This window comes from Parasteatoda tepidariorum, chromosome 2 (genome assembly GCF_982258835.1).
Source record: "Parasteatoda tepidariorum strain Cologne lab strain chromosome 2, Ptep-v5.0, whole genome shotgun sequence".
Lineage (NCBI taxonomy): Eukaryota > Metazoa > Arthropoda > Arachnida > Araneae > Theridiidae > Parasteatoda > Parasteatoda tepidariorum.
Genome location: NC_141756.1, coordinates 97,608,562 through 97,896,919, shown reverse-complemented (window position 1 = coordinate 97,896,919; position 288,358 = coordinate 97,608,562). Strand labels below are relative to the sequence as shown.

The 288,358-nt window shown below is 31.1% G+C and overlaps 1 protein-coding gene across 1 annotated transcript; it reads right to left on the bottom strand.

Annotated features, from left to right (window-relative positions):
* Positions 1 to 62,860: 62,860 nt before the first annotated feature.
* On the bottom strand, positions 62,861 to 253,518 carry LOC107441842 (retroviral integration site protein Fli-1 homolog). Its single transcript, XM_087157818.1, has 8 exons — positions 253,116 to 253,518; positions 237,068 to 237,626; positions 222,187 to 222,387; positions 218,585 to 218,650; positions 124,784 to 124,834; positions 97,338 to 97,418; positions 68,980 to 69,027; positions 62,861 to 63,849 (listed from the first exon to the last, which is right to left on the bottom strand). The coding sequence occupies exons 2-8, from the start codon at positions 237,615 to 237,617 to the stop codon at positions 63,308 to 63,310; spliced, it is 1,539 nt and encodes a 512-aa protein (XP_087013944.1). The 5' UTR covers positions 237,618 to 237,626; positions 253,116 to 253,518; the 3' UTR covers positions 62,861 to 63,307.
* Between the last annotated feature and the right edge of the window lie 34,840 nt (positions 253,519 to 288,358).

Genomic DNA, 288,358 nt, shown 5'->3' with positions numbered 1-288,358 from the left:
AATAATTTAAAATATTACATTTAATTTTAGTTCTTAACTTGCAAGAAGAAATTCATTTCATTGCACACCATTGCTTTTAGTAAAAAAAAATTTGCGTGATAAATTTGAATTTTGAATTTAATTAAATTTTTTAATTTAATTTTTTTAATTAAAGTGAATTCTGAAAATTAGATATATTTTTTCCCCTTCCTTATGATTTTTTTTAAATTTTTTAAAATTTTGTTTAAAATTTGCGGCAAATGTCTTTATTAGCTCATGAAATCCGAAATTAATTCACCGTAAAAATTTTGGATGTTCTTTGAAATCAAATGTTGAGTCACTAGAAAATAAGGAATTTTTGCAACACTTTTTTTAAAAACTGTTCGAAACAGCATGTTAACATTTCACAAATTTGGAGTTTGTAGTACTGCAGTACATGTGAAATTTCTTTAACATTTGCGTCTTTACAAATGCAGGGAATTTCAAACCATCGGTTGAGAAATTCGAGAGGAAAATTTAACCTTAGAAAAAAAAAACTAACCCATGCAAGTTTTTCGAATATGAAGTGTTCCTGTTACGCTCACGTTTTTCACTCATAGTAGTTACATAATCAGTAAAACAAGTTATCCTTTTGAGATATGCACGGCTGTACACTTGATTCTTTCAAAATTTGTTGTAATAGTCAGTTGAAAATTCAGTTATAACATTTAGATATTTTCGTCAATACCATAATCGACTACTGTCTTTACGTTTTATTACTATCTAAAATATTTTTTCTGTATATTCAAGAAACTCAGATTGACAAAATAGGTATGCAACAAGGCTGTATTTTATAACCGTCGTTGAACAGCAGACCCAATTTTGAGTTTACGTATACCAATATTCAAGCCCGTATCCTTGTAATTCTGAACCCAATCCAGATGGCAAGAGAACTCCTGGTACTAGGGCTTTTTGATAGAAAAAACCAGTATTTGCGTCACATGGAGAGGAAAACCTACGATAGCTTGACGGAAAGGGTACTAAGGTACTCCAACCGATGATCCGTCTACATTAAGAATATTTTACTTCAGTACTGTGGTCTGTGCAAGTCGGTGTGAAATTCGTAATTAAAGTAAACTAAAATTTAACCCTAAAATATAAGATGCTTACCAAATATTTATACTGGATACTGAAAACTTATTTGTCTGTTGAAACCGTACATGAACCGTATTGAAACCGTATATGATTCTGTATATTCAAGAAACTCAGATTGACGAAATAGGTATGCAACAAGGCTATATTTTATAACCGTCGTTGAACAGCAGACCCAATTTTGAGTTTGCGATTGCTAATATTCAAGCCCGTATCCTTGCAATTCTGAACCCAATCCAGATGGCAAGGGAACTCCTGGTACTAGGGCTTTTTGATAGAAAAAAACCAGTATTTGCGTCACATGGAGAGGAAAACCTACGATAGCTTGACGGAAAGGGTATTAAGGTACTCCAACTGATGATCCGTCTACACTAAGAATATTTTACTTCAGTACTGTGGTCTGTGCAAGTCGGTGTGAAATTCGTAATTAAAGTAAATTAAAATTTAACCCTAAAATATAAGATGCTTACCAAATATTTATACTGGATACTGAAAACTTATTTGTCTGTTGAAACCGTACATGAACCGTACTGAAACCGTATATGATTCTGTATATTCAAGAAACTCAGATTGGCGAAATAGGTATGCAACAAGGCTATATTTTATAACCGTCGTTGAACAGCAGACCCAATTTTGAGTTTGCGATTGCTAATATTCAAGCCCGTATCCTTGTAATTCTGAACCCAATCCAGATGGCAAGGGAACTCCTGGTACTAGGGCTTTTTGATAGAAAAAAACCAGTATTTGCGTCACATGGAGAGGAAAACCTACGATAGCTTGACGGAAAGGGTACTAAGGTACTCCAACTGATGATCCGTCTACACTAAGAATATTTTACTTCAGTACTGTGGTCTGTGCAAGTCGGTGTGAAATTCGTAATTAAAGTAAATTAAAATTCAACCCTAAAATATAAGATGCTTACCAAATATTTATACTGGATACTGAAAACTTATTTGTCTGTTGAAACCGTACATGAACCGTACTGAAACCGTATATGATTCTGTATATTCAAGAAACTCAGATTGGCGAAATAGGTATGCAACAAGGCTATATTTTATAACCGTCGTTGAACAGCAGACCCAATTTTGAGTTTGCGATTGCTAATATTCAAGCCCGTATCCTTGTAATTCTGAACCCAATCCAGATGGCAAGGGAACTCCTGGTACTAGGGCTTTTTGATAGAAAAAAACCAGTATTTGCGTCACATGGAGAGGAAAACCTACGATAGCTTGACGGAAAGGGTACTAAGGTACTCCAACTGATGATCCGTCTACACTAAGAATATTTTACTTCAGTACTGTGGTCTGTGCAAGTCGGTGTGAAATTCGTAATTAAAGTAAATTAAAATTTAACCCTAAAATATAAGATGCTTACCAAATATTTATACTGGATACTGAAAACTTATTTGTCTGTTGAAACCGTACATGAACCGTACTGAAACCGTATATGATTCTGTATATTCAAGAAACTCAGATTGGCGAAATAGGTATGCAACAAGGCTATATTTTATAACCGTCGTTGAACAGCAGACCCAATTTTGAGTTTGCGATTGCTAATATTCAAGCCCGTATCCTTGTAATTCTGAACCCAATCCAGATGGCAAGGGAACTCCTGGTACTAGGGCTTTTTGATAGAAAAAAACCAGTATTTGCGTCACATGGAGAGGAAAACCTACGATAGCTTGACGGAAAGGGTACTAAGGTACTCCAACTGATGATCCGTCTACACTAAGAATATTTTACTTCAGTACTGTGGTCTGTGCAAGTCGGTGTGAAATTCGTAATTAAAGTAAATTAAAATTTAACCCTAAAATATAAGATGCTTACCAAATATTTATACTGGATACTGAAAACTTATCTGTCTGTTGAAACCGTACATGAACCGTACTGAAACCGTATATGATTCTGTATATTCAAGAAACTCAGATTGGCGAAATAGGTATGCAACAAGGCTATATTTTATAACCGTCGTTGAACAGCAGACCCAATTTTGAGTTTGCGATTGCTAATATTCAAGCCCGTATCCTTGTAATTCTGAACCCAATCCAGATGGCAAGGGAACTCCTGGTACTAGGGCTTTTTGATAGAAAAAAACCAGTATTTGCGTCACATGGAGAGGAAAACCTACGATAGCTTGACGGAAAGGGTACTAAGGTACTCCAACTGATGATCCGTCTACATTAAGAATATTTTACTTCAGTACTGTGGTCTGTGCAAGTCGGTGTGAAATTCGTAATTAAAGTAAATTAAAATTTAACCCTAAAATAAAAGATGCTTACCAAATATTTATACTGGATACTTAAAACTTATTTGTCTGTTGAAACCGTACATGAACCGTACTGAAACCGTATATGATTCTGTATATTCAAGAAACTCAGATTGGCGAAATAGGTATGCAACAAGGCTATATTTTATAACCGTCGTTGAACAGCAGACCCAATTTTGAGTTTGCGATTGCTAATATTCAAGCCCGTATCCTTGTAATTCTGAACCCAATCCAGATGGCAAGGGAACTCCTGGTACTAGGGCTTTTTGATAGAAAAAAAACAGTATTTGCGTCACATGGAGAGGAAAACCTACGATAGCTTGACGGAAAGGGTACTAAGGTACTCCAACTGATGATCCGTCTACACTAAGAATATTTTACTTCAGTACTGTGGTCTGTGCAAGTCGGTGTGAAATTCGTAATTAAAGTAAATTAAAATTTAACCCTAAAATATAAGATGCTTACCAAATATTTATACTGGATACTGAAAACTTATTTGTCTGTTGAAACCGTACATGAACCGTATTGAAACCGTATATGATTCTGTATATTCAAGAAACTCAGATTGGCGAAATAGGTATGCAACAAGGCTATATTTTATAACCGTCGTTGAACAGCAGACCCAATTTTGAGTTTGCGATTGCTAATATTCAAGCCCGTATCCTTGTAATTCTGAACCCTATCCAGATGGCAAGGGAACTCCTGGTACTAGGGCCTTTTGATGGAAATAACCAGTATTTGCGTCACATGGAGAGGAAAACCTACGATAGCTTGACGGAAAGGGTACTAAGGTACTCCAACTGATGATCCGTCTACACTAAGAATATTTTACTTCAGTACTGTGGTCTGTGCAAGTCGGTGTGAAATTCGTAATTAAAGTAAATTAAAATTTAACCCTAAAATATAAGATGCTTACCAAATATTTATACTGGATACTGAAAACGCGTATAGAAGAGTTTTATATTCAAGTTAGATATTATGTGCTTACATTAATAAGCAATTAAATGAAAACAATTTTACACAACTGTCTGAAATATAAAGCATACTCTAGTAAGTGATGGTGTATAGGAATATTATCAATGGAAGCAGGCACATTTAAAAATTATTTTTATTTTTAACTATAACAATTAGATTGTTTCGAATTAAGTACACAAACATTTTTGCAAAATAGTACACTTCCCAGTTTCTGTGAAACAATTTTTTTTACATTCAAGGTGAAACATAATAGGCAATATACAATGCAGCTGTAAGATAACAAACATTGCCCTTAATACAAATAAAAAGTCTAGACATAAATATTCTAGCTTCACTAATGAGAAAGAATTTGTTAAATGTTCCAGTCAAAGTTATAAAAAAACAATTTAAAAAATGGTTAAGGCGCTACGATTTGGACTTTGAAGTGTTTCAAAAATCAGAGTCTTAATACTTAGGAGATTAGGCTTTAATAAAAATTCATATTTAGGACTAGACCAATTTAGAGTACAGTGGGGAAATCTCTACAAGGGCAAGTTAAGAGAAAAAAAATAAAGTTATGATTACAGTTTATTTGGTTGAAAAATATACAAGTCAGCACCTCACGGTATGAAGTGAATTAGTAATTGCATAAGAATTTGAATAAGAGTTTAAAATGACTCGAATTATTCAGTATTGCTAAAATTGTTGCAGTCACAGAAAACACTGCTTCTCTACAGCAGTTTGAAGGAGTGGTTCGAAGAGTTCTGAAACGACTGAACAAGTATGAAACGCAACGAGGGAGGGCAGTCTACCGCTACCCCTTCGTGCTCCATATTCAACCAGCTGTTGTGAAACTTTCCGAGCCACACAAGCTTCCCTGTAGTAGAAGCTTAGACAGAATTCTATAAATTTGTTTAGAGATCATCATGATCTTTAGAGAAATGAGATCTTGGAGATCTTTAGAGAGTTTAGAGAATGCATTCTTGTGGTGAATTGATTCCTACTGTATGGTGCTGTTTTGCTTACATTGAAAAATATTTAAAAAAAAAATTAACCTTACGAAAGTAATTTAAGAATGCAATATTTTACTTATAAAAAAAATAGGAGAGAGTGGGGTCAATTGTAACATTTTTTACTTAACTATTTTTAACTAACAAAAAATCCAATATATTATTAGTATTAATTGACAGACGAGTAAAGTAGACTATCCTCTACTAGAAAAAAAAATTAATACCTGATTTTAAATATTATTATATTAGTTATTAAAAATTTTTGACAGTCGTGCAGTTGTTACAATTGTCCCCACTTACGGGGTCAATTGTAACAGTTCATAAATTCAACTAAAACATAGTTATACATATTATCATAGTTGTGATATATTTTTTTATTGATCGAAATAGTAGTGATATTTTAGGAGTAAAAATAATAATGAGCAGAAACCTAAAGGGTTAAACTTTTAACTTTAAGGGGTTAAAAGTTTTAATTTATGCTGTGAAAGGTGACAAATAAAATAATGCACATGCAACATAATATGAATGATATAGGAAACTATTGGTGGTTCTTAATGAGTTAAGTAATGGTTTGTAAACATAAGATTATTTATTTTCAGCTGTTACAATCGTCCCTTTACTTATTGTTACAATTGTCCCCAAGACGCCATTTCAGCTTCATTTGTTAAAAACAATGCTAGTTAATTAGCAAAACTAATCTTTTTTTTATTGAAATGTTAATTAAAGTGTCCACTTACATATTCGGTTACTAATTTTTATTTGTTTAAACAAAATTACTTTGTTACAATATAATATTCTAATACCAAAAAAAGTACTTGCGTGGCGTGAAAATATCTTTTGTGATGTAACTCTTTCAAAAGTACATAAAAATGGTTGCCATCAGGGGTGTACATGTAGATTTATTAAATACACCTTGTGCGCCACCTAGGAACCAAATCTAGAACCCGACACTCGAAATTTTTGCTCTGTTACAATCGTACCCTGTTACAATTGACCCCACTCTCCCCTACTAAAAGTTACTTCAAATAATTTCTCTTTCTATATGCTTACACCTTTTCATTTTGCAAGCATTAAATTATGCAAGATTAAACGCTACTACGAAATCATTTGAATAAAATTTCAGATATTGTGTAAAATTATTGCATATGTGGCGCATATCTTGCACAAAGTGAGTCTTGAGACAGCTAAGTTCTAAATTTGCTTTAATGGGGATCTAATGAATTAAAAAAAAAATGCTTGAAAAAAAATACAGAAAAATGACTACGCAGCTTTTATCACGTGCAGTAAAAACAATTCTCACGAAAGAAATTCAATATGCATCTTAAATTTGTAAATTCGAATTTTACTTTAAGAATCTGAACATACCACTTTCCGAATTAAAAGCAAACCCCATTTTTCAAGATGCATGAAGTGCGAAATGCGATCTTAAGGTCTACAGATAGGAATACATTTACAGTAATGTTTAAGGTGGGGTTTGATTTAAGCTAGACATTTAAAAACTGTAAGATAGAATTCGAAACACAGGCAAACTACAGTTATTGTCTGTTATTACCTCAGTTATTACTTATTTTATTTTTATAAAAGTCGTTGAACAGCCGACCCAATATTGGGTTTGCAACTACCAATGTTCAGCTCCGTAGCCTAGTAATTTTGAACCCAATCCGGAAAACAAGGGGAATTCTGGATCAAGTAGTGAGAGAAATTAGCCTTCGTGGAGGACTTATTGATTTAACAAACAGGCATTTGCATTACATGGAGAGGAAAACAACAAAAGCTCCCATGGTTAGCCACACGGCAAAGGGACTCTAACCCATGATCGGTCTACTATTGAGGATATTTTACATCAGTACTGCTGTCAGTGCGAGCCGGGTGCGGAATTCGTATCGACCAGCCGTCGCTGGGGTTCCAACCTGATTCATTTCATTGGAAGGGCGAGCATTCTATCCCCTGAGCCACCATGCCTCGTTATTACCTGTTATCATTGTGAATTTAGTATGCATTTAGAATGCGCATTCATTCTAGATAATTCTGTTAAGTATTAATCAAATTGAGGAGAGGGCGAAATCTCTGATGATGATGTAGTAAAATATTTTAATGTGCGTATTAATTCGGAAGTTTATTATAATGTATACCACAATGTCTGCATAATATACAATCGGTACGGGGATAACCTAGTTGGTAGGGCACTGGTCCCATGTCCAAGAGGTCGTGGGTTCGATCCTCGTCGATCGACGACTCCCCGTGTAGTAAATGCACGTTAAATCTGTAGAGTCTGAAAGTCCACCATGTTCCCGTAACAAATCCTACCTCTGGGGGTACTGATACAGAAGCTTCCTTGTCTTCAGGATTGGGTTCAAAATTACAAGGCTACGGAGTTGAACATTAGTAGTCGTAAACCCAAAATCTGGTTGGCTTTTCTACGACGGTTATAAAATAAAAATAATATACAATCGCTTCTCACATAATTAGCAACAGGTTAATCCTTAGGTTAAATCCTTAGGTGTAAAAAGTAGTGATGAAAAGGAAGTGTTCAACTTTGTTTTTTGGCTATTAGGCGTTTAAGTATTCCATTAAAGTATAAGAGAAATAGAATAAAATGTAAAATCAGATCTATGCCTTTGTGAGGAGGGGGGGGGTGTATATGGCTGGAGTCAATACTCGGCTTATTTGCAATTAAAGCTCCTCTGATTTAATTCCCGTTCTCTAAGCAATAGGGATAGGGGAGAGATGCTAATGTCGCCTTTCCGTGTGCAAACATATCATTTAGCAGTTTGGATTTATTAAATCCGGGAATTTAGTTGTAGATGATTTTTTGTTCCTTCTAATTTTTGGGGAACGGTAACATATTGAACAAAATCATTTTAAGGTACAGCAATATTTTTAATTGCTGATATGCTTTTCACGCTGATAATAATTAAATATAGGTATAGTGGTACTCGATGCTGATTTTAATGCCGAAAAATTAGTGAATTTTAAGGAAAAAATATGTAAATATGTAGTGTTACCTAGTGAAAGCCCTTGATATACATTTTTTTAGAAGTCTTGTAACAAAGCCTTAAAAAGTTGTGCACATAAATAGCTATTAAATGACAAAGTCGTCTTCAAACTGTGAGGAATCATTATTGAGGTTAATAGGAACTAAAAGGGAATAAAATGGCTTAAAATCTATTTGTTAAACCAATTTATTTGAGGATGAAGTTTTGAGATGCAGTTTTTAATATAGGGCAAATGCATTCTTGTTTTGCTAGGTAGTTAAATTGGTTTTTGAGGGTTTCAATTATTTTTTTGCCCTATCTTGCCTCAATAATTAATGAAAAATATATGAATTTGCTTTAGTTTTTTTTTGTAAGGATTCTAATAAAATATACTAAGCATTACGAAATAACATGCATATGAAGTTTGAAATTTGTAAATTTTCTTATGGTTTCGCAAAATTCACAGTAAAATCATAAAATCTGTACTTTGTATTCTTGAGTGCTTTGTTTGTTTTACTTTATTTCCTTACATTTTCACTTTTAAGTGTACTATAATAGTGAGAAAAAAAACCCGGTTTTGTGACAAAGTTATTAACAGTATAGATTTTGAAAACATGGTTTTGATTTCAAAGACTTTGGCAGTTGAAAATTACGTCGAACCCATATACAGGATTTTTCATATTCAGTATATCTATATATCAGTACATCGGAGGTAAAAATCACCATGTCCATTTGTTTCAATTTATTGTAGATAAGTTGTTCTTTTGTTCTTTTCATTCCATTTCGAGTGAGTCAAGTACTAATTCTCCTTAAGTGACACATTCTATATTCTTTCACAAAGATTCTTTCTCCCAGACTCTTTCTCAATGATTTCAACTCTTTCACTATATATTTACAGAGAGACTTAACACAAAGACAGACATGAAGCCACGAGGAACGTTAACAAACTAATTATGCACCGATGTTGCCAGGTACACAAAACAAATATATATCAGGGTTACAATAAAATACATAAACAAATAATAAATATAAGTTAAGTAAAAGAAGCAGACAAGAAAGAATTATACTTCAACTAATTCGATGTGCGATACGTCTCTGTATTTCATTAACTTAGCGTTAATTAACATTCTAACTTATGTAGAGAAACTTAGCTTAACTTTAATATGCCTTTTTGCTGATGAAGATTAGCTGGCTGACGTCATAGGTCACATGGGTGGGTATGGGACGTCTTTTAAAGCCCCTTAGTCTTCTTCTAAAGTGCTAGTACCTAATTTGAAAAACTCTATGTCCTCTAGAGGTAAAATCTGCTCTCCTTAAGAATTACATTCTTGTGATATGGTGTCACTTACCTCTGACAAACAGATGTATTCTTTTAGAATACTTTTCAAGAGAAAAAGTACATAAATTAAGTTCTCGAGATAGAAAAACATCATTGATGGTTTCAAAGAAAATTGCCTTTGGTGGAGACATTTGAAACTCAGAAATTTATAGAATTTCTTAAGAAGTATGAAAAATTAAAAGAATTTAACTGTGCTGAACGTTAGTGCCAGGAGGAAAAATAAAATCAGTAAATTTTTTAAAATTTTTTTTGATGCAAAGTCCTTAATTTTCCGAAAAAGATGACGCCATTTCGTTGAATGAGAATGATTGGGATGAAGAACTGTCATAATAAATGAAAAAATAAAAACTTTTTTTGATTTGAAATCTTTCATTTTCCGAAAAAGAGGACGCGATTTTGTTGAATGAGAATGATTGGGATGAAGAACTGTCAAAATAAATGAAAAAAGAAAAACTTTTTGATGCAAAGTCTTTAATTTTACGAAAAAGATGACGCCATTTCGTTGAATGAGAATGATTGGGATGAAGAACTGTCATAATAAATGAAAAAATAAAAACTTTTTTTGATTTGAAATCTTTCATTTTCCGAAAAAGAGGACGCGATTTTGTTGAATGAGAATGATTGGGATGAAGAACTGTCAAAATAAATGAAAAAAGAAAACCTTTTTGATGCAAAGTCTTTAATTTTCCGAAAAAGATGACGCCATTTCGTTGAATGAGAATGATTGGGATGAAGAACTGTCATAATAAATGAAAAAATAAAAACTTTTTTTGATTTGAAATCTTTCATTTTCCGAAAAAGAGGACGCGATTTTGTTGAATGAGAATGATTGGGATGAAGAACTGTCAAAATAAATGAAAAAAGAAAAACTTTTTTATGCAAAGTCTTTAATTTTCCGAAAAAGATGACGCCATTTCGTTGAATGAGAATGATTGGGATGAAGAACTGTCATAATAAATGAAAAAATAAAAACTTTTTTTGATTTGAAATCTTTCATTTTCCGAAAAAGAGGACGCGATTTTGTTGAATGAGAATGATTGGGATGAAAAACTGTCATGATAAATGAAAAAAGAAAAACTTTTTTTGATGCAAAATCTTTCATTTTCCGAAAACGAGGACGCGATTTTATTGAATGAAAATGATTGGGAAGAAGAACTGTAATGATGAATGAAAAAAGAGAAACTTTTTAGAGAGTTTTACGCTAAGGATGGTTGATCATGAAGCATTCTCCATATGTCTAGTACTTTTTATTAACTGAACACTATTCAGATTTAAGACTGCTTAAAAAATTTTCGTATTCTAATTCTTAGGAATACATATTAATTAATACATAACATTAATTAATACATAATTATACATAAAAAATTTTTTTTTGATGCAAAGTCTTTCATTTTCCGAAAAAGAGGACGCGATTTTGTTGAATGAGAATGATTGGGATGAAGAACTGTCTTGATGAATGAAAAAGAGAAAAACTTTTTAGAGAGTTTTACGTTAAGGATGGTTGATCATGAAGCATTCTCCATATGTCTGGTACTTTTTATTACCTGAACTCTCTTCAGATTTAAGATTGCTTAAAAAATTTTCGTATTCTAATTTTTAGGAATACATATTAATTTTATCTTGCAGCCACCCTGTAATTCAAAGATGCCTGCTATAGTTAATGCTAAAATAGGTTTTTTACGCCTCACCGAAAGGAATAAGTACCTTTGAATATGGTGCAAGCTTATGCTAAATCATACTGAAGACAGTTATTTAGATGGGATCAACTTCTAAAAATATGTTTTGCTTAATCTACTAACTTAAATTTCCCGGGTAGGGCAACGAATAATAAATAAATGAATATAATTATTTATGTCTAAACATATAACTATTTATGTCTAAACTAAATTATGTCTTTCAATTTCACGCATTATTTCGCCATACTGATAAATACGAGCAGCGATGGCTCAGGGGATAGAGCGCTCGCCTTCCAGTGAGGCGAACCGGGTTCGAATCCCAGTCGATACGAATTCCGCATCCGGCTTGCACCGATCGCAGTGTTAACGTGAAATATCATCAGTGGTAGACGGATCATGAGTTAGAGTCCTCCTGTTGTCAGGCTAACCGTGAGAGGTTCTCGTGGTCTTCCTCTCCTTGTAACGCAAATGCTGGTTAGCTCCATCAAAAAGTCCTCCACGAAGGCAAATTTCTCCCAATACTCGATCCAGGAGTTCCCTTGTCTTCTGTATTTGGTTCAAAATTACACGGCTAAGGAGTTGAACATTAGTAGTTGTAGTAGTCGTAATCGTGAACATTTGTAGTCGTGACCCCGGATGCCCATTTACGGGGGTGTGGCGGGGTTAAGTTATTTATTATTAGTAGTCGTAAACCCATAAGATTGGGTCGTCTGTTCAACGACGGTTATAAAATAAAATAAAATACTTATAAATATCAATTTATTCACTTTTTCTCCCATACGAGGAACTGGTATTCAGTTATTATTTAAATATATCCCCATATGCTTAAGTGTAAATAATAGGCTTTGACTTGATAAAATTGTTAAAGCTTTTAGTAATGGCCACTTTCCTTCAGGCTATTTATTCTTCTGGAAATTAAAGTATGGAACATAGGTTACAGAGAAAATCGCGTATTTGTGGATCAAAGAAGTGCTGCAACTGTTTTAAGTACTGGAATAAAAAAAATTTCTCCACAAAAAAGTTTTATCTTAAGAACTCGAAAAGAAAAATGAAATATATTAGCATATCTTTCACGGCCTTTTTTGATAATTCAATGAACTTTCCTGCTCTCACAAATTATAGTCCTATCTCAATTTTCACCCAGTTTTCCTTTAATTTTTTAAAAAAATATTTATCCATACGAAAGAATTTATTATGATCAAAGCTTATCGTGATTTTTAGAAAACAGCGAGGAAAAATAAATAATTTTGTAAAAAAAAAATGCTACAGGTTTTTGAGAGGAGCGAAACAGGTTTTAAAAGATCGTTATCTATGGTTTGGTGAAGGCGAAGGGAAAAAGCACTTTCGTGAGAAATTATGAGAAAGGTTATTTCATAATTTTCTTGATTCTTTTTTATGTGGCTCTGTATGATTTTGATATGGTTTATTCAGATTTTGAAATAATTAAAAAAGACAAAATTGTGAAACCGAAAATCGCAAATAGATATAACTAAATATTGTATTTTCTGTACTTCATATTTGCCAAATTCTTCCTTTTTCTCCTGAAATATTATAACTGTCAACTTTATTTTGGCGTTGCTTGATGCAGCGTAAAAATTACATAGGAAACAATATCTTACTCGCTTAATAATATTTTGAAATTCCCATTTTTTTTACCTTTTTTGAACATGCAAGATCGAGATTATAATCTCACTTTGGGAGAGAAAGCAAACTTCAAGTTTACATATTTTATAACTTTATAACCATCGTTGAACAACCGACCCAATTTTAGGTTTACGACTACTAGTGTTCTCCATGGCCTTGTAATTTTGAACCTAACCCAGAAGACAAGAGAACTCTTGGATCTAGTATTGGGAGAAATTTGCCTCCGTGGAGGACTATTTGATGGAACTAACCCACATTTGCGTTACATGGAGGGGAAAACCACTAAAACATCCTACGGTTAGCTTGACGGCAAGGGGACTCTAACCTGTGATCCATCTACCACTGAGGATATTTTACGTCAGTGCTGTGGTCGGTGCGAGCCGGATGCGGAATTTGTATCGACAGGGATTCGAACCCGGTTCACCTCTTTGGAAGGTGGACGCTTTATCCCCTGAGCCACCACGGCTCAAGTTTCGATATTGGACCAAACCACAATTTTAAAAACAACTTTAGGTTTTCCCCTTATTTTTTTTCCGTTCCGAGCTACCTTTTTTGTGACATGAGAACTAACATATATTTCTTTCTAATAAAACTTTGAATTATTTTCATTATTAGCTCTTATTTGCAACAGGTCCATATTCCGTTCAAAATGAAATTTTACGCTTTTTTTCAATGCTAACTTACCTATTTCCATGCTTATTTCTAATGAAAAATGGACAAAGCGTAATACTTTCACTATTTAACCAAACTATTTCATATTCGCAACAGTTATTAAAAAATAGTACATTATTCGATAAAATCTTGTTTTTTTTTTTTTCAAGAGAAGAAATGATTTTCGTGAAAGCCTTATTAAAATTTGTTGTTGTAGTTAGTCATTAGGCACCCTGTTTCTTCCCCGTTAGGCATGGAGAATTATTAAAATTTGTTATTGTAGTTAGTCATTAAACACCCCAGTTTTTCCGTTAGGCATGGAGAATTATTAAAATTTGTTATTGTAGTTAGTCATTAAACACCCCAGTTTTTCCGTTAGGCATGGAGAATTATTAAAATTTGTTATTGTAGTGAGTCATTAGACACCCTGTTTTTTCCCCGTTAGGCATGGAGAATTATTAAATTTTGTTATTGTAGTGAGTCATTAGACACCCTGTTTTTTCCCCGTTAGGCATGGAGAATTATTAAAATTTGTTATTGTAGTGAGTCATTAGACACCCTGTTTTTTCCCCGTTAGGCATGGAGAATTATTAAAATTTGTTATTGTACTTAGTCATTAGACACCCCATTTTTTTCCCATTAGGCATGAAGAATTATTAAAATTTGTTATTGTAGTTAGTCATTAAACACCCCAGTTTTTCCGTTAGGCATGGAGAATTATTAAAATTTGTTATTGTAGTGAGTCATTAGACACCCTGTTTTTTCCCCGTTAGGCATGGAGAATTATTAAATTTTGTTATTGTAGTGAGTCATTAGACACCCTGTTTTTTCCCCGTTAGGCATGGAGAATTATTAAAATTTGTTATTGTAGTGAGTCATTAGACACCCTGTTTTTTCCCCGTTAGGCATGGAGAATTATTAAAATTTGTTATTGTACTTAGTCATTAGACACCCCATTTTTTTCCCATTAGGCATGAAGAATTATTAAAATTTATTATTGTAGTTAGTCATTAGACACTCCATTTTTTTCTCTCGTTAGGCTTGCAGAATTAAATATTCCAAACCTGTGATTGTGCGATGAATCCAAAAGTTCTACTTCAAGTAACAGATATGGAAGAGAGAGAGAGAGAGAAGAACCCTCTTATAAGAGATGTCTGGGGCTGGTCAGACTATTCTCAAAAACAGTGCAAATAGAAAGAGGTATAGGCTTAAGCGGCCTCAACAGTGTTCCGATCAACAAGAGACTTCATCCCTCCCCCGCACACAAGAGTGTTTGAACAGCTTCAAGAGAAAGACTGAATGGGATCACTTCAATCGGAAAAATTGACGATTCCAGGATCCACCCCACCCCTCTCATCCCCTCATATTAATGGAATCATACCTCTCACGCACATGTATGCAAATCTGCTTTTCGAATGCTAATGCATTCTAATGCAGACGTATATAGCTTTATATTGACGATTAGATTCTATTTGCTTGGAAATATTGCACTTTTTGTACGCAGAGAATGCATAGAGTTTGTAAGAAGAACAAATGAAATTGGTTTTTAAATTTCTGATAAGAATTTTATAAACTGAACAATATTTTTTCAATCCTTATTCTCCTTTCAGGAATTTTAATTTCTGATAAGAATTTGATTAACTGGATGATATTTTTTCCATCCTTCATGTCCTTTCTAGAATTTAAATTTCTGCTAAGAATCGGATAAACTGGACGATATTTTTTCCATCCTTAATCTCCTTTCAAGAATTTAAATGTTTGCCAAGAATTTGATAAACTGAGCGATATTTTTTCCATCCTTAATCTCCCTTCAAATATTTAAATTTCTGCTAAGAATTTGATAAACTGAGTGATATTTTTTCCATCCTTCATGTCCTTTCTAGAATTTAAATTTCTGCTAAGAATTTGATAAACTGGACGATATTTTTTCCATCCTTAATCTCCCTTCACATATTTAAATTTCTGATAAGAATTTGATAAACTGAACTATATTTTTTCTATCCTTAATCTCCTTTCAAGAATTTAAATGTTTGCCAAGAATTTGATAAACTGAGCGATATTTTTTCCATCCTTAATCTCCCTTCAAATATTTAAATTTCTGCTAAGAATTTGATAAACTGAGTGATATTTTTTCCATCCTTCATGTCCTTTCTAGAATTTAAATTTCTGCTAAGAATTTGATAAACTGGACGATATTTTTTCCATCCTTAATCTCCCTTCACATATTTAAATTTCTGATAAGAATTTGATAAACTGAACTATATTTTTTCTATCCTTAATCTCCTTTCAAGAATTTAAATGTTTGCCAAGAATTTGATAAACTGAGCGATATTTTTTCCATCCTTAATCTCCCTTCAAATATTTAAATTTCTGATAAGAATTTGATAAACTGAACTATATTTTTTCTATCCTTAATCTCCTTTCAAGAATTTAAATGTTTGCCAAGAATTTGATAAACTGAGCGATATTTTTTCCATCCTTAATCTCCCTTCAAATATTTAAATTTCTGCTAAGAATTTGATAAACTGAGTGATATTTTTTCCATCCTTCATGTCCTTTCTAGAATTTAAATTTCTGCTAAGAATTTGATAAACTGGACGATATTTTTTCCATCCTTAATCTCCCTTCACATATTTAAATTTCTGATAAGAATTTGATAAACTGAACTATATTTTTTCTATCCTTAATCTCCTTTCAAGAATTTAAATGTTTGCCAAGAATTTGATAAACTGAGCGATATTTTTTCCATCCTTAATCTCCCTTCAAATATTTAAATTTCTGATAAGAATTTGATAAACTGAACTATATTTTTTCTATCCTTAATCTCCTTTCAAGAATTTAAATGTTTGCCAAGAATTTGATAAACTGAGCGATATTTTTTCCATCCTTAATCTCCCTTCAAATATTTAAATTTCTGCTAAGAATTTGATAAACTGAGTGATATTTTTTCCATCCTTCATGTCCTTTCTAGAATTTAAATTTCTGCTAAGAATTTGATAAACTGGACGATATTTTTTCCATCCTTAATCTCCCTTCACATATTTAAATTTCTGATAAGAATTTGATAAACTGAACTATATTTTTTCTATCCTTAATCTCCTTTCAAGAATTTAAATGTTTGCCAAGAATTTGATAAACTGAGCGATATTTTTTCCATCCTTAATCTCCCTTCAAATATTTAAATTTCTAATAAGAATTTGATAAACTGAACTATATTTTTTCTATCCTTAATCTCCTTTCAAGAATTTAAATGTTTGCCAAGAATTTGATAAACTGAGCGATATTTTTTCCATCCTTAATCTCCCTTCAAATATTTAAATTTCTGCTAAGAATTTGATAAACTGAGTGATATTTTTTCCATCCTTCATGTCCTTTCTAGAATTTAAATTTCTGCTAAGAATTTGATAAACTGGACGATATTTTTTCCATCCTTAATCTCCCTTCACATATTTAAATTTCTGATAAGAATTTGATAAACTGAACTATATTTTTTCTATCCTTAATCTCCTTTCAAGAATTTAAATGTTTGCCAAGAATTTGATAAACTGAGCGATATTTTTTCCATCCTTAATCTCCCTTCAAATATTTAAATTTCTGATAAGAATTTGATAAACTGAACTATATTTTTTCTATCCTTAATCTCCTTTTAAGAATTTAAATGTTTGCCAAGAATTTGATAAACTGAGCGATATTTTTTCCATCCTTAATCTCCCTTCAAATTTTTAAATTTCTGCTAAGAATTTGATAAACTGAGTGATATTTTTTCCATCCTTCATGTCCTTTCTAGAATTTAAATTTCTGCTAAGAATTTGATAAACTGGACGATATTTTTTCCATCCTTAATCTCCCTTCACATATTTAAATTTCTGATAAGAATTTGATAAACTGAACTATATTTTTTCTATCCTTAATCTCCTTTCAAGAATTTAAATGTTTGCCAAGAATTTGATAAACTGAGCGATATTTTTTCCATCCTTAATCTCCCTTCAAATATTTAAATTTCTGATAAGAATTTGATAAACTGAACTATATTTTTTCTATCCTTAATCTCCTTTCAAGAATTTAAATGTTTGCCAAGAATTTGATAAACTGAGCGATATTTTTTCCATCCTTAATCTCCCTTCAAATATTTAAATTTCTGCTAAGAATTTGATAAACTGAGTGATATTTTTTCCATCCTTAATCTCCTCTTACGAACTTAAATTTCTGCTAAGAATTTGATAAACTGAACGATACTTTTTCCATCCTTATTCTCCTTTCCCGAGCAAGGGTTCAAAAAGTGTCATGGTACCCTGGGGTGCCGCCGGGTGTTATTGTCGCTAAATCTGATGTAAGTTCATTAATAGTTATCTATTGATAATTAAGATGAAAAAGTTTCAAGGTAGAGTTGGTAGAATTTTGGATAATTGTGGAGAATGAGTTTTGAGTATTTAGATTGAAAAAAGCTTTTACTTCACACTGTAATAAGCTGGTTTTACATCACACGCTGTATTAAAGAGCAAACATCGATCGAAAATTAAATGCGAATACCTATTTCGAGCATTATTTCTTAATTTGAAAATCTACGCAATGATACCAATTTACCGAAAGTTAAAGACCAAAGCTTACCAAACTTTGCAAACACTTAGAACCTCATCACGACGAATTTAAAACAAAGTAGAATTGATCTATGTTATCGTGAATGACTGAAATCATAGAGAATGTCTACTTTTACCGGTCAACAATCACATAGTCGTTTTTGTGAATGACCAAAATATTTGTTATACACTATTTGTTATTAATTTATTCGTTGATATTATTATATTTATTCGATATTTTAATATCTGAAGATAGATTAGGAGAAACATCAGTGTTCGAAATACCGGTTAAATGCATACTGTGCAGTGGCATTGGACCTTCAAAAACATTGATGTAGGGCATACCGGACAATGGCCCTGAACCTGAAAAAACATTGCTGTAGAGCATACCGGGCAAATGTATACAGGGCTGGTACTTAACTAGATCTAGTATATATTTTGAACATTTACCAAGGCGACTATGTGATTGTCGGAAGTCAACAATCACCCATTTTGGTTATTCACAGTAACATATATATACGTTAGAATTATTTATCAGTAGTGGTAAGGCTAAGTAACTTTAAATTAAATTTACTAAATCAAGAGTCGTAAATTGAATCAAAAAATTTCACTATTAGTTTAAATCATTTTCTGTCAAAGCTGTTAGCATCTACAAGTTATATAATGAGCGGAATGTTCAATCAGTGCACTAAACAAAATTCAAAATAAATTTGAATATGAATGGTCATCATCATCATAGTTGGCCAGACAGCCCAATGTGAGCCAATGCCTTCCTCTGAGGATTTCTCCATGTCGACTTCCGATTTATTTTTGATCTCCAATTTTTTTTCATTTCTGCATTGCGCCTATTCTTTCATACCCGGTCATCACACGGGTGGAATATGAATGGTAGTTTCGCTTTAATTATATTTTCTCTCATACTATTCATGCTTTTATAGTGTTATAGATAATTACCAATACTTTCTGATTAATTACGATTGAAATGTATGAAGGGATATTAAGTGTGAGTTGGAATTAAGGGTGCGTTTTTGAGGACAACAAATTTCCTAATTACGTGTTACTTTATTAATTTTAAAATAGTTGAAAAAGGAGTAAATGAAAATTGATTGTGTAATAAATAAGATGCTAGCTAATTGTTTTTTCTGAGATTATTGCTCTTATATTTTTATTTTTAGTCATTAATCAAATTAATAGAATAAATATATAGCAATTTTACAAATTTTTATTTATAATCAATTAATATTTTCTATTCCAAAATTTGAGTTTTTGAGTGCAATTGCGAAAAAAGAGAGTTTAATATCAAAACAATTCAGAAACAAAATTACTCGCTTATAATTTTATAAGTATGTTTATTTACAAATACTTAATATTTATAATAGCTAATAAATATCCTGCACCAACGTTTTCGGGTTTTGACAATTGTCAAAAACTGCGCCAAAAGTGTATTTTTGACATGATGGTTAAAACCGTCAATTGGTTGGAATAACAATGGCTATACTGCTACATTCCTAGTTTCAGTTCCAAAATCTTCAGCGTATGCTAAGTCTTACCAAATATCAATCATTACATCAATAGTTAATGAAGTTTTTTTTCCCAACTGTAATATTATTAATGCAACTCTCATCATACTGAAAAATACGTATTTTCATGCATTTTATTTAAACAATATTTTAAAATTTAACGAAATTTTTAATATCGTTAAACTTTGAAATATTGTTTAAATCCATGAAAATGAGTTTTAAATCCATGAAAACATTTCCTTTCAATTCCGTTTTTTAATTTAAACTTTATTTCTAATTGATTAATTAAAACTCTCCCTTAAAACTGATAAAAATTAAAGTCTGTTAAATTTTTTTTATAAATATGAAATACTTTTACTTTATTTTCATCCATTTGATCAAAACAATATTTCAAAATTTAACAAAATGTTTGAGTTTTTTATCCATGTAAACATTTCTTTACAATCACATTATTTTAATTATGAACTGTATTTTTAACTGGTTAATTAAAACTCTCCCTTTAAACTGATAAAAATTAAAAGTCTGTTCAATTTTTTTTTATAAATACTAACAGACTCGGTGTGAGACTTTTCATCGTCCGGCGGGATATGCAAAACGAAAACTCCGACACCAGAAGTAACAAGAAGTACTATAGAGAAAATTTCCCAAAGGGATTCCTCACCCCCCTATCATTCGAAGATAATTTAATTAATACACTCCTTTTTTTTTTTCTTTTACTCTTCAACACTGACAATTTCCAGCTGATGTTTTGAAAAATCCACTTTTATTTAGAGCGCTCTATCTTTTCATGAAAAAATTTCAGTACTATACTATATGTTCTGAGTACAGTGAATAACTTTGAATCTTTATTTTTCACAGAAGGAAGTAAAGATTTTCGATTATTACAAAATTTTATGTCTTGAAGTCTATATATAAAACAGTACGAAATTAATTTTTCAGTAAAAAAAGAAGAAAATTAAATAATTATTCCTTGTGAGTTTTTTTTTATACTATAAAATAGCTAAAAAATCATTAAGAGAAAAATTTACATAATAACAAAAAATAAATAGGAAGTTAATATTTTTCCTACTGCATTTGCTTGAAAATGGCTTGATTCTCAGAATAGCAAGTACCAGCAGCCAATTTTTTACAAGATACGAAGAATAAAGTTAATATTTTCTATTACATATCAAAATAGCGTCGGTAAATATCTGGAAAATTAACTAAAAGATTTTTATTTTGAAATTTTTAAAGAAAAAAAAATATATCAGGTTTGTTTGAATTTTATTATTGTTAATATAGCTGCTATAGTAGAAAATAATTCACAGCTATCAAACATGTTTACCTACTTAACCAATAAGCGTGACTATAGCATTTCTAACATAAAAAAAAATAAAATATGCAATTTATAAAGGTATTTAACTAGAGTCCTAAGCAGATTTATCACGTCTGTTTTATGAGCAAGCTTCAACTAGATCTCGAGATTTTTATTTCGTTATTGAAAAGAAAAAACACATTTTTTCAAGTTCCCAAGGAGGTTTACTGTATTTAGAATCTCTTTGTTGCATCTCTAATTGAAATTTGTAAATTCGCATAGCTTAATACTTCACTGTGCATCCCTTATAAGTATTTAACTAACTCTAATCCGATTATTGATTCAACGAGGCAATAAACCAAGCTCAATTTCCGTCAAGTTAATAAGCCAAGCCTCAACCACGTGATTAAGCACAACCATGTGGTTTAAATCACATCGTTGAACCTAATCACGAATTTTACCCTATTTTCTCTCAACAGCAGATAAATTTGGAAGAAGCTTCACGACTTATTTTTTGGGACATCTGCAATTTCTGTCATATTAATATGATAAAGTTTGCCTCAAATTTTAAGTTTCCAGAAGAATGGGGGACATTTTGAAAAAGAAATTTCCGAAAATAATCAGTAGACGCGGAATTGTTTTTCTGATTGTCTTACATTTTAATTTATTTTTTTTAAAAAAGAAGTAGTTTCTCCTTAAATAAGCGTCCTGTGTTGTCGAAATTTACAGTTAAATTTATTTCCCCAATCATTCCGATTTTTATCTTGGCGATAAAATAGATCGCCTTGCCGACTCCCACACAAAATGCATCTGTAGTTTTTCCTCATTGCATGTTGCATAAAGGAGAAACACTTTTACAGTGATTCAGAGATAACAAGTGGGTCCTAGCGAATGGTAAGGTACCAAGAACATAGAAAGGAGAAGAAGTCTAGCTCTTCGGTCACGTAACTAACTGGGGAAACTGCTTAGCGTGGTGAGCTATACCAGAAAAACTACTTACAGGGTGAGCAACATACTCAGATTTAGCAGAGCGTCATTTGAGCTTAAGTTCCAGCGCATGCGCATAAGAAGCAAAGTGACAAAGTGACACCTGTGAACCAGTTGTTGAACAACTCTATAGTTTGTCTAAGCTAAGAACTCCTCCTGCCACAAAGTCTGATTCCGTATGGTGCTATGGAAACAAGAATGGTTCATTTTAGGGAGGGTAGCTTCACTCTAGAACTAACACAATAGACCGACACATCATACCTCGTTAACATATATAACTGTCGTGAAACAGACGACCCAATTTTATGGGCTTACGACTACCAATGTTCAACTCCGTAGCCTTGTACTTTACCCTTGTAACGAACCCGATCCAGAAGACAAGGGAACTCCTGAATCGAGTATTGGGAGAAATTTTGCCTTCGTGGAGGGCTTCTTGATGAAGCTAACCCGCTTTTGCGTTACATAGGGAGGAAGACCACGAGAACCTCCCACGGTTAGCCTGACGGCGAAGGTACTCTAACCCATGATCCGACAACCACTGAGGATATTTCATGTCAGCATTGTGGTCGGTGCAAGTCGGATACGGAGTTCATATCGACCAGCTATTGCTGGGATTCGAACCCGGTTCACCTCATTGGAAGGCGAACGCTCTAGCCCCTGACCCATCGCTGCGCTCGTTACCATAGTCACTGCCATAGGTCCAAACGAATTTCTGGGAGAGTTCTTATTTTAGACAAACTATACATGCACGGTTGGGTACGCTGCTTCCCCGCCAATCGCTATTTTATTCTTTCTTTCTATGTCAAAATGTGTTAGCAGATTCAATCGACATGGATGATATAAATGTATTCTCAAAGAAATATTTTAATTAACAGTACAGTACTGTTTACCAATAGTGTAAAAATACAGAACAAACCAACAATAAATGACAAATTTTTTTTCTTCTAATCCTCAACCCCAGTAGTAGTTGGTAGAAGAGGAGGGTGCAGATCGGTTTCAAGAACCTCTGCTGTTAGGCCTCTAAATGTTGTTTTTTCCTTTATACGCTGGGACTATATCTAACCTTTGGGACTGGTTTACATTATGCCAATGAATGCTTGACTTCTTACCCTATGAAAATATTTACCCCGACCTGCTCTAATTCAGGGCATACGGGTAAATGTTTATTAAAAACCAAGTAAAAAATATTAAAGAACATAAAATACATAAAGTGCATAAAATACATAAAACACAAAAGTCATATGGCAACAGTCCGTAAACTTTGCGTGCGAGCAATACACTTGAACAAATTTAGCTACCTATAATTAGTCAGAATATTAAATCTTTAAGAAAACATGACCAATATATCTGGCATGTATGTCATGAAAAGTCCAGGTCAGCAGACCCTAATTATATTCTTACCCTATGTATATTCTTTGGTAAGTAGGTATAGTTTTTCTTAGGTAAGAACTACCTTAGCCATTCATCGGGACCCGTGGCGGTGACTATGGTACCAAGGTATAACTATTTCAAGTAGGGATGTGGGATCATTGTTTAGGACAGGTTTTGGCTCTGGTCGGAGAGAGTCTGGTCTGGTCGGTCTATTGTGCTAGCCCTACAGTGAAAAGAAGCTACCCTCCCTGAAATGCGCTATTCTTGTTTCCATAGCAGCAGACTGCTTCGGATTTTGTTGCGGGAGGAGTTCTTACAGTCGACAAACTATAGGTATGTTCTTATTTGAGTCGAACTTACTTTCTTATTTATGTAGACCTTCACAACGGGTCTGGAAAACATCCGTCTGGCGACGGTCTGGGAAACATCCCTGAGGATGATCCGAAGACATGCCATCGCAATTTCAATCCTCTGCAGAGGGGATACGTCCGATGGGAAGTTAACTCTGAGTATGATTCATTGCTAACACTTTGACTAGGGTAGAGTTCCTGTTCTACATAAGGGTAACATTTTCCGATTGGTCGGCAGGCAAAATATATCGAAATAAAACGAAACAAACTTTTTCCCAACTTGTGGTGGAGTGATGGAAAATCAGGGGTCTGTCCAGACATTTTGTGAAAGGTCCGCTTTCGTGAAATTGTGAAAAAATTACTCACATTCTTTCAACCAGGGTCCGCTTTTATGAATTTGCGCAAATAGGGTCCGTTATTGCAAAAAAAAAAAAAAAAAAACTTTTTCAAGGAGTTTTTAAATTGTAAAGACATACAAGATTATGCTCAACACTGTAAAATTATAATTAAAAAAATTAAATTTTCAAAAATAAACAACAATTGCTGCTTCTAAATTAGAGATGCAAAACATACAAATATTTGGTAATTGGCCTATACTGCTGAACGCAGAATATTAATTTCGGACGAATAATGGAAGAATCGTCTAACGATGACAAAACTTAATTCGTTTATATCCATCTTTCTTGTTTTCTGCCCTGGAAAGGGTTTATTTGATTAATAAAATAATAACGAAGATAAACTAATTTGTGAAGGGTCCGATTAAGAGAAAAATCATTTTGTGAAGGGTCGTTTTTAAGTTAAAATATTTTGTGAAGGGTCCGTTTTTATGAAAAGATATTTTGTGAAGGGTCCGTTAACGGACCCAAATTTCCTCTAAACAGACCCCTGAAAAGGTAACTTTATCAGGTAGAATCCCAAAATTATAGGCATGTATACTTTTTTTTTTTTGCTTTTAATATTAATCTAAACTATTCAAAGTATCCATTTAACACAAATATAATGTAAAAAATCCAGTTATTTTGTGAAATAATAAAATTTTAAAAATTACCATAGTTTATCATTTTTATAAAGTTATTTACGTGATTATCAAGTTATGCGGAATAAATTGCAAATTTTTTGATTCAAATAAAGCTTTTTTTTGCTGTAATATCATTTCTGCTATAAAATTTTGAAAATAAACTAAAAATTAAGATATATTTTTGTATTTTAAGAGCTTAATCAGGACATGATCAATATGCTGTACTTTGGCGTAATTTTGTATCTCTTTACTGGGAAAAGTAAAATGAAATGTAACGTAACAAAATGTTGGTGGCTATAGCAACAAAGAATTCGTTGTATTTTATAGAATTTCAAAAGATTATTGTGCTATTTATTTATTGCCCATTTTCATTAATGGGATACCTGCAAGTGACGTAGTGATGAGTATCTCGATTCTGATTGGTTGTTGAAACGTGGCATTTGCTTACGCTAGCAACGTTCTTTCCATTTCCTTTAGAGTAAGTCGAGCCCCTCAAGTATCAATTCTCTTAAGTGACACATTCTAAATTTTTTTCACAAAGATTCTTTCTCAAAGATTTCAATTCTTTCGCTGTATATTTACACAGAGACTCAACACAAAGACAGGCTATGCAAAGACTAATTATGCAACGAAGTTGAAAGGTATACAAAACAAAAATACATCGAGGTAAGAATAAAATACGAAAGCAAATAATAAATCAAAGTTAAATAAAAGAAGCAGACGAGAAAAATTATATTTCCACTAATTCGATGTGCGATACGGCTTTGTATTTCATTAACTTAGCGTTAATTAACATTTTAACTTATGTCGAGAAACTTAGCTGAACTTTAATACGCCATTTTGCTTACAAAGATTAGCAGGCCCTGACGTCATTGATTACCTGTGTGGCAGGTCTTGAAGTACAAGTACCCAATTATCCTAATTTCTCAACGTCTTAATTTATGCATTGTATACATTTTTGTTTTGTTTCTTATTTCCTTTGAACAATTTTTAAACTTAAGATTTTAAGTATTTTCTTGATGACTTTATGTGTTTATATTAAGCATGTAGTTTTTTTTCCTAATAATTATTTTGACTGAAATCTTAACTGACTATTCAGAAATACAAACTAATTTTCTTATGTCAATTTTTTTAAAGTTAAAAAGCAATCTTATTAAATTTTAAATAAATTAATTGAATAGAAAAGTACAGTTTGTTATTTAGTGTAAATTTAAAATAAAAATCGGGTTTTGGTAGTTTATTCATTGAAATAAACTTGGAGATGTATTAAATTCTTCTTTAATGATCAACTTCAAGATTTTTAGTCCCACTATAAAATTATTTCGAAGATATTTGTCCAAAAATTATAGTAACTTCAATACTACGTCAACAATTCTAAACATATTATATTTGTTACTAAAACGCCAGAATAAAGTTATATTTCATCTGAAATATAATTAATTTTATAAGGGAATAGTTTTCTCTTGCTACGATCAGTACCTAAATTTTTAAGATGATGATAAATTTTCTATAGGTTATACATTCTGTAAAATATACAATTATACTACATAATATACTATTACTGATAAATAAAATAAAAAAAAAAAAGGGAAATAGGAACTTTTAAATCTATCTTTTACGTAAATCTAATCAGTCGATAGATAAGAATCATACCCAGATAGCAAAATAAGGTTTATTTTCACTCGGCAAAAACCTTTTCATGTAAACCTAAAAAAGGTTTGTTATGCGGTTTACGTGTAAACCTTCTAACCTTAAAATAAGATCTGCGACAATCTGCTCTATTCTTCGCACGTTACCTTAATCCAAAACCTTGGAAAACAACCTTTTTACACAAAAACCTTAAATCGAGGTTGACTTAGCGTGAAAAAATCCTTGAATAAAGCTAGTCTCAAGATGAAAATAATCTTAAATCTGGGTAATTATGAGGTTTCTTTTCGCAAAGTCTTGTACACTACTCAACTAAAATCCACCTTTTCGTGAAATATTAATGGACAATGCAATTTGATCCTATTGCCAGTGTGACGTCAGCTAATACGTCATTATAGACCTAAGCCACCATTTTACCTAAGTGACAATACATTTTAAAAAAAAGCTTTGAAAAATAATTTTTAATCCTTTCAGGATGAAAGGTTTGAATCTGCAATATTATTGCTTTATTGAAACAAGGTTTTTAATACAAACATTTTCGTGACCATAGAAAGGAAAGTTCCGACACAAGGTTGCCGCAAGGTTACATGCCTTCTGATTGTTGTTGTTATGTTGTTGTTCATTTACGTCGCACTAGAGCTGCACAATGGGCTATTGGCGACGGTCTGGGAAACATCCCTGAGGATGATCCGAAGACATGCCATCACAATTTTGATCCTCTGCGGAAGGGATGGCACACCCGCTTCGGTAGCCCGACGACCTGCGCGCGAAGTCGGGCACTTTACGGTAGCACAGTTTAACGAGGACCAATACCGCACAACCTCGGTCCCTACGCAGACTGATCCAAGTGGGTAACCCACCCGCACACTGACCGCAGCCAGTGATGCTTGACTTCGGTGATCTAATGAGAACCGTGTCTTAACGATCAGTCCACTGCGGGACACATGCCTTCTGGAATATTAACAAATGCACTGTTTTCATTTCTTAAGACACGGTTCCCAGCAGATCACCGAAGTCAAGCATCACTGGCTGCCGTTAGTGTGCCGGTGGGTTACCCACTTGGATCAGTCAGCGTCTGGACCGAGGGTGTGTGGTATAGGTTTTCGTTAAACTGTTCTACAGTAAAGTGCTCGACTTCACGTGCAGATCGTTGGGCTACCGAAGCGGAGGTGCCATCTCCTCTGCAGAGGATCAAAATTGTGATGGCATGTCTTCGGATCATCCTCAGGGACGTTTCCCAGACCGTCGCCAATGGCCCATTGTGCAGCTCTGGTTCGACGTAAATGAACTACAACAACAACAAGCAACACCCTGTTCCTTGCCTAGAATTCGGAATAGTTTTTCTGTGACAAGAACCTGGAGCGTCTGTTTTATTTCTGATTTCCCTGCTAACGTGCACAATTCGCCATTGATGATTCTTTTTTTATGGAAATAAGACGCGTGGAAAATGATTTGAAGCGCTAAATGCCTGGATCATCATGGCGATTAAGTCTGAAAATAGCTGTACTTGTGCATAACATTTTGTATCTTGAAAAATGGAAATTGCTTAATTGAAGGATAACATCGATAAGTTAAACAAGTGCCGAAATAGTTCGTTTAAGAGAGCGTTAGGGTTGAAGATCTAAAGGTCCTTGGTTCGATCCCATGTTTCGGCAGCTGTTTCGAACCGTGGTGGCTCAGGGGATTGAGCGTTCACTTTCCAATGAGGTGACCCGGCTTCGAATCCCAACAAAGGCTGATCTATACGAATTTCGCACCCGGCTCGCACCGACCACAGTGCTGACATAAAATATCCTCAGTAGTAGGTGGAATATGGGTTAGAGTTCCCTTGCCATCAGGCTAACCGTGGAAGGTTTTCGAGGTTTTCCTCTGCATGTAGCGCAAATACGGTTTTGTTCCATCAAAATGTCCTCCACGAAGGCAACATTTATACCTATACTTGATCCAGGAGTTTCCTTGTTTTCTGGATTGTGGTCAAAATTCAAGGCTACGGAGTTCAACATTCGTAGTCGTAAACTCAAAAGTGGGTTGGCTGTTCAAAGGCGAGTATAAATGTTAAACAAAGTCAATATTCACAATTCGTTTAACAAATTCCCTTTTCTTTTTCAATAGCATTTCACCAATAAAAGGATCAGCATAAAGTTTTGATTCCGACTTCGGAATTCGCGAACTATTTCCAAAAACAAGCACCCCTTCCGTTCCAAACTCTTAAATGTTGAATATTCTCAATTAATATAGTAAAGGTTATTGCGCAGTTTAGGAAGAAGCGATTTAAAAAAATATAAATAAAATACTATTCTTAAACAGAAATATATAACCTGATTGATATGGTTGTTATCCCCAATCGCTAATGGTGGAAAACAATTGCCGGAAGGACAATATTTCGATGAAGTAAAAAATTATCAGAAGCGGAAGGGGCAATTTTCCAGAGTTGAAAAGAGGAAATGAATATTTGCCGCCACACAAAAGTCACAACTTGAGTTTTGCGTCCGTAAATCGCTCGTCCTAAGTGGGCCGAATACAGAGAATCATTTGCGAAACTTCCGGATTTCGACGATTTTTGGCGCTTTTATTCTTCGACTGCAAGAGCGATGGAATGCACCAAAAATTGATGGGGGCAACTTTTGTGAGTGAGTGCCGTGCTCGCTAACGATCGCGTCTTCTGAATGCCCCGAAAGACGATAATATTCCTCCCTCCCTCTCTCTCTCTCCTCTCTCTCTCTCTATGTTCCATGATAAGCTTTACTTCATTACGCCCTTCCTACACCTTCCCACCTGTTTTATCGATTTAAACGTTAGGAATTTCTATCATAGTTTGCACGAGATGGTTCGTAAAAGTACTCGTCCTCTACTGAACTTCCTTCATCCACTGCCAAATATTTAAATATTTAATATTTTTAAGAACAGAATTATTTTTGAAGATAATGTGGTGGTCGGATTGTATACATAACTTCTCAAATAACAATTAAGTGCCGAAAAATGCCCAAGAAGTATTATTTTATTTCAGAATTGGCATTGAACAGCCGTCCCATTTTTGATTTACAGCTATCTACTCAGTAATCTCGTAATTTTGAACCTAACCCAAAAGACAAGAGAACTCTTGGAGCATTCAGACAAACTAATCCTTGAGGAGACTTTTTGATGAAAATTACCCTCATTTGCCTTGTATTTTATTATTTTATTTTATTTTAGAATTTTATAACCGTCTTTGAACCGTCTTTTTGGGTTTAGAAGTGTTAATGTTCAACTCCTTAGCTTCGTAATTATGAGCCCAATCCAGAAGACAAGGGAACTCCTGGATCAAGTATTGGGAGAAGTTTGCCTTCGTGGAAGACTTTTCGATGAAACTAACCCGCATTTGCGTTACATGGAAAGAAAGACCACGAGAACCTCCTACGGTTAGCCTGACAGCAAAGGGAATCTCACCCAGGATCCGTCTAACACTGAGGATATTTTACGTCAGCACTGTGGTCGATGCAAGCCGGATGTGGATTCGCATAGACCAGCCATCGCCGGGATACGAACACGGTTCACCTCATTGGAAGGCAAACGCTCTATCCCCTGAACCATCGCGGCTCTCATTTGCCTTGCATGTGGAGGAAAATACTTTGGTGCTTAACCCGATGGCCAGGGAATGCGACCCCATGATCCGTCTGGGGATATTTTGCGTTAGCATTGCAGTCGGGGCGAGCTGGGAGCAGAATTTACTTCGACCAACCATCAGTGGGATTCGAGATTGGGTCATCTCATTGGGAAACGAGCGCTCTATCGCCTGAGCCAGGCTCCGTGAGGGATAATTTTAGAAACACTTGTTAGATGCTGCGCTTTTCATTTTAAAGTGATTTTTATTACTATTTTTGTGTGTGTTATACATTGGTGCAGAGTTTTAGTTAAGTCATCAGTGAAGGGCGTTTTTCTACGCTTTTACAAAAATAATTTCCTAGTTACCATTTCTTATTTAAGTTTGCTTTTTAGCACATTGCTTATTTTATTTTATTTCAACTAATGCATATTATCAATATCAATAAGAAATTAGTGTCAATAATAATATGACCATATTTTCTGCTTCCCAAAATGAATAAGTATCTTTTCTCATTTTTGCTTTTTAGTACATAAGTGTTTTTCTTGCATCAATTAACATATTACCAACATTTAGTAAGCATCATTGTCGTTACTCACGGTTTGACGATTTTGTGCAGTTCTTCCAGACAAATAAATATTTTTGCTCCATTACTTTTGCTTTATAGTTCTTAAGCTTATTTATTTTATTTTCATATTCATATATTACCTAAATTAATTAAACATGATTGGTGTTAATAATGATATGGTGATTTCTTACGTTTCTTTTAAGCAAATTTGTGCCACATTCAAATTAAACTTGGCTTTAAATGAATAAATATTTCTTTTTATTTTCAATTCGCGATCGCAACGAACTATAGGGGGCGTTGTTGTATGAGACGCATACCTGCGATTTCTATATGAACCGTCATTCAGTTACTCTGGAGACGTCGTTAATGTAGCGTGTAGCATTGCAACGTTCCTTCTTTAATGTGGCTTATTAAATTTAAAAAAGAAAAATGCTTGATCTTCTTTCTTGTACAACCGAAAACAAAATGGTATCTCTTTTTATTAGAGAAGGAACATCCAAAACACATCGGAAAAATATTTGTACATTAACAGAAAAAAATATGTATATTCTTATAAGAGTTAAAACCTAATGCCCGAGAAATAGTATTACTAAATTTAATGATATAACATGAAAGGCCCATTTAAACTTTACATTCTATAGTTTTAAGAATCATATTAGTTCAAAAATTAAAATGAACAAAAAGTATACATAAGTCTCATAATTTTATGAAATTTAATTTTGTAAACAACGTTTTTTGACAACAATTTTTATGAAAAAATTTCAAGTTTCAATAAAAATCATTATTTAGAAACTAAGAAACGTAAAATAAAGAATGCTGACGAAACAAAAACAAAAAACAATTCTTTTTTGTCGCCATTTTTAGTGCTACGAATATTCGTGTTTGGGATTTGCCAAAAACAAAACAAGATGCAATTTTATTTTTTCAGGAGGGAAATATTTTACCGAAAAAACAAAAATGTACCAATTCCCACAACATGAAACTTTATCTTGGTAAACGTACGTTTTGGAAATGTTATTTCATTTGGAATCTTATTCATCAGAGTTCATATGGCGATATGATTGTTTTGAATCTATGCTAAACTCTATGTCGGCTCATTTTCCACCGAAATCCGATTAACTATTTTGATTTTAAATAAAGTGTTTTATTTTATGAATTGTCGCAAAACTTTTAAGTGTAGATTGGCGGCACTTAAAAACCGCCAAATCTGTAGCGGCGGTGGCGTTAATATGTAAGTACCGAATTTTTATTCCATACTTTTCTGAATCATATTACTTCAAACATTGGAATATACAAGAAGTATACATAAACACATAATGTTATACCATTTAATTTTTCAAAAGTATTTTGAGAACAATTTTTATCAAAAAACTTTAAACTAAAAAACGGAAAATAAAGAAATTCTTAGGATAAAAAAACGATTTTAAGAATTCTTTACATTGAAATAAAAACTTTCATATTGTTTCTTTTTTTATTATTCTTATAGTTCTTAATCAGACGTAAAAAACCATTCTGTAGAGAACCATCATCAAATGAAAAAAAATATATTTACAAGCAAATTTTTTATTGTAAAAATCATTGCACTTACCTGATTTATGATTCCCGGAGAATTCCAAAATGATAAGTTCCTTGTTTGAAAACTTTATTCTCAAATAATAGATACATAGTTTATACCTTCATTACGTTTAGATAACATACTACACAGCAAAATTTTATAATTGTTATGAATTTGAATATGTAGCTAAAAACAGAATAGCTGAATTCTAGTTGAACTTATTCTTTCAAAATTAAAAAAAACTTACCAGGAAAACGATTTAAATTAATTAAGAATCAGCACAAATGGCACTATTTCAAGTAACTTGGATAATTTTTTATTGTTGTTTTCCGAATTATATGGATACAGAAATATATACTATTCTATAACGAAGAAGAATATGCTATAACTATTACAATTCTGTATGTTCTGAATTCATATTTATTCACTGGAATGACGAAAGCAATGTTGACTTCACTTTAATTCGTAATGAATTGAAGACAGAAGAAATGCATTTTACCTTAATACACACATCTGTAACAGTATCCGAAATCGGAAGTCATCAGTTGCAAGTTTGTTGATAATAGAAATTAAAAATTATTGACGAATTTTTCTTCAAATGTTTGGCGTGTTCTGTTCCTGAAAGATTTACTAATATTTTGGAGATTTTTTTCAAGTTCTTCGGCCTTTTCCTTAGGGAAATTTTGTTTCTTATTTGCTGCTAAAAAATGGCGTCTGATTCAGTCAATGACTTTGATGGAACTAAATGAAAACGTGATAAATTAATGTCCGATATTTACAGGCTCCCGCTAGACGGCGTACTCTAGCGTTGCGATCGCGAATTACCATTGATTTTAAATAAATATTTTCTTAGAAGCACGTTTTAAAAGAAATATTATAAATAAGTTTAAAGTACATTAATTTAAAAAAATAAAAAAAAATAAAAGTATGAAAATATTCAAAAAAAAGTTGTGATCGCCGTATTACGATCACTGGTTTCCAAATGTTTTTTCTTTCTAGATTGATTCCGTTAAACCCCACAATATTTCGAACGTTGCCTACGTGTTTTAAGACGTCGCAAAATACTTTTCCTTCTTCGGCATTCATATTTATATTGAAATCACTATCAAGCCTGTAATTATACGTTAATAATAAAAGAAATATAAAAATACTTTAAATTATTATTATGTAAATACATTAAAAATGCCTGCTAGTGAAAATAAAAATAAGAACATTAGCCGTCGCCATAGCAGCACATGCAATGACGACGCATGCGCACTGTTTACTATTACTCTTGAATACAGTTGAAAAGCGTGTGGACGCCATCAAATCCAAACCAAGGCCTATTTTACCAATCTATATGTATAAAAAGGAATGTCTGTCTGTGTGTTCTTTATAGCCTCCTAAACCACCCGACCGAAAGCTATGAAATTTGGCATACAGATAGTTTCAAACACGAGGAAGGACATTAGAACATTCTACGACAAACCGTTCGAACGCGATCAGCGAAAAACGAAATGGAATTTTTTAATTGTTTAAGCGTTAGCCATTATTTTAAATTTAAAGATTCAATTTTTCACGTATTTTAAACATACATCAGTCATAATTGCTAGCTTATAGCTCTGCTTGATCAAAAAATAGTTTATACAATGTATTTAAATATTTAATTGGGTATACTATAGCCAACGTCACAGATCCTGTTATTCCTACTAAATTTAACTAGTAAACAGCATTTTCTGCGAACCTGATTTCTAGCAACAAGTAAAAGCATCAAACGAAGTGTCTTGTTTATAAGTCGCTACTCGCCAGGTTGGAATTGTATTAGTCTAGTTCCTTTGGAAATAATTTATATTGTTGTTTTACCGAAGTTTATGAATTTAGTAAACATATTTAAAACTCAGTTTATTAATTAAACTAAAAGGTAAATGTTATTCCTAGTAAGTGTGCTTTTTTCATATTATACCCAATTATTTTATATTCGCTATGTCAGATTAAGGTTCCTATGTCAGATGAATTCAATAAACATTACGTGTAGCGCGCGTGCTCTACGTCACCAAATTTATGCTTTGTCTGATATCACGTGTTTTTATTTTATTTATATTAATTCTTTTAAACACGTTTCTAAAAAATTACTTATTTAAAACCAGCGGTAATTGAACAGAAACAAAATATTTATGTAATCAAAAGCAAAAATTGATGGGAAAGTGGTACTAATTCGTATAGAAGAAACATATGAAATTGGAGTCAATGAAGCTTAATTGTGCCAATCATGATTGATTACTTAAGGTAATATATGCATATTGAAATAAAATTCTAGGCAATATACTAGAAAGCAAAATAAATGGAGTAAAGGTTTGTCTAGAAGAACCGTAAGAATAGTCATACATTGACTACAGTGATGCTTAATTAATGTTGGTAATATGCATTAATTGAAATAAAAAAAGAAACTTTGAACTAAAAAGCAAAGATAAGTAGAAAAGATACTTAATTCGCATTTTGAGTAACCGTAAAAAAATCTACATATTATTATGGACACTAATACTCAATTATTATTGATAATGTGTATTAATTGAAAAAAAAAATAGTGAGTGGTGTCCCTCCGCGCGGAGGAAGTTAAACTTCGTAACCTGCGACGTTAATTGTAGAACAATCAGCAGTCATAGAAGGATCATAGTTCTATTCAACGACTCTTTTTCCTGCTCCGCTCGCTTCCGTGCTCTGTAATAACGGTAATATTGTGCATTTTTCCCTCGTGGACCTCTTAAACCAGTGGAAGTGCTTGTGGTTGCCTCATCGTCTCGCCATGAAAAATGTATTTGCATTAATAATGTATGTGAATGCGTCATAATGTAATTTCAAAAGAGAAAACCTAAACAATCAATTGATATTCACAAGAGACGTACCTTGACATAACCTTAAATCCGTCGCATTGTTTTCACTCATTTTTTCAATTGTTATGCACTAAATTTGAAAATAAAAAATACTATCCTACTAAATTATATGTGTATCAAATCAAACTAAAAAAAACATTTATAGAAAAACAATACTTTTATGACTTTTATTATTTTTATGCTAGTGAGAACCAAAACAATATGGAAATGAATGAGGGAAAACTGGATCCTACCACGTGATTTCCCGGCCAATAAAAATGTAGCGTTAAACGTTTAACGCAACCTTGTTGGAAGTCGCATAAGAAGTATAACTTCAAAAAAAAAAAAAAAATAAGGTCAATAAGGTTAAAAAACCAAGCCCATGGCAGAAAGATTAATTGGAAATTCATTTAAGAAAACCGTTGAAAATCGCCGTTCACAGATGACACTTAATTCATATGTATCACTGACTGTAATACAGCTATGTACTACTGATATTATGGTAATTGGCGAATTAGTTTTGATAAGAATTCAACAATGGGTTTTCCGTAGTTCAAGAAAATATTTTTTCCAGTGGTAGCTAAGATAGTGTGCTAATATTTTAAAGAATTAGAATTAAAAGAAATTTTTTCCATCATTTCTTATAAATATTTTAACAGTAAATTAAAGGTCAGATAGAGAAGTGAGAAATGATCATGCCGAAATCCTTATGAAGTTCTAATATATATATCTTTTAAAAATTCTGCTTTAGTTGACTGCCACTGACAAATATGTATAAACTCAAATGTTGAAGGATTATGTAATAAGTATCAACTTATATAGGTATAAAACATTACATTGATATATTTGGTTCGCTTAATTAAGGTAATATACGCATATTGACTATGTATTAACTATGTATTAGAACACAAAAGTAATGGAGTAAAGATATTTATCTAGAAGAACCATACGAAATTATCATACTATCATTAACGACAATGATGCTTAATTAATGTTAGTAATATGTTGATTGATATAAAGAAAATTTACCTGCTGAAAAGCAAAAATAATGGAGACTATATACTTATTCTTTTTGGGGAGCCGTAAAAAATCACGATATTATTATTGACACTAATGCCTAATTACTATTGAAAATATGAATTAATTGAAATAAAACAAAACAAGCTATGTGCTAAAAAGCGAATTTAAGGGAAAAAAAAGGTTAATAGGAAATTCTTTTAGAAAAACCGTAGAAAATCGCCATTTACGAACAAAGCTTACTTATTATGCACTTCTGACGTTTTACTGGTATTATGGTAATTGGTGCATTTTTGATAACAATATTCTACAACGGATTTTTCGTAATTTCAGAAATTATTTTTTTCAGTGGTAGCAAAGATAGTGTATTAATATTTTAATGGATTAGAATATAAAGAATTTTGTTTCTTTACTACTTATGAATATTTTAGTTGTAAATTAAATTTCAGATGAAGAAATGCCCACGTTCCAAAAATCTTATCAAGTTCTAATAAGAACTCTATTTTTTTTTAAAAAAAATGTCGGCTTTTGTTGGCTGTCACTGAAAAATGTATTTTTCACCAAAGTTAAATATTGAAGGTTTATGTAATATGTTCCAAATATACTAATAAAGGTATTAAATATCATATCGATATATTTGGTGATTATTAAGACAGCGCCAATACTTAGTAGTACATAATGATACTTTGGAAATAAGCGTTTTACGGTCCTCGAAAGGGATATGTACCTTAGAAAATTACTTGATAGTACAAAAACATCATGCGAAGTGATAGTAAATAAATTTTATCTTTGTTCTAATGGGACAAACTACAAAAAAAGGGTTTTGCTTACTTCAATAACGCAGAGCCACCAAAAAGGGCAACAAATAATATTAAATAAAAAAAAATTAATAATTGTAACTATATTAATTGAAAAACTCAGTGGAAGAACCAGTTAAGTTATATTTTAAGACCTAAAAAAAGTTGCATCCGAATTATTTTACTACCAATTTATTAGAAAGAGGGACAAATATTTCTTTGTTTTTATTTATTTACCCCTGCCTAATTTGAAATAGAAAAGTCATGCAAGCATACTGAAAACTGATGTAATTAGTTATGTTAAGATTTGAGTGAAGGCAAAAACAGTTCTGTAACATTAAACATACCCATATTGATGCACCCACTTTTTTTTTTTTCTGTGATTCATTAATTCCCCTAAAAATTTCACTTATCTGCTTCTTCCACCAAGTTCTTTAATTGAATCGGTATATGATTTTCAGTTTTTAGCACGATTTCGCAGTGTTTCTCAATACTGATTTATTTTTTTTTTATTCTCCCCATTCGAAGAACGGGTATTCAGCTAGTGGGTAGAAAAAAAAAAAGAAAAAAAAAAAAGACGTATATCAAACAACTGTAGACGTTTAAATTTGACGCCATAGATCGCGCGTGATACAACGTAATGTTGTTCATGGAATTTATCTAACATAGCAAATATAAAATAGTTAAATATTTAAATGAGAGTGATAAACTTTTAATTTTGTCGATCAAATAAAGCTATAAGCTACAAATATCACTGATGTTATCTTTAAAATTTGTGTTTTATTGAATTGTCTATATTTAAATTTAAAACAATGACTAATGCTTAACCAATTTGAAAATTCCATTTCATTTATCTCTCATGTTGTAGAACAGGGGTTTCCAACTTAGATGAGGCAGGGGGCCACAATTAAAAGCACTAATCAAACGGCGGGCCGCAACTTTATCAAAACTTTATGTAGGACTCTTATGTTTGAAGGAACATTAAATATTACGGTGAGATTTTTACCAAATTGTACGAAACAAAAGTATTGAATTTCAAATTAAAATAAGTAGATTTTTAAAAATATTTATTGCATTATTAAAAAAAATGGCTAAAATAACTTTAATGTTGAAACAATTAATGGGCAACAGATATCTAATTGTTTAGATATAAAACTTTAAAAAGGTTGGTTTTAAAACTTACATAGTAGCACACAAAATGTTCAATGAGAATATTGAGGATTGTCTGCTGCAACGACCAGTAAATAGACATTTACATTTTAAATTTAAAATTTACAAATATGTGTGTAAATATTTTCGTCCAAAATGAGTGGTTTCAAAAAGTTAAATCGGAGAATTTCTTCGAGAAAATTTTTGATACACACATGCTCAATTATATTCACAAAATACGAAGAAATGAAATAAAAAAGAGCAACATATACGATTATTTTTGTAATAAATTTTGAATAAATAAATTTTGATTGAATTTATTGATTGAATACATTATTTTGCACCGTTGGTATGTTAAATTTCACAGAAACGAAGAAATTAGGTTTTTATTAACGAGAAAAGTATTTTAAACCCATACATATTTTTTACTAAAATTGTCCCCCAAAAAATAACAACTAATATATTTTAGTTCGCGGGCCATAAAAAAAAAGCTTCGCAGGCCGGATGCGGCCCCCGGGCCGCCAGTTGGAAACCACTGTTGTAGAATGTTGTCAACGTATGTTGTAGAATGTTGTCAAACCACTGTTGTGAATGAATGTCTGAATCAACGGTGACCTTCTCATGCTTCCAACTATCTGTATGACAAATTTCATCGTTTTTGATTGCATGGTTTAGGAGTCTATAAAGAACAGACAGACACTCATTTTCATATAGATATTTCAATTTCTTTTTATCGGTTTGCGCAAAATATGAACACCTCGAGAAAAGTCAAAGTCTCCATTATGTTTTCAGAAATTTTAATACATAAATATTTTATCTGCGATATCTAAGAATGTGAGAAAACACCCTCTGTTTTGATACGCAGATTCATTTAATCAGCAAAAGAGGGCACACAAAAAGAAAAATTACTTTTCCACATTTATTTCTTCACCCCCCGAAACATTTGCTTCTGAAATTCATTTCAATGAAAGGAAAAAACAACAAAAATAAACCACACTCGATATTTAACAGAACACTTATGGCGAGAGAATAAATAAAAAAAGGAGAGAATGTTGAGAGTTCCAATAACCCGAGGCTCCATTACTTTCTCGTTGAATTGACTTTGCGGTTCAATATTTAAATGTGGCGCATATTTTGGCGATGTTTTACGGCCATCAAGAGATTCGAACTGAGTAAGTTTTTGAATAAATTTTGAGATCAACCAGCAATATGAATAAACTCTCATGGATAATTTGTATGCACAAACGTGTTTTCGAAAAACTTCATGTTTGAGACCGGATATAATTTCATCGACAAAATCAAATATCGCTCGATTCAATAAAATATTTTATTTCGAAGAACAAAATAAAGAGAATTTTAAAGTTTTACAAACCAAAGGGGAGTTGAATGGGTTTTAAGTGATAAAGCGGTCTATATTTATTTATTTATATCCCCCGTATGACACTGTAGAATTATTTTCATTAATGCTAAAAGAGTATCAATAGTTCTAAAGCTGCATTTTGTGCCGATGTCGCCAGTGAGTCCGTTTATGCAAAGTTAAAAAAGTTCAAATGGTTGCAAGAAACGAAATAAATGAAAAAAAATAGAACAAATTCGGAGGTGCTTTGCCTTATTTTCAGAAAACTCGGTACAACTTTAACCCATAATATTAGTACGTTCAGCAGTAACGGCAAAATTGGAAAACCATAGAATAAAATGTGATTGATAAGAAATGTTTTTAAAAAAATTCTTCAAATCTTAAATTATATATTTAATCTAAATGAAAAATTCTCTATAGAACCTTTTTCGCTATGTTTGAGTTTAAAACTACAGCCTCTGGCCAAATTATTCAACGCACTAAAAGATGCTATGTAAAATCTTAATTATCAGTATATACTATACAGCTGTATTGTTTTTACCAGACTAAAACATGTTTGCACTTGTTTACGTTCGTGTATCAATTGGTTAAATTAGGCGATATATAAAATAAATTCGACGATATATTATATAAATATAGAATATTTATTACATCAGGTATTATATTAGTATATTATAATAATTGAACCAAATTATTAGCCGCACTATAGTGTTTTTATAATGCCATGTTTTGCACTAGTTTATATAGATTTTTTATATATTTTCTATTTGTATTTATTTTAAACGTATTGCATTGCAGTATTAACCAATTGATACACGAACGTAAGCAAGTGCAAACTGGTTTTAGTCGTGTAAAAATAATAAAACTGTATAGTATCACGTAATAATTAAGATTTTACATCGAATCTTATAGTGCGTCTAATAATTTGGTCACGGACTGTACTTCTTAAGTTGCGTATTTATTTTGTGCGTGTGTGTTTCTAACGAATAATTTACTCGAAAAGTCAGATAAAAAATATTAAAACCTGTTTAATCAGGATTATCAGGAATGCGTTCATGAACCGTGCAGCAAATGAATTGATTTTGATATTTTTAATTTTGCATTCCTCTATGATCAGGCAGATGCATTAATCGATAAATATATCATTAAATACTTTTTAGGCTTAATTTGTGACACAGTTTCTAAATTAAAAGTCAGAAATAACGCATTCGTCATTGCCACCTTAAAGTTGGTGTGAATTATTATTTTGTTCCAAATATATTCTTGTTGAATTGAAAGTTTAAATATACTTTTTTCGGATACCTTATGAAACGGACTCAAAGTTAAGAAAATTTCATTTCAAACTTAAGTAAAACTTAATCGAAGAGCCATTATTATCAGGGCATAAAGTTTGTATTGTACTTACAAGTGATCAAGATAACATATTTTTTTCAAACTGGTCCTTATACTTAATTGTAAGATCAAGCCTTCGTATGAAAGTTGAGATCATATAAGAGTTGACTTCATATGAGAGTGTACCAAATATCACTATTCAACATTATCCCTGATTCTTGAACGCTTTTACTCCGACTTGCTCGAACTCGAATAGCTGGGTGTAATGCTACATATTGCATCACATTGCATCACATAATGCATCACATATTTCCTAGCTTTTAAAATGTCATTAATTTCTCAAACTTATTATTTTTAATCATTCTTAATCGATTTTTAATTAATGAAACCAATTATTTTATTTTTATTACATTTTATAAAAAGCTAATATAAATATTTCATTCTCTTCCTGACAAACAATGCAACTACAGAATTTTTATTTACTCATTAGTTCACGGTCGTGACTAAATAAAAAAAAAACCCTATTTATAACTCTTCATGCTTCATTTCTTACCCCAAAAATATTTCAGTTACATGGCTATACTAATTTTCACAGTCTTTTTTAGCGATTTGCTTTCGTCACATTATTTCCAAATTTAATATTTATTGCGTGGACTCGGATTTTTTTTTGGCTATGTTATCTTTCTATTAATCGCCAACCATGGATCTCTTGCCATGCTCCTAACTGTCTGTTGAGAACAATTCATTTACTTTTAATTTTGAATTCTTGCTAACGTCCCAACCATGGAATTGATATCCTTACAAAAATTCTCGATGAGATAACAAGAATGATTCTCTCGATCTCTTTGAGGGGCTTTCTCTTCTTTATTTTATAATTTTGGAACGTGGCCATGTTTATTATAATATTTACTTAATAAATAAATGTTCTCTAAACGGTTTCATTTATTTTCTGAGATAAATATCCCTACATCATATCCAAATTAAATTGTATCTAAAATGGCAATAATATGCATAAAGTTCTACAACGAAACTACAGTCCCTGACGAAATTATTAGACGCACTAAAATATTCTATGTAAAATTATAATTATTAGGTGATACTATACAGCTGTATTGTTTTTACTCGGACGAAACCGGTTTGCATTTGCTTACGCTCCCGTATCAATTGGTTAACACTGTAATGCAAAACGTTAAAAATAAATACAAATAGGAAGTATATAAAGAAATCTCCTGAATAAAAGCCCATTGCATGTATGTTTAAATATAAAAGTATTGCCTAACAAACTCCTGCAAATCATGTCATTATTAAAAAAGCTACAGTGAGTCTAATAATGTGATCTAATTATTATAATATACTAATACTAGGAGGCTCCACCCCCTGATCGGTAACGCTCGCCAACCCCTGAGAATTGCTACGCAATCCTATGTGGTTCACGTCGTGAACCATGGCTCGCTGCCTCGCCAATGAACACAATGTTCTAGCACAAAGACATAATATATTATCATCAAAGACATAGTATTTTATCATCAAAGACATAGTATTGTACTTATGTAGAAGAATTCTACCAATGTTCTTATTAGCTTTTAAGAAAGTATATTAGCTATTTAGATTGCACATGGTGAAAAAATCAAAAAATTAGCTAAATAAGAAACATATTAGCAAAATAAATTATCAAATATTGCTTCACTAATATTCTGCATTTTAAAGCGTGAAAATTCAATGCATAAATAAACGCGAAATATAAAATGCATTCAATACAAACACTTAAACGTTTTTTAGACGTTTAGGTAGCTCCCAGTAGAAAAATATCAATTCAACAGCGGCCTTTTAAAGCATTCTCACTTCAATTAATTAATTAATTCCTAATTGAGTTTAAATTAAATATTGTCATGTTCTTAGTGCATGAATCTGAATTGAACAACCTGATAATGCTCACTCTGGTTAGTGTTATCTGGTTGCTCACTACGTGCTCTTGTGCGCCGAATCCAATCAATTAAAAATGAAAACTGTTGCCAGCGTGAGAAAAGAAATATCATCGGTTTTATTGATACATACATACGTACGTATTAGCGTTTAATATAATATAGATAATGCTTGATTTAATAAGTATTCTATATTTATATAATACATCGTCGAATTTAACCCATCGTCAAATGTATATTATATATCGTCGAATTTAACCCATCGTCAAATGTATATTATATATCGTCGAATTTAACCCATCGTCAAATGTATATTATATATCGTCTAATTTAACCCATTGATACACGAACGTAAACAAGTGCAAACCGGTTTCAGTCACATAGAAACAATAAAGCTGTATAATATCACATGATCATTAAGATTTTGCATAGAATCTTATAGTGTGTCTAACAATTCGGCCAAGGACTGTACATCCACTATTAAGAATTTGGACTAAAATTGCTGCGAAACTTGGTTATGCCAAAAGTATTGAAATTTTTTTTTAAAGAGATTGTTTATCAAATAAAAGTATATTCAACGTTTCTTTTCTTTTCGCTATACGCGTTTATACTCTTTGAATAGCGTTCTTTCAAATCATTTTGCAGAAGAGTCATTGCAGTGTGTAAAAAGAGAGTGATAAGCATTCGAAAAGGTTATTTTAAAGTGCTGTTCTTTTGTTAAAAAAATGATTGGAAGAATTCCGGTTCCAGTTACCAGATTTTTTTTGAAGATTGCATTTAAAATTCTCCAGAAAACATTCGGACGGAAACACACAGAATTGAACATTCGGACTGAAAACGATCAAGAATAATACCGAATTCCTTCCTTTGAGTGTCTATTTTGGGGGAAGGGAAATTTTCTTTTGTTATCATGCGTGTAAGTTTCTTCGCCATCTACTTCACACACTTTTGATGTGCGAATTTGATTTCTGTAACTTCGTAAACATAAAACTATCTCATGAGGTATGGAAGAAAGAGGGATTTTTCAGAAACTCACTTTCCCCCTTACACGCAATAATCGAAGTGGTCAATATGAAGATTAATAGTGACCGACCTATCCCAACACCTCCTAGAAAAGAGTAGGCCTCTGCACGGGTTACCATAAATATCCTTTAGTAGTCCAAACGTAATGACATATTTCGTATTTTTCATCAACTGCGCAGTTAACTTCGTCACATCGGACTACTAAATTGATCCGTGCTGAGGCCTTCCTTATTCTAGGAGGTGTTGCCTATCCCTGGAGGAGTTTTCGGATAAGGGTACCACTTTTCCACGCGAGAACTAAACACTACAAAACTACAGTAAAGTAAAATTAAAAGCAATAAAGATTGATACTCATTAGAAAATATCGCAATTTCGAAAAGATTAAAGAGATAAAAATGAATCAGAATTCTTAAAAACAAGCCAAAAGCGCTTAAAACATCTATAGTTAATTTCCAGTGGTTGGAAAAACTACATTTTCTTTGTACTTAACTGTAATTGGAACTGCTATATTACAATTGAGGTTAACTGCAACAACTACTTTTTTTTAACGTAGCGACTACAAACTACTTTAAGACGAGAAACTTAACTGGAGAACTTAATTTTCACCAATGTTCAAAATGATTTTGAATAAAAATTGATATGAGGAGATATTAAGAAGGTTTACATGAAATAGTTCTTTATTTATTTTAAGGTACTTTTTACAAATTTGTTCTTTTAACCTTCAAACTCTATGCGTTTCTCGGCAGTGATTTAAGAAATGCTAGAAAATTCTCAAATATTTGTGATTTGAGGGATCAATATGCTTTTTTATATCTTCCAAGAAATAAAATACAGTGAGAAAAATAAAAAATGGACCACCCTGAATAAATTTTGATCTCATGATCGGATCCTCACATTCTAGAACTCAATCTTAATGACTTGAGAGGGTGACTATGCTAATTAATTAATGCAGATGATATTTTAAGATTACGACATCAGACACAAAAATGCACTTTTTACTTCCGGTGAAATCGAATTACAAAAAGTCAAATATTTAAAAATCGATTTCTCATGAACAATTCGACCGATTTCGCATGGTTTATTAACGCTCGGCCACAGAGGCATTCTCATTGCGTACGTTGACAGGCCCACGATGGATTTGCACCAATCAGATTCGATTTTTTTTTTTTTTTTTTTGCGTTTGAGCTTTTTTTCTTTATTTAACTAACTTTCAAAGTAGTTGATGGGAATCTCTATAAACTACTGTTTTTTTTTCTTACGTATCGCACTACTCACGAAACTACTTCTTTTAAAAAGTAGCTCCCTACACTATAAACTACGGAAAAAAGTAGAGATTACAGTAGTTTCTGTTAATTTCCATACATAATCTTTTAGCTAGAATGAAATTATATTCGCTAATACGTTGAGGGTTAAAATGAAAAAAAAATTTAAGTCATTTTAATTGATTGCTGAGACAAAGTAAAGACTATAAGTAACTTAATAATCACTGTCTCCATACCTCACTCAGGAAATTAGCAACGCGTAATTTTATATTTCAATCAAATTACAGAATACTCTCCTCTCGAAATTACTACACGACTTCTCAGATAATTACTCATAGATTTTTTTTAGTATTCAATTCAGGTAATCATGGGTTTTGAGTTTCTCCATTTGTCTATTACTCATTGGCAAAATGAGCGTCGTTTTGGATTTGTTGGCGTGCGCACCTTATTTGGACCTTATCACACTTTTCAACTGTGGTCAAGAGTAATAGTAAGAAGTGCGCATGCGTCGTCATTGCGCGCGTTGCTATGACGATGGCTGCTGTTTGATAATTTTTGCAGAATTCTTTTTTTCACTCTTAATTTTGTTATGCATCAAGTTGGTGAGTTTATTTTTGAGATATGGGACCAGAGAGATCCCAGAAATTCCTCTTAGGTTGTGAATAAAAGAGAATTTCATCATTTGAACGACATTTTTGTTTCTATTGTTTTAATTAAGAATCAGAAATTCTAGCCTACAGTTCAAACTGGTTCGTTTTCAGTACTAATTCAGGTGAATATCACAAATAAAGAGGGTCCCAAACTGATTGACTTTGTCCCAAAGGTTAGAGTTGAAGCAAGAAAGAAAAAAAACGATGCAAAGGCCTAAGCTTACCGAGGCTGAAAATGAAAGGACTCTGTTCCTAAAAAAAATTCGACAACAATAATTTTGTCAATGGATAACCTGTGATCGCAATCACAATTTTCTCTTCAATTTAGTTTCATTAAGTGTGGTTAAAGAAATTATACATGTCTTTTTTAAGTTCCATTCCCTAGTTCTGTAAATGCATATTTTCTGTCAGATGTCTTGCTTGGAGGGGGGGGGAGGGGGGCACAAGATTTGTTTCCTCACACAATTTGGTTAAAAAAAACTTACTTTTCTTTTTGATTTCTAACATATTTTCTATAAGAAAAAAATTGCTGTTTTTTTTTCCTTCCTTTTTTTCCTTTTGCTTTTTACAGACCTCTCTTTTCGTTGGATTCACTATTGATTTCGTTAAGTTGAGAACGTAATATCACTTGACTTTGGAGCAGTATAGTCACTTTCGGTTTTTGTGGACTTATGGAATCAATCGATTAATCTACACACACCAATGAAAGGATTATCTGCGATAGCGTTTCACATACAAACTCTATCAGTGAATCAACCTAATTGACAGGCTTTCATCCAACCATTCTATGCACTTTCAGTGGATTCCCTCACATGTTGGGGTTGATGGGAATGAGAGGGCTGACTTCCTGGCCAAATCCGCTGCCGAAGAAGACGCTGATCATTGTGGGAAGTGTGGCATTGTGGCACCAAGAAGCAATCATCCGATTGCTTCTTGGTGCCAGATTACAGTGGCGCCTGGCTCGATCAGGCTGGAATGATGCCGACTGGGGACGTATGGTCTTTAGCGACGAATCCCGCTTCCAACTGTGTCCTGACGATCATCGAAGACGTGTTTGGAGACGCACAGGGCAGAGGGGGGATCCTGCCTTCACTATGGCACGCCACACCGGCCCTCAACAAGGCATTATGGTCTAGAGTGCCATTTCCTTTGACAGCCGGGCCCCGTTGGTCATCATTAGAGGTACACTTACTGCACAGCGGTACGTCGACGACATCCTAAGACCTGTTTTGCTACCGTTCCTTTTGCAGCGCCATGGGCTGGTTTTTCAGCAGTTGGGCTGGTTGCTATGAACTGCCTGCAAGCTTGTCAAACTCTTACTTGGCCTGCCAGATCACCAGATTTCTCTCCCATCGAGTATGTCTGGGATATGATGGGGAGGCGATTGCATCTGGCACGAAATGTTGATGACCTCGTTCGACACTTGCATCGAATTTGGCTGGAAATACCGCAAGAGACCATCCGGGAGCTTTATCAGTTTATGCCACACCGTTTAGCAGCTTGTATCCAGGCTAGAGGCGGGTCAACACCTTATTGAACTTGTTACTGTAACTCTGCAATAAATTATTCAATTGTTCTGAAATTTTAATTATTTACTATTCTGTATATTGTCTTCCTATCCACCAATTTTCGTTTCAATCGGACAACTCTTTCTTGGTGCGTCGATTTTTTTTGTTATAGAGTGTGTTTTGCAATAAAACCGGGAGAATCTTTCAATCTTAGGCCGAGAGCCCATCAAACTGCCTTTTCACGCTTCTTGAGTGGCCACACTAGATCCCTTACTTTCAACCGGGACCAAAAAACTTATCCTGAATGTCATTGGTGCTCTACAGACATGGCCTCCCCTGCGCATATTCTGACTTGTCTGGGGTTCGGTAAAGATGAGGTCTTGCGAGACTCCAGTCTTTTTATGAACTTTTTGGAGGTGTTAGGGAGTCGTCTAGCGCTGCTAGACGATTCCGAGATTAAGAACAACAACAATTAACGAATCCAAATAATCCAGAAATTTTTTATCAAATTCTCTTCTCTGCTAGGTAATTGAGATGAATAAAATTTACCCTGTTGATATCAGATTTTCTTCCCATGAATATACTAACTATGAACTTGCCCGAATTTTTTTTCCCTTCCCTAAACGCCGTAGAGTGTTCTCCCATATTGTTGATTGTTATGCTAAAAAGGTGTATTCTATTGTCATCTACATTTTCATTCAACTAATATTAAAATCTGTTATGTTGCGGTAAAGCGTTGTCTGCAATAATGAGACTTTATTTAATGGAGTTTTTTTTTTTTTTCGTTGTTGTTTCGTCGGCGGTGACGTTTTAATAACTCCACCTCTTTTTCGCTACTCTCCAATCGCAAATTTTTCTTCCGATCTCTAACACTTCAATAGACGTAAATGACTCTAGTATCGCTAATGTTTTAAAAAAAAAGAAGGAAAGAAAGAAAAAAATGCCTTTGATCTCTTTTTTCCAACTCATTATTATATTTTTTTTCTTCTTTTCCTTTTCGTTTCAAGTTTTTTTTTCTTTACTTACTTTCTTTCTTTTTTTTTCAAATATTTTTTCTTCCTGTCGAAGCGAGCGTTTGTTTCGTGCGAACTCAAAATTATCTTTTATTTCGGTTCGTTTTTTTTTTTCTTTCCCTTTTTTTTTTTTTTTAAATCTCCTTTGCTTTTTGAGTTAATTTTATTTTATTATTTATTTTAAGGCTACTCTTTCCATTTCTCTTTAATAAAAAACTGTTTTACACACAAAACATTTTTCATTTTCAACGGACTTTTACCTTTTTTTCCTTCTTTTTATATCTCCTCAGTTTTTTCCCTTGTCTCTCCCCTCCCCCCCTTCTCTTTCTCATCTTTATTTTCCTCTTTTTTTAATTTGCTATCTTACAACTACGTTTAAAAGTATTTTTTTTTACCGAATTTAAATGCGGAAATAGCCCGAAAAAAAAACCTGGAGTAAAATTAAAAGAATAAGAATTGCAGAAGTCTCTTTGCTTTCTTACTCAATAGAAAACCTCTTTTTTTATTATTTTATTTTAGCAAAGGAAAATTAAAAGTAACTGATATTTCCATTTTAAAGAAACGCCAGTCTTTGAAGTCAAAGTAAAATTTCTTTCTAGTTTTTTCATCTTCACTTAAAAAGGGAAAAATCTTTTCGCAGCCTCGTGACTTGCTGGCAATCCATCCCCCTCCCTTCTTTACGAAAATAATTACGCATATTCTACAGAGAAATTTTTATAAATGTCGATTAGCCAGCTCATAAAAAGAAAAAAGATTTCCCCGCCTTATTTGAGAATAAAATTTAAGACGATCTTTCCCTTTTTCAAACTTTTTGAAAATAATAAAACATTTTTACTTATAATTTTTTAACACTAAAAAAAAAAAAGAAAACTGGTTTTATTCACTGAGAATACATTACGGATAAAATTAAGGAACGCTGCATAGAAAGAAAGTTGTTTCAAAATTCTCACAAGGAAAATTTTAATTTAAAAATTGCAAACTTTTTACGATTTATGAAGTTTAAAGCTTACTTATTGGGAATAGTGCCACTTTTAGAAGAAAAAAAATTTATTAGTATAATTTTCACTTCTTCCAACATATTAAAATATGCAAAAAAGTTAAAAAATAGTGTTGTTTATAAGCTAATTACGAGATTTTGATGCAAACAGAATATAATTTTTATATAACTCTTAGAGAAGATTTTAAAAAATAAACCAAAAGTACAAGTTTATGTTATAACAATAAACATCTTTATAGTAGTTAGGTATTAAATAAAAATGAATAACTTGAAACGATTCATTAAAAACAATTATAAAACAGTCTCTAAATAATGAAGCTTTTAAATTTATTGTTTTGTACCGAGTCAACTATATAAGGATCAGGTATTGGGAGAAATTTGCCTTCGTGGAGGACTTTTTGATGGAACTAATCCGCCTTTACGTTACGTGGAGAAGAAAACCACGAAAACCTTCCAAGGTAAGCCCGACGACAATACGACTCTAACCCATGATCCATCTACCACTGAGGACATTTCACGTCAACACAGGGCCAGTGCGAGCCGGGTGCGGAATTCGTATCGATCAGTCATCACTGGGATTCGAACCCGGTTCACCTAATTGGAAGGCGAACGCTCTATCCCCTGAGCACACACGGCTCTAAATGCATTCATTAATTTTCGTTACTCTTTTCTTTTTCATTCTGGTACACCTTAACCATATTGTGGAACCACGATGGCTCAAGGGATAGAGCGGTCGCCTTCCAATGAGGCGAACAGGGTTCGAATCCCGGCGATGATTGGTCGATACGGGGAAGGTTCTCGCGATCTTCCTCTCCATGTAGTGCAAATGCGAGTTAGTTTCATCAAAAAGTTCAAATTTCTCCCACTACTTGATCTAGGAGTTTCCTTGTCTTCTGGATTGGGTTCAAAATTACAAGGCTACGGAGTTAATATTAGTAGTTGTAAACCCAAAAATTGGGTCGGCTGTTCAAGGACTGTTATAAAATACAAAATAAAACATATTGTGCAATCCTAAGAGACAAGGTCTAAAGATAAATATAAAACTTCAATTAAAAATTAAAATCACTGAACAAAATGTGTTAAATACGCAACAAATGTGATTAAATCAGGTTGCGTAACATATTTTGGATCTTCACGAGGTGCGAAAGAGAATTTTGCTGACTTTTTTTTTTTTTTTTTTTTTTTTTTTTTTTGATGTGTGGAGAGATCAATCCTTTTCTCTTTATTTTATGCAATCTCTCTCTCTTCTATTAGCAATTCAAAATAATACTTTTAGAAGCCTTTAAGTTAATACAACCGGAAATCGATAAATGTGGACCGGAATGAAAGAATATTTTAAGTTCTTTCTCTCTCTCTCTCTCCCTCTCTTCCGCTTGAAAACAATTTTCCCTCATGGATATCCTAAAAGGGCACTTTGAACAATTTTTTTTTCCTTCAGGAAAAATCAATATTTTGAATATTTAAAGTCTATCAAATATAAATTAGATAGCGGGTTGAAAATACTTACGCAGTTTGTCCTCGATTTAACTAACATCCATTTACGAAATTTAACGTAATTTTTCCCGATTAAAGATGAAGCAAAACAAAAACTTTTTTTAACACTAGATTGCTCAAGGAAGTGATTTTGACTGCTTTTTGATTTCAATTATGAAAACAGTGATGTATATAATGACACAATTTCTTAGAATTTTGTGACTTTTTGTGCAGAGTTTTATTTTTTATTTACTTATCAGCCATCATTGGGATTCGAACCCCGTTCAATTCATTTAGAAGACGGGCGCTCTATCCCCTGAGTCATCACGGCTCTTATCAAAATATTTGATGGACAAAAAAAAAAACACTTTGAATATAGTGTAATTAAATCATTGCATAATACTAAACGAATGAGAAAAGTTTCTTTTCAAACACCTGTCTCGGGGTAATTCATTGAAATTTTCTCAACGAATTTACATCCCTTGTCCAAATATTAGGACACTAGCAGAAACGATTAGCTATAAGAGAAACACTCTTTCATTTACTATAAAGATATTGAAAGGATTCCACAAACAGGGAATTGATTCAATTTTCTCTCGCTAGAGGACCCTTTATTCGTTATAGTGATTTGAAACGAATACCTATTATTATTTTTTTTTCCTTCAAAAATCAGAATCAATAAAATATTTTATCAAGCTGTTTCGATCGATGCTTTATGAGTGAATTTTTTAGAATGTTTTCTTTTTTGAAAAAAAAAATATTTATTAATAATCACATTATGTCCTTCCCATAAAACCAAGTCAATTTCCTAAATGACTCTATTCTGTTTATGTTGGGGGGCCTTTATAAGAATGGAATTAATTCTCTTAAAATTAATGCACCAATTTGTCAGAGGTTTATTTTTAGGACCATGAGTTTATGGTTACGGTTAATACAAAAATGGGCTTATTTTTATATTTATTAGTGGCTTCTTCATGACAATGGACCTTTTTTGTGTCTTTAACACGTTTCAAAAACATTTAATAGACGATTAGTGGCAACAAAACTAGAGAGGGGAAAAAAAGCGTCCCCTTTTTTTACAATAAAAAACTTTTGAGGGAAAACAAAGTTTCAGAAAACTAGCCAATTTACTAATTAAGAAAAGGAGTTTTATGCGAACTCCTCTGCAATTATGAAAGTTTTTAAGGATAGAACAAAGAAACTTTTGTCTGTCTTGTTGTTAATTGACTGCGCTTCGTTCATTATTTTCGAAACATTAAACTCTAGAAAGTTTGTACATTAGTTTTAATGACCATTTCGAAAGAAAAAAAAAGCAAGTTTAATATTTTTAAATAACCTCTTTCCCTAAATATAAAAAAAATCCAGAGAAACTTTTATTATATAGCTTGACCCTATAAAATGGGACTCTTTGATCAGTTTTATTAACAATTATCTGATGAATTTTTCTATGATAATCTCTGGTGCTCCATGAATTATTCTTTTTCCAAGACAGTAATACAAAACAAAAAAAGAGACCAAAGCACTACCTTTGAATTCTATGATAATCGCTGGTACTCTATGAATTATTCTTCTTCCTAGTCAGTAATGCAAAGCAAAAAAAGAGACCAAAACACTACCTTTGAATTCTATGATAATCGCTGGTACTCTATGAATTATTCTTTTTCCTAGTCAGTAATACAAAACAAAAAAAGAAACCAAAGCACTACCTTTGGATTCTATGATAATCGCTGGTACTCTATGAATTATTCTTTTCTTAGTAAGTTGAATACAAGGCAAAAAAAAAGAGACCAAAACACTACCTTTGAATTCTATGATAATCGCTGGTACTCTATGAATTATTCTTTTCTTAGTAAGTTGAATACAAGGCAAAAAAAAGAGACCAAAACACTACCTTTGAATTCTATGATAATCGCTGGTACTCTATGAATTATTCTTTTTCCTAGTCAGTTATACAAAACAAAAAAAGAGACCAAAGCACTACCTTTGAATTCTATGATAATCGCTGGTACTCTATGAATTATTCTTCTTCCTAGTCAGTAATGCAAAGCAAAAAAAAGAGACCAAAACACTACCTTTGAATTCTATGATAATCGCTGGTACTCTATGAATTATTCTTTTTCCTAGTCAGTAATACAAAACAAAAAAAGAAACCAAAGCACTACCTTTGGATTCTATGATAATCGCTGGTACTCTATGAATTATTCTTTTCTTAGTAAGTTGAATACAAGGCAAAAAAAGAGACCAAAACACTACCTTTGAATTCTATGATAATCGCTGGTACTCTATGAATTATTCTTTTCTTAGTAAGTTGAATACAAGGCAAAAAAAAAAAGAGACCAAAACACTACCTTTGAATTCTATGATAATCGTTGGTACTCTATGAATTATTCTTTTTCCTAGTCAGTAATACAAAACAAAAAAAGAGACTAAAGCACTACCTTTGAAAAAAGGCAAAATAATATAGAAAAAATGTAACTAACTAGACAAATGGCAATTTTGTTACTATGAGTCACCATTGTCAGTGACAGTGCCCAAACTCAGAATAAGACAAGTAAAAAAATTAGAAATTTTTAACAATTTTAAACTAATAAATTTGTTTTCACATCATTGGAAACAGAAGTCATATGTCTAGAAGCAAATTTTGCACATAGGATTTGGGTTTCACACTTTAAAAATTTTACCGAAGGGAAAAATACTCCTCGTAATTTTTTTTTTTCAAATTGTTATTTTTTTTATTCTGTTGAAGGTAAAAAAATCACTCAGCGAGTAATATATCAGAAGGTGTGGAGAGGGTAACAATGACGCATTTTTCATGTTTACCGAGATTAGAAAATTCATTGCCATTGCTCTAACATTGCTAATAACTACAATAAAAAGCTTTGCGACTCAAAATAGTATAGGATCTAAATATTACCTAATATCTTTGTTTTCTGATGACCTTTCAAAATTGTTTTATATCCCTTTTAATAACACTAAAGAAGGTGTAAAATGCCTAAGTTATTGAATTTACAAACTTACTTAATGGATTCTAAAAATAAAGACAAATTTATACAAATTACATAAGTTTTACTAACTGTCGGGGAGTTTTTTATTCTGGACGTATCTAAAATGAGTGTTTAAGAAGATGGACGCAGCTCAAAATGTGTGTTTCAGAAGATGGACACAGCTCAAACTGTGTGTTTAAGAAACGGACACAGTTCAAAATGTGTGTTTACGAAAACGGACACAGGTCTAATTGTGTGTTTACGAAAATATACCCAGTTAAAAATGTGCGTTTAAGAAAACGTACACAACTTAAAATGTGTGTTTAAAAAATGGATGCAACATTTAATTCATTCTGTTTTTAAAACTTTTCTTATAAAGAATGTATTTTTTCTCCTTTTTTTTAATGAATAAAATCGCATGCATTCAAATAAAGTCGTAATTTTATGACGTCCATTTGCTAAAAAAACTTTTTTTAAATGTTTTTTTTATTTCTTCTTTTTTGAAAATGTGTAAGCTATCAACTCTTTTTACAAGTTTTCACGGGTTCTATAGATTTATAACAGTGGTATTAAATTGACGCTGTTCGAATTTACATTTTTATAAACCGCTTTAACGCACTGAATACGAAGAGATGCCTAAAAATTCACATCTGTGTTATAATCGACTCTAAATTCCGGGACGTCGTTTCGTAATGATTATGCTTAATGTCTAAAGAAATAAGTACAAAATCCCTCGTTTAGCACTCAAACTTCGATCGAAAATCTAAAAGGCGTATTTTTTGTGTCCATTTTCTTAAACACGCATTTCGAAGTGTGTCCAATTTAAAAATCTCACTGACGTAATAATTTCTTTAGAGACCATAGTCTAATTAACCCATAAATCGTAAAAAAAAACTTTAAAATGTTCTTTAGTTAATTATTCAATCAAAAATTTTGTTTTTACTCTGTATAATTTATCTGTTAGTTCGAATGTAATCTTTGTTATAAAATGGTGATAATTTATAAATGTAATCCTTATTTTGAAATTTACCATTCTATTTTAAATTTCCCTCCTCAAAAATCAGAAGATGAGTTTTCTGTCAATTTTTTTTTATATATATATAAGACGCGTTGAAAGTTTCAATCTCTTCACACTTTTTGTGCAATACAGTCCCTAGCCAAATTATTAGACGCGCTATAAGATTATAAGTAAAATCTTAATTATCAGGTGATACTCTATACAACTTCATTATTTTTATGCCGCCGAAACCGGTTAGAACTTGTTAACGTTCGTGTATCAATTTGTTAACATTGTAATGCATTACGCTGAAAATAAATACGAATAGGAAGTATATGAGAAATCTCTTGAACAAAAACCCATTACATGCTTGCGTAAATATAAAAGTACTGCATATATACTGGTGCAAAACATGTAACCATTAAAAAACTACAGTGCGTCAAATAATTTTGGGAAAAATATACTTGAGGGTGCACCTTGGCGAAATTGGCGACTTATGTTTGGCGCCATACTTGTTTGCCGTTACGCCGCGGTAACCCACAAACAGGACATTTATATTTATTACTAATTAAACCTTCATTCATACACCAGTCAAACACTGTTTTTTTTTCATTGTTATTAAAATCGTACAGAAACTTAAGATTTATCTTATTGACAGTATTCATTTTTAGTACCAGAAGCAAAAATAACCTTACCAGCCGGTATCCAAAGTAGAACTAACGGATCCTTGAAATTACATTTAAAAATTCATTTAAAAACAACGCTAAATTCTAAACTAATCAGAATCACGATTAAAATCTAAACCAATCAGAATCACGATTGGTTTTCACCATCGCCTAGCTTGGCGATCAATCGCGATCACAACTTGGCGGGGGCACCCTCAAGTATAGTCTACCCATAATTTTTTCTAATTATTATAATGTACTAATATAATACCTGATATAATAAATATTCTATATTTATACAATATATCGTCTAATTTATCCAATCGTCGAATTTATATTATATATCGTCTAATTTAACCCATTGATACACGAACGTAAACAAGTGCAAACCTGTTTTAGTCTGGTAAAAACAATAAAGCTTATCACCTGATAATTAAGATTTTACATAGAATCTTTTAGTGCGTCGAATAATTTGGCCAGGGACTGTATATGCCTATAGTTCGATTGATCCCGTAATATTTCTATCACTTTATCTGAGTGCCTTGGTACTGATGATAGTCTGGAAATGAACGTCTGTTTTTCTTTCTTAATTTGTAAATATTGCCGTATTTTCTGTATGCTCCCGTATGTAAGATTTGAATGAACTGCGCATGCTCGTGTTTATTTTAGATGCTACGTATCTTTATGTATTATGTTGGCGTGATAAGAGAAAGCTACAAGCACGCTATTTATAGCTGTTAAATGTTGTTTTCTGTTTAAGCCTGCCTTCGAACTTAAAACATGGACTTAGAATGCGAATTTAAAGAAATATATTAATAGAATTAAGAATGGAATCGTGTTGGTTGAACGAAGAAATCGTCTACGTCTATTGTAAATGTTTGTTTTGATTCAAAGTTCAAACGATATTCCACTACGCTATCGTTTTTAATTTTAGGAGTTCTGTGAAATATCTTATTTCCACTTATATTTGATATTTTATTATCGTTTGATATTTTTTCACGAACGCGTGCGCATTTTCACCAGAATTGACGCAAGCATACGGTATTACTTGAAATCTTGGGTACGGAAGCTGACGTAAGTTTGCGAAATCTTCCTATTATAAAATTATGTTTTTCCTAGATAGCAGTTAAGTACCAAAAAAAATTAATGAATAATAAATTGACACACGCCATATTTTGCGACAGTTTTTATTGTAAGACATAATTTATTCGTAAAACAATGTGCGAAGCTCTGACGTGAGTCAGCTTTTGTTCTCAGTTTATGATGTTCTGAAGCACGTGAAACATACGGACTGTTTCTTCATGTTTGTATATTTTTGAAGCAAATGAAGTTTTTAATCACGTTTATGATATTTGACACTTGTTCTAATTCTGATGATTTCTTGATGTTCCGTTTATTGTATCTAACATGACTGTGTTTTGATTTCGTTACTCTTATGTTTTGCACATATCTTATGAATTTTGGTTAATTGTTTTGGCTAAAAGTATCACATTTTGGAGAAATAAGTAAATAGCCCTCTTCCAAAAATGTTACCGATATAAAATTTGACCCCCAAATCTCTTTTGCAATTGAAGGTGGAATAGCATTAAATGTTCAACTTATGGACCAAAAAATACGGTATGTTCATTTTTGCGTTATTTTACAACTAGAACAAAAAAACTTTTTATTTTAATGTAAATAGAAATGTACTTTAAATTTGAACATGTTTAAGGTTGAGAAGAGGGTTTTATTTCTTGCCACACATTTAAATTTAACATATGCCCGAAAGATGCACTGTGGGGTCACTCCATATTTCCTAGATTATAAATTTCCTTCATTTCATGAATGTATATTTATTTTTAATCATTCCTTAATCCCTTTTTAAATAAATAAATCAGTTAATTAATTTTAATTCAATTTTGTATTGATCAAATGAAAATAATTCTATTTTCGATAAATGTTATGTCTAGCTTTTTTTTTATTTCAAAGTAAGTGTAAAACTACTTATTATTCAATGTCGCGACTACTGAACATCAAAATCTATTTTTATTCCAAAAATCTATATCAAAATCTATTTTTAATTTTATAAATCTATTTTTATTATTTTTATTTTTATCTATTCTGACTTTAACCGCATTAAGCATTAGCATTAACGTTATTAGGTTAAATTTAATATCCAACGAATTTTTGGTCTTAAATCTTCAGCCAAACTATTTAAATATTAACATAAAGATAATGCAGGGATGGCTGAATTGGCTAGATTTTCAGCAGGGTTTTTTTTCCGATAACGCGCCTTTAACGGATCTCCCCACCCAAATCAAATTTTTTGATGATCTTCCATTGATGGAGCAATATAATCTTGATGGTAACCATCAATAATTCCATCATGAACCATTTTATTTCTCGATGGTAAACAACATAAGTAACCATCACCCAAATGTAGGAATTCGTACTGATTTATGATGGTTCAACACAAGAATAGCAACTTGTTTTGATGATTTGTTCATGTTGAACAATCATAAACCATCATAGTTTCCAAACATTAACCATCATAGTTTCCTAGAAATCAAATGATGGAAAGATCATGAACCACCATCACCCAATGACTTACGATGGAAAAAAAAGAAAAGAAGAAAACAAAATTGTTTGATGGTATATTCCTGCTGAAGCAACAAGAAATATTGTTCAACCATCATGAAAATGCATTGTTGTACCATTATGAACTATCACGAGTTTCCATCATAGTGCCTAAGAAATCAAATGTTTGAACGATCATGAACAACCATCTTTCCAATGTAAGAAATCGGACTGATTTATGACGGTTTAAAAAAAACCAAATTGTTTTGATGGTATATTCCTGAGAACCAACAAGAATTCCTACTAAACCATCATGGAAATGTATAATTGGAACCATCATGGATTGTTGGTCCGTGAGAATCAAACTTCTCAAGATGGTTAACCATCATTGGGCATATCAAAAACCATGAACGCATAATGGAAAATGTTGGATGATGATAACCATCAAATGATGTTGGTCCGTCATGAATCGCATTGAAAACAACATAACCATCAAACTTTTTTGATGGGACCATCAAGAATTTTTCCTTGGGCATGTACTCGAAAAGCTTCGATTAAATAACTGATATTTGATTGATCAGACTGGTCGTGTATAATTTATCTCCCAAAGCCTGTCTTTATTAATATTATTATGCAAAATTTATTATTTTATTTAAAAAGTCATTTGGATAAAATATTTTTTCAAGTTTCTATCTCGAGGTCTACATTCTGCTACTTAAGGTATACGGGCTGGGTAAAAATCGGCGACTTAGCCAAAAAAGAATTCGTTTTTTTTTTTACTACTTATATTTAAACTTTAGTTCATTAGCTTTCCAAAACAAGTTAAAATTTTTACCTCCGAACTTTGGAAATAAAGTTTGTTGTTCTTCTCGTATGTTGACAGACGAAACTGAAACCGTAAGTAAATTCACGAAAACGTAACTAAAAACTTTTTTGTTTCGTTATGAGTTTTTAAACCCTTATTTATTTGATTAAATTGTATTTTTTGGACGAATTCATTTTCAAAAATTACATTTTGAACTATGATTTTTTTCTTATCAGAATTTTCTTGCATTATCTGAAGAACATTGATTTTGAGAAAATTTCTTTACGCTAACACACATCACAAAAAAAGTTTAATCTAGAAATCTTTGAAATTTTGAATGTAGATTTTATATAATGTTAGCGATGTCTTGAATGAAAGGCCAAGATGCAAATTTGAATTTGCAAGTATTATGAAGTTTTAAGTGAGAATATTAAAAAAATTTCCTTAAAAATTCGATATTAAACATTGCATTAATTCTATTTCATTGTTTTTTCGAAAGATTGTTAACATTTTAATTCAAAACACAAGTAATTACATTATTGATCTAGAATAAAATTCATTTAATTTTAGCGATTTTTTAATTTAAAATTAAAATTTTAACTTGACATGAAAAATTCTTTTTTCATCTCAAATTTGCCTTTACTTTGAAAAGTATTTTACAAGTTTTTAAACTTCACTCTAAATGTATAATTTTAGGACCCCTGCTGACCAAATATAAAGTTGAAATTTTATTTGAGCCTTTTTTTCCAAAAAAAAAAAAAAGTGTCGAAACTAGTCGGTGTTACTTTTATAAAAGTTTTATGATAATTATCATAGTTTGTTGAAGAGCTGTTACCGTGACATAAAAAAATTTATAGTATTTTAAGCTCAAATTTTATTAAATTTTTAAAAAATTCATATTTTATTAAATTTTTCAAATTTTATTAAATTGTTAAATTTTTTTACTTCATTGTACCCCTTGTACGTTTTCTACATACCCTAGTAATTTAAAGTTTCTAAGCAGTCGAGTTTTTGCACAAACAAAACAAAATGTAACGCTAATTAAAGCATTCAAAACAGTGTCACATAACGGATATGCATATTTTTTCACGTTTTTTGGCATATTTTGTATTCCTAAGTTTAAATATTAGTCCTAAGTTTCCTAAGTTTAAATTTTTTTTCCAAGTACAATTGATTATTTTTCAAATCCAGCTATCCTTTCATTGCGCTACGATTAACATATTAATAAAATGTGCTTTCATAGAATTATAACAATTATGTCTGTTACAAACTAAATGATCTTTTTTTTTATGGACTTTAAAGAAAAAAATATTTTATGAAGATCAAGGAGAAATAACGGTTTATACCCGGAAAACTTGTTCTGAAAAAAAAAAAAAAAAACCGAATTTTCGCACTGACAGTAACTCTTTTTTTACAGTACGGCCCATCTTCATTGCGCAATAACTCTCGAGGTAACCAATTTTCCATTTCTTGATTTGCCGAAAATCAGTAGGGGAGAGTGGGGTCAATTGTAACAGGGTACGATTGTAACAGAGCAAAAATTTCCAGCGTCGGGTTCTAGATTTGGTTCCTAGTCCTAGGTGGCGCACAAAGTGTATTTAATAAATCTGCATGTATTAGAATATTATATTGTAACAAACTAATTTTGTTTAAACAAATAAAAATTATTAACCGAATATTTAAATGGACACCTTAAATAACATTTAAAAAAAAAGATTATTTTTGTTAATTAACTAGCATTGTTTTTAACAAATGAAGTTGAAATGGCGTCTTGGGGACGATTGTAACAATAAGTAAAGGGACGATTGTAAAAGCTGAAAATAAATAATCTTATGTTTACAAACCATTACTTAACTCTTTAAGAACCACCAATAGTTTCCTATATCATTTATATTATGTTGCATGTGCATTATTTTATTTGTCACCTTTCACAGCATAAATTAAAATTTTTAACCCCTTAAAGTTAAAAGTTTAACCCTTTAGGTCTCTGCTCATTATTATTTTTACTCCTAAAATATCACTACTATTTTGATCAATAAACAAATATATCACAACTATGATAATATGTACAGTTAACTATGTTTTAGTTGAATTATATTTATAATTAACTATGTTTTAGTTATAGTTGAATTGACCCCGTAAGTGGGGAAAATTGTAACAAGTGCACGACTGTCAAAAATTGTTAATAACTAACATAATAACATTTAAAATAAGGTATTTATTTATTTTTTTCTAGTAGAGGATAGTCTACATTACTCGTCTGTCAATTAATACTAATAATGTATTGGACTTTTTGTTAGTTAAAATTAGTTAAGTAAAAAATTTTACAATTGACCCCACTCTCCCCTAATTCTCAAAATGTAACAGATGGCAATCCAATTGTAGTTTTTTCAACAAATGGAGGAAAACCATTCTTCTTTCTTGATCTTCAATGATGAATGAGAAGCAACTGCGGGGGTTGGTGTGCGCAGCGAACAGAGAGCCTGTTAGTGTATCAAAAGTTAGAAACAAAGAATAATTTAAAAACAATCTTGGAAGCTTGTTTAAATTAAAAGTTAATTTAAAAAAATTTTATTAATAAATAAGTGTTATTAAATCATTATTTTGGTTTTACGTTTTATTAATTTAAGGAGGACAAATTTGTTTTTTTTTTTTTGGTGTGCAGTTTTTCCAATAAAATTTGCATTCGGCAGTTAAAATCCCATCAAATGTGTTTTTCTTAAAATGAAACGTCCTTCTCACAGCCCCTGGCCAAATTATTAGATGCACTATAAGATTCAATGTGAAATCTTAATTATCAGGGGATACTATACAGCTCTATTGCTCTTACGCGGTTGAAACCGGTTTGCACTTGTTTACGTTCGAGTATCAGTTGGTTAACATTGCAATGCAATAGGTTAAAAATAAATACCAATAGGAAGTATATAAAAAATCTTCCTAATTAAAACCCATTACATGTATGTTTAAACATAAAAGTATTGCATATAAACTCGTACAAAACATGCAGTTATTAAATCACTACAGTACGTCTAATAATTTGGTCTAATTACTATAATATACTAATATAATGCTTGATATAATAAATATTCTACATTTATATAATTTATAGTCTAATTTATCCAATCGTTGAATTATTATTATATATCGTCTGATTTAAACAATTGATACACGAACGTAAACAAGTGCAAATGGGTTTAGAACCACGCAAAAACAATAAAGCTGTATAGTAATATACTGATAATTAAGATTTTGCATAGAATCTTATAGTGCGTCTAATAATTTGGCCAGGGATTGTATATCGTAAGACATGAAATATTTGGTTCAAAATAAATAATAAGCCACATAATGAAATTGTTCAGAAGCGTTTTTTAGTGACCGTTGCAAAAGTTTTTTTGGTGAGAAATACCTCAATTTTCTTGTAAACAAAGAGATGTTTCTATGCATTGCACTTCAGTGAAAATTCCGTGAAAGCGTAAAATAACTATCTGAAACAATAAAGAAAAATGTGTCTGGATACAATGTGGCTTATTGCTGTATTGCTCCAAACTCTTTACGTGGATTATGAAATGAATTCAATATACATAGTTTGAATATTGTGGTGAATTTCTTTTAGAATACCTTCACTGCGAAAGGCCGTTGAAATATTACGCAATCAGTTAAGAAGTGGGTTCGCAGATTTGCTTTTTCGCTGACATGAAAAAAGAGGGTTATGACAGAAGTTTAAGTGAGGTATAAAATCCTTTGATTTTAGTCAAAAAAGTAAAAAAAAAAAAATTGAAGGAAATTAATCTTGGTAACATTTAAAAATTTGATATTAAAGTTAAGTTTGGGATAAGAAAAAGTTGAAAAAAAAATTTTTTTTTTTCAACTTTCGACTACAAAAGGAAAACAGGAAAAAATATTTTCAAAACTATACATTAAAATTTTATTGTTTAAAAATTTGTGATAAATTTTGTTTCATGCAAAGTTACATCTGATATTTGAATTCAATCTTAAAATAATATTATTAAAAGTCTAAATAAAAGCAAAAAAAAAGGGATGTAGCAACTTTTTTACGTAAGCATGAAAGAAGATTTGTGTTTTGCTTATTTTTGCTCACTTTGTGGAATGTTGTCGAAATTGACAAGATATCATGATTACGTAATATTTGAACGGAAAGTTATTTTAAATAAAGCATTAACACTTCAAAATAAAAAAAATAACAAAAACACTTTCCATTGTAAGACAAAAAAAATTTTTTTCTTCAAAAAATAAAATTAATTGCAGATTTAACAAAAGATAACTGAATGTAAAATAATAAAATCGCAAAAACAGGATTCCATTTCGCAATATTTTCAGTATTCGATATAACGTTTACTTCTGCTCATATTTAACAAATCTCAAATAAAATATTTTTACAATTAAAAATGTTCATTGAAATACAATAATTTTTACTGATCAATATAATATGTACAAATCAATATGCACTGACGCTTCACATTCTTCAGAGTCCAAATTGAGTACTAACAGCACTCTCTCACTCAAATTGAAAAAGGTTCTTAATGTATAATTTGAAAGAGCAGTCACATATATTACACAAGTAGTGTTTTTTTAAATATTTTATGTACATTTCTTTCGTTTTTCTTGTTAATATTCATCGAAATGTTAGTAATACTTTTTTTTCTTGTCCTATCGGGAAACATAGCAGGACGCGCTTAGATCACACACTCCCCTAGAAGAATGTTTTTGTTCATCGTTTTCCAAAGAGAGGATTGGTAGAACGTCTCAGGCGGCATCCTCGTCGTATTTCGGGATGGATGGCGACGACGCGTCGTGCGTCCAGTTGGGTGCGACGGGTATCCAGCACTGATGATGATGATGTCATGCGTAATGGGAATAAGAGCCGATGTGCGATGTCACGTGACCCGGATGGTGGGGCATCGTGTGCGTGGAGGCCGCGGCTATATTCGAATATAGATTGGCACTAGGATTTGTCCAGTAAGACGTGGGAGCTGGAAATATGCTCCCTGTTGTAGAGGGTATACCCGTATGGGCCCCCACGAAATTCAACTTAGGACTGTGGTGATAACCGGACATAAATAGGTCTGACTGGTACTTGTAGGTGGGATCAGTGGCCGCTGGCTGGGTAGCTTGAGCCAGTCCTTGGAAGTCAAATTTGTAGGCGTACCTCTTGCCATGCACTTTGGTCATTATGTTCTTGTCGTAATAGTACCGCAGTGCACGACTCAGTTTATCGTAATTCATATTTGGCTTGCTCTTCCGTTCCCCCCATCTTCTGGCCACCTCATCGGGATCGGTCAGTTTAAATTCTCCGTTCGTTCCTTCCCACGTGATGCAATTTGCGTTGCTGCTGTCCGAGAGAAGCTCCAACAGAAATTGCCACAGTTGTATCTGACCACTTCCTGCAACGAAACAAACTTTAAAATTCAAGGCAATACGTGTAGAATCAAGCACACAAAAAAGCTAATAAAGTACAAATAAAGGTACAGAAAAGAACAGGGCCTGGCCTAGAAATGAGGAGGCCTACCCACGACAAATTTCTTGATAGTCGCGTCAAAAAATTTTCAATGTTGGTTTCAATGTGATTCATGATGGTCCAACATCAGTTAATGTTCACCATCATCCAACATTTTCCATTACGGTGTTCATAGTTTTTGACATGCCAACAAACTTCCATCATTCCATGATGGAAAATGCTCTTTCAATACTATGATGGTTAACCATCAAGAGATGTTTGACTCTCATGAACCAATTTTGTTTTGTATTGTATCAATGTATGTATACCAAATTTCATTACCGCAGTGAACTGATCGTTAAGACACGGTTTCCAGCAGATCACCTAAGACAAGCATCACTGGCTGCGGTCAGTGTGCGGGTGGGTAACCACTTGGATCAGTCTGCGTAGGGACCGAGTGTGTGCGGTATTGGTCCTCGTTAAACTGTGCTACCGTAAAGTGCTCGACTTCGCGTGCAGGTCATCGGGCTACCGAAGCAGGGGTGCCATCCCCTCTGCAGAGGATCAAAATTGTGATGGCATGTCTTCGGATCATCCTCAGGGATGTTTCCCAGACCGTCACCAATAGCCCATTGTGCAGCTCCAGTGCTACGTAAATGAACAACAACAAATTTCATTAAAATTGGTCCAGTAGTTCTAGAGATAATCGGCCAAGTCTGCAAATTCTCTTAAATCCTTACACCAGTACAGTTTTACATTTTTAGTATATATATATATATATATATATATATATATATATATATATATATATATATATATATATATATATATATATATATATATATATATATATATATATATATATATATATATATATATATATATATATATATATATATATATATATATATATATATATATATATATACATATATATATATTTTATATCTGTCAAAATTTGCATCAATTTCATAAATTCGGGGTATGAGGTATTTCTCAACCATTCCGTTTAATCGAAAATACTGCCCGTGGTTTTCATTAAAACCAATAAAATGTGATTCATGCAACTTTCAGAATTGAATGAATGTGACAATGATTCCTCCATATCCACATTAAAGAGGGTCCTCCCTTAAAGAAGGAAGAGACAATGTACGAGAGCCTCATTTGCGTCTTGACGCCTTCATTACTAAACTTGTTACCTAATACTGTGGAAATGCTTTTGAAAAGAGCACCCATTTCCTCGGGGGTAGGATCTGCAGAAAAGGAGGACCCCAAAAGGACACGCGACAACATGCCCAGACAATTAGCAGCCATCAGGCCTCTTTTGCTTCTAGAATAAGACAAAGAATCCCTCCCTGCGGCCAGAAAGAAGGAGGGATTCCTTTTCAGAGAGAGGGATGCTCCTTTTAATCTCGGCCGGAAAGAGCGTGCCACTTAAGTAGGCGGGGAGGGGGGGGGCATTAGTGGTGGTCCTTGCCGAGTGAAAGATGTAGTTTGACTTTAAATTCCAGCTCTACTTTTATTCCTTGTTTAAGTATTAGTCGGTTTACACTTTTCAATGGCAGGAGAGAACAGATTTAATTTCAGAAGTAATGAAGAAATGGGTATATAGTTAAACCTGTTTATCTCAAACCTCTTTATCTAGAAAACCTATATATCTCAAAATTTCTGAAATTCCTTATATTTATTATTTAAAGACAATATATTTTTCATGTCTATTTCGAAATTTTTTTCTTTCAAAACCTCTGTTTCTCGAATTTCTTATAATCGAGCACAAATCCCCTCAACAATATAACAAAGAACGAAGGTTAGACGTCAAAAATCTTTAAAAAAGATTATTTTCAGTGTTAAAGGTATGTTAAATTTTTTTTGTAAATAGATATATGTGGTATAATTAATTTGCAAAAATGCCTGTATTTTTCTACCAAAAACAATTAATGCGCTTCTAATCGAATTTCTTAATTAAATTTAATTTTTTTAAGTACCTGCATAAATCGAAACCTCTTTATCTCAAATATTTCGCGAAATTCGAGATAGACAGGTCCGACTGTATTTTATTATGCATATAAGGAAATAGTTTTTACGTTATAAGAGTGGTTTGTGAAAATAAATCTGAGAATTTCTCTGTAATTTTGATAAGAAATTCAGGAGGTAACAATAGGAATTTAAAGTAGAACAGTGCAAATAATCATCAAGCAGTCAGTTTTAAAGCTCCATACAAAATTATACATAGTTAATCATGATTTCGGGGAATATTTAGGAGATCTCTTAAAATCACCTTATGGAAAAGGGGAGAAAGGGAACACCGGTTAGTATTTAAAAGCAAAAGAAAGAAGAAAAAAAACATTTCAACACTCTGTCCAATCACTGTTGATGTCAATAAAAGAAAGAAAGGATTAATATCATTTTTAAAAAAGTTAATTTGTGTAACGAAATTAACTCGTCAGTAAACAAATAAATCTAGCATTAATTTACTAAAGAACAGTTATATTTATGATGGTTTTCGCTACTCGCTTTTACCAACCGGATAACTCAGAGTATTTTATAATATACTCATTAATTATAATTTCTAAATAATAATTTTCTACAATTAAAGTTTATTGTTCAGTACCTAAAAACCTTCAAAAAATCGAATTTGAGATTTTGATCAATAATTAAACTAGAAACTATCAGCTTTCTAACGATATATTGCTTTTGTTTGAAAACCACGTAGAAGTGCACTTAAACTTAATTTAAAAAATGTAAACAAACAGAAAACACCCATGCCACGCCCACTTTTGACAGACGATTTCGTAAACATTATAATGTCCATTATTTTTTGCATGTGCCATTAAAAAATTATTTATAATTTCAACTTTACAATATCTTTAGTTGATTGTAACTTTAACTGGATTATTTGTTTGTTCTTTATTTCCATGCGATTTTCGAGAATTTTGAATATAAAACTGAGATTTACATTAGTTTGATTTGTTAAGTCTATTTTTGTTTTGTTCTTTTATTATACTGTTATTAGGTCATTATTTTTATGTTTTTTTTATTCCTCATTACGTTTTTGTTTACTTTCGTAAAAGAAAAAAAAATAAAGTACTGAAATGCAAAAAAAATATTGCTTATGGACCAGGATTGTTTTGAAGCTGTCATTACCGGCATAGATTAGGAATTTCGTTTACATTATTCGAATTTAACTTGGACCGGATTTTTTTTTCTCCCTAATTTCTAGTTACATCATTTTGAATTTTTGTTTAAATGTTCTTTACATAATATTTCTAATTTTGAAGTAAATTCTTATTTACAGTTCTTTGTTAATTATTTCTGTGTTTAGAATAATTATCTTGAAATATGCATTTTCTTAGATTTTTTTTGTAATATTGTTATTTTTTTTAAACAAAAATACTTTTAACTCATTTAAATTTAAACAAAACATCTTGGTAAAGACTTAAATATCCAATTTTCATGAATAAAATTTATGGGTGATTTATGAATTATACAATTTTATAATTATCGCATTCAGTTAGATCATTTTAAGGGCTTTTTATTCGCTCGAAAAGTGAGGAGAGTATAGTATAAAAACCTATTTTTCTGTCAAATAAAAGAAACATTTAAGAGTAATTTGTTTGAAATGTAAACAGTACGAGATTTATAACTTAGAAACAATATGATTTTTGAATTTAAATTTCAAATATCGTTGGTAGTCTAATATTTACGCTTTAAATGCAAATAACTCAAAACTATGTTTTTTCTGCTTCGATGTACCTTTTCTTGAAAACTATTGATCACAACACTTTGATTTTTGATTTAAAAAATTCCTTTAGTACTGTAGTTTGTGCTGAAGTGAGCAGTTTTTTTAGAGAAACTTAATATTTTTTTTAATTCAAAATTTTCGGATGAAAATGTGAAGCTTTTTAAATTTTCTGACATGCTGTGTAATTTATTTTTTTTAAATTTCCTTTAACTTACTAAATTTAAAAAAGTTCACTTCAGTATAATCTAGAATATCTATTACATACACAAAAAAAATTTCAAAGCTCTAACTACGATACTTTTTTTAAAAAGGTACATCGAAATATGCCATCTTAACATTGTCAACATAGGAGGTACCGAACCCCCTTAATGTTTTTTTAATAAAAAATAAAATATATCTACAATAATTATGTTATATATAATATAATATTTTTGTGAGAATTAATGTACAATCACAGGGTTGAGATGGGCGACTAAAAATACTGACTAATAAATCGCACAATTTTATTAAAAGAATTCAAAATTAGCAACTTTTTATAGCATTTTTTTTCCTAATTTTATGAATGAAAGAATGTTTTAGTTTTATATTTAAATAATTAGAAATGCAAATCATAGTGGTAGTTACAATTGAATATTTAACGAAATAATAAATAAACTAAAGTAAATTCTGTTTCTACCACTTTTTATATTTTTAGTCGCCTGTGGCATCTCTGAATCAGAAAGAAAACGGATCATTTTTATAATCTTCAAACGGTTGGATGGATTTTCATTTTGTGAAATGTTATAGCAACTACAACAGTGGCAGAATATGCTTATTTTAATTTATTTTATTATATATATATATATATATATATATATATATATATATATATATATATATATATATATATATATATATATATATATATATATATATATATATATATATATATATATATATATATTTAATTCATCTAGATTCGTATATAAAATTACAACTCCACAGGTGTGTAAGGAACTAGTACAGCACGCAATGGAGCATTGGGGTAAGTTTTCCATTTTATTTCACGACAGAGGGAGGCTCGTGGGCTTTGAGATATTACCAAAGCTCTTTACAGAATAAAAATCCGATCGACCGCTCAAAAGTTATAATAGTTATCTGTTTTTTCCCCGCTGACAGTGCATAACAGTTTGACTACATTTTTTCAAGGTTTTCAAAATATACTATAGATCAAATTTTACAACTCTTGCTCAAACATGCATAGCACAAATTAATTGTATGGAACCGGTAAAATTTTGATTTATGTAGATCTACACAAATGAATAAGGAATGCGTATTAAGAAGAAGTAATCTTACCTGACGTAGCTAACCGACTGCTGGTTGGACCAAACATTTGATAAGGATCTGAAACATACATAATATATAATCATTACATCTTGGTATATATATACAAAGCAACAAACTTATAAATCATTATGTATATACATAAATATCCAATAAATTATCAAATAAAAAATTTAATTTAGCCCAATGGTAGCAATATTGAGTACGGCATTGACTGCATCTTATAAAAATTACATGCATAATCTTCGAAAATTTTCATATAAAATATGAATGTTTATAAATTTTTCTCTGAAATTCTTGTATTTCTAAATTTCCCATAGAATTAACATGTGTAAAGGGTTTGATTCCACTAGTAGTGTAAGACAGGGTGGTCTGACTTTTTCTAGAAAAAATCAGTAACCCTGTTAAAATTTTAAAATACAGATGTTTAATTTTGCGAACATAAATTTCTTATCAAAATAATGATCAAGACCCAAATGAAAAACAGTATTATTGATGATAAAAACTTTATTTTCCTCACCACGTCTGCTGTAATCAAACATCTGTTTCACCGTTTCAATTATGAAAATGTACTGCCATCAATAGATATATGTATATACAAAAATATAATATACACATACTCATAATACACATACAGATACTCAAAAAATAGATTATATACAAGTACTTAAAATATGTATAATATAATTTTGAAGAGTTTCGACAAAATTCGAGCGCCCCAAAATTAGTACACCGAGTACAAATTGGTGAAATCTAATCCATGACTACCTAGTTAAAGAGTTAAATTTTCATGTGTACAAGTTGTTTCATTTACATTTCTGAAAAATTAAGGTATGCATGAGGTATAAATGTTACTGTGAATGACAGAAATTGGTGGAATTGATTGACTTCCACCGGTGAATGTTGACAATCACATAGTAGCTTTGGTAAGTGTCCGAAATAAATACTAGGTCTAGTTAATTACCACTGCCCGGTACACATTTACCCAGTATTCCCTACATCAATGCCTACTAGGCAATGGCACTTATACATACATACATCTATATACATACGTACATATATTTTATATTTACAATATAAGTGTATGAACATGTGTGTGAAACTAAAATGTCTGAACATATGCACTAGATAAAATCATATGTACATACATTTTAGCTACATTCATTTGTACGCATACAAATACGTACAAAATGCAGCACATGTAAATACGTGCAAAATGTATCATTATAAAATACATTATACTATCTACTGTAAAATATAATCATTTATAAGAATAAGTCTTGTAATCGTGTATTTAGATTACATGTAATCAAATTACATGTAATCATGATTACATGCAATCATATATTTTGATTACTTGTAATCATAATTACCCGTAATCGTTTTTGTTGTGATTACTTGTAATCGCAATTACTTGGAATCATGATTACAAGTAATTGATTACTGTAATCAAAATTGTAATCATGATTACAGCTGTAATCAAAAATTTTTGAAAGTTGTAATCATGATTACAAGTAATTGATTACTGTAATCGACTATGCAATCATGATTACAGCTGTAATCAAACTTTGTAATCACGATTACAAGTAATTGATTACTGTAATTAATATTGTTATCATGATTACAGCTGTAACCAAAATTTTTGAAAATTGTAATCATGATTACAAGTAATTGATTACTGTAATCAAAAAATGTAATCGATTACATTTTTGGCCAACTCTGTTGGCAACCGGTACACCAAACGTTAATGTTTCTCCTAATCTATCTTCAGCAGATATTACAATATCGAATAAATATAGTAATATCAACGAATAAATTAATATCAAATCGGATAAAGCAAATATTTCCGATCATCACCATAGCGACTATGTGATTGCTGACATTCAAGGAAAGTCGACATTCTCTTGATTTCGGTCATTCACGTTAACATAAATAAGAAAATAACGTCAAAGACTGCTTGTTTTTGTATCGTTAAATAAGTGTTCTTTTTTTTTAATTCGATTTTAACCGAATTAATTTTATAGTCATTTTAAATCGAATGAACTAAGAAAAAACTTCCGAGTTTTTAATTGATTCATTTCTTAATCGGGTGGTTATAGTTAGGGTCAAAAGAACGAAATAAGATGGTAAAAAAAAAAAAAAAAAAAAAAATCAAGAAAACATTTCAGCTGAAGGAGAACTTTATAAAAATAAATAAATATAAAAAAAAGGTAACTTCAGTACATATAAATCATTTCAACCATGGAAGAGAAAGTCAACCGTCATAATATGTTTCTAAATCCAATATACCTTAATATGTTTCGCTCCCCATAAATACACACACCGTCATTTATAAGCAGCCGCCCCCTCCGGCTATTTCTGTCTGACAGGGAGGGGATGCAGGGGCGTATGTTAACTGTCACATTCTAATATTAATATACGGTGCGGTTGAAGAGTGGAATATCAATATTAGTCGGTCTCTCCTCTGACTCTCATTGGCGATTTTGGCATGTTTACTTGGCTGTAACGTATATCGTCTGCTCAGCGAATTCATTTTTTTTTTTTTAGATATATTCGATACCCAAGATAGTCTGTTGTTGAAAATATACTCGAGTTACTGTTTAACGAAATTAAATGCATCGTAAAGAGAAATCCGCTATGTAGGGTATCTATTTCGATATGATTTTATATAATAATACAACATCGATATATCTGTAATTTAAGACGGATCTTTTGTTTAGAAAGAATTTTTCTATTTCTAATGAAATAGAACTTTTTTTTCTTCTTCTTAATATTGCTTATTGATACGATCTGCAAAAAATTATAAAAAATAATTGCTACTCAATTAGAATAAAAGATAATGGAGAGTAACATAACGTGACTATATTACTTGAACTAAAAAAACTCAATATTTTTTGTTTTCTTATTGTACATTATTTTTTTATGATAACGTACTTTTAAATGCTATCGTAGAATGCTTACGACCATGTCAATCTTCATCTTTAAAAAGGTACCTCTAGATAGAATTAAGTTAACTTCTCTTATATACTAGGGAATTTGTATATTTGGTAATTTTTTTTTCTGTGATAGAATACCCCTAGTTGATCAATGCAGGTTTATTTATTTATTATTTACTTTTTTCTTCTTTATTTATTTATTGGCCGGGAGAATTGTATTTACTTCACCGGAGTTTTGAGCGCTAATTTGTGAGTGAATCAATGTTGACCATCCATCGATGTTGGCGAGTTCATAAGACACCTGGAGGTCACTAATAAGGGTAATTAATTATCAACTATGTCAACCTTCATCCATCAAAAGGTACCTCGAGATGAAATTAAATTAGCATGTCTTATGTACTAGTGAGTTGTTATTTAATATTTGTTGTGGCAGTTATATACGCACACTATAACCTACAGCAAACTTTAGTGGTCCCTAGAACTAGACGACTCTCTTAAAATTAGATAAAAACAATGATTAAAACAAAAAATTATCTTTAAAAAGAAATTTTTAAGAAACACTCGGTTAAGAGTTATCTAGAGTTCCTAATATCTAACTTCAATTAGAGAGTTGCGACAATAGTTTCAAGATTGTCCAAAACAGTGAAGTTGCGGTAGAGAAAGATAGTGGATTGGTTACCATACTTGGCGGCACATCTTTCCTACCTCCCTTTCTACCTCCGTACTGGTAACTTTTAGTACTTTTTTAGCACTTTTCAAAACTTAAAAAACTTTTTTTTAAACTTCAATTTAAAAAAAAATTTGTACTAGGCGACCAAAAAAGCCCACTGCTCGCTAACGCTTATCACCAACCCCAATGATTGCTTCGCAGTAATTGCTGTTTCTTGTCAGAAAACAGTTGAAAATATTCAATTAAAAATTAAAAAATACACTTGTGCCGCCACTTTTCACGTCAAAATATTATTCTTATGACACTATTAAGATCTATTAGTGAACATAAATCATTTTTTTAAGTAATCCTTTTTTGAAATAACATTTAAAATTAAAAGTATAATGTTGTAACAAATTTGGTGGGTTCACAACTGTAATTTAATATTTTTGCTTGCCAAACGGATGGATGTATTTATTACTATTTTTGCATGAAACTGTAAGTTAAGTTTTAAATCAGTAAGCGAAAATCTTTAACCGTAATTCATAATAGTAGGGGAGAGTGGGGTCAATTGTAACAGGGTACGATTGTAACAGAGCAAAAATTTCGAGTGTCGGGTTCTAGATTTGGTTCCTAGGTGGGGCACAAGGTGTATTTAATAAATCTACATGTACACCCCTGATGGCAATCATTTTTATGTATTTTTGAAAGAGTTAGATCACAAAAGATATTTTCACGCCACGCAAGTACTTTTTTTGGTATTAGAATATTATATTGTAACAAAGTAATTTTGTTTAAACAAATAAAAATTATTAACCGAATATTTAAATGGACACCTTAAATAACATTTAAAAAAAAAGATTATTTTTGTTAATTAACTAGCATTGTTTTTAACAAATGAAGTTGAAATGGCGTCTTGGGGACGATTGTAACAATAAGTAAAGGGACGATTGTAAAAGCTGAAAATAAATAATCTTATGTTTACAAACCATTACTTAACTCTTTAAGAACCACCAATAGTTTCCTATATCATTTATATTATGTTGCATGTGCATTATTTTATTTGTCACCTTTCACAGCATAAATTAAAATTTTTAACCCCTTAAAGTTAAAAGTTTAACCCTTTAGGTCTCTGCTCATTATTATTTTTACTCCTAAAATATCACTACTATTTTGATCAATAAAGAAATATATCACAACTATGATACTATGTATAATTAACTATGTTTTAGTTGAATTTATGAACTGTTACAATTGACCCCGTAAGTGGGGACAATTGTAACAAGTGCTCGACTGTCAAAAATTGTTAATGATATAATAACATTTAAAATTAGGTATTTATTTTTTTTTCTAGTAGAGGATAGTCTACTTTACTCGTCTGTCAATTAATACTAATAATATATTGGATTTTTTGTTAGTTAAAAATAGTTAAGTAAAAAATGTTACAATTGACCCCACTCTCCCCTATATAAATGCGATTTGAAACAAAAAATAATAATTGTAAAACGGTTAATAAGATCGGACACCAATTTAAATAACTATATCTTAAAACGTAACGTAGGATTACATTATTCTAAAAATAATAATAATAAAAACAATTCTCCTAAACTCTTAATTTAGAAAACAAACAAAATCAAAAACGTAATTGTAACAGTATAGGTAAGTGTGGGGAAAGATGTTTAGACAATGTCAACCTTCATCTATGAAAAGGTACCCCACCATAGGATCAGGTTAACATGTCTTATATACTAATGAATTGGAATTGTATTTTTGCAGTGGTAGATACGCTACAGTACTCCCCCACCAGAATTATAGCTGTGATAGAATTCGATGAACGGACACCACTAGTTGATTCATTGCTGTTTTGTGAGAAGCCGAGAGAGCTGTATTAAGATCACCGTACTTTTTGAGTGCTGAATGTGAGAGGTGTATTAACTTCATGGTCGTAGTCACTCCTGTGTTGCCGTTAGCAGTCGAGTGTATGCAAGCCGACGTTGTGCGTGATCGAGAAGAGACTGAGTAGCAACAGTGCGAGGAGGTGGATAATGTCTACGTCACAAGTAGCAAGTCAACTGTTCAATATGGACCATCCATCGAAGTAGGCGTTACTGTCTAGGTAGGCGTGTTCATATCGAAGTGGGCGTTACTGCCAACGTAGGCGTGTTCATATCACATCCGAAGGTCACCAATGTGGGGATAGTAGTTATCGACAATGTCAACCTTTATCTATGACCTATATGTAACCCTTGTCAACGTTAACCGTTATCCATTTTATCACAAATTTCTAATTTAAATAGAAACAACTCATATCAAAATTGCACTTATCAAATATTTATCAGTGATTAAATTCAGAAAGTAAATTTTAAATTAAGAGAAAACAAATAACAAGATTTTAATATTTTATAATATGACGAATATAAAAAAAAACACATCACTCATTAAGATTCGAAGTGATATTATTTATCAATAATAGAAAATTATATAGTACAATACATTTTATGCATAGCAAATAGAAGATTTACTAATCTGGACGATTTCGGTTGATGATGTAGCAAGCCAATTATTCCATTATAAAAATAATTATAATTGTTACGCTAGTTGTATAATAATTTCCTTCACTTAGTAGAGCTATTAATATTTTGCAACATTTTTGAACTCGTAAAAAGATCACGGGGCTATCCGTGATTACGCAGATTCTGCAGAAAACCATTCTTTATCTGTTGAATGCTAGTTTCTAGAAAAAATTTCAAATATTCAATGAAGTTTTCCTGAGTATCAGTTATGCTTAACAGGAAGTTCATTATCGCCTCAACTGTAAACTAGATTTTTGACAGTTATTCTAACTGACTGCGGTGCATTTATGATTACAGAAATGTGCTTAAATTCTTCATCAGAAACAGTTCTGATTTGATACCAATCTCAACTTTTTTGCATGCAGCCTTTCAATTAAAAAATTGTTCTAGAATATAGATTGTTTCATCTTGTCTTACAATCCAAAAAAGCAACCATAGTAACTTTCTGAAAGAATTTCATATATTAAGGAGAGTGTTTAGAGTATTTTGAGTAAAGTGAGCACTTTTTTGGTTAAAGAATCAATTCGAGCAAAAACTCAAAAAGTTTCTAATATTTTTTTTAAACGTCTGGCACTAAACTTTCGTTCTTCACCTCGGAAGATGCCGGAAGTGTTGCTCATTTAACGTTACCCTGTGAACATAAGCCACGGAGGCGAGCAATATTACCCACGCCACACTGCCACAAATAACCGTTTGCAGGCTGGGCCACATTCACACATCACAGAACAGAGAGGGAAACATCCATGCCCTGAGCGGGATTCGAACCCACAACCATTGGTTTCACTGTCAGGCACGCTGACAGCTCGGTCACATGGCCGGCGAAGCTCCTAATATAACAGAGAGGTCGCATTTCATCTTGTGTCTTTAACGTAAAGATGTATTTAAAAAAATCAGCAATGCGTGAGGGAAGAAAGGGAAGAGGACGCTATTCAGTACAGCTATCAGTATACGATATTCATCAGTATTTTAAAAGAGAAAAAAAACTTTCAATCTTGCGGTAGTCCTAGACCCGTAGGACCAGTGCAGACATCGGTGCTGGATCCCGCTTGATCCCGATCCCAGGGGATCATGATCGACAGTGGCAATCCCCAGTGACGACTTGAATCCCACCCAGGTTTAGAAGGATGGGTACCAGCTTAGCTTGTCTTGGAAGTAAAGGTGGTCTACTTGCAATTCTGTCCACATTGCCACAATAATCACGAAATTATGATCGCGAACTTATATTTCATCCCTGGACCACAATGAGCTGTTGCGCAAATGATTCCCTTTACTAAGTATCTAATTATGCAACTAACACCGCAGGTGTAACCTAGCAGTAATCAGATAGAGAAATTTTTATAATAAGACACAACGCCAATTGTTTTCGAAACAGTTGTTTCAGAATTATCTATTTTTTGTACTATATCGACGAGTTACCCTTGTGGGGAGAGTAGTTACAGACCATGTCAACCGTCATCTATGAAAAGGTACCCCGACATAGAGTCGAGTTAACATGTCTTATATACTAGTGAATTGTAGATGTAATTTTGTAGTGGTAGATGCGCTACACCCTAATGGTTTCAATTATTTTATGCTTTATGAAATATTGTTATATATCTTTTAATGCAACAACTTGGTTGACTAAATGAGTAATTGCATTGCTTTGATGAAATTTAGCGTCGAATCAAGCATTACCGCGATATTTGGTTGCCACGAGGTATTGAGCGTTCATGTTGTTATTAACGGACGATAAAAATTATTTTTACTCTAAAATAAAATAACAAAACCTATAAATTCAAGGAACAATATAATTCGTAGTACACTGAGAGGAATGAAATTGTAAATAAACTACGTTCATATCACCAACAGAAAAACAAAATGTTAATGAGACAGACGCATTCATTATTTTTGTCGTTCAGTTGCAAAACTAACCATCTCCACAATTTTTAGGCATGTGATTTTCGGAAATGGGAAGTTCTAAATAATCTTTTCCACCAAATAGATCTAAGAAATCATATCAGATCGATAAAATTCACGCTTTAGATTCGTTTAAAACTAACGTCTTACTCCGCAAAACTGGCTAAATCCTGCAGACAGTAAATTTTCAAAACCGATCATCTTCATATTCACCTAATGTCGTTTTGAACAAGAGTTTAGTTATTACTTGTTGTTTGAGTTATTATCCATTGAAAAAATGAGTGTTGTTCTAGGTTTTTGTATGGTGCAACATTTTTAGTTTAGAACAACTTCATCGACTAGTTCAACTTCAACAATAAATTAACAAATAACGAGTTGTAAAAGTTTTAAAAAAATAAAAAATTAGACAAGCCTAAGCATTAATAAAAAAGCAACAAAACAAGATCATATTAAAAAAAGCAAACGATAATTTTGGAACTTCTTGGAGTTAATTGGATAGGATATGAAAAAAACACAACTACTTCCACTTCGAAACATTTACTAAGAATAACATTTATCTTTTAGTTTAATTAATAAACTGAGCTTTAAATATGTTTACTAAATACATAAACTTAGATAAAGATTTGCTATGAATAACATTCACCTGTTAGTTTTATTAATAAACTGAGCTCTAAATACGTTTACTAAATACATAAACTTGAATAAAAACAACTAAAACAATTACTTCTGAAAGAACTAAACTAATATAGTTTTAATCAGGCAAGCAGCAACTTATAACAACATACTTCGTTTAATGTTTATTTGTTTCTAGAAGACAGGTTCGCAGAAACTGCCGTTTACTGGTTAAATTTAGAAGGAATAACACGAACTGTGAAGTAGGTTATAGTATACCAAATTGTTTTAATACCCAAATATCAAAAAAAAATTTCTTTTTTTTTCCATCAGGGTGAAATTTTTTATTGTTTTTACATAATAATAGTTTAAAATATTTTTATGTTGTTGTTATAATTAACTGATACATGATTACTGTTTTGAGGGAAGAAAAAAAAATACCGAAGAAGGAAAATAAATAATGCTTACAAAATACTTGAGTACTGTAAAAGGAAAACAATTTTGTAATGCCTAAAGAAACGCTGGAACTGAATACTATATCAGCCTATTGAGTTTTTATTTTCTCTTTATTTTCCCCCTCTTGTATTTTTTAACGTTTTTGCATAATATTAGTTTAAAGTATTTTTATGATCTTTTTATAATAAACTGATACATAATTATCGTCTTGACAGAAGACAAAAGTACGGCGGAAGAAAAATAAATAATACTGATAAAATACTTGAGTACTGAAGAAGGAAAAGAGTTTTGTGATGCCCTAAAGAAACTCTGGAATCAAAAACTATTTCTGTACATTGGACAATAAGAGAAGAAACATTAGTATATGCAGTTTTTGTAATCCTTGACTTGAAATGTTGTGGCGTTTTTGAAATTCTATCCCTAAAAGAAGAAATTTAACCAACGGATAAGCAGTAATTCCAATAACGCGACCACAATTTTTGATGATCTTACGTCATAGGAAAGAGAAGAAGTAACTACGTAACATGTTTACCATTTTTATTTTTGTTCTCGATTTTCAGTATTGTTTTTAATCAAAATTCACAACAATTATTATCGGGCATTATTTGAACATTTTAAATTAATAATCCCTACCCCCCATGTAGTTGATATTTCAGCAACATATTTTAACATTATGGCTGTATCAAGCATATGCTGTGCAGTATCAAACAATCACAAGAGTCCTAATTTTTAAGTGATATAAAATTCTACAAAAGTCACATCACACAACATTATAAGCTTCGTGATTTTCAAGTCAATTTTAAATGGTGCTGTAGTTTCCAAAATTTCTTCCAGGATTCATTGGATTCTTTTGCTGAAGCTCTAAGCTTATACATAAGAGTAATTGCCCATATAGTACCAATTAAACTATAGTTTCAATTTTCGTATTATGCATCATTACATATTATACATTTTGTGCTGTACAATATGATAATTAAACATTTTTCCCTGCATGCAATCTTAAAAATCCAGTACAGTCGAACCACGTTAACGCGAAATCGGTGGGACTACCATAATTATTTCGCGTTAACCGAATTTCGTCTTATCCGATGCATCATGAAAACAATTTATTACGTACTATTAATACATGTTGTGTGCTACATTAATGCATGCTAACAATACTATTTTGAACCAAACAAATTAAAATGAGCTTAAAAGTTTTAACTACTTTATGAAACTATTTTAGTTTAACTATTTCATTTGCTCATCTCCTATTTATAACAAAGGAAGAAAATAGAAATAGCGTTCCTTAAAATGAATGATTGAGATTTTATTCACATGCTTATTATCTGTACCGCATCCAGTTTCCTTTCATGTTAAGCGGTAATCAGCTTGAAAATTTCATGTTAAACACGTAAAATACAACAATAATTGATTGTCTGACTAACGGGATCAAACATGCGTTTCATGTAAAGATATTTCACGTAAAGAGGTTTCGCGCTTGTGAGGTCCAACTGAATTTACATTAAACTTAATAAAATTGAGGTTTAGATTTGTAGCAAAACTGGCCAACTCCAAAGTGAGTTTCGCAACCAGCAATATCCAAAATAAAATTAAAAAAATTAATACCCCCATGCCTCTTCATATTGTGTTTTGAAACACGTTGACTTAATGCTACTCAAATCAAAAAGTTCTTGTTCCGATCACATTTTGCAAAGTAAGCTTTTTCTGAAAATAGAATTGTCCAATTTCGCAACTGAACGACACATTTGAAGAGCTGAGTAGAAGCAGAGTTTTTAGTGATATTATAGTAAATTGACTTTGAAAGTATATCGTTGACAATAGAGGACATAAAAATTACCTTCTTCTTCATCTATTGACATGACAGCATATTTGTGAGTCAGAGCCTTCCCAAGAAACTTCCTCCATTTTGCTCTTTTTCACAAAGATTATGCCTTGCCTTAATTTTTAGTCTGTGAGCTTTCAATCGGCAAAATCTACAAATCTCTGACATTTATTTAAACTATTCAAATCGTAACATTAGCACTACTGGTGCTGTTTCAATTTACTCCAATTTTCTAAGGTTATTCGCCGATTGTTTGTCGCTAAATGCATTTGAAACCTTCTTCTACTCCAAATACATACAAAGACTGTTAGTTTGTACCGTTCCACTAAGCAAAAAAAGAATCTCCAAAATGTATTGACGTAGCAAAACAAATCAATGCTGTATAGTTAAATAAGATGAAAAGATGATCCCAAAAGTTATCTCAAATTGTTTTTTTACAAAATTTCAAATTCTATCTTCTCCTAAGCTCTTCATGAGTCAATTGTGATCTTTATTGGAAAATTGAATATGTATATAGAATTAAAAAAGCAGGTAGTAGATCTCCATTGAAACAAACTAAAGAAAAATGTCTAACTGAGGAACTTAACTCTCGTCAAAGATTCTCAAAAGGCAGCCATTTGTTTTTGCCACCGTTCGTTGTTGGCGAGAAAGAATAAAAAGGAGTTCGGTTATCCGGGCGGTCGATTTTTCGTCATCTTTCGAGAGAGAGAGAGGCATAAAAATGCGCTAATTTCTTTAGAAAATGAAGAAGAAAAGTGCGTTGAAGTGCTTAAGTAGAGACTTCCGCATGTGTTTATGAAGAATGTTTCGACAAGAAAAATGGTTCGAGAGAGACCGAGTAAACAAGAGTTCCTTTTTCCATGCATTTTTAAGACAGCCGACAATTTTTGACTAACGATGAACAAGGATGATTGTAACATGATCATTACTCAGAAGGCAGAGGGGGTTCGTCTCCAAATTATAATTCCTGCTCCTTTAATTCTTCTTTTTTTTCACTTTAGTAAATATTCTTTTAATCCAATCATTAGTTATAAATTATAGTTCAATCAGCACAATAAATGGCATAGGATATTAATATTTTCTTTTAAAAAAAACTGAGCAGGTAAAGTATTTTTAGTAAATAAGTCCTCTTTATTAAAAAATGTGATTTAGATTTATTAATCTAAAAAGCACTTTTATATTGAACATTCTTATGATTCTTATAAAACACAATTATGGAGGGATTTTTATGATTCTCATGATTATTGAACTACTCTTATAAACCATAATCATTGAACGTTTTTTATCATTCTCATAAAACACAACTATCAAAGCTTTCTTATGATTCTTATCAAACATTTTTATTGAATTATTCCTATGAACCATAATCGGTGAGCATTTCTTATTCTTATAAAACACAATTATGAAAGCATTCTTATTGAACGATTCTCATAAACTGTAATCATAAAACGTTTCTTATCATTCTTATAAAACGCAACTATGAAGTATTCTTATCGACCATTTTTATTGAACTACTCTTATAAACCATAATCATAGAGCGTTTCTTATTATTCTTATAAAACACAATTATCAAAGCATTCTAGTGATTCTTATCGACCATTTTTATTGAATTATTCCTATAAACCACAATCGGTGAGCATTTCTTATTCTTATAAAACACAATTATGAAAGCATTCTTGCGATTCTGATCGACCATTTTTATTGAATTATTCCTATAAACCATAATCAAAGAGCATTTCTTATTCGTATAAAACACGATTATGAAAGCATTCTTGTGATTCTTATCGACTATTTTTATAGTACTACTCTTATAAATCGTAATCATAGAACGTTTCTTATCATTCTTATAAAACACAATTTTCGAAGCATTCTAGTGATTCTTATCGACCATTTTTATTGAATTATTCCTATAAACCATAACTTTAGAAACATTCTCATAGAAACATTATTATTATGCCTTTAAACCATAATTATAGATTCTTATAGACCATTTTCTTTTAAAACCATTCTTATCATTCATATTAATCATAACTATAGAGATATGTTATCCTTTTAATGGACCATTATTTGTAAAGAATAAGACGAAGAGTGTGGCTGAAAATTTTTAACCCATTAACGCTCAACGGTGAACTTCTAGAAACGGTTTTAAAAATGCAGGTTAGATATTTTGAACTTAAATCTGAAGAATTGAAGTTAACTCATCTAAACACAAACTGCCAACTTAAAAATTCACCGTTTTCATCATTAGATTATTTTCTAAATAATTATAATGGTGCAGTAAAACCTCCGAACAACAGTCCCTTACTGCAATGTGTCAGATGTTAAGAGATCGCCCCTGTTCTGAATTATGAGCTAATTGTTCAAAAACAAAAAATATACAAACAGCATCAAACAACAACAAATGTAAAAAAAATACATAATTAAGAACAAGATGATGTGCCTACTTTTAATAATCATTATTATAATTTATTATAATTAACACTTTTTCATTAATATTGTCATTGATTTGCGTTTTACCACAATCAGAGAGTGAAGGTAATTTTCGCAAACTTATTCCCTTTTTTTTTCTACAATCCACAATAACTTTTAGTCTATCTCTCAATGTTTGTTTACGGAGCCGTGGTACTTCAAGGCATTGAGCGTTCGCTTTCCAAACCTGGTTCGAATCCCGACGATGGCTGGTCGATGCGAATTCCGCCCCCAACTCACACCAATCATGGTGCTGACGTAAAATATCCTCAGTGGTAGACGGATCATGGGTTAGAGTCCCTTGCAGTCAGGCTGACCAAGGGAGTTTTTAGTGGTTTTTCTCTCCATGTAGAGAAAATGCTGGTTAGTTCCATCGAAAAGTCCTCCACGAAGGCAAATTTCTTCCAATATTTCATCCAGCAGTTCCCTTGTCCTGTGGATTAGGCTCATAATTACAAGGATACAGAGTTGAACATTGGTAGTCGTAAACTGAAAATTTGGTCTGCACTTCAACGACGGTTATAAAATGTTGCGTGTGTTGGAAATCGCGTATGTTAGAAAAAATTCCTGTGATTCTGGCAAGGCCCATGAAAGATGCGCCTTATCTTTAGTAACCGGCATTGAGTAATAATAATTATGATTAACTTCTGTATGAATGTTAAAAAAATTTCAATACCCAAGTCAAAATTCTTGATGGTCCCATCAAAACATTTTGATGGTTTATGCTGGTTGCAGAGCGATTCATGATGGCCCAACATCATTTGATGTTCACCATCATCCAACGTTTTTCATTATTTGTTCGTGGTTTTTGATATGCCAACAAACTTCCATCATTCCCTGATGGAAAATACTACTTTAATACTATGATGGTTAACCATCAAGAGAAGTTTGATTCTCATGGATCGACAATCCGTGATGGTCCATGATAGGAACTCTTGTTGCTTCTCAGGAATACACATCAAAACAATTTGGGTTTTTTTAAATGTTGGACCATCATAAATCAGTCCGAATTCCAACATTAGGATGATGGTTGGCCATGATCATTCCAGAATTTGATTTCTAAGATATTATGAGAGATATAGATAACCACCCACTGTCAACCTGATGGTAAGGAGACTCTAACCCACGATCTGTCTACCACTGAGGATATTTTACGTCAGCACTCAGGGGTCTGTCCAGGGCAAATTTACTACCGTTTAGCGGTTCCTTCACAAATTCACCGTTCGATCAAACGGTACTTTCACAAATTCAACTACAAGAAAAACGGTACTTTCACAAAATGCTTTTTTAAAAAAGCAAATTTTAATATTTTCTTCCATGCCTTTTAGAACTTTGTGGTACAATTGTCTTTTTTTATGAGTTAGCAGATCAGCAGACTATGAATTTATGATTGAATATATATTTATTTTTCTTTTCTTAATCGCTAAAAATCCTTGTCTTAATTCATACTTATAAATATTTAATTTTTACACCTACTCAGTATTAACCGAGTACAGCGTCAAAACTTGTCTCAGTAAGTTAATATTAAAAATCTGTTATTTTATCTCGGTATACTGTTATCTCAATAGGCTAAGTGTACTGAGTACTTGGTAAAATACTAATTAAAATGATATTGTGTGCATGTTATGATGTTTTTTTTAAATTTTCTCAAATTATTTCTAAATTTTCACAAAATAGGTACCTCTTAAAAAAAACCTAGTCTGGACTGTGGTCGGTGTAAGTCGGATGCGAAATTCGAATCGACCAGCCATCGCCGGGATTCGAACCCGGTTCATCTCATTGGAAAGCGAACGCTTTGAGTCATCACGGCTCAATAACTAGATTTTATATCAAATGTTTTTGACTAATAGAAGTGAATTGTCTTTTTCTTGAGCACATTCTTCAGTGTAAACAAAAACACGCCCCATGAATCTTCGTTTATAAAATGCAGTTGTTGAGTCAACGAAAAATGAGCGGTCGATGCTCAATAAGTTTAAGATGTCGTTAACATTTGTTAGGGGGCAAATTGATTTCCATTTTGGGAAATTCCCCGTAAAAGCATTTAGTGTTGAAGAAGATGAGAGAGAAATCTCATAATTACCTTGAAAGGATGATTTTTGCCTGGAAAAGAGGGTTTATCCTCTTCTACAATAGAGAAGGAGAAGAAGGACTAGGGAAGGGGGTGGAAGGTGAGGGAAGGGGGAGGGGTCTCCGGAACGGAAATTGCTTCAGTCGGCTTCTATTTTGTGCCGGCTCAGTGTGCCCTGCACGGAGAGAAATGGTGCCCCACCCCCACTAAAAGAGTTTGTTAGGTGGAATAATATTATCAATCTCTCTTTTGGAGGAAGACGCAATTTCATTCTCAGAAAATTTTCGTCTGCGAAAACTGTTTACTTCGGAAAAGGGACGAGAGAATGCTGATTTTCCTCATCTTCCCCATTTTTCATTCTTTCCGAATGATGCTGTCGTCAACCCCCCTCTCCCCACCATCCACACCTTCTCAATTCACTCAAGGTTATATCAATATATTAACTATAAATATAATTAAATATAATTAATTATAATACATATATAATCCATAAACTTAATATTGAAAAACAATAAATACTTAGCAGAAAAGTCTTTCCAAAAAAATGCATTTTTTCACTTTTAGAAACGTTGATTCATTATCTGGAACAATAATATTGAGCTATAATATCGATAACAAGATTAGCCATTTTCTGTTCAAACTGAACCGTAGTATCGTACAGTTCATATTAAGGTTGTAACAAATTTTTAAGCATTCTATAGTGCTCAAACATAAGTCTGAAATGTCAGCATTATGTCGCAAATAAATATGGCAGTGCCCGTATATTTGTCTAAATAAAACTCATTGAAGAATCAATGAGCGTGAATTACAACTCTTCCCAAATCTCTAATAGTTAAGAAAATGGTTTATTGGGATATCGATTAGCAATTTTCTTTTTAAAAAAATTTTCAAAAATAATGCAAAAATTATAAATTAAAACAAGCAACAAAATGTTAAACTTCACCTTTAACATGTTTGAAAAAATCAGAGACTTATACTTGATTATATAAAAGCTTCATTTGCTTCAAAAATATGAGGATATTAATAAAAGTCCGACGTGTTTGGAGTGCTCAAAAATTGGCTCCCATTTTCACAAAGACAGGCTTGAAACCATAAACAAACTTGTTATGCATCGAAGTTTTCAGGTGCACAAAACAAAAATATATCACGTTTACAATAAATTACATAAGCAAATAATAAATCTAAGTTAAGCAAAATACTTAGACGAGAAAGAATTCTATTTCAACAAATTTGATGCGTGAGACAGCACTCTATTTAATTAACTTCACGTTAATTAACATTCTAACTTATGTAGAGAAACTTAGTTCAACTTTAACACTTTAACGATTAACTTTTTGCTTATAAACGATCAACTGACGCTGACGTAATAGGTCACATGTTTAGATATCAGTTATCTTCTTCTTCTTGATGTGCAAGTACCCAGTTATGCACCGATTTGATAAAATTTCGTCTATGTAGAAAATTTCGCCAAATTGGTGATCTTTAAAAAAATGAACATTTCATAAGTTCATTCTAAACACTAGATAATTCTTTACAGCAATATGGTAGAGGAGAGGAAGTGGGCATTGAGCTGAATTCGAAATCGAGCATAATGTTTATATTTATGGGTCGAATTTATTCTGTAAGATATCGTAAATTGGAAATACTGGTGTAACGTTCCATGTGCAGTTGCTTAATTGCACTGTGAATACTTCAGTTGAAGGTGCAAAAGTAACTTGCAAAGTTTCACCGTACTCTCTTATTATTTTATTTTATTTTCCTCATTTCAACTAAAGGTGATAATGCGTTATAATTACACTTTTTTTTAACCTCTTTTAAAATTACCTTTTGCTTTGTATAGTTTCAACTAATCAGCATTAGGTATAAATAAAGATTTGTATTCGTGAAGCTAGCGTCGACGTGCTTTAAATGAATTTTTTAATTTATCAGTCAGCAACTTTCTTTTTTAAATCGCAATGATATCAGATCGATGTAGAAAAAAAAATAAAGTTTTCGATAACACATACTCAATAAGAGTTAACAAATTGGTGCTAAATAAAGTTTTTTTAAGGGAAAAAAAGAAAAAAATAACAGTATTAGAATGGTAGACGGAAAGTTGCTGATTAATTTTAAGATATTTAAGATTATGATATTCAGTTTTTAAGAAAAAAAGATGGCCATAGTTCTTTTAACCCCTTTCTTTCTTCTTCAACAGTGAATAACAGAACAATAATAGAAAAATGGACCAAAAATAGAAAAAATATTTTGACTGTTTAATTTTGTTCTTTATATTATTATAAAAGTTAGAAAATGTTTTTTTTTTATTACAAAAATAAATTTTAAAATGCAATAACTACTGAGTTTATAATTTTTACATACACATAAAAAATAGTAATGGATTACACACACATCTTTTTCAATTAGAGCAAATTAAACAAAATTTTGAAGCTAAATATAATATAACTAGTATAATATATATATAAAAACACAAAAATACGATTTTCAATACATAAATTTTGCAAATCTTTTACAGTATGGTATATCCCAAAACACGGTACTGCATACAAGCCCATATCACACTCATTGCATCGCCTACATTTTCCCTCCTCGTCTTAATCAGAAAAAAACTAGAACCAGTAATGCCATCTATTAGGAAAATAGTAAACTAAGTATCCTAAAGTAGAAACGAACTCAGCTCGGGCATCACAAAATGGAAACGTTAATTTTCCAACTGCCCGAAATCAGTTCGGGCATCACAAATACTGCACGTAGTAGTTACCCGAACTGGATTCGGGTGGCACTGCCAAGAGGTCAATCAAAAAATCTTCCCTTTCTCGAAAGTTCTACCACATCGGTTATTTCATTTGCACCGACCGTACAGTTAACCCCAACACCCTGTAAAACTGCTTCTCCTTCATGATACCTGCCACGAGGGAAAGCTAAAGGTGCTTCTTTTTAGGTGAATAATGCCGTGCTCTTCACATTTTTCATTCGGAATGATTAGAACAATAAAATAAACTAAAATATAAACTTTAATCGAAGAAATAGAATAAATAATCAAGCTGAGGAACACATTTTTGTTTCACTAGTATAAATGGTGTGAAATTTCAATACTCATTTTCTTAAAGCGAATAGCAAATATTTGAATTTGGAAAAAATCACCAGTTTTTAAAAAAGATCGAACTTTTTTACTATTTTGAAAGTTACTTAACCACTACTTCATTGTTTGAGCTCATAAAAATATGCCAAAATCAAGAATTATTCATTTATTTTCATTTAGATGAAAATATTTGTGTCCCTTCATCAGGAAGTCGCAAGCCTCCCTTATCTACCTATAATACATGAATGCATTTTTTTTTTTTAAATCAAATTATTTTTACACATAGCAAAGAATTTTTTCGCGATAAAAAGAACTTAATATCCTGCTTGAATGTGTTGCATTGTTTAAAAAATTAATCAAATTGCAAAGCTTTTCCCTTTATTGTATTACAGTTTATAACTTTTTTTTAAGGCGGATAATGACGGATGTAAGAAGGATAATATTACAATAGATTTTATATACGTAAGCATTGTTATCGTAATATTTTCTTTAATGTTCGATATTCACTTTATAATAGAAGAATATAACACATGCTCTAAACATACATAATAGCCTCTATCTACTCTTAATATTAACATCGAATTTTGAATTTTTTTATATGTATTGTTAAAATAGTTTTTTTTTTCTTCAGTAAGGTGAATTTATTGTTTTACGTAAGCATTATTAACGCAATGTTTCCTTTAATATGCAATATTCACTTTATAATAGAAGAATATAGCACATGTTCTAAACATACATAATAGCCTCTGTCTACTCTTAATATTAACCTCTAATTTTGAATTTATGCATCTATCTATATATATATATCTTTATATATAAGAAGAGAGCGGAATGATAACACATAGCCAATCATAGAAGACTTCTGGTTAGTAACCCACAAAACAGTCAATCAAAATTGAGAACGCATGTGTGTGTAAAGGTAATAGTTTTTAATAATGCTGTCTACAGAAATGTTACAACTAAACTTACCAGCTAAATCTTGTTGCGAATTTTATTTTGTATTGAATGTGTGAAATATCGTGAACAGTGTTTACTTTAAAATACTTATCTTTTATAAAAAATGGATCACCGAAAATATCTTAGGAGATATCAACAGCGACATAGGGCTGAACATAATTTAGCAGTACAAAATTACCGGGAAAATAATCGCAGTACTATCAATACGCGACAGCGAAATGCGCGGCGAAGAAACTTTGAAGAGTCAAGACGTTTAAATGAAAATGAATAATATGGAAAAGAAATTGATAAAAAATGTTGTATATAAGTAGGTTTTGTAAATAATTTTTAATTTTATCATTGTTTTTTCTTACTTTTAATTGTTTTTTACTTACTTTCAAAAACTCGTTCAGCCAGAAATATTGAGAAACAGTTCATATTAGTTTCAGATATTTCTTAAATAATGTTTAATTGTTTTCAGTTTAAAATTTAAATTACTGGGAGGGGGGAGATGAAGTACCACATAGGGAGCGTCCGGCATCCTATAAGATCATCAATGATTTCAGTTAGTAGGGGTAAAAATATACTTGAGGTTGCCCCTTGCGGAAATTGGCAACTTATGTTTGGCACCATTCCTGATTGCGTGGAACACCAAGGTAACAAGAATGGCTGCCAAAATATAATATATCAATAAAACATTTGAAAATTTCACTTCTTCTTTAAGCTTGAATATCCTCAGATTTAGGTGCACCGAATACTGTAATAGCAGTTAGATACTGTCTAAATTTATCCTGAATAGAATCTGTGTACCTCCATCGCCACATAAATTTGGCGAAGTAATTGAAAATTGCGTCTGTGGTACCGGACTGGCGATGACATTTTTTCTAAAGTCCCTTTTTATGACTGCCCGCATACCATCGATCTTATTGACCAGAAGAAAAAGTAACCTTACCGGCCGGTATCCAACTTAGAACTAGCGGACGTCTGAAATCACATGTACCGTTGAACATTTAAAAAAAACGCTACAATCTAAACCAATCAGAATCACGATTGCGTTTCAACATCGCCCATCTTGGTGATCAACGGCGATCACAACTTGGTGAGAATCAAGGGGCACCTTCAAATATAGTCAACCCGAGTTAGGCTCTGCCACGTGTGCTTTGAATACGGAGATTAATCTCCGCCAAATGCCCTATAGTAATGCGTTAAATAATATTGCTTCCTCGCTTTATATAAGTTTATATTATTGTTTGTATTAAAATTGCTTTATATAAGTTTATAATGCTGATAACAAGGACCTCTGACATTTTACAATCATATCATATTCTCTCTATGTGATGTTGGTGATGAAAAATTGTCAGCTAATCTCCAGGAAAACGACTTTAATTTTGGTCGCGAAGCGAACAAAAATGTAATTGCGTAGCAGTTATCGGGGGTTGGCGAACGGTAGCGAGTAGGGGGCGGAGCCCTCTAGTATATATATATATATATATAGTTAGAATAGTTTTTTTTTCTAATAAAGTGAATTTATTGTCTTGTCTTATGTAAGCATTGTAAACGCACCCCTTTTTCTTTATCAGTAAAGAAGGAACATCTTGAGCCCCCTTTTAACTTATAATAGTCAAATATCGAAGAACAAAACAAAAAGTTGGGGAAAAAATCTTTTCCATGTGATCAAGATTTTTAAGCACAGAAGGAAAACACAAAAGATTCCTTAAGAACAATCCGCACAAAATTTCATCAAATATATTGAAGTATAAGTTTCGTTTTTATGTAAAATTACACTTTTTTTTTATTTTAAATTAATCCTAAAATTAGATTAATACACTTCAATATTTTGGGTTAATACACTTCAATTTTTTTGCTCAACTGCGTAGCCATGTCATATTGAACCTAATCTAGAAGACAAGGGTACTCCTGTATCAAGTATTGGAAGAAATTTGCCTTCGTGGTGGACTTTTTGATAGAACTAGCCCGCATTTGCGCTACACGGAGAGGAAGATCACTAGAACCTCCCAGGGTTAGCCCAACGGCAAGGGGGCTCTAAGCCATGATCCGTCAACCACTGACGATATTTGACGTCAGCTCTGTGGTCGGTGCAAGAAGGATGCGGAATTCGTATCGACAAACCATTTCTGGGATTCGAACCCGGTTCACCTGATTGGAAGGAGAACACTCTATCCCCTGAGCCATCGCAGCTCAGGAAACTTTTTTTATGAAAAAGTGAAAGGTTATTGCATAGAAAGGCAATTCTCTTTTTTTCAATTTGACTTGTAGTGCTATAGTATCTGATTTTTCTCCAAAAGCGCCAGTTCCAATTTTAAGTATAAGCTTCAGAGTACTCAGTGGATAGAAAGACTACACATATAAGTGCAAAAAAGAAAAAAAGAAGAAAGATTACGTGAAAGGAAAAACAGAGCGAGGTGCCGAACCACGTCCATCCGAAAAAGAGATGCGGAAGAAGCGAGAGGAGAAGAGCGCGGATTAGGTGCGGAAATTGCGGAAAGCTCGAGTGGCGCGCCGGCAAATCTAATAGCGAATGACATCCGATATCAGATCTACTTCTTGAAACATCTTCCCCACCCCCTTACCCTCAAGGATTTATCTTCTGGCAGACATATTTACTTTCTCTTTCTGCACTTTTGGTGTCTCCTCGCATTGCATTCCAAAGTGTGATGGTGGTGCGACACTCTTTCTAATCACGTGTCCACTCAACACCTCCAACCCACCCCTCCCAATGAAAAGAGAAAATTTTTTTTGCTGCAGAAAGGCACTTCAAAGATACAACCTGTAACACCCGCAGTAGGAAACAACACTGTTGGGAACCTAAAAAAATTCTTTTAAAAAAAATTCTAAAAAATGCCGGTGAAAATTCTTCAAAAATCATTAAAAATAACCTTACATTTGGAAAAAGCGAATCAATACATTTTTCACACTAGCATTTAAAAAACTAATAAATCGTAATTAATACTAACAATAATAATTAATAATAATAAAAACTGATATTTGAGCCGTGATGGCTCAGGGGAAAGAACGTTCGCCTTCCAATGAGGTGAACCGGGTTTCGAATCCTAGTTATGGCTGGTCAATACGAATTCCGCATCCAGCTTTCACCGATCACAGTGCTGACGTAATATATCCTCAGTGGTAGACGGATCATGAGTTAGAGTCCCCTTGCCGTCAGGCAAACCGTAGGAGGTTTTGCATAAAGTGTAAGACGTTTAAACTGAGGCTTTTTTTTCTTTCTTTTCCATGTCGAAAAAGTTTCGAAAATACTGTTAAACAATAATATCATGAGTGAAGTTTACGCAAGACTTTTTTAATAAACACAGAACCCAGTTGAGAATACATATAATGTTAGGTGTAGTGTGAAACAAATTGGATTTTGTTCGTTAGAAGTGAGTAAGTGGTGTCTGGCGTGAGCTAAGCGACGTTCGAAAACTATGTTCATCAAACGTGAGTCTTTTTTACAGAAATTTAGATTTTTCCGGGAAATAACTTTGAACCCAATGCCAATGAATTAGTTTGACAATACTTTGTTTTGCCTAAATATTTAAATTTCACAGTTTTAAATGGATAGAAGCGACAATCTTTCAGTATTTTCAAAATGGAAGAATCTACCATGCGTATTTGGTGAAGAACAGTCCTCGAGTAACTATAGAAATCCTGTTCTCTTGGCAGCATACTGAAACGTGCTTGCGACCGCTATGACGTGAACAGAATGTTAATGATTTATATATTTTTCTAATTAAAAACTTGCGGACATCTTTATTTGCAATAAAGATAGCAAAAATTTTGAAATTAATTTACGGTATCTTATTTGAGTGCCACTTAAGCCTTTAACCCTTTCAACTTTTCATTTATGGAAAAAATAGCCAAATGTAGAAATGTGTTTCTTGTTAAAAGTAAAGTCATCGTATAATTTGATTTATAGAACATTATGAGATAAACAGTTCGAAACCTTCTTCACATTTTAACAAAACAAGAAAGCTATTAAAATATTATTTATGTAAGTGCAATTAAAGAAATTATATCCATACGGCAGTGTTTCCTGAAGTGTGGTACGCGTACCTCCAGGGGTACGGGAACAGTTTAGCGGGGGTACGCATTCTTATGCGAAATATCTTGCAACAAAGGGATATTTCAAAAAAAATTATTTAAAAACAAAGCTAGCCATGAAAATTTACGATTACGTATTTTTCTATTGGCTATTTTTTGCAAAGTTAACAGTTAATATTTAGTGGTGTCAACAGCCAGTTGTGATTTTTAACTTTTGTGAAAAATACATTAATTTTTTTTATTAGTGGTACACAGCGTTAGAAAAAGTTTAGAAAGGGTACACAAAAGTCATAAGTTTGTGAAACACTGCCATACTGACTTTGAATCATGTTATGTATTTGAATTATTTCGGTGCTGTTTCAACATTAAAACTACATATACGAAAGATAATTTACTTCCTGTGTAACACACCATTCTTCTAAAACAATTACGTTCGATTCGCAGAACATTTATACTTTTGAGACTATACCAGAGACAACAGAAGGGTCGAATGGTCACTTATAAAAATGTACTTTTTTCCAAATCCAGAAAACCGTTAGACCAAAAAAATAGATTTATTCAAACGAATCGGGGATAAATGTATATCACTCATACTTTTTTCACTTTGTTTTTCAAGATTAAACTTTTCTGCTCTTTTTTTTTTGTGTGTGTGTGCAAGCTACAGAAGAAGAAAAAAAATACTTTCGATTATCCGGCAAGTGTCATTTTAATCCTATCACTTACCGAAGGGAGGGAAGAGAGAGGCGGTCAGTGATTTTCACCACCTCTAATCCAGACTGACCAACTCCCCCTCAAACAATGAACTTATTTCCTGCAAATCTCAGCACTCGGAAAGACTGAACTTTAATCACCTTTTTTGGCGAGTTTTCTGAAATGTTTGGCATGGTTAATGGTGACCAAAATCATTGCTGAACTCTACGTTAAAGGATAGAAAATGCTAATAAATTTCAAACTGTGTATATTTGTACGTGTTCTATTGTTATCATGCAATCAATATTCAGGGAGATATTTATTCCAATGGGAGGGGTGAAATTTTAAAAAAAAAGATCAATAATGTCTGCCAAAAAAAAAAAAAAAAAAAAAAATTCTAGGAGAATAACTTAGTGAGAATTGCCTGTAATGTATGAAAAAATATAAATACTTTCTCTGGCCAAATTATTAGATGCAGTATAGCAGTGTTTCCCAAAGTGTGGTACGCGTACCCCCAGGGGTACGGGAACAGTTTAGCGGGGGTACGCGTTCTTATGCGAAATATCTTACAACAAGCGAAAATTTCACAAAATTTTGTTTAAAAACAAAGTTAGCCATGAAAATTAGGATTACATATTTTTCTATTGGCTATTTTTTGCAAAGTTAACAGTTCATCATTATGGGTGTCAACAGCCAGTTGTGATTTTTAACTTTTGAGCAAATTTTTTTATAGTAAAAATTACATTCATTTTTTTATTAGTGGTACACAGCGTTACGAAAAATTTAGAAAGGGTACACAGAAGACATAAGTTTGGGAAACACTGCAGTATAGGATTACATGTAAAATTTTAATTATCAGGTGATACTATATAGATTGTTTTTACGCTACTGAAACCGGTTTGTAATTGTTTACATTCGTGAATAATTTGGTGAAATTAGACGTCATATAATATAAATTCGGCAATTGAATAAATTAGACGATATATCATATAAATATAGAATATTTTTTACATCGGGTATTATATTAGTATATTATAATAATTAGACCAAATGATTAGATGCGCTGTAGTGTTTTAGTAATTGCATGTTTTGTACGAGTTTATACGCAATACTCTTATATTTAAACAAAAATGTAATGGATTTTTATAGAGGAGATTTTTTTTATATACTTCCCATTTGTATTTATTTTAAACGTAATGCATTACGATGTTAACCAATTAATACACGAACATAAAGATGTGTAAACCGGTTTCAGCCATGTAAAAACATTCAAGTTGTAGTTCTATTTATCGTATAAAATTCATTTCAAAAGTTTCGATTTCAGAAACTAATAATTAAACAGGTTGCTAAACATTGTAACTCAAAATATTAAAAAATTCATAAATCTAAATCGATACTGATACGTTTTTGCCACCTAATTGTAATTGGTTGAACTTACGTTAGAAGTGGATGTTCTAATAAAACAGTACAATAATAAAATAAATAAAATATTGTTTGTTTTTGGCAGTGTTGGACAACCCGTCTGCCTTTTCACAGAGGAAATCACAAACCAAGTCTCAGCTGTCCAGCCCTTGTCTCTTGTTTTTAACTTTAATATCAAGTATATTAATATAATTTTACGATTAATTTAAAATTAAAAAAAGTGTAATTTTACATAAAAACGAAACTTATACTTCAATATATTTGATAAAATTTTGTGAGGAACGCTCTTAAAGAATCTTTTGTGTTTTCCTTCTGCGCTTAAAAATCTTGACCACATGGAAGAGATTTTTTTCCAACTTTTTGTTTCGTTTTTCGATACTTGACTATTATAAGTTAAAAGGGAGCTTTGTGAAAACATGATCAATGTACTCATGCACGTGCTATAAGATACTTGAAAAAACTACTATGGGTCCCCACACCCTTCTCTCTGCATTCACCAATTACTTTCGGCGTTCCTTTTCAAATTGTTTTGCGATCCCAAGACTTCTTCGCTTACTCATCGGGGACTTATGCATATTAGTCTAGCTTTGTATGTCCTAAAAACATTTTGTGAAACATTTGATTTATAAAGATCGTCATTCGATTTATATACAATTCAATTCAGCGACACTCGGAAATATTACATGTGAAACAAATAATTCATAGAATTTACCTATTTACACATTACATAAAATACCTGTTTTTTTTATGTATATTTGATTATTTAAAGCTGTTGTGTTGACAAAATATTTTTTTCATCTTAATCATAAATGGATTAAAAACCATCAGATCAAATTCTATTATTTGAAATACAGATTTGCGTGCCATATGATAACCTTACCTTTTGTCAAATCATTTTACTACAGGGTGCGTAGACAAATTATTATAAGCACTTTTCAAGCACTCAAAAAATATTTTTTTAAGCATTTAAAAAAATATCATAATTAGACAGGGTTGGAAAAATATCATAATTGACAATGTGCGCATAAGTGTTTTGTGTAATATAAATGTTAAAAAAAATTATTAACAACATACTTTTATAAATTTAAATAATTCGGTTACCAAGATATTAAGCAAACTTATAAGTTTTAAACGGTAAATTTTGTTATTTTTTTTAACGGCATGAAACTTAACACGGTAAATTCTTTTTTTAATTTCAAGCTTGTCACAGTTGGCATGCAAATGGGTCATCCCATAGCTGATTGGCGTAACTTGGCGAAATCAAAACACAGAGCAACCTTAGCGTGCGGGGGATGACAGTCACTTAATTTCGGTGACAGACCAACACAAATGATCACACGGAGATCATGACCTCATGAGATCCAAAAAACGTGACTGGCATTTCGGAAAAACCCCCGGCGAAGGAAAGAGGGGTGGAAGTATTCCTGGGGGATAAGGCCCCGTTGTTTCCTATTTAAATGTAGGAAGTATTTATTCTAATCCCTGATTTCGTCAGCTTTTTCACTTGACTGCTTCGTAACTGATTCTCTCGAAAGGGATGTTCTAGTCATGCAGTACAGTCCATCACAAAAATTAAATACTTTCAAGAAACTTTTGATTTAATGATCGCATTTCCAAGTGTTCTTTCTAGTGTTTATAGCTCGAAAAACCCACACGAGTTACGAAAATTGATTACGCTGAATTGATTAGTCATAAAAGAGATTTTTCCGTGAATAATACAATTTTTTCAATGAAGATTTGCATTCAGATAGCTCAAAAATAAAAGGATATCCAAAAGTTTTAAGAAAATAGGAGTTATAAGCTTAAAGAATTATGATCAATGACAATTTATTATTTTAATCACTTAAAAAAACCAAACTTCTAGAAAATGTTTGAGTTATAGTTGAAGTTGTACAAATAGGTACGCCCCAAGTAGGTACAAATGTATTTATATACAGCAAGAAATACTAAAAACAGATGGATATTCTAATGCTACAAGAAGCCATGACAGAATCTTCCATGATTTGGATAAATTTGAAAAGCCCTGAATCATGTTATGAAAAAATTTGCAGAGATTGAAATTTATTGTAATCCTACTGATATTTCAAAAATTCTGTTATTTTTATCGGCATACATGGAATCATCCTTTCTTTCCTTCTTTTTTTTCATGTGAAAGACTTTGCGAAAATAATAGGAAAAGAATTTTAGAATTAAAATCGTTGAAGAAGTAGTGTATAAGTTACTGTGAATCACCGAAATTGGTGGTTGTCGACTTCCAAAGGTGAATGTTGACAATCACATAGCAGCTGTAGTAAATGTCCGAAATAAAAACTAGATCTAGTTAAGATGCCCCTGCCTGACATGCATTTGCCCGGTATGCCCTACACCAATATTTTTTAAGGTTCAGTGCCACTACCCGATATACATTTGCCCGGTATGCCTTACATCAATGTTTTTTTAAAGTCATGTGCCACTGTCCAGTGTGCATTTAAGCCTGTACACCGAACACTGATATTTTTTCCAATCTATCTTTAGCAGATATTAAATTATCCAATAAATATAATAATATCAACAAATAAATTATTATCAAATTGGATATAACAAATATTTTGGACATTTACCGAAGCGACTATAAGATGGTTGAGATTCACCGGTGAAAGTCGGCATTCTCTTGATTTCGGTCAATCACGGTGATATATATATTGAAATAAAAGGACTCACCTTGCATATTTCTGATGTGTGGGTGGGTGTGGGCGTCTAAAGATGTCTTCGTCATCCCGCTTATAGCATTGTGCGGATAACCTGCAACAACAACAAAAAGTAAAACAACCAACTTTGTTTCAATTCGATGTCAACACTTCAATTTACAGTACACTTCAATTACAAACACTTCAATTTACAGACCTATCGGCGATGTTTCAATTCGATGTCACACTTCAGTTTACTGTCACACTTCAGTTTACACTAACAGGCCTATCGGAGATGTTTCAATTCGATGTCACACTTCAGTTTACTGTCACACTTCAGTTTACACTAACAGGCCTATCGGAGATGTTTCAATTCGATGTCACACTTCAGTTTACACTAACAGACCTATCAGCGATGTTTCAATTCGATGTCACATTTCAGTTTACGCTAACAGACCTATCGGCGATGTTTCAATGCTGGTCAACTTACACTACCACAATTTATAGTAGAAAAAAATATGGAGAAAATATCACTCGGTTTGTAGCATCATGCTCCCAACAAACGTGGCTGTTCTCAAACAGTCCAGCACATTTATCGATGTCCGGCCCAAGCCATGGAAAGCGAAGACCGATTGTGGTTTTGAGTTATTTTCGTTATTATATGAAAATATATAAAGTATATAAATTTGTCTTTTCATTTCTTTACAATTACTATTTTTTTTTTTTTTTTTTTTACAAAATAAAAACTGTTTGGAAAGAATTAGCTAAGAGACGAAATGAAAGATGGTAAAGACCATTGCTGGCTCACAGCATCCATCTCAGAACGTTTATTTCCGATTATATATATATATATATATATATATATATATATATATATATATATATATATATATATATATATATATATATATATATATATATATATATATATATATATATATATATATATATATATATATGTCTTTATTGAAGCATTGACAAGTTAAAGTATTTTTTTTAACCTATTTCTACCTAAAATACAATTCAGATTACAATTTATTTATTTTTTCAAAATTAAATCTATTAAAGTTTTGTAAAACTCACTGATAAATTATGCACCATTTAATTTTAATTTTATTTTATAACCGTCGTTGAACAACCGGTCCCAATTTTTGGGTTCAGCTACGTAGAATTGTAATTTTGAACCCAATCCATAAGACAAAGGGACTCCTAGATCAAGTATTGGGAAAAATTTGCTTTCGTGGAAGACTTGTTGATGGAACTAACCCGCGTTTGCGTTACATGGAGAGGTAAACCATGAAAACCTCTCAGGTTAACCTGACGGCAGAGGAACTCTAACCCATGATCCGTCTACCACTGAGGATATTTTAAGTCAGCGCTGTGGTCGGTGCAAACCGGATGCGGTATTCGTATCGACCAGCCATTGCTGGAATTCGAACCCGGTGCACCTCATTCGAAGGCAAACACTCTATCTCCTGAGTCACCACAGCTCTTTTACTCCAATTTTATTTTTATAATTTTACAACCGTCACTGAATATCCGACCCAATTTTTAGTTTAAGACTACTAATTTTCATCTCCGCAGCCTTGTCCTTGTGACCCAATCCAGAAGACAAGGGAAATACTGAATCAAGTATTGGGAGAAATTCGCCGTCGGGCAGAACTTTCTCATGGAACTAATCCGCATTTGCTTTACATAGAGAAGAAAATCACGAAAACCTTCCACGGTTACTCTGACTGCAAGGGGACTCTAACTCATGATCCGTCTACCACTGAGGATATTTTACGTCATCACTGTGGTCGGTGCCAGCCAGATGCGGAATTTGTATCAACCAGCCATCGCTGATTTTCGAACCTGGTTCACCTCATCCCCTGAGCCATCACTGCTCGGTTCCAAATAATAACGTTCTTTTTCTAATTCTGAATGATAGTTTTGATGAAAGTTACCATACCTAATGATTCCCTGCTACAAGATTTTTATTGATGAAGAATTTTTTGATGAAGAGCGTATGTCGATTGTTCTTCTCTCACGTGGAAGGGATTCAAAGGCAAACAGAATATAAGGAGGGTGGAGATTGAGTACACACTGATTAGTAGTAGGGGCGTTTGGTAGAGCGCCCTATCAGCATGCATGCTCGATTAACTTCGAATGGAGAGGGATGCAAAAAGATGATGGTTTCATTACTCATAATGCAAGAGGTTTTATTAACCCTTACTAAAAAGGCTGTCAGAAGGTCACGTGGACAGCTCTAGATGAACCCCCGACTGCTTTTATTAGCGATTATCAAAGAAGTAATAGAGGATGTAAATATGGCTCAGTTTCAGATATTAAGCTCATGCAGTCGAACCTCGATTTAACGTACTTTGAATAAATAAATTCTCCGATTTAACGAGTATTTTCTCTGTCTCGACAAAAAAGGTGCTGAAATGCTCTCATTTAACGAATTTTTAAGCTTTATTTAACGAACAATTAGCGCTGGTAAAAAATTCGCACTTAAAACTAAAACTTTGAATTTTTCGCACTTAAAATTTTGACCCCCATCCAAATGTGTAATTATATTTATGTATTAAGTTTTAAAAGCAAATAGCATTAAAGAACTAAAAACATTTTAACGTTGATTTTCTAACTTATAACTTATGACTTTTTAAGCTCGTAGTAAAAAATAATCACTTTTTTTTCATTATCTGAACATCTAGTGCATTTTGCATTGCTATTTTTATACCATACTATTTAAAAAAATCGATATTCGATTTAACGAACAGATTTGCCGGTCCCAATCAATTCGTTAAATCGAGGTCCAACTGTAGAATCATTTAACGTTCTATTACATCGATTATAAAATCGCTGAGGATCTATTTTTTCCCCTACAAAATTATCTATTATAAACTTCTTACCTCATATTGAAATTTTCATGTTACGAATGGTAACTTATTAAATTATATTTAAAAAACAAAATCTATCATTAAAGTTTTGTTTCATATCAGTATTTTATATTACTCATAGTGCAGTATTAATTTACCTTTAAATTAGTTTCATAGTTATCAAAAACAGCAAATTTATTTCCTAAGTAAGTTTCACTTTGATTTTTCTCTTCTTTTTACGTCAATTATTACAACATATATAAATGTACCCGCAAAGGATCTTTTTTTTTTCCTCCAACAAAATCTATCATAACCGTTTTGCTTCATATCAAAATTTTATATTACACATGGTGCCGCATTAAATTACATTTAAATTAGTTTCAAAGTTATCAAAAATGGTACATTTATTTCTAAGTAAGTTTCAGTTTCATTTTTCTCAATCTCTTTTCTAGCGGAGTCTTCCTGACGTCAATTATTACAACATATATAAATATACCTGCGAAGGATCTTTTTTTCCTCCAACAAAATCTATTATAAAAGTTTTGCTTCATATCAGTATTTTACATTACTCATGGTGTAGTATAAAATTACATTTAAATTAGTTTCATAGTTATGAAAAATATCAAATTTAGTAAGTTTCACTTTGATTTTTTTCGGCCTCTTTTCTAGCGGAGTCTTTCTGACGTCGATTATTACAACATATATAATACAACTCTGTATAAGCCATTTATTCTTGTTGTAATTTTATGTGTTTTACTTATGTTTTATGTATGTTTTGTCTGTAGAATGTTTGTTCTACTCTCGTGTGCCCTGAATAGGGCGGGGCGAGGTTAAAATAAACAATATTACTCATGGCGCCGTGTTAAATTACATTGAAATTAGTTTCAAAATTATCAAAAATTGGCAAATTTATTTCTAAGTGAGTTTCAATTTGATTTTTCTCAACCTCTTTTGAAGCGGAGTCTTTTGACGTTGATTGTTACAATATGTACAAATATACCTGCAAAGTATCTTTTTTTTCCTCCAGCAAAATCTATTATAAACGTTTTGCTTCATATCAGTATTTTATATTACTTATGGTGCCGGATTAAATTACATTTAAATTAGTTTCAAAGTTATCAAAAAATGGCAAAGTTTTTTCTAAATAAGTTTCACTTTGATTTTTCTCAACCTCTTTTCAAGCGGAGTCTTTTTGACGTCAATTATTACAACACACATAAATATACCTGCAAAGGATCCTTTTTTTTTTCTCTCAATGAAACAAATAAGAAGAAAAGAAAGACAGAAAGTGAGAATAATACTATTTCAAATAACCCCCTACGCTGTTATATTATTTTTATTAATATCGCTTTTTAATGAAAAGAGAGACAGACGCGGATTATTGGCTTCACTCCAAGAACGGAGAAGTGATGAGGGGGTGATGGGTGCTTCTATGTAAATAATAATCTGTTGGGCGCAAAATTTTCTCGAATTACGAGTACCGCTCTCCATTGTTCTGGGAAACAGTGCCGTTCCATTTCCTGTCTGGCCATTATTTCTAACCTAGGATAAAATGGCCGCCCCATAACCGGTCAGCCAGCTTCAATTTCTCTTATCTACGATCAAACCTTGTGGTTTGCTCCCTACTATTTACCACGAATTGACGGAAACATAGGACCCCAAAAGTCTTCATCGCTTTTGAAGCGGTCCCCAACTCACAAATTGAATTACCTTCCGGAATCGAATGCCGGACTCTTTTATTGCGCAGTTTTAACGAGCGCTTTGGGATATATTTTGCTGCCGGACGAAAGTGGAAACAAACCGCCGCCGCGCTTTTAATGATGATTTTCTACAAAGGGTCTAATTTCATTTGGAAAAATTTTTCTTCGCCACCACTTGGATTTGTATAAATTTGGTGCGCTGAAGAGAGAGAGATGATATCCCTTCCCCTGTCTGCTCCAAATTATCAACACTCTCGCCTTCATTAAGACATTTTACTCAGAATAATATGATTAGAGACAGTTTCAAACGCTGTTCGGCGCTGTGATCGCCACCCCCCTTCCAGTCGCAACTTTAATTATAAGGATTTGCTTAATTTGCCGCTAGTCTTTGTTCTTAATGAGTAATTCTGATGCCTACGTTCGAAATGTTAATCTCATTAACTTGGAATTCCAGAAGATACAAATACATGTCCCTTTTCGAACTTTTAATTACCTTATCTGCTTGCAAACATTCTCATTAACATGCCGGGCCTTTGCTTAATTAGGTACAATTATTATACATACATAAATTATGCATATCTCTGTGCATATGGGATTTTTCGATGCGGCAATTATGTTTGCTTTTTAAAATCCGCCTCGGCTTTGGAAGTCACATCAGATTTCGTAAAGAAAGTTATCAATCGAACAGACTAAAACAAATTTTATTTAATTTGTAAGGGAATTGCTTTCTTCGTCTTCCATTGCAGGTAGCCATTGTCTCAAAACGCAAAACATTCATTACATATTTATATTCTTGTACAAATAAGCTTAACATCTTGATAATTTTTTTTGTTTAAAAAAATAAGGAAGAAAAAGAAAAATGCCTTTTTGCATGTACTGTTTGAAAATTCGAAATGTGTCAAATCTTAACTTCTTTCAAATTTTTAAAACCCTAATATTTTGCTTAATTGAAACATGTTACTGTTTCTCTAAAAACTTGATTACATGCTAATAGGGTTTAATTCAGCAACTTATGGAGGGTGCAGAAAAATTAGCTCCATATATACAAGTTACCTGTTATATGGTTTAACTCTCAACCAATTTTTCTGAGTTGTGTTGTAGTTCATTTACGTCGCACAAGAGCTACACAAAGGGTTATTGGCAACGGTCTGGGAAACATCCCTGAGGATGATCCGAAGACATGCCATCACAATTTTGATCCTCTGCAGAGGGGACGACAACCTCGCTTCGGTAGCCCAACGACCTGCACGCGAAATCCAGCAATGGTACAACATTTTAATGAGGACCAATACCGCACATCCTCGGTCCCTACGCAGACTGATCCAAGTGGTCACCCACCCGCACACTGACCACAGCCAGTGATGCTTGATTTCGGTGTTCTGCTGGGAACCGTGTCATAACGATCAGTCCACTGCGGGATCAATTTTTCTGATAATGAAGAAACTATGTCAGGTTACTTAGATGAAACATAATTTGATGTGTTGTTCATTTGAAAATTGAAAGTTTAAAAAAATATATATATTAGAAACTATTAAATAAAGAACACAGGGTATCAAAATTTCAGCAAAATTGGCCTGGCAAAGTATGAAATATACGAATTATTAAATACTTTACATAGACATAGTACATCATGCCAAAAATCGCTTCTCAAAGCATGAAATGATTAAGTAATCTATACACATAGGCATTGTATACAATGCCAACTGACAAACCAGCAAAATATGAAAGATGGTTAGTTCATATTTGTAATTAATAGAATTATGTTTAAGGACCATTGCCCTGTATTCCTTTCACAGATATTAACTGGGTATTAATAATCAAATAGTCCAGTAAAAATAAAATTTGTCTTTTCATTTTCAAAATGAATTTATTGAATAAACAAAATGCTAGTTTTTTTCGTCGTAAACTAAATAATATTTTGTGTGAAAAGAAGACGAAAAAAAAAAAGTAACAGGCGGTTTCTTTCTCTGCGATTTACATCCACCGATTAATACATAAAAACGATTTGTCATTGGATAAAATAGCTAGATAAAGTATTTATAACACTTATCTTGCCTTCGGATGTAAGAAATTACAAAACTCCACGTCATACATAACAGCAAGGCAAGATTTAAATAACAAAATAGTATTTCTTAATGCTATGATTTTGAAATGTGCTCTCTATGTTATTCGCTAACACTCATAATTTACATAAAGAGCTTTTGCTATGCCTACATAAAGTATTTAAAACTTTGAGACTTTGCATACCAAGAATTTTATATAACCCTCGTTGAACAGCCGATCCAATTTTTGGGTTTACGACTACTAATGTTCAGCTCCGTAGCCTTGTAATTTTGAACCCAATCCAGAAGACAGGGAAACTCCTTGATCAGTATCCCCAGAGGTATTGATTTGTTTTGCGAACATGGAAAATTCTGTGGCTGGACAGATTTAACGGGCATCAGTCACCATTTTTGCTTCACATGGTGTCTTCAACCGGCGGGGATAGAACCCGCGATCTCTTGGACATAGGCCCAGAGCCCTACTCAACCAGGCTATCCCTACCTGCATACCAAGAATTGCAAAGCATAGCTGGTAACAGACATATCACTTAAAAGGTTGTTCTTGCAATAAAAATATTTAAATAAAGAAAAATAGTTTTTAATGTTCTAGACAGAACATAAAATTTCAAATTTCTACAAAAGATATTGCTTTTTATTTTAAAATTATTATTATTATTGTTAATGATTTTTGCGTTCAAGTTTGTAAGTGCAATCCTCTGACAAGGCAATGCAAATAACTCAACCACAAGTTCCATTGACTTTGATGAGGCGGCACTGGTAGAGGGAAAGGGGGGAGGAGAGACAGCAAACAAGGCAACGGTTAATGACTCGGTAAATATGGTTTTGTGTGAGAGATCAACCCCCCTCCTCCGGGCAATAAGCCGTTCTTTCCTTCTGTTGAGTACTTAACACAGTCCGATCGATTGTTGAGTGAGACGCCTTTTATACCGCAATCTTCTATATTCATGAGAACTTCATACAAATAAAATAAAGGGAAAGTATTAAAAAAATGGATAAGTTTTAAATAAGGATCAAAATGCGAAATAGTAGAAAGCAAAATTAAGTAATAAAATTAATGATGTTAAATTAAAAGAGTGACTAAATATTAAACGTCGAAAATGTACCTCGTGTACATTTTTATTATTTTATAATTTTATGACCAAATTTTCAATTTACGGATACCAATGTTCCTTGTAATTTTGAACCCAATACAGAAGACAAGGGAACTCCTGGTTCAAGAATTGGGAGAAATTTTGCTTTCGTGAAGGTCTTTTTGGTGGAACTTACCCGTTACATGGAAGAGGAAAACTACAAAATCTCCCACGGTTAGCCTGACGAAAAGGGGACTCTAATCCATGTGCCATCTACCACTAGGGATACTGCAGCACTGTGGTATGTGCGAGCGAGTGCGGAATTCAAATCAACCAGCCACTGCCGAGATTCGAACCCGGGAAGCATCGGGAGACAAGCGCTCTATCCCCTGAGCCACCACGGCACATTTTTATTGTTATAATCATTTATTGTACTGTCTTTTTTAATAAATATGGAACTATTGCGATTATTTTAAAAAGTTTTAAAAATTACTTTATATCACGCTTATTTCTTAAAATTTTTCTTCCAAATGTGCCTTGCAATTTTCACTACATAAAGAGAAACTCCTGAAAAGAAATACCAAACATTATTAATATCAACCGCTTTTTTTTTTTAACCGATTGAAATTTTAAATTTTTAAAAATTTTCCACTTTTTAAAATACTACAACTCTGCTCACTGGCTTGTCGGAAAATGTTCAAATTTTGCCCTATGCAAATGCTAGTTGTACATTTTCAGGAAAAGTAATGTAGCATTGAACCTTAATATTGGTCAATTGAACTCTAATAGGGTGCAAATTTACTGCAACTGAACCATTTTCCCACTTAAGTTGAACCGTAGTATCGTGTCATCAAGTTTAAAAACTACCATAGCATAGCTCATCTGAGCAACATTTTAACGTTGCAACAAATTTCAACGATAGTCTGGTTTATTATGTTTCGAAATTCTCAACTGTATATACTTGCTAAATTTGCTTCAACTGGGATTAGCGAAAAAATGTGATGTTTGATTTCTTTATTGAATAATAAAGATTCGAAATTTATATTTTGTCTCTTATCGGTATATTTTTTGAACAAGGTATACGCTCTGTTAAAAAAAAAAAAAAAAAAATGGTAACCAGTATTTAGCGCAAGGTTTCTCATTATCTCAAAGTTTAGTTAAATGAAAGATCATTTGATTTAAGTTACACCATAAATTGTGAGGTATGATCGAGAAATACTTCCATGGTGCAACTGACTGCAACAAAATTAGGTAAAAGACACAAAACCTTGACGGTGACTGCAAACTGAACTATGTTACAAGCGATGAACTAGATCATTTATTTGAAAACGATAATAAGTTAAAAGCGGTGAACTAGATCATTTATTTGAAAGCGACAATAAATTAAAAAGCGATGGGTGATCTAGTTACGCCCCTGGTGTTTTTTCTGTTTTGTTCTTTGGTATGATGTTCTTTTTGTTAACACTGTTATGTTTAAAATAATTAAAAGTTGTTAAGTTTTTTAACGTTGGTATTGGTAGTTTTTTTAAAAAATAGTTGTGTTTTAATCAGTACTAGTACGTGTTTTAACACGATATTTGTTTACGACGGCATGTTTTCTTTACAACTCGGTCTCGGACGACTTCAAGTTTCTAGCTATTAGGTTGGTAAATGTTTTATTTGCTTTAATTAAAGTTCATTTATATTATGTTGTCTTTTTAAATTTGGTTGTCCAAAATTTGGATCTTGATGTTAATTTTAATTTTTGTGTATTTTACCGAATCTCGAAAATTTTTTAATGGAAGCAAGACGTTTTTGATGTCGAAAAAATGATTTTTTCAACCTTGTCGACAAGCCATTTTTTCTTAATATTAAATACATTTTAAAACTTTAAACTTTACATTTATGACAACTACATATTAATATAATTCAATAACAATAAAAAGGAATTTAAAATGTTTATAAATTTAATTTTTATAAATGTTTGAAAATTTAATATAAATAATTTTTTTTTTTACCAGACATAACTTTCGGTACGCTCGTACAAAAAACAAATCATTGTAAAGTTATGAAAATTTCTATGCTTGTACATATACCTTATTTAAACTGCTGTTTGTAGAAAATGCAACACCATGAAGGAATCATCAGAATCAAATGAAATTCGCAGCAAATGTCAATTATAGGATATTATGCAAATTAATAAAGTTTCAGAGCCATCGCGCGTGCGTGGCGCGCGCAGCGCCCTCTGAATTGATGCTGAAAGCGTATAAATAAAGTGCTGTAGCGGGACGTTGAAAATAGTCTATGATTATTTGTTAGTGGCAAACGTTTAGTGAGACCTGAGTATGCCTCCACGACGGAAGAATAAGAAATTCAAGCAACTTACGGAGTTTGAACGAGGGAGGATAATCGGCCTTCGAGAAGGAGGATTTTCCTATCGCGCAATAGCAGCTCGTATGCAGCGGAACAGTTCCACAGTGATGCGAGTTTGGAAGCAGTGGACCGACGAGCACCGAACAACTTGAAAAACAGGCACTGGACGACAGAAGGTGACGTCAGAGCGCGATGATCGACACCTGCTCCGCATGGCGGTGAATGATCGCACAGCTTCCTCCAGGCAGCTGGCAGCACATTGGTCTACTGCTACAGGTGTACAATTGTCGGCTTCGTCAATTCGTCGTCGTCTGCTGCGCCGTGGATTGCGTGCAAGGGTGCCATTATACAGGATTCCCCTCACGGCGGATCATCGACGGCTGCGTCGGCAGTGGGCTCTTGAGCACAGAGACTGGCGAGCTGATTGGCACCAAGTTGTCTTTTCAGATGAATCACGCTTCAATTTGTGGACCCATGATGGCCGTGTTCGTGTTAGACGTTATGCCGGTCAACGCTGCCTTCCTGAGTGTATTATTGAACGACATAGTGGTCGAACACCCGGAGTTATGGTCTGGGGTGCGATTTCGTATCATGGACGATCCAATTTGATACGAATTGAGGGTAATCTCAATAGCAACAGATACGTCCGTGAAGTGCTACAGCCCGAAGTCGTTCCTTTCCTTCAAGGCATCCCTGGAGCTATCTTTCAGCAGGATAATGCACGCCCACATGTTGCGCGGACTGTTAGAGACTTCTGTTCAGCACAACGCATGCAACTTCTTCCTTGGCCTGCTTATTCGCCGGATATGTCGCCTATTGAGCACGTGTGGGATATGGTTGGTCGGCGTCTCACTCGTGATCCGCGTCCTGCAGTTTCCAAAGACGAACTTTGGTTGCGCATACAAGCGATATGGAATTCTCTTCCTCAAGCAGATATTCAACATCTGTTTGACTCCATGCCACGTCGTATAGCAGCACTTATTGCAGCGCGTGGTGGCTGCACCAAATACTGATTTCGGACGCTTAATTTGTTTCTTTTGTTTTGAAAATTTCATCATTTATTTGTATCAGTACAAGTCGTTTCTGCATTAAATTTCATTTGATTCTGATGATTCTTTCATGGTGTTGCATTTTCTACAAACAGCAGTTTACATTTAATTAACTATATGAAGTGTATTTTTTTCATTATAATTTTGTTATACAGGGGAAGTTTTTCAAAATTTGAACGAAATTTTGCATTTTTTTCAGAAATACAACATTTATTTTGCTTAGATATAATATATTCTGTACATATTACGAAACAAACTAGTTCACCTGATTTTTCAAACATATTTACATGAGTGTATGCCAATTTTTTGTTGATATTTCATGTAGAAATTTTTTTGAGCGTACCGAAAGCTATGTCTGGTTAAAAAAAAATTATATATACCTTAAATTTTCAAATATTTATAAAAATTAAATTTATAAACATCTTAAATTCCTTTTTATTGTTATTGAATGATATTAATATGTAGTTTTCATAAATGTAAAGTTTAAAGTTTTAAAATGTATTTAATATTAAGAAAAAATTGCTTGTCGATATGGTTGAAAAAATCATTTTTTCGACATCGAAAACGTCTTGCTTCCCTTAAGCAAATTGAAAAATTTTTGCACGCAATTATAAAATTTGTTTATCCAAAGAAATTTCCATGCAAAAAATAATTTTTAGTAAGTATTGATTATTTTTTATTATTTTATTAAATAATGGTTGAAAAAACAATACGAAAATAATGTAAGATATACAATTTTTTGCATCATTTAATACTTAAGAATGCAATTTCATGTGACTAAATACAAAATTTGAGTAAAATCAGTCGAATAGCTCCTGAGAATTTTTAAGGTTGAGCCCCAGAACGTGAAAATCTGATCATTAGATCAAAAGTTATTCAGGGTGTTCTGCTTTTTTTTCTTTTCTTTTTTTTTTCTTTTGTTTTCATTTTGCGAACTTTACAAATTTTCTGGTCTGGTCGATCTATTTCTGATAAAAGAATTTTAGATAAATGTCTAAAAGAAAACCATTTTAATTTTAAAAGTTGCTCTCACTCGAGAAAAAACTAAATTTTTTCATTTTTATCAAATCTTTAATTATAAAGCACAATTGCATTGGTTTGAAGAAAGCTTGTTTCAGTACACATTAGTAAAGCAAAACTTTTTTTTTTTTGGGGGGGGGTCAATCATTTGGAGGGAACCGACATTAGTATGTTTAAAACTTACATTTCGCAGGGTCCAGTGTGTCCACCCTGATAGATGTTGAAGGAGCCGGCATTCAATTTCATCCTCTCCCTGAAATCTTCAAAATAAAAGAAAAAGCCAAAAGTAAAATAAGAAGAAAAGAATCAAATAAAACAAACATTCCATGAAAATAAAGAATAAATACATGCAAAAATAATTTAATACAGAAAGGCAAAATATAAGAAAATCAAAATCATAATCAAAATAATATAACTTCAAATTAAAACAACTAAAAAATTTTTGTTAAAAAATAAAATAAGATTAATTTTTCTGAAAACATTTTTTCTTCGACGCATCTTCAAAAACGGGTGTAAAGAACGTTTAGTTTCACATAATTAATTCCACAGATTTGACAAAAAACGAAATAAATAAAAGGGGTGTTAATTTTCCACAAAACTTCTGCTTGAAATTAGATCAATTGTTTTTCTTTAAAATTTTAGGTTTTCCGAAAACTTAGGTCGAAAATTTATACATCAAAGTGGGAGGGGAAACGTGTTGGCAGAAATGGCATTAATGTGTTCTAACTTATTCAGAAGTAGCATATAATTCAGAAATAAAATTGGCTAATTAAAAAATTTAAGAGAAACTTTGGAATTATCCCGTCAACCATTTTCGCCAAGCCCGATACTATCACCAAAACCCGATATTATCGCCAAATGATTTATAATAATATATAATGATCAATGAGTAATTATAAAAAAAATAGAAGTTTTTACTTTGTTTTGATTCTTTTTAATACTTTTTTATTATGTATTTTACTCTTCCATTTTTTTACTATAATTTATTTTATTATTATTATTTGATAAATTTAATGTGTTAAGAATGCTTATTTTGGAAATTGCTTTTCATTGTGATGGCGCCAAAGGATTTGTGAATTTTTGCGTACGTTGGCAGGTCGACGGGATATTACCACAGTACCATTTAATTGCCACTTATCGTAAAACACGGTTCTCAGTAGATCATTAAAGTCAAAGCTGATTGGCTGCGATTCGTGAACCGGTGGATCAGCCTGCGAAGAGACCGAGAGAGCACAGTATCTGTCCTCGTTAAACTGATCTATCGTAAAATGCCGGACTTCGCGCGTATGTCTTTGGGTTATCAAAGTGGTGAAGCCATCCTATCAACAAAGGATTTAAATTATGATGGCATGTCTTCGGACCATCCGGATGGTTTATCGCAGTAAGCCTACGAATATTCAGTCTGAGTATTTCTTCACACATTTCCTATTTAGCCTGAGAGTACGTAGGCTTGTTGTATCAAGCCTAAAATCATCATGCAGATAAGAAAATATTGAAGATTTTCCAAACAGCATGGTGCATTTTATTACCGTCGTTGAACATGCTGACCCAATTTTTTGGGTTTACGACTCAAGAAAGAAGGTGTTCAACTCCGTAGCCGTATAATTTTGAACACAATCCAGAAGGCAAGCGAACTTCTGAATCAAGTATTGGAAGAAATTTGCCTTCGTGGAGGACTTTTTGATGGAACTCACCTGCATTTGAGTTAAATGTGGAGAAAAACCACGAAAACCCAACATGGTTAGTCTGTCGGCATGGGGACTCTAACCCATGAACCGTCTACCACCGAGGATATTTTTACGTCAGCACTGTGGTAGGTGCAAACTGGTTGCAATATCCGTATCGACCAGCCATCGCTCCGAATCGAACCCGGATCCACGGCTCTATGAAGGTTTTTACTTTAACCGTTGTTGAACAGCCGAACCAATTTTGAGTGTATGACTACTAATATTCAACTCCGTAACCTTGTAATTTTGAACCAATCCAGAAGACAAGGATACTCCTGCATCAATACCCCCAGAGGTATGATTTGTCATAGGAACGTAGAGGACTTAGTGAGTCGCAGATTTATGGCGCATCAATCACCATTTACTACACGGGGAGTCTTCGGCCTGTGGTGATCAAACCCACGACCTCTAGGACATGGACCCAGTGCCCTACCAACCAGGCTATCTCGGCCCTATGTAAAATTAAACATAAAATATGAAGTTTTATAACTATAAGCCTACGAAAATTCAGTGGGAGTATTTCTTCCACTCTTCCTATTTAGCCTAAAAGTACGTGCACTTGTTGTATCAGGTCTAAAATTATCGTGCAGATTAGGAAATATCGAAGATTGTTCCCAAATAGCAATGTGCATTGCAAAATATCAGATTTTTCAAATTAGCCTGTAAACATACACATCAAATCAACTGTTCACCAAATGGTCAGATCAGCATTATTTCCTTAAACATTTGAGGAACTCCGCTTTTCAAATAAATAAATGTGTCATACATTAATAACATAAACATTCATCTCAACTAGTGTTAACAAAATGTCATTTTACAACTGCCTTTTCCACCACCTTTTTGCCCTTTCCCCCTTCCTCTGACTCTGTTCTGCTTATATAGTGTGTCTCAAAGGTACTTTTAAAAAGGACTCCCCCCCACCTCACCCCCTTTCTACTTGGAGGTGTGCGCACACACACACATTGAAAGAGGAGAACATTGTGTTGTTGGCCGAAGGGCATGCGCCTCTCTCCTCCCCTCCTCCTTTTCGCTTTCAACTTAGGGGAGAAGGAGGGGGATGGGTGGGGGAAAGAAGCAAGGATGAAGATGCTGTTTTGTAGTGTCTGCTAGGGAGGAATGATCAATGATGTTAACGCCTCCTCCCTGACACCCCTCCCCCCCACACACACTCCGGAGAGGAGAATATTCGATCCCTTTCTCCTGATTATCCCTCAATATTCATTTCTGGACACTCTTCTTTATTTCTTTAATTTTTTTACATCTTTCGTTGTACATAGTGAAGAAAGACTTTTTAAAAAATAGAAAAAAATTGCAACCTCCATTATAATCATTTCTGGATTTTTCAGGTCTCCAATTTCCGGGACAACAAAATGGTGTTGGCGTGAATACCCAGTGGTCGATCTTTAACTATTTTTACGCGAGCAAAATTTAGTTTAATTCACATTAATGCATAGTTCTTAAGTGCTATACCTGCTTAGTGCTATTAAAGGAAAAAGTGTTATTAGAAAGAAAACGCTAATGATGTTTAAAATGAATAAAATTCTTTTTCCTCCCGTACGTGTCTCCAGAAACATAACTACAATCACAAGTAAACAAATTTCATTCGGCGTTTTTATACTTCTTTGCCCTCCTCCATAAGCTACATAATTATTCCGAAATTCTTATCCAAGTCAAAATTCTTAATGTCCCCATCAAAAAATTTCGATGATTCATGTTGGTTTCGGTGTGATTCATGAGGGTCCAACATTATTTGATGGCCACCACCATCCAACATTTTCCATTATGCATTCATGGGTTTTGACATGCCAACAAACATCCATCTTTCCGTGATCGAAAATGATACTTTAATTTTATGATGGTTAACCATCAAGAGAAGCTTGACTCTCATGAACCAACAATTCATGATGATCCGTGAAGGTTCATGATGATTCCAACTACACATTTCTATGATGGTTTAATGGGAATTCGTGTTGATTCTAAGCAATATACCACCAAAACAATTTGTTTTTTTTTTTAAATGTCAGGCCATCATAAATCAGTTCGAATTCCTACATTGGGATGATGGTGGTTCATGATCGTTCTAACATTTGATTTCTAAGATATTATGATGGAAATTCGTGATGATTCAACATGAACAAACCATCAAAACAAGTTGCTACTCTTATGTTGGACCATCATAAATCAGTCCAAATTCTTACATTGAGATGATGGTGGTTCATGATCATTCTAACATTTGATTTCTAAGTTACTATGCTGGAAATTCGTGATGATTCAACATTAACAAACCATCAAAACAAGTTGCTACTCTTAAGTTGGACCATCATAAATCAGTCCGAATTCTTACATTGAGATGATGGTGGTTCATGATCATTCTAACATTTGATTTCTAAGTTACTATGATGGAAATTCGTGATGATTCAACATGAACAAACCATCAAAACAAGTTGCTACTCTTATGTTGGACCATCATAAATCAGTCCAAATTCTTACATTGAGATGATGGTGGTTCATGATCATTCTAACATTTGATTTCTAAGTTACTATGATGGAAATTCGTGATGATTCAACATGAACAAACCATCAAAACAAGTTGCTACTCTTATGTTGGACCATCATAAATCAGTCCGAATTCCTACATTGAGATGATGGTGGTTCATGATCATTCTAACATTTGATTTCTAAGTTACTATGATGGAAATTCGTGATGATTCAACATGAACAAACCATCAAAACAAGTTGCTACTCTTATGTTGGACCATCATAAATCAGTCCAAATTCTTACATTGAGATGATGGTGGTTCATGATCATTCTAACATTTGATTTCTAAGTTACTATGCTGGAAATTCGTGATGATTCAACATGAACAAACCATCAAAACAAGTTGCTACTCTTATGTTGGACCATCATAAATCAGTCCAAATTCTTACATTGAGATGATGGTGGTTCATGATCATTCTAACATTTGATTTCTAAGTTACTATGATGGAAATTCGTGATGATTCAACATGAACAAACCATCAAAACAAGTTGCTACTCTTATGTTGGACCATCATAAATCAGTCCAAATTCTTACATTGAGATGATGGTGGTTCATGATCATTCTAACATTTGATTTCTAAGTTACTATGCTGGAAATTCGTGATGATTCAACATGAACAAACCATCAAAACAAGTTGCTACTCTTATGTTGGACCATCATAAATCAGTCCGAATTCCTACATTGAGATGATGGTTACTTATGTTGGTTACTATCAGGATTATGTTGATCCATCAATGGAAAACCATCAAGAATTTTGACTTGGGTAAGTAAACAAATTTACTCCGAAGTCTAGCTAGATAATTTATGATAATTCATATGTCAACAAAATTTACACTACCTTTATTCTCTTTCCTCTACATACGTAAGTTTAGCTGCATAATAATTGAAGAATCCTTAAATCATCAAATTTTACCCTACGTTTTACTCATCCCCCCCCCCCACACACACACTCACGTTAGTCTCGAAAACAAGGTTGGTAAAAATCAAGATTTTTTTTCTGAAAAAAATATTTTGAAAAAAATCGGATTTTTTTAAAAATTTAGGCCAGAATTTTTTTCATTTAAATCAGATTTTTTTTTAATATTTACCAATCAAAGTTCTGTTAAAATACATTGATAATTCTCAATATTTTTTTTTAAAACGCTACTTCAACTAAAGTACTTATTATTTCTAACTAAAGTGGTTAAGAATAATTATCTAATTATTACTGACTAATCAATGAAAAAATAAAATCATAATTACCTTTCCTTTAACTAAACACCCTCAGAAATTTGAGAAAAGAAAGACCCAATTTCTGAGTTAGATATTAAAAGAAGAATAAATTAATTTAGATAACAAAAACGTCAACAAAGAACATATTCTAGATTTTCCGCAGCAGAACAAGCACTCTTTTTTCATTAATTATGCACATAGACTACTTATTTAATAAGTTTTAGAAGTGCTTGTGTTTAAATAAATATAATACTATAATAATTAAAGTGATTAAATGAAACTTGTCTTCGAAACAGAAAATTAATATAGCTTATGGAAAATTATTTAAAAAGTTTCTGAGAATATTTTTCTAATGATTCACCAACACTAAAAAAATTTTAAAAAATAAAACTCTAAAGCTCCGTTTAACATATTCAAAAGCATCAGATAAATAAATAAATAAGTATAGATAAATAAAGATAAATCGGAACTATCTCTCTCTCTTTTTTTTTTTTTTTTCTTTTCTTTTTTTTTCTTTTTTTTTTTTTAACTGAAGGAAATTTTATAAGCATTGAACAATATGCAGTTATTATTTAATAGCTAAATTATTATTTAATTAGCTATTCTGTAATTCTACAACTTTTCTAAAAAAAAGAAAAAAGTTCTGCCTTGTGGTTATGACACTCAATTGTCATTAAGAACTCTGGTTAAATCTACGGAAACTAAAGGCGGTCGGCACGTAATATTGACCCCATAGCCATTGATCACGAAATTATGGAGTCTTAATGTCGAAAATTCCCTCGGTCCTGATTGGATTGTGGGAATACTCTGCATTACTTCATAAAAATAAGAAAAAAAATCTTAGTTTTATCATAACGGACTTCTTAAACGACTATTAAAAACTAAATAAATAGTACTGCTGTTATAAAATAAAGTTTTTTTACATTTATTTCATTGTTTAGGTAGACATGGACTACACGGGGAGTCTTCGGACGGCGGGGATTGAACCGACGATCTCTAGGACATGAGCCCAGTGCCCTACCAAGTAGGTTATCTCAGCCTTTTCTCCTCCTATTATATGTTTTTAAAATAAAGTAGTTTTTTTTATTGGTTAATATGTTTCTAATTGTCTTTAGATACTTCATTTTCGAAGTTGGAGTTCCACCGAAAAAAGGTAGATTATTAAGGGTTCCATAGCCGGAAAAAGTGGGAACCATTGTTCTATAATAATACGATTTCCCGAATAATTTATCTATTTTTGCTGAAATAATCAGCTTGTGAATATAAAAAAAAATATGAAGATATACAAATTATAATTTTATATGATTTTTGTTTTTAAATGTTAAAAACTTGTTTAGAAACAAAATCTGAACAAATAAAGTAGGGGAGAGGGGGCTGAAGTTTACGTCTTGAACAACTTTTTTATTTATTTATTTATTGGTGAAATCTCCTCTTTGAGGCATCGTAAATTAGCAACACTTTCATGTTCAGTTGTTTAATCACACTTTAGTTTAAATTTATAAAAAAAGGTTTTTTAAGGTTTCAAATTTTCTCTTTTATTAACATATTTTATTTTAATAATTTCAACTGAAAGGGTTAATAATGTTACTATTTTTTTACCTATTTTAATACTAACTTTAACTCCGTATAGTTTCAATTTGTTAGCATTAGGCATGAATAGTGTAAACATATGGTGATGGGACTAGTGTGGACATTATATATATATATATATATATATATATATATATATATATATATATATATATATATATATATATATATATATATATATATATATATATATATATATATATATATATATATATATATATATATATATATATATATATATATATATATATATATATATATATATATATATATATATATATATATATATATGTAAAAGGTGGCGGTCGGACTCAGTAGGAAAAACACAGGACTTCAATGAGCGCAAATTAATTTTATTTTACCATTCTTTATTGAGTGGCGTGAGAAAAGTGTTCTTTACTGTATCGACGATCAGTCTTTCTGGTATGGAAAATCTTGTAAAAAATCCGAAAATGTCTCTATTTAGGGAAAAGAGGGAAATCTTAGAAATCGTAATTGGCTTATTAAGTAGGTCGCGCGATTCTCACAAAGAGTAAAGGGGAAAATGTCTTTACTTTTAATGAATGCATACTTGAGCGAAAAATAGATTTAAGGACAGGATGATTCTTTTTAAAAGTGTGAGAAAATGTTTCGATTGGAATAATAAATTAGGAATTGTTTTATAGAAAAGAAACAACATAAAAAGATTAATAGAAGCTTTTTATGTTACACATATGTATATTGAGTTTAAAAGGTGATATAGGTTTCTAGCAATAATGGATTATAATTTGGGAACCACTGTTGAAATACAATTTTCTCTACACATAATTTTAAAAGTGTAAAGGAAACAATAATTAGTATTAAAATCTGAGTCATGAAATTTCATGATCACAAATTGAACGTAATACTTATACTAGTAGTTGAATACAAAGGGGGGAAAGAGTTAAGTTTAGGGATTGAGGGGTGTTGCCAGTGATCTTTTCCATTGACAGAGGGGAGAAAACAATTAATGTAATATAATCAACAAATTATGTGCACACAGAAATCTTCTTAATTTTTCAGGAAATGTCACATCATTTAATTGGATTTTCTCGACATCATTTCCCTATTGAGACAAAATAAAAATAAATAAAAAATCGTCATCTCTCGATCGACGGCCATATTTCCCGATCAAACTTAATGATTACACAAAGTTCAACAAATAAGGATTTATTTTGGCTCTCTCTCTTTTTTTTATTTTTTCACTGGGGGTATTTTGGCAGATTCTTCGATCGGGGGGAGCCCTGGAGGAGAGAGAAAGAGAGAGAGGGGGAAGGAGAGATATGGAAGGGGAGAGAGAGACGCTCTCCTTCGAGTGCGACATCTTTCGGTTCCTCTCGGCGCTTCCGTTTCCTACTCTCATCACAGAGATCTGTTACGCGGTTCCTGATTGGTTGATTCGTCTCCGCCAATAAGTAACCTCGTCCCTGTGGAAGACGACTTACACTCTAGTGAACACTTCGATTATTTCACTTCTTTTCTACCTTTTTTTTTTCAGTTTTTTCGACAGTAAAATTTATCGTCTTCTTACTCCCCCCCCCTCCCGACCCCCATTTTTTCTTCGCTCCCTCTTTTGGTGTGACTTGGGCAAAAATAGACTAAATACAATCTCAGAAAAACTGACGCTGAATATAAAACAAACCGATTGTGCAAAACAATTGTTGACGTTTAGAATGGATGACAAGAAGATGGAGAGTTACACAGAGATAAAAGAAAAAATAATAAGATTATAAATTAATTTTTATTCAAGATAAAGGACTTCTCATCTTGTACAAAACCTGATCTAAGAATTTAGCCTCCATCAAGCCTCAGTTTTAAAAGTTAAAACTAAAGATTTCTTATTTTCCAATGCCCACCTGGAGAATGACCTGTCGTCATACAGGCATCTGAAGGGCAGATTTGCTGACCACTCTTTCAGAGGCATCCTATAAGGTGGGCCAACAATAAAGAAAGACAGTATAGAGAATAAAAGAACATCCAAGCCTTGCCCGGGATTCGAACCCAGAACCATTCAGATGCAAGGCCAGATCTCTGACCCCAAGGCCAGATCTCTGACGGTCGCCAAAGATAAAAGATCGAAATTATTAAGAAAAAAATGAATAATAATAATAAGTAAAGAAGCGTTTTTTTTTACAATCCCCACAATAATTTTTTATTAGTTATCTTTTTACCCAGCATTTAAATTAAAAACAACGTTTTTCAGTAATTAAAGTTAAAACACACAACTGTTCAGTTAATTATAATTTTATCAGTGTATCTATTTATCTAGTTTTAATATTTTCTGAGAAAAATTTGCTACAAAAATATAATAAAAAAACTTACATTTAAAAAAAGCCTTTTTTTTTTTTTATTTTTTTTCCTTTTAAAAAAAAAAAAAAAAATTTGAACGACCACAGACTTGAAGGTTTTCGAAGTCTTATTAAAATAAGTGTTAAGTATTAAGTGTTATAAAAGATATACACGATAGCAACATCCGGTCACGTTAGCTACAATTTTTTAACAAAAAAAAAATTTCATAATAAATAAATAAAAATTGTCGCTTACACTACGTTAGATCATTGGGTTAACACTACGTAGTGGCGAATTTTTGTACTTTTGCCAAGCAACTTAAAAGCATGTATTCGGGTTGCTGAATTTCTATATTTTTATAAAAATAATAATAATAATAATGAATGAATGAAATGTTTAAAAAAATGCCCAACAACGTACTCTTCTAAATCAGGTAAACTAATTGGAATGTTTTTTTTTCCAGCATACATAATTTCTTTTTACCACAGAAAGGTTACAATGGTGTCGATTATGTGAACTGAAGTTGAACTAAGGAACTAAAGTGCTCCTTAGCCATAGTCCTTAACATATACAATTTAAAATATCTATGTGGTAGACGAAGTCAACAAAAATTCACATTACGAGTCTCAAATTAATATTTAAATGAGGAATCAGTAGAATACTATTTTATAGTAGTAAACTATTTTAACAAATTCAAAAATTTCAGCCCAACTATACAACCTGTATTCCTAAAAATAATTTCAAGCTAAAAAATAATTTTTATAATTATTTATTACTTTCTATTATTAAATTAAACTATGATTGAAAAAATTTAATTTGTAAGGTGTCCAAATTCTAATATTTTTTTTTTAAGTATGCAATTTAAAATGAAAAAATCGAAAATTGGAATACGATCGTTTTAATGGTAATTTAAAATTTCGGCTTCATTGATATTGTATTGTTCGGAAATTATTCGATCTATCAGATGTTGAGTTCTTCAGAGAGATTCCACATCAGTTGCTCTTTCATTTTCTCTTTCCAAATTTATTTTGTGCACTCATTCATTTTGTAATCTCATTCATGGAATTTACTAGAAAGGTAATTTAAAATATTTGAGTTTATGATGGCAATATGAAATAATAAAAACCTTTAAAAAAATTTTTTGTATCAATACAATAAAGCTACAAATCAATACAATAAAGCTTTTTCTAATTAATATAAGCGTTTTCTGACACTAGTTTAAAATGCTTTTTTCACTCTTTGTTAGAATTATAATTTTAAAACTTTTAGTGGATGAAAATTTTAAGTGAGATTTTAACATTAAAAATTTGTTCATTTATCTTATTCCTTTTTGCGAAAACCATTTTCTAATATTAATTTAAAGGAGCTCTCTTTGCTTTTGTTCTTAGTTTGATATATAATTAAAGAACTAAGTGGATAAATGCTATAAGTCCATTTTTTTTAAATAGTTAAATTTTTTTTAGAAAGGATCTTATTTTGGTTTTATTAAACAACCCAGCAATGCTTAATTTTACCAAGTCTCTAAATCTCGCACTTTTTTAGTGAATGAGAGTATAAAGCGTCAATCTTAGCATTTTCAGAGTTGAGTAGAAGAAGGTTTAAGAGCATTTGGTAACAAACAGTCGACAAGTAACCTTAGAAACACTGGGAAGTAAATTAAAATACAAAGAATACTATGACGGAACAGTTAAATGAGTATTAGAGATTTAGATGTTTTTTTAAATTGTAACCCTTGTGATAAGAAACAAAGGCACGAAATAGTGTTTATTTCAACGTGTAAAGTATTAGGCTAATTTACTAAAATGTTTTTCATTAAATATTTTCTTTGTTTTATTCAAAAAGACTGTCAGAGTCGCGATGGCTCGGGGGATAGAGCGTCTGCCTTCCAATGAGGTGAACCGGGATTAAGTCCCAGCGATGGCTGGTCGATATGAATCCCTCATCCGGCTTGCAGCGAACACGATGCTGACGCGAAACATCCTCAGTGGTAGACGGATCAAGGATTAGAGTCCCCTTGCCGTCAGGCTAACCGTGGGAGGTCGTCGTGGTCTTCCTCTCCATGTAACGCAAATGCAGGTTAGTTCTATCAAAAAATCCCCCATGAAGGCAAAATTGCTCTCAATACTTGATCCAGGAGTTCCCTTGTCTTCTGGATTGTGTTCAAAATTACAGGACTACGGATTTGAACATTCGAAGTCGTAAACCTGAAAAATTTAGTCGGCTGTTCAACGACGGATACATATATAGTATATATGTATATATGAAAGGACTGTCAAAATCCATTATTAAAAAACAGTGTTCTGTTTAATTATTTTATTGCATATTTTTAAAATGCAAAAGTTCAAACTAATTTTACAACGAAACAAAATTGTGTTTGTAAGAAAAAGCAACAAAAAAAAGATGTTTTGTCAAATATCTTATTTTATTCTTTGGCAACGCAAAAGTCGTGAACCAATATAAATAAATAAAACTGCATTGTTGACCAAACCACTTAAAATGTACATTAATTCCGGATATTTATCCGTCAATAACCGATGTATCTATAAATGTATCATTTTCTCAGGCTTAATCAAATTTATCTCGAAATAGGATTAATGTGAGTCAAGAATTTTCAGTTTGGAAAGTTTGCGTTCATAATGAAATTTCCGAAAACTCAATGTTTTGTCAAATATTTTATTTTATTCCTTCGCAAAGCAAAAATCTCAAACAAAAATAAATAAATAAATAAAACTGCATTGTTGACCAAACCACTTAAATTGTACATTAATTCCGGATATTTATCCCGTCAATAACCGATGCATTTATAAATATATCATTTTCGCAGGCTAAATCAAATTTATCTCGAAATAGGATTAATGTGAGTCAAGAATTTTCAGTTTGGAAAGTTTGCGTTCATAATGAAATTTCCGAAAACTCAATGGGGGAGTTAACGAGCTCCGGAACGAGTGCTTTAAAATCTGGGAGAAGAAAAGAAAGAAAAAAAACTCGCTCAGCGCATTCACTTAATTTATTGCTAAACAGAAATCAGATTTCGGCTCGCTCTCTCTCTTTACCATTTGTGAGGGCCGCCGTCTATTCTAAAGCCAAAACCAAATTTTCGGCTTTTCGTATCATTTGCACCTGCGGCTCTCTCTTTCCTTCCTTCGGCTGCTCTCGATCGATGGCCCCTTTCCTTTCTTAGATCCGCCACAGAAGAACGAATCATTCATGTTTCGAACAGAATCATTCCATAGAATGTTCTAAAGGGCACGTTTTGTTTTGTTCCTTTTAAATAAGACTATGCATTATTTTTTTAAAAATAATTTTTAATATTACATTTAGTTTATTTGGCACAAATAACAAGACAAGATTATTTTTTGTATAATTTTTCGTGTTGAATACAGCGTATTTGCCAAAAATAAATGTACACTATGATATAATTAGTAATATCATTTAAGGTTTATAAGTCGAAAATAAAATAACCTGATTATTTTTTTATATGGTTTTAATATTAAATATAAATAATTTTTTTCCAAAAATAAAATTACACTGTCTTTTTTTTTTCTTTCTGATATTCAGTTTAGCTTTTGTGTCAAAAATAAAAGTAAAACAGCCTGTAGATTAACAATTACATTGTTGACACTTACCGTTTGATAAAATAGGGAATAGTAATTACAAGAGATTTCAGTGTTTGTTGACAATCAGCTTTTTTTTTTCCTTTTTATTAATGTTTTGCGTAAAACATTAATTTACAAATCTAACGTATAAAGTAAAAATAATGAAATCGTTCAATGAACCTATTTTTAATAATACTAAAGTGTCATTGATATATGAACTCTCTTCCTTTTCCTTGCTAGTTTTTTTTCTTCCTGTATTTATAAAATTTGCAACATCTAGATTTTTCTTTCAACGTTGAAATAATATCTGCCTTTTGATAGAGGTTTTGAGGCGGCTGATTGAACAAATTTTAATTACAAGTGTATTGAAATTAAAGAATGCATTAGAATAGATATACCGAAGGAATTATAGAATAGAATATATGAGAATAGAATTATGGAATGCATATCTGCATTACGAAATGCTACTTTTGACAATGTTATAAGCAAGAGCAAATGTAAAAGATCAACATTCAAATCAAGCATTTTCTCCCTCAAAAAGGAGTTGAATTTAGTTTATTATAGTTCTCATACCTTAAAATTTAAATTATCAATTACGAGTACAATTTACAAGCAAACATATTTGCAGTTAAATTTTTCAGCAATATTGGTACAACAGCAAGTTATTTTTTTCTTTTGAGTGTCATACTTTTTTTTAATGAAATGCTGTAGGAATTTACATTTTAATATTGGGTTGACATGAAGCTAACTTGTTATCCCTTAGTGAGAAATAAAACGCAATTTCTTCACACAAAAAAAGACGCTTCACAAAAAAAAAAAAAAAAAAAAAAAAAAAAAAAAATTCTCGCTCTATTTCGATCACTGGTTACCCATTGGTCAAATCCTTTTTTTTTTTCTTTTTTTTTTTCTTTTTTTCTTCTGGATTGACTCCGTTAAACACCACAACGTTTCAAATCATGGGTTGCAAAAACTGTCTCAATTGATGTTTGTCGTCGGATTGGCTTTCAAATCATACCTATATACGTGTTTCAAGACGTCACAAACTACTTTTCCTCCTTCAGTATTCATATTTATATTCAAACAACAGTCAAGGCAGTAATTATAAGTTAATAATAAAAAGAATATAAAAAATATTTTAAATTATTATTATGTAAATATATTAAGAATGACTGCTGGTGAAGAAAAAAAGAATTCTAAATAAATTATCAAAACAGCAGTGGTTGCCATAGCAACGCGTACAATGACGACGCATGTGCATTGTGTACTATTACTCTTTAACACAGTTGAAAAGTGTGATAACGTCCAAATAAAGTGCGCACGCCTTAAAACCCAAAACAAGACCTATTTTGCCAATGGGTAAAAAAATGAGATTTGAATAATCAAATATCGTCCATTCTGCTTAGTGACCTTTTCCCCTCTATCTGGTAATTTCATGATCTCAAGATTACAGAAAGTTTCGGTCATTTTCAGGAAAAAGTTCAAACAAGTACCATTTCAGATCCGCGTAGTTACAGAAATTTTCAACATTAAAATATTTTGCAAACTTCAAAATAAGTAATAATTTAATTTCGATAATGGAAGGATGCGACATAAATTTCGACCAAGCTCCAGTATAATTCCGTAACTGGTGTAAAAAATGTGTGAGACCTCGCATTGTTGTGTCTTTGAGATCGCAATTGGATTGTGATTTATTTTGAATCTTAAAAAACTTTTTAAATGGTAAAAATATCAGAAATAACGACAATCATCTCAAATTGCACTTGTTTGAGTTTTTTGTAAATAATGACAGAAGTTTCTGAGATTACGGGATCGTGAAGTAATCAGACGGAAGACAGGAACATATTTGACTCATTGAAAGAATTGGAAGATATTTGACTTGACTCATTGAAAGAATTGGAAGATATTTGACTCATTGAAAGAATCGGAAGATATTTGACTCGTAGAAAGAATTGGAAGATATTTGACTAATTGAAAGAATCGGAAGATATTTGACTCGTTGAAAGAATTGGAAGATATTTGACTCATTGAAGGAATTGGAAGATATTTAACTCACTAAAGTTCATTTTTAATAAATTCAAAATTGTTTTATTTAATATTTGCTTAAATTTTTGATATTTTTAATAAAATTTGGTAAAAAAAAAAATATCCTATAAAAGATAAAAAAGATTGGTAAAAAGATTTGGTGAAAGATAGATGAAATAGAGTTGCACATTTATAGATGTCCTGTATAGATTTTCTTTCTTTATTCTATTATTTATATTTCACTGTATAAATAGTTGCAGAGTCAAAATATTTGTATGGCATAATAAAACGTACTCTGAGAAGTATTTGATTTTTAAAAAAAAATGTGCTGATGTTCCATTAGAAATGAAGTGAAGTAATTATTCACTCACCTTGTGGTTGTGTGGGTGAAGGGGAGCCCCACGCTCCTTTGTAGGCCGGCTCTGAAAAATAATTTATATATATATATATAAATGTCTTTAAGATGTAGAAAATAATGAGTTCAAAATATATTTCTAATAGGAAACAGTTTGAATATTTTTTATATCATTAACATACATTGGTGTAAGAATTAAGATAATTTACAGACTTGATCGATTATCTCTAGAGCTACTGGACCGATTTTAATACGATACTTATTGTAAAGTAACCGCCACCATCTTCATTATTTAGTACCACTAAAATCTATAATTACTATAAGATACGATACACATAAGAGTCAGCACAATTATTTTTACGGTATAATATAAAGAACGAATCATTAATTTAGGTAGCATGTATACTATAATTATTGAAATAAAATTTCTTTGCTAATCAAACTTACACAGCTTAAGGAGAATATTAATATCATATTTGAACTAGGTTTAACAGAGCAGAAGTGGATAAAGATTCTATGTTATTAAATTATTTGATTCAGCTAACAGATTTATGTAATTCTTCTTATGAGAACATAATTACCTTTACAACTAAAAACATGCTTGCCCCTTACAACCGTTTTCTTCCGTTTCTGTAGAATGTTTGACAACGTGCGAGACAAGTTTTTACCTTCTTGTGCTTGGTTTGTAGATAAACTATCATTGAACGTATGACAAAATTGGCGAAAATAATTTATAAATGGAGCAAATGCATGTGAGCTCGGCGTAAGCTTTCTCAACAATTAGCTTTTAGATTAATTTTCACTCTATAAAGTGTATATGAATTTTACACGTCGATTCGCTATTATCTAAAAATGAAAGATATTCATTCAAACAATATTTTGAGTGTTCCAACATCAAATTAGGATGGGTGTTACACCACAGTTTTTTACAGTGTAACAAACAAAAAAAATTTTTTCAAATTCATCATCTTTATCAAAAAAATCCTGGATTCAATTTTATAAAAGTTGGCGGAAATAGATTGATAGAGATGATACCAGTTGGAGCATAGTTGAGCTTTTCTTCGTTAAAAATTAACCAACCGATACCAACTCTTTTGCGCAATTTTAAAACTTATTAATATGATACTAATTCATGTCATGTATGATACTAATTCATTCTACAAACTTACAAATAACAGTAAATAAATAATAAAAATTCATGAGTTGCAGTAGGGAACTCGATTATATATAATCTCATGCAGTAATCGAATGAATAGTTTTTGAGGGATCGATAATACCTACGTGTATCAGGAAAACAAAACTTTTTCTGGTAAAGATGATTAAAGTTTGAAGATTCATGTAACACAAATAATACATATATTTAATAGATTAAACAACACTTTGTAACCCCTAACCTATAAATTTTTTCAGCCTTATTTTTGACAAGGATTTGAAAGTATAGATTAAAGGTGGCGTTTAAGGAATACCCTGTATAGTATATGGAAGTGGTAAGAATTATGAACTTTTCCATTGGTTTGTGATTGTTTCAATAAGTTTTGAAGAACAATGGAAAGTTAGTATAAACAGTTAATAATTGGAATTTCTATAAGAAAAATTCGAATAATATTGCCGAGTTTTAAAGATCCCTATTCCAGATATCAGACATCCTTACTGTGGCTACGAAAATAAATCACTATAAAAATTGGTATTGGGTTAGTCCATTTGTTTTCGAGAGGGAAGGGAGATTCATATCATTTCTTCAATCCTTTACTATCAGAAATAGTTTTACTCTTGTTTCCATGGCAACAGACAACTTCAGATTTACCTTTACAAAAAGCGATCAGACTGAGAGCTCATCTTGTGTTTGCCAGACTATACTTGAGTTTGTTTACTAGTAACAGGAGAACGAATTCTTTGATTTTGCATTGTGTTTTTTTCTCGCTTAGTTTCTGGCTATTCCATTGTGGTTTATCGACTAAAGCTACTATTTTTTATGCGAGCATCAATAAACACTATATCAGCAACAGCATCGAAGCACATTCATTCAAATATCCATAGTTCAAATTAAACTTTACATTATGAATTTTAATCAATTAACAGGGCATTTTTCTTCACGTTGTGACAATATTTTCCACCCTCTTACTTAAATTATAAGCCTTAAATATTTTGAAACGAGAACAAAAGCCTTAAATATTTGAATATTGCTATTTGGATTTCCAAGCATACTGTCTCAAAGATTTTTTTTTTAGTTTCAAAAGAGGTTTGAAATTTTTAATTATATTTTGTTTCCATTGGCCGTTCTATTTGGACGTTGCACGCAATCGCAATTGGCCCCCAAAGAATTGCCAATTTTAACCAAAGGGTAGTTTCAAAAACATTTTTTCCGAAAATTATTTAGACCAACATTTATAAATATGTAAACTAAAATAATTAATACTCGAATAAATATAATGACAATAATTTAACTAGTAGCTTATCACAAAATTAATATATATAATATTTGAGCATTCTTGAGCATATATATAATTGAACTAATAAAAAAAAAAAATAAAAAAAAACAAAAAAAAAAAAACAGACAATTATGGAAACTATAGGGGAGAAAAACACCGAAAACAATTCAGAAAAAAAACGAGCTTTTAAACTGTTGTTAAAATTAGATATGCATTTATTGTTAATCAAATATTAGTAATAATTTAGTTATACTATTAAGAAAAATTACATGTGTTTCTTAGAAATTAAAATACAATTCAAATTCTGTTCGATTGTGTATTTTATTAATAAATTATCTTTTGATTCATAAATTCCAAAACTAAATTTATTTAACCGATATTGCAAACTTAATTAAAATGATAATGCAAACGGTTTTAATGTATTATTGTAGTACTATTCCGGTTTATGAATATTTGGTACAAATACTTTCAAGATCTATATCTTTAACTGTTGTGCTATAATATAAAATATAATTTTAGAAAAAATATATAATTCTTGATAAAATAGGAATATATAATTTGAAATTAACATTTACTTAGTTATAATATTTTTTTTTCCTAATAGCTGGCACTGAACTATTACGTTCAGCAATAATATTTAATAATTTTCAAGAATTCGGTAATTTTAATAGAGTGTAAGTTATAGTCAAAATTTTCAAATACCAACTCCGACTTTGTTCTCATAAAAAATTTACTTTAATCAAATTCTAAAGAATTAAACTCTAAACTCATACTTAATCAAACTCTGATGAATATGATGAATCAAGTCCTTCAGATCAATCAAAAACATAAAATTAAACATAAAAAAATTTGAAATATTTAACTTGAGATTAACTTTTTATTTACAATAATATTAATTCTTTTTAAGAATTCGGTAAAAATTTGAATGGAGTCGGAGTCGAGCATTTCAACTATCGACTACCCGGCTCTGGTTTTGTTCTCAGATAAAAAGTTTTAATTTAATCAAATTCTAAAGATTTAAACTCAAACTTAATCAAATTCTGATGAATTCGATAAATCAAGTTCTTCAGATAATTCAATAAAATAAAATTAAACGTAAAAAAATTAGAAATACCTTATTTGAAATTAATTTTTAATTAGCAATAATATGAATACTTCTTAAGAATTCGGTAAAAAATTTGAATTTAGTTGGAGTCGAATATTTCAACTACTGACTCCGCAGCTCTGTTTTTGTTCTCAGATGAAAAGTTTTACTTTAATTACATTCTAAGGAATTAAATTCTAAACTCAAACTTAAACGAATTCTGATGAATTTAATAAATCAAGTTCTTCAGATCAAGCAATAAAATAAAATTTAAACGTAAAAAAATCAGAAATACTTTATTTGAAATTAATTTTCAACTATCAATAATATTAATATTTTATAAGAATTCTGTAAAAATTAGAATGGAGTGGGAGTTGTACCACTCCAATACCGACTACCCGGCTCTGGTTTTGTTCTTGGATAAAATATTTTACTTTAATCACATCCTAAGGAATTAAACTCTAAACTCAAACTTAACAAATTCTGATGAATTTGATAAATTAAGTTCTTCAGATCAATCAATAAAATGAAATTTAAACGTAAAAAAATCAGAAATACTTTATTTGAAATTAATTTTTAACTAGCAATAATATTAATATTTTTCAAGAATTCTGTAAAAATTACAATGGAGTGGGAATCGAACTACTCAAATACCGACTACCCGGCTCTAGTCTTGTTCTCAGATAAAAAGTTTTACTTTAATCAAATTCTAAGGAATTAAACTCTAAACTCAAATTTAATCAAATTCTGATGAACTTGATAAATCAAATTGTTCGGATCAATCTATAAAATAAAATTAAACGCAAAAAAAAATTAGAAATACTTTATTTGAAACTAATTTTTAATTAGCAACAATATGAAATTTTTTTCAAGAATTCGGTAAAAATTTAAATAGAGTCGCAGTCGAACATTTCAACTGTTTACTCCACAGCACCAGTTCCGTCCTCGCATAAAAAGTTTCATTTTAAAAAATCGATACATCAGATTCTTCGGAATCAATAAAATAAAAGCAAAACTTCATTGTAATAATAATAAAATAAAATTAAAAAAATGCTTGTTAACTGATTATAATTCCATAAATACGTTCCAGCAAAAGATACCCCCAACTTCCGCATTTAGAAAACGGGAAAATATTGATTTTCAAAACATTCCGGAGCTGGCGATTTAATAATAATACCAATAACAAACTCTATAAGGCTGTTTTCTTGTGCCTCGAAAATAAAAATAAAAATTTATCAAGCATATACAAGTCTAATAAAATAAAAAAAATGGCGCACGTTTATTGAAAATCTTGCGTTATTTCTCTTTGTTCGTTTCTTTTATTGAGAATTTCCTGAAATATATTTGAATGATACATATTAAAAAAGCGGGACGTCTTTTTCATTATGGGAGAAAAGGTTTCTGAATTTTATTTCTCCTTTCTTCGAGAGTTGTCTTTTCTTCGCCGCCGAGGAGAATTTATGAAGAATGATTTTTATGTTAGAAGGCGTTTTGTTTTCTCTGCAATGTTAATAACTTTGAAATTCTCATAGCGCTTTCAATAAAATCCCAATTTTTATTTATAAAAATATATTATTGAGATAGCAAATGATTCAGTAAAAAATAACGCAGTTTTACGAATTATAATTATTACTATTACAAAAGACTGGTTAAAAACGAAGGAAAAAGAATGGAAAGACAATACAGTTATATGAATTATAATTATTGAGATAATAAAGAAAAGAGAATGTATGGAAAGTCAAATCAATTATGGATTACAATGATTGAAACAACATATAAATTTTTAAAAAGTGAAGAAAGAAATAATGGAAAGAAAATATAGTTATGAATTATAATTATTGAGATAAACGGTTCCCTCAATATTGCATGAAGAGATCTAGAAAAGAAATGCAGTCATAAATTATAATTATTGAGATGGCAAATGTCTCCTTAAAAACAAAGAAAAAGAGTGAAAAAGAAATACAATTAGAAATTAGAATGATTAAGATAACAAATGTCTCCTTAAAAAATTAAAGAAAGAGAATGAAAAGAAAATACAGTTATATGAATTATAATTATTGAGATAATAAAAAAAAGACTCGTTAAAAAAGGAAAGAGAATGAATGGAAAATAAAAATCAATTATGGATTAAAATGATTGAAACAGCATATAACATTTTAAAAAATGAAGAAAATAAATTATGGAAAGAAAATATAGTTATGAATTATAATTATTGAGATAAATGATTCCCTCAATATTGAAAGAAAAGGTTTAGAAAAGAAATACAGTTATGAATTATAATTATTGAGACAGCAAATGTCTCCTTAAAAGTAAAGAAAAAGAGCGAAAAAGAAATACAATTAGAAATTAGAATGATTAAGATAACAAATGTCTCCTTAAAAAATGAAAGAAAGAGAATGGAAAGAAAATACAGTTATATGAACTATAATTATTGAGATAATAAAAAAAGACTCGTTAAAAAATGAAAGAGAATAAATGGAAAGTCAAATCAATTATGGATTATAATAATTGAAATAGCATGTAACTTTTTCAAAAAGTGAAGGAAAAAATATTGGAAAGAAAATATAGTTATGAATTATAATTATTGAGATAGCAAATGTCTCCTTAAAAAATAAAGAAAAAGAGTGAAAAGGAAATACAATTAGAAATTCGAATGATTACGATAACAAATGTCTCCTTAAAAAATGAAAGAAAGAGAATGGAAAGAAAATACAGTTAATTATTGAGATAAAAAAAAAAAGTCTCGTTATAAATAAAAGAAAAATAATGGAAAATCAATACAATTATAACTTATAAAGATTGAAATAACAAATAACTCCTTAAAAATGAAAGAAAAATATGGAAAGAAAATAGAGTTATGATTTAAAATTATTGAGATAGCTGATGACTCCTCTCTCTCTCTCTCTCTCTCTCTCTCTCTCTCTCTCTCTCTCTCTCTATATATATATATATATATATATATATATATATATATATATATATATATATATATATATATATATATATATATATATATATATATATATATATATATATATATATATATATATATATATATATATATATATATATATATGTATATATATATATATATATATATATATATTTATATATATATATATATATATATATATATATATATAGAACGGCTTAATAAGATTTAATTGAAATTTAATTAAAAAGAAACAAATCTGTTACCAAAACAATTTCAGTAAATACTGTTTGGTTCTTTGAATTACATTTTAATTCATTCGTTCTTGATATACATAAAAATAAATACTTGGCATGATGTTAATCTCCCTAACTGCAATAATATTTTAAACTGTTCGGTTCTTTGATTTACATTTTTCTTCATTCGTTCTTGATATACATAAAATATATACTTGACATGATGCTAATCTCCTTAACTGCAATAATATTTTAAACTGTTTGGTTCTTTGATTTACATTTTTCTTCATTCGTTCTTGATATACATAAAATAAATACTTGACATGATGTTAATCTCCTTAACTGCAATAATATTTTAAACTGTTTGGTTCTTTGAAATTCATTTTTTTTCATTCATTCTTGATATGCAGAAAAATAAATACTTGACATGATGTTAATCTCCTTAACTGCAATAATATTTCAAACTGTTTGGTTCTTTGATTTACATTTTTCTTCATTCGTTCCTGATATGCATAAAAATAAATACTTGACATGATGTTAATTTCCTTAATTGTAATAATATTTTAAACTGTTTGGTTCTTTGAAATTCATTTTTTTTTCATTCATTCTTGATATGCAGAAAAATAAATACTTGACATGATGTTAATCTCCTTAACTGCAATAATATTTTAAACTGTTTGGTTCTTTGATTTACATTTTTCTTCATTCGTTCCTGATATGCATAAAAATAAATACTTGACATGATGTTAATTTCCTTAATTGTAATAATATTTTAAACTGTTTGGTTCTTTGAAATTCATTTTTTTTTCATTCATTCTTGATATGCAGAAAAATAAATACTTGACATGATGTTAATCTCCTTAACTGCAATAATATTTCAAACTGTTTGGTTCTTTGATTTACATTTTTTAAAGTTATTGATGATTGATTCTATCAACTAATGCGTTGATTATTTGATTGCAGCAGCCTAACTTTTTTTTTTCATTGAAGGTATGGAATAATAAATGAATTACATTATGCTAATTCAAGCATGCAGAAACGTTTCTGTCGTTCCTGAAAATTTCTCATTTCTACTTTGACCCTTTGCTTACGCAATACCATGCTGTGCCATCATATTGGCCCACATGTTGTGCCAGCCGTAAGCAGAAGGTTAATAAGTGCCTTGTAAGAAATGTACAGATTACCTAGGTCATTTAGAAAATGAAACACTTCAATGAATGCCACTTCAACAGATCACCCTAGCTAATTTGCACATTAATCTGCAAAATAACTGATTTCTACACTTCAGCATAGCATATTTGACCAATGAAAAAATAAATACATAATGAAAATTAAAAGTTCTTATTGATATTTATTATTATTTTCAAAAACTTGCACTGTTAGAAATTTCTCGGAAAAAAATAGTTAAATAACAATTTATTTAATTGTTATTTTACCATATTCAAGCAAAACAGTCAAATAACGATAAATAAGATGGTAAAAAAACTGTTAACTGCGGGAAAAATCGTTTGCTAACTGTTTTGATCTAATACAGTTAAACAACCAGAATTTTATCCCACCAACTAAGCCCACCTAATAAAGCCGCTTAGTTTCTTACAACTGTGTATATATAGCCGAGAAGGCTAATCTCATGACCAACGGAACTTGGGCTCCAGTTCCAGCATTGACTAAACTCCTTAATTTGCGTCCTACACTCTCCGATGCTTAATATGCAATGAAATGCCTAGCAAAAAAGGAAAGCTAGTTAAATATCTTTCTTGCGGTTTTGAAACCATGCCAGTTGCAAATGGTTAAAAAAAAAGGTAGTTTTGTATTCATAGTTTTATAACCATGCTAATTCGAAACGGTGACAAAACCGTAAAAGTAAAAAAATGTTCTTTATCCTTAACTTTACGGTTAATTGGATTGACAGACTGCTGCCTGTTATCTTACTATAATTTTAGAATGAAAATTCCAGCAGTGTGCGCTAATGCCAGTGTGTTTCCCGCATTTCTAAAAATATGCCATAATAATGATTATAATCTGAGAACATTTAATGACTTTGGTTGTTTGTAATTGTGTTGTGTGAAATTGAGAGACTATTTTTAACAATAAGAATCACAGGCAAAGATTATTATCTAAATATATTTATGTAATTCTTGAGTTTAATTTACGTAAATCCTTTTTAAAACGAAAAATCGACGTAAGACCTTATTTAAAACCTGAAAATGACACAATTTTTGTAAAAGATCATCATTTATAATATTTTGAGAGGAAAAAGATTTGTTCATACTTGTTGTCAGCTAAGGGAGAAAATTTTTATAAATATTTTTTTGAGTGTAAAAATTATGTTATCTTATTAGTATAATAATTATTATTAGTATTATAATTATTATTAGCATAATAATTATTATTAGCATTATAATTATTATTAGTATAATAATTATTATGGTATAATAATTATTATTAATTTGATTTCATTTAAAGATTGGAGAAAATTTTTTAAAATATTTTTTTCAGTATAAAATTTATGTTATCTTATTAGTATAATAATTATTATTAGTATAATAATTATTATTAGGATGATAATTATTATTAGTATAAGAATTATTATTAGTCTGATTTTATTTAAATATGTATTATTTTCTTATATTTTACTGAAGAAAAAAAAATTGAAAGTGATGGAAGAATGAAAATCTAAACGAATTATTTTCTGAAGAATAATATGTAAAACATTTATCTTTCAATGAGCGATATATTAGACAGCTATCTCTTAATAAACATTAAGACAAACTTTCTCCTATAGAACGTAAAAAAAAGGCATATTATTAACTAATGAATTAAAAAGAACTATCGCCTAAAAAACAATTACAAGAAAATCTTTGCTCATTTTATAAGACAATTGTTTGATATAGGTTTTTAGCTAAAACAACTTGTCAGGGCATTTTAAAACCCTTTAAAAATTAACAACTGTTTTTCTTTTTAAATTCAGCTGAAATTTACAGAAGCAAAAAAATGATAATAATAATAATAATAATTATCATGCCTTCTTTCCATTTCTGGAAATCCATTCAAAACTAATTATATTTTCAACTAATTCAACGAACTATTTTCAACTTAATTCAACTAGTTATATTTTTATTTAGATCATAAAAAGTTATAAATTAATAATAATTATCACCCCTTTCTTTTTTGCTTTCTCCATATTTTGAGTTTATCGTACATTTTATTGTACAGTTTACATTTAGTACATTTATGCTAAGTTAGTACATTTATACTTTTGTACATTTAAACTATTTTATTAGTACATTTATACTAATAAAAACACGCGTTTTTGGTTGGTTATATAATAAAAAGAAAAATGCTTTAAGTTCTTTTGTTATAATAATGCTTTTATTTTTATTGATAAAAGCAAAATAATTATTTTCATTAAATTTAGTTAATTTAATACAAATGTAACTTTAGGTTATATATTATATTTAAACTTGTTACTTAAAAGTGTAATGACGAAAATAAAAAAAATATGCGATTTTAGTTGTAATATTAACATAATTCGATTTATATTTCAGGAGGAAAAAAAAATTTCATTTATATATTTTATTCCATGTTGTTCTCAGAAAGCTGTCTGATAAAAAAAAAAAAATGCAAATAATTTGAATTTAATAATAAAGATGATAAGCATTTTGACGTAGCATTGAGTATTAATGAATGCTTTAGAACTACAAAAAAAAAAAAAAAAAAAAAAAAACATGCATCGAAATAATTTAATCTAAATATTACTTTAAATTATAAATTTTATTTAAATTCCTTACATACAAAACATCACTCTAAAATTAAGAAAGTGAAAATGCGACTTTCAAAATATAGCATTAAAATTCTTTTTTAAAAAATTAAAATTTATATTTTTAATACGAAATTTTTTAAAAAAAACTAATATTAATTTTACATAAAATAAAACTATAAAGCCTGTATTTTGACGCAACAAGCTTTAATGAATACTTTGAAATTAAATACGCATGCACATTTTAAAATAGCCAAACAAAAACTTTTCAAAAGTAATTTTCCAGTTATTGCATTTGCTGATAATAACTAGAAATCTTTTTAACTAATCTGTAGATAAACAATGAAATTTACTGATTTTCTGAAATGTAAAGATTACAATATATAATTCAAATTATAAAAACAAATAAAAGTTAATAAATGGGTAAATAATAAATTTTACATGCAATCAATGATCATTCCCTAAAAATTTAAAACAAATTAATTTAAAATTATATTTTCTGTTCAAAAAAGAGCCTTTTTGAAACTATTGGGAGACTTAGTCTTTTTTTTTTTCTTTTTTTTCTTTCATTCTTTTTTTTTTTTTAAAGAAAGGAAATTGAGAACATGTAAATAATTATATTACCCGAATTAAAAATATTGAACAAAAGGTTTAAATCGACCTAAAACCAATCAGTGAATAACAAACTATTATAGCATTGTGTTTCGAAATAAACCTTTTTTTAGTATAGTCTTTAATTTATATTAAATAGTTGTCAATGAAGCAGAAAATGAAGCAAATATAGTTTAATAGTAGAACAAAATAAGATATAGCCATGGAACTATCTCCCTTTTCTGAAAAGAAAGAAGGAATATACATAGTCAAAATTTTAAAAATACTCTTAAGTATTAGTTTTTTACTTGATTTTATCAGGTTATTTATTTTTACTATGAATACACTCTAAGTTGCACTATCAAATCGGGATGGATTTGAATGAAAATGTATTTTGCATTTCGGACAATTTTGTTATGGATTATTTTTTTCTTTTCTCGTGAATTCTTTTAAAACTACACTAATCGCAATAGCAATAACTAAAAGAATACAATTTTCAAAAGATGAGAGAAAACAAAAATTTCAAAATATAACGATATTTTATTATTAATTTCTACACCCTATAGAAATGTAGGAAATAATAATAATAATGAATCATAAAAATTGTAAAATATTTTTCAGAAAAGGAATTTTGCCTATTTTTCTTTTTTTTGGGGTGAATTATATTTTAAAAAAATAATTAAAATTCAAATAAAATTACAATAAATATATTACTGAGTTCTTTTTTCCAAATAGCGATTAATTCTTTAAGTGCAATGTATACTTCCGAGCAAGTTACAAATAAATGAAGTCTATGAACACACTTCCGTTTGAAAAAATATATACTTATATATACTTACCTTTTACGCTTTATTAAACAAGTATTTATGGAAAAGTGTGTATGGAAAATATTTATCAACACAAAACCAGCGTAATTCTCCTGTGACAATTGGGATACGTTTCTTGTTATTACAACAAAAGCTGAAGTGAAAAATAAATAAAAGAAGTTTGTGGAATAGACATAGACAATACCATAAGCATATAAAATAGACCTTTGTGAAACAATTACAACGATCTTTAAAAGTCAAAAATTTAGCATTAAAGAAAAATTAAACATCCATGAAGTACTACTTATTAAAATTTTTAACAAAAACTAGCTCAGATATCGTTGTTGAATGAAAATTAAGCGCATGATAACTTTTCCATCAAATTTGAGCAACATAACTAAGTATCGTTACAACTGAAACTTTCAAACATTCGATGCTTTGCTGTGCAATCTACGAGATGTGGTTTCTGAAATTACGAGAGTATTTAATCAAGCTGAATTAGCCAGATCTAAATTTAGGAGTAGTTATTATTTTTTTTTATTGCAAATTATTAAAAATCTATTCATTACGATTTACAAAAAATATTATTTAAGAAACTTAAATTTTATTATGAATGTATCTTTGAAAGGATTTTTTGTAATTCACTTTCTGCAGTGAAAATGCTGTTCACAGGTTTTAAATTTAACTTTTTCACCCCATATTGATCTAAAAAAATATTATAAAAATATAATAAAATTCATGAAAAAAATTTCATGAGCAAAAAAGAACACAAATTAATCGTTAATCTTTATAACAAAAATTTAAAAACAATTTCACAAGACTTTTTTTTTCTGAGAAAGTTTCAAAATGATATTTCAGTTCGTTAGTTTTGATTACAAAATTTTCAAAATGGAAAAATTCTTCGTTAGATGATGTGATTTGAGACTGTTGATAATACCTAAAGTTTAAGAATCTTTATATTTTTGTTTAAAAGAAAACTTAGATAAGTTCCATTCGAAGGAGAGAGAAAATTTCATCAGTATAAATTATTACTATTGTTTTAAAATGATTTATTTTCTTAAACGAGTTCGGTTCTCATTATACTCTTTCTTGAGGCCAACATATATTTCATGTAGATAAAAAATTATGAAAAAATAATTAAAAAATAAATTTTTTTTTAAAAAAAAGTTTAACTTTCATATTTTTCAAGCATAATACCAGTTAGATAAATATGTTCTCCATCACTAAATATGCAATTAAATAATCGTTTTGTTCAGTTAATTTATTTAAAGAAGATGCAATCGTGAAATAATTTTTAGTGATGTGGCTTCTTATACAAATAAATTTTTATTTTGAACCAACTATGTTTTTATGAACCATGTTTTTCTGGAATAATAGCGTCCACTTCACTATTTAAGTTATTATGCTATTTAATCAACTTTATTTATATTTTTCGTCACATTTCTATTTATGCAGAAGAGTGAAACTAAAAATGGAATAACTAACATCAACAGAATTGTAATCTAAAAAATTGGCGATATAGAATTGGCGCAATAGTGGAAGAGTACCAGCTAAATAAAGCCTTAATAACCCTGCTCTCCATCTCTAACTATGCTATTAAATAATCATTTTGTTCAGTTGATTTATTTGAAGGAGATGGAATCGTGAAATAATTTTTAGTGCAATGGCTTCTTAAGCAAATAAATTTTTGATTTGACCAAATATGTTTTTCTGAGATAGAAGTGTCCTCTTCACTCTTTAAGTTTTTTATTCAACTTTGTTTGCAGATTTCGGCACATTTCTTTTTATGAAAATGACTGAAACTAAAAGTGGACTATACTAAAATTGAATACTAAAAATGGACTATAAAACTAAAAATACTAACATCAACGGAATTGCGTAATATAATAAATTGGCGATATAGAATTGGCGCAATAATAGATAATGGAAGAGGTGAAAATAAATACTAACAGGATACGCTGGAAATACTAACATCAACGGAATTGTAATATAATAAATTAGCGATATAGAATTGGCGCAATAATAGATAGTGGAGGAATAAATACTAACAGGATGAGCAGGAAATATTAACAACGGAAATGTAATATAATAAATTGGCTGTATAGAATTGGCGCAATAACAGATAGTGGAAGAATAAATATTAACAGGATGTGCAGGAAATATTAACAATAGAATTGTAATATAATAAATTGGCGCAATAATAGATAGTGGAAGAATAAATACTAACAGGATGTTCAGAAAATATTAACGACAGAATTGCAATATAATAAATTGGCGATATAGAATTGGCGCAGTAATGGATAGTGGAAGAGGTATTTGTTTACCTGTGAAGAGCATTGGTAGATTGGCTACTGGCGATGCACTGCCGTAGAAGTCGGGCTTCCCTTGCATCCACAGCCGGTAGACGTCGGCCGTTGTGGCTGAGTAGCGGCACGGCAGTTGATGCGGGCCCTCGCCCCGCTCTTTACCGCTGCCGCCGCCCGAACAACGCAACTTCACTTCCCCTTCAATGATGAACACCCACGCCGAACATTTCAACTTTCATCAATCTCCTTTCTTCAATGCAAAAATGATTTTTCTTTCCAATTCCCGAATTCTTGAGTCTCAGTTTATGCATCAATTTGAAAGGAATTCATTCGACAGAAAAACAAACTATTTCCCTTTTCGAACAAAAACTTTTTTTTTCTCTTTTCACTTGACTTCATACGAGCGAAATCATGAAATAAAAGAAAAGTTTTTCTCAATATTGCAATCGTTTGCAATTTCCCATATCATTTCAAAACAATTCGATATTTTCTTCAGAGCAGAGCGAAGTGAGTTGCGAGCGTACAGATTCGTCTGCGTGAGGAGGAAAAGTGAGTATCGTCTGACACCGGCTTTCGAGCTCCCATCGATCTGCCCCCCACTCACATTCAATACTAAATGTCCTACTAATCGTGTAGTATCCAAGACCGCAACCGCGCGCTAAGAAATGGACCAATGGGAGCAACGAAAGTCCGATACGCGTGTCAAGTATGTGTTCTTTTCCCTCCCCCCTTTCCGCCAATCAGAGAGCCGAGAGTTTTCGGTGGCTGGGGCATCTATGGAGAAAACCCCCGATCTAAAGCCAAGAAGAAATGCTAATGAATTATAGTCCTTTCCTTCCCTTCGGGAAAAGGGGGTTTTCCTAGGCCGGGAAAAAGGAACAGGATCCCGGATACCCCTGGATTTCCTCAATCAAAAACCTACCCCCCTTTTTTTTTCTTCCTTTCTACAAGCTTGTCCATGTTTGCGTGGGAGCCCTTTTTTTTCCCTTTCTCTTTTCATCCTCCGTTATTATCATCATTTTGTGTACTAAAAGAGTTGGCTTTTTGACACTTTAGAGATGACAAACACTATCAAAAGGACTTTCGCTCAAGAAAATTGTTGTTTGCCATTCAGTCATGCAATGATGGTTTGTTCCCACATTCTTGGCCATACGTTACATTCATTTATTTATTCCTTTTAAAATAACTTTAATGCCTATTTTTTTTATTTATTTATTTATTTTTTCTGCATTTGATATCAGTGTATTTTTTAGCCTCCCCAATTAAGGATTATTGTATTTTATTCGTCTATTAAAGCGATAATGTCCTGTGCTAAAGATAATGTCTTGATATTAAAAGAGATTTTTGTTTCTCCCTACAATTTATACGGACAAACTTTTCAAGTTTCCAATGCCAGTCGTTTAAAAATCTTTATAAATTAATATATATAATAAGATTCTATGTAAAATTATAATTATTAGGTAATTCTGTACGGCTGTCATTGTTTTTACGCGGATGAAACCGGTTTGCATTTGTGTACGCTCCTGTATCAATTGGTTAACATTGTAAAGCAATACGTTGAAAATAAATGCAAATAGGAAGTATATAAGTATATAAATAAATCTCCTGAATAAAATCCCATTACATGTATGTCTAAATATAAAAGTATTGCCTATAAACTCGTGCAAATCATGTCATTATTAAAAAACTACAATGCGTCTAATAATTTGATCTAATTATTACAATATACTAATATAATTCTTGATATAATAAATATTCTATATTTATATAATACATCGTCTAATTTATCCAATCGTCAAATATACATTATTTATCGTCTAATTTAACCAAATGAACACTAACGTAAACAAGTGCAAACCGGTTTCAGTCACATAAAAACAGTAAAGCTTTATAGTAGTATCACCTGATAATTAAGATATATATATATATATATATATATATATATATATATATATATATATATATATATATATATATATATATATATATATATATATATATATATATATATATATATATATATATATATATATATATATATATATATATATATATATATATATATATATGTATATATATATATATATATATGTCATTTTTCAGTTCATAAAATCCCAAAAAAGTAAAGTGAATAAAAAGCTCTGAAACTTTTTATATTAATAGAAATATGTAATGGCATTATAAAGAAAGTATATATCCTATAAATTATACTTAATATTTAAATTAATAATTTTTTTAAATAATTAATTTATAATTAATTAATTTAATAAATAAATTAATTACATAAATAAATTAACTAATTTAATAAATTAATTTATTAATTTTTTAATTTATTTTTCAAATTAATTAATAAGTAAATTAATTATTTTCACTATTTAAAAAGTGAGGGAATGACACTAATAGTGAGGGAATGATATTTTATTTTAATGCATGTTTTTATCTAAGTTACATCTACCTAAAGTTTGAAAATTATAACATACTAAGTATATCTAATATTTATTATAATTTAGTCTTATATATTTAATAGTTTTTACAGGTTTGGGAAATAAAATTGGCTGGCACGATTGAACAAAAAAAAATTTGATAATATACTCATCTTGAATCATTCCCTCACTTCAGCGTCATTCCCTCACTTTATACACTAGTGAGGGAATGACGAATTCAATAAAATTTAAAAATAACAGTTAGGCCTAATTAATTTCTGCAGTCAATCACATACAATTATATTCATACAAGAAAGCAACATATAATTAACCACTTTCTCGATGAAGTTATATTTTATTTTACTCTAAAAAATGACATGAGGGAATGACGAATGTAAAAAATTTTACCTGGTTCGATTCATTCAAATTTATTCCACAGCAAAGCTTCTTTAAGTTGAAGATGGAAACATACTGCAATTTTGTTCTATGATGCTAGTTGTTAACTTCTGAAGTTTTTATTAAAATATTTTTATTCTAAGAAGATTGCAGGTGATAAGAATATTGTTGTGAGGGAATGACGCGAAACACTGGGGACAAAGTTTAAAATAGTGCTGTGTTAATATTTTTATCAGAAATTAAATTTAAAATTGATTTCCTGAATTCTATATTTCAGTATTCTGAAATAAAAAACACGAATTTGTTTAAAAAAATTTTTTATTTCAGAAACAATTTTTTTCTATTTTTAAATCAGCAGTGGGGACAAGTGAGGGAATGACATATTGGTATATTTTAATTACCTAAAATAAATAAAAAATAAAAATTCATAATTTTATTTTTATTCTTTTGTTAGCTTGCATTCTGAAGGACACTTTCCCTGAATTTTTTTTCTTCGTACGCTGTAAAACAAACATAAAATATACTGGGGACATGAAAATGACTGTTTTTGTGAGAATGACCCATATATATATATATATATATATATATATATATATATATATATATATATATATATATATATATATATATATATATATATATATATATATATATATATATATATATATATATATATATATATTAAAGTAAAGAGAAAGAGAATGGAAAATAAAATAATGAAAAGATATAATCTCTTCAACAGTTTACGTGATTATATCCGTAAAAAGGAGTGCGGATTATTAGATTTGCTTGTTTTCAAAATATTGCCAACAATTTTATTGTTTCAAATTTTTGAAAATTACTTTAGATAATTTTTAAAAGTAATCAAGCTCTATTTCTCCATATCTAAAATATCGAAGTCCTTCTCTTTTTTTTAAAAAATAAAAGAGTGAAGAAAACTTTAAGAAATACCGTAAAAATGTTGATATATTAAATATTTAATAATTAATATACAATAAAAAATATTTAGGACACCCTTAATTGCAAATGCAGGGCTATTGTTAGGTTTAAATCTCAGGTGCATAATTGTAATAATATACTCATTGTTCTTCAGATACGTCATGCTTTTGATCAGGCAATTCATATCAGGTCTAAAACACATCCTGCTTTTCTCGCTTATTACACTCTTTCAATCTGAACTGTCACCCCCCCCCCCCAAAAAAAAATGTGGTTTATAATTATATTTCTCAAACTAACCATTTAAAACCAGTTTACTTCTAGTGAATTTCGTATATGCGGTGAATTACTACATTATTAACCATTATTAAACAGTTCAAAATATTTGTAGGATTATCGATAATTTTACGAAAAATAAATAAATAAATAGACAAGAAAATTAAAATTTCCAAGTTTTCTTCCCACCAGTTAAGTTTAGGTATTTAAAATAATTTCATAGTATATATATATATATATATATATATATATATATATATATATATATATATATATATATATATATATATATATATATATATATATATATATTTAGAGTGCTTCCTACTAACATTGTATTAATATTACGAAAGCAAAATATATCATTAAAATAGTGTACAGGCGACCAAAAAAAGAAAAGAAAGAAATCGACACAGAAAGAAAGCATATCAAGCAAAAAACACAGAAATACAAGAAAATACGAAATGAAACAAAGGACCGAAACTAAAACGCAAAACGTAACCTATAAAACACGGAGCGAGATTAGACGTCCATTTGCTTACTGACATCTTGCAAAAATAAGTTTATTTATTTATTTTTTATAACCGTCTTTGAACAGTAGGCCCAATTTTTCGGGTTTACGAGTAAAGTTCAACTCCACAGATTTGTAATTTTGAATCCAATATAGACAAGGGAACTTCTGGTTGAAGTATTTGAAGAAATTTGTCTTCGCGGAGGACTTTTTGATGAAACTAACCGGCTTTTGCGTTACATGGTGAGCAAAACCACGAAATACTCTAGCGGTTAGCCTGAAGGCAAGGGGACTCTAACCCATGATCCGTCTACCACTGAGGATATTTTACGTCAGCACTGTAGTCGGTGCAAGCCGGGTGCGGAATTTGTATCGACCAGCCACAGCTGTGATTCGAACCCGGTTCACCTCCATGGAAAGCGAATGCTCTATACCATGAGCCACTGCGGCTATTATATGGCTTCTTACAAATGCATACTTTTGATTTCCGCTCGAAACTCCTAGCTAAGATTTTTCAATATTCCAAATCGTCATGAACTATACTTTGCGTACTTCCATAACTGATCTTTGTTATTCCACTAATTTCTCGAACTTTCCTTCATCACACATTACGGAAAAGGTCACGAATTTGGTCAATTTTCTTTATCGTAAGACTCGTTGTTGGTCAGAGAGCATTCAAGATCTGGTTTAAAACGAAAATTTGCGATTTGCCTACTTGAGATCTCGACAGGGTACAGTGCTCGTCGTACCGTACTCAAAACTTTAATAGGTTTGACATTTGGTAAAAATTTAATTATCATGCATTGAGCAGTGGTGCTCAACGCATAATGCGCGGTAGTTCCATCACTAAGTCCTCCACGAATTCAAATTTCTCCCAATATTTGATCCAGGAGTTCCCTTGTTTTCTGGAATGGGTTCATAATTGCAAGGCTACGGAGTTGAACATTAGTAGTGGTAAATCCAAAATTAGGTTGGCTTTACAGCGACGGTTATAAAATAAAAGCCACATAAGGCCGCAGTAACACAACAAAAGTTACAAGCATAACACTGAGAAAATGTTGAACATTGGACTGTTGAACTGGACTTGGCACTTTCGGACTACCATTTGTTTGGACCCATTAAAGAAGTCTTCGATGGAGAGATTTTCAACCGATGAAAAAATTGAAGATTTTGTCCGCAATTGGTTAACTACACGGTCTACTTCTTTCTGTGCCACCGGAATTAAAAAAAAACATCTAAACGGCTGGAAAAACTGTGTAGAAGTTCATAAAAAGTAAGTAGAAAAGAAAAAGTTTTGTATTTTTTGAAAATAAAATGTCAATATTAAGAAAGTATTATTCATATTTGATCCACACTCGTATTTATCAACAAATTCAAAATATTTCTCTTCTTCACAGAGACATTTATAATCGAATATGTTCATTTTCTCTAAATTTTTACTAATATCATTATAATAACAGTAGCACAATTACAATTCTACCAAGAGGTTTATTATATTTATAACTTTTGATGTTCACTTCTTTTAACGGAATCCCATTCTTTAAATTGTCAAATATATTATGAAATTCAAACTCATCAAAAATAGGGTTTTGAAAGCCAATAACAAAATATAAGTTTTCTAAATTTTTTCTTTTTATTTGGGAAAATTTTACTTATTTCAACTTTCATAAGATCGAAACAAAGAATTTCAAAGTGTAAATAAGTAAAATCCACTATATTTTATATTAAAAATCCTACATTTTCTAAAAGTATAGTCAAAGAGAATTGAATATTATGTTTTCATTTCAGACGGTGTAATACATATTAATTTTGAAGTATTGAGTTACAATAGAATCCTAAAGGGATCCAAGTATTAAAAATTCTTTTTTTGGAATGAAAACTTTCGATCGAAATCGGCCATGTCCGAGTCATTGACTTAACGCGTACCCCTTCCTCTTCTATTTGCTTTATCTGATGCGGCGGGTGACTCGGACAGTAGTCTGTTCGAAAGTGATCGGAGAGAGCAAGGCTTGACCGATGGTCATTGACTTCCGCCTCGCAACTCCCTTTGAATTTCCGGCCGCTTCTGCCTATAACTTCATTTCCATGTGTATGAGATGAGTGAGGCATTAATGCTGACGCTGGACACTGGTCAAGATAGAGAGGACTAATGATGCACAACATGAAGAATAGTTGTTTCCATTTCGCCAATTCTTTATCCCCTCCCTTAACCCCATTTCGATAAAATTTGTGTGATGATTCTGTTACTGATTGTACGAAATGTTATACTTTTGTATACTAGATGTATACTGATCGTATGAAATGTCATACTTTTTGTATACTAGATGTATACTGATCGTATGAAATGTTATACTTTTTGTATACTAGATATATACTAATCGTATGAAATGTTATATTTTTGCAGACTGGATGTAAGAACCTTTTTTTCAGTAGATAATTAATTTTAACAAAACAAAGCTAACCTACAATCATTACAAAATCATTTATTAATTGACGTCCTTAAACTTGTTAAGAGAAAATTTACTATCGAGTATTCTCTGATTCTTTATAATCTTAAATAAGATATTATAATTAGTAAATAAGCATCTTTAAGAACTAAGAATGAGCATTTCGTAAGATGTATTCTCGTAAGTGTATTCTCGAAGAGTGATGTATTCTCATAAGCGGAAGGATTTTCAAAAAACAAGATTGAATGTTGAAAGATATATTAATTTCCCTCTCTATAGTTTAAACAGACGCAAACTAATGCTTTTTTTTTAAAAAAAAAAATAGTATTTAGCATTGAAATAGAATATTTTTTTCGTTATAATTTAAGTAGACACATTTTCAAACAATAAGATTGAGCATTGAAAGAGAATAATTCTATTATTTTTTTTCTCTATGTTTCAAACAGACGCAAACTAATGCTTGTCTTTTTTTCTTTTTTTTTTGAAATAATAATAATATTTAGCATTGAAATCGAATATCTTTTTCTTTATAATTTAAGCAGACGCATTTTCAAAACACTGAGATTTTTTGTCTCTATAATTTAAACAGAGACCAACTAATTTTTTTTAAAGAAATATTTTGCATTGAAACATAATTTTTTTTCCTCTATAATTTAAGCAGACTCATTTTCAATAATAAATCTTTTTTTTTCTCTATAGTTTAAACAGACACAAACATTTTTTTTTTTTTTTTTTTACAAAAATAGTATTTAGCATTGAAATAGATTTTTTCCCCTATAATTTAAGACACATTTTTAAAAAATAAGATAGAGCATTGAGCAGGAGTTTATTTTTTTTTCCTCAATGAATCAAGCAGAAATTCTAAAACGTTCAATTATGAAGATTCATCATCCCTATGAATAACAGTAGCAGCCAGCGTTAAAATAATAAATGATTTATGTCCGTGCTATTTTACTTTTAATTGACCAACGTACCAGAGCCAGTTTTATCAAGTAATTTTAAAAGTTACTGTTGTTATTAAATTACCTCAAACAATTACCTTATTATGTTAGTTGCAGTTATGAATCAACATTAAGTTTAATTAACAAAACCTTTTCTTACCTTAAAAGTTTTAAAAAAATCTAACAAAGTGTGCAAATTTTTCAGAAGCGGGTGGAAAATTTACCATATTATTTTAAATAGTCAGCAAAAACATTTGTTTGTCAAATTCTTTACGAGTCAACTGCTGAATATTTTTACTCTGTCAAATTTTATTTTGAAAGAATTTATCGTAAATAATAAAGAAATACAAACTAACACTAGTGACAATTTTTTTTACCCAAGTTAATGTAATTATTAATGGGGGTACTTGCAACTCGAGAAGAAGACGATCACTGATGCACAGACACTTGACCTATGATATAAGAGCCAGCTGATTGCTTATAAACTAGATGGAGTGTAAAATTCAAACTAGACTTCGCCACATAAGTTAGAATGTTAATTAACGCGAAGTTAATTAAATACAACGCCATATCGCACATCGAATTCATTAAAATATAATTCTTTATCGTCTATTCCTTTCACTTAACTAATATTTATTATTTGTTAACGTATTTTATTGTAGCCGTGATATATTTTTGTTTTGTGTACCTAGCAACTTCTATGTGTAATTAATTTCTTTTTTGTGCTCTACATGGCTTCTTACCAGACTTTGTGTCAAATAAGAAATATATAGCGAAAGAATTGAAATCTTTGTGAAAGAATCTTCGTGAATGCGTCCCTTACAAGAATTGATACGTGAATGGCCTGGCTTACTCGAAATAGAGTAGAAAGAACAATTGCTAACGTAAACAAATGCAACGTTTCATCAACCAATCAGGAACTAAATATCCACACTACGTCACTTGCCGGTATCTCATTGCTTAATCAAGTACTGTATGGCAAGTTCTCACCAAATTATGCTTAAAGTGAAGAGTGAGTAATAAATTTTGATAATTAAGAATTGATTGAATTGATAATTTGAAAATAGATTGAGTGATAAATTTTATTTATCTTTGATACCTTCTTTTGAAAGTCACACATTCTGAAGAATTATCTGTATACATATCAATTGGGTACTTGCACTTTAAGAGGACGACCTCCCATACCCACACATGTGACCTAAGCGCCAGCTAATCTTTATCAGCAAAATGGCGTATTCAGGTCGAGCTAAGTTTCTCTACATAAGTTAAAACGTTAATTGACGATAAGTTAATTAAATACAGAGGCTTATCACACATCGAATTAGGTGAAATATAATTCTTTCTCGTCCACTTCTTTTACTTAACTTAGATTTATTATTTGTTTATGCATTTTATTCTAACCATGATATAGTTTTGTTTTGTATACCTGACAACTTCAATGCATGATTAGTTTTTTTATGTTCCACATGGCGTCGTACCTGCTTTTGTGTTAAATCTCTGTGTAAATATATAGTGAAAGAATTCAAATATTTGAGAAAGAATATTTGTGAAAGAATTTAGAATGTGTCAGTTAAGAGAACTGATCCTTGACGGCTTGGCTTACTCGAAATAGAATGGAAAGAACAGTTGCTATCGTAAACCAATGCCACGCTTCAACAATCCAATCAGGGTCGAGATACCTACACTACGTCACTTGCAGGTACTCTATTCAAAAATAATAATGATAAAAATAATAGTAATAAAAAGTCACTACTTACAGCGGTAGTCCGTGGGTATATTAGTTACAAATCATATCCGAAACCTTTACTCGCAACAGTTTACTATGAATATTCCTTGAATTATTGTGAATAAGTTTCACATCAAAGTGGAAAGAATTTAAAGCAAACCTAGAATTTAAAGCAAACCAATGTTATACCTTCTTTTCGTAAAAAAATTTATCTGGGATTGAGAAGTGGCAAACAACTTAAATATTTCAAAAGCTATTGAATTTTTTTTTTCAAGCTTGAATTTGGTGAGATTTTACCACTTCAATGAAAATTATTAAAATCGATGAATAATTACTGATTTTCACAAATTTTAATGAATGAGACCAGATAATGCAGAGTAAGAGGGATTTTTTTAAATATTTTTAAATAAATTAGATCACAAACTATTTTTATTTCCACAGAAAAATGTGGTTTTTCTTCAAATTGACATTTCGCGCTATTTTCCAATTTAAAATAGACTGGCTAAACATATGTTACACTGGGATACCTGCAAGTGACGTACTGTGGGTATCTCCATCCTGATTGGTTGTTCAAACGCGGCATTTGTTTACGTTATCAACTGTTTTTTCTATTCTATTTCGAGTAAACCAAGCCAGTCAAGTATCAAGTGACACATTCTACATTCTTTCACAAAAATTTCATTTCCTTCACTATGTATTTACACAGAAACTTAACACCAAGACAGGCACGAAGCCATGTATAATATAAACAAACTAATTATGCATCGAAGTTGCCAGGTAAACAGAACAAAAATACATCAAGGTTGCAATGAAATACATAAACAAATCATAAATCTAAGTTAAGAAATAGAAGTTGACAAGAAAGAATTATATTTCAGTTAATTTGATGTACGATACGGCTATGTATTTAATTAACTTATCGTTAATTAACATTCTAAGTTACGTAGAGAAACTTAGCGCAACAAACTTGCTGATAAAGATTAGCTGGTGCTGACGTCATAAGTAATATAGTATGTGGGTATTTTCTTCTTGAAGTGCAAGTACCCAATCGACTAGCACACTCACAGCAGATATAGCGTATTATTTGCAAGAAATGTCACGTGACTTCGGAGCCTTTGAAAAACGGCCCCATCAGAAGACACGCTGCGTAAAATCAAAGACAAACGCAGTTTCTTTCCTACGTGTTTACCTATCTACCCCTTCCAAACGATTATCTCAAAGAACAATGTAAATATATTTTTCAAAAAATAATGCTCATTATTTTGACATTTCCATTCAGGGAGTCATTTATATGAAGCACATCTCCCCCCAACAAAAGCATCCAAAACAAATAATCTCTTCCTCATAGAATGAATGTATTTAAATAAACTGTTCCGATGGTATTCTTAAGCGAAAGAATTGTATTCGGAAAGGAGTCTCGCCGCTCATTAGAATAAGTTTGAAAGTTCTATTCTTCGAAAAATAAAAACCTGGATGTTTGTGCTGAGCATCTTTAATAAATCGTTTAAAAAAAAGGGGGTATTCATTGTTTTCCTCGTTAAAAACTATCTCATTGGAAATAATTACTGTTTGTTATCAGAGAGGAATATTCAATGAACTTATCATTTTCGTTCTGTGACATATATGTGACATTCCACAAATAATATGCGACATTAATGTGTGTCATTATATTACTTTTTTATTTTTAACATTGCAAATACTAATTTTTAAATAAAACCTGTATATTGTAATAAGGTATTAAAACATTTTTATCTAAATACGAAAAATTGCTTAAAGGATTTTCGTCCAGTTTTTCATGCATCGAATTCAATCGCAATATTATGCATTGACTTACAGAACTAATTTAATACCAATTAGTAATGTTGGTACTAATTAGTTCTTCTTTTGATTTGATTTGAACCATTTGAATTTGCGAAAATTAAACTCTTTTACAATTAGTAACCATCAGTCACCATTTACTACACATTTTTCGGCCGGTGGGGATCGAAGCCACGATCTCTTGGACATGGACCCAGTGCCCTACCAACCAGGCTATCCCGACCCGTTACATAAGTATTGCCCGATAGCTGCCGAGGCCCGATTGTTAGGCCGGAATAGCCTGGTTCGTGGGTTCGATCCGCGCCGGCCGAAGATTCCCCGTGTAGTAAATGGTGACTGATGCACTTTAAATCTGTCGAGTCGCAAAGTCCTCCATGCTTCCATAACAAATCAGTACCTCTGGAGGTACAGATCCAGGAGTTTCCTTGTCTTCTGGATTGGTTCAAAATTACAAGGCTACGGAGTTGAACATTAGTAGTCGTAAACCCAAAATTGGGTCGGCTGTTCAACGACGGTTATCTATATATATATATATATATATATATATATATATATATATATATATATATATATATATATATATATATATATATATATATATATATATATATATATATATATATATATATATATATATATATATATATATATATATATATATATATATATATATATATATATATATATATATATATATATATATATATATATATATATATATATATATATTAAAAATAAAATTAAAAAAAACTTTTGTTGTTGTTGGTTATCCTCTTAATCGGACATATGTCAGACGAGGTCTAGGACGCCGCTGACAGCAAGAAAATCAGCAACAAAAAGGGGATCTGATGTAAGATCCCTCTTAGAAAGTCTAAGACAAACCAGAATATGTTCCGTCGAATCTGGCTGAGCTCTGCATTTCTTGCAAGTAGGGAAGATCTTTCTCACAAGTAAGGCACTTAAGATGGCCACTTGCCAAACCCCTCTTCCCCTTTGTTAGCATAAATAAGCATATCACAAAACCCTTCGGCCATTCGGTGCTTAAGTAATATTTGAAGGGCATCTGATCAATAAATTTTGCCTATTTAACAGGTTTAAGTAAAACTGTCAAGCTTAATCACAAGGAACATCTTTCCCATAAAATTAAAAATTAGTTTGCACACTGTAAACAATTTCAGAAACTAATTTTGACTTGACAAAAATGTTTCCGAAAAATCTCAGAGAGTTTCGCTTAATAATCATGTTTCCTATCAATTGAGAAGCATTTCATTTTAGAAATAGGAAACTGAATCGCATTAATCGCAGTTTCAGAATGTAGGTAACTACCACTATAACTATTAAATTCCAATTCACTAGTATACAAGACAAGTTAACTCTATGCTGTTTTGAGGTACCTCTTGATAGATGACGGTTTACATTGATGGTGACATTGATAACACCGCAAAAGGTTTCCGAATTATTATAATTCATAATATATATATATATCACCTTTAGCCCTCAAAACTGCTAGCACCCGCCGTGGCATTGATTCCACAAGGTGCTGATAGGTAGTCTGAGGTATCTGATACCAAGCGCTCACCAACTGGTCCTGCAATTCCCTCACATTGCGAAGAAGTAGCGTGGCAGCACGAATTTGGTTTTCCAAGTAGGACCACAAATGCTCTATTGGATTAAGGTCAGGTGAATTTGGAGGGCAAGACATGACTTGAAAGTCACTGGAATGTTCCTCGACGATTCGACCCTTATGACATGGTGCATTATCCTGTTAGTAAACACCATCCCCCGCAGGAAAAACTGTTGCCATGAAAGGGTGAACCAGGTCTGCAACTATGTTCAAGTAGCTTACAGACGTCAGAGATTGTTCTACGAGGATTATGGGTCCTAATGTGCCCCATGAAAACATTGTTCCTCGGCGAGAAACCATGAAAACCTGGGCGAGCCCATTGTTACAGATGGAGGGTGGTCATAATGTAATGGCCCTTCGATGTATATCTATATATATGTAACAGTGAATGACGAAAATCAGGAAAATGTCGACTAAACATTGTCGATTAAAAAAACATTGCTGTAGGGCATACCGGGCAGTGGTACTTAAATAAACTTAGTATACAGTCCCTGACCAAATTATTAGACGCACTATAAGATTCTATGTAAAATCTTAATTATAAGGTGATACTCTACAACTTTATTGTTTTTACGAGTCTGTAAAAACCGGTTTGCATTTGCTTACGTTCGGGTATCAATTGGTAAGATTAGGCGATATACAATATAAATTTGACGATTGGATAAATTAGACGATATATTATATAAATATAGAATATTTATTATATCAGCTATTATATTAGTATATTGTAATAATTAGACCAAATTATTAGACTCGCTGTAGTGTTTTAATAATGACATGTTTTAAATGAGTTTATATGCAATACTTTTATATTGAAACATACATGTAATGGGTTTTTATTCAGGAGATTTATTTATATACTTCCTATTTGTATTTATTTTCAACGTATTGCATTGCAATGTTAACCAATTAATACACGAACGTAAACAAGTGCAAACCGGTTTCAGTCGCATAAAAACAATAAAGCTGTATAGTATCACCTGATAATTAAGGTTTTGCATAGAATATTACAGTGCGTCTAATAATTTGGTCAGGGACTGTATGATTAATTTTAGTTCAAACATTCCATGAACAGAATAAAAATCAGTATTAAAAAAAAAGCCTTACATAATTTCAAATTTCATTGCAAATTTCGCTCTCTCCAAGGGTTGGTACGCGAATAAGCATTGAGCACCAAAATCTCATCTTGCCTTTTCGACCGACATTTTTTCCCCACTGAGATTCGGGGAGTGTGTGGCCTGCATTCTTGGGAATCCCGGGGGACAGAAGAAGGAAGAAAAAAAAGTCTTCCTCATCTTCATTCCAGTTGCAAGTCTGCTGAACAGAAATCGAAGAAACCCCGAAGTCGGTGGATTGACAAAACGGCCTATCTGCCGGTTCATAGATTTCGACCAGAATACAACATTCCGTATTTTATTCCATTCTGCTTTTTTGCTACCCCCCACCCCCATCCCCTTGACTGTTTCCAAAAAGAGCATCATGTCCGGATTTCCCCCACCACCCCCGCTCTCTTTCTTATTCTCCTGCCCCCGGGCTGTCCGTCTGTCCGCCTCATATCCTGATGCACTTCCTGAAAACGCCCCATCCCCTTTCGACATCTCAGCCCGATGCTCCTCTCTCTGCTCCCCCCTCCTCTTTCTTTTGCCCTTTCCATCCCTCCTTGGTACCTTCAATCCAGAGAACATCTATTTCTTTCTCTCCTGGATCGGGATTGGAACCAAACCTCAGATTTGCTTCGAGATCAATGACGGTGATCTGAGGGTTCTTTTCTCCCTTTCCAAGAATTTTAACCGCTCTCTCTCTTACTATCTTTGCCAATCTCTATTTTTGAGCACCCTATATTCTTAGATGATACCAAAGATTTTTTGTTAATAATCAATAACTTTTAATTTGTCTCGTATAGGTACTCCCGTGCAATTGAAAAATAAACGCAAGTCACAAATAATTCGAAATTCAGATTTCTCTATATTTGGCATCTTTATATCTACATATTGCAAAAAAAATAAATAAATAAATAAATTTTATCATTCTATTCTATTTATTATTCTATTATATTTATTATTCTATTATATTTATTATTCTATTATATTTATTATTCTATTATATTTATTATTCTATTATATTTATTATTCTATTTTATTTATTATTCTATTCTTAGATGACGCTAAAGATTTTCTTCAATAATCAGCAACTTTTAATTAATCTCGGATCAGTATGGGATGTTATGTACTGCCTTGCAATTGAAAAATCAACGTAAGTGACAAAAAAATTTAAAATTGAGATTTTCATATATTTGGCATTTTGTTATGGTAAGCTATATATTGCAAAAAAAATTTTCAAATATAAATTTTATTATTCTATTATATTAATTATTCTATTATTCTATTATATTTATTATTCTACTATTCTATTATATTTATTAGTCTATTATTGTATTATATTTATTAGTCTATTATTCTATTATATTTATTATTCTATTATATTTATTATTCTATTATATTTATTATTCTAATATATTATTATTCTATTCTTTGATACTAAAGATTTTAGTTAACAATCAGTAACTTTTAATTGATCTCGTATAAGTATGAGATGCCGTGCGTATAAGTATGAAGCCGTGCAATTGAAAAATCAACGTAAGTGACAAAAAAAATTAAAAATTGAGATTTTTATATATTTGGCATCTTTATATGGTAAGCTACATATTGCAACGAAAACAATATTTCAAATATAAATATTATTATTCTATTATATTTATTATTCTATTATATTTATTATTCTATTATATTTATTATTCTGTTATATTTATTATTCTATTATATTTATTATTCTATTATACTTTTATTCTATTATACTTTTATTCTATTATATTTTTATTCTATTATATTATTATTCTATTCTTTAATACTAAATATTTTAGTTAATAATCGGTAACTTTCTCGTAAAGGTATGAGATGTACTGCCGTGCAATTGAAGAATCAGTGCAAGTGACAAAAAAAATTAAAAATTGAGATTTTTTATATATTTGATATCTTTATATGGTAAGCTACATATTCCAAAAAAAAAAAACAAAATAAATAAATAAAAAATAAATTGGAAATGAATTTTATTATTTTAATTTATCTATTATTCTATAATGTTTATTATTCTATTATATTTATTATTCTATTATAATTCTAAAGATTTCAGTCAGTAATGAGTAACTTTTAATTGGTCTCATAAAAGTATGGGATACTATATACTGCCGTGCAATTGAAAAATCAACGTAAGTGACAAATAATTAAAAATTGAGATTTTTATATATTTGGTTTCCTTATATGGTAAGCTACATATTGCAAAAAGACAAAAGTTTCAAAAATAAATTTTGTTTTAATTAGTTTTTCGAAATTCTTATTCAACGTTTATAGCATTAGCAATAGATGGAGAAACGTTGTCAAGCCACTTTTCTTGGAATCCATCGTGAAGACTTTGAGTTTTTCAATTGCACTGCAGTGTAGGGGATGAGGGCTTTTATTTTAAATTCGCAATCACATAAGCATTCATTTAAAAATCACAATTAAGTTTTGAGCTAGCTGTAAGTAATACTATTTGTAACAAAGACAACATTTTGAACTTGAAGGTAGTTTCCTGATATAAGGAAGTTTCCTTGAAGGTAGTTTCCTGATATAAGGAAGTTTCCCTGAAGGTAGTTTCCTGATATATTTTTAGATTGTTATCAGTTTTCATTCAAAACTTGCAAGTTTTTATATCATAATTAGTAATTTTCATAGATCTTATGGCTTATAAATAAAAATGTCAGACATGAGAGTTGTCATTTTAAACCACAAATGTATTTTTAACTGATTAAATGAAACTTATTTTATTGGTCTTATCAATATATTATATTATTATATTACCCAAGTCAAAATTCTTGATGATTCCATCAAAACATCTTGATGGTTTATGTTGGTTTCAGTGTGGTTCATGAGGGTCCAACATCATTTGATGGTCACCATCATCCAACATTTTCTATTATGCGTTCATGTATTTTTATATAGCAACAAACTTCCATTATTCCATGATGGAAAATGAGACTTTAATACTATAACGGTTAACCATCAAGAAAAGTTTGATTCTCATGGGCCAACAATCCATGATGGTTCCAATTATACATTTCCGTAATGGTTTAATGAGAATTCTTGTTGGTTCTCAGGAATATACTCTCAAAACAATTTTATTTTATTTTTTATATTGGACCATCATAAATCAGTGCGAATTCCTACTTTGAGATGATGATTGTTCATGATCGTTCCAACATATGATTTCTAAGAAACTATGATGGAAATTCCTGATGCTTCAACATGAACAGAACATCAAGACAAGTTGCTATTCTTATGGTGAGCCATCATAAATCAGCCCGAATTCCTACTTCGGGCTGATGGTTGTTATGTTGGTTACCATCAAAAATATAATGGCTCATGATGGAATTATCCATGGCTGAGATCAAGATTATGTTGGTTCATCAATGGAAAACCATCAAAAATTTTGACTTGGGTACCGTCGTTGAAGAGCCGACCCAATTTTGGGCTTACGACTACCATTGTACAACTCCGTAGCCTTGTAATTTTGAACCCAATCCAGAAGACAAGGGAACTCCTGGATCAAGTATTGGGAGAAATTTGCTTTAGTGGTGGAGGACTTTTTTAGGAACAGCATGAAAACCACCCACGGTTAGCTTGACGGCGAGGGAACTCTAGTTCGTGATCCGTCTACCACTGAGGATATTTTATGTCAGCACTGTGGTCAGTATGATCCAGGTGCGGAATTCGTATCGAATATCCATCGCTGGAATTCGAACCCGGTTCACCTCGTTTTAAGGAGAACGTTGTATCCCCTAAGCCACTACGGCTCTGGTCTTATCAATAAACAATATTTTCAGGGGCACAGGATTTTTCATTTAAAAATCACAACAAGATTTTTAGCGAATTATCTTTCAGCAGCTTTCGCTATCAGCAGCTATCAGTGGTCGCGCGACAATAAACAAAACTATGTAGGACACGTGGATTTCCATTTAGGAATCACAATTGTACAGCAGCGGTTTCTAACATCTTCAGAGCAACAGGACATATTTTTTTTTCTAACATTTTAGCCAAACGTGGTGTCAAAGTTTAGCAATATCTTTGATTTTCTCTGTTCTGGTATATAATGCCTTAAAAATCTCGTACAAGACAAGTTACATATCATTAATGAATAAATGAACAATTTTTTTACAAATTTGAAATCTTTACATTTGATGACTTGCAATCGCTAAAAAACAATAGCATTGTTTTATACCCTCTTTTCCTCTTCTTTTTTCATTCGCTATTCAGACCCAAATAAGTTTAAAACAAAAATATAAGGGCGATACATTTTTTAGAATCAGCATTAAACTCACAAAACTTCAAATGTTACTTTAAAGTATTTCATTTTAACATTCCTGGGCAAACTGATAAATTTTTATTGAAGTGTGTCGTGTTGCTTTAAATTGAATTGAGTCACAAATTTCAATGCTGTAAATTATATTTTAGATTTTATTTAAAATTTTAAAAGCGCTGCTTAAGGAATAAAATGTTGTGCTAATATTATTTTGGATTTTATCCAAAGAAAATATGTATGCAGTAAATTTTTGAATTAGGGTCGTGCTATTTTTTCCATTTCATATAAGTAGTAAAACTTAGGGCCGGGAAAGCCTGGTTGGTAGGGCACTGGGCCCATGTTCAAGCGGTCGTGGGTTCGATCCCCTTGTAGTAAGTGGGGAATGATGCACACTAAATCTGCCGTGTCACAAAGTCCTCTATGTTCAATCATCAAACATACGTCTGGGGGTACTGATCCAGGAGTTTCCTTGTCTTCTAGATTGGTTCAAAAATGCAAGGCAACAGAGTTGAACATTATAGTGGTAAACCCTAAGTTGGGACTGCTGTTCAAGGACGGTTATAAAATTTAAAAAAAATAAAAATAAAAAAGTAGTAAAACTCACTATATAACTAGCACACAATCTACTTTTACATCACCTTTAATTTTTTCTCACTTATGTAAAAAATGAAACTTTCAATTTGTGAAAAATATTTTTTTCCAATTACCCTTATGATTTTTTAGTTACTGAGAAAAGGATTAAAAATTATTGTAGGGAAAAAATGAGAGCTCAGCCCCACTTTTGGGATTGATGACCTCTCTTACTATAGTGCTGTGGGATGAGCGCTATGAGAGTTCTACCCTTCTGATAAGATCTTAGTAGGGATGACGTAACTTGGTTTGGACTAAACAACCGCTTCTTAAAAATTTTAGGTTTTTATTTCTTCACAACTAGGGGTATAGTTAAAATTTTTGATGATAACCTTTTAATCTGAAACGAGTTTCAAATGAATTACTCATTGCAAATAATTATAAAAAATTTGCAAAGTGAATTTGAAACTTGAGTCAGATTAAGAAATAAGCACCAATTCTTTCAAAAATAGCCGTATGTTTCAAGAATAAAGTGCTCAAAACTTCCAAGAAAGATTTGTTTACTGACGTTCAGAGCACAATGACGTAATGAAGGATAATTTGTAATTTCTTTTTAATTTTTTTGCAATGAGGAAATAATTTTAAACTTGCTTGAGATCATAAAATAAGCGTCAATTTTTGAATAAATATCCATATGTGTCAAGAAATAAGCATTCAGAATTTTTAAGAAGCATATAACTAGTCCAAACCATGCTGCGTCGAGACCATTAATATAGTTAACAAAACGAAGGATACATTGCACATTTTTTATAGTTTTTTGCAATTTGGAAATCATTTGAAACTTGTTCCAGATCACAAAGAGAGCGTCAATTTTTCTAAAATTACCCATATGTGTCACGAAAAAAGTTATCAAAAGTTTTAGGAGGGATTTGTTTACTCCAAACAACAATAATGTGTTAAGAGCATACGTATAATTGACGAAAAGGAGGACATTTTGCGAATTTTTAAAAAAAATTTTTGCAGTGAGGAACTCATTTAAACTTGATCAAGATTAAAGAATAAGCGTCAATTCTTTCAAAAATACCCGTATATGTCCAAAAATATGAACTCAAAATTTTTAAGTATCAATTTTTAGTCCAAACAATGCTACGTTAAGAGCATACATATAAAAGAGAAATTTTTTTTCTTACTTTTTCAAATGAGAAATCCATTTGAAACCTGGTTCACAATACAAAGTAAGCATCAAATTTTTCAAAAATCACATAGATGTGAAGAAATAAATACTAAATTTTTTAAGAAGCATTTGTTTAATCCAAATCATATATATGGCTAACATTATGGAGGACAATTTGTGAATTTTTTCTAATTATTTGCAATAAGGAATTCATTTTAAACTTGTTTCTGATTACAAAGTAAGCGTTAAATTTTTCAAATATACCCAGAGTTATGAAAAAATAAATACCCGAAATTTTTCAGAAGCATTTGTTTAGTCTAAATTGTGCTATATTAAGAGCCATGCTGTGTCATGCCTAGTAAGAGCTTACCCGTGAGGTTAAACTCTGATTCATACTGAGAAAGTGGAGCGTAGAGCTCATCTCATAGCACTACAGTAAGAAAGGTCATTAGCCCTAAGAGTGGGGCGTAGCGCCCAATTCTCCCCTACTGCCACTTCTTCGTTATAATGAGAGTTCAACCCCAGTTGTAAGCTGTTGGCACGGATAACGTAGCATGGCTCTTTACGCAGCATTTTTTGAACTATACAAATGCTTTTTAAAAATTTCGGGTATTTATTTCTTCATAACTGTGAGTATATTTGACGCTTACTTTGTAATCAGAATCAAGTTTCAAATTAATTCCTCATGGCAAATAATTATTAGAAATTCGTAAAGTGTATGACTCCATCATGTGATGCTCTTTACATTGCGTGGTTCAGGCTAAACAAATGCTTTTTAAAAATATTTAGTATTTATTTCTTCACATAGTTAAAAAATTTGTCGCTTAATTTGTAATCTGAAATAAGTTTCAAATGAGTTTCTCATTGGAAAAAGTTACAAGAAATTTGCATAATGTCCTCCTTTATTTTTATAAGTATGCTCTTAACGAAACATTGTTTGGTATAGAAATTGCTTCTTAAAAATTTATTGTTCATATTTTTTGATATACTCTGGTATTTTTTGAGGACTTGTTTCTCATTTTTCAATCTGAATCAATCTCATTACAAAAAATTATTAAAAAATTCACAAATCATCCTCATTTTCGTCAATTATACATATGCTCTTAGCACATCATCGTTTGAAGCAAACAAATCATTTTGAAAATCTTTGATTACTTATTTTTTGACACATATAGGTATTTTCGGGAAAATTAATGCTCACTTAGTAATTTGGAACAAGTTTCAAATGAATTCCTCATTTTAAAAAATGATACAAGTAATTTACAATATACTCTTCTTGGTGTTAAATATATTAATGCTCTTGACTTAACATGGTTTGGACTAAACATGTGCTTCTTGAAATTTATAAGGATTTTTTTCACATCTATGAGTATTTTTTAAAAATTTGATACTCACTTAGTAGTCTGCTACAAGTTGTAAATCAGTCTTTCTCAAAGTGGGCGATAACGCCCCCTTGGGGGCGTTTGAAACCTAGAGGGGGGCGTTAAGTGGCCCTGAAAAAATGGGGGGCGTTGATGTGGGTTAGGGGGGCGATGTATAATTTGTAATTTCACTTACTTTATATAGTATTTTAAATTTCACTAAAATTAAAACCCACCTACTACACAATAACGAATAATTAGTTTATATTTCTACCCTGTATGATGTTATAAAAACTTAAAATACTTAACATAGATTTTGTCGGATAGCCCGCACACCGTACGCAATCAAGTTGTAACAAGTTTCTTCGGATAGATAAAGGAACATGATCGATGATAGTTAAAAAATTAGAGCAATTTTACCTTAATTACATTGCACCAGAAATTATTTTAAACATTAGGAAAAAAACTACCATGCAGAGTTTTAAAATATTATACATACGTAAACTAACATAAATTGAAGTTTTCTTTACTTTCTTTCTTGCTTTTAACATAAGGGCATTTTACAGCATTTTCCTAGCATTTTATAAGAAATTACTGATGTAAGAATCATCATTTTTATATAAAATGGAAATACGTATATAATTATTGTTCAAAAAGTTGTATTAGATATTTTTTTTACAATTAACCCATTACCGTCCAGTGTCAAATAGTATAGTAAGCCTAAACAGTTCACTTATTGTAAACATCGTTTACTATTTCTATATATTATAAATATTAAATATTACAAATAATACAAACGCTGGCTTAGGCGGCGGTTTTTATTTGAACCAGTTCTAAATTATAAACTAAAATTCTATGAAAAATTACCCATATTTATCTATAATACGAAATGATATTAATTTATTTTCCGTAGTTAAATAAGTTATTATTGTTAGTAGTATTATTTACTAGTTGAAATATAAAATTTTAATTATCTTATGATGAGAATCTTATCTTATATTAATAAGAAAGATATTCAACAAAAATAGTTTCGTTCGAATAAATTAGTACAATAATAGTACCGGAATCGCGATGGTCCCGATCGTTCCGGATAATCGGTTCTCTACTGTATAACTAAATTAATTAAAGTAATGAAATTGTGGTTTTTAAGTTTTAGGGGTGCATAAAAAATGGGGGGCGCTGAAGAATAGTTGATTTTCAAAGGGGGCGGTAAAAGAAATAAGTTTGATAATCACTGTTGTAAATGAATTGCTGATTGCAGGAATTCACAAAGTGCACGTCATCATGTTAATTAATTCATTATGTTATGCAATTTTTTTTCTTCACATCTATGTGCATTTTTGAAAAAAATTGACGCTTACTTTGTAATCTGATACGAGTTTCAAATGAATTCCTTACTTTGAAAAATTATGAAAACTTCGAGGTTACCTCAACGGTTGCCTTTCGTTTCCCTTCATTATTAAGTAGATCAAAATAATCTTCTTTTTTTCGTGAGTTCAAGCCGCCTTTTGGCGATCAGCTTGGTCACCTTTCAAAATTATCTTGCGAAACATATAAATTTTAATGGTAACCAAGCTGGAAGCACAGCACAATAATCTTTAAATATTCTAATTTTTTCCACTCCCCCTCCAGTTCTAACACCTTAACTAGTTTTAAACATTATAGTAACCTTTTTTTTTAGCTAGCTTTTGCCTGCTGCTTTATCCTTGCAAAAGTACTTTAATTTTAACTATTTTCAAATGATATCTAGTTCTTTGTGTACTGAATAGAAGTAAAAATTTAAAATCTGTCAGGTTGCCATTAAATTACACAAACCACCGTAAATATGACTTCGGGAGAAATTTCAGAATCAGAATATAATTGAGAAGTTTCGGCATCAGAATATAATTGAGAAGTTTCGGCATCAGAGTATAATTCAGAAATTTCAGCATCAGAATATAATTGAGAAGTTTCAGCATCAGAATATAATTGAGAAGTTTCGGCATCAGAATATAATTGAGAAGTTTTGGCATCAGAATATATTTGCGAAGTTTCGGCATCAGAATATAATTGAGAAGTTTCGGCATCAGAATATATTCAAATTATATCCATAACTGCCGTGAGATAAAATGTAGAAACGTGCTCTACTACTTCCTCATGCATCTCTTGAGCCATAACTTCAGTATCGTATAATATATATGTTACCGTGAATGATCGAAATCAAGAGAATGTCGACTTTCACCGATGAATGTCAACAATCACATAGTCTCTTTGGTGAATGTCCGAAATATTTGTTATATCCGATTTGATATTAATTTATTCGTTGATATTATTATATTTATTCAATGCTTTAGTATCTGCTGTGGATAGATTAGGAGAAACATCTGTGTTCAGAGTACCGGTTAAATGCATACCGGGCAGTGGCACTGAACCTTAAAAAAACTTCAGCCTAGGGTATACTGAGCAAATGTATATCGGGCAGTGGTACTAAACTTTAAAAAAACATCTGTGTAGGATATACCGGGGCAGTGGCACTTAGCTAGACCCAGTATTTAACATTTACCTAAGCGACTATGTGATTGTCAACATTCACAGGTGTAAGACAACGACAACCAATTTCAGCCAGTCACAGAAACATATATATGTTACTGTAAGAGCTCACCGTCTGGTAAATCCTAGGTTTTACCGGTATAAAATAGAATTTCATGTTGAAAAAGTATGATATATAATATCGTGAGAAAAAAAATTTAGATGATAAAATTTTTACTTTCCAGTAAAAAATTCTTGAATTTGGGAAAAAATTCCCCAAAAAACTATTTTAATCAAACTTAGGTAAATATTTCCACCATTTTAACAGCTTAGTTACATAGTATTGTACAGTTTTTTTCCCTAATGACACCAAAATTAAGAACATTGGTTTGTAAATAAAGAACATATTGACCTTTTAACAGACCAGCTATCATCTTATCTTAATTTTGGTCAAATTTCAATACGGCTTCCTAATCGTAAATTTGGTCCAAAAATTATGAAAAAGACTATTTTAGTCATCTTATTTCAAGAATTTCTCTAAGAAAAATTTTTCATAAATATTTGTGCTATAACAGCAACGAGATTATTTTATTTTGACCGATTTCACTTGGAATAAGACAATGGAGTTTGACTTCTCAAACCTATAAGTCCTCATAAATTTTAATCAAGAATCATATGGTACTTTTCAAAAATACCGATATATGTGAAAAAGAAAAATTTTCAGAAGCATTTTCAAGTCTAAACTATGTCACGTTTAGGGTTAACATAATGGACACTTTGTGAATTTTTTATAATGTCTTGAATGAGTAATTCATTCAAAACTTGTTTCAGATTTCAAAGTGAGTGTCACTTTTTCTAAAAATACTGATAAATTTCAAGAAATAAGTACTCAATATTTTAAGCAGGATTTGTTTATTCACGGTATGAGCATATTTATCGATAACTTAGTGGAAAACAACTTGCGAATTTTTTTTTAAATTTTTTGCAATGAGAAATTCACATGAGACTTGTTTCAGACAAAAAGTAACTGTCAAATTTTTTTTAAAAAATACCCACATTTGTAAAGAAATAAGCACTCAAAAAATTTTAAGTAGCATTTTTTTAGTCCAAAAAATGCTACGTAAAGAGCATTGTATGTAGTTAACATAGTGGAGTTTATTTTGCGAATTTTCAGAAACTTTTACAATGAGAAAATCATTTGAAAAATTTTTTTTCAGGTTGCAAAGTGAGCGTCAATTCTTTCAAATATACTGATATGCGTCAAGAAATGAGTACTCAAAATGTTTATTATGGATTTGTTTATTCCAAGCAATATTACGTTGAGAGCGTATTTATACTCAATATATTGGAGGGTGTTTTGCGAATTTTTTTATAACTTATTTTAAATAAGCAATTCATTTGAAACTTGCTTCAGAGTACGAAGTAAACGTCAATTATTTTTCAAAAATCCACATAGATGTGATAAAATAAATATCCAAAATTTTGACGAAGCATATGTTCAGTCCAAATCATGCTACGTTAGGAGTATTAATATAATTAAAATGATATAGGAAAAACTGCGATTTTTTTAATAATTTTTTGAAATCAGGAATTTATTTGACACTTGTTTCAAAATTACAAAGCAAACGTCAAATTACTCTAAAATCCCCATAGAATAGAGGAAATAAATACTCAAATTCTTTTGAGAAGAATTTGTTTAGTCGAATATTTTTATAATTTGTTTTTGAAAAATTTTAAAATTTCTTGTATTCAAAAATAAAATGAGAAATATTTCTAGGAAACTTACTTTGCTCTCCAATCTCATGATTGTAAATAAGGTCTGGAAACCAGAAACGATGTTGATATAAAATTCGTTTAGTAATTACATTGTAATCATTCATTAAAAGAATGTTCTAAAATCAAGTTTATTTATGTCATTTCATTTCCTTTTTAACTGTAACCATGGATTATTCATAAATATATTTCTTGGAAATCATTTTGAAATGACTAGCTGTTCCCTCAAAGTGTCTTCAGAAAATGAGGCACATTGAAGATAGGCCATATCGCCCCGGAGCTTTTTCCTGGATTCGAGGAAGGTCTATCAAAAGCGGGAGAGTCTCTAATCGCCTGCTCGAGCCCCGGTCTATCTGGACATTGGTATCGCAATCCCTTCACTTCTATCCCCCCCCCCAACTCTCCCTTTTCATCGAATGAAAAAAAAAATGTTCTTTTCTTCTTTTCTGTTCGGAGATGTTATTCTGAAATGAGATCCAGTAGAATGAATGCTGAGGGAATAGAAACTGAACTCTTGGAAGTGTTTGAAGTGATCGTTCTTCAATAACCTCAATCAACTATCATTTTTTTTAAAAAAAATCTCGAATTTTCTCGTTGATGATCAAAATGTATGGAAACTTATTTAAGAATATTAATGATTGAATTTTTTTCTTAAAAGAGAGAATATCATATTCTGAAATGAGATCCTGTAGAATAAATGCTGAGGGAATAGAAACTGAACTCTTGGAAGTGTTTGAAGTGATCGTTCTTCAATAACCTCAATCAACTATCATTTTTTAAAAAAAAATCTCGAATTTTCTCGTTGATGATCAAAATGTATGGAAACTTATTTAAGAATATTAATGATTGAATTTTTTTCTTAAAAGAGAGAATATCATATTCTGAAATGAGATCCTGTAGAATAAATGCTGAGGGAATAGAAACTGAACTCTTGGAAGTGTTTGAAGTGATCGTTCTTCAATAACCTCAATCAACTATCATTTTTTTAAAAAAAAATCTCGAATTTTCTCGTTGATGATCAAAATGTATGGAAACTTATTTAAGAATATTAATGATTGAATTTTTTTCTTAAAAGAGAGAATATCATATTCTGAAATGAGATCCTGTAGAATAAATGCTGAGGGAATAGAAACTGAACTCTTGGAAGTGTTTGAAGTGATCGTTCTTCAATAACCTCAATCAACTATCATTTTTTTCAAAAAAAAATCTCGAATTTTCTCGTTGATGATCAAAATGTATGGAAACTTATTTAAGAATATTAATGATTGAATTTTTTTCTTAAAAGAGAGAATATCATATTCTGAAATGAGATCCAGTAGAATGAATGCTGAGGGAATAGAAACTGAACTCTTGGAAGTGTTTGAAGTGATCGTTCTTCAATAACCTCAATCAACTATCATTTTTTTAAAAAAAAATCTCGAATTTTCTCGTTGATGATCAAAATGTATGGAAACTTATTTAAGAATATTAATGATTGAATTTTTTTCTTAAAAGAGAGAATATCATATTCTGAAATGAGATCCAGTAGAATGAATGCTGAGGGAATAGAAACTGTACTCTTGGAAGTGTTTGAAGTGATCGTTCTTCAATAACCTCAATCAACTATCATTTTTTTAAAAAAAAATCTCGAATTTTCTCGTTGATGATCAAAATGTATGGAAACTTATTTAAGAATATTAATGATTGAATTTTTTTCTTAAAAGAGAGAATATCATATTCTGAAATGAGATCCTGTAGAATAAATGCTGAGGGAATAGAAACTGAACTCTTGGAAGTGTTTGAAGTGATCGTTCTTCAATAACCTCAATCAACTATCATTTTTTTAAAAAAAAATCTCGAATTTTCTCGTTGATGATCAAAATGTATGGAAACTTATTTAAGAATATTAATGATTGAATTTTTTTCTTAAAAGAGAGAATATCATATTCTGAAATGAGATCCTGTAGAATAAATACTGAGGGAATAGAAACTGAACTCTTGGAAGTGTTTGAAGTGATCGTTCTTCAATAACCTCAATCAACTATCATTTTTTTAAAAAAAAATCTCGAATTTTCTCGTTGATGATCAAAATGTATGGAAACTTATTTAAGAATATTAATGATTGAATTTTTTTCTTAAAAGAGAGAATATCATATTCTGAAATGAGATCCAGTAGAATGAATGCTGAGGGAATAGAAACTGTACTCTTGGAAGTGTTTGAAGTGATCGTTCTTCAATAACCTCAATCAACTATCATTTTTTTAAAAAAAAATCTCGAATTTTCTCGTTGATGATCAAAATGTATGGAAACTTATTTAAGAATATTAATGATTGAATTTTTTTCTTAAAAGAGAGAATATCATATTCTGAAATGAGATCCTGTAGAATAAATGCTGAGGGAATAGAAACTGAACTCTTGGAAGTGTTTGAAGTGATCGTTCTTCAATAACCTCAATCAACTATCATTTTTTTAAAAAAAAATCTCGAATTTTCTCGTTGATGATCAAAATGTATGGAAACTTATTTAAGAATATTAATGATTGAATTTTTTTCTTAAAAGAGAGAATATCATATTCTGAAATGAGATCCTGTAGAATAAATACTGAGGGAATAGAAACTGAACTCTTGGAAGTGTTTGAAGTGATCGTTCTTCAATAACCTCAATCAACTATCATTTTTTTTAAAAAAAATCTCAAATTTTCTCGTTGATGATCAAAATGTATGGAAACTTATTTAAGAATATTAATGATTGAATTTTTTTCTTAAAAGAGAGAATATCATATTCTGAAATGAGATCCAGTAGAATGAATGCTGAGGGAATAGAAACTGTACTCTTGGAAGTGTTTGAAGTGATCGTTCTTCAATAACCTCAATCAACTATCATTTTTTTAAAAAAAAATCTCGAATTTTCTCGTTGATGATCAAAATGTATGGAAACTTATTTAAGAATATTAATGATTGAATTTTTTTCTTAAAAGAGAGAATATCATATTCTGAAATGAGATCCAGTAGAATGAATGCTGAGGGAATAGAAACTGTACTCTTGGAAGTGTTTGAAGTGATCGTTCTTCAATAACCTCAATCAACTATCATTTTTTTAAAAAAAAATCTCGAATTTTCTCGTTGATGATCAAAATGTATGGAAACTTATTTAAGAATATTAATGATTGAATTTTTTTCTTAAAAGAGAGAATATCATATTCTGAAATGAGATCCTGTAGAATAAATGCTGAGGGAATAGAAACTGAACTCTTGGAAGTGTTTGAAGTGATCGTTCTTCAATAACCTCAATCAACTATCATTTTTTTAAAAAAAAATCTCGAATTTTCTCGTTGATGATCAAAATGTATGGAAACTTATTTAAGAATATTAATGATTGAATTTTTTTCTTAAAAGAGAGAATATCATATTCTGAAATGAGATCCAGTAGAATGAATGCTGAGGGAATAGAAACTGAACTCTTGGAAGTGTTTGAAGTGATCGTTCTTCAATAACCTCAATCAACTATCATTTTTTTCAAAAAAAAATCTCGAATTTTCTCGTTGATGATCAAAATGTATGGAAACTTATTTAAGAATATTAATGATTGAATTTTTTTCTTAAAAGAGAGAATATCATATTCTGAAATGAGATCCAGTAGAATGAATGCTGAGGGAATAGAAACTGAACTCTTGGAAGTGTTTGAAGTGATCGTTCTTCAATAACCTCAATCAACTATCATTTTTTTAAAAAAAAATCTCGAATTTTCTCGTTGATGATCAAAATGTATGGAAACTTATTTAAGAATATTAATGATTGAATTTTTTTCTTAAAAGAGAGAATATCATATTCTGAAATGAGATCCAGTAGAATTAATGCTGAGGGAATAGAAACTGTACTCTTGGAAGTGTTTGAAGTGATCGTTCTTCAATAACCTCAATCAACTATCATTTTTTTAAAAAAAAAATCTCGAATTTTCTCGTTGATGATCAAAATGTATGGAAACTTATTTAAGAATATTAATGATTGAATTTTTTTCTTAAAAGAGAGAATATCATATTCTGAAATGAGATCCTGTAGAATAAATGCTGAGGGAATAGAAACTGAACTCTTGGAAGTGTTTGAAATGACCGTTTTTCAATAACTTCAATCAACTATCATTTTTTTTAAAAATCTCGAATCTTCTTGTTGTTGATCATAATGTATGGAAACTTATTTAAGAATATTGAATTTTGAATGTTAAATCTGAATCTTGAATATTGAAATCTGAATCTTGAATTTAAGAATGATTGAATATTTTTCTTAAAAGAGAGAATATCATATTCTGAAATGAGATCCTGTAGAATAAATGCTGAGGGGATAGAAACTGAACTCTTGGAAGTGTTTGAAATGACCGTTTTTCAATAACCACAATCAACCATCATTTTTTTTTTTAAATCTCGAATTTTCTCGTTGATGATCAGCTGTTAAGCAGACCAAATACTTTATTCTAAATATTTTTATATGTATTTTTAAAGGATCAACGTATTTTGTTTGACATTTTAAAGGTCATGTAAATACAATACACTCTTGATGTCTTGAACTTTGTTATCTCGAAAACCTTACGTCAAAAAAATATTTTTCACCTTGGTTTTACATATTCACCTAATGTGTATACTATGTCGAAGAGTTTTTTCTAAAACCTTGTTACGTCGAAGTTTTTTGTGAAATAGAAAATGAATTTTTTCGGACAAATCCCAAATTAAGTTATTGGTGAACCTATTCCTTTCTATTTAACGCATAATTATCTTTGTTTTACTTTTAAAAATAAAATTATCATTGTTGTATTTAGACTTATAGTCAACTATCGTTACATTCATATTTAATAGTCGTTATACTTATGTTTCACGACTCTACTCTTTAGAGTAATATTTTAGAATATATTTTTTCTACTTTTTAGAGCATATTTAGCTCTGAATTTGCTATCTCGAAAACTCGCTATCTCAAATTTTTTTAGAGTCCTTTTAACTTTGAGATATCGAGAGTATACTGTACCTTTAATTTTCCATTTGTGAAACTTGCTTACAGCAAAAAAAAAGGGGGAAACAAAAAACTTTTTTGTACCAAAAGTACAGGCATAACACGGTTCCAAAAAATTTTTGGCGGCAAACTTCTTTTTTTCAAACAGTTATCGAAGCACGGTTCCGCCACAAAATATTTGGTTTTATGTATATATATATATAAACTAAACTCAGTGGCGCGACAGCCCATAGAGGGCCAAGGCCTACTGTGCTCATCTCAGTTTTATTGATCTTGGGCACTGGGGTGCAGGAGCAGATGTTCCGGTCAGGTGGTCAGCCGAACGCGGAACCCCCAGTGTTTAGTTCCCAAGCATGCTTGGTACTCATTTATCGACCCACTGAAGGGATGAAAGGCTGAGGCAACCTTGCCCGGCCCGAGAAGCACCACCACTCATATATATAAAAAATAATATATATATATATATATATATATATATATATATATATATATATTGTATATATATATATATATATATATATATATATATATATATATATATATATATATATATATATATATATATATATATATATATATATATATATATATATATATATATATATATATATGTATGTATGTATATATATATACGTATATATATATATATATATATATTTCCCAATCAAACACCTTTCTTTCCGCATTCATTCAGAATTTTTCTTCGATCTGAAATTCTTCACTCATCAGAGAAAGGAATAGAAATCATAAAAGATTTCTTCAGCAAGAAAGAAAGAGATCTCGCACAATATTGAACTGCAGACAATTTCCCATCGGCCAACTTTTTTTTATTTTTTTTTATGGAGATTCCTGGATGATTTTCTTTGTTCCCGACACTGCTACTTCCCTTCTACACTGTTTTTGTATTCCTCCCTTTTCCACCCTCCCTCACTCACCTGAAAATTGAACTTGTGCTGTTGTCGTTTTCCAAGGAGAATGATTGTCTCAAAAGTTTTCTTCTGTCAACAGGAAGATTCTGATCATCATCATCACGTAGGCATGAAATGTATTTTTCAGTTACATATTTTTTTTCTTTCTGTTTTTAAAAAAATAACGCCCAAAATTACGCCATTAAAACTTTCGTAAAACAATTCCTTTTGCGTACGATAGCTAATGTTAAAATGTATTTGTTATTTGAATCTATGCAAGTTGTAAGCTAGATTTTATTTATTTGTTATTTGAATATACGTAGGTTGTAAACTAGAATTTGTATGATCTGTTGCTATGGTGATATTATAGAACAAATTTTTATGTAAAATAAAAGCGATATTTTTCTTGTTTTTTGTAAACCTGAGTCAGAATAATTTTATTTTAGTTAAGTAGTAGTTTTTTACAGTAGAGAACGACAGATTATTGCATTTTCTGGTAGGTTCTCTTAAGGGGTCACAGTACCCAAAAAATGACAAAAATACCAAATTTTTTTTTATTGCTTATAATAAAACTTCAAACTATTTCAAACGCACACAAAAAAATTCATCTCTCTATCTACATTTTTAAAAAAGTTATGAATGATTTTAAATTGTTCTAATACAGAAACTTGCTCAGCAGTCTGACTTTAAAGTGCTTTTTCGCATAGATGATAATTTTGTGTCTTAATCTTAATTAAATCCCTAAGGAATTTTTTCTATTTAAGATAAAGCTTTGAAGTAAACTTTTTTATCTTGAGCATAATACACTTATTTAAACTGTGCATGGAATAAGCATTTTATGAGGTATTACAATTTTTACGGCATGTTATATATACCTAACAGGAATTTTTACCCTTTTTTTTCTACTTTTTTACAAAATAATCTATAAAAAATATTCTAATTGATATATCAACAAATGAATGCACAAAATTATTAAGATAAATATTTCAAGCACTATGAAAAAAACTTTTTTTGAAAATATGTTAAAATAAAAAAGCTTTAGGGATTTAAAAATTTAGAATTTTTTCAACTTTTTTTAAAATTTAAAAAAAATTAAACAGTTTAATTGCTTTTTGAAGATAAATTATTGATTATAACTTAAATGAGCATGTAACGCATCCTCAAAATGAATGATTATACCTTTATTTTAAAAAATTGTTGCAAAGGTACTGTGACCCCTTAATAGTTGACACTATTAGATATCTTGAAATGGTTGGGAGTTAATAGATATCATATTTATAGTTTATCCAAAGAGTTATGTTTTATTTTATTTTCACCATTGAAACATTTATTTCAATGATTCGTGTTGGTGTTATAAAGTCTAAAATTATCTAAAAAATATCTGGTTGACAAAAGCATGAATAAAAAAAACACGCAACAAGAGAAATTAAAAATAAAAGAACGAGAAAATTTATGGAACATCAAAGAGCTGTTGATTTTTGATGAGAATAGTTTCTGTATTGAATTTAAGGTTCATACTAACACGTTAAGATTTTTTCATTTAATTGTTGCTTACTTTACGTGAGATTGTCAAATAAATGTGCTTTCATAAAAATAAATAAATAAAAATAATTAAAAAAAACTGTTTATTTAATACAGATGGATTCGTTACAGTGTCAAATATAAATATTAAACATAAATTTTTAATTTTACTTTCTTAAATAACATGTTACAAAACTTTTAAATCCTCTCATACAGACTGCCCAAGATTAATTCTTTGTTTTTGACTGTACTCATTGTTATTTCATCTGAACAAGTAAGCAAAATGTCGCGCAACAAGTAAGTTATATGGTAATTCTAAATTGCTAAATATTTGCTTAAGAGGACGCTATAGCGCAAGTGAAACATTTCATGGTGAATTCTGTTCCACCTACATAGGTATCTCATTTAAAGTATAGAGAAAATTGATTTTAAGGTAAACTTTGAGTAAAGACTGTAAAGTTAATTTCCAAATATCAAACTACAAACAAATTATGACTAGATTAAGTAAGGATTCAATATCTTTCCTAGTGAGATTTATACCATTCAATAACTAATTAGTACTTTTGAACAATTTTTATTTCATTACTAGCCGCCTAAGGCGGCCAGCTGTCCGCCACGCTGAAGGTTTTCACAAATAAAGTTTTTTAAAACATAGCAGGAAATCTGAAGATTAGTGGACAATTAAAGTGTTCCTGTCCAGCAATTTTGTCTTCATATCCAGTTCTGCTGCAGATGTGTTATAGCTCTGGAGGATGTTTGAAATTATATAGCTACAACGCTTAAGAAAAAAAAAACTAAAATGCTAAATACATGAAAAGAACACGAAAACGAATAAATTTTTTATGGTATCATTTTCTATTTCTATATAATTTTTTATGGTATCAAATTCTATTTCTATATCTGTTACGTCAAGCACTCAGGTATTATAATTTGATCTAGTTGTGCTTGTATAATTTTGATCTAGTTGCGCTTTCTACGTCATTTTGTTAACATCGTTTGGTTTGCTATTTAACATCGTTTGGTTTGTTATTTCTAAGTTAACTTTCAAAAAATTGGCTGGCATCAGCATTTTTATTCTTTAAGTTGTTTATTTTTTCTTTTGGAATTCGTTCCTTTTTAGCGAAATGTTTTTCAACCTAATCGAATTCTTTGCCGACTGTTCTCTGTATATATAAAGAAAATAAAGTAAATATTTTTAAAGTGTTGTGAAAAGAATTTTTAGTTGTACAAAGTACTACAATATCGCTATAAAAATTATCGTCTTCGCTTAAGAAAAAAAAATAGAGCGTGAAAAGAAGAAGAAAAACTTATTATAACAATTATGAACAGCGACAAATATATCAAAGCGAAGCGTTCTATTTACGTATCGAATATGTTGCCACATTTTTAATACAAAAGTTAAACTTTTCTCCACTTTAATAAATGTAAACTAATGCGAACTTTACAATTAAATTATTAATTCCTTCGTATATTATTGGTTTAAGTTGTCGAAAATTAATTTTTAAATTGTGAGGTTCGCATTAGCATACATTTATAAGAGTGGGGAAAAGTATATGCATTTTTTAATAGTTTTTTGAATATGGCTCTTTGAGGACGAAAAGCATAGACTTACAAAATGACTGATAACTAAATAACTAATCAAAATTTTTGAAAAAGAAAAAAAATACTTCTTCATAATGTCAAAACACAATTATGGGCCGAGTTTCGTGCCCGGGCGAGGCTTCTGGGGCGATATATTGTGATTACAGACACACACACACACACACACACACAGCCACGTTTATTATTATGTATAGATATTCGATGTAACGAACTCTATTGAGCTTAATTTCTGAATTTAAAATTTTAGAATTGTAAGTAATTTTTGAACTTCAATTTCGAAAACTTTAGACTTTAAAAAAAATTTAAATATGCTTACAACCTTAAAATCTAAAATTTAATGTTTACACTCAATAAAAGACATTTCAATGAATAAAATTAAACAAAAATTATTATTAAAAATAAAAAAATAAAATAAAAATCGTTACTGAGAAAACAAGAAAATTATGACCTTAAAAAAGGTTTTTAAATAAAGAACTTCCTAAAGATTTCTAGAAATTGTTCGAAACCCTGATATAAATAATAAAATTTTTTTAAACCAATTTGTTTACGAAAAGGTATCCCTCATTGTAACGAAAACGATTTTTTATCGACATTGACTACATGTTAAAAATGAACTAAAAGAACTTCTTAAAGGTTTTAAGAACCTGTTCGAAACCCTGATATAAATAAAAACGACAAATTTTTAAACCAATTTGTTTACGAAAAAGCGTCTCTCATTGTAATGAAAACGATTTTTTATCGACATTGACTACATATCATAAATGAACTAAAGGAACTTCTTAAAGATTTTAAGAAACTGTTCGAAACCCTGATGTAAATAATAACGACATTTTTTTAAACCAATTCGTGTACGAAAAAGTGTCTCTCATTGTAATGTAAACGATTTTTTTTATCGACATTGACTACATATCAAAAAAGAACTGAAAAAACTTCTTAAAGATTTTAAGAACCTGTTCGAAACCCTGATATAAATCATAACGATATTTTTTTAAACCAATCCGTGTACGAAAAAGCATCTTTCATTGTAACGAAAACGATTTTTTATCGACATTGACTACACATCAAAAATGAACTAAAAGAACTTCTTAAAGATTTTAAGAACCTGTTCGAAACCCTGATATAAATAATAATATTTTTTTAAACCAATTCGTGTACGAAAAAGTATCTCTCATTGTAATGAAAACGATTTTTTATCGACATTGACTACATATCAAAAATGAACTAAAAGAACTTCTCGAAGATTTTAAGAACCTGTTCGAAGCCCTGATATAAATAATAACATTTTTTTAAACCAATTCGTGTACGAAAAAGTATCTCTCATTGTAACGAAAACGATTTTTATCTACTTTGACAAAAAGAAGCAAAAATGAACGAACAAAACCTTACAATTGAAAATTCTCACATATTTCTGAAATGCATAGTATAGTGATTTAAATTTGAAAAATATCTACATTTTCAATATACATTTTCACCGAAACAAAAACCTTATGCCAGAAAACTCTATAAGAGAGGGAGGAACGAGGGGAAACAAACGAAAAAATAAAACCCATTGCTGATTTGAAAAAAATCCCCACTGGATACAAATCCCTAGTGTGTGTACAAAACAAGTGAAAGAGGGAAAAAAAGGGAAAGGAACGCTCTGTCAATTTGTGAGGTCAAATTGAAAGCAAATTGAGCGGGGATTTCCTTCCCTGCCTTCTACAACAACCCAGACTTTGGACCTACAATCACCGATTCTCGATCCTTAATCGAACCACAGAAGGAAAAAAAAAATATCTCTTTTTCCCTACTTTTTTTGTTCGTTCCGGGAAAATGATTTAAACAGTGGCTGTAATAGAACATCACACAACATGAACTAGAAAAGAAGATTAGATTGTTCCATATGAAGCAACCATTTTGACATTACTAAATCAAAAATATTTTTTTTAAACTTTTCTTAATAAAAATATGTTTTATTTACGTCAATATTAAAATATAGAAATCAGTCATTCCACAGATTTTGTTGTTCACGAACTAGGGTAATCCGTTTTAGTGCCAAATAACTGTCAGGTAGTTTCTCTTACTACCCGAGTAATCAGAAAAATATCTAGATAATCCTTACATTACCTATTACCCAGAAGGCATGTAACCTTACGGCAACTGTTTGTCCGAACATTGATTTTATTGTCACGAAAATATTTGCACTAAAAACCATTTTTCAATGAAGCAAAAATATTGCAGTTTCAAACCTTTCATCCTAAAAGAATTAATAATTATTTTTAAAGCTTTTTTTAAAAAGTATTGTCACTGAGGTCCGTCATGACGTTTTAGATGACGTCACACTAGCGATAGGATCAAATTGCATTGTCCATTAAAATTTCATGACAAGGTGGATTTTAGCTGAGCATGCAAGACGTTGCGAAAAGAAACCTTATAATTACCCAGATTCAAGATTATTTTCACCTTCAGACTAGCTTTATTAAAGGTATTTTTCAGGCTTGAAAACCCTCAGTCAACCTCGATTTAAGGTTTTTACATATAAGGTTGTTTTCCAAGGTTTTGGATTAGGGTAATGTGCGTAGAATAGAGCAGAGTGTCACATATCTCGTTTTAAGGTTAGAAGGTTTTGACGTAAATCGCATAAAAACCATTTTAGGTTTACATTAAAAAGTTTTTGCTGAGTGAAAGTAAATCTTATTTTGCTATCTGGTTAGGCACTCGTAACGGGGAAAATAAGTTATTTACTGTAATAACAAAAACGTTTGCATACGCTTAAATTAACATAATGCTGTTTATTTATTTTTCGCTATCAAAAAAATTCAATTGCTACAATCAAACAATCAACGAGAGAATCAATCATCAATCACTTTGAAAGTTATAATACTAAAAATAAAACCCAGACACCAAAATAAGGTTTATTTTCACTCAGCAAAAACTTTTTAATGTAAACCTAAAAAGGTTTTTTATGCGGTTTACGTGTTAACCTTCTAATCTTAAAACGAGATCTGTGACAATCTTTGCTATTCTACGCACATTACCCTAATCCAAAACCTTAAAAAGCCGCCTTCTATATAAAAACCTTAAATCGAGGTTGTCTTAGGGTTTTCAAGCGCCTCGAATAAAGCTAGTCTTAAGGTGGAAATAATCTTAAATCAAGGTAATCATATGGTTTCTTTTCGCAACGTCTTGCATGCTCGGCTAAAATCCACCTTGTCATGAAATTTTAATGGACAATGCAATTTGATCCTATCGCTAGTGTGACGTCAACTAAAACGTCATTACGGACCTAAGTGACAATACTTTTTAAAAAAAGCTTTAAAAAACAATTTTTAATCCTCTTAGGATGAAAGGTTTCTAACTGCAATATTTTTGCTTTATTGAAAAAAGTAACGATTAATATTTTGAAATGTAAACGAGTGTCTCTTGTCTGAATGCGAATTTTTATACCAGGAGAAGCTTCTTTCAACGTCTACTGATGTTATTGGTGCGTACTTGAAAAGGACGGTCACACTTACTGACAATTCTTCTTCAATTTGAAAAGATGTTGCTTCACCTTTTAATATCCTAGAGATTTTCTTCATTGTTTGGAAGCCAGTGCAATAATAGAAAATTATAAAAAATAGTAAAAATTAGAAAAAAATTTACAAAAAATTTAAAAAATGCTTTAAAATGCAAAATACGCTCCAAAATTTAAAGAAAATGCCCTATAAATCTCAAAAAATGCTCTAAAGGACAAAAAAATGTCCAAAAATGCAAAAAATGCAAAAAAAATGAAAATGCCATCAAAATCCGGGCCATAATAATCACATTAACTAAATTAAATAATGGAAAACTCTTGATTTCACACTTTGACGAATCATCCTAGTTAATCCGCAGATTAACTAGGTAATGTACATATTAACGGCTTTCGAACTTTATGTTGCAACATCTACTAAATGCATTTTATATTATATTTTACTTTAAATCCGTCGTTGAACAAATGATCCAATTTTTGGGTTCACGACTACCACTGTTCAACTCCGTAGTCTTTTAATTTTAATGGAAAACTCAACCAATTCAGAAGACAAGGAAACTCCTGGCTCAGTACCCCCAGAGGTATGATTTGCTATAGGAACATGGAGGACTTTGTGACTCGATAGATTTAACGTGCATCAGTCACTATTTATTACACAGAGAGTCTTCTGCCGGCGGTGATCGAATCTACAAACTCTTTGACATGGGCCCAGTGCCCTACCACCCAGGCTATCCCAGCCCAGGATCAAGTATTGGGAAAAATTTGCCTTCGTGGAGAACATTTTGATGGAACTAACCCGCATTTGCGTAACATGGAGAGGAAAACCAAGAAGACCTGCCAAGGTTAGCCTGACGACAAGGGGACTCTAACCCATGATCTATCTACCACTAAGGATATTTAACGTCAGCACTGTGGTCGGTGCAAGTCAGGTGCGGAATTCAAATCAACCAGTTTTAGCTGGGTTTCGAGCCCGGTTCACCTCATTGGAAGGCGAGCTTCCCCAAGCCGAAACGTCTCACATGAATGCATTTGTATCTTATGTTAGAAAGTTGTTCAATACTAATAAAACAATACATAAATTATTTTGCAGTAAAGAAAAATCACTAAAAGCATTGGCCAATTGCAAAAAAGGTTAGAAGAAAAGTTGAGAATAAGGTAGAAGTATATAATTTCAACTTGTCCAGAATTCATTTATTTAAAGTAGAACTATAAATATAGAGATAAGCAAGATTTTATCGTAGAGAAGTCGTGTACTCAATACTAGTTCTCATCTAGAAGTTCAATTACAAGAACCATTAACGGGTAGGAACAACACCAGATTCTGGTTTATATCATAAGTTATCGGCTATTGATAATGCATGCGGGTGTATCATTTACAACAATATCGCGTTCGGATAAGTATAATAATACATATCAAACACGAAAATATCAGAATTTTTAATATTTAAAATTATCGAAAATGATAGTATCGTGATCATTATGTACAATATATCAAAAAGATTATATGGTGAATATTCTACATAACGGTATTTATTGAATACGATGTTATTGAGAGTGTTGATAAATTTTATTTTGATAATTTGATATAATTGAGTTAAATTGGAAAAATATCGCTATATATTGTTAGATATCGATAATTTTTGGCAATGCATCGTGGTATTAAAATTCAGCACTTATCGATTATAACGACTGTTGTTTATGTTGGTGACAACATGGATAAGTAACGTCCAACACTTTGCTCCTATAACAGATAAATACCGAATTTTGCGATATCATTCTCAGAATTTTAAGCATTCGTAATTCCATTTCAGAATTAGGATACATTTGTTGCTTTCGTTTCTCCACAGTAATTCACTATGAACAGTATTTCCACAGAATACCGAATTTCGCAATATCATTCCCAGAATTTTAAGCATTCGTAATTCCATTTCAGAATTAGGATACATTTGTTGTTTTCGTTTCTCCACAGTAATTCACTATGAACAGTATTTCCGCAGAATACCGAATCTCGCAATATCATTCCCAGAATTTTAAGCATTCGTAATTCCATTGCAGAATTAGGATACATTTGTTGTTTTCGTTTCTCCACAGTAATTCACTATGAACAGTATTTCCGCAGAATACCGAATCTCGCAATATCATTCCCAGAATTTTAAGCATTCGTAATTCCATTTCAGAATTAGGATACATTTGTTGTTTTCGTTTCTCCACAGTAATTCACTATGAACAGTATTTCCGCAGAATACCGAATCTCGCAATATCATTCCCAGAATTTTAAGCATTCGTAATTCCATTGCAGAATTAGGATACATTTGTTGTTTTCGTTTCTCCACAGTAATTCGCTATGAACAGTATTTCCGCAGAATACCGAATTTCGCAATATCATTCACAGAATTTTAAGCATTCGTAATTCCATTGCAGAATTAGAATACATTTGTTGTGTTCCTTTCTAAACAGTAATTCGCTGGGGAAAAGAAAAAGAAAAAGAAAACTGAATATCCTCTTGTGCAATGAATACTCATAAAAATCATAATAATTATAGCAAATAGGTTGTTATTTTATTGATTGAAACTAAACTATTTTTTTAAAAAATTAGTCTTTCAGTTCGTATACTGACTTTCCAGATGCGGTAGAAGAAAAGCTGACTCTCCCCCACTGTTCGTGACTATATTGTAATCTAATATTCTAGTTTGTTAGTAGCAATGAGAGGGGTTCCCTTTTTCAATCCGAACGACGAAATGAAGTTACGTTTTTGCGCCGAATTTTTAGTTGTTTCCTCCAACAAGCAACTGCGGTGATTTTACTCCCCCTCTACCACAAACCATCCCTTTTGAGTAGCAAGAAAGGGGGGGAGAAAATAGTATGAAAAGCCGTCCAAAAAATGACGTTCTATTTTCTTCGTAATTAACAAAATTGTTAAGCCCTTCGAAGGTTGCGCAGTCATCTCTACAATAATATAACGAAGAGTCTGTGTGTGTGTCCTGAAAATCGGTCAAGGGGGGTGAAAGGAGTAATTTTAAACGCTAATCCTAAAAATTATCAAAAATTTGAATTAGATCGTTCAGGAAAAACATTTAAAAATGGAATTTTCTAATTGGTTTGGAGCCAGTTTTGGATTGGTTTGAAACTACAGACGATTTTAAATATAGCGTCGGTATCGTTTGCTCGTTTTATAGCTTTCATTCATCAAAAAAAGCAGTTTATTTCATGCTCTTAGATATTATTTTTATTCTTAGATTATTTTTATTCGTTATACCAGATTAACTCAACGTGAGCGGGGTAGCATTGGTGGACTACATCATCAAATGAGTATTCCTCAAGTAATATGAAACCATGTAATTAATTTTTTAATAATTATGCTTTTGAAACGTATTTCTATATAAAAATAGTAAAACTAAATACTACATAATTCGAAATCAAAATAAAATTGTAAAAAATTAGTTTTGTTGCCATGATATTATTATTATTTACACCATTGATGCTTAATTAATTGCGGTAATAGCTACAAACTGAAACAAAAAATAAACTTTTAGCTGAAAAGCAACATTACTGGAGAAACGGTACTAACTTGTTCAGAAATACAATAAGAAATAGCAATACTATTATTGAAGCTAATGGTGCTTTATTAATTTTGGTAATAGACACTTTTGGTTCTATGGTAGTTGGTTCAATTTTAATCAATAACAAATATACAAATGCAGATAAAATTAAAATATTTGGTACCTATTAAAACCGTATCAATTCTGTACATTTTTAATATAGATATTCTGGGAAAAGGTTTTTTACGGGCCTTTCAAAGGGATAAACACCAACAAATAAATAAATAAATTACTTGATAGTGGTAAATTTCGACCATCATGAGTAGGTATAGAGCAATAGCATCAGTTCAAAAGATAATGAATGCAGTTAATCGTTATTTTAATCAGCTGAATAATAAAAAAGTGTTTTGCTTAATCTGATAACGTATAGCCGAGATGACTCAGCGGATAGAGCCTTCCAATGAGGTGAACCGACTTCGAATCCCAGCGATAACTTGTCGGTTCAAATTCCGCATCCGGCTTGCATCAACCACAGTGTTGACGTAAAACATCCTCAGTAGTAAACTTATCATGGGTTAGAGTCCCTTTGCCATCAGGCTAACCTTGGGAGGTCTTCTTGGTTTTCCTCTCCATGTAACGCAAATGCGGTTTAGTTCCATCATAAAGTCCTCCACGAAAGCAAATTTCTCCCAATACTTGATCCAGGAGTTCCCTTGTCTTCTGGATTGGGTTCAAAATTACAAAGTTACGGAGTTGAGCATTGGTAGTCGTAAACCCATGAAATTGGGTATGTTGTTCAACGACTGTTACAAAATAAAATAAAATAAAATAAAATAAAATAAAATAAAATAAAATTTGAGGTAAACCGAGTTCGAATACCAGCGATGGCTGGTTGACACTGATTCATAAGCCGGCTCGCACTAACCACAGTGCTGACGTGGCTCCCTATACCTGGAACAAGTATAGACGATTTCTCCCTATACCTGTTCCACGAGTTCCCTTGTCTTCTGAATATATATATATATATATATATATATATATATATATATATATATATATATATATATATATATATATATATATATATATATATATATATATATATATATATATATATATATATATATATATATATATATATATATATATATATATGATGACGTAAAGTGATGACGTAAAATATCCTCACTGGTAGACGAAATGTGAGTTAGAGTCTCCTTGCCGTCAGGATAACCTTGGGAGGCCTTTGTGGTTTTCCTCTCCATGTAACGCAAGCGCGGGTTGGATCCATTGAAAGTCCTCCATGGAAGTAAAATTTCTCCCAATACTTAATCCAAGAAGTTCCCCTGTCTTCTGAATTAGGCTCAAAATTACAAGGCTACAGAGTTGAACATTAGTAGTCGCAAACTCAATAAATTGAGTCTGCTGCTCAAACGACGGTTATAAAATAAAATAGTTTAATAAACTAGTTAAAATTTTTAAGCTCATTTTAATTCATTTGATACACAACAATATTGTTTACATTCATTACTATAGTACATAATATGTATTAATAGCGAGCAATGATTTGTTCTTATGATGTATCGGAAATTCGGTTAACACGAAATAATTATGCTAGTCCCGCAGATTTCGCGTTAACGAGGTTTCGAGTGTATTTTATTCGATTATTTGTGAATAGTGGTGAGGTGTAAGTCGCTGGCTAAATCCATATTTTTCAGTTCATGACGAAGCGTGTCGACTAATCCTATCTCTCGTGCTGCTACAAAGCGTCGGGAGGGGACGACATAGGTTAGTTGTCACTGGGACAGAGAATTGTTATGATAAATGGGAAAAGGACAGAGTGGGACAAAACCGCCTTCCCTGTTTCGAGACGTGGGAAAAACTCAATAACCGCACGCCCGGCTGATCATAGTGAGTGGGATGCCATGAATGCATCATTAAGCGATGCGTGCGAAATTAAAAGAGCATCGCGCGCTCTTCTAATCCCGAAATTCGCGTTCAAATTTTTCACTTGTCTGTGACACCTCCCGTACTAACTACCACGACAGGAAAAAAGACATGAATGGACAGGAATTTTTTTTTTCAGGAAAAAAAAAGTTACTTTAAACTATAAACTTAAGTGGTTTCCACTTGCATTCCAAAGAGATTATTTATTTATTTTATTTTAAAACCGACGTTGAACAGTTTACCCAATTTTCGTTTACAATTACTAATGTTCAACTCCGTAGCCTTTTAATTTTGAGCCCAATCCAGAAGACAACGGAGCATCTGAATCAAGTATTAGGATAAATTTTGACTTCGTGATGGACTTTTTGATGGAACTAATCCGCATTTGCGTTACATGGAGAGGAAAACAACGAAAACCTTCCAAGGTTAGTCTGACAGCAGGAAGACTCAAACCCATGATCCGTCGACCATTGAGGGTATTTTAGGTCAGCAATGCAAGCCAGATGCGGAATTCATATCAACCAGACATCGCTGGGATTCGAACCCGGTTAACCTCGTAACCTCTGTCCCCTGAGCCATCACGGCTCAAGATTTCAGATTATTAGAAAAATGAGGCTTTCTTTGCTAAAACAAAATTTATTAAAAGTATGAGTGGTAAAGAAGAACCTCGAAACTCATTAACTTGAATGTTCGCTAATAGCTCGAAAGTCTAAGTGCTCTAATTTGTTTTAGTTAATCATTTGTTCACTTTTTTACTTTTATTTTATTCATTTTTTTTTTTAAATAATCGGTATGCGTTTTATATAACCAATCACCACTTTTCTGTACGGTATGTTTTAAGCACAGCTATCAATATTATGAAATTTAATTGCTTCAGCTCAACTTTTATTTCAATTTAAACTCTCAGTAATAAATCAGCACATATTACATCTTCTTTTCCTTAAATACGAATTATGGTTCCCAAGAAACTACGTCTGACCTTGTGCAAGGTTATATGGCTAAGTACTGGTGGAAAAAAAAACATTTACAAATACTTAGGTAGGCTGGTAAGTTCGAATGTTTGCCTGAATCTTGTGAGAATGAGGTATAGATTAGTAAAAATGTAACTTTATAAACACACGCCAAAAATTTGAAAGTATTTTTATAAGCATTTATCAGCATTTTTAAATATTTTGATCTTCGAATACACGCAAATGTTTATAAAAAATCCAGAATGCATGGAGAACATTTGTAGAAAATCACTGTGTTTTATATATTATCTGAATATTTCAAAATAACAACTCGAAATTATTCTTTACTACTTTATGAGCAATATATTAAAAATATTTAATTAATTAATTTAACAAAATATCATAAAAGATTTAAAAAAAGAAAAAGAGTATTAAAAAAAGGAGAGAAGCGCTAGAATCCGAAGCCCAGCTACTAATATTAGAGCTAATGTTGTGTAAGATTAAATAATATTTTATCTTACATTTTAACTTATAAAATTATAAACTATTTCATTAATTAAGGACTAGATCCACTTCGGTGTTAAGGGGCACCTTATAGTATTAATAAATAAAAATTTGTTTATGAAAGAAAACGATGAATTTAAAGATTCCATAAACTATTTTTTTTTCACCAATGCAATGTTATGCCAAAAGACGCAAGAAAATATTAGTGGCCGTTAATTTGGTTCGTGAACGATAAACTGAAAAAACTGTTGAGTCTTAACTTCTTCAAGATTGTAAGCCATATTGGTTGTCGTCGCAGCTAATAATAATCGCTTTAAAGATATTTTTTATTAAACTTTCAAAATTTCAATAATATAAGTTATGTAAATCATTAAATAAGTATCGTAAGTAGTGTTTTTCCTTTAGTAAAAAAATCAGCTAGAAAAGCATAATATAGTTAGAAATGATTATGTTAAAAAAACATTCAGTGTACTTTAAAATCTTGACCACATTTAAGAGCTAATTTTATGATCATGTCTCTAATTAAGTTAGTAAATATTATTAACTGCGTTCATTAGGACAATGCGTATTTCGCGCATTATAGTTAACGTGTGTTAAAAAGTATTATCAAACTATATAAAAATCTACTGGTGGTGTCGAAGTTTTCCATTGTTGTTAGTGCATTTTTATTGGTTGGAAAATCACACGGTAGGATTCAGTTTTCCCACATTAATTTTTATATGGGTTTGGTAACATGGTAATTGATGTAAATCATAAAGGTATTGTTTTTTTATAACTATTTTTGTATTCCTGATTTAAAGCCCTCTGCTGTTATTATTACGTTTTTAATTTATTATTTTACTTTTGTTTTCTAAACTTAAGAGTTTAAGATGATTTTTATTGTTATTTTCTATTGTTAAAATAACGTAATTCTACATTACATTTCAAGATAAAGTTATTTAAATCGGCGTCCGATCTTATTAACCGTTTCGCTCTTTGGTGCAAATTACATTATCATACATTTACTGTTAAAGAGATTCGTTAAATGATTTAGAACTTAACTTTTAGCTTCATGCACAGAGTGATGAGAGCAAACATTGTATTTAAAATATATCTGTCGATTTGGTAAGCAAAATTATTAAAATACAGTTGTGAACTCTCAAATTTGTTACAACAACATATTTTTTATAATAAATTTTATGTCAAAAAATGATTTATGTCCAGTAATAGATCTTAACTCCTTCCTTCTCGCTCCCGTGAAAATGACGGGGTGAGGTTTCGCCCTCTATTTCTCGCTCCCGTGATATTTCCGGGCTGGAGTGTTCAGTAGTAACGAGGAAATAAGAATAAAACTAATTAACTTCTTTTGCCGGAAAACATTTTATTCCACATTTTACACACCAGATGGCAGTACCGGGATATTTTTAAGGTAATTGTAGACAGTTTATTTTAAACTAGATGTCAGCACTAATCAAATGCGTGTATAAAAAAATAGGCACTTTTATGACGGTTTTCTTGAAAATTAACCGATCGTTAAGGGGTTAACCCCTTATAGGGGTTGGTGAGCTGCAGCGAACAGGGGTTTTTTACACCCTAATCTAACTATAAGTATTGTAGTTAATTCAGAATATAATTGTGAAATGACGTTTATTTAGTTATTTGCATATGTCATCTGTTCAACGACGATTATAAAATAATTTTTTTTACTTTATTTTTTCAATTTTTAAAATATTAGATATGTTCTAGCTTTCACCTCCTGAAAAAAAAATTAGGGATGTCTAAGGGTTTTTATTAGATAAAATTTCAGAGACTTAAAAAATAACGTTACGTAAGTATTTCTCCATTTAATTTCAGTGTACAAAAATTTATGGAAGTAAGTGTGTGTACGTAATTTGGTCATATATTACTTTTATAAAATATGGTTTATAAACTAACAAATTCAATTGAAGTTTTGATAAAATTGTCTCATTTCTGAAAAAATATTAGGAACACTTTTAAAATTAAAAATAAGCTCTTGAAAATGATTCATGGTACAAAATTTATCACCAAGATCTTTGTATGAAGAAAATAAATATTAATAAAAGTTTAGCTACTCAAGAATTATTTCTTAGTCAAATTTGAACTTTCAGCAGGGTATGCAATTTGGACAGGTGATACTATACGGCTTTATTGTTTTTACGTGACTGAAACCGGTTTGCACTTGTTTACGTTCGTGTATCAATTGGTTAAATTAGACGATATATAATATATATTCAGCGATTGGATAAATTAGACGATATATTATATAAATATAGAATATTTATTATATCAGGTATTATATTACAATAATTAGACCAAATTATTAGACGCACTGTAGTGTTTTAATAATTGCATGTTTTGCAGTTTATATGCAATAGTTTTATATTTGAACATACGTGTAATGGGCATTTATTCAGGAGATTTTTTTACATACTTCGTATTTGTATTTATTTTTAGCGTATTGCATTACAATGTTAACCAATGAGTACACTAACGTAAGCAAGTGCAAACCGCCTAAAAACAATAAAGCTGTATAGTATGACCTAATAATTAAGATTTTACATAGAATCTTATACTGCATCTAATCATTTGACCAGGGACTGTATGTTTTTATTTAGCATTTCTATATTGCTAATACGTGGAGTGACATTATAAAACCATTGCTCTATGTTTTACTGATTCACAACAATTAAGCGTAATTATATCTCCGAATTTTTCTACTACCATTCAAATCGTTCTCTTGCTTTTTCCAAAAATTAAAAAGTGACGCAAGGTAATAACAGAAAGAAATTAAAATCTAAAATTATATATAATCGAAACTGATACAAAATAATAATACGGTGAAAGCTAGGTAATATTGTATAGAATCTATCGTTATACGATGCAGTCTTTGGTCTTAATTTGCTATACCACGGATAAAAATTTAAATAAAAGAAAGAAAAGAAACAAATATTTAACAACAATTTAGGTAAAAAAAATAATATTTTTACTTAGAATATTTAGAAGCTACTCTAAACAAAGTGTTATAAGTATATTAAATTAGTTAAGTTAAATCCATAATACAGTTATTTGATCATTTAACAACATACGAATTCGATTTAAATTAAAAAGTTATTGCAGTTTAAAACCCTTTTTGCGATGCGATTTAATTTTCAAACGTTACAAACATGGGGGTAATATAAAAGGGGGTGCAACCCTATAACAAAAAAGCTCCCCCTCTCCCCCAAAAATTTAAATATTCTGTTATAACATTTTGTTTTGTTATTACATATACTTTCATCTATTAATTTTTTTCAAGATACATTTCTTTATTGTTAACAAGATATTTAAAAAAAAAAAAGTACGAATTTCTTGCACTTGCAAATTTTGCCGCCAGAAACTGTATGGATGTCGCTGGCATAGCTACTGACTTTGAAACACAAATGACTACAAACAGTTGTTTCGTATACTAACGTGTTTGTGCGCGCTTAACATTAGTATTTATTGTGTTGATGAAGTTTTATAGTTGAGAGAAGTCAGTTAGTGTTATATACCTTTGTTAAACTAAATAACTGATAGAAAATATAATATTATTTATATTTTATTAAATGAAATTTTGAAATATAGCTTAGATACCTGCCAAGTTCGTGCATGCTCAGTGTGCGTAAGAAAAGAATCAAAGATGACTCAGAATTAATTGAAAAAGTTACAAACAGATTTGGACAGCAAACAAGACGATTACAATTCTTGTTTGATTAAGCAAACTTTTAATTGTTATGTATCAATAATTACTTAATTATTTGGTTTTGAATAAAAATATTTTTAATAAAAAATTTTATAACAAAATTGTTTCTCTGTATCTCTTTAATTGTTTTGCCGGGGGGGGGGTGAAAGTGCACCCTCTTGCACCCCGCTGCCGGCGCCCTGTTACAAATAAATCTAATTTTGTCCATTTTTACAGACTTCTATAACTTGTTCCTTTAATCTAAAAACAAGAAAGAAAAAAAAAAGCGAAGCATAGAAATTTTTATAGGCAAAATAACGTTAGATTTTCTGGTTTTGCGATGTTATCTCCTCTTATGTGCCATTTGGTTAACATGAAATCAACTGGAAAATTACCTAAAAATAGTCCTTGTTTAGAAGCTTTTTACCTCAGTTGAAAAAGTTGAAAAATCTACAAAAATTAATAATGTACTGTAAAATTTCCAAAATAACCAATCAAAATCTAAAGTAATGAGAAATTCTAGGAAAAAATGCAATGAATATTAGTTCGAAAATGAATATGTTAATGAGTATTGATTAATGTAATGAATGTAGATATATGTAAATGGAAACAGATTAATATAAAATGAAGCAGTTATTAAATGGTTAAACATACCATTTTCCACTTGAAATATTTAAAAACTTCCTTCGGTAAGGACTTTTAAATAAATACTCCCTTATAAAATTGCGATATTAGGGATAAAAATTAAAATAAAAAAATTAAAAAAACGAATATGTTAAAACAATTTAGTTAAAAAAAAAATATTATTTAGAGTATTTAAAATCTTTTCTGGTTAAAGCCTTATAAGTATATTAAATTAATTAAGCTAAATCCATAATGCAGTTATCTGATCATTTATCAACAGAAGAACTTTATTTAAATTAAAAAATAAATCCAATTTAAAATCTTTTGTGGTGTGATTTAATTTTTATACAATTCAAATAAATCTAATTTTGTCTACTTTTACAGACTTCTATAACTTGTTCCTTTAATCTAAAAACTAGAAGAAAAAAAGCGAAAAGTATTAAAAAAAAGTATAAGTTTAGTATCTATGTTTTCTAAGTTCTATAGTATGAACTACGGAATCTTTAGGATCTATTATTTTCAAATTGATAAAATTGTCGTTGCATGCCTTTTATTTAACTCTGTGCTGTCAGAGCCATCTGTCTTTACAACTGAGAACCAACTTATTTCCGAGCGTATTTAGGTTTAATTTGCCCACAAAAGAAAATATTAAATGATACCCTCAAAACAAATATATTTGAAAATAAAACTAACTTAAGTTTCGTTGTTTTTAAGGTAACAAATGAAACGACGAAAAGATGATTAATAAAAAATGAAAAATCTTTTAATGGAATTACTTTGTGAGTCTAATCAAAACAGCTCCCTTGTGCCATCTATCGTAGTCCGTTGAAAATAAATGCAGACCTTACAAACGTTTAAACATTCAGCAAATATTTACTTTTTTTAATAACCTATTAGTACATGAAAATGTATCGTTTAAACAAAACAAAAAGAAAAGTATATTCTGAAATAGTAATGAAAGACTTCCTATTTTTAAATTTTCATATGATTTCATTTAGAAGCTAATTTATGTTTAAACACAACTGCATTTTTCATGTTTGATGTAAAAATACCGCAAAAACACACACAAAAAAAAAAAAAAACTACTTGTGCACTTTAACTATGCATCGAACACAACGAGGTGTTTACTGTAAAATTGAAATATTCAAGAAGATGCTAAAGAAAATTTCAAGATTTTGAGAGCAGTGAAGGGTATTGGCTTTTAGTAATTAGTATAATATTCATATATATTAATAATGTAAATTAATAATGTATATTAATTGTATTATAATTAGAAACAAAATATTAATAATATATTAACAGTATATAAGTAATTAATTAATAATATTTATCATAATTTAGAGCAGAAAGTCGAGTCTCGAGATTGCACGTTCTAGTGCACAAATGATAGTTTGGTTGATTTTTTTTCCTTCCTTTATAAAAGATTATGGGTAATTCTGATTGCAAGTAATTAAAATATATGATTACACGCAGTCATTATTACATGTATTCGTGATTACAAGTAATAGTGATTACATGTAAATATTATTACATGTACTTTTGATTTCAAGAAATAGTGATTACATGTAAATATTATTACATGCATTTCTGATTACATGTATTCGTGATGACATGCAATGAATATATACTATTGCAAGTAAATAGAAATGCATACTACATATAAATATTATATCTTAGTATATATGCGCATACTTATTTTTATGGGCATAGAATGTACGTACGCAGGTAAATATAATTTACTAATGTACGATGCAGTACATGCAGTACATGATGTACATGCAGTACAGTGAGCAAAAAAAAAAAAAAAACTGGCCACTCTAAATAACTTTTGATCTAATTATCGGATTAAGTACTAAGGCTGAGGGCTAGGTGGCAAAGAGAAGACTCATCTCTCCCTCATTAGTCGGCGTACGACAGACGCGTGGGGGAAGTGAGGCAAGTCTTAAGGGGTCAGGTAGAGATTTTAAAAGAAATGTTCCCTGTTTCAATGTCATTGCTTTTCTTTTACATTACGCACGCGAACATATTATAAAAGATAGTGCATATATAGTTTTTTTAATTAATTTATTTTTTTGTATGATGTGACTTTAATTATTAATATTACTGAAGAGTTTTAAAGTTATTTACTGTTCATTATTTTAATTGAATAATAGTTTTTTTTTTTTTTTTTTTTTTTTTTTTTTGTATAATTATGTTCTATTGAAGAATAAAGAATCAAAAAATACCTGAAATGATAAAATATGTTTAATATACATACTGTAACTGCCATATTTCTCTGAAATAAAGGAAGTTTGTGTGCAATGCTTACTGCAATCTCAGAAATGTAATATATTTTTCTTTGAACAAGCGATTTAAAAATAATGTGAATAACTATTAATACTGCTTTTGAATTTGAAACAGTTACTTAATATATATTATTTTAAATCGATTCGTTGAGTGACAATAGTTTTTTATTCTTGTATAATCATTTCCTATTGAAGAAAAAAGTAACATAAAAAAACTGAAATGATGGAAAAAATTAACTGTACATAGCAAAACTGCCAGATTTCTCTAAAATAAAGGAGGTTAGTGCGCAATGATGATCGCTCTCTTTGAATCGCAATATGTTCATTAATGAAACGATTTAACAATAATGTTAATTTAATTATTAATATTGCTTTAGAATTTTAACTAGTTATTTACTATTCATTATTTTAATTAATAAGTTGAGACAACATAGTAATTTTTTTTGTAAAATTATTTACTGCTTAAAAAAAGTAGCAAAATTTACCTGAAATGATAAAATAAATTTAATGTGCGTAACGTAACTGCCGTATTTCTCTAAAATATAGGTAATAAGTGCGCAATGCTGATCGCACTCTCAAAATCGTAACATATTTTTCGTTAATGAAGCTGTTTAACAATAATGCGAATTCATATATTGCTTAAGAATTTTAAACAATTATTTATTATATATATATATATATATATATATATATATATATATATATATATATATATATATATATATATATATATATATATATATATATATATATATATATATATATATATATATATATATATATATATATATATATATATATATATATATATATATATATATATATATATATATATATATATATATATATATATATATATATATATATATATATATATATATATATATATATATATATATATATAATATATATATATATATATATATAATATATATATATATATAATATATATATATATATAATATATATATATATATAATATATATATATATATATAATATATATATATATATAATATATATATATATATAATATATATATATATATATAATATATATATATATATAATATATATATATATATAATATATATATATATATAATATATATATATATATATAATATATATATATATATAATATATATATATATATAATATATATATATATATATAATATATATATATATATAAAGAGAGAGAGAGAGAGAGAGAAATAAAACAAAAATATCTAAATGACAAAATAAGTTGACAGAAAGTAATTATTAATTTGTAGGGAAATAAATGTGGCATTTGGTCTATCACGCTCAAGCTCAATTAAATTTTCGGCAAATTCAGAAGTCTCGAAATCCATAGTTAGTTTTAAAAAATAGAGAGAATAAAATGTCGCTGAAGTTTAAACACAAATGGTTAGAAGCCTTTCAAACGGTATGGTATATATAGTTAGTTTCTAGAGTGTGTAGAAAGCTTCCCTGTCTACCAATCAGTGTTATTTTCTACAATGGGAATCCTAAATAGGGGGGGGGGGATGTTCACACCTGTAACACTTTAACATTAGCAAGTTATGCCTGAAGAGAAATGCAAACAAAACTACATGAAGTTCTTTGAAATACCGAAAGTGATAGAATGGGCTACACCTGGACAGGAAACAGGTAATCAGGATCCTTACTAGTTAATTATACTATGCTAGCTAGATAGGGATATTTCTTGGTAACCATTTTAAAGCATGATTAGTCAATACTAGACATTCTATGTTCACAAAGGCACAGATTGTGGGAAAATTGCAATTTAGAGATAAAATTATACTAATGGCACTTAATCTTGTATAAATGATACTTATTCTTAACATCAAACAGAATTCGAAGTTATTGACTAATCATTATTTTAATTTATAAGTTGATTAAACATAGTAATTATACGGAATCATTTCCTATTTAAAATAAGTAACAAAAATTAACTGAAATGATAAAATTCACGCAACAATTACTGTAAAAATAGATAGCGAACAATTTTCAATCAATAAGAAAACTGATCATTTAAGAACTATTAAATTTATTTTTAAATAATAAGTAACGCTCAAATTAAAACCAAAACAGTCTTATTGCAATATAAATATATATATACACTGGTTATCATAAATTAAGGAAAAATCACAAAAATAGCGATAACTCTTTCAAAAGTAAGCCAAACCGTGCAAAATTTGCATATGTTGTCCACTAAGAGTAGCTGAGTAAAATTGCAATATGCAAATTAGTGGCGCTGCACTCGGCTTACGTCATCTGCCTGGAGCATAAAAGTCCAAGTTTGAGAGAAAGCACACAAATTTTACTGTGATTGCGACATTGAAAATCTGAGATAGCCAATTCGTAATAATGACCTCTAGGCATCATTTGCCTGAAGAACTACGATGGAGAGCCATCGGGAGACTAGAGGCAGGGCAGAGTCAATCAGAAGTGGCCAGATGGCTAAATGTGAGTCCATCTGTGGTTCATAGACTTTGGAGGCAATTTCAAACCACAGATTCGGCATCTAGGAGGTTCAGTCAAGGACGGCCAACTGTTACGACCAGTGCCGATGACCGATATTTGACATTAAGTGCACGCAGGAATAGAACCGCTACTCCGACACATCTTAGATCCTCTCTTGCTGCAGCCACCGGAAGGTTGGTGTCAACGTCAACTGTGCGCAGAAGGCTCCACGAAGGTGGTCTGTATGCGAGACGACCAGCCATTTGCGTGCCGCTCACATCACGCCATAGGAGAGACCGTTTGCAGTGGGCCCGACAACATGTCCACTGGACGTCAGATCAATGGAGGCCTGTTCTCTTTACGGATGAGTCCAGGTTTAGTCTAGAAAGTGACAGTAGACGTTATTTGATATGGAGAGAACCTGGGACCCGTTATCATCCATCAAACATCCGTGAAAGAGATGCATACGGAAGAGGCAGTGTCTGTGTTTGGGGAGGCATATCCTTAGGAGGGCGCACATACCTCCATGTCTTTCCAAGGGGAACCGTGAATGCTCAGGTTTATCGAGACAACATCCTTGATGCTTATGTGCGCCCATATGCCGGGGCAATTGGTGATTGCTTCCTGTTACAGGACGATAATGCAAGACCACACAGAGCTCGCATTGTTGATGATTATCTTCAACAGGAAACAATTACTCGCATGGAGTGGCCAGCTCGATCCCCGGACTTGAATCCTATCGAGCACGTTTGGGATGCTCTAGGGAGGCGTGTATCTGCCATCAATCCGCCCCCTCAGACCCTTGCCACGCTTGCAACTGCTTTACAAGAGCAATGGCTCTCACTTCCTATTGAACTGATAGACCGCATAATTGAAAGCATCACACATCGCTGTTTGTGCTGTATTGCTTCTAGAGGCAATCATATTCCATATTAAAGGTACTTTTTCTATTGCAAACCGATACTTCCAATTTGTTTATTTTATACATGTGCTAATTTCTATACTACTATTAATGTCTGATAATTTCTTTTTATGTTGTTTAATACCTTACTATGTGTTGTATATTGTGGGTAAGTTTCATAAAATTCCATGTGTAATTTCTTGAGTTATCGCGATTTTTGTGAATTTTCCTTAATTTATGATAACCAGTGTATATATATATATATATATATATATATATATATATATATATATATATATATATATATATATATATATATATATATATATATATATATATATATATATATATATATATATATATATATATATATATATATATATATATATATATATATATATATATATATATATATATATATATATATATATATATATATATATATATATATATATATATATATTATATATATAATTGAAAATTAAAATGCTATTGATGCTCTTAAGCGTTGGGTTTTCGCAAAAATTTATGTATTTACTTTCTTAATTTTTTAAAAATAATGTTTTTGTTTTAAATTGCGAGTTACTTATTATTTAAAAATAAATGTAATAGTTCTAAAATGATAAGTTTTCTTATTGATTGAAAATTGTTCGCTATCTATCTATCTACATATATATATATATATATATATAAAATCTGAATTAACAGAGCGTAATTATTAAATTGTTTGGGGGAAATAAAGGCGGCCTGTGCGCAGTGGTCAATTAATTTTGTGGCTTACAACCAGGGTTCGTTGATTTAAATCATGATTAAAATCAACTGATTTATATATATATATATATATATCTATATATATATATTTTAAATTAAAATTAAAATTTTAAATTAAAATTATGGTGTGCTAATTGAAACTTTGTGTTACTAGTTAAAGTAGTATTCTTTAAATTATCTATTTTATCTTGTCTTTCAATTTCAATCACGCCTTTGTATCAAAATGGTCGCTATGCATTATAATGAAAAATCATTTTAGTAAGTTAGAGCTTCTAAAATATTGTTATAATATGGTTTTAATATTAATTTACTTTTGATTAAACATTTATAAAGTTTTTTTAATCATAAATAAAAGCTCTTATAGTGTATTTGAATAAAAATGAAAAAAATCTGATTTAGATCAAAAAAATCCGATTTAAATCAAAATAATCCGATTTTTTTGATTTTTTTAAAAAAAAGTCAGAAAAATCATGAACCCTGCTTGCAACGGACTGTCCCGAGTATATTTTACATTCCTTTTATTTTTATACAAAACGTAATAATAGTAAAAAAGTTATCATATTTCAAAGATTACTATTGATATAAAGAAAATAGAACAGGATAAAAAGAAAAAAAATACCTTTAAATAAGAGATAAACTCATGGGTAAACATATCTTTTATTATTTTTAAGCTATTACGAGTATTAGTATCCGTTTATTAGTTCGTCTATAAATGCCTATTAATGCTTAAATAAGATAGCGAACAAATTTTAATCCATAAGAAAACTGATCATTTCGGGACTATTAAATTTATTTTTTAATAATAAATAATGCGAAGTTTAAAATCAAAACACTCCTATTACAAAATTAAAAAAATAAAAAAAGACATTTTTACGAAATCACGGCGCTTTATAGAACCAATAGCATTTTAATTTTCTATGTTCCCTAAAAATCACTCCCTTTAATGACCCCGGGTCGAGGCACACGTAGGCACAAGCCATTTTACACGCAGAAAGGTAGACCTCCTGGCCGTCTGTGGTCAATGGCACGTGGCATCTGGTTGATATCCATGTCTAATGACGGAGGGCTTTCCTTCAACTTTGCGAGGTAGTTCTCTCCGTAAGACTCAATCTTAATGGTTAAGGGGGGTTACCTCAATTATGCTAATTAATTGGAACGGCCGGGATAGCCTGGTCGGTAGGGCGCTGGGCCCATGTCCAAGAGGTCGTGGGTTCGATCCTCGCCGACCGAAGACTCCCCGTGTAGTAAATGGTGACTGATGCACGTTAAATCTGTCGAGTCTCAAAGTCCTCCATGTTCTCACAACAAATCAATACCTCTGGGGGTGCTGATCCAGAAGTTTCCTTGTCTTCTGGATTGGTTCAAAATTACAAGGCTACGGAGTTGAACGTAAGTAGTCGTAAATCCATGAAATTGGGTCGGCTGTTCAACGACGGTTATAAAATAAAAATTAATTGGAACAGACGATATTTTAAGTTGCAAAATCAGACGCAGAAACATACTTTCTCTGAATAAAAACACCGTTTTCTTTTCTTTTTTTCTTTTCGTTTTTTTACAAGGAATTTTATTTCTCACACCCCAACTATAGGAGTAGCCGCAATATGGGAAAGATGGTCCCAATTGTTTGATCAGGAGATGTTCAAAATTTAAATTCTCTAATATTAATTAATAAAATATTAATTAAATAATCTTTATTATAATAACTCTTTAGTATTAATTTTACTTTTTTCGTATTTCGTCATTATCATGGGAACTTTTTAAGCAAATTGAAACATTTTTGCAAAAAAATTTTAAAATTCGTTTATTTAAAGATTATTCCATACAAAAAACAACTTTTAGTAAGAATTTATTATTCTGTTTAATAATGATAGAAAAAAATTTGAAATGTGAGATATACAATATTTTATAACATTTTAAAGAATGAAATTTTATATAACAAAATACAAAATATAAACGAATTTTGTGGAATAGTTCCTGAGAAATTCAGTTTTAAAAAAGTCGTATATTTAAAATTCAATTTCGCGGGTACTATCCGACCGATTTTGCTTAAATTTTGTATTTTGCCTCGTGAAATTGGATACTTTAAAATGATGTAAAAAATTTTATACCATGCAATTCAAATTTTTTCGACTGATATTAATTAAAACAATAAAAAATAATAAATATCTACTAATTTCTTTTTTTTAGTGGAATGTTCTTTAAATAACCAAATTTTGTAAATGCGTTCAAAATTTTTTTCAATACGCTTAAAAAGTTCTAGAAATATGGCGAAATAAGCAAAGAGTAAGTAAGAGGGACTCCACCCTAATCCTAATAGGCATACGGAAAAGACGAACTCTCCACTGCGTTAGTCCCCAAAAAGGACCGCAACCCGTACACGAGGCACGTGCACCCGGCCGACCGAAGAGATCGGCTAGGTCGAAACCGTGACGCTTGTAAAAAAAAAAAAAAAAAATTTACAATACCAACTCTAAATGAGTTCCAACAACAACAAAAAAATGCAAATAATTAAAGCAAACAAAACCCCATAAAACTAGTGCAAGAAATTGTGAAAACAATGATGGTGATAATAACAACATTAATTAGACTCCCTAGTATTGTTCATCTTATATTACCTAGGCCGATAAAACAGTACTTTATAGAAGGCATAAACTTAAAAATAGCAAATTGTAGAAATTAAATGATAGAGTGTAATAAGATTAAGAATCTCAAGACACAATTAAAGTTTGAAAACCCGAAATCGACAGTAATATGGACCCAATCGAAAAACGACATAGGATAGCGAGACAGACAAATAATGTTTAATAATTATATTATATCCGTCGTTGAACAGCCGAGTCAATTTTTTTGGGGTTTACGACTACTAATGTTTAATTCAGTAACCTTGTAATTTTGAACCCAATCCAGAAGACAAGGGAACTCGTGAATAAAGTTATGGGAGAAATTTGACCTCGTGGAGTACTTTTTGATGGAACTAACCCGCGTTTGTTTTACATGGAGAGAAAAACCGTGAAAACCTATCTCCTGAGCCATCACGGCTTTAAACAAATAATGCAGTGAAAGATCTAAAATCTAAAACGGAACAAGACAAAATAATTAGTTAAAAGTAGTAAACTAAAATATTAGTTAAAATAGTTCCGCCAAGAGGGCGCTAAACGATAATAAAATGGTACAGGTTAAAAACTAGAAGGTAAGGTAAAAGTTACAAATTTACAGTTAATATATTTAGGAAAGATTCATATGAAATCCATTCGACTAATAATTCGAAACTAATTCGAGACTCTGTAACCAGCAATATGCAATTAGTACACTGTTTTAAATTTCTCGGAAAAAATGGTTAAGTAATAACTTATTGAATGGTTATTTTACCATATTTAATCAAAACAGTCAAATAACCATAAATAAAATGGTAATCTAACTGTCAAGTTTGAGAAAAACTGTTTATTGACTGTTTTCACCTAATACGGTGAAACAACCAGAATTTTATCACACCAACTAGAACCACCTAATGAAGCTACTTAGTTCTTTGCACCTGCTCACATTTCATAGCCGAGCTTATCTCATGACCGGCAGAACTGGAGTTCGAGTCCTAGTATTGACACCACAATATATCCTCCATTCCCTTCAACACATGAAGAATTTCGAGATTCCGGCACTCACCAATGCCCATTACCTTACGAAAATCCGAGCTCCTATGTCCAGTTAAATAATTATTATTTGTTTTTGCGTTTTTGAAAAATGCTAGTTGTAAATGGTAAGAAAACCGTATAGTTTTGTATTCATGGTTTTAAAACCATACTTTTCGTAAATGGTTTCGAAACCGTAAAGGAAAAAAAATGTTCTTTACCGTAAACTTTACGGTTAATCAGATTGACAGACAGTTGCCAGATATTTTACCATAATTTTAGAATGAAAATTTTAACAGTGTAGTACGCCACGGTAAAATCGATATTGGAACCAGGGGAGGTAAGTGCTAAAAATTACGGTATCGTGTACAAAGGATCCATGAAGTCATCTGGTTCCATTTGATACTCTATTGTTTGTTTAATTATTGTTTTAATGATTTGTTTTTGTTGTCTTAGTTTTGTTCCATGACTCCAGGATCACCTGTTTATTAAAAGCATTTTACTGAGTGTCGGGAGTTTTCGGCATTCTGTAATTAAATGCTTTATAGTCTGAATTTTTCGACAGTACTTATAGGAACTTGTTTTGCCAAATAGTCTTGATTGATGCAGCCCGAACGCTCCGTGGCCAGTGTAAAATTGATTCAAATAAAAATCACTGATAAGTCGTTTTTAATTAATACCCAAAGAGTAAAATTAACATTATGGGATTCAAACTTTGGAGCGCTCTCCTGGCCAAACTATTTGAACCATATTTCCCAGATAGCGGCTACCCCCTATATTTTGGGGGGTCAGAAATCCAGACCCGTAAAAAAAGAGGTGTGTTTATTCTGAAAAAGTGCTTTTTTTTTTTTGATTTTGTAACTTAAAATATCGTCTGCATTTAGTAACTAGCATGTTTGAAGTCACCCCTTCGAACCATTAAGATGGAGTCCTAGAAAGCGAAGATCCGATCGAAAGTTATTCAGGGTGGTCCGTTTTTTATTTTGCGCACTGCACAGACATTTAATGTATAGTTACAATAATTTTATAAATAGTTGTTTACTTTTAGTATTGTAAAATAGCTTTTTCGTTCATTGCCTCAAATGATCCATAGCAACAGATATTTTATTTTATTTTATTTTATTTTATTTTATTTTATTTTATTTTATTTTATTTTATTTTATTTTATTTTATTTTATTTTATTTTATTTTATTTTATTTTATTCTATTTTATTTTATTCTATTTTATAACTGACGTTCAGCAGCCGACCCATTTCTGAGTTTGCGACTATCAATGTTAAATTGCGTAGCCTTGTAATTTTGAATGCAACCCAGAAGACTAGGTAACTCCTAAATTACGCACTCAAAGAAACAAGCCTTCGTAGAAAACTTTTCTTACAGAACTGACTCGCATGTATTACAAGGAGGAGAAAACCACCCATGGTTAACCCAACAGCAAGGGGACTTCAACCCACTGTTCGCCAACCACAGAAGATATTTTAAGTCAGAGCAGTGGTCGGTGCGAACCGGGATCAGAATTTTTATTGACCATCCATCGCCTAGATTCGAACCTGGATCACATCATTGGGAGGTCAGCACTCTATCCTCTGAACTGACAACAAGAATGATGTAATGGCTACTCTAGCAGGTAAAAACGACAGAAATTAAAAACAACGCATCTTCCTATTCACCGTAATTTATTTATATTTTTTGTTCAAATACTTTAATGTGAAGAATAAAAAAAAAAAATTTTAGAACTAAAATTTAAATAAGTTAGTAACAGAAATGAATAAATAAATAACAAGTTAATAACGGAAATAAATCTTTTATGTCCAGTAACTCAAATATTCTAATTTTTGAATAATAGGTAGTGTAGATTTACCTTTTGCTGTTGCCACTTTTCTTAAAAATCGGGGTAAGTACATTTTTGTTAGTACTTTCCTTATTGTCTATTTATAATTAGACTTTTATATTATGAATGCTTAATTTTATTTTATCCGACTATCCAATAAAGATTTCTAAGGTTGGTTAAGAAAAAAATCTTTATTCAATCCAGCTACTCAACTATCCCTAAAAATATGCAAACTAAGTTTGTTAAGATGGGGATATTTGTTTTTCTCGCTAATTCTTGTATTTGAAAATGTAAAAATACTAAAGTTAGTTACTTTTTAGTTACTTTATAAGTATCACTGAAGAGACGATTTCGTGAAAAGGAGGTTACATGGGTCATCATGTCATGGTTACATGGGTCATCATTTATTCACGTTACATCCATATTTGATATAAACTATAATTAAGAGGCTTCTAACCTTCGCTCACAGATCCCCATGGTTGTTTCTCATTCATCATTGAAGATATATATATATATATATATATATATATATATATATATATATACAGTCGAACCTCGCTAACTCGAACCTCGATTTCACGAAATTTTTTTCCTAATCCCTCGATAACTTGAATTTTTTCTCCATAAACAATGTAAAAAAAATTTTCTGAAAATAAAACAATATTCCAGAAAAAAATAAACAATTTTAAGAAGAGAAAACCAATTTTCATAATGATAAACTTTTCAAAAAAAGTGGACATAAAGACGTCAGTGGCACGGAATGATGTGTTTCTCTCTACGATAAGGAATGGCTTCAAGAAGGCTGGATTCATTAAAGATAACGAAAGTAGTCAAACAATCAATATCGTTAATTCTGCTGAAAACTACACCGAAAATGATTGGGACAGATTGACCGGACTCATGAAACTTGATGACTTGGAATTTCATAACTTTGTAAGCGTAGATGATGCAGTAACAGTGTGTAGTCAGTGGCATGACAATGATATCATCGCTCAAACGAAAGCTTCTTGAGAACCAACAGAAGAAGAGGATGAGGAAATCAAAGATTTACCACCCAATGTTACTAACAAACAAGCACTTTCTGCAGTGGACGCTGTAAGGAGATTTATTTGAGAGGCAGCCAAATATGTCAGAGGAGACATTTAAAGCTATAGTCCACTTGGAAAGTGTTACAGACAAACTTTCTTACGCATCTCTAAAGCAAACAACAATTGAATCTTTTTTTGAATGAAAGTGTAAAAAGTGTTTTTAGAATACATATGGAATAGTAAATAAAAAACGTAGAGAGCATTTTTCTTTATTCTACAATGCGATAACATGCGATTTTCGATAATTCGAATTTTCGGTATCTCAAATTTTTTCTCCTCTCCCTTCAAGTTCGAGATATCGAGGTTTGACTGTATATATATATATATATATATATATATATATATATATATATATATATATATATATATATATATATATATATATATATATATATATATATATATATATATATATATATATATATATATATATATATATATATATATATATATATATATATATATATATATACACGATATATCAATTCGATTAATAGAATTATTTGGTAGGTGGTGTCTTTTTTTTTTTCATTCGAACTATTCCCATGACGTGCAGCAAAAAGTGGGTATTCAATTTTAAAAGAGCAAAGGTGGGTAACAGTTAGTTAGTTACATCAAGTTTCCAATCCCCCTTCAGAGCAATCATCCACGCCCGTGATAATAGAAATACGAAGGGAGTGTTGCTCACGCACTATCCACTTTATACAATTCGAATCACGGCGATTAACTTCCTCTGCGGGGCACCAGACTCAAATTTTTTATGGTCTCCGGCAGTGAATAGTAAGTTTACATGTCCATTTAAATTGACATGGAGCGTATTCTTCCTCCCCCACAATCACTGCTCATTGATGTTGACACGTGCGCTCATGGGAATGATGAGAGAAAGAGGGGGGAAGATGGGAGTTATGCATGGATGGGTTACGATGATGCACTTTCCTGCCTTTAAATGATGACATAATTATCAATGCTTTACTCATTTCAGTTATCCTCCTCTTCTATGAAACGAATCTGGTACGGGTGATTTCATTTCTTCCCATGACCATGAAATGATACAGCTATGAATTCATGTTTTTTCCCAAATAGGCTATCAAAAATCCTAAGAATTTTCCACCATTGTTAAAGAACTAAGTAGCTATTCACAAAATCTGAAGAATCTGGTTCGGGAGACTTTAGTTCTTCCCAAGACCATGAAACGATATAGCTATGAATTCATGTTTCGTTTTTTCCCAAATAGGCTATCAAAAATCCTAAGAATTTACCACCATTGTTAAAGAATTTTGTCGCTATTCACAAAATCTGAAGAATCTGGTTCGGGAGACTTTAGTTCTTCCCAAGACCATGAAACGATATAGCTATGAATTCATGTTTCGTTTTTTCCCAAATAGGCTATCAAAAATCCTAAGAATTTACCACCATTGTTAAAGAATTTTGTCGCTATTCACAAAATCTGAAGAATCTGGTTCGGGAGACTTTAGTTCTTCCCATGACCATGAAACGATACAGCTATGAATTCGTGTTTTTTCCCAAATAGGCTATCAAAAATCCTAAGAATTTACCACCTTTGTAAAAGAATTTTGTCGCTATTCACAAAGTCTGAAGAATCTGGTTCGGGTGACTTTAGTTCTTCTCATGACCAAACAACTATGAATTCATGTTTCGTTTTTTCCCAAATAGGCTATCAAAAATCCTAAGAATTTACCACCATTGTTAAAGAATTTTGTCGCTATTCACAAAGTCTGAAGAATCTGGTTCGGGTGACTTTAGTTCTTCTCATGACCAAACAACTATGAATTCATGTTTCGTTTTTTCCCAAATAGGCTATCAAAAATCCTAAGAATTTACCACCTTTGTTAAAGAATTTTGTCGCTATTCACAAAGTCTGAAGAATCTGGTTCGGGTGACTTTAGTTCTTCTCATGACCAAACAACTATGAATTCATGTTTCGTTTTTTCCCAAATAGGCTATCAAAAATCCTAAGAATTTACCACCTTTGTTAAAGAATTTTGTCGCTATTCACAAAGTCTGAAGAATCTGGTTCGGGTGACTTTAGTTCTTCTCATGACCAAACAACTATGAATTCATGTTTCGTTTTTTCCCAAATAGGCTATCAAAAATCCTAAGAATTTACCACCTTTGTTAAAGAATTTTGTCGCTATTCACAAAGTCTGAAGAATCTGGTTCGGGTGACTTTAGTTCTTCTCATGACCAAACAACTATGAATTCATGTTTCGTTTTTTCCCAAATAGGCTATCAAAAATCCTAAGAATTTACCACCTTTGTTAAAGAATTTTGTCGCTATTCACAAAGTCTGAAGAATCTGGTTCGGGTGACTTTAGTTCTTCTCATGACCAAACAACTATGAATTCATGTTTCGTTTTTTCCCAAATAGGCTATCAAAAATCCTAAGAATTTACCACCTTTGTTAAAGAATTTTGTCGCTATTCACAAAGTCTGAAGAATCTGGTTCGGGTGACTTTAGTTCTTCTCATGACCAAACAACTATGAATTCATGTTTCGTTTTTTCCCAAATAGGCTATCAAAAATCCTAAGAATTTACCACCATTGTTAAAGAATTTTGTCGCTATTCACAAAGTCTGAAGAATCTGGTTCGGGTGACTTTAGTTCTTCTCATGACCAAACAACTATGAATTCATGTTTCGTTTTTTTCCCAAATAGGCTATCAAAAATCCTAAGAATTTACCACCTTTGTTAAAGAATTTTGTCGCTATTCACAAAGTCTGAAGAATCTGGTTCGGGTGACTTTAGTTCTTCTCATGACCAAACAACTATGAATTCATGTTTCGTTTTTTTCCCAAATAGGCTATCAAAAATCCTAAGAATTTACCACCTTTGTTAAAGAATTTTGTCGCTATTCACAAAGTCTGAAGAATCTGGTTCGGGTGACTTTAGTTCTTCTCATGACCAAACAACTATGAATTCATGTTTCGTTTTTTCCCAAATAGGCTATCAAAAATCCTAAGAATTTTCTACCGTTTTTAAGGAATTTTGTCGCCATTCACAAAGTCGTAATCAAGTAGGTTTTTTTTTCATCTTTAATTTCATTCATTTTCTTAAATTCTACCATATTTAAGTTTTTAAATAAACAGATAGAACAAAAGAACTAAACAACAAAACTACAGTGCAAATTAAGCTCTGAAAACCTAGTACAATTAAAAAGGGGGGGGGGGAATCTTTATCTTGTTTAGGGCTTACAGTTGTGTGATTTGTTTGAATAGTGTAAGGAAATGAATTGAATTTTGTTGCCATTTTATTTTTAAATGAGCGCTCGCCAAAACTATATTTGTTGTGATTTAAGATCAAAATTTGAATTACATTTTGAGCTAAAACTGACAGACCAGGTCAATTAAAAAAAAACAATAAGCAGTCCTAGAGGAATCTTCAATAGAAAGTCTCGGTCTGCCTTGGGCTGTCGTGTCAACTATGATGATGAATGTGAACTAAAACCTTGACAGAGCTGCAGGAAGTTATTTACTCTATAAAGTTTACGTAACTGCGGGCTCGAACATGAAACATAAATTTTTGAAGAAAAAAATTGATCCGAAAGAATTTGAGAATCTGAGATCACTAATTAAAAATGTTTTTTTTTTTTCTTTTTTTTTTTGGCGAAAAGGGAAAAAAAATATTTTTACAAAGTAAATCTGTACATGTACATTTGGAAATTTCAGATTTGTAGACAATGCACGATAGAGGTGATTTTTTAATTGAAATATGAAAATTAATCCCTATAAAATTTAATCTTCATAATAAATTTGGAGATTTTTTTAATTGAAACATAAAACGTACTCCCAATAAAATTTAATCTTCATAACAAATTCAGAGATTCTTTTTAAATTGAAACATAAAACGTAATCCCAATAAAATTTAATCTTCATAATAAATTCTGAATTTGGTAACCTTAAACATAATTGGAAACCTCATGGAATAATAAATTCTGTGTTTGGGAACCATTAATCCAGCTCGTGATACTAAGTTAATTTGTCACTAAGTTTAGTCATATTTTTTTTAATTTTAAACTCTGATGCGTTTTTTATTAATGATCATTTTGTCTCATTTTTTTTTTTATTCATTACTAATAAATTTTACTATAACTAATAAAGATTAATATAAGTGCGAACAAGAAAACTAATTATGCTTCTTTCATTTGCCAAGTTTTTTTTTACCTCTTCATGAATATGAAAACTGGAGGTATATATTCTGATGTTATCAAAAAGGAAAAGTCGAGGGGAAAAAAAAAAGAAGTAACTAACAAAGTAACACGAAAATGCTTGAAAACTAATAAATTATGGAATGCATTTGCATATAAGTTGTTTCCCGAGCATAATTAGATATTTTGGGCAAAAACTTTCCGTTTTTTTTTTCCTCCGTTCGTTTATATCGATCATGTAATTAATCAAAAACTTTACCGGAAATGAATAATTTATTCGAAACTACGATTGAAGAGTTACAATCTTTACGATTATTTAAACATGTACATATATATATATCGATTGACAAAACCAAAAATTTCAAAATCTATATTGTTATCGACTAGATTAATATTCTTTGTAACTTCCTAAATGAAACTCGGCTTTTTCCTTCAAATACAGCATTTTATCGACCGTTTCCTTTCAAAATAAACTTTAAAATCTTCAACGCGTGCTTTTTTTTTCCCCAAAAAATATACCCATTCCATTTTTAATATTTAATACCTTTTTTTTTTATTAATGTATTTAACCCTGGTAATGAAAATAAAAAGAATAATCCTCTTTGCACTTCCTATGTCAGTCGACATTTTCGAAAAGGTACCGCCCTCTGGCGGAGCTGTCGACAAGCCTTAGTCTTCGTGTTCGAGAAGCAAGGCAAGATAACCCGAACAATGGAGCCAGCGAAATGAGTTATTTTTTCATACGTTTTATCTTCTCGACAAGAATATTTTTAAATGGAACTACGGAATATTGATGAAAAAAAAAAACTAATAAAAATCAAATGAAAGTGTGACCCGCAGTTTTATTTTGTTTTTGTGAGACTTTGGCGTGGATTATTGGAAAATGTGACACGAAGTTAATTACAATGTGCTACAGCAGCGCCCTCATACGCAAACTATGAAACCTTATAATTGTTCGTGACATAGCTTTTATATCTTTTTCCTCCCAACACAGTTCCTTTCATGGTATTTTTTTTGCCCTCTCTTTTCTTTTTACGAACGTTGTTATCATAGGCCACACCAGATATAGAGTGACTTTAATGGATTGGTTTTTTTCTTTGATTCTTCTCAAGTTCTGTGGGAGAATATAGGTTCCTTTTATTTTTCCACACATGCTAAATATGATACACTTTGCAACACACAGAATTATTTCCCATTCTCCGAAGAGAAATGAGAACATTTCAACCTTCAAATGCAGTTAGGCAAAAGAAAAGCAGATATAATCAGATCAATAATTTATTTTGATTATTGATTGATTTAATCCATAACTTCGGACTAAAGCGAACAAAAATCAGATGAAATTATTACCGGACTGAGTAAGACAAGAAAACGTTCCGGAAATTTCAGACATAGTCAACCCCGCTCAAAGGAATATCATCCGTTCAAGCTAAATCTATGCGATTAAGCGAGTTATTCGATTAAAAGGGGAGTGCAATATTCAATTGTAAATTTTTGCGAAATTTTACTTTTTAACGGTGTTTAATGCATAGTACAGCGTTTTGATTAAATAAACTCAGTCTTATGATCAATAAACAATTATAATTAAGACTGTCTATGTTAGCATCATAAAATATAACTGTCATTCAAAGTTACATAAAAATAAATCAATGTTAGTGAAAAGTATAATATAGGTACTGAAATATTATTTGGTCCCTTTGAAAAAAAATCTATAATTGAAGTCTGTTTTTATACCCGTATAATTCGTCAATTTATCAAAATTAGATTTTCCTTTTCGTCATAAACTTTCATGACTTGCGTATTCTTTTAAAATACATTCAGAATGCTTTTAATTTTCACTTAGTAATTTTCTTCTAATCCTCGAAACTTGAGAAATTCTAAATGAATGCACAATTTTAATTGGGAATTTCTTAGATTTGTTGTTTCCAAGATTCATTGTTTTTTCCGATTAATTCTGATTAATTTTTCCTATTAACTCAACCGACTCAGAATTATTCATTAGATTAAGCAGTGATTATTCTACTTAAGAAAAAGACACATTGTACACTAATGTGTTAGGTTTCTGAAATTTTTTCTTATCAAAGCTAATAGCGCATCAAGAGGAGACCACAAAACAAATCACTCTGTATTTTTTCTTTTCATTTTTTTTTTTTTTTTTTTTTTTTTTTTTTTTTTTTGCATTCTAAATGTTGTGTGAGTAAAGTCTAAGACAGGTAAAACATCCTTCGTTTACTTCAATGTATAATAACTGGCAGCAAGATTTGATTAATTTTTCACACCTGTTCGGACCATCTAATGGACAGGAATTCCATATTGAAGTGACCACCTACTGTACGGAACTGTACTACTACGGAAATTCTATTTTAGCTAGTGGAACATGTCTCAAAAATAAGCAGATTTTTTTTTTCATTTCAGTACCTCTTCTTTATGCAATTAGGCGGGCACAAAAACAACAAATATCCGTTAAAACGGGGAAGTTTAACATTAGTTTTACGTAAAATAATTTGGTTCCATTATATTTTATTCGTATAAGTGGGTCATTCGATTATCCGATATGCAATTAAGCGGGGATGACTGTATTGCCTCAAAGTTGTTTAAGTCATAGATCTGTCAAGAAAAAAAAATACTTACATAAAGAAAAGAAAGAAGAGAAAATACACCATATATTTTTTTTAAAAAAAAGTTATGTGTATCATACAATTTAGAATTTCATTTCAGAATTCAACTTTATGCTCATGCATGTAAAATTTTAAAAAAAAAAAACCTCCAGCTAGTTCCTTTTTACAAAAATTCTTAGTCTAAAACAGTGGTTACCAACTGCCGGCCCGCGGGCCGCATCCGGGCTGCCAAGGCTTTTTTTGTGGCCTGCGAACTAAAATATATTAGTTGTCATTTTTTGCGGACAATTTTCGTAAAAAATCTATATGGGTTTAAAGTACTTTTCTTCGTTAAAAAAAAAAAAAAAAAAAAAAAAAAAAAAAAAAAACTAATTTTTTTCGTTTTTGTGAAATTTAACATATCAACGGTGCAGAAAAAATTTATTTCTCAGGTAAAAATCTGAAACTAAACTAAACTCAGCGCCGCGACAGCCCATAGAGGGCCAAGGTCTACTGTGCGTATCTCAGTTTTCTTGACCTTTGGGCTCTGGGGTGCAGGAGCAGACGTTCCGGTTACGCTTGGTACTCATGCTTGGTACTCATTTATCGACCCACTGAAGGGATGAAAGACTGAGTCAACCTTGCCCGGCCCGAAGATCGAACCAGGGACCTGTGGCACGACAGCGCGAAGCTCTACCGCTCAGCCACCGGGCGTCGAGGTAAAATTCTACTTCTTATTTTAATTTGTAATTCAATACTTTTGTTTTATACAACTTGATAAAAATCTGACAGTAATATTTAATGTTCCTTCCAACATAAAAGAGTTCTATATAAGATTTTGATATAAAGTTGGGGCCCGCCATTTGACTGGTGTTTTTAATTGCTGCCCCCGACCTCATGTTAGTTGGAAACCCCTGGTCTAAAATGTCTGTCTCCATTATTCATAGCCAAACCCCGGATCACATCATTAAAAATTCCATTTCCGGAACTGTATCTATCATTTCTCATAATGTGTTCGGTTTCAGCAATTATCCTAAAAGTTTTTTCTTTTCTGGCAATTGAACCTCAGAGACAGGAACCATTTAAAATTGTTTATTTTCCATCTTCATTGAATGATTATGACTTAATTAGGGATCTTACAACACCTTCTCTAGATAATACCTTACAATGAAAAAATGCAGTACCGTAGTTTTGTGTGGATTTTGGGATTCACTGATGTACTTCAATATTTAGAAAATGCTATAAAGAATTTGAATTTTGGCTCTGCTTGCCTCCTGTGAGACTATATCCTTGACCACGTGCAATGTGTACAATATATTTTCCTTGAAGATAAACATATAAAGCTTATGCAAGATGCTCTCCAATGCCAGCTCAGAATATCTATATTTTTATAATCATTATCAAAAATGCTTAAAAAAATCACATGCATTAGAGTACACAAATTAATGTCGTTGTTGTCGTGGGCCTTTGAAGCAGAAGGGATGTGATTGTTTTCCAGTGTCGCCATCTATGGCCAAGAATTCGACTTCAGTCACACACATACGTCACACTCTTTCACAGGGTGGACCCATTCATACATCCATTCATTCATCCATAGATCGTAATTTATGAAACACTAGACCACATGCAAATCAAAAGTTAATTTGGTATAACTCCTGAACAGCGTATTAACATAAATTAAACACATCTATATAAAAGCTATGACTCTATGTCTATACCTACAACTATATTTATAGCTATGTCTATGCCTATAACTCTATAAAAGCCACAACTCTATATCTGCATGTATGTTTGCTAATAACTGTCGAATGGGATAACCGATTTAGATGGGGTCTTTTTTATTCAGCAGTCTGCAAATTTTCAAAGGGTGATTTGTAAATAACCACGTGTTTGTAAACAATCATCGTTAAGTGGTTAGGGCACAATATTGAAAATACGAACTTCCATTGACGAAAACCATAGTTATAGATTAAAATGTGCTCTCTCATGGAAACAATTTTTTTTTTTTCAAATTTAAAAAATAGAAGCAGATAAAACCACTAAAAACTATCTTTAATCCTCGGTTAATTTACAGTTCGGAAGTAAAACTTGCTAGATCAAAATATGCAGGATAACATATGTTATCGAAATATTATGTGTCACCGTCAGTGGCAATGTTAAACATAAATATGCTTATTCGTCCAAACGGCATTACAATTTAATGGCTTTTAAATTTATTAAATTTTAATACAAAAACATTTTAATGCCAACTATTAATAACAATTGGTTACTTGCACTTCAAGAAGAAAAAGAAGAAGACCTCCCATACCCACACATGTGACCTATGACATCAACGCCAGCTTATCTTTATCAGCAAAATGGCTCACTAAAAGGTTGAAGTAAGTTTCTCGACATAAAGTTAGAAGGTTAATTGACTATAAGTTAATCAAATACAGAGGCGTATCACACATCGAATTAGGTGAAATATAATTCTTTATCGTCTACTTCTTTTACTTAACTTAGATTTATTATTTGTTTATGTATTTTATTGTAAACCTGATATATTTTTGCTTTGTCCACCTGGCAACTTCAATGCATAATTAGTTTGTTTGTGTTCTACATGGTTTTGTTTCCGTCTCTGTGTTAATTCTTTGTGTAAATATATTGTGAAAGAGTTGAAATCTTTGAGAAAGAATTTTTGCGAAAGAATTTAGAATGTGTCACTTAAGAGAATTGATACTTCTGCCTTGGTAGACTCGAATTAGAATGGAAAGAACAGTTGCTAACGTAAACCAACCTACAACCAATCAGGGTCGAGATACCCATACTACGTCACTTACAGGTATACCATTAAAACAAAAGTATATGTATAGTAGCAGTTTGTTTACATAAATTAATCGCCTTTAGCCATTCATTTCTGCCGAACTTATAGCAGTTTGTTTCATCTTTTTTGTAACCCATGTGAGAGAAAAAATATCATCGAGAAATTTATAAATAAGTGTTCATGCTTATGACTACTTTCGTATTTGATAACTCAATTCCCGTCCTTTGTGCCAATTTTGAAAAAGAACTAACAAAATATTCTGTTTTTTATAATAAGATTGATAGATAGATTGTTTTAAATTTGTAGTAACTGGGTAGTTTGTAGTAAATTAATAGAAAACTGGGTATAGAAATTAATAAATTAGAATGTTATAGAACTTTGCTACATATACGACATTTCTTATTTTTAAAAAAAACCTTGTTAATTATGTTTACCCAATTTATTTTCCACATCTAAATATCAGCGGGTAATGAAGAAAAATACGAACTCAATATAAACGTTTTTACTCCGTTGCTGAAGTCATTTTTTTTTAAACAGAATCTTAACCCGGATGTGGAATTTTTTTTTTATAGTGACGTTATCATTTGCACTTCTTTTAGAAAATGACAAGTTTTTCATTGGAAGATAGTGTGTCTTCTTTTACTTTTACTTAAAGCCCTTGTACAGCATAATTTTGTTGTTTACTTTTATATTTTTTTTCTTATTGAAATTCACTGATATTCATTGTCTTTTGATGTTCTTTTATTATTATTTTTCGCAGTAAGAAAAAATTGCATTACGAATTTTCATCAAAGTTCTAACTCTCCCCTTGTGGCATCATCTGACGGTAGATGATGCCATATTTTGTATTTTTATGTTTTTAAGAAATGAAGCATTGTTTTTAAATTTTCAGGAAGGAAGTTAGCTGGAGTTGGAAAGTTTTACCAAAGAACGAATATATATATTTTTTTTAAAGTTATTTTTTTATTTATTATTCTTTTTTTTAATTTATTTTTTAAATAAAAGAAAATTTTCTTTTCCATAAGATTAAGCGTCGCAATTGAAAGGAATAAATATAAAATATCTATGCTTATTATTTTGCAATGCCTGAGTTAACACGCAGAAAACATAATATGTTTGGCAAAAATTTACGCTTTTATATGTGATTTATAGCATTACTTTCTTGATTTTTTTTACCATCACAGCATATAAATAATTCAAACCTATGTGTAAAATATTTGATAATCGTGTAGTAATACTTAAAGCGGACTTAGTATAATATATATATATATATATATATATATATATATATATATATATATAGCATCTTTAATGCAACCCCCTCCAATAAAAGGCCAAGAGGGAGGCCCAAAAAGAGATGGAAAGACTGTATGGATGAGGATTTTACCATCCTAAAAGTAAAGAACTGGAAATCAATTGCTGGGAGAAGGGCAGAATGGGAAAAGCTTCTGAGATAGGCCCAGACTCGCAAAGGGCTGTCGTGCCAATGCTGATACTGATATATATATATGCTGATATAAAAGAACTCCGGGGTTTTAAAAATTCATATCTCACTAACTATAAAAGATAGGAAAATTTAGTTAATTTCTCTGAAAAGAGTAGCTCAAAAAGTTATACTCATACCAATTGGGAATGTTTGTATCAACTGTTGGCGGCGCTGCAGGGCGTTGACCTTGAAATGACGTCGCGAAATTTGAAATGATGGCGACTCCGTAACAAAAGGCTCAATGTGTTATTTGGCTCATAGAAACGAGGTCTTTAGTTACCGTACAAAGAAACTTTCGACGTAACTATGGTGTTAACCAGCCTTCTGACCCCCCAGACATGCTCGCCAGGACATGGGAAGAGGTAGAATACCGTTTAGACGTCTGCCGTGCCACTAACGGGCTCATATAGAACTTTACTAAGTGTTAAAAAAAACTTGAAAATGTAAGCTTTTCAGTCATGTATAAAACATGTATGTATGTTTTTTATTTCATTAAAATATTTTGCCTCAAAACCCCGGAGTTCTTTTATAGACACCCTGTATAGCATAATAAATAAATGCAAAAAGAACAAAAAGAAAAAAAACAAGTAGAAAATTAAGAAAAACAACAAGTTATACTAACTACGCATAAGCTGCAAATGAATAGAACTCGTGAAATAAGTTCAAAATGTAGAGAAAACTTGGAAAAAATTACAGAACAAAGAAAAAAAGGGGGGAAAGAAAAATAATAAGAAACTGAAAAAAAAAATTATCCGAAAAAAAGAGAAAAATTTATAAAAATCCGGAAAATAAAAGAATTTTCATGAACGCTTCATTGCGCGTTATAATGAGGTTCGATATATCGACGGCCGATCAACTGTGTTCTTAAAATTCAAGACAGAATGTGTGCATATTAAGTCTGAATTCTAAGTAAAATCCATCTCGTTTTCATCTAAACATTTACATTTTTTTATTGCAATTTATCGTACGTTTGGCTGCAGATTTTGTACTATGCAAATTTTTAAACATTCTGAACATTGTGTTATCTTTTCAATTAATAGCGTGAACACAGCTGCATAACGGATATTGGGTAGTTGAAAACTCATTCTGAAACTTTCAAAGGAAATTTCTTGTTTACTGCCTCCATCTTGAATTGATTTAGTCGTTAACCATCACGAATGTTATCAGGTATACCTACCTTATCAGGAGGAGTGTTTTACAACCCATTTATAATAGGGTTTGTATATCAGGAATCTGATCTATTTTATCACGTTTCTCTTGTAACACGACCAACTAAAAGGCACGAAGAGAGATTGATAAAGAAAGCAATGAAAGCCGAATATGTAAAATTTTGTTCGTGGCGTCTGAATTGAAGAACGGCATCCCAAATACTTTTTTTTTATCTTCTACTGTTTCGACATTATTTAATTTTTTCACTCCTAACTGATTAAAATATGTTAAGCTTAAAATGCGTAGGCCGGTGTACAGTTTGGTACTAGTAATTTTAAAATTTATTTCGACTATATTTAGAATGTTGATTTCAGATATGCAATTTAGTAGTACAGTGACTGATAGAGGTTTATGCAATTATTGTTATAAGTCGCACACAATTAATAGCAGTAACAGATAGAAGATTATGCAAATATAACCTATCAGCTTTTGTTATTAATTGTGTGTCACTTATAACCATAAAACTGTTACGTTGAACCCCAATATCGATATCTTGTACCATCATAACAGTAAACAAATTTGCTGCAGCCTGCATAAGTTATTAAGTTGAACCCAGTTTCCTTTCGAATCTTACAAGAGTATTATAAATTTAATTGTCTGTGACTTATACCATAATACTGATAAGTTGAACCACAATACCGACATCTTATACCGTCATAACAGTGTACAAATTTGCCGCACCCTTCATAAGTTGTTAAGTTGAACCCAGTTTCCGTTCGAATTGTACCAGACAGAGTATAGTAAATTTAATTGTCTGTGACTTATACCATAATACTGATACGTTGAACCACAATACCGACATCTTATACCGTCATAACAGTGTACAAATTTGCTGCAACCTTCATAAGTTGTTAAGTTGAACCCAGTTTCCGTTCGAATTGTACCAGAGTATCGTAAATTTAATTGCGTGTGACTTATAACCATAATACTGATACGTTGAACCACAATACCGACATCTTGTACCATCATAACAGTGTACAAATTTGCTGCAACCTTCATAAGTTGTTAAGTTGAACCCAGTTTCCTTTCGAATCGTACTAGAGTATCATAAATTTAATTGCGTGTGACTTATAACCATAATATTGATACGTTGAACCACAATATCGATTTCTTGTAGCATCATAACAGTGACAAATTTTCTGCAACCTTCATAAGTTGTTAAGTTGATCCCAGTTTCCTTTCGAATCGTACTAGAGTATCATAAATTTAATTGCGTGTGACTTATAACCATAATGTTGATACGTTTAACCAAAATATCGATACCATCGGTACCATCCTAAATTTGCTGCAACCTTCATAAGTTGTTAAGTTGAATCCAGTTTCAGTTCGAATTGTACTAGAGTATCGTAAATTTAATTGTGCGCGACTTATAACCATAATATTGATACATTAAACCACAATATCGATATCTTATACCATCATAAATTTGCTACAACCTTCATAAGTTGTTAAGTTGAATCCAGATTCCATTCGAATTGTACCAGAGTATCGTAAATTTAAGAAGTGCGAAGATATGGCTCAAATGAGCACCATATTGAGGTTGTAGCAAACTTGTACGATATTATGGCTTACCATGCTCCAAAATCTAAAATTCTGTATGTTTTGAGTTTTTGGTGGAGCTAAGTTGTGAAAGATGCTATTTTCACAGTCTCTCAAAACTTATAACGTTTGTTGCTAAATTGATTTAGGCTATATTTTGGTGCGTTGATTCTATGAGAAAGCAGTTTGTATGTTTTTTCCACAACCTCGATTTTTAAAATCTCGTCGTTGTTTTTGGAAATTCAGCAGTTGTTTGAGTAGATTCAGTGTTGCAACGCGTAAACTCTAAAATTGAAACGAAACGCTATACCAATATATGAAATGAGCATACCAAATAAAATTGGTATCAATTTAAACTATCGGATACCAGACACTTGTTATTTCTTTCGTTTAATTACAAATGCCTCACATTTTGCAATTTATCTACTATAACGAATTTCCAAAAGCAAAGCTGATGGAAAGAAACTCTATACACATTAAAAATCAGCGAAACACATGACCAACATCAGCTGTTGTAAAAGATACAAGATTTTGTTCTTATGTGCATAAAGAAATAAAGCAGAAAAATGCAGTTAATAATTGATTCGGTGAATTTTACCTTTTTACAAATTTCTGTCAAAATCTGAAATAAATCCATCGAATAGTTCAGTAAGAGTTCATTACTTTTAATGAAAATAAAAATTATGTATTTTTATAGTGTCCTGTAGTGATCCCCAGAAGTGTTTTGCTCGGGCTTAGTTATTTGCAAAACCCTAATACGTCATCGGTAGCCACAGCAACACGAAGGGTGTGCGTGATCTTAGAGCAGATGCATTCCGTGCTCCTGTTAATTAATGTTTTGACCGTAAGCTGGACACTCGCACACCCATTTTCGATGACATCCGGGAAAGTTTTCGAACCTCGACCGAGACACCCACAGTTCAGAGAAAGATTGCGATCATGGATCATTTTAATAATGATCTACATGCATCTCAATTTAATTTCCATGGCCTTCCCAACAGGTATCCATTTTAACCTACAAAGGACTTTCGAAAGATTTTTTTGGACCTTTAATTTGAAGGAAAATGAAATCCTTGCTTATAATTTTTCTTTTGGAAAGTTCCACTTGGATATTTTTATAAATACGATAGAACGTGTGAGGTATTTTTAGGAGCTAGCGCAACAATTCCATCAAAATGTTTACATTTTATTTTATAACCGTCGTTGAACAGCCGATCCAATTTTGGGTTTATAACTACTGATAATCAACTCTGTAGCCTTGTAATTTTGAACCCAATTCATAAGTCAAGGAAACTGCTGGATCAAGTATTGAAGGAAATTTGGAGGATTTTTTGATGGAACTAACCTGCATTTGCGTTACATAGAGATGAAAACCACAGAAAGCTCTCCGGTTAGCATGACGTCACGGGGACTCTAACCCATGATCCGTCTACCACTGAGGATATAAAGTTAGAAAAAGCAAACATATTTGAGTGAATACCGGCCAAGTTATTTTCCTCCTTACAAAATATTTTTCCCCTCCAAATAATTGATCTGCTATTTTTAGGTATCTTGCAACACACTTAAAAAGAATGCGCCATTTGTTGACATGATATCTATCATGCCCCTTATATAACACTCAATTTTGTCAACATTCAACAAATGTATTTGCTTATTATGACAGACACGCTATAAAGACGATTCAATTAGCTTATTGGGAATTGTCGTTGCTAAATTTTAATTCGCAATTCAGAGAAGTGAAAGAAATAGCTGTATTATTCGAAGCTTCAGTGCGATTACACTATAATCACGCTTGTGAAGCAGAATAGAATAGAATAGAATAGAATAGAATAGAATTAGACTGAAGCCTGCTCAAATGGAATATAACGAGAATAAAAAATTAAAAACGATCTGTGGACAATCCGAAATGATAACACATATTATGACAATTTTCTGTATATAAAATATCAATAAGCAATTACACCTAATTTAGTTGTTGCCTTTCTCCTTCAGAAAGACAACAAAATCTGTGTTGTTTTTTTCCATGGATGAAAAATGAAAAATTTAAAATGGATCTCAATTCCACTGCTGTTTAGAAACTTTGAAGCTTGTTAAGCCGTAATATACTTCAAATTTTCTTCAATTTTAAACCATATTTTCGGGAAAATTTATACTATTTGAATTTGACTTCCCGAGGCTAATTTACTTGATAGGAATTATGGATCAATTTGACATCCTATTGAGGTAACTTAGTACGATATTATGATTCGAGGTACTGATGTTATGGTTGCTATTTTTGCATCTGCTGTGAGCTTTCAAGTGTTACTCATAACTGTTTGGTCACTTTTAGCCAATCTAAACCCAGGGCTGTCTACTCTTATTTTGAAAATGGCGCAAAACATCAATATTGAGAAAAACAACGTTTTTGTGAAAATGAAAAACATTTGTGGTCTAATTTTTAAATATTTAAAAACTTACTCCAATGCTGCATTACCTGCACTCATAAAAATTTGCAAAAACTGAGAATGCGCCAGGGATTTTGATAATTTTCATCTAGGTGGAAAAATGAAGCCAAATTGGCGATTTTTAAAAAGTTTATTACTTTTTGAAATATATAAGTTATTTCTCTGATCTAAAACCCAGATAATTATTCACGGCAAAATTATATATATAGTTTAAAATCATCGCATTTCTTCAAGTTCAAGGCATTTAAACTATGGCTTTTTCGTTTTCCTTAGCGACAGAGATTCGAAAAACAGCGTTAACCCCTTCCTTCTCGCTCCCGTGAAAATGACGGGGTGAGGTTTCGCCCTCTATTTCTCGCTCCCGTGATATTGAAGGGTTTGGAGTAGTAACGTGCCAATAAGAATAAAACTAATTCATTTCTTTTGCCCTGAAAACATTTTATTTCTCATTTTACACACCAGATGGCAGTACCAGGATATTTTTAAGGTAATTGTAGATAGTTAGTTTATTTTAAACTAGATGTCAGCACTAATCAAATACGTAATACAAATACAAAAGCAAAAAAAATTGGCACTTTTATGACCGTTTTCTTGAAAATTAGCAGATCGTTAAGGGGTTAAGAAGCGGTTTTCATGGTATTCGAGGAATTCTTAAATACTGCAGCAATTCATAAGAAAACCTTGGAAGAAAAAATTTCCATTGGAAAAAGAATTACTGTATTTTACTGTAAGTATTGTCCACTTATGTGAGAAGCTACGTGCAGAATTAATTTTTTCAGACAGATTGTCAGCTGCAGGTACAGTTAAATAAAGATTAACATACCTGGAGGTGAGGAATTCTGTGCTGTGACTGAAGGTCTTTCTCTGGAGGGAAGAGTTGATTCGGATGCTGTATGAAAAGAAACCTCAACATTAGTTTCGAAAGACAACAAACTTCAACATATAATTCAAAGTGCCTATCCTTAAAATACCACCTCAGCATAAAATTTAAAGTGCTTCTCCTTGAAATAAAACCTCAATATAAAATTTAAAGTACCTTTTCTAAAAATACCAATAATATACCTTAACATAGAATTTACAGTGGCTGTCCTTAAAATACCAATTCAGTATAAAATTTTAAGTGCCTATTCATAAAGCACCACCTTAATATGAAATTTAAAGAAATCATCCTCAAACTGCCATATCTAGTTAAAATTTAAAGTGCCTATCCTTAAAATACCGACTCAATATAAAGTTTAAGTGCCTATCCTTAACATGCTACCTTAACGTAAAGTTTAAAATGCCTATCCTTAAAATACCACCTCAGTGTAAAATTTAAAGTGCCAATTCTTAAAACGCCATCTTAACATAAAACTTTAAAGTACTCATCCTCAAACTACCATATCAAATTAAAACTTAAAATGCCACCCTAACATAGAATTTTAAGTGCCTATCCTTAAAATGCCACCTTGAAATATATTTTAAAGTGCCCATCCCGATGTTGCCGCAACTCAAAAAGCATAATGTGACATTAGACGACGCTTGTACGATTCGAGAGAATTTTTGAAACGGGGCACCTCAAATGTTTCTAACCTTGCAGGTTTTTTACACGAAAAATTATCGTACACGGCAAAAAAGGAAAAAAAAAGAAAAAAGTCGGTAATAAAATTAAAGTTAAATAGTCGAACTGCTTATCTCACTTGGAAACTCTTTCATTTAATTATTTTTATTTAATTATTTTTATTTATTTATTTATTTATTCATTTTTTTGAACTCATTTGATTGAGAAAAATTTTTTAAAACTGAAGAGAATTCAATTTCTTTATAATTTTACGAGTTGTTAAATCGGATTTAGTGTCATTGGTATCGACTCAAAATAAAATTTTATTTTATTTAATATTTTATAGCCGTCGTTGAGCAGCCGACCCAAATTTGCGTTTATTACTACTAGTGTACAACTCCGTAGCCTTGTAATTTTGAACCCAATCCAGAAGACAAGGAATCTCCACGATCAAGTATTGGGATAAAATTGTCTTCCATTTTTGATGGAACTAACTCTAATTTGCGTTACATGGAGAGGAAGACCACGAGAACCTCCCGTGGTTAGTCTGACGGCAAAGGGGACTCTAACCCATGATCCGTCTACCAATGAGAATATTTTTCGTCAGCACTGTGGTTGGGCGAGCCGGGAGCGGAATTCGCATCGACCAGACATAGCTGAGATACGAACTCAGTTCACCTCATTGGGAGGTGAATGCTCTATCCCCTGAACCACCACGGCTCTAATCGGAACGTTATTTTATTTTATAACCGTCGTTGAACAGCCGACCCAATTTTGTACTTACGACAATTAAACTTCAACTCCATAGCCTTGTAATTTCGAACCAATCCAGAAGACAAGGTAGCTCCTGGATCAGTATCCCCCAGAGGTATGATTTGTGACGGGTTCGTGGAGGACTTTGTGACTCGACAGATGTAGCGTGCATTAGTCACCATTTACTACACGGGGAACAGTTGCAATTATACGATGGGATTTTATTTGACCAAAACGCTCACATACGTGCCTGTAATCTCTCGCATTGCGTAATCGCATTGCCCGATAAATGTCCAAAATATGTCCGATTCTTAATGTCCGTCAAAAATGTGTCTCTTAAGCAATTGAAATAACAAATTTGGCAAGTGAATTAAACATATGTATATATGTATATAATTTCTTAAATCAACGAATTGTCTTCCTTCTTTTGTAAATTTTATTTATATAAAAAAAGTACATTTCCGTTTCATGAGCAGCAATAAAATATCCAAACTAGCATTTACGACAATGATGTAAAATTAATACTGGTTAAAGATACTATTGGTATTGTTGTATTATGTAGGTACTACTGGTGTTGTGGCAGTACATTATACGTACTGTAATAATAGATACCTAGTTATACTAATAGGTACTTAGGTTCTGTAACAGGTTTTTAGTTTTTAATAACCCTTTCCGAGTATATTTTTAATACGTCTCATCTTTGATCATAAGTCATAATTACATAAAGTCCCTGGTCGAATTATTAGACGAACTTTAAGATTCTATTTGAAATCTTAATTATCAGGTGATACTCTACAGCTTTATTGCTTTTATGTGACTGAAACCGATTTGACTTGTTAACGGTCGTGTATCAGTTGGTTAAATTAGACGATATATAATATAAATTCGACGATTGATTAAATTAGACGTTATATTATATAAATATAGAATAATTATTATATCAGGTATTATATTAGTATATTAAAATATTTAGACCAAATTATTAAACGTACTGTATTTTTCTTAATAATGACATGTTTGCAGGAGTTAATATGCAATACTTTTGTATTTAAACATACATGTAATGGGTTTTTATACAGGAGATTTTTTTACATACTCCTACTTGTATTTAAATTTAACGTATTGCATTGCAATGTTAACCAATTAATACACGAACGTAGACAAATGCAAACCGGTTATTTCAGTCGGGTAAAAACAATAAAGCTGTATAGTATCACCAGATAATTAAGATTTTTACATAGAATTTTATAATGGATCTAATAATTTGGCCAGGGAGTCACACCCACTAAATATTTTGCCAACCGATAGTTATTTTGCCAACCGATGTCGTTATAGAGAGACTCATCTATATAGTTTCAGTTTCGAATTTGGTCGATATAGCAGTTATAAGCTTAGAAACACTACCCATACTAGTTGATAATATATTTCATTTATTACATCTGCTACACTGTTAAAATTTTCATTCTGAAATTATGGTAAAATAACTGGCAGCTGCCGATTAACCATAAAGTTTACGGTAAGGAACATTTTTTCCTTTATGGTTTCGAAGCCATTTATGAAAAGTATGGTTTTAAGACCATGAATACAAAACAATACGGTTTTTTAACCATTTACTACTAGCATTTTTCGAAAACGTGAAAACAAATGATAATTATTTAACTAGACATAGGAGCTCGGATTTTCGTAAGGTCATGGTCATTGGAGAGTGCCGGATACCGGAAATTCTTCATGTGTTGAAGGTGATGGAGAAAATGTGGTGTCAACACTAGGACTCGAACTCCAGTTCTGCCGGTTATTAGATTGGCAGATAAGCCCGCTCGGTGCAAAGAACTAAGTAGCTTCATTAGGTGGTTCTAGTTGGTGCCATAAAATTCTGGTTGTTTAACCGTATTAGGTGAAATCAGTTAATAAACAGTTTCTCTCAAACTTAACAGTTTGATTACCATTTTATTTATGGTTATTTGACTATTTTGATTAAATATGGTGAAATAACCATACCATAAATTGTTATTTAACCATTTTTTCGGAGAAATTTCTAACAGTGTAATGTATTGATGCTCTGTGGCTCCTCTTTTTTTATACCAAGATGAAGAATCCAACGAAATGAATGAGATCGATAAAAGTAAACTCACTCTGCCTGAGGAAGTGGAGGTGTGCGTAGAGGACCTCCCCGTTGTAAGGATTGGTCAGTCGACCGAAGTCCTCTCTCGTCAGCTGGCAGAGCTCTCGCCCAATCACATTGAAGCGACCGGCGTCCACTTCGTGCAAATTGTACTCCTTCACTGCCCATTCCAGCCACTGCTTCACATGATCTGGACTCCACAGAACGGGATCTGCAAAGCATCTCTCTCTCTTACATATTCTATAAATCAATACACATGTACAGTAAAATAGCCGCTTGAATTATGGAAGAATAGTTCATCTAGGGTCTCTGAAATTATTAAAAACTAAAATCACGGAATATTTTCTAATTGTGATCTACAGTACGTGGCCAAATTATTAGACGCACTATAAGATTCTATGTAAAATCTTAATCATCAGGTGAAACTATACAGCTTTATTGTTTTCAAGCTACTGAAATCAGTTTTTACTTGTTTACGTATGTGTATCAACTGTTTAACATTGTAATGAAATACGTTAAAAATAAGCACAAATAGGAAGTATATAAAAAAATCTCCTGAATAAAAACCCATTGCATGTATGTTTCAATATAAAAATATTGCACATAAACTCCTGCAAAACATGTAATTATTAAAAAAAATACAGTGCGTCTAATAATTTGGTCTAATTATTATAATGTACTAATATAATACCTGATGCAATAAATATTCTATATTTATGCAATATATCGTCTAATTTATCCAATAGTCGAATTTATATTATGTAGCGTCTAATTTAACCGCTTGTTACACGAACGTAAACAAGTACAAACCGGTTTCAGTTGCTTTAAAACAATAAAGCTGTGTAGTATGACCTGATAATTAAGATTTTGCATAGAATCTTATAGTGCGTCTAATAATTTGGCCAGGGGCTGTATAAGTTACTATCTACCTTAAAATCAAGGTCAGTGCTTCCTAAACTATGGTACACGAAACCTCTTGGGCGTTGGGGTAAACTTTTATTTATTTTTCTCCACAAATAATAGTAAAATGAAATTCTAAAAAAATAATTAGTACAATAAAGACAGAAAAGAAAGTGGACAAGAGTTCGCTAACTCTGCAAAAAAAATTCCGGATCAATGGATTTTACTTATGCTGCACTCAAAATGCCCTTTTCTGTAAATTAATCCAGAATTTTTTATAGTGCAACGCAATAAGATTTTTTTTTTTTTAAATTCAATCCTGCCACTAAAACAAAAGATGTTGAACTTGACACCGATTTCCAGTTTTCAAAATTAAACCAAACATTTTAAAATTAAACTCTCACTCTTACCATTTATTCAGCTGATTCCATGTTGAAATTATTACTTTGGAATTTTATTGCTTTTGTTACCGATTTATTTCGATTTGTATTCTGAATTCATTAAATGCTGTTGAGTAGTATGTCAAATACTAACTCTATGTTTATTTTCATGGTGATTTACCTTTCCCCCATTTAATTAGGTGTGGGTTCACTCATTTATTAAACGTGAATAAATACAATACAATCATGAAAAGTGTCTCAAAAGTTAGGGAAGCCATGATAAGCATCAAAACAATTTCCTTGGAGGGGGGGGGGGAATCAATAATAATTTGGCAAAAAATTATAAATTTTATTTTATTTTATAACCGTCGTTGAACAGCCGACACACTTTTATGGGTTTACGACTACTAATGTTCAACTCCGTAGCCTTGTAATTTTGAACCCAACACAGAAGAGAAGGGAACTCCTGGATCAAGTATTGGGTGAAATTTTGCCTTCGTAGAGGACTTTTTTGATGGAACTAACCCGCATTTGCGTTACATACAGAGGAAGACCACGAGGACCTCGCACGGTTAAATACTCTTAAGACGCAATCATGATCATATTTGCCACGACAGGGCCTATGAACAAGGTCCTCTGTTGAAATTCCTCCAGAGCAATTTATTTTTTTTCGACCTAGACTACCAATTTTTTACCCCGATCACTCTAAACTTTGATTCCTCAGAATGCAACCATCATTGATTTGGCCATTCCACTGTCCCAACTAGTATAGGACTTAAAAACAACAATTTTTGCTTACTGGATTTTTTTTTTTTTTTTTTTTTTGTCTATAAATATGAACAACCCAGTTTATTTTTTTTATTTTATTTCACAACCGTCGTTGAACAGTTAAGGCTTACGACTACAGACGTTCAACCACGCATCCTTGGAATTTTGAACCCAATTCAGAAAACAAGGGAACTCCTGGATCAAGTATTGGAAAACATACCTTCGTAGATTACTTTTTGCTACAACTAACCAGCATTTAAAAACCACGAAAACCTCCCACGGTTAACCTGGTGGCAAGAGGGCACTAATCCATGATTCGTCTACCACTGAGGATATTTTACGGCAACACTGTGGTCGGTGTGCTAGTCAGAGGCGGAATTCGTATCGACCATCCTTTCCAAGGATTCGAACCCGGATCAGTTCATTGAAATGCGAATGCTCTATACCCTGAGCCACCACGACTTCATTCTTTTAATTTAATACTTTTGATAGGCTCTTTATAAATTTTATCAATTTGAGTTAAAAACGTCTTTGTCAAAGGTTTTCATTTTCTTAGACTGTGAAAATGAAAACCGTTCTTTCAAAAACTGCTATTTCATTTTCTCCATTTTTAGTTCAAGGTCCCTGTCGATCTGTCCCAAGATTCGACCCCTCGCTTTACCTTCTGGTAAAGTGAGGGGTCAAGGTTACTTGAGATATCGTTTTCATTTTTCGCTTTTTGTTTTCCGTATTTGAAATGAAATGGCTACGTTATCAATATTAATGCTACGAGATTACAAGCTAACTTCGAAGGCACTTTCACTAATTTTTCAAAATAAATGTAAGTAAATAAACAAAGAGTACAAAGAGAAAAAAAGAATTAAATAGTATACTAAAATAAAGAGTTTATTAAAAAATAAGATAAGATTATAAACAGATTCTTATTAAAAAAATCTACTTTTTCTTTTCTTTTATGCAGATTCACTTATTTATTTATTCATTAATTTTAAATATTATTCAGAAAAGTGGGTTTTTTTCTTTCTTTTTTGCCAAAAGACAATTTTTAATATAAAATAATTATAACCTATGAATAAAATACAACGCATTTTAACAACAACAAAAAAATTTAAAAACTTTCATTCATTAATTTTGTGTTTTCTATCATTTCTTATGACAGACTCGAAATGTTTTACTCATTTCTGAATTCTTTCTTGAATAGAAATTGGATATTATTTTAGATTTAAAAAAATATATCACAGAACCTTTATGAATAATTTTGTTTATTACTTACTCGACTGCTCACAGTTATGTAAATTTCACCCTATCAGGCGATAACTAAAGTTCATGACAGTATGTTTAAAACCTATGAATGAAATACAACGCATTTTCTCAACAAAAAAAAAGCATTCATTCTTTAAATTTGCATTTCACATCATTTTTTATAACAGACCCGCGATGTTTTACTATTTTTGAATTCTTTCTTGATAGAAATTGTATATTATTTTAGATTTAAAAAGATATATCACAGAACCTCTATGAATAATTTTGTTTATTACTTATTCGACTGCACACAAATTATGTAAATTTCACCTTATCAGGGGATGCAGTAATGCAATGTGAATAGCACTGAATAGTATTCTAGGATGGTAATGTAGTAATAGCATGTGTGCATGTAGTAATAGCAATGTGAATAGCACTGAATAGTATTTTATAGGATGGTAATGTAGTAATAGCATGTGTGCATGTAGTAATAGCAGTGTGAAAAGCACCGAATAGTATTCTAGGATGGTAATGTAGTAATAGCATGCGTGCATGTACTAATAGCAGTGTGAAAAGCACTGACTAGTATTCTAGGATGGTAATGTAGTAATAACATGTGTGCATGTAGTAACAGCAATGTGAATAGCACTGAATATTAATGATAACACTGAATAGTAAGCTAGTATAAATAAAAGTGTTGGTCTTGGTTTTTTTATATATATATATATTTTTTACGCTTTTATTGAATATAGCTCACCTTTACATAGTCAAAATTGTCGCAAAAGCGGATCGCTAGGGTTTTGACTGGTTGTAAATATACAACTCTTGCATGTCTATTATAACTTTTCGTAACTTGTCGTAATGACCTACTTTGTGTAATAAACAGTGCTTGTTCTATCGAACTTTGTACTTCAGGCTGTGTGTACTTTATTAACTGTTTCTTTAAAGTTTTAAAAGAATCCTAATCGAATCTGGTTACTTAATTGTTTTTCTCGATTTAAATTCTTCAAGCGATGACAGGAGAAAAAAAATCACGTGAAACTTAAAGCAAATCCACACAGATATACGTTTGTTCCAGAATTTTGTTACATACACTATAATGAATCAGTATTTTTCCTTTGATATAGGTTGATAGTTTTTTTTTCCAACTGATCAAAAAAAGAGTAAATTAAGTTCATTCTCGAAAACTGTTTTTGCAACTGTCTCCTTTCTTCTGACCGCACAATAGAAGAGAACTTTAGGATGAAGTCGCAGGAAGTTCCGAGACACGTGATGAGTGGCGTCACTTCCGGAACCAGACAAAAGTCAAACGTTCACCATCCTACCAGGGTTAGGATGAGGAAGATGCGGAGCATTGATAATGAAAAGAAAGCTTATTGTGCTTCCCTTCCTCCACCCCTCTTATAATTGTGATTCGGCTCAATTTCACTTCGTTCTGCCTCAATGAGCATCAATTTTTGCCTTCCGACGACCACCCTTCCCCTCATCCCTTGTCTTTTTTTCTTTCTCTTTTTTTTTACCTCATCATTTACTGTGACGGCTCACTTTCATTATCCTGTGATTAACAGTGGGCACCGTAACTTCGATTATACGACTTTCGCCAATTCAACAGATTCTTACAATAATAATACATTTATCACAATAATAATTATTAATAATAATTTTTATAATAAGTAATAATAATAATAATTTTACATGTAGGGGAGAGTGTGGTCAATTGTAACAGGGTACGATTGTAACAGAGCAAAAATTTCGAGTGTCGGGTTCTAGATTTGGTTCCTAGGTGGCGAAGGTGTATTTAATAAATTTACATGTACACCCCTGCTGGCAGCCATTTTTATGTACTTTTGAAAGAGTTACATCGCAAAAGATATTTTCACGCCACGCAAGTACTTTTTTTGGTATTAGAATACTATATTGTAACAAAGTAATTTTGCTTAAACAAATAAAAATTAGTAACCGAATATGTAAGTGGACACCTTAATTAACATTTCAATAAAAAAAATATTAGTTTTGCTAACTAATTAGCATTGTTTTTAACAAATGAAGCTGAAGTGGCGTCTTGGGGACAATTGCAACAATAAGTAAAGGGACGATTGTAACAGTTGAAAATAAATAATCTTATGTTTACAAACCATTACTTAACTCTTTAAGAACCACCAATAGTTTCCTATAGCATTTATATTATGTTGCATGTGCATTATTTTATTTGTCACCTTTCACAGCATAAATTAAAATTTTTAACCCCTTAAAGTTAAACGTTTAACCCTTTAGGTCTCTGCTCATTATTATTTTTACTCCTAAAATATCACTACTATTTTGATCAATAAAAAAATATATCACAACTATGATAATATGTATAATTAACTATGTTTTAGTTGAATTTATGAACTGTTACAATTGACCCCGTAAGTGGGGACAATTGTAACAAGTGCACGACTGTCAAAAATTGTTAATAACTAATATAATAATATTTAAAATCAGGTATTTATTTTTCTTCTAGTAGAGGATAGTCTATTTTACACGTCTGTCAATAAATACTAATAATATATTGCATTTTTTGTTAGTTAAAAATAGTTAAGTAAAAAATGTTACAATTGACCCCACTCTCCCCTACTCATATGTAGCACAGTAAAAAATGCAGAAAGGATAATAAAAGAAAGAGGGAAAAATGAAGAAAATTAAAAAATTAATAAGTTTTATTTGCTGCGCTTTTGTTGCAAGTACACAGAACTCATTAAAATAAGTTCAAAATATGGAGAAAACATTGAAAAACTTATAGAATAATGAAAAGGGCAGGAGACAATTATTAAAATTAATAAAATGAAATAACAAATAATAATTTTTAAAAAAAATTTCTTTCTAAATTGGCAAAAAAAAAATATATATATAATTTCTTCATCAGCTCGCACGATTATATTCGCAAAAATGAGTGCTTTCTAATATTGTATTAATACAGCCGAAGCAAAACATATCTATACAATAGTGTGAGGAGCACTCAAAAAAATGTTTGAAGCAAAATAGAACACATTCAGTTTTAAATATCAGGTAAAAAAACAGAAAATAAAATGCAAAAAAAAAAAAACTTTTTTTTCACTGCTCCTTACGCTATTGTATTGATATATTTTTCTGCTTTGGCTATATTGATACAATATTAGAAAGCGCTCCTTTTTGCGGATATAATCGTGCGAGTTGATGAAGAGATTATATCTTTATTATTATTATTATTATTATTATTATTATTATTATTATTATTATTATTATTATTATTATTATTATTGTTATTGTTATTGTTATTGTTATTATTATTATTATTATTATTATTGCTATTATTATTAAACTCAGGTATTTCTCCATATATTGATAACATGATAGTAATTATTCATTTTGTTAGGTCGTCTTAATTTAGGCAGTATAAGGAAAATTAGTTATGCATTAAGTATTTATTTGGATTCATTTAAGTTATCTTAACTAATAATTTAAGTAAGGATGAATGGTTAGTTATACGTTAAGTACTTATTTAGAGCATTTTTGTATTTTTATGGTGTAAAAATTAGTTGCGAGTTAATTACTTAGATTTATTTTTGATCCTTTCTAAAATATCTGTAAAGCATTTTAAATATAAACGGTGGAATGGTGCCACATACTGTGATACCAATTATTGGTTACAGAGTTTGATTTTTTAGGTAATAACTCTAAACTCTTAATTCGTCAAAAATCATTAGATTTTATAAGGATATGATTATCAAGAAAAAAACGACATTCACCTGAAGGATTGCTGAATCGTCAAAAATGAGAATTTCTTTTCTGAGAATGATCTATTTTTTTATTTGTGCAATGAATTCACTAAAATATTGTCTCATAAATTCCCATTATTATTAGTTTACATCATGTGAAAGAAAAACATAATTTAGTCATTCTTAAAAGTAACAGTCGTCAAAAATCATTAGGTTTTATGAGAAAATTATTTTTTTTAAAAAAAGACGACGTTCATCTCCAGGATTGCTGAATCGTCGAGAATTTCTTTTCTGAGAATGAACTATTTAGTTTTTGATTCGCGCAATGATTTCATTAAAATATTGTCTCAAAATATCCGATTATAATTATTATTTTACATCATGCGAAATAAAAACATAATTTAGTCGTTCTCAAAAGTAAGAGTAATATTCGTCAAAAATCATTAGATTTAATAGGGAAATTATTTTTAAAAGGAAAAAAAAACGACATTCTTCTCCAGGATTGCTGAATCATCGAAAATGAGAATTCTCTTTCTGAGAATGAACTATTTAATTTTTGATTCGCGCAATGAATTCATTAAAATATTGTCTCAAAATATCCGATTATAAATATTATTTTGCATCATGCGAAATAAAAACTTAATTTAGTCACTCTCAAAGGTAAAAGTAATATTCGTCAAAAATCATTAGATTTAATAAGGAAATTATTTTTTTTAGAAGAGACGACATTCATGTCCAGGATTGCTAAATCGTCGAAAATGAGAATTTCTTTTTTGAGAATGAACTATGTATTTAATTTTTGATTTGTGCAATGAATTCATTAAAATATTGCCTCATAAATTCCCATTATTATTAGTTTACATCATGTGAAATAAAAACATAATTTAGTCATTCTCAAAAGTAATATTCGTCAAAAATCATTAGATTTTATGAGGAAATTATTGTTTAAAAAATAGACGGCATTCATCTCCGGGATTGCTGAATAGTCAAAAATGAAAATTTCGCTTCTGAGAATGAACTATTCAATTTTTTGATTAGCGCAATGAATTCACTAAAATACTGTCTAAAAAAATTCCGATTATTATGATTATTTTACATAATGTGGAAAAAATATATAACTTAGTCATTCGCTGGAGTACGTTCAAGTTAGAAAGCATGGGTAATCAATATAGAAGAAGGTGCAGGTGTAAACTGTATACAGCTGCAGATCATGCAGAGAAATCTGCGTATTAATATTGATTCTGTCATCAACATTTATCTGTAGCAAGTGCTAACAGGGTGAGTAATAAACGGTAATTGATTAATCTCCCCTATTGACTTAAATAAATCATACCATATTCTATAACTCCATCATCATGAGCACCTGTCTCAACCCCCAGCTAACATCTGCTCGGACATGACAGGAAGTTTTTCGGAGATAGAAATTGAATTTTCTTCCAGCACTCTCGATGCAGAGTAGCGAGGAAAAAACATTTACTAAACAGCATTTTAAAAAATTTAAAATTTTCTTACGTAACAAGTAATATATATTTTAAAAAAATCATTTTAAAGTCAATTCCTTCTTAGGTGAACCAGGAAATTTTTACTTTAGTTATTTTTTATTGAATAATTACAATTTTTTCTCCTATATAAAACTAAAATTAATTAATTAATTTTAATTAATGCATTAATATTTTTTTAAGAAAATTATTAACATCAAGTGTCAACTACTACAAGCTTCAGAAAATTTATTTGGACTTGAGTGGATGAATAAAAAGTATTTTATTAACGATTAGAAATTTGAACAAGATATAGGGAGTGTGAACTAATATAGTAGGAATTGAAAAAAAAAGGCGTGTGGTATCAGACGACTATAAAAGTATAAATTTGGTGACGTGGAGCACACATGCTACCATACAATGTCCCTTATTGAATTTATCTGACGCAGCGAATATAAAATAACTAGGAGGCTTCGCCCCCTGCTCGCTGGTGCTCGCCAACCCCCGGAACTGCTTTCGCAGTTCATTTCGGATTGCTTCGCAATCCGAGTCTCGCTTTGCTCGCTCATTGGATACGTTCTTAACGTCTAGCTTTTGCATACTTTTTTAAACACTGAAGTTCCGAAAACTTTTCACTGTAGAAAATTCTAAATCTGTGCATTTCCATATTAATTTGAAATTGAAAACAGTTCACATATTTTTCTTAAGGTCTGGTTTCTTAGGACAAGCGCCTATCTGGGCGTCAGCGGGACGTCAACGTCACGCTGACGCCAACAAAATACTGGTTTGTTAGATCAAGGCCTGGTTTCTTAGAACTAACGCCTTATCTGGGCGTCAGCGGAAAGTTGACGTAGATCTGACGCCAAAAAAATACTTTTTTGTTAGCTCAGCGTGAGCAATCAGTCCAACGCAGACATTATCTCTCATTGCGCATGCCTTAATAACGTAAACAAATATTTATTTTGAATTTGTATTGATTTTGTTATTGCCGACCAGTGTTTTAGAGAACAAATAATGACTTTGTCCAAGAGAAAACACATTATAGCTGAGCTGAATGAAGAGTGCTATGTTTAATGAAGAAACTATGTTTAATGTCAAAATCAAAATCTTGGCTGATTTCAATGTGCTGTTGGATGTTGTCCGCCATTGCTTCTGTGGTTAACGTCACGCTGTAATCCAACTGCAGTTGAGTTGGACGTCAATTGTAGTTCAAGATGAGCGTTCGATGACGTATACTATCAAACTCACAAATGGACCAATCAGAGGTTAACGCCGATTTCCAGCTGACGGCGTCCTGTCCTAAGAAACCAGGCCTTTAATCACACTATTCTAAATTTCAGATGTTGAGAAAAGTAACTGTTGTAAGTTTTGTCTTAAAGTCTTTCCCACCAGAGGGCTGAAACCATGTGATGTAAAACAATATGAAATAGTACTGAACGCCGGATGAAAAGTATCGGCTTCGATGAAGATAATTTTGTGAGAATTTTTTTGATAATTCGGTGAGAATTCACCCGATTAGACATATGATATGCTCACTACGTGCTCTTGCGCTGCGAAGCCTATCAATTAAAACGTATTAGCGTTTTATATAATATAGATTAGCCATATGATGCTCACTGCGTGCTCTTGCGCTACGAAGCCTATCAATTAAAACGTATTAGCGTTTTATGTAATATAGATTAGCCATATGATGCTCACTACGTGCTCTTGCGCGCCGAAGCCTATCAATTAAAAATGAAAACTGTTGCCAACGTGAGAAAAAAAATATCATCGGTTTTATTGATACATACGTATAAGTGTTTTATATAATATAGATTTAATAATTAAATGTGCGCTATAAACTTTTTTTTTCGGTCAAGTAGAGCTACAAGTTAGAAATTATCAATGATGTTATCTTCAAAATATGTGAAAACTGAATCGCTTATAGTATTCCATTTCGTTTTTCGCTCATCCCTATTTAATGAATGAATTAATATTTTTAAAAAAACTGTATTTACATCAAGTGTCATTCACTACAAGTATAAACAGAAATGTATTTGAATGTGAGTGGATGAATAAAAAGTATTTTATTAACGATTGAAAATTTGAACAAGATAATAGGGAGAGTGTGAACTATAATAGTAGGAATTGAAAAACAGTCGAAATTATCGATTATAGTCCACAACTTTATGCTCTAAGTTGATTGTTATGCGTTATGCTCTTTTAAATTCAAAAAAATATTTTGAAAATAGCAGTTGGATTAGTTAGTGATTTAGTCAGTTAGAGAATTCTCTAACCAGTAAGTGAATCAGTGCTTTAATTAACCATTATTTCATTGTTTCAATTGACTTAGTTGTTATATCAATTAATAATTTAGAGATTTAATTTGCAATTGGGTATACTATAGCCTACGTCACAGGTTGTGTTATTCCTACTAAATTTAACCCATGAACGGCATTTTCTGCGAGCCTAACTTCAAGCCACAAATAAACAAACGAAGTGTTTGATCGTTTAAATAGCTGCTCGCCAGATTTTATTGCATTATAAAGAAAAGTAATTGATATTCGATTTTTGATTAATAATTGATTTATGTGGATAGTGGCATAGAATTTAGCATTGCGTCATGGTAAATGTTATTCCTACTAAGTGGAAGTAGTTGTGTTTTTTTTATATTATACCCAATTATTTAGGTATTTAGTTAACTATATTAGTTAATAATTTAGCGGATTAGTTAGTCACGTTAATTAATAATTTAGTGATTTAATTAACTATATCAGTTAGATGGCTCATAGTTTACAGTCATTTAACCAGTCAGTTAAGAAATTCGTGGTTTAGTAAATGGTTTAGTAGTTTAGTTACTGATAATTATTTTGGTAAATCCTTTAATAATAATTAAGCAGTGCTTTAATAAGTTCATTAGTGATTGTCTTTTAATATTTTCATAAGTCATTTTATTTGCTAATTCCTTCAATAATTTAATGGTTCATTTATTTTTTTTCATTGTTAATCAATGGTCTATTTATTTATTTATTTTTCATTTCTACATTTTTAGTATTGCGAGCAAAATACGTAACAATTGTTTATCTTTAGAATCCTAAATACACAAAAAACATTTTTCTTTGATCTGTTGCATTATTTCATACCAAATTTTTAGTCAATTCATTTTTATTGGCAGAAGTCTTGAAATTTTAACTCATTTGAAAATCCTCACTAATGTAATAAACAACAAATATACAACAAATATTTTATGTAAACTTTCGAACGACTCTTTACAATAAAAAAATTTTTAAATATAATTTTTTTTCTTTTTACTGAGACAAATAAATAGATACTACCGTCTTAAAATACCTTGGGCAAACATACTTATTTACTTTTTCTCCCATGGATTAAAATTCTTAACCTGCAAAAATTTTCCAGCGAACTGGAAAATGAAACTGTGATTGTTTATTTTGTCAAGAAAACGGACAAATCCATAAACTATTATTCTCACTTTTTACTATATCTTTAATACGAGCTTAAAAATTTGTTTGCACGTACAAAATTTTCTTTTGCTAAAGTAAAAAGTTGTAAAAAAAAGGGTAAAAAAATTCAAAAAAAATTACAATTTCATAATGATTGAAATCTTTTGCATTGCGAGGCAAAAAAGATTTTAAAACATTTTTAAAGTTATCACAGCATGCTTCAGAATTTTTGCGAGGTACAATTCCTTGTACTGATGGACAAACGTTGCATGTAAACGGATCTACGGTTTAATATTCATGTTTGCGTACAAAGAAACACTCTACGATGCTTAAGAAAATATTTTCCTCAGGCAAGTTTGTAGCTTGCAATCACCGGTATAAATCGGAAGAAAAATTCGAACAAGTTTATTTATGTAGCTTAGCAACAGAATGAAATTTAATGAAGACAGTACAGTAAACAAATTATCACATACTCAGGCAGAACAACCAAACAACCTTTTGAGAGATTCAAACGAATACGGAACAGGCGGATTTTAATGAAAATTTTGCAGAAGAATCTGTGTAGATGAAACTTTGTTAGGCAAGAACATACTGTGAGATTTTTAAGATAAAATTGTACAAAATATCTACTGTTTCGAAACACTTTTACTAGATATCTCTCTGTTGCTAGGCAACTGTAATAAGCTTGATCAAATTCTTTTATTTTCCTCGCCGATAGCATAGTTGATAAGTAACGATCATTGACTGAGATGATATTTCCTTTTTTATGCTATAAGATATTGCCTTGTTCGGAATTTGACAAAATTCCTTGACACTGTCTTTGGATACCAGGTTTTTTTTTTATGATTTCTAAATGAGGGACTTGTTGGAGAAAACAACCGTAGATTTTAACTTCGTGAGGGGTATTACAATGTGAACCCATCTATAGTGAATTACTTAACCCGTTGCCTGTTTTTTGGCGTAATATTACGTTTCGGATTAGTTCTTCCATTCCTTTTGTTTTTAACGTATCATTTCATTCTATACGCCTTGCCTGCATACTTGCAAATTGCAAAGATTGACTGCGTGCTAGCAAATTGCAAATATTGCCTGCATACTAGCAAATTGCAAAGATCGGCTGCATTCTGACAAATTGCAAAGATTGCCTGTATGCTAGCAAATTACAAAGATTGCCAGTATGCTAGCAAGCAAGTTGCAAAGTTGGTTGCTTGCTAGCAAATTTCAAAGATCGGCTGCATGCTGGCAAATTGCAAAGTTGGTTGCTTGCTAGCAAATTGCAAAGATCGATTACATGCTAGCAAATTGCAAAGATTGACTACTTGCTAGCGAATTGCAAAGATTGGCTGCATGCTAGCAAATTGCAAAGATTGACTACTTTCTATTAAAGAGAGATAGAAAAGCAATTCGTTCGGAACAGGTAAGGGGTTAAGTATGATGATAAGAAAACAGCTGTGTAAGATAAAAAGAAAAGCTAGTTAATCCTCAGTTTCAGTTCGTCAGCTCATCCGACAAGTAAAAGTGCAATGCTGTCTACAATGCCACGGCCGTGATGTTGGCTTTGGAATTGTTGAGTCTTAACTTCCATGATTTCCTTGACGATGCGTTCCTCCATAGACTTTCGTTTCCGCTATTGGCGATCGAAATAGGCTACAATTGGTGTTCAGAAGAACTCTTTAACTATTTCAACATTGAGCATGCTTGCACCATTAGCGTGTAGAAGATCACAGGTGTAGGAAGTGCGTTCGTTTTTTGTCAAACCGATTAAAATTTGTTCAGCTTAGAAACTATATGGAGCTCAAAATTGCATTAAACATTTCGCTTTATGTAAACATCGGGGAAATTTTGAATATATTTTTGATATTCTAAAAACAAAATATATTATGGAAGAGAGAAACAACGTAATACATTCCCATATAATATGAGCAGAGGAGGAAAGAAAAGGGGGTAGGCTCCAGATATGGAATCTGTCTTCTTCCCAGATGATGGCGTATTGCGATCGCTGATATTTGACTGACAGGTCATTGAGATTTAGACCTTTTTTAATACCTTTTACTCTGACACCCGCTCTAAAAAATCCAACGACGACAAAAAAATGTCACTTCAAGGACATAGGCCTCTCAAGAATGTTTTGTTAAGTCGTAATTCAAATGACAGGTAAGGGAGTTTTACGAACATAAAATTCTGTTCTTGATAGAAAATCGGGCATTATTATGGGTTGCGTTAAAAAAAAATTCCCGTCGAAATTTTCAGAATTACTATTTATTGATTGTTAAAAAAAAGGCATTTTTGCAACTTTTGCAGACCAGGGAGATTATGGCAGTTAAGGATCCACAATTTCGTGACCAGCGGCATGTTTTTTTACTATGTGATCAACATGAGACGTGGTGGCTCAGGAGATTGAGCGTTCGCTTTCCAATGAAATAGACCGGATTCGAATCCCAGAGATAGTTGGTTGATACGAATTCCGCACCTGGCTCGCACAAACCACAGTGCTCGCGTAAAATATCCTCAGTGGTAGACGGATCATGGGTTAGAGTCCCTTTGGCATCAGGCTAACCGTAAAAGGTTCTCGTGGTCTTCCTCTCCAAGTAACGCAAATGCGATTTAGTTCCCTCAAAAAGTCCTCCACGAAGTCAAAATTTCTACCAATACTTGATCCAGGAGTTTATTTGTCTTCTGGATTGGGTTAAAAATTACAAGGCTACGGAGTTAACATTAGTAGTTGCAACCCCAAAATTGGGTATGCTGTTCATCGGCGGTTATAAAAAACGTGATCAGCATTACACATAGGTCGCCTTTACTTCCCAAATAAACTGGTACCTATCGATCTGAAGCTGGGTGGGCTTTAAGTTGCCACTGGGGATGGAATCCCAGTTCTTAACCATGTCATTTTAGTGCCTTAATTTGTTGATTGCACTCATACTAATTATATTAAAAACAAAATCTTACCAGCTGGTACCACAACCCTTCGATCGGAAGATTTCCCTTTATTATTGGTCGAGTCCACGTGACCGTTACTTCTACTGGTGGAAGAAGAGGAAGAAGAAGAGGAAATGGTCGGCGGCGATCTGTTGGTGGTCATCTGCTCAAAACTTCCGTTCGTTTGTATGTGTCCATTGCTCTCCTTATTGACCTCGGCACTCGGGACAGAGAACAGAGGTGTACCCGAAAGGTTACTGAAGGCACTGGTGCCGAGGTATCTGTTCCTGAAAGAAGCAGCCAGAGCACTGTTGAACCCATTGTTGGGTTCACCATTCGATGTCACACTACCCTTCTCTTCATCAGAGGGCATATAGGGTCGACGGGACGCAAATCTGTAGGTACAGCCGGCGGCCCATTCATCAGTCCCATTGAAACATTCTTCGATTTTGACTTGAACGTTGGGTGGAGTGGATGGAATTGCCCCACAAGGGTGATGATGGGATCGTCGAGTGGTTAAATCGCTGACTTGTCCAACCGAAATGCCGAATGAGCAGCTGTTAGGTGCCGCCTCATACATCACTTGATTCTGAAAATGAAAACAATAATGAATCCTCTGTATCCCTAAAATTCCAAATCAAATTATAACACAATGGTGTTTTTAAGTACAGTAAAAGTATGTTCTTTCGCATGCCAAAAAAATTTGAAAAAATTCAGTGGAGTATTCACTGAGAAACGTCCAGAACTCACTAGAATCAAATAATAACATATAATTATACTAGGGGGTTGAGGTCCCTGTTATCTGCTGCTCCCCAATCCCGATGATGACTTCGCAATAATTGTTGTTTCTTGGCAGAAAACAGTTTTCCGACTAAAGCTAAAATTTAACCGCGATGGCTCAGGGGATAGAGCGTTTGCCTTCCAATGAGGCGAACTGGGTTTGAATCCCAGTCGATACGAATTCCGCATCCAGCTTGTACCAACCACAGTGCTGACGTGAAATATCCTCAGCGGTGGACGGATCATGGGCTAGAGTTCCCTTGCCGTCAGGCTAACCGTGGGAGGTTGTCGTGATCTTCCTCTCCATGTAACGCAAATGCGGATTAGCTCCATCAAAAAGTCCTCCACGAAGGCAAATTTCTCCCAATACTCGATCCAGGAGTTCCCTTGTCATCTGGATTGGGTTCAAAATTACAAAGTTACGGAGTTGAACAGTAGTGGTCACAAACCCATAAAATTGGGTCGGCTGTTCAGCGAAGGTTATAAAATAAAATAAAGATAAATTTTGCGGTAAACCGAGTTCGAATACCAGCGATGGTTGGTTGACACGAATTCCTCATCCAGCTCGCACTGACCACAGTGCTAACGTGAAATATCCTCAATGGTAGACGGATCATGGGTTAGAGTCCCCTTGCCGTTAGGCAAGTCGTGGGAGGTTCTCATGGTTTTCCTCTTCATGTAACGCAAATGCAGGTTAGTTCCCTCAAAAAGCCCTCCACGAAGTCAAAATTTCTCCCAATACTTGATTCAGGAGTTCCCTTGTCTTATGAATTGGGTTCAAAATGACAAGGGTACAGAGTTGAATATTAGTAGTCGTGAACCCAAAAATTGGGTCTGCGACGGTTCAACGACGGTTATAAAAACCACTGGTTAGGAACTAATTTGTTTACAGATCAAATGTTTGTCGTGTAAGACATCGCTATTTGCAGCTGGAAAAATAATTGTTGCAATTTTCTTTTCAATTTCGTGCCATTATATGTAATGTAATGTGCGTAATAGTTTTGAAAATATAAATATTTAAAACCCGCGGTCATTCATTTCTGCTGTAACGGAATGAATAGAGGGGGATTTGTATTTAAATGAAATAGATACACTTTTCAATGCGACAATAGGAGGAAAAATAAAGAAAACAATTTCCGCCTCTATAAATTCTTCCGCATTCTATAAACCATTAAGCAAGAGGAATGGTTTTTGTGACGTCACATTGAACCCTTTCATTTGCTGTCTCCTCTTTGCTCCTTTCACAGTCTCTGCATAACGAGAAAAAAAAATGAAGGGGGGGGGAAGCAATAAAAATGCTCGTAAAACACATCATTTGAATATGAAAAGTAGCATCGTGAAACGTAAAAGAGAATGAAGTAATAAGAGATACCGAAACGATAAGAAAATTAGTTTATATTGTTTTTAAATGTTTCTTTAAATGTTGAGCTGGGTGGCTTTAATAAATGGAAGGATTATTCATGAAATAGAAACAGCTGGCGTTAAAATAACATCAGAAGCTACAATAAATTCAAGATCGCGAATTTGAACTCGTAGCTTTTATACTGGAAATAAAATATAATAATTAAAAAAAAAAAACTTTAATGTTGAATCATATTTTTATGGTAACTTTTTCGCGAATTTAAAAAAATTCGTATTGCTGTTACTGTGAATGACCGAAATTAGTAGTTGTTGAATTGCACCGGTGAATTTTAACAATCTTATGATCACTTCGGTAAATGTCTGAATTATATACTAGGATTAGTTAAATGCCACTGCCTGGTATACATTTCCCCTGTATACCCTACACTGATGTTTTTTTAAGGTTCAGTGACACTGCCCGGTATACGTTTAAGCGGTTCTCCGAACACTGATGTTTCTCCTAATCCTCAGCAGATATTAAAATAATCGAAGAAATATAATAATATCAACGAAGATATTAATATTAAATTGGATATAGCAAATATTTCAGACATTCGTCAAAGCGATTATGTGATTGTTGACATTCACCGGACATGAAGTAACATAAAGCTTGAAAATGACTGTTTTTTGCTGTTAAATAATTTTTTTCTTCCAATGCCCACCTGGAGAATGACCTAGATCATACTGGCATCTGAGGGGCAGATTTATTGACCACTCTTTCAGAGGTATCCTATTTTGGTGGGCCAACAGTAAGGACAGATAGTACAGAGAATGAAAGAACATCCATGCCTTGCCAGGGGGGATTCTGATGCAAGGCCAGTTCCCTGAGCCCTACACAGACGGGTCGGCCTGTTAAATAAATAAATTCTGTTTTTTTCTTTTCCCACATATATGTTGAAAAGCAAAAATGATTGAAAAAGACTGCTTAGGAAAGTTCACTTTAAGTCCGGCAGTGGGTTAGTGCCGGAATTGGGAATCATACAGAGTGCTGGAATTCGGAACCACGCAAAGTGCCGGAAGAAGCTTTCAAGCGAATCAAACTTTCGATACATAACCGTTATTATTAAAAAAAAGAAAAAAGCTGTAAAGTTGTTGTTTTTTTTTTTTTTTTTTGCAATACTCAGAGGAAGGCCGGGATAGCCTGGTCAGTGGGGTGCCGGGCCCATGTCCAAGAGTTCGTGGGTTCGGTCCCCGCCGGTCTAAGACTCCCCGTGTAGTAAATAGTGACTGATGCACGTTAAATCTGTCGAGTCTCAAAGTCCTCCATGTTCCCATAACAAATCAATACCTCTGGGGGTACCTATCCAGGAGTTTCCTTGTCTTCTGGATTGGTTCAAAATTACAGGGCTACGGCGTTGAACATTAGTAGTCATAAACCCAAAGATTGGGTCGACTGTTCAACGGCGGTCATAAAATAAAATACTCAGAGGAAGAGCCTTGATGGCTCAGGGGATAGAGCGTTCACCCTCCGATGAGGTGACGGGTTCGAATCCCAACAATAGCTGATCGATACGAACTCGTAGTACTGACGTAAAATATCCTCAGTGGTAGACGGATTATTAGAGTCCCCTTGCCGTGAGGCTAACCATGGGAGATTTTAGTGGTTTTCCTCTCCATGTAACGCAAATGTGGGTTAGTTCCATCAAAAAGTCATCCACAAAAACTAATTTCTCCCAATACTTGATCTAGGAGTTCTCTTGTCATCTGGGTTGGGTTTAAAATTACAAGGCTATGGAGTTCAAATTAGTAACCGTAAACCCAAAAAATTGGGTTGGCTGTTCATTAACGATTATGTTGTATGCTGCTGAATTTTTTTATTTGCTTTCAGATTAAGTAAAAAATTGCATATAAGAATGACCCATATATATATATTCTTTCTTTTACAAAAATAAATAAAATGAAAAATAAAAAAGCTTTTGAAGCATGCATCATAATTTCACAAATGAAACAAAACGTTTTCAAACCTTAAAATATCACAAAAGTTTAGTTTTTAATAGTTTTTTGTTATTTTAAATTAAATCCTAAACTTTTATAAATGTTTCAAACAAATCAGATGTTAAAACTTTCTCATATTTTTAAATTTTGTTAGTTTTTTAACATTTTAAATTGCGTAGTAAAATTTTAAGAGCGTTTCAAATAAAATAAAATAAAAAGTTTTTTAATTAATCAAATAATTTCAGATTTTAAAATTTTATTCAGCGTTTTGAACAGCGTTTCAAAATTATACCTATTTTTAAATGAAACAAAATAATTTCGGGGTTTAGAGTGTCACCTAATTAACTAATTTAAAATTTTATTGATTCCCTTAACTTCATACACAAAATCATACGAAATTTTTTAAACAAAACAAATTTTTCCCGGTGTTAAAATCTCATATACAGTTTTAAATTTTTATCTATATTTTTTCTCAATTTATTTATTTATTTAATTTTTTTATTTAGTTTTTTAGTTACGTGCCAAATTTTTAAAATAAATAAAAATTATTTCATTCATAAATTTTAAATTCTGATTTTCTGATTTTTTTTTTTTTTTTTTTTTTTTTTTTTTTTTTTTTTTTTTTTTTTAAGTTTTGAATTACGAACTTAAATTATAACGCATATTCAATTGAAATAAATAATTTCCATACTTCAAATCTCACATATTTTGAATTACAGAAAGAATTTTTCAAACAATACGAAAAGTATTTAATAAAAAAAATTTCATTATAATACTCCACTTAATTTTACGATATTTAATATTCATACGCAGAATATTATTGAAAATTTGTGCTTAGACATTAATAGGTTAGAAACAAAAGAAAATATTAGAGGTTTGCTATTATATATATAAAAAAAAATTCTGTATTCAATATTAATTCGAGTTAGTTCAATCAGTCATTAATTCGAGTTAATTAATATTATGCGAGTTCAAGTATTACTGAAAATTTGTGCTTAGACATTAACAGGTTAGAAACAAAAGAAAATATAAGAGGTTTGCTATTATATATTAAAAAGAAATTCTGTATTTAATATTAATTCGAGTTAGTTCAGTCAGTCATTAATTCGAGTTAATTAATATTATGCGAGTTCAAGGATTATTAAAAATTTGTGCTTAGACATTAACAGGTTAGAAACAAGAGAAAATATAAGAGGTTTGCTATTATATATTAAAAAGAAATTCGGTATTTAATAGGTAATTCGAGTTAGTTCAGTCAGTCATTAATTCGAGTTAATTAATATTATGCGAGTATTATTGAAAATTTGTGCTTAGACATTAACAGGTTAGAAACAAAAGAAAATATAAGAAGTGTGTTATTATATTAAAAAAAATTCTGTATTTAATATTAATTCGAGTTAGTTCAGTCATTCGAGTTAATTAATATTATTCGAGTTCAAGGATTATTAAAAATTTCTGCTCAGACATTAACAGGTTAGAAACAAAAGAAAATATAAGAGGTTTGTTATTTTATAAAAAAAATTCTGTATTTAATATTAATTCGAGGTATAAATGAAAAACAGTCGATTGCTACAAATTGCCGATTTTCTAAATTGCTGATTCACGTAGATATTCTATTAGGGTTGAGTACAAAAATGAGATTTGCGTGCCGATTGTCAGACAATGCGTTTAGCTACATCTTTTAACATCTGAAGCAGAAGGAAAAAAATAAACGGGAAATCCTTTAACAACCCCCTTTTCTACTCGCGTGATGTGTCTCTCTTTCCTGGGAAAACTGGAAAAGGCCCATCGGTTCGTTTTCCTAATCCCTCGTGCTCTACCTGTTAGCGGAAACCAACCGGACCTGGAACTTTCCTTCCCGGATAGCCGGCGGCGGGCCGGACGAAGGAAGGAACAGGGTGGGGTCCCGGACTGGCAGCCAACAACTGCTCCCTTTTCCGATCCCTTGATAGAATTTCTAGATAAAGTTCTCTCTCTCTCTTCAAGAGTTAGTCTGCACTTGGATTTCAATGCTTCTCCACCTCTTGTCCATATTTCAAGGTAAGAAAAACACTCTTACATTTTATTTGATAATTAAACGTTTTTTCTGCAAAACGGTGGCTCTGAGAGGTTTTAAAAATTTCAAAACGTTAACAAAACAGCGATGCAAGGTTCAGATTTGTAAAAGTTTTTCCACAAAACAACGGCTCTGAAAGTGTCAGATTGTTTAAAATTGTTAACAAAACAGCGGCTCTGCAAATTTTAGATACTTAGAAATTGTTAACAAAATAGCGGTTCTGAAAGTTTCAGATAGATAAATTTTATTTGATAATTAAACGTTTTTTCTGCAAAACGGTGTCTCTGAGAGGTTTTTAGATTTAAAAGGTTTTAACCTAACAGCGGCTTTGTGAGGTTCAGATATTTAAGAGTTGTTCCAGAAAGCAGCCGTTCTGAAAATGTTAGATTTTTAAAATTGTTAACAAACAGCAGCTCTGTAAGGTTTAGATAGTTAAAAAAATTTAACAAAACAGCAGCTCTGTAAAGTTTGGATAGTTAAAAATTGTTAAGAAAACAGCAGCTTTGTAGGGTTTAGATAGTTAAAAATTGTTAACAAAACAGCAGCTCTGCAAGGTTTAGATAGTTAAAAATAGATTAACAAAACAACAGCTCTGCAAGGTTTAGATTATTGAAAATTGTTAGCAAAATAGCGGTTCTAAAAGTATCAGATGGTTAAAAATTGATAACAAAACAACGGCCCTGCAAGAATGAGATAATTAAAAATTATTAACAAAACAGTGCTTCTGAAAATTTTAGATAGTTAAAAATTGGTAACAAGACAGTGGCTCTGCAAGGTTTAGATAATTAAAAATTGTTAACAGAACAGTGGTTTTGAGAGGTTTAGATAATTAAAACATTGTTTAAAAGGGAAGAAAGAAGAAAATGTCTCGGAGAGGTTTTGATACTTAATCGTTCACTAAACTAAACAACGGCTTTGGAATAACTTGATAATTAAACATTACAGAACAGCGGTTCTGAGAAGTTTTGATGATTAAAACTTATTCATGAAGCAGAGACTATGAGAGATTTTGATAATTATAAATTTTAACGAAAGAGTGGCTATGGGAGGTTCTTATTTTTAATTATTCTGGTTCTAGGAGGATTTTGGAAGAAGAGAATTAAAAGGAGATTCATTCCCTCTTGATTATGTGTTTGCTTGTGTGTATATATATATATATATATATATATATATATATATATATATATATATATATATATCTGTAAAAGTGCAAAGGTCTGGAAACTGCACCGTTGAAAAGACCGTGCAATATATCCACCCTTTTAAATAATGTGAAGATCTTACATTTGTAAGAGAGCTTATAACCTTTTAAAAGAGTAAAAATAAAATGTGAATAAATTAATGCTGCTTTAAAGTTGAATCCTCGGTTTGCCGCTTACAAAAATAGAAAAAGTTTCCTATAATTCGCTTCTCCGCAAAGACAACCTTATTGCAGTGAAAACGTAAGCACAGAGTCGACTAAGTCACGATTCGTTGCAAAAATTATGGTTCGGTTTTCCCTATCATTTATGTACGTTTGGAGTACCCAACAGTAGATTTAAGTGCGCATTGTAATGGTGTGTTTTTTTTATTAATTTTTTTTTTTTCAATATTGCTTTAGAGCAAAAATCACAGATGCCCACGCCCCCGTGTGGATCTTTCAGTTGTAGTGTTTTGATATACGACAGAAAGCATTGTTTTATAGTGAAATAATTGTTGGCGAATTTCTTAACGAATTGCAAAATTTTTATTAAATGTTAGTTACCTTAACAGAGAGTAGCAAACTATGCATTTCCATTTCTAATTGACTGGTTTTTCAGTGAAATGTTTTTTTCTATCTTTCTTGGACAATTGGTATTTTATCCGCTACGCCACAATAAGTAAATCCATTTTTTAAATTTTTTAATATATTTATTGATTATTAATTGTACCAACTCATTTTTACTCGATTTTGCTTCATGCACACATGAAACCTCAGCTTCATATCATCGAAACTTAAATTTATAAAGATATCTTAATTTTGTCAATTTGTATACAGCTATTTATTTCACTTCAGCTTTAATGCAAATACCATAAGTTTTAAAACTAATTTATTTTAATGTAGCCCTCAGTTTTTTCGGTAACTTTCAGAATAAATATTAGATTTATGAAAATCATTGCAACAGTTGTTTTTTTTTTTTTTAATTTTTATTATTTAAATATTTTTTTAATATCTTTAAAGTCAAAAAGTAACTAGTTTAAACAGCTTAAATGCTTGGGTTGGTATTACTGAGTTTTGTTTATGATACTTTGAATGTCGCATAATAGAAAATCCGTAGAAAATAATAATAATCCTATTTTTCTTAAATAATAGCCTAAAAGAAAATCTTTTTTTTTTCACATCCTGTTTGTAAATTAAAAAAAGTGAACTCCTTTTTGATCCAGTGATCAGATTCAACCTTAAATATGCTCATTAACTAGTTCCAGATGTGATATTTTAAGTTAAGAACAACGTACTCTTTCAAAATAAACATACATTTGCTTAGACGAATTTGTTATTTTGTCCCTCAAAATATGTGAACCAGAAAAGCATGCTCCCCAATAATTTGGCAATGCAGAAAATTTGAACCCCTTAATGCTAATTATATATTTTGTGTATATTCCCTAAATTTGGAGTGCTTTTTAAGTGGAAATTGTTTGCAAGCAAATGTAAAACTCGTTTATTCCACATGCAAGAAAATAATAGTAATAATACAATGAATTTTAATAATTATTTATTGCTTCTATTATTTCAATTCGTATTAGATGTGAAAATTTTAAAATGTAAGGTATACAGACTTTAACATCATTTTAAAGTATGTAATTTTAAGTGGCAAAATGCAAAATTTAAGCGAAATCGTTCGAAAAATTCCTGAGAAATCTAATTTGATAATTCCACGTGCAAAAAAAAAATAATAATAAAAATAATACCATGAATTTTAATAACTATTTATTGTTTTTTATTATTTCATTTCGCATTTGTCATAAAAATTTTTAAATGTAAGGCACACAAACTTCTACATCAGTTTAAAGAATGCAATTTTAAGTTGCAAAATACAAAATTTAAACGAAATCGCTCGTACAATTCCTGAGAAATCTAATTCGTTTATTCCACATGCAAAGAAAAAATAATATAATGAGTTTTAACAATTATTTTTTGTTTTTTATTATTTCATTTCATATTAATCGCAAAAATTTTGAAATGTAAGGTTTACATCATTTTAAAGAATGTAATTTTAAGTGGCAAAATTCAAACGAAATCGTTCGAACAATTCCTGAGAAATCTAATTCGTTTATGCAAAAAGAAAATAAAAATAAAATGATTTTTAATAATTATTTTCTGTCTTTTACTATTTAATTTCGTATTTGTCTTAAAATTTTTTTAATGTAAGGTATACAAGCTTTTACATTAATTTAAAGAATGTAATTTAAAGTTGCAAATGCAAATAAATAATTCGAACTATTCCTGAGAAATCTAATTGTTTATTCCACAAGCAAAAAAAAATTATGTAATGAAATATAATAATTATTTTTTGTTTTTTATTATTTCATTTCGCATTAGTCGTAAAAATTTTAAATTGTAAGGTATACAAACATTTACATCATTTTTAAGAATTTAATTTTAAGTGGTGAAATACAAAATTTCAACGAAATCGTTTGAACAATTCCGGAAAAATCTAATTCATTTATTCCACATGCAATAATAATAATTACAATAATAATAATAATAATATAATTAATTTTAGTAATCATTTATTGTTTTTTATTATTTCATTTAGAATTAGTAGTAAAAATTTTGAAATGTACGGTTTACAAACTTATACATCATTTTAAAGAATGTAATTTTAAGTGGCGAAATACAAAAGTGAAACGAAATCTTTCGAATAATTCTGGAGAAATGTAATTTTAAATAACTGAAATCCAATTTCTCAGGATTTCTTTGACCGATTTTGTGCAAATTTTTTGAATTTTTAAAATGATATAAAAATTTGTGAACTTAACAATTCAAAATTTTTCGACCATTATTAAATAAAATAATATTAAATAATAAATACTAATATAAAGTAATAAAAAAAAAAATTTTTAAATTTTCACTCTGAATTACCTTTGGATAAATAAATTTTACAATTAGTTGCCAAGATTTTTCAATTTGCTTAAAAAGTTTTCGCGATGTGAATAAATATGCAACGTAACTATTTTCTATATTTTGAGAGTCAGGAATGAAAACCTCACGAAAAAAAAGGTACGTTTATTCGAGAGAGCGCTTTTTTATGTCTGATTCCTTAACTTGAAATATCGTCTCTCGAACCATTAAAATTGAGTCCTAATATACGAAAACCTTATCATTAAATCAAAAGTTATTCTGGGAGTTTCGTTTTTTCTTTTTTTTTTTTTTTTTTTTTTTTTTTTTTTTTTTTTTTCCTTCATGTTTATGTTTATAGAAACTCTAATATATATTGAACTCTTAAAAGGATTTTTTAATAACTTTTAATTTTAGTTTAATAAATATTCGAATATTTGATGAAGGAATATTTTCATATATCATGTATCGAGTGTGTATATCTGTGACTTAGTCATTTAAACCTGAATCGGAAGACGAGTGTGTCTCATTTTTGCAGCGATATCTCTTGTATGAAACTAATTCTAAATAAAATTCAAATCCTTAAAACTCTCAATTGTTCTCAACTTGTATTCAATTGCTTCAACTTGTTCTTTCAAAATTACATGCAAAAATAAATGAATAAATAAAATAATTATTTAATTTATAATAATAATTTTAAAAAATTTGAATTCGTAAAGTATGCAAAATTTTGTATCATCTAAAATCTTGTTTTGAAAATCGAAATTTGAAGGAAATCGATTACATAACCTTTTTTAAAAGGAAAATTCAGAAAAACCTTTTGTTTATGCTTTTATTTAAAAAATAATATTATTTGATACCGCATCGCCGATCAATATTTTAACTCGACTACCCACTAGGAATTAAAGAACCATATATATATATATATACATATATATATATATATATATATATATATATATATATATATATATATATATATATATATATATATATATATATATATACACATAGTATATTACGTACATGTATCTAAGAAATTGTGTTTCATTATTTACATTTTAAAACATGCATGCTACGAAAAATCTAAATCTGAATAAATGTAGAATGCATATGTTACCGTGAGGGACCGAAATCAAGAGAATGTCGACTTTCACCGGTGAATGTCAACAATCACATAGTCGCTTAGGAGAATCTTCGAAATATTTGTTATATCCGATTTGATATTAATTTATTCATTGATATTATTTTATTTATTCAATACTCTAATATCTGCTGAGGAAAGATTAAGAGAAACATCTGTGTTCGGAGTACCGTTTAAATGAATACTTGGCAGTGGCACTTGAGTTTAAAAAAACATTGATATAGGGCATACCGAGAAAATTTATACAGGGCAGTGGTACTGAACCTTAAAAAATAACATTAGTATAGGGCTGGGATGGCGAACCAATGGCACGCGTGCCATAAATGGCACGCGACACAATATTTTAGGCACGCCACCGATCACAAAGTTCCCTATGAAGCATATTAACAATTAAATTAAAATTCCCGAAAACAAAAACAAAAAGTATTACATTAAAAACAATTATGAGCAAAAAAATAACAATTAATGCCAAAAAAACAATTAATAACCATAAAAACAAGCTAACAATAAATGAGAAGCAAAAAAAATTAACAGTCGTGCTTAAATTAACATCTTACAACCTAATATAAGTTATTTGTCATCTAATCTGCAGCAACAGAAGTCACACTGATGTTACTTTAAGTTGAATTACGCGTATAACTGAGACATTGCAGAATGTATTTTTTCCCATAATAAATCGTTTCGAGTTGATACTATTTTGTATAATTATTTTCCCAAAAATTACGAAGTCAAATTTATTTAACGGCACGTCTATGTCCTCATTAAACTATTTTTTAGAAAAAATGGCACGTTGGTGCATTAAGGTTCGCCACCCCAGGTATAGGGTATACCGGGCAGTGGCACTTAACTGAACCTAATATATATTTCGAACATTTACCAAAACCACTCTGTGATTGTCAACATTCACCGGTGGAAGCCAACAGGCGCCTACTTCGGCCATTCACAGCCACTCATATTAAAGCACTTCGCAACATCTGATTAACTTGGTACTGAAGAAACCTATTTGGAGGTATTTAATTGGAATCTGTTATGATTCAGATAAGATAAGGATAAGTATCAGGACCACGTAGGAACAAAAGGAAACTTCACGGTTAACCCTATGGAAATAAAAATTAATCCTAAATTCCGATGGTCAACAATTGTGGATTAACAGGGATGCATCCCTTGTGTCAGAAGGGAATCTCTACTCTTATCCAATGAGACAATACCAGAAAACCGTTCAAAATGCTACACAGTACTCAAATTTTTATGTTATTTTTTATGTTGTGTGATTATTTTTATGTTGTCATTTTAATATTTTATGTTATTTTATTTATTATTTGCAAAACACAATATAAGCAGCACTGTAAAAAATTCCTGATCAAACTATTGCAAAAAGTACCGATACTGTCGTAACTTTTTACCATAAAATCCATTTTTATCAGAACATGTTACGGAACGAAAAATTTACTTACCCTAATTTTTACAGTAATAATTACTGTAAAAGTACCGAATCCCTCTAATTAAATTAATAATAGTGTAAAAATCACGGTTTAATATTTGACGGTAAAATGAATTTCACAGATAATGCACCCAAAATGTCGGCACTTTATACAGTAATTTTAACTAAAAATTTTCATAGTGCAGCCTTCATATCTTTTTACCCCTTTGTGTTATTTTTGAAAACTAACTGATAAGAAAAGAGAAACTAGCGAGATATCACTTTTGTGGAGAACAATTTATGAAAAACAGTTTGATAATCATTATCAGAATCATTCAAATCAAACAATTTATAATCATTATCAGAAATTAAATGTAGTTATTGATTCTATCGATGTATAAGTAAACTTATTTAACATAATGGAGAGATAATTCATTTTAATTTCAAATATTCCAACATTCTCGTCACTAAATCAAAAATTACAAAAAATTTTATCAGTAAAATTTTTATCAGTAAAATTTTCTTCTAACAGAATTCTTGATTATGAGCAATAATAAAAATTTTCATTATTTAGACTCTGAAAATTTTTTATTGAACAATCAGAAAATAAAAAATCTATTTCATTATTTTCAAAAGTGTCTGCATCAACTGATTTTTATCAAGATTTGAACCGTATATTAACTCTTTGATACCCAAATCTTTTTTTTTTCATCAATATTTTCTGTAATATTATTAAATTATTTAATAAGAAATTATTTTTAAAAAATTCCTGAATTTATTCCTGTGAAATAAAAAATTTCATTATTTAGACTCTGAAAATTTTTTGTTCAACAATCAGAAAATTAAAAATCTATTTCATTATTTTCAAAAGTGCTTGAATTAACTGATTTTTATCAAGATTTGAACCATATATTAACCGCTTGATACCCAAGTTGTTTTTTTCATAAATATATTCTGCATTATTATTTAATAGAAAATTATTTTTAAAGCATTCCTGCGTGAAATTTTGCAGACGGAAAGATAGAAATATTTGTACTGTTTTGGGATCAAAAACTATAGCAGATAAAGAAATCATTTCAACATGGAAAGTGTCTGGATAAAATTATACAGAACTCTAAAAAAAAAGTTTTTTTACACGAGTATTTGCCGAATACTAATTTATTATTTAATACATAATCAAACAAACTTAGCATTTTTTTTCTGGGCATTGTGATTTTGTTTTAAATGGAATTCAAATGCTTTGAAAGAAAACTTTTTTTTATTACCAAGTATTTCCCTATGTTGCACCAACTATACTTTTTTTTATCCCTTTTCCATCAAAATAAATATTTTATATAAAATATAAATTTAGAAAGTGAGAACTTGATTGGTGAATTTTAAGTAGAATGATTAAACCACATTCAGTGGAAATGCTCCCTGAGTTTGTAAAAACCGTGAATTAATTGTATTTCATTATTCTTTAAGATTTTAACTTTTTCACTGCAGTTTAATTTTATGATAGAAATACTTAAAATATTGATCAAAGAATAATTATTAAATAAAGAACGTTGCGTGAAAATTATGAATTAAATCGGAACTGACCCAATGTATGGTGTCGCGTCTGGCATCTAATAGATGTAAGTCCCCAATGATTTCGTTCTTCCTAGATTTCGTTTGATTGAAGGGAAAAAAAATGGCTTCAAAAAAAAAAGAAGAAAAAAAATTTAAATATTTTTTTTGCCAATTTTTGCTGTTGTGCAAATACTTATTACATTAATAAATGCTTAAATGTTCAAAAATTGCATATTGAATGCTATTTATATTTATTTATATTTACTATATTTTAAGGGCAATGAAAATATTTATGAAATTAAGGAAGAACGGCACTTCGCTTTAATTAATTTCTAATATAATTTAGTTACAATATCACTTTTTTTCAAGTAAAATTAACTTAACTAGTTTTCACAATGGTTAGTACTTAAAGTAACTAATTTTTCGATTATTGTGTAGAAATATATAATGTTCCATTACAGTTTTCCGGTAATTTTTTTTTCTAATAACTGAACAAATTTTTAATTATTAAGTTGCAAGTTAAATTTAAAAATTAATTTTCTAAAATTATAAAAATATTATATTTATAAGATTTTTTTATATCTAATGTTATAAAAAATCTCATAAAATATCAGAAAATATTAAATAAGAACTTTAAAGCAATAAAATTATTATTTTTGGGAGGAGGCACATATACAAGGTAATTAAAATATTTTTCTAAGTATTATTATTCCAAAAGTAAGGAAAGAACTTTTTACAAATAACAAAAATATTATTCTTTAATTAGAAAACAGTTTTCAGATTTAAGTGAAATTTATTTTCCATTTCAAAATGTTGAAGTGAAAAATTTTTGTTTGCGTTATGACTCTGAGTTACTAGTCCATATTACCATGAGAATTAGTTGCAGTAAGGTTATATAATGTTTTTCGAATGATTAATTTCAACTTTAATAAAAAAAGGTTGAAATTAATCATTCGAAAACTGTATTACTATAACCTTTGCTATAATATACCATTACTATATTATGACGAACTTTTTACTTATTTATTATAAACACTAAAATTTAAATTTTTAAAAAGTCAAAGGAAATCTTTCAAAGCATGAGGTTATAGGAAGAAAACAGCGAAGTTTAATAAATTTGTTTTTAAATTTAGACAAAATTCACAGAAAAATTATGTAAATTTAAATAGAAAACATAAAAGTCAACATAAATTAAGTCTTAAAAACGTATATATTTTTATATATTTGGAACTATATATTTGGAAACATCTAATTCCATACTTATGAAAATATGTTATAATAAAATACATTAAAGTTAATTATTATAAAATTTAGATTTTACCTGCAATTATTATGAAATAAAAATTTTTGCAAAATTTTGTCAAGAAAAAAAAGAAAGAAAAAAAGACGAAATACATATTCGGACACTTTTATATTTCATTTACTAAATCATTTTAAATAAAATTAGAAAAAAAAAGGTATAATTACCTAGTTTTCCATAGCAAACACTTTAAATAAGGAAAAAAAATTGCGAAATATTAATTAACACTTTCATTCTATTGATTAGTATTAGATAATAATTACTAAAACTATTCACACCAAAGAAAGAAGAAGAAGAAGAAAAAAAAACAGCGTATTCAAGACATGAATTCCACGTGATGGATTGTAAACAAACACTTCACGTCGAAGACTCTTTATCAACAATCAATGAAAGAAGAGAATTCAACAACAAACCTGTGACTCGAAAAAGTTCTCTTTTTTTTTTCTCAATCTGTTTTTATCCTGCAAAGGAATGAGGAAATCCGGAGCTGAAAAAAAAAGGAGTGGGAGAAGGCGGAGATATGGGAATATAGTAATAATAATATATATCCCGTTGGCAAATCGGGAGAAAGCAGGATAACTTTCCTTTAGCTCCAGGCTGAGAAAACAGGAATCTCAAATGCAACGGGGAAGCAAAGGTTATGATCCGGGGCCCTCCTTTTGTGGCGGCGCGAGCTTCGATCGCCCCCATGGTCCTTCTTTTCAGCCCTCCCCTCTCCTTTCACCCAACAACTGGAGATCAGAGAGAGAGGAAAGAGGGTGGGTGGTGTGGTTTGCTGATCCCGATTCGATGTTGGCACGCAAAGAATTAAAGTGTGCGCGCCCCTTCTCTGACCGAATGTTTTCTCTCTTCTGATTTACTTTGTTAGTTCACTTACTGTCTAATTGACCACCTTCTAAACGTCAAGTGACAATCATGGTCTAAAATGCTTTTTAGCATTTTGCACTTTGTTAATTTTAATTAATAATTTTTTAATTATTAAATCATTCATTAATTTAAATTAAGTTAATTTTCGGTACTTTATTTTTATTGTCTGATTGACCACTTTCAGGACATTAAGTGACTGGCTATTTGAAATGACAATCATCGTTTAAAGTTTAGCATATTAGTTAATTTGTTTGATTTCAAATGTATAATTGACCGCCTTCTAAACGTCAAGTGACAGGCAATTTATAATGACAATCATCGTCTAAAAATTTTTTTTCTCTTAATTAATTTAGATAAGTAAAATTTTTTCTTAATTATTAAATTTTTTATTAATTTGAATTATTAAATTTTTTATCCATTTAAATTATAAATTTTTTATTATTTTAAATTATTAATTTTTTAATGATTTAAATTATTATTGATTTAAGCTAAGTTAATTTTTTGCACTTTATTTTTACGATCTAATTGACCACCTTCAGGACATTAAGTGACTGGCTATATGAAATGACAATCATCGTCTAAAGTTTAATGTAATAGTTAATTTATTTCATTTCAAATGTATAATTGACCGCCTTCTAAACGCCAAGTGACAGGCTATTTATAATGACAATCATCGTCTAAAATTTTTAGCTTAATTAATTTTAATTAATAAAATATTTTAACTATTAAATGAATAATAATGAAATTTATTATTAATTTAATTTATTATTAATTTAATTTATTATTAATTTAATTTATTATTAATTTAATTTATTATTAATTTAATTTATTATTAATTTAATTTATTATTAATTTAAATTTAGTTAATTTTTGGCAATTTATTTTTCCGATCTACTTGACCACCTTCAGGACATTAAGTGACTGGCTATTTGAAATGACAATCGTCGCCTGAGGTTTAACGTACTAGTTATTTTATTTTATTTGAACTATCAAATTGACCATCTTCTAGACATCAACTAGAATATTAGAAATGAGAATCATCGTCTAAACTTTTTTTATAACTTACCACTTCATTGATCTACCTTCTAAATATAAAGTGACAGACTATTTGAAGTGATTAAATTTGAAGTGAAATTAATTTAATTTTTTGCACTTTATTTTTACAATCTAATTTATCGTTTTCAGGACAGTAAGTGACTAACTATTTGAAATGACAATCATCGTCTTAACCTTTTTCTTTCTTTTAACTTACTACTTCATTTGTCTACCTTCTAGACATAAAGTGGCAGACTATTTGAAGTGACAATTGTCACAAACAATTTTGACTCTTTAATTCATTTATTTCATTTTAACGTTCTGATTGTCAGCCTTCTAGACTTCGGGTGTCACACTAATTGAAAGGACAATCGTCGTTTAAACTTTTGTAACCTTTTATTTAAGCAATTTAACTTACCGCTTTCTATACATATTTATATCAAGTAACACAGAAGCAGACTGCTTGAAATAATTTTTCTTTCCAAACCTTTTTTAACTTATTAGTTCATTTTAGTGTTCATTTTACCCTTTCCTAAATATCTTCACATCAAGTTACAGACTATTTGATATGACAATCTTTTTATAGGCATTTTTTAGCTATTAGATCATTTATTTTATTTTAATGATTAAACTAACCGCCTTTATGCATCTTGACATCATATAACAGACTATATAAAATGGTATTTAATGGTATTTTTTAGTCAATAGATCATTTATCTTATTCTAACGATTTAATTTACCGATTTTTAGATATCTTGATATCAAATGACAAACTGTATAGAATGTCAATAGACTTCTTAATATTTTTAATGTGTTAATTTATTTATTTAATTTTAATGGTCTAATTGATCGCTTCTAAATATCTTAACGTCAACTAACAGACTATTTTTGGTGGCGATTGCATTATAAACATTTTTTATTTAATCCATTTGTTTTACATGAACGATGAAACGAAAAAAAAAATGATTTTTATAATTCAGTTTTAATTATTATACAAACCGAATAACAGACAAATAAATAAAATAAAAAAAACTGTAAAAAAAAAAACCTTCTTTCCTTGTACCCTTCTTTTGTCTGTTCCTCATTTCTGTGAAATTCTTTCTCAGTTGCACTAAAACTAATTATCATAAGAATCATTTTATGAACACTCATGAAAATTTTTGATTTTTGTTTTAAAAATAATTTTCTCAAAGTCAGTTATTCCACACGTAACCTTAATTTAACTAACCTTAATTTCAATGCAGAAAATTCATGCAAGATGCATTTTAAATATATTCTTTCTATACTGATTTTAAGCGAACTAGTTGTTTTTTTATTTAAAATCTATGTAGGAAATCGCTGGGTAAGGCTGATACCTCGTTTAAAGTCGGGTACCCCGATTGTGCTGAAATTAATTTCATTTTTTAGCGGGCAAAATCTGAATTATACTTTATTAGTCAAGAAGAAGACATTGGCCCACATTAAGTCGTCTGGCCAACTATAATGATGATGAGTCAAGAAGAAGGATCCACCCTATCGGTGTGTTATTGTTGATTGAAGGGGTCTGTGTAGTTAAGTTAGTTTCCTGTGTCAATTCTATAATGTTCTTTGGTTTTAAAACTATCCTTATTTATTTGTCATCACAATAACAAATTTTTTTTTTAGTCCAGCATATTATACGTTCACTAAAGATTCATTCCCTTACAAACAATAAGTATTTAGTTCAATAGTAGTGGTGTTCTGTTTCGCTTTGGTAATTTCTCTATTTCGAGGCAATACCGGGAACTACCTGGTCTACCCCCCTCCCTCTTAATGTATGCCTATGCTGAGCTGCAGTGCAGCGGAAGAGGAAGATCAATGTATCGCGTGTAAATTACATGCATAATATTCTTAATTGTCATATAAATTAAAAATGTCTGCTACTTTTTCACTGAAATTTTAATATTTCCTTAGTGTTAGCCTGTGCGCCCGGTCTTATTTCACTAGTGGTAAGAGAGGGTGCTTTGACTTTTCTGTACATTTATACATTAAAAACAAATTGTTAACTATGCCCATCTTATCTCAATAATGCGAGTGCTTTCACTTTTGCTGTACATTTATACATTCAAAACAAATTGTTCACTATAGCCATTTTATTCCATTAATGCGGGTGCTTTGACTTTTGCTGTACATTTATACATTAAAAACAAATTGTTAACTATGGCCATCTTATCCTAATAATGCGGGTGCTTTCACTTTTGCTGTACATTTACACATTAAAAACAAATTGTTAACTATAGCCAAAAAATATCCCAATAATACGAGTGCTTTTACTTTTGCTGCACATTTATACATTAAAAACAAATTGTTAACTATGCCCTTATTTTATCCAGTTACCCTATATTAAAGGTGGTCATTACGGAGCAACTTGTATTGAGACGATGATAAAAGAAATATAATATTACAAACAAATCTTTAACGAAAAAACATGACGCTATATCGTGATAGAAACATTTAAATTCTGTTCAAAATGGCAAATAAAAATGGCAAATTCTGTTTCACCTACATTAGCTATTTGAAATTTAAAGTTTAAAGAAAAGTGAGTTCAAGTTAACCAAGATGTTTTAAAGGCTGATTTTTTTTTAAATATCAAAATACCAACAATATTGCAGGATGACTTTGAATTAAACACTGTTAGAATTTCCATTCTAAAATTATGGTAAAATTACCGACAGCAGTTTGACCATCCGATTAACCGTAAAATTTACAGTAAAGAGCCTTTAGAGTTACCTTTACAGTTTTGAAACCGTTTGCAACTATTATGGTAATGGAACCATGAATACAGAATTATACGGTTTTATAACCATTTACAACTGGCATGGTTTTAAAACCGTAAAAAAGAAATTCAATTGGACATTATAGCAAGGCTCTTCGTTAAGTAATACTCATAAGAGAGTACAAGGCACAAATTGAGAAGTGCATGACACTGGAAACTCTTCATGTGTTGAATGGAATGGAGTAAATACTGTGATGACAACGCTGGGGCTTGAACCCCCACTCTGTTGGTTATGAAATTGACATTGTAGCCATCTAGGCTATAATATGTACCCATCAGCAAGGAACTAAATGGCTTTATTAGGTGGGCCTAGTTAATACGATAAAATTACCGTATTAGGTGAAAGCAGTTAGTAGACGGTTTTTCTCACGGTGATCAGTTTGAATACTATCTTTTTCTTATGATTATTTTAGTCTTTTCTTTTAATATGGTAAATTAACAATTAAATAAATTATTATTTAACCATTTTTTTTCTTTGAGAAATTTCTAACTGTGTACAGTGTTAAAGGTTATAATGCCATAATTTATTTGCATTTTGATATTTTGAAAACAATTTTCCAACGTATGAAAACTTCATGGCTCACGCCAGATTTACCCGTACTTGCTTTAAACTACATACGGTGAAAAAGATTTCGTCATGAAAAGTTTCCCCAGCGCTATAGCGTCCTTTTAAGGTAAAAGTATCCCGATTTGTGTAAGATCCCTGGATTAGATCATGAAGAGGCAATTTTGGATTTTACGCCTTCACTCCTAGTGTCTTGTTTTAAATTATGATTTATTTATTTTTTTAATAATCATAGCAGCTTCCCCGTTAAATGAAAAATAAAAATGTCTTTTTATATAATATAAGTCAAATCTAATATATTTTGAAACAACCAAGAATGCACATTGGCCAAAATCGTCGAACTCGGCGGTGTTGTCTTTCACCTACTTAGATAATCCCATGTTGGATAAAAATCCTGCCATCACGGCCACCGTTTCTACCCTCCCTACAGCATCCCTCAACCAATGACCGTTCCTTGCGTGCGTGACGTCACGGAACAGTCATTAACAGAGAACAAAACGGAAACGACGAGGGGTGGAGAGAAGGAGAGAGAGAGCGGTCATAGAAATTAGAAGGAAAGCAACCGGAAGTGGCGAAAATGAATCAGCACCACCCGCGTTATGCAGGACATTTTACATCTTCCCTTGGAGAGCACTAAAACTGCCGCCCCTCCCCCCCACGCACACAAGATAAGCCCCCTTCTCCGCGCTACACCTATTTTACCTCATCATGTGTGTGCATCTCTTTTGTGCGCCCTTTTGTTTGAAATTATCAATTTTAGCTTGTCTTTGAAGAAAAGATGACGGCGACAATGAATTTGTAATTACAAAACAATTATTCCCGAAATATAATGATGTCGATTTACTTATGGTTTGATAAAGATCTCTTTTGGTTAAGTGACCGAACGGGTGAACGAACGCCCTTTTGTGATTAAAGACAGCATTTTGATCCATCAAACATAAGCAACGAAACCATGAATACTGAAGGTATTATACGGAGCATAAGAACAGTGTTAAAGTCACGTTACAAGGAAAAAGTTTCGAAATTTTCACACCTACTTTTACTCATCAAACTACCTAAACCTACTTTTACTACCTACCTACCTACCTTACCTACACCTACCTACCTTACCTACCTACCTTACCTACCTACCTTACCTACTTTTACTCACAGTAAAAAACTTACTATAGATTCGTAACGATATTTTTAGGATGCTAAACGGCTGCGCAAGACAGAGATATGGAGTTGGACATTAATAAGAAACTCAAAAATGGGATGGGTCGTCTGTTCCCTGCCGGTTAGAAAAAAATTAAACCTGAAGCCGCGATGGTTAAGGAGATAGAGCGTTCGCCTTCCGAAGAGGTGAACCGGGTTCGGTCCCGGCGATGGCTGGTCGATACGAATTCCACATCCGGTTTGCACCGACCACACTGCTGACGTGAAATATCCTCAGTGGTGGACAGATCATAGAGTCCCCTTTCTGTCACGCTAATCGTGGGAGGTTCTTGTGGTTTTCCTCTCCGCAAATGCTGGTTAGTTCCATCAAAAAGTCCTCCACGAAGGCAAATTTCTCCCAGCCCTTATTTTTCGGATGCATGAGATTTTTTTTAACGAATCTTAGATATTTTCACATCACTACCCACCGTCCAAACCCAAATTGACAATTAACAGTATCCGGATACACTCAATTACATTCAAAATAATAATGAAAAAAGTCAAGGTGATAAATACCCGATTGTGATTTTAAAAAAAACTATCTTGTTAAGCATTGACACAGGTAGTACTTTAAATATAATCCCAACTAAAATTTTTGAAGAACTAAATGTCAATAAAGAAAAACGTTTTTAATGTAAAACAAACAAAATTTTTTTGAACCTTAACCAAACTTGCACTTTGAATTTAAAAATTGAAAAATAGCTACGTCTGTGAAATTTTATATTTTAAATACTGATCTACCTTATGCCATATTAGGTTTAAAAGGATGTATTGTGTTCCAATTTTTGATTGATTGTGTTAAACGGGTTGTAATGCTTAATCGGAGAAAACTGATCACTTTTTCTGATTATAAAAGTAACTTGTCCATACACATTTTTCCTGAAATCCTGATTAATGATTGCTATAAGAATACCAATAAAGAAAATAAAAGTATAAATAAGTATAAGAAAGTAGAAAGAAACGAAAAATAAAAGAAGGAAAAGAAAAAAGAAAAGAAAAGAAAGAAAAGAAAGAAAAAGAAAAATGAAAAGAAAAAAAAAATTTAAATCTAAGAACAATAAAATATAATGAAAATGTTAAAGAAAATTATTGGCATAAAAAATAACAATAACAAGAATGTAAACATAGTGAATTTAAAGAAAAAAAAATATGGACTAAAAAAGAAAAAATGAAGACTTAAATAGCAAAATTAAAAAATATCTTGAGTTTCTAATATTCTTGAGACTGATTATGGCAATCGGGGCAAATACTGTCAGAGTCATGTTGATAGAATTGTGCAAATACAAGGTAATGAAAAAATAAGCAAAAAATCCCAACTTCAGGAAATTTTTACAAAATACTTTTTTTTTTTTTTCAAATATTTTGCCATTTACACGACAAATAAAAAAGGTAAATAATAAATAAATTTTCATTTTTTTTTTTCACAAAAAAATACTGAAATCTTAAACTTCAGAATAACGACCACTGTATCATTTTTATTCTCAAACAAGGTAAACAATATTGAAGTTTTAACTTCAAAAGGAAATTTTCCTATAACAAAAATGTCTACTTGTATTTTTATATATATCATGCTTTTGAATATTTGCATTTTTAAAACGTATGTGGAAGTTTACAATTTTAAATGAAGGAATCGCAAGTTGTATGAAAGCATAGTAGTATTTATTTGTAAAAAACTGTTATCAAGAAATATAAGCATAAGTTAGAATTAAGCTGACAAAGAGTCAGAAAAACTATTTTTAAAAAAAAATTATTTAATTGAAAAATAGACCTAAATTTTTTTTTGCGAAATATGTGTTAAATTAGTAGCATTGTGTTAAATTTTTATCTTGTTTATATAAGTGTATTTTTTATAATTCATATTATTTTAATATATTGATTGTATGTTAAGATTACAAATTTTATTCCTTTCATTTTAATTGTGCTTCCATCATAGTGAAAGTTTTGCAAATAGATAATTTTTCAACATTTTAGATGATAATTAAAATTTTTTGGGAAGGGGGGATGTAACATAAAAAGCTTCAACTAAACTTTTTATGTTCCTTTTCTGTAAATGTTTTTCTTAATTATTAATTCGAAACGAAACATCATGTCTTATAATGTATTTTTAGTTCAAGTATGCACTAATTAATATTTTTACGTTTTTCCCTTTTCTAACTTGTGATAATTACTTTTTCTCTCGACCTATTTATTCGACCCATTATAATTACTAAGATTTCCCTTATTCCATAAAATGAAACATTTTAAGAATTTACTTCGCAAGATTTTCCCTAACTCTTATTGAGGAGCAAAACGATTTTGTGTCACTTGAATGCTATCTCTACATGAATATGTTTCAATATCTATATATATATATATATATATATATATATATATATATATATATATATATATATATATATATATATATATATATATATATATATATATATATATATATATATATATATATATATATATATATATATATATATATATATATACGTGTGTGTGTGCTTTTTAAATTGATTTCTTTTGATAAAAATTATACTATAAATGTCATTTAGGAAACTGTATAACTTTTGGAACAATAAAAATTTATTCGCCAGTGTTATTTTTATAATTATAAAGAGATTGTGTGAAAAAATGACTCTGATTGTAACGAATCTTGTCTATGTGACAATTTTCGATGTCATTTTTAATGAATTGAAACTGTTTTTAATTAATTTAGAAACTAAAAAAAAATTTTAAGGGAATTTTCTCAAGTTATCAAGTTATCATTAAATTTACTCAAGGGAATTTTCACAATATGAAAAGTTTTCTGTATCATTTTCAAGGGGCTGTCCAAATATTGCGTGAGCACCTTTGAATAGAAGGGGTTTGTGATAAGGATCGTGACATCGTATTCGATTATAATAGTTATTAATATTGATCAGGATATTTTTGTGTTCGATACGTATTGTTATCATTGATAGTAATGATATTGCTGCATTTGATATACCCACGTGCATTATTGCTCTGTTTGTAATCTGTACCAACCAGAATCTGGCATAGTTTCTACGTGTTGACGAACACGTAGGAATAATGATTGTAGATAAGATGCATGGTTCCGCTTAACCGATTAGTACATGCAACATGTGTTAATGTTTAAACTCTCCCCTCCCCCCTTATCAACAAAAGTAAGATAAATACAAACCCCTCCCAACCTTTATAGTAGTAATCAAATTTCAGGAGTGATTTCAAATAAAATATATAATTTTGCTTGCATACAACAAATTTACGTTTTCATTCATTTTATTAAATAGAGTATTCTAAGGAATCTCCTGTATTTTCCTTTTGGGTTCGAAATTCTTGACTTCTATAAAACTCAACAAAAAACCCTTTTTTCATTTTTTTTATTTATTTATTTATTTTTATTTACTTTTTATTTTTTTGCAATTTCAACTTTTTTTCGTTTGCTTATTATTTTATTTAATTTTGCTTTTTAATATAATTTTGAAAATAAGAGGATTTTATTGTTTTACGCAGCCATCGCTCATAACCCCTCCCCCAACCCAGGTCCACAAACTTAAGCAGCTTACTAACTCCTTCCCCTGCTAGGTGCTTACGCAATATTTGAATGAATGGCTCCGGTTGTACAATAATCTTTCACATTAAATCAACTGTTTTTTTCTTTGTTTTTTTTTTTTTACTCATACTTCTTATAAAATTTAATTTAATGTGTTTTTAAATAATTTAATGTAGAAGCAATTAGAATCCAGCAAATTATAACAAAAGAACATTTTACCTCACCTGTTGTTTTTACTGTAAAACAAAAAATAACATTCTTGTTACAAACGAGTGTTACTTTTGATACATAAGAATTAGGAAGGAAAAATTTCTGTAAAATCTCCATCTTCTCAACAACAAGGAAATAAATGAAAGCTCTGTTATTTTTTTCCCTTTTTTTTGGAGAAATCTTTACTAAGTTTCTATTTAAAAAAAAAAATATGATAATATGTATTCACCAATTTGTACCGGTACTGAATCATAAGAGTTCATTTCACTAACACTTCTCATAATTCATTCGAACGAGGGGCAGCAAGCATTCGCGTGTCAGGTGCATTCTCGTTTCCTGTTCGCTGCCCTTCCGTCCAATCAGCTGTTGTCTTCTCCACTATTCGCCTGCCTCCACCGTCTCACCTTCTCCCCTTCACCCCGACACTCCACAGTCAATGACTTGAAGAAAATAAAAATAATTGGGATGCATTTTGTCACAGGGGAATTTGAGGGGGCTCTAAAGAATCGAATGCCCCATAAAAGCTTCGGGTAATAAATAGACAAGAAAACAACTGATAAAGCGATTTAAATAAAGAGAATGATTTATAGAATGATTTTTTTTTTCTTTCTTTCCCGTTCTAAAGTGTTGTCAGTGTATGGGGATTCCCGGTACTTATTTGTTTTAGGGATCATGAAGCCAAGTTCGCCAATGCTTAAAAAACAACGCCAGATTCCTGTTTACATGGGTCCACAGCAACTGTCAATACGCATAGGAGTATCATATACAGTACACTCTCGATATCTCGAACTTCGACTTTTCGAAAATCTTGTTATATCAACAAAAAAATTCTCCCCCCCCCCCATAGCATTATACATCCACCTAATGTTAATTTGAATTCCTGTGTCGAAGATTTTCTTCTCCAAACCTTGTTATGTCGATTTTTCTTTTTTTTCTTTTTTTTCTTTTTTTCGAAAAAGAAACTGAATTTTTTCGGAGAAATCCCAATGTGAAATTATTGTAAACCAATTATTCTCTATTTAATGCATAATTATTGTCTAACTTTTAAAAATAAAATTATTATTGTTGCATTAAGACTTAAACTCAACTATTATTACATACATATTTAATAGTAGTTATTTTTCATGACTCTACTTTTTTAGAGTAATATTTCAGAATATATTTTTCTACTTTTTCGAACTGAACCTGTTATCAGAAGAACTCGCTAGCGCAAAATTGTTTTAGCTTTCCTTTAACTTTGATATATCAAGAGTATACTGTATAAAAATAGTGCAATCAAAATTTATAACAGTACAAAAGAGCACGCTTATTCTTGATCGCTATAAATATCGAATACGATAATATCACGATCACACATTCGATAACATAAATAATTGAAAAGATAATATAGCGAATATTAAACACAACGATTTTCTTGGAACACGCTAGCAATGTGACTGCTTATAAATATCTTTTAGGTAATAAAAATATTGATCAATGAAAAAATTATATGTATTAGTTAAATTTAGAAAATATTGCCCCTATATTGGAAAATATTGATATTTTCTGACAATATGTAACGATATTAAAATTCGCCTACTTTTGCTTATAGGAACCAATGATCCTGTTGGCAACAAATTGAATAAACAGTCGCATGATTGCTTGAACGAAAATGTGATTCAATTTAATACTTTATTATGGGTACAGTATGCTACGACTTAGCAATGAACTGATTTTTCTGAGAGTGTATAATCGTTAAATGATTTCATTAAAAAAATAATAATAATAAAATTTTAAAAAAACATATCATTGCGACATATTATTAATAATATACTATTATATACATTATTATACATAAACATTTTATTACATACGAGTAATTTATTAATACAATTAAGAACACAAAAAGAAGAATTGGAAGTGACCACGTGATATTAAATTCCGGTAACATTAAATTAACATTGTTTAGGGGTTTAGGTTAGTTTCTCAGATTTTACGTTATAAAAATAATTTTTAGCTGACAAACTTACTAAGTGATGGAATCTGATTTTAACCTGATGAAAAAAAATGTTATCTTCTTTTATATAAGAAAATATATTATAATATCACAATATTATTTAAATGACTATTATATTATTTAAAAACGTGTAAAAACAGCTGATTTCAATAGAAAGTGTATATTACATATTCTAAATAATAGTATTTTAAATATAAGAATAACGTAGTATATTTACTTACCAAAAAATGAAACAGCGTCTTCTTCAGAAATACCACTATTAATTAAATGATATTTTCGTTCTTCTTAATTGAAAATATTGATAGATATATTCGCAAGAAGAAAAAAAAATTAACGTAAAATAGATATAGAAGCGAGAACGTAACTTATTTCGGTCGTAGAACATAACAATTTTATTTAAATTTATTATCGTTTGCTTTCTAAAATAAAACGATACAAATTCCAACTTATAACTCGCACACAATCTATATTTAGATTAATATTTAATATAATATATTTAGACTTTAATACACAATATTTAGACTTACAAAATTTAAAGAAGGGTTTCTTCCTAACATCATAGTGAGCTTCTACTATGGTTTTTTACGGAATCTAATCAAATGTTCCTCAATACTATAAAAATCAATGCTTCTGTAGAGACAACATTGTACTCACTCTAAAATGAAGAGTGAATAACCAAAAAAGAGTGAACATTTTTTTTAACTCAACTCGAGTTGAATACAATGTTTGAGTGAAATACTTGCTTTGCGTTAAATCGAACTTGAGTGGCTTATATTTAAATGATTCTTGGATTGTTTTTGCTCAAGCATGATTTGATAAATGAGTTATTTATTATTTAATTCTGTGCGAGTTATAAGTTGGAATTTGTATCGTTTCATTTTAAAAAGCAAACGATAATAAATCTAAATAAAATTGTTATGTTCTACGATTTAAATAAGTTGTGTTCTCGCATCTATTTTACGTTTAATTTTTTTTTCTTGCAAATATATCTATCAATATTCTCAATCAAGAAGAACGAAAATATCATTTAATTAATAATGGTATTTCTGAAGGAGACGCTGTTTTATTTTTTGGTAAGCAAATATACTTTGTTATTCTTTCTTTTAAAATACTATCATTTAGAATAAGTTATATACATTTTCCATTTAAATGATCTGCTTTTCAAAGTTTTTAAATAAAATAATAGTCATTTAATTAATTTTTCAAGAGAAATTTATTAAAATTGAAAGTTTTGAATGTGGATGATTATTGGAATTTGGTAGTGATTATTAGATAATGTGGAATTTTTGACCCAAGCATTACTGTATACAGTAATATTTGCGCCAAAACTTTTCTGGACTTCTCACAGTTTTATAAAAACAGCTGGTGATAAAGTGCAACATACGATTGTTTCAAGGTACAGTCTCTGGCCAAATTATTAGGCGCACTCTAAGATTCAATGTAAAATCTTAATTATCAGGTGATACTATACAGCTTTATTGTTTTTATGTGGCTGAAACCGGTTTGCCCCTGTTAACGTTCGTGTGTTAGTTAACATTGTAATGAAATACGTTAAAAATAAATACAAATAGGAAGTATATAAAAAATCTCCCGAATAAAACCCATTACATGCATGTTTAAATATAAAAGTATTTGCATATAAACTCGTGTACTACAGCATGTAGTTATTGAAAAAACTCAGTGCGTCTAATAATTTAATCTAATTATTACAATATACTAATATAATACCTGATATAACAAATATTCTATATTTATATAATATACCATCGAATTTATCCAATCGTCGAATTTATATTATATATCGCCTTATTTAACCAATTGATACACGAACGTAGATAAGTTCAAACGGTTTCAGTCCCGTAAAAACAATAAAGCTATATAGTATATACTGATAATTAAGATTTTACTTAGAATCTTATAGTGTCTGTATATTCATCCCGTGTCTGTATATTCATCTGTTAGCAATCAGCATGTGTTCATTACGGTAAGCCTGTTTTAGTTTTCCCCTCCTTTTTTTTTTATAATCAATGCATTTCTCTAAATGTCTCAGAAGAATTAAATACATTATAATTACGGATATAACCTACCGTTTCTATATTTTCGATTTACAAGCACGCTTAAAATATCACCGTAATAAGGAATTAAAAGGAATGCGCATTCAGTGTGATGCGGCATAAAAAATAAATTACAGATGGGTTTCGCAAACAACTCTGTTTGGGTAACTGTGGAAGATGAGAAAGAAAATATCTCCTCCAACAAGAAGAAAAAGCCACTAAAAGCTCTCTACACCATAGATCCAGGGAGGGATGGAAGCTCGTTAAATGTACCGTGTCCAGCCAGAAGAATTCTGACTGGCAGTGATAGACTCAAAAAGCTGTCCGGAAAAGATGGCCGGCGCCACACTTTGTCCCGTTGACCTCCCCACCCTCACCCCCCTCACATCATCTTCTGAAGCAGCAGTGGAAGGCTAATGATCCTGGGGAAGTGTTGCAGAAGAGAGAAATTTAATCTGGGAAAATGGAGAGATTGCCGGAAAAGGGATGGTCGAGATCAATAGATAGACTCTTTCTCACACACACATTGTAAATAATTAGGCACAGCGCTGTGAGATTTCTCCTTGCAAGCCCGATATCAGACCAAAAATATCGCCCTTAGGATAAGGAACGCAATTTTATGAATGTTCATAAAATTACTATGAAATAGATAAAATAATGTGCATAAAATAACAACAAAAAGCTGAGAAGTGTAGCAGAAAAGAGAAATTTAATGTGGGAAATGGAAGAGATTGCCGGAAAAGGGATGGTCGAGATCAATAAATAGACTCTTTCTCACACACACATTGTAAATAATTAGGCACAGCGTTGAGATTTCTCCTTGTAAGCCCGATATCAGACCAAAAATATCGCCGTTAGGATAAGGAACATAATTTTATGAATGTTCATGAAATTACGTTGAAGTAGGACTCTACTGCAGTAAATGTCAGGAACAGAGTGTGTAAGCATGAAGGGAATGCTTATTTTTGCTGACAAGGAGTCCAAAATTGTCAAAAATAAGCTTACGTACTATGAGAACCGCTTCATTAAGAAAAAAAATCTTTAAAAAAAAAATAGTAATAATTACGAAAGGAAGAAAATTGTGATTATATTATTGCAATCATTCATTACCCATTTGTCAAATGTTTCTTTTCTTCCTTAATACCTGTAGACTTTCATAAGCAAAAATTATCTTTGGTTGCAGAAACTGCATCAATTGATTTGTCCTTTTATCGTTGTTCTTTGGTTTTCAATTCCAATTAATATACATTTATGACGACACAAAATTCTTTCTCTTCTTCAGTATTCATATTTATATCACCAGCGGGTGACCGAGCTCCGCTCGGAGAAAACAGGTATCGAAGCTAACTCGAAGATTTAAATTTTCAATTGTGATTTATCAAAACAATACATGCCATAAGAAAATTTGTGAAACCATTGGTGAAAAGATAACCGGTTAAAGTGCACCATTGTAAACTATCTAAACAAAGTTTGGAAAGGGTCTATACAAAGGTAAAGTTTGAAAAGTCATAGGAAATAAAATGTAATTGATAACAAAAAATTATACAATTAAAGACACTGTTCACAACGAATTCGTAAATTTGCTTCCGTTCATCCGCTTCTTGAAAATTCTTGTCCAGGAAAAGGCGTCGACAAAAGAGGTATTGTCGAGCATAAAAGACGATGTAAACTCCGCAGGAAGACGCGTCATCTTGGTGGTTGTAAGCGTTGCGAGGTTTCACGATGCATCCTTTCAGCTTTTCATTCGTAACAACGGTATTCAAAACGTGTCGCAGTATTTTTCTCAAAACAGCATCGATGGGCAGCGGGTTGTCGACTGGATCGCAGACTAATAGTTGACGTTCTCCATAGCTTGCTTCGTAAATTCCTAGCATCCAGTGCTCGCCTCTATCCATTCGAGCTCTCTTGTGAATGGGAATGAGTAGCACGTCGAATCCTTGTTGAACGCCGTATAGATAGTTGGAAGCCTTGTTCTGGTCGCTGATATCGTTGAGAAGAGCCATTCCTTCATAAGCGCCATCCGCTGTTGTAACGTAGAAGCGTGCGACAAATTCAGGGTGAAGTACGGCAACTTTGACGGTCGGGTAAGCTTGTTCGGCGTAATGGAGAAGCATTCTGACAATGACGGTATCTTCTAGTTGTCCATTTGCGGGTAGAATTGAGTTGATCGCTTGTTGTTCCAAAATTCCGGCTCCTTGAAGAATTTCATGTAGAGGTGCGTTCTGCATGTTGAAAATGTAGTTTGAAATCTGACGAATGTTGAAATGTCGGACTTTGTTGACGGTGATTTTAACACAAAAGTTAAACTTTTCTCCACTTTGATAAATGTAAACTAATGCGAACCTTACAATTAAATTATTAATTCCTTCGTATATTATTGGTTTAAGTTGTCGAAAATTAATATTTCAATTGTAAGGTTCGCATTAGCATACATTTATAAGAGTGGAGAAAAGTATCTATAGCCATTATGGCGAACTAATAAAGTTTGAAAATATCCTATCTGTAACTCCGAACTGCTCGACCGTAGCGCTTCAAAACCGGCGCCAATTGATTCCTCGTGGCCAAAAACCCCAGACCCCCAAGTTTACCGGAGTTTATTAATTCTGGGGCGATTTTCGACTTGGCAACCATTCCTCGTATTATAGTATAAGATATAAAATCATCGCCAAGACAGTAATTATAAATAAGTAAATCACGAAATGAATGTTAAAATAATTTAAAATAACATTTCACAAAAACATTTAAAATATTCGCTGGGGAAATTAAAAGAAAAAACTCAGAGTTGATCGAAGTTGTTCATTTCATTTTATAGTTTTAACTCAAGACAATATTTAAATAACAAACAACAATTATCAAACAGCAGCAGTCGCCATAGCAATGAATGCAATGACGACGCATGCGCACTGTTTACTATTGCTCTTGAACACAGTTGAAAAGTGTGATGACGTCCAAATAAGGTGCGCACGCCATGACAACATCCATTTTGCCAATGGGTAAAAATTAAGTTTAGAAATTAACGAATCATATTGGATATTATAGCATTCGTAATTAAAAATTTCTAAAACAATCTTTTCCTCAAAAATGCCAAAATAAATGACCCGAAATAATATTGTAATTTTCATTGACTTTAGACCCTATCTTCCCTAAATCGGCGGATGTTGCCAATACAGTTCTTAAGAAAAACATACGAATTTAATGTACTTTCATTAATATTCTTTAAAAAATAAAAAAATAGTCTATGTTTTTCGTTTAGTCCAACCCATCTCTTGCTTTTCGAAGGAAAAAAAGAATTCTGATAACATTTATGAATACCAATCCTTCGCCCTATGTCAATTCCATCTTTCTTACTTACTACGCTACACTAAGTTCGTCAAAAAAACCTTTTTCACCTATTAAATCACTTTTTAAGAAACAAATTCCCTTTAAAGCCATTCATTTTTTCCCTCCATTTCGATTCCTAACTGCCGCGTTTTCGGTAAAAGCTATCTGCCAGTGGACAGAGAGGGGGAAAAAAAGTAGGGAAAAAATGAGACCGAAAAATGAAAGAGTTCTGGGTTTTTAATATGAAGAAAATTACTTTTTCCTCTTCTTACGAGACATTAGTATAAAGCTGAAAATAGTACTTCCACCCACCCCCCTTCCAGCCTAATTATAATTGGCTAAGGCAAAAGAGGAGAAAAGTTCTCAAAAATGGTGACTTGCTCCTCACTTTATGCCAATTTATACTCATTTTTTCACCCCCTTCCTCAACGTCTTTCATTTCGTGTTCTTCTCTCTTTATCTTGACGAGTCTTTCACGCTTTTCTACGACTTGTCGTAATTGCTCCCGTCAGATTGGCTCATTTCTTTCCAATCTTTCAAAAGGTAGAAAGAAAAAAAAACCTTTCCTACCCCCTTCTAAGTTAGAAAAGAAAAAAAGAAAGAAAGATTATGACTTTTTATTGTGATGAGGGGGCTACTGTGAATTTAACCTTTCAATAGGACATATATAATTTTTTTTTTCTGGTCCCATTATCAGAGTCTTCTTTTTTTTTTTTTCTTCTGTTCTCAATAATGAAAGTGGATCATCTGAAACGCGATATGCATTCGATTCATTTATTTTTAATGTTCGGGATTCTCTCCCCCCTACCCCCTTTTTTTTCTCCTCTTGTCATTTCAATACCAACATTTTCTTCTTCGGGGAAAAGAAATTTTTCAAAAAAAATCATTTTTTGCCAAGTGGAACTGAAGAATTTATTTATTTGGCTGTTTTTGGAAGTCTCGGTCGTCGCATGAAATTACATTTTTTTTACATGAAATAGCTTACAGTAATAGTTATTCTACGGCTAGGATGTTGATTTCAATCTTACAATCTCAAACAAATCTTCAAATACTAAAAATTTATTTAACATCAAAAAAAGTAATTAAAAACAACATTGAAAATAACCTTGAAAGGAAAAATAATGCTCTTAAAATTTTTCAAAACATGTTTTAACTAACCTTTCTTTTCTTTTTTTAAAGTTATGCCTCGTATTTTGACACTTCCTTTTTTTTTGTTATTACCCATTGGCAAAATGGGTGTTGTTTTGTGTTTGATGGCGTGGCAACGTATTTGGACGTCATCACACTTTTTCAACTGTGTTCAAGAGTAATAGTAAACAGTGCGCATGCGTCGTCATTGCATGCATTAAGGCTCCTATACTATGACGGGAGCTGAACTATTCGCCATGTTGGAGCAGACAAGTTCCTGGCCACCTGGAAGTAAAATTCGCTTATGTGTGGTAAATATCATTTATTTATTCGTCATTGTATGCGTTGCTATGGCGACCACTGCTGTTAGATAGTTTTTTTAGAATTATTTTTTTTAAATATTTTTTTAAGTTAAAACTTTAAAATGAACTGCACAACTTCGATCAACTTCAAAGTCATAATCTCAAAAATAGAATTACTCAAGTCATAAAAAAAAATCAGGCTAACATAAGCATTAATAAAAAAATCGACACTATAAGATCAAATTTAAAAAAAAGCAGATGATAATTTTAAAATTTCTTGAAGTTGACTACTTTCACCTCTGAGTTTTTTCTGTTAATTTCCCCAGTGAATTTTTTTAATGTTTCTGCGTAATGTTAATTTAAATTATTTTAATATTCATTTTGTGATATACTTATTTATAATTACTATCTTGGCGGTGATTTTATATGATATGAGTACTGAAGAAGGAAAAGAATTTTGTGACGTCTTAAGAGGACGCCTTACCCAGATAAAAAACCGGAATTGGCAAAATCAGAGTTGTAATAGTCACACTTTGGGGGCGTCGCTTTGAGGAAGGAGTGAATTGGTACAGTGACAGTGATATATGATAGAGGGTCAGTTAAACTATCCCATCCTTCCTTAGCAAAACTGAACAATATAAGCATTAGTTTCGAAAAGTGATTCCGGGTACGCGGTCTTTTATTTTTAAACCCATTCTTAGTTTCGTTGTGAAATATCCAGAATAGACATTCTAACTATTTATTTGTATGTAAATAGGTGTTTACAAGATAATGGAGATTACGTATCTTACAATTAATTCGTTTCAAATTAAAACACCAAGAAGAATATAAATTTTTATTAATGTGTGTGGAATTAATTAAAGTAACTTAGTTTTAATAATCGGAGCTAGAACTGCTAATTATATTGAGCTGTAAATATATGAAGAAATATAATTATAAAAATTCTGAAAAATACATAATTTATTAAAACGTAGGCAATTTATTAAGTCATAATACAGAATTAAAGAAATTATTAAAACTTATACAAATATAATAAAAAGTTTTAAAAATAAAAAAATAAGAATTAATTATAAAATATGATAAAAGAAAAATCAAACGCTTTTTAGGTTGCATCAAAGAAAATTTTTGTTTTGATGTATCTTTTTTAAACTTACATTCACCATCCGGGAAAATTTTATTTTCTGTAAATAAGTATAATAATTTCTCAATAAATTTTATAATTTATTTATATTGCGTTGTAATTTTGCTGAAGTTTATGTTTTGTATTTGTCTGAGAATTTTTCTCCTTTCATTTTTAATAGTTTAAGACACATACGTATATTGGAATATGGGTGTGTGTTTGTGCAAAGGAAAAAGAAAATTTAAAAAAAAATATTTTTACACAAAAATAATTTTTTATTTTTTTCCGTTTCAATAATTTTATATTCTTTTCTGTTTCATACATTTCAATCTCCATTTGAATTATTAAAATTTCTGTTTGAGTATTATTTATTTTTGTATTCTAGTATTATTTATTTGCTCTCCTTTTTTAAAGTGAATTTTCACCGCATGTTCCATATTACTTCAGCCTCAGAAAAATGGAATTCAGATGAAACATCTGTTAGCGTGTAGTTTGATAATCAACGAATTAAAAAAAATTTTCCCCCAGATTTTTTTTCTGTGATTCTACTTTGTTCTCTACAGTTTTTAAATTTTGTGTTGATCACACCTTGAATTCTTTACTTTCATTTTAATTGTGTATCTATGAGCACACACCTGTTCATACAGATACATATAAAAGCTAAGAGACACTATATTTAAAAAAAAAATGGTCATTGTGTTATTTGGGGGGTTTAAATTTAGTGAAAAAAATTTTCTCGAACTACTTTTTTGATGTATTTCTTATTTACGTAATGAAATATAAACTTATTTATAACGCAGATAAGTTTGTAGACATATGTCAGAACTTCGCAAACACAAAAATAAATAATAAATCAAAAATAGAGAAAAAGACTGTAATATTACAAAAAATTCCAATTTTGTGGGCAAAGCATGCAATTAAAAAAACTCTCTAATTAAAAGCTATTTAACAAGGCTATTTAACCCCTCAACTATTCAAAGAAAGTAAAGAGGCTTTTCTCCTAACCCCCCAAAAAATCCCACCCCACTAGAACTTTTACTCGTATTGGTAAATGAAGGGAGGACAGATGGGAGGCGTGGTTTAGGCTCTTTTCCCAATTTTTTTAAGAATTTTTTCATTTTTCTTTGATAATAACACATTTCATAATTGAAGAAAATAATTACTAGTTATTTCTTCTGGTAGCTTGAAATGTATAGTTCGAGTAAGTGAACTCAAAAATAAGGATTTACTGAATGAATTTTGATAAAAAACGGATTTCTTGAAGATGTCTCTATTACCGATATTTAAACTCCATTAATAATTTAAAATTTATGGTAAAACAAAAAGTGATTTCATAAAACCTTAGAGTAAACTATGAAGTTTCAAATGCTGAAAGAATTTTTCCAAAATATCAAAATGCAAAAAAGTTATTAGCAAATGAAGCTCCCATAGAAAAAGCATTAGCAGCTGGTATTGAGAGGGTAGGTATTGCGTCCTCTTAAGAAATGTGTATTAATTGGAATTGAAAACCAAAGAACAAGGAGATAAGAGGACAAATCAACTGATGCGGTTTTCAGCAACCAATGACAATTTTTGTTTATGAAAGTCAATTAAGGAAGAAAAAGAAACATTTGACCAATGGGTAACCGGTGATTGCAATAATACAATCACAATTCTCTTCCTTTCGTAATTCTTAGCGTCGTTATTTATTTTTATTATTTTTTCTTTATTATTATTATTTCATAAATTTGATGTGTTTAGAATGATTATTTTTGGAAATTGCTTTTCATTGTCATGGCTCCAAAGGATCTGCTCATTTTCGCTACCATTGACAGGTTGATGGGATAATCCCAAAGTATCTGTAGCTTGTAATTACAAATTAAATATAAAAATAAGGTAATAATTAAAATAAACATGCAATTTATGAATAAGATAAAATATCTGATAAAGATAATTATGAATTTTATTAATTTTTAGTTATCTTCAATTACATTGTATTAGCAAATGTTTTTGTAGAAATTTTTCAAATTGAAAGATTGCATATTTTTCAAAAACTTTTCGCGTTTTGAAAAACTCTGTCCAACAACAACGCTCGTTATTGGAGAATATTTGAAATGACAAGTCTCAAAGCAAAATTTACACTAATTCATAAAGAAAAAGAAATAATTAACTAGTAAAATTTTTCTCAAAATGAAAAGTATCAATCCTAAGTTCATGAAAAATAAAAATGGAAAGAAAATCTCTGAAAATGGAAAGAAAATTGCTTATTTCGGTATTTTTTTAATAATGTAGCTTTAAATAAAGTCTTATAAATTGTGGTTTTCTTCAGTATATGGGCATAGTTGACAATTTTCTTAAAACCAATAAGAACATGTGAACAAGCGTAAATTACAATGTATGCATTTATCTCGGATGACATGAGGAGAAACTTAACTCGGAAATCAGACAAACAGATATATAACGGCAGAATAATATGACCGTCTTAACCACACGAAGAGAAATATCTGCACCATAATTTATTATACAATAAGTCATCGTTTTTCTTTTTTTTTTTTTTTCTTTACGAAAATGACTGTTAACGGTCCATAAAACGAACATTGCAGGGGTGGGGGAGGAAAAGAAAAAGAAAAGGCACACCTTCTTAACTTGATAATATTTCATGCAGACTTTTATTATTATTATTATGGTAATAACTTCGTAATTGAATAATTTATTGAAGCTTTTTGCGCACCATAGTTGGTTATTACATAAATTATTTTAGTTTTTTTAATTTCATTTACGAAAATGCCTATATTAACAAACAGCAACGAAACAAAGAAAAAAAAAAAAAAAATAGGAGGATGAGAATAATCTTTTCTTCTTCTAATTACTTATTACATATTCTTATTATTATAAATAAATATTGTTTCTATGGTGGAATCTTCGTAATTGAATGCGCACTATGTTTTATTATAATTATGCAAATTATACTCAGTTCTTAATTTTAATTGGGGCTATTATGTGTTCTATTTGACTAACATAAGAACAAAACAAAAAAAAGGATTAATCTTCATTACTTCATACTCACTTCTATTATTATTATTATTATGGTTATATCTAATATTTGAATACTTTATTGAAGTTTGTTGTGCGCCATACTTTTGTTAAATACACACTTTTACACTTTTGACACTTTATTATTATTATTATGGTTATATCTAATAATTGAATATTTTATTGAAGCTTGCTGTGCACCATACTTTTGTTAAATACACACTTTTACACTTTTATTATTATTATTATTATTATGGTTATATCTAATAATTGAAAGCTTTATTGAAGCTTGTTGTGCACCATACTTTTGTTAAATACACACTTTTGACACTTTTATTATTATTATTATGGTTATATCTAATAATTGAATACTTTATTGAAGCTTGTTGTGCACCATACTTTTGTTAAATACACACTTTTACACTTTTATTATTATTATTATTATTATGGTTATATCTAATAATTGAATACTTTATTGAAGCTTGTTGTGCACCATACTTTTGTTAAATTATTTTTGATATTTTAATTTTTTTGAGAAAATGGGTATTATGTGCTCCATTTAACAAACAGCAACAAAAAAAGTAGGAAGATTAAGACTGATCTTTTCTTCTTCTAACCACTTAATACATATTCTTACTTACTATTACATACTTACATACTATTACATACATAAATGTTACTGTGAATAACAGAAATTGGTGATTGTTGACTTCCACCGGTGAATGTTGACAATCACATAGTCGCTTTAGTAAATGTCCGACATATATACGAGATCTAGTTAAATGCTACTGTCCGGTGTACATTTGCCCGGTATGCCCTACATCAATGTTTTCTTTTAAGGTCAAGTGCCACTGTCCAATATGCATTTAACCGGTACTCCAAGCAGTGATGTTTCTCCTAATCTATCTTCAGCAGATATTAAAATATCGAATAAATATAATAATATCAACGAATAAATTAATATTAAATAGGATATAACAAACGTATCGAACATTCACCAAAGCGACTATGTGATTGTTGACATTCGTCGGTGAAAGTCGACATTCTCTTGATTTCGATCATTCACGGTACGGTAACATGCATGAATATTGTTTCTATGGTAGAATCTTCGTAATTGGATGCGCACTATGTTTCACTATAGTTGTGCAAATTATACTCATTTTTTAAATTTTCTTTGTGACTGTTATGTGCTCTATTTGACTAACGAAATTTGAGAGCGACTATAATTTGAATCGACTATAATTTGAAAAACGAAACAAAAAAAGGATTAATCTTCATTACTTGAAATTACACTCTTTTATTATTTTTCTTCTTCTTCTTCTTCTTCTTCTTATTATTATTATTATTATTATTATCATCATCATTATTATTATTTTCATTATTATTATTATTATCATAATCATCATTATTATTATTATTTTCATCATTATTATTATTTTCATTATTATTGTTATAATAATAATAATAATAATAATTATTATTATTATTATTATTATTATTATTATATGAATTGTTGTCATGGTAACGTAATTGAAAACCTATGGAATGAGCACCATAGTTTGTTATTGCATAAATGATCTTCATTTTCTTTGGGAAATGACTTTTATGTGCATCCTGAGAGGAACATGGCAACAAAAAATATGAAATAAAAGGCTTAACTTCTAATTACTTAATTACTTTTATTGTAATTATTACTTCTTCCTATAGAAGTCTTTTGAGAAGAATATACGTCCCCCCTTTTGTTAAGATGATTCGTAAATGGATTGGATGAAACGAGACCATCTCATTTAATTAATGCAAAATTCTTAATGAGGTCTCCCTAAACATCAATGCCAAAAAGCGGATTTCTGCTTCTGCTCATTTAAATCACCGCCCCCGTCTTCTTCATGGTCATTAGTAATTGCTTTTAATGAATACCCATACCCTTTCCCCATACAGCCGACTAAAATAGTTCCCTTCCTTTTCATTTTTTCCCCTTTTTTCCTTCTTCTTTCTGTGGGGGGAAAAAAGTCACTTTTCCCTTTTCTAAAAGAGTTTTAATTAGCGATTTTTGAAAACCGGGAGATTTTTGGTCTTTGTCTTTGACGACTTTATTATTATCATTTGACGCTGCTTCTACAAGGATGGGGGGTTTATCTCTAGCGATAAGATAAAATTAATAATGAGGATAAAAAAAAAATAATAATAAAATGGAGTTTGGTGAAATGTTTTTTTTTTTTCTCCTTCCCTCCTTCCTCCGTCATTTATGGAGAGTTAATTGTTGGCCGCATTCAAATGAGCCAGAGACTGAAGGCAAATAGAACAATGTGCCGCCGCCCCTGTTTGCCTTTCTTTCTGTTCGTTTGTCAATAAACCCTGAGAAGATAAATTGCAAACAAAAGAGACATTTATTTTCATCAACCAATTTATGCATCTGTCTCAACACCTTTCTTAGAAATTACGTTAAGAAATCTATACAACAATATAATATACATGTGTGCAGGGTGTTCTGTAATCACCTTCCTTAATGCATATTTTTGGAAGCCTCGTCAGATCTCAAATTTCAAACACATTAGTTGTCTTTTTGCGGACAATTTTCGTAAAAAATCTATATGGATTTAAAATACTTTTCTTTAGTTAAAAGAAGAAAAAAAACTAATTTCTTTGTTTCTGTGAAATTTAACATCCCAACGGCGTAAAAGTGCTTATTTCTCAGGTTTTGCATCCGAGAAAATATTTATTCAAATACAAAGACAATCGTGTATGTTGCGTGAAAATCTGCTTCTAATTTTAATTTCTAATTCAATACGTTTGTTTTGAAACTTGATAAAAATCTGACAGTAACATTTAGTGTTCCTTCAAACATAAAAGAGTCCTATATAAAATTTTGATAATGTCCGGTCCGCCATTTGACTGGTGTTTTTAATTGCTGACCTCGGCCTCGTGTAAGTTGGAAACCCCTGCTATAGAGCGTCTGATTTTGAATTGAAAGCTTATTTATTTGTATAATTATTTAACCCTTTGAAGCAGAATTTTCATTAAACACGTTTTTCATTATTTTGTATTAATTTATGTTATAGTAAGTGCAAAATATTAAACGTGGAATTTTAATAATTTATAGTTATGAAATAGGGAAAGATTAAGGACACTTCCACGGCAAGTATAAACTGACGGCTTATTTTCGAACAATGATTTTTCAAGTCTCTTTTTATTTAGATATACGAGAAACAGTAATTCATAATAAGAATTTAAGTTCACAAAATCAACTATTGATGCATTTTTGAAAAAAAATTTAAGGTTAAAAAATTTTTTTTCAAGCTAATTTATTTTGGATTTTACATTTTAGTACAAATATATAATTCCGATAATCTAACTGATTGTTTTACTATTAGACTTTTTCTAATTAAAAAGTACTAAGATGCGTTTTTACTTGTAATTTGAGAATCAGAAAATAAATATATAAAAGAGACATCGGTGTCCCATCTGCACCAAAAAGTTAATAAATTAAAAAATAAAAAAAATAAAAAATAAAAAAAATAAAAAAAAAAATTTTTTTTTTAAAATTTATGTGCATTTAACTTCAGTTAATAAAATCTTTCTATATATAAAAATCTAATGAAGGCGTGTCAGTTTGCCATTATTGTCCTTGTATTTTTACTGGCCGTAAAAATCACGTGGTAGGATCCAGTTCCTCCTAATTCATTTCCATATTGTTTTGGTTGTCATCAGCATAATATTAATAAAAGTCATAAAAATAATGTTTTTCTATAAATATTTTTGCATTCGAAATTTAAAGTTATTTTCATGTACTGCTATTATTATGCTTTTAATTCGAGAGTTTAAAACTAAGAGAATTGATGTTTTTCAAAATTATTATTATAATGTAATTCTGCTCTACATTTTAAGATAAAGTTATCTGGAAAAGTGGTTTAATCTTATTAACCGTTCTACAATTATTATTTTCGTGCAAATAACATTAATATACTGTTATAAATTACAGTTTAAGAGATCTGTTAAATGATTTAGAACTTAAAGATCAGCTTTATGTAGAATGAGATGTAAGAAAAATAGTATTTAATATATCCGCACGTTTGGTAAACGAAAATATTAGATTAGAGTTGTGAGCTCATAAAATTTGTTTGAACAATATAATGTTATAATAATATAAATGTTATTTTTAAAAAAATTATTACTTAGAAAAATTACTTCCGTTCACCAATAGATTTAATTATTTATGATACTAATAGACAATAATATTTGGACATGGGAAGTGGAGGCTCAAGCGTAAGCAAACGGAATTCCTTTTCGTACATACATTAAGTGAATAATTTTAACTCTAGTAGAAAAACTGTTTTACGCCAAGAAACAACAATTATTGAGAAGCAAATCATCAGGGTTGTTGAGCAGCAGCGAACACGGGGGCTTAGCCCTTTAGTATAATCATAAACAGAAAATATACCGGAGGAAAAAAAAAGTTTTGACACTTTCAGTTGCATTATTTTTTTTTTTTTTTCCTCCAAAAGAAAAAAATTTTTTCGCATTTTGCATTTGTAATTGAATTGAGTTTGCAAAAATTTTTGATCATGCCAAAAAAGAAGTCTTTGTAGTTACGTTTGTTACACTTGTAGATACGTTATTATTAAATGTATTTACATTTTGCATTTGCTTTGCAAGATATATAGTTGTATTATAATCTCCGCTTAACACATCTATTACTATGATATAGTCTCTAGATATTTAAAAATTTTCTCGAAGAATAAGATGCTTAATCTTAATTTTATTTTCAATTATTATTTTTCTCTCTTCAAATTTTATTTTCATTTATTTTTACAATCTATTTGTCATTTTTTTTCTTTGAAATCGAATACACAATCGAAGCAAAAAAAGTTTGTTTTAAAAAAAAGAATCATTTAATTTAGCATTAAAATAATAAATAAATGAGTGATTTAGAATGCAGTAATTATACATAATACAATAGTATTTTCATCGAGAGTTCTTTGTTGATGAGTGAAAGGTCCCCCCTTCATTCCCAAAAGTACGGAAAGGTTTAAATATTCATTTCCTCTCAACTGATTTGGTGGTAAAACAAAAGAATTCCGTTCTCCATCCAAAGAGAGAAGGCCGGATGGAGATCCTGACAAAAGAAGAAATTTCATTAGCAAAATGTAATTAAAATATATATCTTCTGAAGGCGTTCTTTTTGGCGGCGACAGTTATTTTGTCAAAGGAGTTATGACAATTATTTCGGATCACTGGACCAAGACGACTAATTGCCAGAAACTACTGTCTTCTTTTGATCGGAAGGACGATTTCTTTAAATAAAATTTTAAAAAAAGAAGCATTTTTCTCTTCACAACATTTAGTTAATTCAGTTGCTCTTTATTAATTCTCATTTTGATCACGCGTCAAAAAGTAATAATAAATAAAATAAAAAGGTTACTTATAACTTCATGTTGTTGCTGATGTTATCGTCGGCTATTTAGGCAGAGGGGGTGCGATTGTTCTTATTTTCCAGTGGCGCCATCTATGGCAAAGAATTCGACTTCTGCCACATCCACTCATACATCCATTCATTCCTCCACAGATCGCAATTTTAACCTGGACCAGAGAACGATCAATCTCCAATTCAGTACCCCCAGAGGTTTTGATTTGCTGTGGGAATATGTGACTTTGTGACCCGATAGATTTAACATGCACCAGTTACTGCACTGGGAGTCTTCGCCCGGCTAGATTCGAATTCCCGTTCTCACAAGCGTAAGTCCAGCACCCTGCCAACCAGGCTGTCCCGGCCTACTTAATAAATTCTTCATAACCTAATAAAGGCAGAGATAGCCTGGTTGGTAGGGCACTGGGCACATGACCAAGATTTCGTGGGTTCGATCCCCGCCGGCCGAGGACTCCCCGTGCAGTAAATGGTGACTGATGCACGTTAAATCTGTCGTGTCGCAAAATCTTCCATGTTCCCATAACAAATCAATACCTCTGGAGGGTACTGATCCAGGAGCTTCCTTGTCTTCTGAATTGGTTCAAAATTACAAGGCTACGGAGTTGAGAATTATTAGTAGTGGTAAACCCAAAATTTGGTCGGCTGTTCAACGACGGATAAAATAAAATAAAAATAACTTAATAAATATATGAGAAATTTGAATGCGGAACTCTAATGAAGAGCGACATTTTAAATAATTTTTGATATAATGACCGAATTTTTAAGCAAGCTGTAAAAAAAAGGTGTAATACAGCTCTCCAATATTGGTGTTGAACAACTTTAAAAAAATGTGTAGAGGCCCACTTAATTTCAATTCAACACCGAATCAAGCATTCATATGCACTCTAAAGGAGGTAATTAAATCTTAGTTACCAATAATGAAGAATTCTTACACCAAACTCAGGCGCATTCACACGAGTCATGAAATATTTTTATTCCTCAATTTTGATGCACTTTGGGATACCGGCAGAAGATTGTTCACAATCGAGTACGAAATGGTGTGAGTTAGCTGTTGTTTTGCAGATTACAAACAGCAAAAACAAAAGTTCAACGTTACAAATTGTATGAGGGAGTGAACACCTACTCGTAGATGTTGGGAGAAGGAAATAGTAAAGCCAGACACGGAAGGGGAAAGGGAAGAGCGAACGAATTATAACTTATTTTTTTATAAATATACGAGAACAAACTTAATTTTTGAAAAATATTAACTTTCACATTCTACACACACGTATTTGAGGCGTTAAAGAGGTATCCCAACGAAATAGTTGTTATCAATTAAACATTAAGTTTAGTGTTAGAATCGAGTAGTTATTGAAGTATTCAAATTGCTATTTAACTAGGAATTGAATTATTAGTGTTAAAGAGGTCTCAAAAATCAAGCACGAGGGGCTGGAATAGCCTGGTTGGTAGGGCACTGGGCCCATGTCCCTACCGAATGGTTCGATCCCTACCGAAGACTCCCTGTGTAGTAAATGGTGACTGATGCAAGTTAAATCTGTCGAGTCTCAAAATCCTCCATGTTCCTATAACAAATCATACTTCTGGGGGAACTGATCCATTAGCTTCCTTGTCTTCTGGATAGGGTTCAAAATTACAAGGCTACAGAGCTGATATTTATTAGTCGTAAACTCAAAATTGGGTCTGCTGTTCGATGACGGCATTAAAATAAAATAAAATCGAGCCCGAGAGATCCGCGAATGCTCAGAGGATAGAGCGTCCGCCTTCCAATGAGGTGAGCCGGGTTCAATACGAATTCCGCTGATCGAATTGCATCGTCCATTAAAATTTCATGACAAGGTGGATTTTAGCTGAGCATACAAGACTTTGCGAAAAGACACCTTATAATTACCTAGATTTTAAGATTATTTTCACCTTGAGACTAGCTTTATTCAAGGATTTTTCATTCTTGAAAACCCTAAGTCAAGCTCGATTTAAGGTCTTTATATAAAAGGTTGTTTTACCAAGGTTTTGGATAAGGGTCATGTGAGTAAAATAGTGCAGATTGTAACAGATCTCGTTGTAAGGTTAGATGGTTTACACGTAAACCGTATCACAAACCTTTTTTGGTTTACATTGAAATGTTTTTGTTGAGTTAAAATAAACCTTATTTTGTTATCTGGCATAGCTCAAATTAGTGTCAAATTGAGATCTATTTTTGATCAAATTGAGCGAAACAAGTTACTATAATATTATTCAACTTACAACCGCATTGAGGCTGCAGCAAATTCGAACGATGTTGTGGTTCAACACGCTCCGAGTTGTCGTACCCCCACTCATTCGCTTGTAACCTTTTCTTACAAAGTATTTATAATTGGCCAGAAATCTTGATAAAGATTCCTTTTTTAGCCAACTTCATTTTACTTTGCAGATAATCTTTCATAGGTTTTATTAAGTAAAAATGGATTCCCCCCCCCTAATCTTTTTTTTTTGGGGGGGGGAGAAGAAATTTTATTATCGAAGTACGGAGCTCTTATACCGAAAATGCGTGTCTGATAAAATTAAAAAGAAAAAGGTAGATCACGCACCTGAAGGGACAAAGAATTATATAAAAAGGAGCAAAGAAAGACGAACCGATTATTATTCAATAGGGGTCGGTGTCTATTAAGCGGTGTTCTGCACGTAATTGGGCGGTGACCGCTTCTTTAGTGCCCCGGGTGAAGGGAAGGAATAACAGGAAGCGAACTTTGATTAACCATTCCAGGTAAGGCACGCATCAGCAATAATTAGTGTGCCACCATTTGCATAATGGAACACGTTCAGGTGGATCGAAGAATCGAGAAAGTAATGGGCTGTCGCTGTTTCGATGTCGAGTCCATTATGGAAACTTGTCATGGAAACAGTTTATCGAAGCTTTCAATGACCAAGATGTGGTCATGAATCTATGATAACATTAATTGGAAGTCATCTATTCTTTTAGTAGAGTCATTTTAAACCTTGTCATGCCCTCTTTAGATTCGGAGATGGTCTCTCTCTTTTTCAGATTTCATTAAAGTGGATGATATACCAGAAACTACTATCAATTTAAAATGAATTACAGAAATTACGCTATCTTGAATTTTAGATTCCTCAATTTTACGATCCTCAATTTAGAGGGAAAAAATTGAAGTCTTTAGAATAAAGGATGTATAAAAGAGGCTTTTAGTATAAGATAGGAAAATGAAACGTCTCTGTATTGAAGATGTAGTCATGATCGATTAATTGTAAACCAGAAAGTTATCGATTGTTTAATACGGCACGCTCTCTCTCAGTTTTAATCAAAGTGAGTTATTATCAGAACCATTTCAATCTTAAAATAACACTTTTAAGAATCCTTATTTTAAAAGAAAACTGTCGACTAAAATCTTTAGTTCTTAATCTATTTTATTTTATTTTATAACAGTCATTGAACAGCCGACCCAATTTTTTGGGTTTATGACTACCAATGTTCAACTCCGTAACCTTGTAATTTTGAACCCAATGCAGAAGGCAAGGGAACTCCTGTGTCACGTATTGCGAGAAATTTGCCTCTGTGGAGGACTTTTTGATAGACTTAACCCAAATTTACATTACATAAAGAGGAAAGCCACGAAAACCTCGCACGGTTAGCCTAACGGCAAGGGAACTCTAATACATGATCCGTCTACCACCGAGGATATTTTACGTGAGCACTGTGATCAGTGCTAGCTGAATGCGGAATTCATATCAACCAGCTGTCGCTGGGATTTGAGACCGGTTCACCTCATTGGAAGGCGAACTCTCTATTTAACGCTCTATTTTTTAATCTATTTTATTTTATAACCGTCGTTGAACAGTCGACCCAATTCTGGGTTTACGACTACTAATGCTCTACTCCGTAGCCTTGTAATTTTAAACCCAATCCAGAAGACAAGGGCACTCCTGGATCGAGTATTGGGTAAAATTTTGCCTTCGTGGAGGACTTTTTGATGGAGCTAACCCGCATTTGCGTTACATGGAAAGGAAGACCACGAAAATCTCCCACGGTTAGCCTGATGGCAAAGGGACTCTAACCCATGATCCGTCTACCACTGAGACTATTTCACGTCAGCACTGTGGTTGGTACAAGCCGGATGCGGAATTCGTATCGACTGGGATTCAAACCCGGTTCGCCTCATTGGAAGGCGAAAGCTCTATCCCCTGAGCCATCACGGCTTCCTCTTAATCTATTGAATTATTTCGCTTAGGGATTAAAAATATAAGTGTAAAAAGAAATGTAAGAGTATCTCAACAACTAAAAATGATGGCATCTACTTTCCGCTAAAATACCGTAGTGAAACACCTTATATAACTCATGGATCTAGGTATTCCATTACACCAAGAATATTCTATTACACTACTTGGTGTTAAGTAGTCGCCAACACATCTTCTTATGGGAACTTAATTATCTTTATTACGTAACTAAAATCATACATGCCATTTTCTTTTTTTTTTACTTCTGCTTCCGTGGAATGTTCAGCATCGTGCGAGGCGAAAACAAACGTTCACCTTTTCGTGCCATTTGTAACGGCAATAATGACGGCAAACGATTTTAGCCCGTAATTTTTGTTTTGATTTATTCTCCGGCTTACGTCACAAAAAAAAAAAAAAAAAAAAAAAAAAAAAAAAAAAAAAAAAACGTAAAACTGTTTTTTTTTTTTTTTTTTTTTTTTATCGTTGAGAACACTTGCGCTATAAAGAGAGTTGCTTTAAAAATTTTAGGGTATTATTACAATAAAGGGATAGGATGTTGGTGATAAATGCGCTGTTTTGCATTATTTGCATATTTGGTTGCTTTTCATAGATAAGGCATTATTCATGGTTTATTTTTGGTGATCATTTTTTTAACATTTAAGATTTTTTCCGGTACTTTGGGAATATCGACCATTTTCGCCAAACCCGATATTATCGCCGAAACTCGATATTATCGCCAAATGATTTATAATTATATAAATGGTTAGATTCAAGAATAATTTATAAAAGAAATAATAATAATAATAAAAACTAGAGGTTTTTTACTTTGTTTTGATTCTTTTTATTACACTTTTTTATTACGTATTTTTACACTTATATTTTTTTTTAATTATTTTTCTTTGATAAATTTAATGTGTTTAGAATGTTTATTTTTGGAAAATTATGATGGCGCCAAAGGATTTGCGCATTTTCGCGAGCGTTGACAGGTCGACTGAGTAATCCCGAAGTGCCTTTTCTCTTTCTTTTAATTAATTTAATGAATATTTTTCATTCTAAGAGCTTCATTCGTTATTTGTGATTTTATTTTCTTTATAAATCAGCATAAATTTTTCATTGAATCTGTGATTTTAAATATCTTACAACAACAAGTATTGATTTTGAACGGAATTTTTCTATTCACAAGATTTATTTTTGGACAATAGACAATTGTTCAATTTGAAGAATATTAAAAAAAACATTAAATAATAAAGTGAAATTCTGTGATGTTCTTTAGGATAGTTACTAAAAATTGACAAACTCCTATTTATTTTTATCGTATCTGTTTATAAAATAGATATTTATTTTAATTGCCTTATTTTACACTAAATTTATAAATACTAGTTAGAATTTATCTATATTTTTTTCATAAAAAAAGCTAATGTAAAACATATTTCCGAAAATTCAAAAACATTTTTTATTTTAAGCTCATTTTTGCTGGTTTTTAGAGGATTTTTTATTTTGCATTTTTTTCAGAATTTTTAGGCCCATTTGCATCCAAGTCATGGCTAAAATTTTTGACTAAAAATATAATAATTGAACTGCGCAAAGTAGAACTTTTACTGTAGCTTTTTTTCCCCTCCATTCCAATACACAAATATTAAAAAACATTTGATATGTTACGTAAACAAAAGCACAACGCTTTTATAGTGGAATCTTCTTTAGTGCTGGTACTAAAAAAAAATCTGTTATGGTTGGGGGGGGGGGAGTTATGCAACAATCACCATACCTTCAAAAAGGAATTGAGGGGGAGGGTGTAAAATAAAGATAAAAGAAAGAGAAGGGGGGTGGAATGCCGGGAGTCTCCATGATTGATGAGAATATGCTTCTTCGGCTCCATTTCCCGCAGTTCCTGTCTGCCGCGATCCCGAATTTCCGGACAAGTCACCCACCAAGCGGCCCCATCACCCATTATTCATCCTCTCCTCCAAAAACTCCTCCTCCTCCCCCTTTTTTTTCCTTCCCTCCCATTTCTTTTGGTTAGCGCCTCCCATCTCTAAGCATACACAACATAATATTGTTGTCTTCGTGTTTATTATGGATAGGGTCTCAAATGGCGAGATGTGAGAAAAAATAATGTGTCTCTTCAATTATTGCAGATTATTCAACTATTATAAGCCACTACTATAATATCACTATTCTTTAATTTAAAGTATTAATTTTTTTTTCTCGGAATGCCTACCCCGCATGAACAGCGATCACTTAAGACAGGGGTCTGTCCAGACAAAGGTCCGTTTTTGTAAAATTGTGAAAAAATTACTCGTAATTTGTGAATATAAAATAAACGCTAAGTCACGTTCTTTCAACCAGGGTTCGGCTTTTGTGAATTCCTGCAAATAGGGTCCTGTTATTGCAAAAAACTTTTTTCAAAAGGAGTTTTTAAATTGTAAAGACATACAAGATTATGCTCAACGCTGTAAAATTATAATAAAAAAAATTAAATTTTAAAAAATAAACAGCAATTGCTGCTACTAAATTACAGATGCAACTTACAAATATTTGGTATTTAGCCTATACTGCTCACACAGAATATTCATTTCGGACGAATAAAGGAAGAAGCGTCTGCCGAGGACAAAACTTAATTCATTTACGTTTGTCTTTCTTTCCGCCCCCCCCCCTTCCTGGGAAGGGTTTATTCGATTAACAAAACAATATTATTTATTTTCAAAAAAGAAATTATCATTTGATATCAATAAGAATGTGCGCACGATGTTTGTAAAAGTAGAAATATTTTCTTAGAATACTACATTTGGAATTTAAACTTAGGGAAACTTGGAAAACTTAGTTCGTTTCAAACCATCTTCTTTTTTTTTTCCCGGGAAGGGTTTATTCGATTAACAAAACAAT

What these genes read in the sequence shown, in the direction of transcription:
- LOC107441842 (XM_087157818.1), bottom strand. Translation starts at nt 237,617, where the DNA reads ATGTATGAGGCGGCACCTAACAGCTGCTCATTCGGCATTTCGGTTGGA. An exon ending in TTCACCCACACAACCACAAG is followed by an intron (nt 97,419 to 124,783) that starts GTGAGTGAATAA and finishes TTGTTGTTGCAG; the next exon opens with GTTATCCGCACAATGCTATA. An exon ending in ACACATCAGAAATATGCAAG is followed by an intron (nt 69,028 to 97,337) that starts GTGAGTCCTTTT and finishes TGTATGTTTCAG; the next exon opens with ATCCTTATCAAATGTTTGGT.